Source organism: Miniopterus natalensis, chromosome 8 (genome assembly GCF_054644295.1).
Source record: "Miniopterus natalensis isolate mMinNat1 chromosome 8, mMinNat1.hap1, whole genome shotgun sequence".
In the NCBI taxonomy this organism is placed as follows: Eukaryota; Metazoa; Chordata; class Mammalia; order Chiroptera; family Miniopteridae; genus Miniopterus; species Miniopterus natalensis.
This window is the reverse complement of record NC_142088.1, coordinates 29,034,749-29,323,106: the sequence shown is the minus strand read 5'-3', so window position 1 is coordinate 29,323,106 and position 288,358 is coordinate 29,034,749. Positions and strand designations below refer to the sequence as shown.

General features: G+C 40.6%; 1 protein-coding gene across 1 annotated transcript; it reads left to right on the top strand.

Moving 5' to 3' along the window:
- Positions 1-72,007: 72,007 nt before the first annotated feature.
- Positions 72,008-222,347, top strand: MYO1B (myosin IB). The gene is made up of 31 exons (XM_087819692.1): positions 72,008-72,094; positions 101,427-101,570; positions 118,917-119,032; positions 140,559-140,653; positions 150,879-150,983; positions 154,680-154,726; positions 159,946-160,009; positions 167,068-167,166; positions 168,350-168,453; positions 169,817-169,964; positions 170,238-170,356; positions 174,987-175,073; positions 175,700-175,765; positions 185,143-185,247; positions 187,249-187,311; positions 190,595-190,795; positions 192,143-192,369; positions 194,890-195,090; positions 196,603-196,696; positions 197,535-197,684; positions 200,161-200,229; positions 201,933-202,019; positions 202,295-202,381; positions 204,096-204,182; positions 207,425-207,499; positions 208,748-208,882; positions 211,410-211,516; positions 213,806-213,938; positions 214,280-214,432; positions 215,861-215,988; positions 220,880-222,347. Exons 2-31 carry the CDS (start codon positions 101,436-101,438, stop codon positions 221,001-221,003), a joined length of 3,411 nt encoding a protein of 1,136 aa, XP_087675818.1. The 5' UTR covers positions 72,008-72,094; positions 101,427-101,435; the 3' UTR covers positions 221,004-222,347.
- Positions 222,348-288,358: the final 66,011 nt, after the last annotated feature.

The following is a 288,358-nucleotide window of genomic DNA, read 5'->3' as shown; positions in this document are numbered from 1 at the left end:
TCTCAGACAATCATGTTAGTTAATATCACCAGTGATCTCATTAGAAAAGTTTTTTAAGTATTGGGAAGCTGCTAAGCTCATAGTGAAGAAACAAGTTTTCTAAATTCTGATTTTTGCTTGCAAGCTCCAGTTTTATCATTGGAAACTGATATTGCCAATTGTTTTCCTTGAAGTGACAGGCTCACTTTGTTCATTTTCAGAAAGATGTCTTCCCAATACACAAGTCTGAATTACCATAGTTCGTCAGTCATTCTTTCAAGTAAAAATCATGTTTTGAGAAGAGAAGCGGCCAGGCTGGTGGACAACTCAATCATACAAGTGCTTTTCCTTGAGGCCATCACCATACATTAGCAAGTCCACTTCACACAGAACATTAGGAGAGATGTATTCAAGGTCTGAGATTTAATAAGATGAATTTGCTTGCATCTTCAAACATATTCTTAAGTGAAACTGGTATTGAAATTTTCTTACATTTTGCAGTGGTGAAGACTATAAGGATTACTAGGATAATTTGGCATCAGCCCCCTGGTTCATGCTATGGCACCATCATTACCCACCATTGCTTTGGCACCATCAGTGCAAATGTTGAGGGAGTGAAAAGGCAAAACAGTATTATCATAAAAATAATTTCAACTTCTCAGACCCCCTGAAAATGTCCTGGGGACCACCCCCGGGGACCCACAGACAACACTTCAGAACTCTCTGCTCTATTCGCCATTTCCTACCTATTGTAACCAGTTTAGCCAGAGGGACGTATCATGAGGGACTCTCCACCCACATGAACACTTTTTTTCTTGGTTAAAATGTCTGCTGTAAATCTCTGCCTCCCTTACTGTTCCATGAACTGAGCCAGGCTTCTAAGGAATGGTATCTCTACGTCCACTTTGCTTCTCTTTCTTAGAACGAAGTCTAAATGGGTAGGTCCCCAATTTCTTGGTTCTACATTGGCCTGAACAAACAAGGAAAACACCATAAAGTGAAATCCCCATTAAAGTGTCCCAAACTCAGAAGCCACCATAGATTCCTCTGTCCCCTGCAAATGATTCCTCAATTGCCCTAGTTCTAATCTCATTCCTTATATTAGATCTTTGAATCTTCTAGCAATTTCTTGTGGGCTATAATATATCCATTTTTACAGGGAGTTTGGGACTTAGAGCGGTTAAGCAGCTTAAAAGTGGTGAAATCAAAATTAGAATCTATTTTTCTGCAAGTCTATAACCTGAGATTTCCCTCTTAAGAAGAGATTAAAAAGAAAAAAAAGAATAGGATTTATGAAAATTCTCCAAAATAGCTGTTATTAATAGACTAATAAGCAAGTTGTGAGAGACTTTGGAAGTGCCTAGTCCTTCCTCCCTCATTAAATAGAAGGGGTTTCAAACAAGATGAAGAGAGATTGAGTGAGGTAGACAGGTTTGTACCCGTAAATCACAGGCAGAGAGGATTCAAAGTCAGTTCCCCTGACTGTGCTTTCCCTGCTGTGCTTATTTTGGAGGCAGTGAGAGGAAGAGAAGGGGATTTCACCTTCCCTGCTGCTGGTTATAAGTGAGCTCCACCGTCTCCCAGTTCTTGTACAAAGATTATAAACATTTGTTGGTTTTCATTTTCATGATAGCACCTTACCTCTCCTGTCCAAGCCTCCTCTCTTATGTGTCCAGAGGAAGGTGGGAGAGTTGGAGTTGGATGCTGGACAGACAGAACGTGTGCATACAGGAAGGTACATTGAATTTCTTGGTAGCATATGCTAGTAGCAAGTGGTGGTGCAGCAAGGCTTATTGGGGCAAGACAGTCTGGAGCGGGTCTTACCAGCTTATCTGTGCGTAGGTCCCCAAGCTCCATCAGAATAGGGACAATGTCTTGTACAAAGGGTTTAAGAATATCTATCCTGTCAGTTTTCTCAAATCCAGTTCCCAATGACAGTGCTCCCTCAAGTGCCACCTCAGAAGCATTACAACTTACAAACCAGCATTCTTTCCTATAACAGCACTTCTTCAGCTCTAACTCCACAAGGGGCTGAGAACTTCACATGCATTGTTTTACCGAATCCTCACAACACACCATAGGATTAAGTATCATTCTTACTTCCAATTGTCAGAAAAGGGCAATAGGCTTAATGAGGCTAGAGGATCTGGTCAGTGTTCATCGGATGTTAAGGGGCAGATTTCAGATTCAAACTCAGGACTGTCTGATTCCAGAAACGAATCTTATCTGCTCTTATAAGAAAAGCAATACATTGCTCAGTGAGCTGTGGGACAAGTAAGTTTAAGAGTATAAAAGTGAATTACAAAATAGACAGGCTAGCCAATACAGTCTATTGATTAGAGATGACATATGCACCCCGATTCTCCAGCCTTCCCTTGGAGCATATGGACAATCAGCGATGCATTTAAAAGACCTCGATGTATCACAAATTAGAAAATACGGTTTGACAGCAAGCTAGGATATTTGAATTGTAGGCTCTTCCAAAAAAGTTCTGGTTTTCTAGTCAGTTAAATAGCCCTTAACCACCCTATTTTATTTTTAGGTACTTTTCATATGTTGTTCTTACTCTCTGAAGTGAATATTTAAAGGGTCAGGATTATATATTATTTTTCTTTGTGCTCCAGTGTTTAGATCAGTGCCTGGCATAGAGCAGGCATTCAAGAAATATTTACTGAAGGATGGAGTAGCTGATGGAGAGCTCTGTCACCGCAGTCTGTCCTGGGAAAGGCTCTTTTGGTGACTCACCTTTTCCAAGCCCTTCCTTCCCACCAAGCTTGTCACTATGCATGGTAATTATAATAATATCTCACATTTATAAGTTAACATATAACTATATAAATGTATATAATGTTTAATGTGCATCAATTCTATCTGAATACCAAGTTGAAGAGGGTAGAGGAGATTATCTTTTAATTTGTCTCTTTTCTCATTTTCTGTCTTAAATATTTTAGGGAGAGAACCCTTTGCTTAGAAAACACCTTGGTTAAGCTACTTGAATTGGTAAAATGTGGAAAAATCAGCTAAAGGGCTCCATTTAAAGATGTAAAAAGAAATTGGAAGAGTGGAGCAGATAGGAGAGAAAAGAAAGGAAGGAAAGGAAAATTCAAAGGGAGTTGGAAAGGGGGAGAGAATGGAGGGGGGAAGAAAACAGGGCACAAAAATTACCCAAAAATGGAGGCCAATGAAGCATTTCTAGTAATGGGGTCGAAGCAGCTATCTCTAATGATCTATATCTAGTTAATTTTTGTCTCTGTTGCATACCTCCTCCATTCTCCCAGGCTTCATGAGTGACCAATATGGTTTCCATATGGTGTTATTGAAGGAAATGGAAAAAAATGGAGTATTAAAAAGTAGTATGGAACATCTTTCCATTGGTTTACATCTTCTTTGATTTCTTCCATTAGTGTTTTGTATACAAATCCTGCACATTTTTGTTATTTGTACCAAATTCCTTGTCTTTTTTGGTGCAATTATAAATGGTATTTTTAATATTTCAAATTCTACTCATTAATTGAAATTAACTTTTGTATATTGACATTCTATTTTGTGACCTACCTAAGCTCTCCCATTAGCCCCGGTAGCATTTTTGTAGATTCTTTGTGATTGTCTGCATACACAATTATGTGGTCTGTGAATAAAGACATCCTTTCTTCCTTACCAATCTGTATGCCTTTCTTTTTTTCCTGCCTAACTAGGTTAAAAAAGTTCATTTCTATTCTTAGTAATTTTTTTTTAGAATTTTAATCATAAACAAGTGTGTCATTGTCAAATACGAGGTGTGTTATTTTTGCACCTGTTGATATAACCATATGTTTTTCTTGTTCATTCTTGTTTATGCTGTTAAACTAGTCTTGCATTCCTGGAGTAAACCCCACTTGTTTGTGATTATATTCCTTGGCAATATTGCTAGATTTAAGCTGCTTTTATTTTAAAGGGATTTTCAGCATCTATTTTCATGAGAGACACTGGTCTGCAGCTTTCTTTTCTCGTAGTGTCTGTGTTTGATTTTATTAGACTGTACGTGTTGAAAGTATTTCCTCTTCAATTTTCTGGAAGAGATTTTGTAGAATTGGTATTATTCCTTAAATGTTTGAAAGAATTTTCTAACGAAGCTATCTCTGCCAATTTTCTTAAAAGAAAAAGTTTAAACTACAAATTCAACTTATGTGTTAGATATACAACTATTCTTGTTACCTATTTCCTCTTGAGCGAGCTTCTGTGGTTTGTATCATTCAAAGAATTTACCCATTTCATTTAAGTTGTTATATTTATGGGCATAAAGTTGTTCGTAATGTTCCCTTTTAATTCTTTCAATATCTGTAGAACCTAAAGTAATGTCACCTCTCAGTCTGGTATTGATAATTTGTGTCTTATTTCTTTTTGTCCAGGACCATCTGACTAGAAGTTTATCCATTTTATAGATTTCCTCAAAGAACACACTTTTGGTTTTATTAATTAATATTTTATGCTCTGTGAGACTACATCAAACTAAAGCTTCTGCACAGCAAAAGAAATCAGCCTCAAAATACAAAGGAACCCCACAGTATGGGAGAATATATTTGCCAAGGATGTATCTGATAAGGGGCTAATTTCCAAAGTGTATAAAGAACTCATACTACTGAGCAAGAGGAAGACAAAGAACCTAATTAAAAAATGGGCAAAGGGCCTGAATAGACACTTCTCCAAAGAGGACATACGGATGGCCAAGAGACACATGAGAAAATGTTCAACTTCACTAATCATCAGAGAGATGCAAATTAAAACCACAGTGAGGTATCACTTCACACCTGTCAGAAGGGCTCCATCAACAAATTGACAAATGACACGTGCTGGCGAGGGTGTGGAGAAAGGGGAACCCTAGGACACTGCCGGTGGGAATGCAGACTGGGGCAGCCACTATGGAAAACAGTATGGAGGTTCCTCAAAAGATTAAAAATGGAGCTGCCATTGGACCCAGTGATCCCACTTCTAGGAATATACCCTAAGAATCCTGAAACACTAATCAGAAAGAATATATGCGCCCCGATGTTCATAGCAGCTCAGTTTACAATAGCTAAGATCTGGAAACAGCCCGAGTGCCCCTCAGTAGATGAGTGGATGAAAAGCTGTGGGACATTTACACCATGGAATACTACGCAGCTGTAAAGAAGAAGGATCTCGTACCCTTTGGGACAGCATGGAAGGACCTGGAGAGTATTATGCTAAGTGAAATAAGCCAGGCAGAGAAAGGCAAACATCATATGATCTCACTTATATGTGGAATCTAAAGAATTTAATAAACTGGTGAACAGAATAGACTCAGGGACATGGAAGCATGGATCAGACTGACGAATCTCAGAGGGAAGGTGGGGTGGGTAGGTGGGGGGGTGGGGAGATTAAACAAAGAATTTATATGCATACATGCATAACCCGTGGACATAGACGACAGTGTGGTGAAGGCCTGGGGGGGGGAGTGGGGGATGGGTGGAAAGGGTCAATGGGGGAAAAGGGGGACATCTGTAATACTTTCAACAATAAAAAATATATATTCTTTTTATACTCTGAAGTCTATTTTGTCTTATATTTATATAGCCACTACAGCTTTCTTTGGTACATGTTATCATGGCTTATCACTTTCCTAATATTTTACTTTTAACCTGTTTATTTATATTTGAAGTGGGTTTCTTACAGGTATATAATTGGCTCTTGCTTTTTTATTCAGTTTGACCATTTCTGTCTTCATCAGGTATTAAAAGGCTCGGGCTGTTGGAAATATGAACTATGCCTAGCCCTGTGTGAGTTCCAGAAATTGTTCCACTTGCTCTTTCTTAATGGGCCCCCTGCCCCCAACTTTGGGTCATTTGCTTCACACACGTGCTAATCAATGCTCAGCCGAAGACTGAAGGGGAGCCCTCTGCAGTCTGGGCTCTGCCCTTTGAATTTTAGCCAATTTAGCTTCCTCAAACTTCCAACTCTATCTCCTCTTCTTGGGGAGACTGCCGGGCTCCGCGCTCCCTGTTTCTGTGCAGCAGCCTGGAAGCTTTCTCCAGAAGATAAGCTGGGGCAGTCATGAAGATTGCCTCATTTCTTCACATCTCTCAAGGATCATTCTCTTGCACTGCCTGTTCACCAGTTCCTGAAAACCAGTTTCACATATTTTTCTGGGGTTTTAAAAAAGTTGTTTAAAGTAATAGGGTAAATCCACTCCTGAAAGGGTTGCCAGATTTAGCAAAACAAAATGAGATTCTCCGTTAAATCTGAATGACAGACCAACAATGAATAGTTTTTAGTGCATGTATGACCCACAGTTATAGCATAAGTATGTCTGAAATTCAAATAATGGGGCTCCTTGGATTTTACCTAGGAACCCTAATCCCTGTTCATCTATCATGTCCAAAGCAGAAGTCCTCAGGGACTCTTTTCGGTGTTGGAGCTGTATACTTGTTTCATTCAATTCAATATGAAATATTTACCAAGCTCCTACATTGTGCTCATCACAACGAAAATGATTTAGGGAGGAATCTCCTCGAGGAGATATCAAATTGTCAGTGAAGACAAGATAAGCATATGAAACTAGTAAGTGCTCTGTTGAACTACAAGGCTAAGCATAAATGCCACAGGAATTCAGGAGAGTTAGAGACCAAGGAGAGCTGAAGTAGTCAGAAAATCCAGGAGATATGGTTAACAACAGCAAAGTGAGATATGAAAGAACTGTAATCAGGCAGATGGAAGGACGATCATGCTCAGCCTGCCCAAAGAAGGTGAGATGCGGCCCTAGCCGGTTCTGCTCAGTGGTTAGAGCATCGCCTGCAGACTGAAGGGTCTCGGGTTCGATTCCACCCAAGGGCATGTACCTTGGTTGCAGGTTTGATCCCTGGCCCAGGGCTTGGGGCATGTACAGGAGGCAACCAACCAATGTGTCTCTCTCACATGGATGTTTCTATCTCTCTCCCTTCCACTCTCTCTGAAAAGCAATGGAAAAAATATCCTCAGATGAGAATTAAAAAAAAAAAGATAAGACACTGATGCAGAATTAAGATTGGCATCCTACTGGACAGTGAGGAAAATAGCCTGTCCAATGGGTGCTGTAAGAGAGTCCCTATAAACAAGGCCTGCTGGTTCTCGAGCCTCTGAGGTAGTTGTTCAGTCTCTCCACTGCACAAGGGTGACTGGTTGGGACGATGATTGAGGACTGAACCTAAACTGCTCTAATTTCCAGGATATGTACCCCAGTGCAGGGCTGCATCCAATCAAAGAAAGGGATGCTTTTTCTAATTCTAACTACTTTGTGGGACATCTAAGGTCCTGGGTGGGAACTTCAGTATCTTCCTTCTGGGTGGTCACAGTATAATTACCCCTGTACCTCTTACTCAGATTCTTCAAGGTGAGAGTCACTATGGGGAGAGGTGGGTGGAGATGTTAGACGGTGCATCATCTCTGAGCCATGAGCCTTTCTCTACTACTGCGGAAAAAGAGTGCGAAGGGACAGAATGAAATTTGTTCTTATGGTGTGTGTGTTCTTTTTTCATGGTTGGAGGAAGCAAAGTAAGTGAGGGAGATGGAGCTGACAGGGTTTCAGATGAGTGTTTTGGTAGAACCACTCCAAAGTTCAGCACCAGCACCCAGTCTGTATCTTAGCAGAAATCCATTTAGTGAAGAATAAAGGGCCTTAAATCCAGCACTGTGAACTCAAAGGCTACTTTCTTTCCTCTTCTTGTTTATCAGTTAGACCTTTTTAAAAAAATGAGGCAATCAGATGTAGACTTAACTAACTGGAGCAATCATTTCATAATTAGTTTTATCACTAAAATTGCAGACTAGGATCCCTATCTGGAGACTGTGAAGTTGGCTATAACAAATCTTTACAGAAAAAGGCTCAATCAGATCTTCACCAGCATAGACTTCCTTGCTGGGAGGAAAAATAAAATAAAAATAAAAAATAAATAAAAATCCCCAAAGAAAATAATCACCTGTAACAAATACCTGATTTGTGTAAAAACCATCAGTAGAGTACACTTTCTTTCATATATAGACATCGCCAAGGGTTATACAGTCCAAAACCAAACTAAACAAAAGAAAACTAAACTAAATTAGGTGCTTCCACGGAAGATGAACGTATGTTTGTAGCTCCATTGGGTGTGAAAATAATGAACTAAATCTTAATAATGAAAGGCTGCTACCTTCTTTCTCTTAAGAATTGTTTGACCATACAAATGTTTGGCTTCAGCCTACATTGATCTTCTGTGTGAACTACCAAGTTCATTCTTAGTTTTATGCTATATTAGAGCAATAGGGGAAAAGTTTAACACACAGTTAAGAAAATAGTTTTTAATGGAAAAGATATTTTTAGGACAGCCAGTCCTATTACATAAATCTTCAAGTATGGTCGAGTTGTAAAGGTTTTCTTTTCCTAAGCCAGTTTGCAGGCTAGAACCTTGAATAAGCACAAGGGGGCACTATTCTCACAGGGAAACCAACCCACAGACCAGCTAAAAGTGGAGGCTTCTGGTTACCTATAAAAGAGTTCTTTTCATATTTAAATGAGACATATTATTCTTGAAGCTTTTGTCATCTGTGACTGTGGAATGGCCTCGTCCCTGAGACATCAACAGGGCTTACAGAATCAATAAACTAGACCCACTGACTTGCTCAATGGCTGAGGCAAGTGTATTGGATAATACCTCATACCAGGATGAATGTGGGGGAAAGGAGAGTGAGCGTGAACAATATTTAGGTCAAAGGATTATGAGGACTCATTCTTGGCTTTGCTTAACTTGAATACCTGAATGGTGACATTGTCAGATTCATACTTAGAGAGATCTGAGCCAGGAATTTGGCCAATTTAGATAAAATTTTTGTTCATATTTTATTTCTTTAAGGTTGTTTACAGAGTGGTAATGCAAGAGATCAGGGATCTCTTGCCTCTTCATAGCATTCACCAATCACTCCCTTAAAGACATCAGCTGAGTGAAGATGGTATACTTGCTGTGCAAAGGCACCTTTAGACAAGTCCCTGTCTGTCTCTTCCAAATAAGCTGCCACTCTTAAGTCCTTTCTTTATGGACTTTCTAGAGCCACGACTGCTTGTTGGATGTTTGGTTGGTTGGTTGTTTTTTCCAGAAGACTTTCTCTAATAATCTAATTCACTTCTCATAAAAAGACAAGGCCTCTGTATTCACGTTTTCATTGATACAAGGAGTAGAAAAATCCACAAGGAAATTACAAGGACAGAATTCATCTTTATCAAGTGTTGCTATGATATAAAAGCTTAATTAATAAAAGTCACATTCATTCTCAGAAATAACTAAGATCCATGGTAACATACCAGAGAACTTTCTATTCAAATTCCTTTTCAGAAGGCATTCAGTCTACAGATTCTCTCAGGGGGGAGAAGATTGTCATGTTTGACCATACCAAAAGCAGCCAGTTTATCAGATGCAACATTCAACTTTGACATGATTGCATAGTGGTAACTTGTACTATAAATGTATTGTCCTCTTGCTCACACTGCAGTATTGCCCCATTATAAACAAGATGTCTGGCTTAACTGGGATATCCTCTAAAAATATTTAAATGAAAACAGAAGCTGACATCATAGGGGAAGGCTGTATCCCTGTGTCTGTATTTCTAACTTCCTATGTCATTCTTAGAGCAAGCCACTGGATGTTGCTTAATAATGATAACAATGGATTACATACAGTGGTTGGCAGAGGGAGAAAACACGATTAGATCATCCAGTCAACTCATCTTTCCAGCAAAGGGCAGAATCCCCAGATAAGGAATCTAACACTTCATTTAAGGCAAAGGGCCAAGGAGTAAGAACTACACTGACTTCCTTGTGTCCTCCAGCAATATTGACAGCACCCAAACTGTTTTAGTTGGCCACATTCATGCCCTACTTAATTCCTTAAACAGGAGCGTCCAACACAGTGCTGCTCTTTTCTTTGGAAGGAACCAATGGAGTAAATGCTCTCTGGTGGAAGGTAATTAACTCTTGTAAATGATGCCTGCGCAAAACTCAAGGTCAGGTTACCACAGAGAACACCTTGACGAGACAAGGCCAGCACAGGGAACAAGTCTCCTGTCGGGAGAGTCTTCACCTTTGCTGTATACCGTATTGTGTAAACTCTGGCTCAGAAAGGGCGATTGTTTCTGGCTTGTTTACTCACCTGATTGAATTCATTCAATAGCACAGCTGAAAAGCTAGGTTTCTCTCCCCTAGGCTTTGGTCTTGATATTAACTGGAGAGTCTCTCTACCTTGTTCCTGGGTATATTTTCTTCTCAAGTTCAAATATATGGCTAATTCAAATTCTTACAGTGGATTTTATAATAACAGGGTGAGAGACTGGCACTATTCAGACTGGCTGCCTGATTCCCACTCCACTTTGGGCTTTGTTCTGAAGAAGGCAGGAGTCTCAATCCAGGAATACTTCATTCCCCACAGTGACTCATACTCTTGGAGTCATGGTGGGACCCAGGATGGCCAACCACAGCAGTCTAACTCTCTAAGTCTCTATTTTGGGGGTTGTGAGTGGTAAGGACCAGGTAGGCCTGGAGCTTTCAGTGGCTTCTTCCCCTGTCTAAGGAAGATACTGAACAAAGCCAGCATGTGTCCCTGGACCTCATCACAGCTAAAGCCCAATACTCCTGGACTTCAGTTAACCTAGAAAATAAATTCCTTTTTTTTTTTCTTAAGCAACTTGGAGTTTAATTTTTTTTTTAATATTTTTTTTATTGACTTCAGAGAGAGGAGGGGAGAGATAGAAACATCACTGATGAGAGTCATTGATCAGCTGCCTCCCACACGCCCCCTACTGGGGATCGAGCCCACAACCCAGGCATGTGTCCTGACCAGGAATCGAACTGCGATCTCCTGGTTCATAGGCTTACGCTCAACTACTGAACCACGCTGGCTGGGCTAGAGCTGAATTTCTATCAGAAGCAGCCAGTTATAGCCTGATTGATGGCCCCAGAAAGAGAACAAGAGACTGACAGTAGACTGTTTATAAAGAAGCTGTATTCAGACTTACAAGGGCTAGGACTTACTTCACAGAGAAATTGCTGAATTGCTTGACGTTTTGCAGGATTACATCTGTTCTTCTTTAACATTTCATGAAGGACTGAGGAAGTGCCAGCACACTGGGAAAAGAGCAGACATAAAATGGCTATGTAATAAAAGGGAAAAAAGTTTAGCTCTGAAAATTAAAGACCTGTAAGCTCAACTTTTATAGCAAGGGAAAAAATTGTCACAGTGAAAAAATGTGAATGGAATAATATATTGACTTTACATGAACAACATTTTCCCGGAGACCAATCTAATATTTTAACTTACTGACACATGATGGGTGTATTATGTCTGTGTGTCCGAGCTGGGACCCAGCAGTGTAAAGCCGAAGAAGCCATGACAAGACTAGGGTCTCAAGGTCTGAGTAAGAGAGGTAGAGACCAGAGCTGGAGACATAGCTAGTAGCAGGGATCTAAAGCCAAGGGAATTAAGATCATCGAAGATGCTATGCCATTTTCTGTCCCTTAAAGAATTGACTTTCCAAGCATGGGCCTATAAAGATTGTTCAGTTCCTTTGAGACACTGTGTCCACCATTCAAAGAGCTGTCACTAGATGACTGCTTTGCACATTATTATTTATTCATCCTTTATTCATTCATTCACTCATTCACCAAATACTTGTTAATATCTTGTTTGTGCAAGGCACCTTACCAGGTATAAAAAAAATTAAAATTAATGATTGGTGAGGTGTTTCTCCAATGAGAACATTGGGAAGCACTGTAGTTATGATCCAATCAATGCTGACTTCTCTATTTAAAATTTTTTCCAAAGGGAATAACAGTTAAGATGTAACTAAGTCCTAATTACTTTTTCCCTGACTTGAAGATTTGGTATTTGCTAGGACAAAGTTTCAAAGAAGAATTAATGTCTTAAACAGCTCCTTTAGTCATGGCTTGACTTCTTTTTGACTATTTTTAACTTACAGTTTGAAGCATTACAGCCTTGTCCCTAGGTTCCTGATTTCATAAAGTACTTTTTTATTTACTGCTTTATATAGTTTCAATATACTGCTAACCAGTGCTATCTTTTATCTACAGTTTTCTTTTTGTTAAGGTCAGAAGCAAAACAAACAAAACAAAATATATAGAAAAAAGATTATTTCAGTCTTTTCACTGTTCACTTTTATTTTTACTTTCCTTATAAATCAATCAACTTGAAAGCATGTTTCTACGTCACTCCCACTTTCTGTGGCTTCCCATTATTATATACGTTCTTTTGCAAAATAACTTATTAAGAAAGCTTCATTTAAAGATCTCTGACTAGTTTCTATTTCTTAAATGAACTCTCACTTTTCACTTATAAACTTAATATAAAACATCCAGTATGAATACCTTTCAAGCAGTTATTTCATAATTTCTTTATACTTATAGATAGGTGCCTACAAGATGAGTCAGAGGGTGGTTTATTTATTCATCTATGATTGATTCAGTAAATTACTGAGAACCAGCACTGAACAATGAGCTGTAGTCAAGTTAAAACCAGGTGAGATACTAGTGTATACAGGACACATTCCTGCTGTCAAATTTGGTCTCAATTGTCGGAGAAGACAACTCATAGGATTGAACATAAATACCACAACAAGGTGATATGTGATTCATAATAGGTAATATGAATAAACTAAGTAAGACTAGATGGTGAAGATTGACCCTAAAGGGTGGTTAGGACTTTTGGTAAGTCCTTAGCAACTGAGAGAAGACAGTAAGTGATGAGAAAGGTGTGAGTAAAGGCTGAATAGATAGTACAATGCAGTGTGTTAGGAGAAGGTAACACAAGGCATATTGGGAGGAACAGAAGGTTCATGCTGACAAATAGAAGTGGATAGAGCTGGTGGGTAGTCAAAGTATGATGTTTTGAACGTCAGATTCATGAGTATGGAGTATTTCTATGACCCAGTTGGCCTCTTCTGACTTCATTCTCAGCCACTCCAGCTCATTCTCAAAACTGCTGCCAAAGAGATCCTCCTAAAAGATAAAGTTAACATATAACTCCTCTGTTTAAGATTTATCAGTGGATTTTAAAGGGATGTGGGTCCCTAAGCCCACTGCAGTAGGGGTGTTTATGAGACTGTTCACAATTGAGCACCAAGATGAGGGTTCTCTCTGGCTGAGCCAGAACACCTGGTGGTGTTCCCAGTGGCCCTGCCTGGCCTTGTAGGTAGCTGGGTAAACAAAACCCTTCTTTAGCCAAAGCAACAGTCTCAGACAGAAGTGGAGAAATAGCACTTGGCACGCATTATGCCATAACAAAGAGATATCTTTGGGGACTAACTGAATTCTGGGGACACTTACACAATGGAACTGGATGTTATAGCCTCACTGAACTCAAACAAACCTCCCCATAAATGTGTCAAATTCACATTGTAAATGTGTTTGATTCCAATAAAACCACACCCATTATATTAAATTTACATTGTTAATTTAAATTTTATAGATTATATTTTCATTTAAATTTAATTGAACAAATTTGCCTTATATATGGTGGAAAGTAGGGATGGATATATTCCTGAGGATTTTTTTTTACCTAGTTTTATGTGTGTGCCTAAATAACATTATGGTAAAAATAATGTAGGTAAACACTGAATTTCACACAATTTTTTAGTTTAAAGGAGTTGTGTGCATTACCCAAGTAGGGGAAATAACATTATCTTGTTTAGTCTTAAAATCATCTCTGTAAGATAGGTATTATCCCCATGTTATAGATGAGGAGACTGAGGGTCAGAATGTTCAAGTAATTTATGCAAGGGCAAACAGCAATTAATTGGCAAAGTTAAGATTTTAACCCAGTTCTCTTAGATGCCAATACTTCTGCACACACAGATTCGAAAGTCATCCTCAGAGACGTGAGAGTAGAATCTGTGAATGAGACTTCTAAGACACAGAAGCAGAGAAGTACAGGGACCTAGGCTTACCTACAATACTTATTTCCAGGGCTGCATGGTTTCAAAAGGAAACTACAGATCTTGGTCTTACTAAAGTAAAGAATTACATTTGATGACTTTTCAAATCTTCTCTCACTGCTTTAAGTCTATGATCTCTTACCAGATTTCTACTGCTCCCCAAACATCTCGGTTTCAAGAGTCAAGCTGAAAATATCCTTTACAGTGATAGGTGCCTATTTTCCCAAAACACCAAAAGCAAACTTCAAATACCATTCCCACTGCTTCTTTCTGTCCTTGCCTCTTTCAAAAACAAATAACAGCAGCAAAGAAAACCAACAAAATGTGGCGCTAGTCTGCTTGAAGTCTAAGCCAGATCTGTTCTTGGTTTTCCAGGCCAAATTGGGAGATGCAGTTAGCTAGGTTATAAGCCCTTCACAGTGCTAAAGAACAATGGAACAGAGAGCTTCAAAATTAAAACCATACGTTGGCTAGGAAACAGCTCCAACGGGTGCTTGATTACTAACTAGGCATTCTGCTTCCAACATGATTTGAACAAACACAGGAAGCCCCGCAGGCATGGATGGAGAGACGTTTGCCCTCGCAGGACAAAAAGCAGCATCCGGCTGATGTTAGGATCCCCCCTGCCCCCCTTCTGGAGACAGCAACAAAAGCCAGGGCTATGAGGGAGTTCTCATTGTTACCGCCTCACAGGGAGCCTTTTCTTTTCCGGGAATCCTCTCCAGAGGGAGAGGCTGTGTAGAATTTTCCTGAATGTAATGAATGTCAGCACATTCCCAACTAGACCACACGTTCCATTCTTATCGAATAAACTGACTTCTCTGTCCCAGAACGTTCTTGTTCACTGCTGTGATTAATTTCAAGTTCACAGTGATGTAGGTTTTTAGATGAATTGCACAGTCCACTCCAGACATCAAATATGCACTTCTAGAATCTCACCCATGTGAAGAGGTCCTGCTGCCTTACAGGAATGAGGATTTTAAAACAGTTGGCTTACTCTCAAATCTGCATCTTACGAAATGCTCTGCCCAGACTAGCCTCTCTCCTTTTAGGTGGAAGAAACCTGCCCTTCCCTACTCATTCGGTCTAATACCAAGTGACTCAAGTGGGAGTCATGACCAAAATGAAACTATTAGCACACAATTCAAGATTCTGAAGTATTTTTTCAGCCAAAGGAAGCAACTAGGATTTATGAAAGTCCTCTAATTGACGTTCAATAGGCCCCTGAATCATGCTTAGCCACTAGAGGTTTCCAAGTTAATTGCCCTGAGACATGCTATGAGCTTCCTCTAGTGAGCAAAAATCTTGCCCCATTTGTCATCCCTGTCAAAGAAAGTGAAATATGCAAAATAAAAGCTGGTCAGAAATTACTCTTTGCATGCGCATTTCTGCATCAGAATGATTATTTCAGCATTGATTGAACTCAGATTTCCTCCCCAAACTTTGATGGAGGCTCTAAGTGGCTCAGGTCATGGAGAATAAGTTGATTCACGTTTCCATCTTCTCCCTTTTCAAGACTGAGTTTTCTTCTTGAGACATTTTCTTAGGATTTAAAGTAGGAAGGAAGTTAATTGTTCTTGTGTGCATCTAGGCAGTCCAAGTACCCACAAGGACAAATGGCTGCTGGAACTCATCTGCTCTTTCTGCATCTCAGAACTGTTAACTCCAGAAGCCTCTGCTGAGGTTTCCATGGAGCTTTGGGAAAAATCTGTTTGGAGCCTCCAGAGGATCTGCGGATGTCGATGTGACCAAGAACAAGACACTGAAAATCCAGGAGCAGAGTCTGCGTGTGCAGAATCCTACACAGGGCTGCCCTGACCATCCAGTGATGACCTGGCTCTTAAATTATTGCTCCTTCATGATCTGCAATTCTCCCAATTTAGTAAATGACAACACAACTAGTGAGTGCCTCCAGGGCCCTGGCAATTCAGAGATCAATAGAAGAGTCCTTCTCATTGAGGGGCTCAGGGTCTGTAAGGAAGGTAGGAGCTTTGAAATAAGCTAACGCAGCCTGAAGAAGGTGAAGAGGCATCACTAGGTGATTTTTGAGCTAGGTTTTGAAAGCTGAGCAGGAGCTTGGTCAAAAGAAAAGAGAAGGCTGACAAACGCAACGCGTTTACAAAGGCAAGGGCCCTGTCTGCTGTGGCGGGGTGTGCGATCTGGAGGAGGGTGGGTGTTGCAATGGGCGCGGCAGGCTGCGCCAGGTCAGGAAGGCCTGTCCCTTCATAAGCCGAAGGATGAGGTAGTGTGCCTGGCAGCAGTTTGGTGGAGAGGCTGGGGTAGGAAAATTTTAAGGGAGAGGGACCAGAAGTGAGGTTTTGGCCGTAGTCTCAGCAAGTGTTGAAGGCTGGGACTAAGACACTGACAGCAGGATCAGAGGGAAAAGAACCACATTTCAAAGGCTTTTTTTTTTTTCTTTTTTTTGAGTTGGAATTGACAAGATTGGAAGTGGTTGATGAGTGAGAAGTGCACAGAGGTTTCTAGTTTGGGGGACTAGGCTGACGGGCTAGTTCGGAAAGAAACCTCTCCCTCTCTCTCTCTGTGCCTGTTTCTCTCTCTTAGCCTCTGCTCTATGTTTCTGTATACCTCTGTTTTCCTCCAGGACACTCTATCTCTGTCTTTGTGTCTCGCTTTCTTGAGGTGTCAGCTTCTCGGTACACATCACAGCTTCCTTCTCTCTCTAATGACCTACTTCTTCACCATCCACATTTGCTCTGCTCCCTGGCAACTTCAGATGACACGTGCCTTTGACTTCAATACCCCTCCTTCAATCCCATGAACTTCTGTCACTTTCCATTCCACTGTTCATTATAAAATTCATTCCATGTTTCTTCATTCAAATTTCCAACAGAATCTAACTAGACCAGCTCTTCTTTCTGTGCTAGTTCAGAGAGTCATCAGCCTGACTACTTATCAGAATCACTTGAGGGACTTTTAAAAAAATACCAATGCATGGACCCACTGTAGACCACTGAATCAGAATCTTTGAGGATGGAAAGCCCAGCATGTATATTTGTCTTAAAGTCCCAGAAGTGATACTGACGCACAAATGGGACTGAAACCACTGCCATATGACAAGTCATAATTTATATTTCATAGCAAAGACTTTGAGTCAGGTGCTCATAATTATTCCAGTTTCAAATGGGGAGAAGGGAGGTGGAGTGGGGAGCTGGGCCACACTGTGCAAAATTTGGCCATCCAGGGGCCATGAGTAGAGAGAGGTCCTCTTAGAGCAGGCTGTGGCCATGCAGGCACCATGAAACGTGTTTGCTGCAATGACCCTCTGAGGGATCAGTGTTGAAGCATGCATGCCTCCTCATGGGGCCTCTAATCTGAAAGGGAGGAGGCGCCTCCTGCTGAGGTGACAGACACCTCAAGTGAGCCTTGGGGGAACACAAATGATTAGTCGGATGAAGAAGAGAAATAGGACCACAGACAGATGAGAATATCTCAAACATATCCAATGATTTGGGAGCAGGGAGGCATTGTAAGTTTGCCCTTAAAGCATCCTCCAGCACCCCTTGCCAAACCCATAATAATGCCTCCAAAAACTCCTTGTTTCTTTATCCTGGAAGTGATCTAAGCCCCACCAGGACTTGAAGGGATGTACAAGCCAGAATAGGCGAACTGTGGAAGGAAGGCGAGAGATGAAGCTGGAGAGTCGTGCAGAGGCTTGATTGTGAAGCTTGGTGGTCAATTTATTAGAGTAGTAGCTACGACTTATTAAGCAACTACATGCCAGGCACTTTATATACATTATATCATTTGATCCTGAGGTCATTATTATAACACTCATGTTACACACAAGGAAGCAGAGACTCAAGTAACTTAAGTTTACTTGTCCCAGTCACAAAGCTGGAGAACCGCACAGCTAGAATTTGAACATAACCATTTGAGATCTTTGCCTTTAAATTTATAAAAAGGGAGGGGGAGGAATGGTATATTTGGAAATGAAATAAAAACACACAAGTACTTATGTGGCTGAAGATGTTGCATAGTGGATCATTTTAACACTCAAGTGGTTTAAATTATTCATAATTATATCTGTATAGGTAAATGTTGTATTTTATATACTATATTTTTATTCTTTTCAAACATTTTAGCAATAAAAAGAATACTTTTCTTAAACAAAAACTAGTGTGGATGCTCAGAATGTGAAATACATGAAAGGGGAGCCTCTCAAAGTGCTTGGAGGCAGGAGGTTGATGAGGTGTCAGCATCATTTCTTCTTTCTTCTCAAACATCTTCCCAAAACTCAGGAGTTCTGTGGCTCTAGCCTATGGTCCCAAATAATTTTTAGAATCCTAAGATTTTTCTACACACCACTTAAGCAAACGGGTCCAGGCAGCAAACAAATGCCACATGCTGGTGACAGAGGTGTATCTTTGCCACAGTGGAATGCTGTGGCCGTGCAGAAAGGTGGGCCCATCCCATGCATGCTCCAGTGACCTTGAGGAGGGCAGAACCAATCACAGACCTGGTTCGTGCCCACTGCCAGGGCAACCACCTCCTTAGAGAGGCTCTGACTTTGGTTGTTGGAGGACACAGAAGCAAACAGTGGGGTTAAACCTTAGCTTGGATGGGAGATTGTCATCAGTTCTTGGTGAAGTCCTTGATTAGCCACAGCAAATGATAAAGTAACCCAGGAACAATGCCCCATTTTCTTGTTTTAGAATTCTTTCCAAGGGGGAGGTGGGAAGCATCATAAAGTGATCTACACCTGTTCAAACATTTTATTGCCAGCACAAGCCCAGCACACTCTGGTGACCAGTGGTGTCCTGATTTGCTGGGACTGAGGAATCTCTGAGGGAACTGGATTTTTAGTACTAAAACCAAGAAATTCCCAGGAAAAACAAGATGAATTGGTCACTTTACCATAACCCAAGACACCACAAAATTTTAGGTTGTTAAGGGACCACACTTAGGGACTGATGCTGCTTTGGAGTTCACAGAGAACAAGTCACCTTTCTATATTGTAAATGTACTCTTTAACAACTAAGTCAAAGTATTTGTGTTGCAAATTTGACAAATACACTTGGTGTCTCAATGCAAAGAAACAACTTTATAAACCAATTAAACATGCTTGAATATTCACTTACTGCTTGTGATGGTTCATTTTATGTGTCCACTTGACTGAACCATGGTAGCCAGATATTTGGTCAAATATTATTCTAGATGTTTCTGTGAAGATAATTATTAGTTGAGATTATCATTTATATCAGTAGACTTTGAGGAAAGCAGATTACCCTCCATCATGTAGGCCTCATCCAATCAGTTGCAGGCCTTAACTGAAAAAAGACCATGCTCTCTGAGGAAGAGGAATTCTGCCAGCAGGTAGCCTTCAGACTCAATCTGCTACTCTTCTCTGAGTTTCCAACCTGCCAGCCTACCCTGCAGATTTGGGGCTTGGATCTACACAGTCATGTGAGCCAATTTCAATTCTTTCAGTTCCTTAAAATAACTGTATTCTCTCTCTCTCTTGTCTCCCCTCTCCGCCCCCCGCCCCCGACACACACACATACACATACATCCTATCAGTTCTGTTTCTCCAAAGAACCATAATACACTACTAATACACAATTTAAGCCATCTCTTCCAAGTGTTTAGTTTTATAATTACCAGGAATGATAAAAACAAACAAACAAAATAAGAGGTCTTACTAAAAACTAATAACCTGATAAAGTTGTTTGTTTGGACCTTTAGAAGTTTAGAGGAATTTTCCAGCATTGCCTTAGAATTTGGCAATAACTACTTTTCCTTCCATGACTATTTATTGCGTCCTCCTATAGCTCATCACACACTTGTGCATTTTGAACACAGAATGAACCTACTACATGAGCAGAAACTGTGGGGGTACTGGGGAGGAAGACCCTTTGTAGATACCCAGCTTAGGTCATTGAATCAACTCGTCACACAGACTGGATTTTTCTTGACTCTGACTTTGTTGTCTTTACTTTTCTGAATCCCAAGTACAGCCTTTTCCACAGCCACCTGAGCCTGCATCCAGTGGCTTATCAGTGTAGAGATTCCAGTGACAAAGTTCTCATCTTCCTTTCCTCCTCTTCTTTAATTCAGATTTAAACAAACGGATATGCATTTATGCTTCTCTTGAAATCTCCCCAGTTTGCTTTTCTGGGTTCTTCTGAGAAATAAAGTTTGTTTCCTTTCTTTTACCCTGCACACTGTTGTATGCATGTTGTGTATGTACACACATAAAATAAAAATTCTGAGTTTTTATTTCATACAAACAAAATGTGCAAGGATTCCTCCTCATTTTCTTCATTCCACATCCTGATTCTGAGGTGGCTGATCTAGTTGACACGAGGTCTCTTCTCTCCTCAGTGACTCAAAGTTTTTTGGAGAAAACTTGATAAGCAAGCCTTAGCCTTGTTGCACCTCAAGAACATTTTAGATTTTTAGCTGATTTTCATTCTTAGGGCAGCTTTTATTGCAGCCTGGGCTTGCTCCAGACCCCCTTCTTCCTCTGGGCCACATTTGAAACTGGCCTTTCTATATAAAGACATAGGTACATAAAGAGGGATTGAGAGATTCTAGCTGGCTGTCTATCCATCTCACTCCTAGGAAGGTCATAGTCCACTGCCCATCACCAGTGATTCCTGAAGATCAAAGCACCCCCCCCCACACCTCCCCACCCACCCCACCTACCCCTGGCCAGATTGTTCTGAGAGGTTACCATGATTATCAGCCTGGAGGTAATGGGCAGATCTTGAGAAGAAGCTCTGACAGGGTTTAGATAAGATCACTGCAGAGCCTCAGGGCAAGTAGAAATTTTTCTCATGGGGCGGTTGGGGGCTGGGGGACTGTTTTTGCTAGCTGGGTGGGGCAGGGATATTTGGACATTCGCAAGGATCAGGTTGGTCCATTCAAATGTCCCCATTCCAGGTCTCAGGCTCCTACTCTTTCCCTATCAGGGCCCTCACTTCACCATAGGAGCACTTTGAGGCTGCACATTTTGTCTCTTTTATAGTCTTGCCACCCTGTAACATTCAATCCTCGATGTGATTTTCTTCCTTTTCTGCCTTGCAGCTGCAGGAGAGAAGAGGCTTTTAGAAGCTGCCATAGAGGCTCTCTGGTTTTCATAACATGCTTTCAGTGGGCAATTAGCTTCTCTGAGCCTTTTTTGCAAACTTTCCAATGCCATCAAAAGCAGCCACCCCATAAGCCCTTATAATTATCATTTCCCCATTACTAATCAGGTACGGCAGCCACCTGATATGCCAACACCTTGCCTTCGACCTGTACTACATGCCATTTAAGCCCAGGTGATTGTTTTAGCAACCGTGACATCATCACATGCCAGGGATTAGGGACACTGAGTTTCCCACCGTAAATGGGGATAAAAAGTTCTGTCCTGAAGGTCTGCTGTCTAAGGGCACAACCACTGTCTTAGCCTGGCTTCCTCAGAACCTGAGGCAAAATTTTATGTGCTAACACTTTGTTGTAAGGTGGAAACCCAGGGAAAAAAAGAAATGAGTCGGGGAATGGACAGTAACAAACACAAAAAGGTGCAGGACAGTGCCAGCCAGGGCCTCACCACAAACATTAGTCTTGAGAGGATATCTCTAGAGAGAGAGTACGAAAATAACTGCATCTTGGAATAGTCTATGAGGGAGAAAAAACAAGCAATTTATATGCATGAAATCTCTCATTTTGTGTCTCCCATTGGTCAAAGTTCACCCAGCTGTGGCAACTTTCCCCTACATCTGAATTGAATCAACACCCCCTCCAGGTAGCCACTGGAGCTTCTGCAAGTTCGATCCAGGCAGCATGTGGCCACAATCATCTGTTTTCCTTCATTGGTCAGGTCTGTTGAAGCTTCTTAGTCTGTTGGGACAACCCTAGCGCAGCAGCCAGGCCTTGAGGCTGTGACAATGGAAGGCCTGCGCTAGGGCCCTGCTGGTTAAGGAAGACGGCTCATGGCCAAAGCCAGGCTTTAGAAAACAAGTGAGGATTGAGTGGATCTGGGTGGCACATAACCTGGGCCTGGTATATTCATTTTTCCCTTCAAGGAAGTACAGCTTGATGTTAAGCCCACTTCTTAAAGGTGTAGCAAATTGGTGCTCTACCTTTCTTAATGAGAACCTTTCTTCATTTCAGAATTTCATGGACTCGGGACTGGAGAGGTCTGTGCAAATCATTTGGATCAGCCTCCATATTTTTCAGATGAGAAGCATGAGCTTTAGAAAGCTTAAGTGACTCTCTCAAGTCAAAGAGTAAGTAGAGAAGAGAGGTTGCCTACCTCCAATCCAGGTGTCCGTCCACAATATCACACTGATATAAGGCAGATGGAAGGGGGTTAATTGGCACACTACTTTTGACTTTATCAAAGTCTTGAAGGTGTTGGCTTAATGAGGTGATGTCTAGAAGCTGTTCTAAGAACATGGAAGGAAAGGTATTTTGTAATTTTGAAGCACTGTTGTTGGTTTTGGAACAAAAATTCTTTAAATAAAACTAGCCTGCCTTGTTAGTGAATCAAAGTGAGTGTTATAAAAATCAACATTTCCAAAGGCAAGACCTTGTCTTTGGACATGAAATAGAGTAGAATAGAGAGAAGGAAGTGCAATAAACAAGGTGCATGTGTCAGATGGAGTTACTGCCTCCCTTTAATTCTAAATCAATTATGGACAACTCTCCAGGGTTGGTGCAGGTCTCCTTCCTATGTCCTTATGTTCACACTGAGGTGGAAATGTAGCCCTCTCTACCCTTTTTAGCACAGCTCTCCACTGAGGCAGCATTCTTAGCTGCCATAAAGGTCAATATGCACCTAGAGCAGAAACCCCTCGCTCCTTAGAAATAACCTCATTTCTAGCAAATCTGGTTGCTTTGCTCTTGGCAGACATGCTGACTGCTGTGGCACCTGGAGACTCTTGCCCTCCTGACAGGTGTGCTGATGGTATAAAGACCTGAGATCCACCTTCTGACAGCCCCAATTTCTGGAGCTGCAGAAGCTGCACTAGGATGTGCCTATCTTCTTTTATTTTATGTTCCAAATAATATCCTAGGAAACTTCTTGTTTTTATTTCCTGTCTGAGAAAATTAAAAAAATAATTCTCATTCAAGTCTGTTTTCTATCATGTCTTAAATTAGCTTGGCACCAATTTATGGGAGTATGTGCCCCAGCTCTGTGGGGGGAAACTGATGAGTTGGCTTCCAGTTTCCATGAGTGGATGCCAACCATGGTGTGCCCTAGTGCTGGCTTCAGATGCTTTCTGCCAAGGGCAGAGTTTCACTTCTGAATTCATAGCAAAGCAAGCCCTGAGCGAGAAGACAGCTACAGCCAGGAGGGAAAACAGCATCTCTTTAAAACTGTCAGTTCTTCTCCTTTTATCCCTTTACACTATTGATATGCAACAGGAAAAACACAGATTAAACTTAGTGAAGTGTGAGAAAAAGCACAGGAAGTTTCCAGGCAAGACTGTCACATCAGCAGAGCAAGCAAAGCATTTAAACTAGTGTTTCCACCGTGGAAAGGATGCTCGCTTCCAGGGCCTGCCAGGTGCTACACTAGATGCTAAAGACCTCTCCTGGATTGCAGGGAATTATGCACTCACTTTTGTGTATGTTCAGTTTCCAATTTTACCACTTTAAGATTAAGAAAGGCTATTGCCCTTCTGTGGCACCACAATGCTGAAGACTGAGCTATATATAATCACGCACTTCTGTTGTTTCCTGAATTATGCAGGGTGTTCTTTCTAGTGAATTCTACTTTGGAGGCTTTCTGAAATAGTCTATTTATTACCTGCTGCCCAGGAAAATCCATTGAAGGCTTGCACAACTGGAGCTAAAAAATAAGACTTTACCCACTAAAAGATGCTGAGCAGGCTGCTGAATTGAACCCTCTGGCAGTGTGCCTTTTTATATTAACGAAGCTTGTTGAGTGTAGATGCTTCTCAGACCTGGGAGGTGCAGTAAAGCCTGGAGAAATCCAGGAGGGGCAATCTCCAAGTCTTTGATAGATATTGGAGGACTTTCTGCCTCTTCTTGAATATATGCCCTTAGTAGAGCAATTCAGGTAACAGGACAAGTGATATTCCTGCTGTGTCTCTGAGATTAGGATGGATATGGTAATCTAATGCCTCTGTGGGCACACTGAGGGTCTCGACCTCCTACATTAACACAGGTGCAGAATAATCGCCAAAATTGGGAGCAAGGGTGTTCATGAGCACTATGCACTAGGTCACTAGGTAGATGAACTATGTCTTATATTTGAATATAAAATGCAAAACTATAGAATATCATAATGAGGATATTGACATTGTTATAATCTCCTCATTTATATGTTTAGAAATTGTATTAGTAATAAAATACAAACTCTTTAAAGAATAATATTCTAAGAAACAAAACCTCAGATATTTCTGAAAAGCATATGCAAGAAGGCATTCATTATAATACTAAAATGGCCTAAAAATAAGTTAAATGACGGAAAATCTCTTATAGGAATACCATTCAAGTTACTGTTGGGTGGTGGGATTAGAAGTAATCTTTATTTTATTTTTCTTACTTTTATTTGTATATTTTTATCTTATCTCCAATTCAATATTACCTCTATGATAAACAAAAATTATTTTAGAAGTGTTTCTTTGGGTGTGAATATGAACATAGCCTGAGAGTAAACATACAAATACCTAGAATGTTAAGAATTACCTTTTAAAAAGGTTGGGTTAGTTTGCTGACATGTGTTAGTTTGATTGCTACTCCATTAACAGAATATAGGTACACGTACATAAATATTTTTAGTTGAGATAATGGTAGATTCACATTCAGCCATTGTAAGAAACAAAGCATTTTGCCCAGTTTCTCCCAATGCTAACCTTTTGCTAAACTGTAGTATAATCTCACAACCAGGATATTGACATTGATAAAATGTATGCACCTTATTCAGATTTTCCCAGTTTGCTTTTGCTCATTTGTGTGTGTGTGTGCACGCACACGCACGTGCGAGCATGTGTGCATGTGCATTAAGTTCTGTACAATTTTATAACCCGCATAGGCCTGTGACTACCACAGTTAAGATCCTGAACAGTTCCAACACCAAAAGGATCCCTTGCATGGCCCTTTTATCACCATACCCACCTCTCTTGTGCCACCTCCCCAATCTCTCATCTCTGGTGACTTCCAATCTGTTTCCATTTCTAAAGTTTTATCATTTTAAAAATGTCATATGAATGGAATTATAGACTACGTAACCTTTTGGGATTGGCTGTTTTCACTAAGCACAAATCCCTGGAGATTCATTCAAGTAGTTGCAGCCATCACAATAGTCTATTCCTTTTCATTGCTGGGTAGTATTTCATGTTACGTGTGTGCCAGTTTTAACCATTCAACTGTTAAAGGACACCTGGATTGATTCTTACTTTGTTTGGGCTATTACAAATAAAGGTGCTATGAGCATTTGTATGTAGGTTTTTGTGTGACCATATATTTTCATTTTTATGGGATAAATACCCAAGGAATGCAATCATATGGTAGTTACATGTTTAGTTTTACAGGAAACTTCCAAACTGTGTTCCAAAGTGACTGTATCCTTTTACATTCCCAACAGCAATGAATGAATGTTTTAGTTTCCCCACATTTTCCCCAGAAGTTGGTATTGTCACTTTTTTATTTTAGTCATTCTGGTAAGTGTGTAGTGAAATTTCATTGTGGTTTCAATGTGTACTTCCCTAACAGCCAATGATGTTGGACATCTTTTCCTGTGCTTATTTACTACCTGTATATCCTCTTTGGTGAAGTGTCTATTAATGTCTTTTTGCCCATTTTCTAATTAGATTGTTTGTTTTTAACTCTTGAGGTGTGAGAATTCTTTACAATTATAGATACTAATCCTTTGCCATATGTGTGATTTGCAAATATTTCCTCTCAGTCTGTAGCTTGTCTTTCCATCCTGTTCACGTGGCCTCTCACAGAACAAAAGTTCTACATTTTATGAGATACAATTGGTTGATTTTTAAAAAATATATCTTTATTGATTTCAGAGAGAGAAAGGGAGAGGGAGAGAGACAGAAACATCAATGATGAGAGTCATTGATCGGCTGCCTCCTGCACGCCCCTGACTGGGGATCAAGCCCACAACCCTGGGCATGTGCTCTGACTGGGAATTGAACCCCAGTCTCCTGGATCCTAGGCTGATGCTCAACCGCTGAACGACGCCCAGCTGGGCCAATTTGTTCATTTTTTTCCTTTTATGGATAGTGTTTTGGATGCCAAGTCTAAGAACTCTTTACTTAGTCTTAGGTCACAAAGACTTTCTACTATCTTTTTTCCTAAAAGTTTTACAGTTTTGTGTTTTACATTTAAGACTATCATGCATTTTGAGTTAATTTTGGTGTGAAGTGTAAGGCTTAGGCCAAGACTTTTTTTCTTTTTTCTTTCTTTTTTTTTTTTTAGGATGCCCAACTGCTCCAGCACCATTTGTTGAAAAGGTTATCCTATTTCCACTGAATGGTTTTCACACCATTGTCAAAAATCAGTTGAGTATATTTGTGGAGGTCTGTTTCTGGATGTCAATAGCATTTTGACACAGCACCTTCCTCACATAGGGAGATGGAGAATGAGAGTGACTGTTTCACTGTGCATGAAAGAAGAGGACTGTCTGTGGGGTTATTAGTGTAATAGAGCCAAATGGAGAACGTGAGTGAGCACAGACCTGGCCCACAGAGGAGACATCTGCCTGGCAACTGCTGAAACATCAGACCTGAGCTTCAAAAAAATTCACTCTTGCTTAAGGCCAAAGACTGTGGTGAGTTCTCTGCCTCCCTGTTGTCTCTCACTGCTTTATCACTTAAAGACTCTTGACTTCTCACTATTTTCTGCTACAGATGATCAAAGACTAATTTTTAGGATATCTCTTTCCATTTTCAGTGTTTGCCAGAGGCTATAATTACTGCCTTCAAAGTAGTGTTTCCTCCTGTTAACCCCCTGCTGTCCTCATATTTGCAAGTGTCCAGACAGGTAGTTGAGCAGATGCCTCTAAAGGTTTTTTCATGCCAAGAGGGCACCATGAATCTAGGAAACCTCATGACTTATTTTCTAGAAACCTAGCCCTACTCACTTTACCTCAAGCAGGTGCTCCCTGTATTTTCTCTGAATCAGTATGACTAACATGACTTTGTCTTGAACTTGCTCATATTCTTTGATCACCTGGAGAGATGGTTGAAGGATAAACTGACTGCAATCTGGAATGCTCCCCAACTATAGTTGCTTTCACCTTTATTCTCTTTACCTTGCTCTCAAGAATTTAACTCCTCTTAATCAGAATAATCTCCAACACGGATGGGTACACACAACAAACACTTAAAATTTCTTAGGAAATGAATCACCTTTCTCTCCTTCTCTGTAAGACACTTATGCCCCTGTGCTTTGATTTTCCCCCTGGGAACCTCTTACTTCCCTGTTCATGTGTCATAACATGCATGGGGAAAAGTCTCTCTCACCCTCCTTCATGTCTTCTTTTTCCTCATTATATTTTAATTATATTTCTTCTGGTCTTCCTTTCTGTAGGGGTAATGAATTATAATTTTTGTAGTTTGAAGTATTTATGAGGACTGACATACATGTTTCTATTATAGATCCTTGAGGCTGTTGGCAGGGAGAAGCTGTAGGTGGACTAACTAGAAGTGGAGCATCCTATGTAACTGGCTAGTGGTGCATATTTGGTTTTCTCTGGTTGATCCTAAGTTGGAATCAGGGACAAAAATTATTAAAGTTATCAGATATCAATCAAATCCTGACCACTTGGGGATGATTGTTACAGGGGTACTGTTTGATTTTATAGACTGATTGCTAGAGATAGGGGTCTAATTACCTGGACTGGTTACTATAGATAATAAGTTGGCTTTCTGGCCTAGTTGCTACAGATTGTGGGGTAGATTTCTATTTTTGTATATAGAGACTAACCATTGTTCATTTGTATAGTCAGTCTCTCAAGAGTTTAAGTAACTTGTACATGAACAGATAATAGTTAAGATTCAAACTCATGCTACAACGAGAGTATGAGTTTTACCACATTGATATGCTATTTCTGTGGAGGGATCCCAGGGAAAGGGTAGCAGAGAAAAACGAGTTGACAGATATGGTTGCACTTCAGCTGATACCTGCTGGTAGACACTGTTGGTTGCTTACCAACACAACCCCCATCCACTTCCTAAACAAACTCTGATTTTATTCAGGTATTAAGTCCCTTTGCTATGCAACAGGATTGCCCCTGGGGAATTGATCCCTTCTCCAATTCGAGAAACTCTGATTTTTCTAAACCAAAAAGTGTGCCGCATCATGGTCACCTTCTCCCTCCCCTGCCACTCAGTTATAAATATATGACTGGATTTGACCCAGAAAGAACAGAGAAGGGTTGGTGGATCTCTCTTTCCAGCTAGGTGGCAACCAAGGAGCACATATGCACCCTTTTGCCACTGGTTGTCATCATTGACCATAAGCATGACCACCCTTAGGTGAAATCAGTGCTGTGGGTAACAGAATCAAAAGGCAAAAAGAACCTAGGTTCTTTATAACATGAATGAACCACTGACTCAAACAATTCTACAGCTTCCCTTTAACTTCTCTTACATGAAATAATAAATTTCCTCATCATTTAAGCCAGCTTCAGCTGGGCATTCTGATACATGGAGCCAAAAGCATCCTAGTGGGCACAGCAGCCTAGCAACAAGTCTTTGCCTTCATACTCTGTTCCAAGTCCAGTGGTAAAACCTTTGGACATCAGTAAAGCAAGGTGGACAAGAGTCATTACACTGGGCCCAGAAGGCCTGCATTTGAAGCCAGCTCCACCTCTTTCTCATTGCTGACTTTGGGCAAGCTCCTTAATTTCTCTGTGCTTCACCCTTTTATCAGTAAACTAGGGATAATGATGATGCCTAACTCATAGGATTGTGATGATTCTTGGAGCTAAAATGTGTCAAGTGCTCAGAAAAGTGCTGGAAAATTATAAGAGCTACAAAAATGTTCATTATTGGTATTATTATGAAAAACTTAGCAAATATTCCCTAATCTCTCTTTCTTCCAGAATTTAAAAAAACACACAACACCTTTCTTTTTACTGTATAAAATTTTAAATCATTTCCATTATTGCAGCTAATGAGTCCAGTCCAACTTTTTCACCTCTGCTTCAAATGTGTAGCCAGGTTCCAGCATGCCAGGGGCAATCATATAAAAAGGAGCCATTCTGTCTCCTTTCTTTACATGCCTCATGATCTGACAATTGAACAGACTTACTTTTGCTTTCACTCTGCCTCTTCTAATGTTTTCTTTTTTAATAATCTTAATAACTATTGTGTCAACATCTTTCCTTTCAAAGTTGTTGAGAAGCCACCACTTTTAGACAATGTGTTCTGTGGGAGCTGGCACTAGTCCATTCCTGACTCCAACACTGTTCTATCTCCCTTTCGATGGGGAATGCTCAACCAAGAAAAGAGAAACTGCTACCCAAGTTCTTACTCTGTGCCAGATACTGCACTAATTATTTTCACTATTTCTTAAATAATATATTTCTATTAAGACATACACACAAATTGAGTGACTTTTGGGGAGTTCTGTATTAGTCGGAATAACGTGGGTTATATATGACGAACAAATAAGCCCCCAATTTTTGATGGTTTAAAATTACAAAAGCTTGTCCTTCCCTTTTATCTACATGTCCTCCTCAAGTAAGTGGGGATGGAGAAACAGTGTTTTATATCAAGAGTCAGCATACTTTTCCTTAGAGGGCCATTTGGTAAACACTTTAAAAGTTTCCAAGCTACATAGTCTCAGTTGCAACAACTTAATTGTAACCTGAAAGCAAGCATGTGTAGAAAAATGGGTTATGGCTGTATGCCAATAAAACTTTATTTATAAAAACAGTCCGCCAACTCAGGGCCTGTAGTTTGCCAATACTTGCTGTACAACATCCTCACTTCAGGACTCAGGCTGGTAGAAGCTCCATCATGTTAAATGCCACCCATCACGGTGGTAGGAGGAACAGGACTGTGGAGAATCAAACCCCAGCTCTTGCATGCTTCCCTTGGAAGTGACCTTTATCACTTGCACTCACATTTATTGACTATAGAAAATCACATGGCCACACCTAAGTCCAAGAGACAGCAGTGGGGAAGAAACGCTGCTGAGGGCCTAGAAGAGGAGAACCAGAGCCTCTGACTGCAGCAGTCATGTCTGTCACATATTGCATCATCCTTTTATTAATTTCTTTTCGTGGCTGTATTTTGCTGAGCTTCACATTCCTAGTTGAGGAAATGAGTTATAAAGCTGTGGTTTACTGTGTCCTTATAGGTTTGTTACTCAGCTTTTGGATAAATTGGGCCTCTTTTCCTCCTTTTCCTGCTTTTCTTGTTCAGTCTCTGGGCTTGTTATTACTCAGCAACCAGAGCACTAAAGAGCCAGAGGGAAAGTGGCGTATAAAATGCAAATTTGTTCACCTCATTTGAGGTTCCTAGACCTTGTACCACCATCTAGGAGAGTCTCTTCTGAGGGCCCATTGTCAGGCTTGGAGTTACAGAAATTTGCCTATTATTGATTAGTATCTAATTTACACAATCTATTCAAAGTATTCTTTGGGGCAGCATCTGGCCTGTGTTGGACAGTTCTGAATATTAGAAGTTGTGTGTGTGTGTGTGTGTGTGTGTGTGTGTGTGTGTGGCGGGATGAATATTCAAGAACCAATTTGGTTGGCTTCTCGAACAAAGCTTCATTTACATCTCATTACCATTTTCTTTTCTTCTATTTTTTCTTTACCTTTTCTCTCCCTTTCTTCCTAATGAATCCTGATGTTTTTGGAGAGTCAAAGTTAGTGTTAGGTGGGCCAGGTACAGAAACTAGGATACTGAGACTCACCAGGGCAGGAAGCCCCAGATGCGTAGCAAGGGGCAAAACTGGGAAAACAAGAACCTTGTCCCCAGGGTAACCTATCCTTCCCTAGAATATTGTTGGTCACTCGGTTTAGACGACCTGAACTTTCCTCCCTAAAGGTAACATCTAGGCCTCAGTTTTGTTTCAGCTCTAAGCCCAGATAAGCAGCAAAGCCAAACAAGTGACACCCAGTGGCTGACTCAGGATCAGCTACGTTGACTAATAAACCCTTGCCCTGGCACCAATCAATCAGTGGAAACGACAGCCCTGAAAGAACACACCTGGAAAGCTGATGAATATTCTATTAAGAGCCTCCCCTGAGACCTCCCTTAAGATTTCCAACTGCAAGAAAGAGATAAATACGCTCAGGTCAAAGGACCTAGCTCACACTCCCCACCAGGGGAGCACACCAGCACCATCTCCACCTCCACCGTCCCTCCAAGGGGACTCCGTGAGACTTGCAAGCAGGGGAGAAATGGGCAGCGGCAGCTCGTTCCAGGCTAACCCCCTGAGCCTGTCTCCAAGGCCCCCTTCTCTCGCTGACTTCTCAGGGAGCCAAAGCAGCCCAGCCTAGGTTCTCCTGTTGCTTCTTCTATGCTCCTCCTTGTTTCACTGTCGCAAGTATATTTTTGCTGCCATCATGGACCCAATACCCTTTGGCTCAGTGCTGTGTAGCCCTTCTCTTTCCAAATCCCCACCCCCTTTTAATAAATTTAATTTTTCTTTATTTACCCATCTGAGATGGCTATTTAGCCTACCTGTGCACCACCGACCATTAACCTATCAGTTAGGTTGGAGGGAGCTGGAATTAAGGGTGGTTTTTGGTTATGTTTCCCTTGCCTATGTGCTTAGTTATGGCTTACTCCAAATTTCTTTCTCATTCATCCATTCATCTATCCATCCAACTTCTAAATGAGTACCTGCTACTTGCCAGGTCTTCTGTTAGGTGGGTGATGGGGATATAACTGTGAATGATAGCAACAGAGTCTTTGACCTCATGGAGCTGAAACCTTTTGTAGGAAAAAAAGAGAGATAATTGATAAGAGACCTAAAGAATGCTGGATTGTAAGGGAGCATGTGGTGGGGGCATCTATCTCTTGGAAGGTAAAGCATTAGAGGGCTGAGTTCCCGTTACTCCGTGTGAATGAAGGCACTGTTAAGGGATTTTATTCAAATGATTTTGTTCTTTAACCTTCCCTTCCATTGTTTACGCTCCTGCTATCTTTGCTCTGCTTGGAGAATGGCAAGTAGCCAGCAAGTTCTTGGTTGATTTCTCACTTATCTGGGTTTGACTTAAAGATCAGTTGTCTTCAGGCCTGCTTCTGATAGTTGCCAGAAAGAGCTGGCTCTCTCTCCACCCGCTGGTGTACAGCATTGCTCAGGTGAGAGTTTCACACAATTTGAATAGAACTAAAACTTGCCAGAAAATAGAGGGAGCAGGACAGACATAATTTCTTTCTTCATTTTGTTATCTCCAAGGCTCGAGATTGAGGTTTTATGTTCTCTATCATTTTGTGGAGGAACTTGAGTTGAAGTGGGTAGAGGAGAGAAAGGATGGGTGTCCTAGTCTGCTCAGGCTGCCATAACAAAATACCATAGATTGGGTGACTTGAGCAACATTTATTTTTTCACAATTCTGGAAGCTAGAAGTCCAAGACCAATTCATTTTTTTGTGAGTGCCGTCTTCCTGGCTTGCAGATGCCTTCTTTCTTGTCTCCTTATGGCATTTACTTAGTCCTTGTACTTGGGTGAACAAGCTGTTTGTTGTCTCTTTTTATAAGGCTGCTAATCCTATCAGACCTTCGTGAGATCTAATTTAATCTTAATTACTTCCTTACTCTGAATACAGTCACACTTGGGGGTTAGGGCTCTAACATATGAATTTGGGGAGACACAAACATGTAGTTCACAACAATGGATTTGAGATGAAACACCTGAAATGAGGAAGGAGTCTCTCTAACTTCATTCTTGCTGTCTGGAAGATTTAACCTAACACCAATGACTTGTTCTCTTCAATTATGCCCATGGGCGTCACTCCCCAGGTTCTAGCTTAGATCCTCAGCCTCAAAAGCTGCTTCTGTTTGGGAGGACGAAGGTGCTAGAAGTCCTAGAAGGACCTGGAGTAAATGCCTGAGTGGGCAGTTGGAGTGGCGGCCTCCAGATTGTCCTTCAGACTGCAGTTAAGAATGATCACATTTCTGGAGCTAAAACCAGGGAAGACTCTGGATTCAGATAAAAATATTTAAAATTGAAAATTTTCCAGACAATACGTAGTACAGTATATGGTTGCTCTAGGGTGGGTGCAGGAGACAGCAAAGGAAATAGAGAACCCGATAAAGGTAACAAAATAAGGGAAAAAGAAACCTGGCTGAGGGGCAAGATCTAAGTTTTACCCATGGCTCTAAAAAAGAGTTGAGGTTCACATGTATGTACTCAGGCCCTGCACGCTTGCCAGAAGACCTCCCTTCTGTATTTCCCCTGGGCCTCAAGACTGCTGTTAGAGTTCCCCCAACTAGATTTCCCATGTCTCTCTCTGCATGTGAACAGATACTGTAGGAATTTCTGTTCTCCCCAACCCCCCCCTAGTGCGTCATCCAGAGCCAGCACCTGGAAGCAGAAGAAAGTGTGGTCGGGACAAGCAGTGGACTGAACTTGAACCTCCGAGGCCTGTGTTGTAAAGCTTTCTAGGTCCCTGTTTCTGGGGACAGATTGCCAAGGTTTCTGTAACTCCAGAAAATGTGCAGCCCTCTCCCAGGTCTGCTATGTAACATAACCTCGGAGGGTATAATTCGCACCAAAGTTTACATGCATGGTGCCCCAGGTTTGTGCAATGCGCAGCCTGCAAAGCCATTCGGAGTGACCCTTCCTCTACCCAGTGATTACCTAGTCCCAGAGGAATCAGTTACTGTGCCATGGTCTCTGACAATAGCAGGAATGGAAGCAGGACTAAAAATGACAAGGCCAGGATTTACTCATGTGCTTGTGCAAAAAGTTTTATTTTTCTCTATGATTTTTTTGACCGTGATATTGGAAGTGACCTGTGCTCTCATGGGATCTCCAATCATCAGATTTCTTTAAGCTTTGCAAATGGCAATTTGCCTAAGAAATGTAATTATTTATTTTAAGTAAATGCTGTTTTCACTCCCTTGAATGTCTAAATCTCCTCTGGGAAAAATAGGTTAATAATTCTTCTATTGACAAGGCTGACTTGATCTAGTCTGCAGTGGACCCAGCATGTGCAAAATTATTCAAATTAGGGCTGAAAAGTACAAGGAAAATGTCCCTGCAGCTTTCAAAGCAGCAAAAAATATTTTTCCATAATTATTTAAAATCTAGCAATGGGTGATACATGCTAATATTCAAGAATGTTTAAACCAGTGGTACTCAAAATGTGGTTCCTCCAGGAGTATTACCTAGGAACTTGTTAGCAATGCAAATTCTCCCTTCCTACTCCAGACAGATTGAATCAGAAACTCTGGGAGTGGGCCTAGTATTCTGTACTTTAACAAAATCTCCTAGCAACCTTCATGCTTGCTCACATTTGAGAAGCAGTGTTTCAGGCCCAGAAAGGTGATGCTCCGTATTATTTGCATCAGAACCCCCTGGGGAGCTCTGCAAAATCTGATGCCCAGGCTACACTCCAGCCAAATCAGAATCTCTGGGGGGTGATCTCAGGCCTAAGTTCCCAGGCGATTACAATGTGCACCTGAGGTTGAGAACCACTGCTTCAGGAGCAATCATTGTCAGACTTTCTCATGTATAGAAATGACCTGGAGTACTTGTAAAGTATATAGATTCACCCCCAGAGATTTTGATTCAGTGAGGCCTGCAGCAATTTATATTTTTTGCCAATTGTCCAGTTGATGCTGTTGCAGAAGGTTTATAGACCAATCCATAAGGAACATGAGTATAGACCCACGATTGCTTAAAGAATCTTGAGGAAGGGCTGGGCTTATGGGTAGAAACTAAGAAGCCATAGCCCTGAAGATTAAAAGTTGTAGGTGAAGGGAATTCAACTCACGATTGCAGGGAGAAGGTGGGAAATAAACTGCAGAAAGGCATGAGACTGTTTCCTGATAATGTCCCTGTCAACCATTGCTTTTATTGCTCTGGGGAGCTAATGAGCTCTCTTAGTGAGCAAAATAATGATATCGAAGACTGACCAAATAACCTCTTGAATTACACTGTCCTGTGTTGGGAGCTAGCACATCCTAACAAAGCGAGTCCACAGACCAGGAGCAGCAGTATGAATGTAACAGACTTTAGAGGCAAGTGGGCCTAGATTTGAATTTAATGTCACCACTCGCTAGCTATGTGGCCTTGGCTAGTTACTTATCTCTTTGACTCTGTATTTTGATCTGTCAGATGAGGATATAGATACCTTCCTCACCAGGTCATTATGAAGATTAACATGAAAGGCACTTGGCACCCACTAGCCTCACAACAAAGAGTAGCTGTTGTTATTCTACTAACCATTTATCTCCTCAGAGTCTGCTTTCTAATTTATTGTACCAGATGCCAGCCCAGTAGTAGTTTTGACATCCTGAGAAATTCCTCCAACTCCTCTGCATAGACTCCAGAATTCACAAGCAGAGACATGAAAACCTGCCATTTAAATGAAAGAACTAAAAATTGACAATTAGGGATTATTTTTTATAAGCCCCGTGCTTGATTACGTACTCCAAACTATTCTTGAGCCCGTGGAGCAAACTATACCCATAGCAATTTGGTAAAAAGTTAACTTGAGGGGGAAAAATCTGAAATTCTTTCCCAGCTGTGCCTTAATTGTATGTTCAGACAGAGGATACATACATTTTTCACTGTGGTGACATCAAGGATCGATGCTGCTAAAGAGAATCTTAAGTGATTGATAGCATGTTTCCTTGTTCAAGAAAGTTTTTTCTAAGTTTCTTCTGATAAGCCTACAAAAATAAAAGAATATGGTGGATGAAAACATTAAGAATTAAAGCTGGGAAAGAATTCAAGCAGTTGCCCTGTTTATTTTTTGAGTTTTAGATGGAAAGTCTAGCCCGAGGCCCTCATGATGGCCTGAGGCAGACGAAGGTCCATCAACCTAAGTTCTTACTTTAGGAAGAAACTGCTGCTCTCTTCCTGCCACCGGGTAAACACGGGTAAGCACAGGTAAACACAGGCAAACACGGGTAAACACGGGTAAGCTCGGGTAAGCGCGCTCCTCGGGTGGCTTTGGGAGGGAGAGCAGCTGGGAGATCACTCCCATCAAAATTACCCCTCAGACACTAGAAGATGGCAGTTGAGTCATCCTGTCTCCTCTTTTTTTGCAGGAGAAACCCCAGTTCCTTCAAACTCGCCTGGTAGGCTTGCTTTCCACCCTTTAATCGGCTCTCCTCTGTGTGCCCCGCCAGCTCCTTCCTTCTGGTCCCCGCCCTGGCCCCCAGGACTGGGCCCCGGCCAGGAGGGGACCTGGCCGTGCTGACAGCAATAGGGAAGCCCCTCTGTTTCCACGCTCGAGTGAGCCAAGAAAGCAGTGAACAGTCATCACCAACACCTCCCAGGCATTGTTCTAGAGGGTGTGGAAAACGCTGCTGGCCCCGGGGCCACACAGGAACATGGGATGGGAGGGGCTGGAGTCCAATGAGAGAATGCCTGTAGCCAGGCCGACGCAGGCAGCTCTGAGGCCCACTGTGGCCAGTTCTTCTGATTTTTAAAAAAGTCTCCTTAATTTATTTATAAATTGAGATATAATTGACATATAACATAATAGTTTCAGGTATATAAGGTAATGATTCAATATTTGTATACACTGCAAAATGATCCCCAAAATAAGTTAACATCCATTACCATATATAGCTGCAAAAAAATAATTTTTTCTTTTGATGAGAACTTTTAAAATCTATTTTCTTAGCAACTTTCAATATGCAATACAGTATGATTAACCATAATCACCATGCTGTATATGACATCCACATGACTTATCTATTTTATAACTGAAAATTTGTACCTTTTTTCACACTACTATTGTTTTTTTTCTGTTTTTATTTGATTTCTGCTTTTATTTTTATTATTTCCTTCCTTCTGCTCACTTTGGGCTTAATTTACTCTTCTTTTTCTAGTTTTTTAAAGACAGTTGCTTACATCATTGACTTAAGACTTTTATCTTTTTCACATAAGCATTTATGTTATACATACATTTCCCTTTAAACACTTCCTTAACTGTGTCCTACAAGTTTTAATGTTGTGTCATCATTTTAATTCAGTTCTAATATTTTCTACTTAATCTGTGTTTTTTTCTTTGATGCATGAATTATTTAGAAGTTTGCTGTTTAATTTCCAAATACTTTGGATTTTTCAAACATTTTTCTGTTAATGATGACTAATTTAGTCCTATGATTGCTAAAGAAAATGCTTTCTATGATTTTATTCATTTTAAAGTTGAGGTTTTTTTGTGGCCCAGTATACAGTCTTTCTTGGTGAATGGTCCATGGACACTTAAAAAGAATGTACATTTTACTGTTTGGGGGATATACTGTATTGTTCTGTAGCAGTTTGTCTGGTGGTGTAGTTCAGGTCTTTCATATTTTTACTGATTTTGTGTCTACCTATCAGTTCTATCAATTACTGAGAAGACAATTGAAAAAAATATATAGACTTGTTTATTTTCAGTTTGTCAGTTTTTTCACTGTGTATTTGAAGCTCTGTTATTAGTTTCATACACATTTAGGATTTTTATGTTCACTTAATGAATTAATTATTTTATTATTATAAAATTTCCTCCTTATCGCTCATAATATTTCTTTTTCTAAAATCTATTTCATCTGATATTAATGTCTCTAGCTTTCCTTTGAGTAGTGTTTAAATGGTATATCTTATGTCATCTTTTCATTATTACCTTGTTTATGGATTTATATTTAAAGTGTATCAAAAAGACAACAAATAAGTGTTGATGAAGATGCGGAGAAAATGGAAACCTTGTGCACTGCTGGTGGGATTGTAAATTGTTGCAGCCACTATAGAAAACAATATAGAGGTTGCTCAAAAGTTAAAAATAGAACTACCATATGACCCAGCAATTTCACTTCTGGGCATTTATTTGAGGAAAACAAAAACGTTAATTTAAAAACATATATGCACCCTTATTGCAGCATTATTTACAATAGCCAAGGTATAGAAGCAACCTAGGTGTTCATCAATAGGTGAATGGATAAAGATGTGGTATGTATATATACAATTAAATATTACTCAGCCATAAAAAAGAATGAAATCTTGCCATTTGTGACAACATGGATGGATCTAGAGGGTATTATGCTAAGTGAAATAAGTTAGGCAGAGAAAGACAAACACCATATGATTTCACTTATATGTGGAATCTAAAAAGACAAAACAAACACAACAGAAATGAACTCATAGATACAAAGAATAAGATGATGGTTGCCAGAAGGTAGAACAAGGAGGGAGGGTTGAAGCAAATTAAGAGGTAAGACCTAGTTATAAAATAAATAAGTCATAGAGATGTCATGTACAGCATAGAGAATAGTCAATAATATTGTAATAACTTTGTATGGTGACATATGGTTACTAGACTTATCATGGTGGTCACTTCTGTAAGGTACATAAATGTTGAATTATTATTTTATACACCTGAAACTAATATAATATTATATGTCAACTATACTTCAATAAATAAACACAGTGTAAATAGCTGGGACTTGGTTTTCTATCATGTGACAATTTTGCTTTTTAATTGGAGCATTTTGACAATTTATATTTAATGTTATGTTGATATTGTTAAATTTGTATCTACCATCCTTTTTTGTTCTTGTTGTTGTGTTTTGATTTTTTTAAAAATATGTCTTTATTGATTTCAGAGAGAGGAAGGGAGAGGGAGAGAGAGACAGAAACATCAATGATGATCGGCTGCCTCCTGCATGCCCCCGACTGGGGATCAAGCCCACAACCCGGGCATGTGCCCTGATCAGGAATTGAACCCCGATGTCCTGGATCCTAGGTTGATGCTCAACCACTGAGCCACACTGGGCAGGGCTGGGCTGTATCTACTATCTTGATCTTTGTGTTTTGTTTGTTTCATCTGTACTTTGTTTCTTTTTCCTTTGCCTAAAAAACTTCCTTTAACAGTTCTTGTAGGACACATTGCTGGTGATGAATATTCCCAGGTTTTGTTTATCTGAATTTCTGGATATAGAATTCTAACTGATGACCTTTTTTCTTTTCCTTTTCCTAGTTCTTTAAAGTGTTGAACCATTGTTTGGCCTTCTTCCCTGTATCATCCATCCCCTTGCCTTCCCCTAAGAGGGTGTTATCACTATTCCATATTTTATATTCATTATTCCTTTGCTTTTTAAAGAATTATTTTATCTCCTATGTACAGATCCATAAGTAGTATTTTTTTAGTTTTGTTTAGTTTTGAGCTTTAGATTTTGATTTGTGATAACCTTGTGGAAGATAGATTGGTACAGGAGCAAGCCTGAAGGCAGGGAGACCATTTAGAGGTGACTGTCATAATCTAGAAGAGAGGTGATGAGAACCTGGATTAGGACAAGTGAAAGAGGAAAGGGTCAATATTAACTATTCCAGAGACAGATTGCTGAAACCAAGGGATCATTTAAAAGAAATATAAGCCCTGGCCAGTGTGGCTCAGTTGGCTGAGCATCTTCCCATGCACCAGTTCAATCTCAGTCAGGGCACGTGCTCTGGTTATGGGTTCATCCCCTGTAAGGGGCGTGCAGGAGGCAGGTGATCCTTGTTTCTCATCAATGTTTCTCTCTTTCTCCATCTCCCATCTCTCTCTAAAAGTCAATAAAAACATATTTAAAAAAAAGAAATATAAAGTTAGAGCTTCTTTAGATATCTCTAATACTAGAAATATAAAACTGTTTAGTTTATTGATATAGTTTGTATTTTCATCCTTGTTGTGCTGGTGGTCCCTATGGCTTCCAGAGAACAGGGAAAAGCAAACTCACACACTTCCTCCCTAGAAGGTCTGCTCTGTGATTTTTAAAGATAAGTAAATAAAATCTACTTCTGAGTGGTGTTTAAGGTGTGGTATTTTATGATCCTACTAAGCAGCTGATCAGATCTTGGTTTTTTAACTCCAAAAACAAGTCCTTCCTTCTAGGCCATAATGTCTTGAATTTACCACACCCAGACTTTTCTCATATTTTTTTAAAAACAAAAATCTCACCATCTTTTTGGAATTTGTCTGTGCAACATTGCTATTGTTTTCAGAGTAACTTTCCTAAAACCCAACAATTTGAGCAATTTTTGCAAATTGTAGTTAATTTGAGGCTGTCTACACTAGGGGAGATTTTTAACTTTAAAATAAGAAGTTGAATTAGCCAGTTTTATTGGGACTAGAGCAATTAACTTGTAATTTGTGGTTGGCTCTAAACAGCCACTCATTGGAATGGGCGTCTGGATATTCCAAAAGGCCTCACACTGACCTGAATTAGGCAATTTGAGCAAAGCAGAATGGCTTGGAAGAAGCATTCTCCAGCCAGGAGGCCACTATGCTATACCAATTAGACTTGGAAACCGGTTTGACTTTGCTGGGTAAGAAAACAACCATACAGCAAGAGTTTAAAAAAAAAGAAAAAAGTGATCATGTGAAAAATATAGGGTATCCCCCCAAGAATGTACACACACACACTTGGAATAATTATAAAGGCAGTGTTTATTAAAATACATTTCATTTTCAAAATTGAGCTATCAGCTGTTAAAGTATATATATTTTTGGGGACCCCCTGTATAAGTGGAATACAGTAATAGATTAATTTAAGTCATCTTTCTAGAGTCAATACCCCTTCCCAACTCCCTAGACATTCAGTTGTCTGCTGGCAGGGTCCCTCCATTCTCTTGACAGAGTGCATATCACACTCAGTTTTTTTGCTTTGTCAACCTACTAATTCTGTAAGTTCTTTGGGTGCAGGGATTCTTAAGCCCTCACCATTATTTTCCAGCCTTTCTCAGCATATAGTAGACTCAGGAAATACAGAATGAATGGAAAACTTTAACCCATAATTTTATGCCTAGTTATAACTGTTAAGCTTCTCTTTGATGCCATCCTGGTTTTCAAAAGGAAAGACTCTGAAGTATGTCAGATATTAAAATATTTATCTTTGTCTTAATCTCCTAGAAGATAAATATCCAACTTCCCTGTGGGATAATAAAAATAATAGGTACATAACAGTGAATATTTTGGTGGCCTATCAGTTTACACAGATTAATTTTATTTTCACCACAACCCTCTGGGGCAAATGCTATTATTATCGCTGTTAGACAGACATGAGCAGAGCAAGGATGGTGAGCGGGGTGTGCAGACTCACCCGGGCAGGAAGCCCCGGATGCCCAGCAAGGGGCAAAACCGGGAAAATAAGAGCCTTGTCCCCAGGGAAAACTATCCTCCCCCAGCATATTGCTGGTTAGCTGTTTAGGCCCCTAGCATTTCCTCCCTAAAGATAACATCTAGGCCTCAGTTGTATTTCAGCTCTAGGCCAAGAAAAGCAGCAAAACCAGATGCCACTGCCTCAGGACCAGCTGCATTGACTAATAACCCGCTGCCCTGGCTCTAACACATCAGTGGAGACCAGGACCCTGAAAGAGCGCCCCTGGAAAGCTGATGAATATTCATTGAGACCCTCCCCTGAGAACTCCCCTAGGATTTCCACCTGCAAGAAAGAGATAAATACACTCAGGACAAAGAACCCAGTGTGCGCTCCCCACCAGGGGAGCACGCCAGCACCATCTCCTTCCCCCTTCTTCCCTTCCAGGTGACCCCATGAGACTTGCAAGCAGGGGAGCAATGGGCAGCGGCAGCTCGTTCCAGGCTAACCCCCTGAACCTGTCTCCAAGGCCCCCTTCTCTCTCCGACTTCTCAGGGAGCCAGAGCAGCCGAGCCTAGGCTCTCCTGTTGCTTCCTCCATGTTCTTCCTTGTTTCACTGTCGCAAGTATATTTTTGCTGCCATCATGGACCCAATACCCTTTGGCTCAGTGCTGTGCAGCCCTTCCCTTTGGATACCCCCATCCCCTGTCCCCTTTCCTTCAATAAATTCAAATTTTTAAAATTCACTGTCTAAAATGACTATTTAGCCTGTCTGCACACCCCTGACCTTAACCTTTCAATCATCATTATAAAAAATAAAGAAACAGAGGCAGGGAATTTAAGTCTACTTGCATATAAATTTTGCCTTTCTTATGAAAGAGGGAAAAAAGCGCTAAGGACAATGACAAAAAGGTTTCTCCTAAACTTCAGTGTAGATAGTAAAAATAAATGCAATAAAAAGGAGAAGAAGAATTCATTCCTGAGTAGCTTAGAATAGTGCTTACATATAGATTGCATAACAATCTATTAATAAGTTCCTAAAATTCATGTGAATGTGGAACTATGTTAAAGATAAATTTTAAGAAGGATCCAAGATAGCACAAAATTCGCCTCCACCAGGTGGCACTAGTGCCTCTAACTGAGGGTCATGGGTGGGCACATTTTCTGATTGCATTGTCAGCACCCTTGGTAAAAAGAGTCCAACACTGGCGATCAGTGTCCTAGGCCCACAGCTTTGTATCCAGGGCTAACTGAGGAGCTGTGAGGCACCCACCAGTGCACTGTTTTGCTATAAGAGGAGGAAAATTCTCAGGTGCATGGTCACTGTGGTGTAGTGTGTCAATGTAAGAAACATTCAAACCCATGAAGAATTTTGAGCCAAATTGTTGACAATTTCCGGGAAGCAAAATCTCAACGGATTGAGCTAATGCTCCCGAGAATGGCAGTTTTGCAACTTATTTTATACATTCCGCTCAAAAGAGGAGACGTGTGTGGGTTACATGAAATCCATTGGTGATAGATTAGGGAGGCAGGAGAAAGCAAAGCAAGGAAACCTCTGGGGTTAGATAAAAAGTAAAATGATAGACACACGAGTCCTTACACAGGTGGGTGATAGGATAGTTAACAGTCAACAATTAATAACAATGAGGGGGTCTGTGGTGTCTGCAGAGCAGTGCCTGTGCTTTGAGGGGTCCAGAAAAAAGGAAATTACTTTGACATTCCAAAGATATGTTATCATAGATGCAAAAAGACAATATACAGGCTCAGTTAGGGTAAAGTCTGACCTTTGTCGGGGAAGTTGCTGGCCTAGGACATGACTACCCACTGTAAGCTGCTTTTCGTTAAAAAGTTTTCATTTCAGACCATCCTTTGTGGTTACTTTGAGTTTGCAAGGCCGCCACTCAGGCCTGAGCTAGTCAGGTTAGCATGTGGCCCCTTTTCGTCCACAACTGGATAGATGCAGGTCTGTTTCAAATCCACATCCAAATGCAGATTTCTTTAAATCCCAGCCCTACCAATTACTACTTGCAGGACCTTGTGCAAGTTACTTAACCTTTCTGTGTTCCAGGATTCTCATCTATGAAATGAGGAAAACGGCTATACCTACGTTTTTCTGCATCACCTGTTGTAGCAGTGCTCTGCTCAAAGAAGGCCCAAAAAAGTATTTAATGAAATGGAATTAATAACATGATCTTTCAGTAACTGGGAACTCAAGTGCAATCAACATTTTACTTGGCTCAGAAGATACCATCAAGGAGAGGAACTTGAGTTTCAGTTTTAAATGCTAATACGAAGCTATGACTATTGACTAGATGTAAGATGGTCATGAGAAGAAGAAATACAGATTTAACATCTCCAATGAGCTAGTCACTCCTCTAGGTGCAGCTGCTGCAAAGATGAGCCAGGCAGACACTCCCCTCACCCTCATGAAGCTTATAATCTAGCAGGGAAGACAAACATTAAACAAATAATGACATAAAAGCAATCAATTACAAAGGTGCAAAGTACCAGGCCTTACAGGAATGTAAAACAGATGAATTTAATCTAGTCTGGGAGTGACAGTAAGAGCTAATCAGGTAATTAGCCCAAAAGAGGGTGGATAAGAGTTCCAGGCAAAAGAAATAACATTTGCATAGGCCCCTGATTGGGAAGGAACTTGCTCGATTCAAACAGCTAAGAAAATTCCAGTGTAGCTGAGAGGAAGAAAGAGTGGGACAGAGAGGCTAGGAGCTGGAGAGGTTGCCCATTGGGCAACAGGAAGTATGAAAGGATTTTAAACAGAGAAGTGACATAATCAGATGTGCATTTTTTAAAAGGTCTTTGTTACGACTGAAATGGAGAAGCTGGATTGAGAAGGTAAGACAGGTTTGGGAGAGACCAGTACAGAGGCTTTTGTATTATTTTAGCCAAATGATGATGGTAGCCTGAACCAGTGTGGCTGGGAGTGGCTCTGAGAGACACTTAGGTGTGCATTTGCTGATTAGATGAGTAAGAGAGAGGAATCAAGGCTTCTGGTTTAAACTTGAGGATTGATGGGATTGGCATTTCCCAAGGTGGAGAACACTGGAGAAGAGGCGGTTGTGAAGGAGAGTTCATGTGTTTATTGCAGGATATTTTGAGTTTGAGGCACTTAATAAATATTCAAGGGGAGCTGTTGAGAAAGTACTTATATGTATGGAGCTAGAAAAAAAAAAGATTATGTAATTTTCGATGTTATCAGCATACCGATGTAAATGGAAACTATGATGAGCCCTTCTAAGGAGGCAGTGAATGAGAAGACAAGATGTCCTGGGACAGCACCCTGGGGAACCCCACTGTTTTCTAAATTGGTAGAGATTAGGAATTTAAAATTAGAAATGAAAACAGAGAAGGAGCATCAGAGGTGTAGGAGGAAAACCAGAAGGCTCAGTTCCCCTCCCCCCAAAATGATTAAGAAAGAGTTAAGGGTCAGTGGTATTGTAAGCTACTGAGAAGTCAGGAAAGTTGAGAGCTGAAACGTGTTCTTTGGATTTGGGGACAAGAAGGTTATTGGTAACTTTGGTGGGATCAGTTTTTATGGCACGCTGAAGGCTGAAGCCAGGTTGGGGTGAGTTGAAAAGTTAAATGTGAGGTAAGGAAATGGTGATAATATACACTAAAAACATTTTCTAGAAGTTTGGCTAGGAGGTGAGGTGCGGGGAGGGCTTTTTTAAAATGAGGGAAACATGAGCAAGTTTAAATGCTGAGATAACTCAAGGGTGGGATGGGGGGTGGGGGGGGAGAAAGAGAGTTGAAAATATAGCAAGAGAAAAATTCCTTAGAAGGCAGCAGGGAACAGAATCCAGAACACAGGAGGAAGAACAACTTCCCCATGAGGACAGGATGAGACAAACTCAAAAATGTTAGTGGAATAGGTAGCAGGAAGTTGGTGTAATGCTTATATAATGCTTGTGATTGTCTCTTAAATGCAGAGGGTGTCATCTGCTGATAGGGTGGGAGCAGAGGGAAAATTAGAAGCCGTCCAAGTGCAAACTAAACAAGATGAGAAATCCAATAAGGCTGGTTATCATAGACTTATAGTGCCACAAATAGAAGGACCTGATTTTCATGGCCCTTAGGCTACACAGAGACTGTGAACTGTTGTATTCATTCACTCACACATTGTTATTGTGCGTCTGCTCTGTGCCAGACCCTCTGCTGTGCACTGGGTTCTGCCGGACAGATACATACCAGAAAGCCTAGGGCAAAGTAGTTTTGGATATTTGATAAGAGAGTGACTTAAGTGAAGGGCCACTGAATCTTAGCTTGTAGGGGGGGAAAGCTTTTCCTCTGGCCTTTAGGTTCTGTGGCTGGGTCTGAGGATTCAAGTGACAAAAGACAGGTTAACAGGAGAAGACCACACACTTTTTTTGCTGTTAATATTTTCATGTGACACAGGAGCCTTCATAGGAAAGAAATGAAGGCTCAGCCCCAGCCAGTGTGGTTCAGTTGGTTGAACACTGTTCCATGCACTGAGAGGTCGCAGGTTCAATTCCGGGTCAGGAAACATTTCTGGATTTCAAGCTCGATCCCTACTAGGGAGTATTCAGGAGGCAGCCGATCGATGTTTCTCTCCCTCTCTGTCCCTCTCCCTCCCTCTCTCTCTAAAAATCAATAAAAACATATTTTTAAAAAGAAAGAAAGAAAGAAATGAAGACCTGGAGACCCAAAGAAGTTCATAGGCCTGAAAGCTCATATACCTTTTCAACAAAGAACAATAAATGGTAGTGATGTGCCAAGACAAAGGAAAAGGGTTTGGGGCTAGGGCAGTAAGTTGTGGGAAAGTGACTAGAAAAGATATGGGGAAACTAATGGGTTATAAGAGTTATTTTAGCAGGTCTGTTTGTACAGATTCATTTCATCTCCAGTAATAAGAATGCTTTCCTTTTCCCGGTATAGAGAAGGCATCTTTCTCATAGGAACTTCATGTCCTTTTAAGTAGAAAGGGGGAGGTCAGGGAGCCCTTCTTGCACCTGCTGTTTGTTAAGTTGTCTTCCACTCAAAATAATCAGTGTGCTAAAGTAGCCTATTTTGGGGTGTCATGTTCTTATTCCCTCCAGCTACATAGGGAGGAAAGTGAAGGACAGAGAGAACTGATGAATATGTAGATCATAGAGTAAGAAAGCCACTGCAGGTCCAAATGAAGTGAAATAGTGGATGTCCTGGGAATTTGCTACAACCATGGAAGAATAGGGGTTGTGCCCCGAGACTAAGATCTCTGAATTACTGGTGTGCAATTTTGATGTGGCTCTAAGAACTGGTGGCTTAGCTGAAGGAGAGAATATATCACAGCAGCCAGAGCGATCCTTTTAAAATGCAAATTTGAACACGTCACACATAAAAACTTTTGTTTGTTTGTAGGGAAAAGATTTTTTAAAATTCTTAATACAAGCAGTTTGGCCCTGCTAACTCCTTCCAGCTTCACCTCATAATGCCTCTTCTCAAACCACTCTGGTCTTCAACCTCAGGGCCTTTGAAAATGCTATTTTCTTGATCTGAAATGCTACCTTGTCCAGCTCTCAAATGCTTTATCAAGTTAACCCCTACTCAACCCTCAATATTTATGTATCAGCTTAATAGCACTGCCTCAAAAAGAGCCTCCTTTGCCCTCAGACTAGCTCCATGAACTTTTCCTTCATAGCAGTTATTACAAGTTAACATATATTTGTGATTTTTAAAAAAATTATTTTTGTGTCTCCCTTATAAATCATAAGCCCCATGAGAATAGCAACTATGCATGCTTTGCTTCTTGTTGTATCCCAGCAACCAGTACTGAACTTAGCACATATTAGGTGCTTTAAAAATATTTGTTAAATGAGTGGATAAACAAAGAAGTTAAGTGACTTGCCCAAAGTCACTGATTAGACTTGCTAAGAATAACAATATTAATATTTATAAAATGTGTTCATTAAATTTTATACCTTTGTGACTTTCCCATGTATGTCACCATGAGCGAGTGACACCAACAGACAGGACTGGTGGCAGAGAATACAAAAGCTTAAAGAGACAGTGATATAGAGCAGGGGGTAACACAGCGTGGAGGTTTGTTACCCAGAAGCCTTCTCTGGGGTTTCTTGTGCAGAATGAGGGTTGTGCCAGTGTGAGATGGTTGCCTTTCCATAGTCACCGGAGGCTTTATGCTATTCTGGTCTCTCCCCCTGCCTACCCATTGTAGAAAGTCTAGCTTCCTACGTGCCTGCCACCAGGAGCAAGGCGCGTGTGCAAAACAACCCCTGCATCTGCCTGAGCACTGCCCGCCAGGCTGACTGAAGAGGTCAGTTTCTCAGGAGCATCCCCGAGCATAACCCAGGCCTGCCTGAGGCCTCGACCTGCCCATCTCTCCCCTTATTATCTTGAGCTTTCGTTTAAACAGTTGGTAGCAAGATACTTTGACCTATTACCTGAAGGTTTTGTTCGTGTATTCTCTTGTAACCCTATGGCTCTTCTGCCATTTTGAATCCAGGGCATGGGCCACCCACTGGCTCACAGAAAAGAAGCAGCATAGTCCTGACCTGTGTTCAAATGTATAAGCCCTACAGGGAACAAGGCATTTTTAGGTGAAGTTAATGGATTTAAGAGAATACACAATGATGCAAGAAAAAGATTTTCCACCCCAAAGAACTGTTTGATGAGTCAAGGGTGGTAAGTTTCCCTGAGTGTCAGAAGAGAAACAAAGTACATGACCTGCTAGTTTGTTCCCAGAAAAAAATAAAAGACATCTCCCCCACACTCTACTATTGGATGGGAGATAACAGGAATTCTAGGTAAATAAGAGTAACTACCCCTAGCTGCAGGTAGAGCTTGAGGAAGCTTCAAGATGTCAGCATGGACATGACTATGGAGTTTGTCTTAATTCAAGGGCCTGAGGCTGCCTCACAGAGCACCCCCAACCCAACTTGATGTTGCTCTGAGGAGTGATTCCAGTTTGCTCATGAAGAGCACAGAACTGCTGAAGGCCCTTGGACAGCCCCCCAGGCCCCACCCCTGCCCAGCAACAGAGTGAGGCCTCACAAAGAACTTTGGTAGCAAGGATAGTCACTGCCTTAAGGGACCCTTTGGATGGGAACAAGATGCATCCAAGCAGCCATCTGGGGAGCCCAATCCCCAAGGGCCAGATGAGACAATCGATCTCAACCTGCTATTCCTTCTTTCTTCCTCCCATCATCTTGACCTCTTCCAACTTACTGCTGAAACCACGAACAAGAAGAGAGGGGAGAGGAGTGTCTTTGAATTGTCTAAGATTATGTTTCTGCCACTTGGAAGAATCTGAAGCTGATATCAATTGTAGACATTCACTATTTTCTAAATTAAAGAAATGAACCTTTTTTTACTGAGAAGTAAAACTTACATTTCTTGCATATTTGAGTTTGTGAACAAAGAAGCATATTCTATACACATATTGCTAGTTTTCTTGCATTAGTGCCTGGTCTCCATAGCAGGACTGCAAGATATTCAAGGCTGCAGAGTAGCTATCCCCTTCTGCCCTCTTTTCTTCGTACTCAGCACCTTGTACATAACAGGTCCCATTGTTGAGAGAAGACCTAGGGAACAGGCCCTAGCTGGTGTGGCACAGTGGTTAGAGTGTCAGTCTGTGCACCAAAGGGTCAAGGGTTTGATTCTCGATAAAGGGCATGTACTTGGGTTGTAGATTCTTGATCCCTGGCCCCAGTCAGGGTGTATGCAGGAGGCAACCAATAGATGTGTCTCTCTCACATCTATTTTCTGCCCACCCCACCCAGCCCTCCCTTCCAATCTCTCTAAAAATATCCTCCGGTAAGGATTAACAACAACAAAACCTAGGGAGCAGGATGTATATAGTTGTTTTGCTTACACGTTGTTTGCTGGAGGAGAGGATCAGTTTAAGAGTCTCTCGGCTCTGACTTCACTGTTAAGTTCTATAGGTTCCCCAAGCATTCATTTTCACATTAGAAGGTAAATATTTGTCAAGCACCTACCACATGCAAAGCCTTCCATCAGCCTCTTTCTGAGGATGCAGTCCTAGTCATTTAGGAGTTTGTTGTTGGAGATGTAGATGAAATGGAGCCGAGTAAAATGAACATGCATTGACTTTAGGACACACCCAGGAGGGTTTGTTGTCTGTTATTTTAAATATACATATAATCTGATGCTAAAAGTGGCACATGTTTATTTGAGGGAACTTGTCAAATTTAGAAGTAAACAGATTGATTACACCCATAAACTTGGAGCCTCTAAAATTAGAAGTAGGCAGTGCTAACATTTTGGTATATATCATTATTAATACATTATAAAAATGTATCATGATCTATTGGGGTTTGCTATTTAAAGAAATCCCTAATATATTAGGGGATGTGTGTGTGTGTGTGTGTGTGTGTATTTTTGCTTTCTCCTTAAAAGGGGGTGGTGGTATTGAGAGTTTTAGTGACCAAATATATTCAGTGACAAATATAGTACACTGGTGAAAGAAATTTGAAAATGTATTGCAGATTAGAAAAATTTGAAAATTAGGTTTTTGGTAGCTGGGTGGGGTGGAAAACAAAATAAAGTATATTTGAATCTAATCTGTGGCATATCCATGAAAATAGCTCTGTTGACTAACTTAAATGTCACTTCCTTCTCAATGTCACCTCTTACCTTTCCTGGACAGAGTTATCTAGCTAGTTCCTCTGAGCTCCCAAATAGTTTTATTATCTATACTTAATAATATACTCATTATTTTAATAACAATAATTACACTATTATTTCTATATTACATTTTAAGGAGGCAATGCGGTGTGGTTAAGAACACAGAATTTAGATTCAAACAGCCCAAGTTCAATTTTCAGCCTTAGTATTAATTAGCTTTGTGACCGGGAATGAGCTATTTAACCCCTCTGAACATGTGCCCTCATCTATAAATGGGAATAATCACCCCTACTTATTAGAACTGTTGTGAGAAACAAGTAAGACAATATTTGTACATGCTGACCCACCCCAAAACACAGTCAATAAATAATAGGCATAATTATTTTTGTTACAGAACTTGCCATGTTGCTTTGCAATCCCTGGTTTAGGAATGCCTTCCTCTCTAGACTGTGAACGCCTAGACAGAAGGCTTTGAGTCCTGACCTCTGTCATCCAGCCTCTCTCCCTCCCAGCAGAGTAGCTTGTAAGCGGTCACCAATCCCTGCGTATTTGCTGGAAGATTCATAGCTATGGAAAGTGCCAGATCAAATGCTTTCCCTCCCACCAGGAATTCTGTATTTTTACTGAGATTTTTCAGGATAAATTCTGTGAATCATTAACTATTATAATCAATATTTAACATGGTCATTTCCACTTTTAACACAAGCTAACATTTAATGAATGCTTGTTATGTGGTGGTTTTGTCCTGGTGCTTTCCGTTGTATTTAAGCCACCTTAGAGGCGGATGTTATAGCCTCGTCAACAGATGAGGAAAATGAAGCCCAGAGAGGTGCTGTGGATTCTGTAATTCCCTCCGAGGAAAGGCCTCGCTCCCCTTCCTTCTATGTGAGTCCCTCGAGATGAGGAAAAGAAGCCACTATATCTTTTTGTTTCTCTTTAGCAGAACATGTTATTTATTTTGCAATCTCTTTTCTCTTCTGGAAAAACAAACAAAATAAATTCTTGCTTCATTTGTGATTTTACCCCTGCTGAGGTCCAGGGCAGGATTTGTCCCCTGCAGAGCCCTGTTCAAGGATGCAAGGGAAGGCTACAGCACTCCACTGAGAGTCCCAAGCAGTAAGTATTTTTTTAAAGAGGGGTTTGAAATAGACTTTCAATATATTAAAATAATAATAAAAATAATTCGTATCTCATCGCTGTGTGTAAAAACAATCAAATCACCAGTGGAACCATAAAACTAGCAATAAGCTAAAAAACAATAATAATTGAGAGTGGGAGGCATTAAGTATTTTTTTTAAAAGCGGATTGCTCTCAAAGAGAATACTTTATCCCATATGATCTGCACTGTTGCATTAATGGAGTTTATCAATCATTTGTTCTTGTTGCCTACATGAATGAAAGATATGTTTTAAACATAAGAGAAACCTTGGATTTTTTTACTTCAAGGAAGCGAATTGGAGTCTTTCCAGATTCCACATTTGTTCCTATTGACCAGAAGTCTTCCGACTTGGGAAAATATTTTTATTTCCCTCCCCCTTTTCTGAATGTCCTACAAAGACCTGTGCTAGGATGGGAAACATTTTCCGGGTCCCAAAGGAGCCCTCCATCTGCCTGAAAGAGAGAGCTGAAGGGAGTGCCGAGAGGGGCCCGTCAAGAGGAGAATGGAGGTGCCCCAGAATAACTTTCTGGAGCGTTCTGCGCATTCTTCATTCACAGTAACGCTTACCACCTGACAGATAGAAGGGGATTCTGGAGGGCGTTGCATTATACCTCCTTCACACACATCATCAAAGACGCAAAACATGTCACATTAAAAGGACAACTGCATGGTGCCGAGCGTATTTATTCTTTAAAAAGTTCCTTTCGTTCACTTTCAGAATTAGACACAGAAAGAGCAGAAACCACTATACTAGATTGAGATCAATTGTTATTCTTCTCTAAGGAAATAAATAAATTAAAAGGAAAGGGCGTTGGGTCAGGTCCTTGAAATAGGAATTTTGCCTTATTTTTGCTAATATTTCTATCATAATAATAATAATAACCTAAAACATGTTAAGGAGAAAACTAATTCCACCTAATGAAACTCTCTTCTGATGTACTAATGAGAATTCACTTGTGAAATATGTAGTAAATTTTTAAACCAATTGAATCCTAAAGGTACTTGGTGGGTGCTTCAGCAGGACTTTCTGTAGTGAAACAGGCAGCCCCTCCTTGGAAAAATACTTTGAAAAATACTGTAATTGTGGACTTTGTCCTGGAATTAAGGATGACATTGGTTGCTTCTGGACTTAACTCTTGGAGGGAGATAATATTCTGGATGCATGAAATGAGTAATATAATGTAGTGTATTAAGAGTGGCGGGGTGGCTGGCCCTGGGTGGCTCAGTTGGTTGGAACATCGTACCTTGTACCAAAAAGGTTGTGGGTTCGATTCCCAGTCAGTCAGGGCACATACCTAGGTTTTGGTTAGATCCCCAGTCAGGGTGCATTTGGGAAGCAACAGGTCAATGTTTCTCTCTCTTTCTCTCAAAATCAGTAAACATATCCTTAGGTGAGGATTTAAAAAAAAAAAAAGAGCGGTGGGGTAATGCCTTCCTTCAAGGTACATGTAAGTACTCATTAAATGCTTGATCAGTAAGTGTCGAAGGATGCTACTAGTTGTTTGGGGTCATAAAAGTCATTAGGAACAGTCCAGAAGCAATGAGGCTCATTTGATCCCGCCAGGTGTGAGTCCATGTCTCCCTTCTTCCATTCATCTGTGGATACCTGGCATACGTCAGGATCTGTCCTGGGGCTGGGAATACAGCTGTGGACAGCCCAGAGACTGCTCTCACAGAGCTGACATCTTAAAAGCTGGAGAGCACAACAAACAAAGGCTCTGTACACCAGGCGATAACCTCAGGTAGTACAAGTCTCCATGTCTCTGGTTTCTCTGCATCGAGGTTGGGTCGTGCCTCATATGAGAAGCATCAGAGAGGGCCTCCCTTTGGAACTCTTATCCCTGCCCCCTGTCCTCGGGGGAGCTGAGTGGCTCCAACTTCATCCTCTGAGGCTCTCAACTAAAAAACAGAAATCAGAAGGGGGCTGCTGCACTGAAAAAACAACAACAACTCCTCTGGATAATTACCAAATCTCTTATGTCTTCTCTTAAAAAATGCTCCTTTAGCATGTTAAGCTCTAGTTTACTTGGCTGCATCTGCCATCAGAATAATCAGACTATTTAAAGTGAACAGATTTCTTTGGGAACAATGAGTAACATGATTGGTTCTATAGAACAGTAATTATATATAATTCTCCTGCCTTCCCTCACCACCCTTCTCCCCACACTCCTCCCTGTTTTGCCTTATATAATTGAGTGAAAAGCAGGGTCCGGAGCCTACGATTTCACCCCATCTAGCTTACATCATCCTCCAATACCAGACAATTTCCACCTCATTTGTGGCTCTATAAAAAGGGAGCTAGCTATGTCCTTCTAACTTTCTAAGTTAAAATAGTCATAATTTTCTTTTTATGTATGCATTTTTTTTTTTTTTTTTTGCTGTGCAGAAGGAGGGATCTTAAGTCTGGTTTCATCTATTGTCAACAATTCTGCTTCAAGCAAGGCCTTTAAAGAATCTACACATGGTGGGAGTCCCTAACCAAGAGATTAACTTCCAGCATCAGATTTTAACTGTCTGGGCTGTTGAATTTGAATTCACACCTATGACTCTGATGTTTGGATATCATTGCACAGCTAGTGTTGAATCTGTTTTCCAAGTGGGCCCATTGTTGTGTGAACCATTGTTACCTTTGCTCTGAATCAGCATGACTGGATCCCAGAGAACAAGGTGTGGAATGGAGCCAGGCCAGCAGCACTGAGGAACTGCTTATCCTTGTTGCTCCTCTGGGCAGGACCATGCAGAGTTGCCAGACAGGGAAGCCAGACAGCTGTAAGGGAGTAAGCCCAGTTGCCCAATTCTATGCCAGGTGAATGGAAGAAATGCTGTCAGAGTATCTTGAAGTACAACTCCAGGCCCCGTGACATAGTTGTGGCAGGACTGGGCACACCTAGAACATGAGACTTCTCAATTGGAAGGGAGGTGGCTGTTATGGAAGAGGGGTGTTTGGTAGTCTGTGGATTAAAAATCAGAACAGAACCTTGGCCAGGTGGCTCAGTTGGTTGGAGCATCATCCTGTACAACAAAAGGTTGCAGGTTCGATTCCCAGCTGGGGCAAGTACCGTCGGCAAACCAATCAATGTTTCTCTCACATTAATGTTTCTCTCTCTCTCTCAAAATCAATTAAAAAACACATATCCTCAGGTGAGAATTAAAAAATAATAATAATAGATAAATAAAAATCAGGACAGAATGTCAAGTGTTACTTACAATAAAAAACTCTGCCTCTAAATTAAAGGAAGACCTTTACACATGATCATGTGGAAAGATGCCCTCTGACACTCATTGAAGAGCACTGTTGTTATGTCCCCTAGAATAAAACGTCAACGTGCTCTGAAGAGACAACAAAATTAATTTTAAGGTTGCATCAAATATTGGTGAATGTATTCATCTGGTAATCAAAGTTTCCTCTTATTTCTTGAGTTCCAGGGTTACATGGTATATCTGTTGCTGCATAAAAAATTATTCCAGCTTAAAACAAGAAACTTATTCCACACAGTGTCTGAGGGTCAGGAATCAAGGAATGGCTTACCTGGATGGCCCTGTCTTAGTGTCTCTCTCATGAGGCTGCAGTTGAAATCTGGGCTGGGAACTACAGTCATCTGTCCTTGACTGAGGGCTTTCAGGATGGCTCACTCACACAGATGCTGGCAGGAAGCCTCAGGTCCTTACCACATGGGACTCTCTGAAAGCTGTTCAAATGTCCTCATGTCATGGAAGCTGTCTTCTCCCAGAGCAAGGGATCCAAGAACAAGGCAGAAGCCCCCGTGCCTTTTACAATTGATCATGAAGACATATACCATAAGTTCTGCCATATTCTATTCATTAGAATTAAGTCATTAGGTCCAGCCCACAGTCAAGTGGGGAGTGGAAATTAAGTTCTACCTTTTCGAGAAAGAGCTGTTGAAGAACTTTAAACTTTTCCACATAGTGTTCCTCTAGCATGTCAGAAAATGTAATATACTCAGGACCAGCTACAAGATCTGTAGAACCCAGTGGAAAATAAAAATGCAGAACCACTTGCTTAAGGATTGTTAAGGCTTTAGAGACAGTGACAACAGAACATCAAACCAAGTGTGCGCCTCTTCTAGGCGCCAGGCCCTGTGCTGCTTCCCAGGTCGCACACCCATGAAAGCCAGTCTGAGTATAGTGGTTAAGAGGATGGGCTTTGAAGTCTAGAATGTGAATCTCAGCCTACTACTTAACAATTGTTTAACTCTTGGGAAAATTACTTACTCTCTCTGAACCTCAGTTTCCATTTCTCTAAAATGGGCATGATTAATTTACTTGCCACTTAGGGATTTTGTGAGCATTAAATGAAGGAAATACAGTGCCTGGCTTATTATAGACACTTGAAAACTTGTAGATCCAATAACTACCTTTTTAAGGAATTTTAGAGGTAAAGAGAAAAAAACCCACTAAGTTAATAACTCATATTGATTATTTAGCTGATGGTCACAAAATTCTTAAAGTAGGAACAGTATCTCATGTTCACTGCAATACCTACCAGCACCTCTCTTACTTAACATGGACCCATATTTTCATGAGTTTGAAAAATGTAGCCTGTAAGCTACAACAAGAATGGCTAAGAAGATATGTTTCAGAAATGGCATGTTTTCAGCATTTGAAAAGGTAGGTCCAAAGGTACTGTTTTAAGAAAATCCATATAAGATCAATGTTTCATTGGCTCTCTTAATAGTAGGTATTAACAGAAATTGTTGCCATGAACCACTTTCTCTAAATAACTCAGCTGATGAGACTATTTTAAATGGGAGTTTTCCCATAGCAATATTCTCTTTGAGGGGCTCAAAAAACAAAAGCAGAAACTAAAACTGTTCCTGGATGAGGTCTTAATGCTGGCAAAATGATTTTATAAGACACTTGAGAGCTTTGGGCAGGCTTTCTGCTTCCTTTCTTATGCAGCTGAGCGAGAGCCAGCGAAGCAATCAATCAAATGGAATCTGTGCAAACTCCAGCCCACAGCTCGGGTGTGCTATGCGTGGACGGCGCTCCTGCTACCCTGAGGTGGAGGTTCCATTTGACACCCAACAACTGGCCTTCTTCAAAAACTGTCAACTGTTCCCACATGGACCTTCTTCCACTAAGCTCTTAACCAAAGCATATTGTTGGACCAGGACATCTTTGTTTATCTGACAAAAATCACAGGTGCCAGACCATGAAGTGGAGTCCACAGAACTCAGAAATACAGCACAGGGCCTTTAACTGCTACTGAATGGTGCCTGAAAGAACTGATGCGGATTCCAGGGGTGCCTCTCTTGCTGATTCTAAAAAGACGGTCTCATCAAAAAGGTGCCAGTTATTTATCTGTATGAGCAGATAAAAAGGAAACATTAAGAAAAATAGTGCAAATTGGATTCTTTTTGCAAACACATTAACACTGCAAAATAAACAAGCCAGGTATAGGTGTGAACAGACATTTCCCCCCCACTTAACTACAGGCAGAGCTGTGCTCTTAGCAATAGTCTTTTGCTAATAGCAAATAGCAAATATTTCTCAAGAAACTTCTTTATTTATCCCCCAATCCAAAATTAGTTCCTTAATTTGAAACAGCCATAAACAAATATTACTAAAGAAATCCCTTGGGCTCTCTTCTCCCACACCCTCTCCCCCCACACACATTTTTCTGCTGCTTTGTCTGTTCTCCACTCTTCCTGCCTTTGTGCCCCACACAAGGACCTGCAGTGGTTTGGCTTTCTGAATTCCTTTTGTAAGTCTCTTGAAAGATAGCTAAATTCCATTTTGACAGGAAAGAATTAAATTCACATTAATTTCAATCAATTATGTATTAAATCTAAACAAACTTCAATAACATCAAAGTATGGATTTTAGTATCCTACTGGTTTCTAAGGTCACTGGCAGCTCTTTAATTCTTCTGTTGGCTGGTTTTAGCTCCAACCTGCACAGTGAGTATAAATGGAGCCTCTGATTGGAGCAGCTGCTCTAGCAGACTTAAAGAGATCTCTCCTCTTCTCTTTTATCTCCTCTTGACTTCCAATCTTGCCACCCTTTTGTCATTTCCTACTTTCCTTCTTTTGACCTCCCTTCACTCCCCTTATCAACAAGGAATTCCACAGCCATGTGGCTTTCCTCTTCAGACTCTTCTCAACCCCATCTTCATAGAAAGGAATGTGCTGATCATTTGCCTGATCGCCCTGGCCTTTTCTCTGCTCTGCTCTCTATCATAGGGGGACTGCACTTTCCATCTTCCTTGTTCTCTGGCTTCCACAAAGCCTGAGTCAATGGGAGGCACTGGTGGAAGACTGTGGGGTGACAGGAGGAGAGAGCCAGGGAGTTTCTCATCCTCTGTGTTGAGTGCGTTCTCTGGCTGTGGCTGCTGCTTCTCCACAACTCCAGCTGCTGTCAGTTAGCCCCTTTCTTTGTGGTCTCAGTGTCCGCCAGGAATCCTCCCTCTGTGCTTCTGACTTCTCTCTGACAATCCTATCTTCCAGGCTCGAGCAAGGAGGTTAATGGCTTCTGATTGTTGTTCATCTTTGGGTTACCCAAGCCATCTGTACTTAACTCCTTGGTTCTGGTTCTTCCATCACATATATAAGAAGTTCCTGTATTTAATTCCCTCTGTTTGAAATACCTAGAGTAGTTCCTGTTTTCTTACAGGAGCCCTGACTAAAATAGGGGGTTCAAGATTATCAGAACAACAAACAACGGGGGTTTCCAGGTTGGTGACCACATGGAGGTTCTGGGACAGTGCCTGTGCTCGAGAAGGCATGGAAGCTCCACAACACTTTCCACACACCTGGTTCTTTGCATCTCTCCATCTAGCTGTTTCTAAATTACACCTTTTTATAATACACTGGCAATCTAAAATCAATTGAAGAAATTATAACCTCCTCTGAACTTCTCATACCTCAAGTCTTACGAAGTCTTCATAAGTTGAATCCAGATGACAAGTCCTCAGAGAATGGCAGAGTCATAAGATGGAATGAGCCTAGGTCCCTAAATCACCACAGGGAGGAAGGCAGCCTCCTGAACAGTGACACCATCTTCAAACTGGCACACGCACAAGGAAGAAACTGTTACTGCATTTGTGCCATTACCTTTTGGGTAATTATTTGTTATAACAGTCTACACAACTCTATTAGAGGAGAATATGAGTTGTAGGGCAAGAGATAATACTCAAGCAATAGCTTAAATCTTGAAAGTGTAATTTACATAACTAATACTCATATGATAAATATACATATTTTGATTGATTTTTGGGCTGATGAGGTTATCAAATTTACATAGTAATGGAATCTTCCTTGTAAACACTTTTAGACTACTGTGTCAGTAGTCCTGCCAACATTGAAAAGAGACATAAAACTCCTGGACACAAGGGGTAAATCATAATTCTGATGTAGGAAGACAGTAATGGTGAAAAGAATAACTAAAAACACAAAAACAAAAGAGCCCAGCAACACAAACCACCACAGCAACATCTCAGACCGGCAGTTCTCCAGAGTGGAATGCTGCTATGCATGATCTTATTCTGTGCTTCCTTTTGGGTTTTTATACACATGATAAGCCTTATAAAACTAACAGCTATGTGGATGAAAAAGGAGGTTCTGTGGAAAGTACCTCACAGGGTGATCTGATCACAAATTCCTAACTGGGCAGGTCATGGTGGGAAGGCACGCCCAAGGCATACAACTTCTTTAGTAAAAGTTTACCTTTGCCTTAAGCAAGCTTTGTCCATAGTTTCTGTGCATCTAGGATAACACAACTTTGAAATGCCTATTTTTAGACCCTTCCTTCTAAAGTGTGACCACTCTCGCCCTGGCCAGGAAGCTCAGTTGGTTAGAGTGTCCTCCCTATAAACCAAGGTTGTGGGTTTGATCCCCGGTCAGGTCACGTACAAGAATCAACCAATGATTGCATAAATAAGTGGAACAACAAATCTCTTTCCCTCCTCCATCTCTCACTCCCTCTCGCCCTCGCTCCCCCCTCTCTCCCTTCCTCTCTCTCTCTCTCAAATCAGTACATTTTTAAAAAAAGGTTATGTTAAAGTATGACCACCCTCAAGAGAGCAAATAATCTTGTTAACTATCCTGTAATCCAATTCCCTCCTTGATCTCTCCTACCCTCAAGTAATCTTCCTTGAATTTCCTCCTTAATTCCAAATGCATAAAAGAAGCTGCAAACTGTCATTTCTTGACCACCATTTATCTCAGCCCAGTGAGATCCTGCTTCCAGGCCTATTCTGTTTGGCTCAAGTAAATTTTATAAAAATTCTCTACAAGTTTGGATGTTTCTTACATTGATAGCTATCAAAACCCAATGTCAAAGGTGAGTTTGGGGTGCACATGAGGGTGCACTAGGGAAACAGATGGAACATCTTTTCCTCTAAGCACCTGGGACACGCTGTTGCTCGCACTCTCCAAAACGGGGAGAGGGTTTTCTGCTCCTATCTTACTAACATGGGCTTTACAGCAAAATGGTCTGTGAGATTTGTGAGTGACTTTCTCATTCCCATTTGGGTGGGTATGTCCTACCTGCTTTGCACCACTGCCTCAGAACTCCGGTCATGTGGTTTTGATCATCACTGTGTTCAATAATCCTGAATCTCACCTGACAGCAACACATCTTTGTTACTGAACCTGGGAAATATTTGCTGTAGAGCAGTAGTTTGTAACATTGAGTCAAAGTCCTTTTGGAGAATCCTTAGACTAGTCAGAGTCTTCTCAGAGAAATATGCAAATGTGAAAGAGCATGTTCACTTCTGCATGTGTGTGCGCGCTCACACACACACACACACTGACATAAATCTCAGCAGGCTTCTTGATTCCAGATTAAGAATCCCCTATGCCCCTGGCCCCACCACATGGTCCTTGGTCATATATTCTTCTTCCATCCATACCCAGCATGCCCTGGGTATTGTATATGTATGTAACTAGTTTTATGAATAACTTATTTTCTTTAAATCCACCTCCTTTTATTTATTTATTTATTTTTTAATATATCTTTATTGATTTCAGAGAGAGGAAAGGAGAGGGAGAGACAGAAACATCAATGATGAGAGAGTCACTGATCGGTCGCCTCTTGCAGGCCCCCAACCGGGGATCGAGCCCGCAACCCGGGCATGTGCCCTGACCGGGAATCAAACCCCGATCACCTGGATCCTAGGTTGGCGTTCAACTGCTGAGCCATGCTTGGCCGGGCTCCACCTCCTTTTAGATGGTATATTTAACTTCAAAATATAAAATCCAGTCCTGGCCAGTGTGGCTCAATTGGTTGGAGCGCTGGCCCATACACAGAAAGGTTGCAGGTTTGATTCTTGGCCAGTGCACATATCTAGGTTTTGGCTATGATCCCTGATCCCAGCACGTATGGAAAGGCAACCGATCAATCTCAGTCTCTCTCTCTTTCTCCCTCTCTCTCCCTTCCCTTGTCTCTAAGATCAATAAGCATGTCTTCAAGTGAGGAATAAAAAACAACAACAAAACCCAAAATCTGTCAGACACTCTTTGGAAAGATTCTTCCTTATTTTGGGCTTATCCTAAGGCAGATAGTTCCATGTCTTACTTTTAAAAGATTTCTCATAGTGACATTAAATGTTTCTGTACATAAAACAGTAACTTCCCCCTGCTGCTCTGCGATATCTCTCTTTCTTATTGGCACCACATGAGATGAAGTTCAGTGGGACAGGGATTTATGGAGTGCTGTTGTTGAATGTATGTGTACGTTGCTTTCCTGTGGTGAAAGACCCATGACAAAAGACTTCCGTTTGGGGATTGATTTGGGGCCTAGTGTAACATGTATCCTGTAATAAGTCACAACAGATGCTGCTATTCAGCCCCTGCTATCCCTTGTAGGTTCTAGGCTGGATAATTTTGCTCATTCCTTTGGCCTTTGCTATGGTTTGCCATGGACTGGACTCATGTTCATAACTCTGAGAAGTGCTCAGCTGTGAAATAAGTACTGGAAAGATGAAATGCCATCAACCCTGAGCCATTGTGATCTTTCAGTCCCATGTAAGCAAGAAATAAATATTTAACGTTGCTCAATAAATCTTTTGGAGTTTTAAGGTTCATTGATTAAACATATTTACGAATTGACTTGGGCAGGATGACTAGGAAAAACATATGTACTGGCTCTGAAGTAGCGGTAGAAACCATTATGGAACATTAGTGATAAGCTGAGTGGGGTTAGTCTTGTGTATTAGTTTTTACAGAAATGAGAATTCTTTAGCATTAATATATGAAAACATATACCAGAAGTGTAGAAAATGTCACTTCCAAGGTTGATTAAAAATAAAAAATTGGCTCTCTTTTTTTTTTCTTTCCTTATTTTATTCCCCTATCACCATTTATCACCCCTGTCCCTCATCCACCTCCACCCACCCTTCTCCCCCCCAAAATAGGCTTCTTTTAAAAAACATTTGTTGCTATTTGTTGTATTTGAGGATTGCTGTGAGAGGAAAGGGGTAATCTTTCAAACTGAGTGATAAGAACTATCTGGGACCATGAAAGAGGATATTGGAAAGGCTTTGTACTCATTCGTTCACTCATTCATTCATTTATTCATCCATGCGTGCAACAGACATTATTGAGTGCCTACTACATTCCAGCACCCATGTTAAACATAGGAATAAGAAAATGACTAAGACATAGCTCTGTCTTCAGGGTTGTCTGCATGCGATGCAAGGGTCTGATAAACAAGTAATTTGATCATGGTTTGATATTTTCTTTGACAGAGGAGCAGAGAACTGAGGAAATACACTTTTCTTGTCTGGGGGAATCAGGAGACCTTCTCAGAAGTGGTGATGCTGTCGAGAAAGAAAAGGTGTCGACCAGGGGAAAATGGCATCTCAGGCAGCAGAGACAGCAGATACAAAGGCAAAGGGAGAGCCTTAAGAGATCAGGAACTGAAATGACTTGATGCAAAAGGCCTGGATGGGAGTGTGGCGGTGGATAAGCTGGAGAGGGAGCAATGAAGTATCTTGAAGACAAAGGCTTTGGGTGTAAGAAGCCAGAGGCAAGGAGTTTGGAGAAAAGAGTATGACTACTTGAGGCAGCTAAGAGGTAGAATAATAATAAACCTCCCAGAGAGGTGGAATTCAGAAAATGACAGGGAGAGGAGTCTAGAATGATGTTTACTTCAGGATCAGGCAGCTGGATCAGTGGTGCCATTCACCATGATTAAGAATGAAGGACAAGGAATGGGGTTGGGATTGGGTGGAGATGATGATTTTTCTTATCGTGTTGTGCCTGAGGCATCTGTGAGTTTCTGTTCTGAATATATTGAGTCAGAGGTGGATGTTCAGTAGACATTTGAATATATGGAACTTAAGTTTAAGAGATACAAATTTGGGAGACATGAGTAGTTGAAGCCTGTGTGTGGGTGAAATTGGAGAGAAGAAAGGGTTGATAACAGAACCTAAAGTAACTGACATTTAAAGGGGAAAGGCAGAGACAAAGGAATGACAAATAATATTGAGAAAATCAGTGAGAACATTAAGAGGAAAATACAAGAGGGTAGCAAACACAAGTCAACAAAAAATGGTTCAAGACGGTAGCACAGTGTCATGTGGTGGAGGAGTCAAGTGATAGGAGGACCTAAAGCTGCTTTTAAAATGTGACTACTGACAGATCATTAAGGATGTGGACAAGATCAGTTTTAAGGCCTTCATAGGAGCAAAGAGTTGAGGTATGAAAGGGAGGTGAGAAAGTAGACAGAAACCATCTACTAAGTTTTCCAAAACTTGACTGGTGGGAGAGAGCTTTTAAGACCCAGGCTTCCTTTTCAATAAAGATAAAAATGCAGCCTTATTAGCCCTGGAAGGTAGCTCAGTTAGAATATCATCCTGATACACCAAGGTTGTGGGTTTGATCTCTGGTCAGGGGACATACAAGAAGCATCCAATGAATGCATAAATAAGTGAAACGACCATATTATTTTTCTTTCTCTTTCTCAAAAAAATCAATAAATAAAAATTATAAAAAAAGAAGCAACCTTATTACCTCAAAATTTTGATCAGAAAGAGCCCCCTTTTCCAGTGGATCACAGCTCAATCTTCTGAATATTTCCACCCATCAAGCAGACATTTTACTAACAATTTTTTACTTACATTTTTTTTTCTAAGAACATAGTTATAGCATAGTATAAAACATCATCCACTCCTCAGGACATCGATGGCCTGCTGAGGTTACTAATGTGGACTACTGAGGTAACCCACTGAGGTTACTAATGTGGACTTCACCTGGACACCTCAGCACAGTGATAGGGGCTGGGGGTTACAATCTTTAAATTTCAGGGTTAATTTTACAAGCAAGGAGTCATGGATGAACTTTTACTGAATGGGAACCAGGTAAAACTATGGTGTCTGCAGTAGCAACTATCCTAGGCAACAGCTAATTGGGAATATGAAGATTCCATATATAAGTTCTCACATGTATGTCGTGGGCCAGCCTTTTTTGAGGGATCTCACAGACCCATGCCCTTGGCCCCCATCTCTAGCTACTCTAGAAATTTTGAGTTTATTCTCTCTTTTGTATTAAGGCAAGGCTATCACATTGGCCCAAGAATTTTAGATGCAGTACCCTTGGCAGATTGTGTCTTCACAGCAGGAATTCTCCTCTGAGGTAGTCGTCATGGCCAACCACCAGGCTGGCGATGGAGGGACTTCCCCCAGCACTCCTACTCACTGTTCAAGCCTCCCACGCTTGGCCCACTACCTGTGGGCCCAAGACTTAGGAGATGGAAAGAAGATCTTCCATTAAAGAGTGTGCAATAAAGAAATCCAAGGACCTTGCATTCAAAACCAATGCTCTCTGTGGATCCTTAACACAAACCCTCACTCAGCAGGAGGCAGTTTTCAGATTTGCTAGTTTCTAACATAACCTGATGGAAAAGATCACCAAGTACTGAAATGTTCTGATGGAAAGGTATTAGAAAAAGCATGCAAACAATATTTACTTTCTTACTAGGGCCAATTCAGAAAAACAACCAAAAAATTTTTACAAGCTACATGTTTTGTCTAAGATAAAAATAGCTTTATTATTTTTTCCTGCTTATAAAAATAATACATGTTTATTATCACAAAAACTTGAACATTGTTTGTATGAAGAAAAAGTAAACACATGAAATCCCAAAGTCTATAGGCCACAGTTTAAAAGACACCGCAGTTTCTTTAATGTTTGACATTGTTGACTAGAAAAATGTCAGTGAGTGTCTTTTCGCCATTAAATTTTTGAATACTTGAAATTTGATATTTAAATGTTTGAAATTGCTCTGGCTGTGTGACTCAGTTGGTTAGAGCGTCATCCTTACATGCCAAGGCTGCAGGTAGGATCTCCGGTATAAACGCATAAATATGTGGAACAACAAATCGATGTTTCTCTCTCTCTCTTTCTCTCTCTCTAAAGTCAATAAATAAAAATTAAAAAAAATACTAATGTTTGAAGCTGAGAAAAATCAAGGCAGCTTTCAGAGCTTTTACTCAGAATTGAAATCCTGGATTGCACTACAGCAGTTGAGCCCATATTGTGTATCACTGACCTAAAAATGGTTGGGGGAGCATAAAGAAGGCTGGGTGGGAAGGGGAGCCTCGGGGAGTCTGGGAGCAGCAGCAGGGCCCTCATGCCTTTGGGACTTGGAGGATGTTATAAAGGAAAAGGGAATTACATCCATGGGAAGGAGGTGCCAAAGACCTAAAGCTAGACCCTACATTCTAGAAAACCCCAGACCCTGACTGGCATGCTCACCTCCCATCCTAGTGATGGGACCAGCACAGGACTCAGTAGACAATAAATACTTCTTGATAATAGAGCATTTGAGATCTTGCTCCCTGGCATATGCCTGTAGTCGGGCTCAAATAAACACTTAATAAACCAACAAACAAACAAATAAATACTTGTTGATGTAGTTCAAGTTTCGTCTACTTCCCTGTTTGGCCCTGGGGTAGTGCTGCCTGATTACAGGCACTAAAGTGAAAGGAGTCTTCAAGGTTGAGCCCCTTCTTTGGTCGGTAATCTAGAGCAATTAAAGCACCAATCAAAATCAGCCACTGGGACCAAATGCATCCAGGCAGGGGAGATCTCATGTGCCGGGAAATAAAGAGATTCTTTTCCTCATGTCCAGGCTAAATCTGGGTGGTAACAGCTGCTTTAGGCTGATTAAAATTCATAACGAATAATGAAAAGTTATAAAACATGCTTTCCCATTTGATTGAAGTCTGAATCTGTAGAAGCCTTTGGGGGTCTGTAGGATCCCTCAGGGAGTAGATAGGAGTTTTGAGATGAATTCAGAAGAGTATAAATTTTTGAAGCAATTTGCAGACCCAATGCTCCTGAGGGGAAAACCTGTGAGGTTCCCGAGCTGTGTCGTGGTCATCTCAGGTCCAGATTCAAGACGGGGAGAACTTGTAAAACACCCACTCGCTGGGAGGAGGGTTGGGGCAGGTGGGATCAGGGCCTGGCAAGAAGACCCCAGAGAGTCTAAGACTAAGTGTCTGCTCCCTTCTCTTAGCCATATTGACATGGATGGATTTCAGGGGAACACCCACATTTTGTTGTGTCTGATGGGAAGTTGGGTTGGGAGTTGGGTTGCTTTTCAATGTCCTGGCTCATGTGATCTGCTTCTCTTGGTGCAGCTTTCTTTTTTTGTTTTTTTTGTTAATCCTCTCCAGAGGATATTTTTTTCCCATTGATTTTTAGACAGAGTGGAGGGGGGGGGGGGGGAGAGAGAGAGAGAAACCTCAATGTGAGAGAGACACATGGATTGGTTGCCTCCCACACTTGCCCCGACCAGGGCGGGGATTGAACCTGAAACCCAGGTGCTCAGGCTGACACTCTAACCTCTGAGCCACACCAGCCAGGGCAGTGCTGCTCTTTTTAAAGTTTTTCCAGCTTTATTCAGAGTGGAGATAGATCACCACTGTGAACCCATCAGCAAGGATTGGTTTTTGGTCTACTTTGCTGTGGGAAGTCTTTAAAATTGCTCCAAAATCCATCTGAAAACAATGACTGAGATTATAGGGCAGTTCAATTTACCTAAAATAATAAAATAAAGTCTTCGTCGATGTTTCCAAGTTAAATTTTGGTTTATTTAGTCAGTAGTCCCTAAAGTTGAATTATATACTATCTTGGTTATTAATAGATTAAAATATTTTTGAGTTAAATAATTATCTTTATTAGCATTTTCATATGCTAACACCTGTGATGATTGTATACACCAGACTCAAATAAATGAACAGTTAGTTTTAGGGACTGAAGCAGAAACAGAATATTGCTTCATATATTTGCTAAATTACTCATCATTTGGTGTAGATAACAGTATTTTTTTCCTTTGCCATATTTGCTTTTCCTTACAGTCCTTCCCAGGTTTCCTCAGCAACGAGATGACAAGCTCCAGTTAGCATTAAAAAAATGAAAATGTTTTTTAAAAAAGATTGGAAAAATGTCTAGTCATTTTTTAGATTGATTTATTGTTTAGCAGCAAGCTTTTGCCATAATGGTAGAACTTGCTACAGCTTGAGAGGAAATAAAAAAGACAATTATTTTACTAGTTGAAATGACAAAATGCTGAATTATAAAATGTCAAGAGAAAAAATTTAGGCAATTTAAATTTCTTTTCAATGGGTCTATAATTTATTTGAGGGACCAGTGTTCTAAGCTATAGAAAACTGCATTTTGTGAAGAAAAAAATTACACTTGAGTTTCATTGCCCGATTTTAGTGCTCAATTACAGGTTATATTTTTATAAAGAATAATTGTTTTTTATTTTCATATAGTCTAGTACCAATAGAAAACCCTCTTAGTGAGCTCTTTGAATTCCTTTTTTTTTTTTTTTTTTATCTTCAAAAAGATTTAGTAAATTTTCCTGCCTGGGAGAAATTCCATCAGTCTTTTTACTCTCTAATTTCTTGTTTTCATTTTTTGACACTATTAATAAAATTCATTTTTTTTTAATTGAGGGATAATTGACATACATTATATTAGTTTTAGGTGTACAACGTAATGATTTGATATTTGCATACATTGTGAAATGATCACCCCCAATAAGTCCAGTTTACCTAGTCATCATACCTAGTTACAACATTTAAAAATTTATTGATTGATTGATTTTAGAGAGAGGAAGGGGGAGAGAGAGAGAAACACTGATTTGTCGTTCCACCCATCTATGCATTCCCTGGATGCTTCTTCTTTTTTTTACACATATTTTTATTGATTTCAGAGAGAGGAAGGGAGAGAGAGAGAGAGAAACATCAATGATGAGAGTCATTGATCGGCTGCCTCCTGACGCCCCCCACTGGGGATCGAGCCCGAAACCTGGGCATGTGTCCTGACTGGGAATCGAACCCTGACTTCCTGGATCCTAGGTTAATGCTCAACTGCTGAGCCATGCCAGCAGGGGAGGTTGCTTCTTGTATGTACCCTGATTGGGGATTGAACCCGAAACCGTGGTGCATTGGGACAATGGTCCAATCAACTGAGCTACCCAGCCAGGGCAGTTACAACATTTTTTATTTTTCTGTTGTGGTGAGAACTTTCAAGAGCCATTTTCCTAACTACTTTCTATATGCAAATTTTTAAATACTTAGAGTAAAAATTGTGATTTTCTTGCTGAGTCTTGGAGGCTGAAAATGCTATTGAAATATTTTTTATACCTAATTTGAATTTCAAATAATACTTTAAGCATTAATCATTTATTTCCAAAGTACTCTTTAAGTACATAAAAAAGATTTTCTTTGGCATGAAACTATTTAAGAAATACAAATTCAGTGCTTACTACATTTGGAGCACTATTCTAAACTAGGAGATATATACTTAAGAAATAAGACAACACAGAGGGCTTTCTGTATCTGCAAGTTCAGCATCCTTGGATTCAACCAATGTCAGATTGAAAATATTTGGAAAAAACTGTTAGGCTGTTGCTGACATGTACTTATAGTTAGGCCTATGATGGTTGTGTCTGTACGCAACATGTACAGGCTTTCTTATCTTATCATTATTCCCTAAACAATACAATACAACAACTATTTACATAGCATATCCATTGTATTAGTACTGTAAGTAATCTAGAGATGATTTAAAGTATACGGGTGGACGTGTGTAGGTTATACGCAAATACAACGCCATTATATATAAGGAACTTAAGTATTTGAGGATTTTGGTATTTGATGTGGGTCCTGGAACCAATCCCCCGGGGAAACCAAGGATGATTGTACACAGATTAAATGCTCACAGATGGGAGAGGAAGTACTAAATGCAGCTCTGAGGTAAGAGATTGGGTCTGAAGCTAGACTGACTAGATTCACATCCTGGCTCTAATGTTATTACTGTGTGACCTTAGGCAAGTAACTTAACTTTTCTCTGCCTCAGTTTTACCATCTGTAAAATGGGGTAATATAGGAATAATAACCTATCTCATTGGGTTGTTGTCAGGGTTAAATTAACATACACACAGAGCATTTAGAATACTTTCTAGAACACAGTAAGCTCTCTAACATTCTTATTTTCATGGGCCTGATGTTTTCAAATGGAATTATTCCTTTAATCTAGAGATCTACCACCTAGTTGGAGAGGCCAACATTTATAATAGAATGACTAGAAAGATTTCATAAACTGGAGCAAATTAATAGTATAGTGCAAGGATGTGGCATCAAGATGTTACCATAGTAACAAAAGCAGAATCCAATTCAAGAAGATGGTCAGGAATAAGTGAGAACTGAGTTTGGTCTCAAAGGATAAGTAAAGTGGGTGAAAACTGTGTTTGTGTAGGTAGCCAAGGAGAGAGAAAAAGGCAAAAACAAAGACTTAGATTTTTTAGAATAGAAGGCTCTTAACACATTCAAGGTGATGTTACGATGTTACAATAAGGACAAGAGAACATGAGCCTTTTGGCTAAATTTCTAAAGCTAGCTGCAAACAAGTACAGTGAGAAACTCTAAAATGATGACTTCCAGCCCCCTATTTCACTTGCTATACCAAAATGAGGCAGAAGCAGGTCATGTGGTCCTTTTGTTGCTCTTTTCCCCAATGTTGAATTATTTTTAATATTTTTAAAAAAATTAAATGAAAACAACTAAGGAAAACATGCACCTCTACACATTTAATGATAATCTTCTTCCTGGGGCACACGTGAATGTACTTTTATTTCTATATTTTTCCACAAGGATGGCAGGGCTTCCCTTGTTTTAGCTGAAATCATTACATGTTTTCATGGAGGTAAAGCACACTTCTTACAGTCTTCACTCCCGTAGTTTGATAATTTATGGTTTTCACTCTAAAATCTTTAATAGTCTTTCTGTTTCTTCATATATACTACTTCCAGATAGACTGAGGGGAAAGTAAAAAATGCTTTTGTATTAGTGGGTTTATTATCTATCCTTGACAATTATTAGAAACTCTGTAATTTGCTTCTCTTAAATTTAAAAGCTGATTGACTTTTGAAAAGAATGGCCAGGAAGGTAAAAATATTAAAAACCTCATGGTATGTCTTCAGAAGTTTGGATTTTGAGATTTATGAAAACTAGGTTAAGGGTATTTTTAAAAGAGAAGCATAGCTTTGCTCTAGAAACAGTTTTGGTTTTCTAATAGCTCTTGGCTCATTTTCTCAGTGTTTATAAGAGTGAAATCAACAGTTTCTAGTATTTTCTTTTCTGAACTTGTTGAACAACAGGGAGAAAGCCTCAAGTGTCCCTGCTATGCTAGGTCTTTTTAGGGGCAGAATTGTTCCAATATAACTAAATTGCATCTTTCTTGGGCCAGGAGCTGCAAAATCTTCCAAAGAATAGCTCTATCAATAGTCCTACTCAGCACATACTTGTCCCAAACTTACTTTTTACTAAAACTTGGCCTTCTTTCAAGATCAAAAGGTTATAGAATTCCCCCACTCATTTGTTTACATTTTGTATTTGGAACCTGCCATTTGAATTTCTGCTATTTTTGAAAAGCTGGACTGGACAGCAGAGGTCACAGGCTCCCTCACTGCCAAGCTGCTAAGCCAGTCATTTGGAGCCTAACAGCAGATGGGCAAGACGGAGGAGTCCAGCAGGTGTAAGCAGGTAGCAGGTTCGTCCGCTGTCTGCTGTGAAGGCTGGGACCTCCAGGCTGTTCATTAGACCAGGTTATCAAGGTCTGAGGTAGTGGGCTTGACTGTGGTGGAGACTGTGGAGTCAGAAAGCCTGGGTTCAAATCCCAGCTCTGCCATTGTTCCCAGTGCCTATTGCTATGTAAGGACTATCCTGAAGACAATCTCTTATCGCTGTTCTCTCTCTTGTTTCTGGGCACTGACTAGGCCCAGCTAGCTTTTCTCTCTGGGTCTCTCATGGGTGAGTCAGTGACTGGGGCTGGAGTCATCTCAAAGGCTAACTTGTATGTCTGGCAGTTCATCTGGCTGTAGGCTGGGTCCTCAGCTGACACCATAGTCAGAACAACTTACACATGACCTTCCATGTGGCCTGAACTTCCTCACAGCATGGCAGCAGGGGTCCAAGGGTGAGTGTCCTGAGAGCGAGCCAGGTACAAAACTATAGCTCCTTTTACAACCTAGAATCAGAATCCATGTAGCGTCGCTTCTGCTCCATTCTATCCATTAGAAACAAGTCACTAAGTCCAGCCCATTCCTTAACGGGATGGGGTTAAAGAATTGGTGGACCTATCTTCAAACCACTGTGGCCACATATTAGCTGGAAGACCTCTCTGTTCTTGGCTTTCCGGGTCTGTAAAACAAAAACAATGAGAGCAATTTACCTCCCACGATTTTGTGAAAATTAAATAAGAAAAAGGAAACAGTACCTGGCACTCAATATGTCTAAGCCTAGACCATTATCCTGCCTTCTGCGGATCGGAACTGACGCTTGTTGGTATCATTGATGATGGTATCGTTCCAAGAAGATACAGTCTGGGGAATTGCCACCTTTCCAAACTCTATTGGTGGCATCTGACAAATCCCAGTGCCGGTGGTTCTTCTGCCTGTGGGAATGGAGTTACTATATATGGTCTGAATTCTTTGGTTCACCTCATTTTAGTGACAGTTTCCAGATATAGGTCAGTCCATTTAAACCTGGCCCCATTTATGGCAATTTATTTCGTTACAGGATAAAGTAGTTAGAACCATGAGTAATAATTACTGCGCCTACATTGCTTTTAACACCTTACTCAAGTAATCCTCAAGTCACCCAGTGAGTAAGCGTGGAGAAGCACCCTTCCCTCCTGGGGGTGAGGAAACCGGGACCTGGGTCATGTGGCCTGTTCTGAATGCTACAAAGAAGCAAGAGGCCGGCTGGAGGGAGGAGCCGGGGTCGCATTTGCTGGCTCCTCCAAGCCTGAGTGACGCGCAGATTACCACCCCACCACTGACCACTGCCCAGCGCCAGTTCATACGCTCTATCCACATACATACGGCTATTTGATTTTTCTTTTAAACTATCTTTTATTTTCTCTAACAGAATTGGCCAGTGTCTACTTAGTCTAATGAGAGATTACGTGGGTTAACAGATACTTAAAACCTTGTAAGTAAAAGCACGCTTTGCCACTCAACACATTTTTTTCCTCTTTCGGTAAAATTAATATTTTATGATATCCTTGGGTATTCAAACTTTTTTATCTAGAAGAGGAGGAAAACTGAGAACACTCCCACTCTTTGCGGCATTTGCCCCCCCCCCCCCCCCCCCCCCCCGGCTGGCTTCTAGCTGTCACCCCTCCCCCGCGCCCTGTTATTATAGTCAATCCGGAGTGAAAAGGTGAAGCGCCCGTGCCTCCCGCGGGGCCGGACCGACGCCTCCCCTCCCTTTCCACCCAGGCCCGTCCAGGCTCCCCACCCGGGCGCGGAGGCTGCCTCGGCGTGCGCCGGGGGGCGCTGTGCGGCCGGCACCCGGAGGCCCGAGGGGCGTCGGTGGGGAGGCGGGGGCTCCGGGTCCCGCGGGCGCGCCGAGGGGCGAATCCCGGGCTGCGAGCTCGCCGCCCCCGCCCCTGGCCCGGCCCCTCCGCCTGCCGGGGGAGGGGAGTGGCCGTGCCTCCCGCCGCCCCGAGCGCTCCGCGGCCGCCGAGCACTCCGCAGCCGAGCGCGCACCGGGCGCCCGCCGAGCACTCCGCAGCCGCGCGGAGAAGGAGCCGGAGCGCGGTGGGGCCGGCGGCTGCGGGACAGCGACCGCCCAGCAGCCTCGGCGCAGAGCCGCTGCGGGAGCCGCGTCCCGGTGCCGCGGGAGAGAGGACGGCGAGGAGGCGGAGCGGCGCCCGGCGAGGTAGCGACTCTCTTCCCCTCTCCCCGGCCCTCCCCCTGGGTCCCGCCGTGGCCCTCGAGGGGCCGTGAAGCGGCCGCCCCGCGCGCCTTTGTGCCCGGTCCCGTGGCTCCGCCAGTACGCGGGGCGCGGGTCAGCGGGTCTGCGGCGGGGGAGGCGGCGCTGCGGCGAGAACCGCGCACCGCGGAGGTCGCGCGGGTGGTGGTGACCCCGCGGCTGCTTCGGGGTCTGCTGGGCGAGAAGCGGGCTTGCAAACTAAGTTGCTCTTACTTTGCCCCATCCCCTCGTACCTGTGGGCCGAGCGTAACCCCGATCTTCCCCGTGTTCCCCCCACCCCTCCGTCTTCCTAGCCCACAGCTGTTTCCCGGCCCCCCGGTTCTGTGAAAGGACGCGGGCGGCCTCCCCCGGGAAGGAGAGCGGAGGGAGAACAATGGGGAGCGGGGTTCAGGTGCAGCGCGCCCCGGCGGCGGAGCGGACCCGACGGCTTCCTGCGCGCGCGGCTGCGCCCCTCCTTTGTTCCGCCGCGGCGGCGGGGCTGCCGGGTCTGGTTTCCTGCCCGGGACCCGGCTGGTTCACGGTCCCCCGGGGGGGCTGGGGGGGCATGGAAACCAGATTGGGCACCGGGAGTCCTGGAGGGCGCTGGGCCGGGAAGAGGGTGGGAAGGGGGTGGTGAGGCTGTGCTGCAGAGTTAATTACAAACACACAGCGTTTTGTCCAAGGGCCTCTGGGTTTCTGGGGCTGATTGGTAATGCTTTGTTCGGGCTGCGGGTGAGCGCTTACTGCTGCAACAAGTTGTGTGCTTCCCTGAGTTCTAGGCGCTCCCCAATGCTAGTTTTTTGAAATCAGTCCTTGTTAGTAACAGTGGAAGAGGACTTTTTTTTTTTTTTTTTTTTTTTAAACTGTGAATCAGGGTGTTTGCGCGTATGTGCGTGCCTGTGGCTCTCTGTGTGTGCAGCTCGTGGATACTGGCTCGAATGGGTAGGAGGCAAATTTTATAGAATTGATTTTGACATAAAATAATTTTCTCAGTATAGTATAACAATTTTCCAGGAATGTTTAGGAGGGAAACCACCAGAAAGTTAGACATTGCTAAATAAATGAATCAGATTATGTAACACTGAATTGAAAAACCCTTTTACAGTCTTTCCCAGAAAACACACCGCACACACCAATGTTTGGGTTTTGAGTAGAGGAGTCAGGCGTTTGTGCTTTCAGTCCCTCAATGTGGGCCATCTGGAATAAGAAAGACCACATTTCCCACTTTGGTGAATGGGAATTTTTTTAGGGGGAGGTAGAATTCAGTGTAATATGTTGGGCGTTTGTTAAGAGACCCTTTCCTAGATTGGAATCAAGAAACCCAAGAGGATTGGCTGACCTGCGGAGGGAGCCTGGGGGATTGAATGATGAGTGTTTTGTGAATGGGGTATTCCAAGCAAAACTGTTTTGGGAGGAGGCTGACATTTCCAAGCATTCATGGTTTGTGCCTATGGGACACTGATGGAAGGATCCCAAAGTCGGACTGAAGGTTAGAATTACTGTGGATAATTTAGGAGACATTCAGCTACAGTAGTCTGGCTGCAGGCAGGGCTTGGAAATGACCCAGTGCTACCTCTTTGAGAGGCCTGAGGGTCCACCTGTAAACCTCTCCATTGGCCATTCATTTTAGGGTGAACCAAGTTTGAAAGCCTCTTAAGCTTAGAAGGCAAATTAGGAGCTTACTTTAGAGGAAAAAAATGTTTCCTTGCCCACTAAGTGGTAATGGAAAAGAGCTGTACAAACTGCTGCTGAGGGTTGTCTTTTTCGTGGGGATGTGGTTAGATTTTTCAGGCTAAAAAGCAGTGGGACTTGTCCTCAGGAGCCTTATAATGTGAAGTTGAAGTGGGATGTTGTCCAACCGGCAAGCTGGCAAAACATTGTGCCACGGTCAGTAAACAGAGGGAGACTTCTTGGTTATTGTTGTCTTGCCATTTAGGACTTTTCATTTATATTGTGAATTGTTTTCTAAAATATAACATAATTAGATTCCTCCCAAGTGCTCACTGGAATATACATTAACAATATGCAAAGCATAAGACTGTTACTGGTGCTAGAGACATGGATCGGGGAATCCTCTTAAATTGTTGGTCTTCTGGCCACAGGCTGTCAGATGGATGCCCCAATGTAGGCTGCATCCCCTTCATGGGATGGGATGTATCATCACTTTGTCAAGCCTGGTGTTAAAGACCGACTCTCCCTGGTTACTGCACAGTTAGCAAAACAACTAGGAGCTTTTGACATCAGTGGGGAAGGAGTGGGGGTTGGGGGTGGTGTTGGTTTAAGAAGGGATCCTCAGATTATAGGGTCCATGTATTTAGCATTCTTCCTCCTTTTGGGTGAGATTCTCCTTCCTGTTCTCTTCTACTATTTTCAGTAGCTGGACATTTGGATTTTAATTAAATGGCCTAGTAATAATTGCCACTACCATGTAAGAAGTGTACGGAGAGTACATAGTACATGCATTACTCTGTGAGTCCTCACAGCTTGATAGAGTGAAGCCTAGGAAGTTTAGTAACTTGCCTCTTACACCCAACTTGCGTAGGTAAGTGGTGGAGGAGAGATTTGAATTCCCATCTCTGATTCCAAGGTCCTTTCTCTATCAAGTATACACTGTATGGTATGATATCTTTTAATAGTAGGAAAACAACCATTTGATTAGTAGCCTTTGGCAGGTTTTAAATCACTTTTGCATATATTATCATAATCGATTCTTCCAAAAACCGCTGTGAGATTGGCTTGGAAGGCCAGACTAGTGACATCACAGCTCTTCAAACTGTATTGTTAAAAAGCCGTGTGCTGTGTTATGGCCTGTGTGGATAAGCTTTGTTTAAAAAGTTAGGCTGCCAACATTTAAAAATAAGTTTTTTTTTGGAAACATTTGAAAGTGGTAGAATGGGGTAGGTCTTACAGAGTATTTAAGCATTTTATATTTATTGACATTCAGTTAACCCTTTTTTTCTTACAACCTTTATTAGAACACTACCCTTTGCTTCTTTACTGAGACCTAATGCCAGTGTCCTTTTAGAAGAGAAATAAGGAGGGAAGGAATGTGATTATAGAGAGGAAATGGGACATCTGAATTGGAAACATACTCAGCAGCAGCAGGCCATAGATTTTCCCAGCACATGCTTTTTGTCCTGGCAGTTGCCTTTTACAGAAGACATTCTTCCTTAGGGAAGTGTCAAGGGTCTTTCTTTATAATATCCTCTGAGATCATCAAATTTCTGAGCCCTGTGGGAACACACATTCCACAGAATTTCCGTGCTCTTCTTTTCCCCACAGGGGAAGTGAATGAACTTAGGCATCAACGTGAAAAGGAACGGAAGTGGCATCCGCCCTTGAGTGGAATGGAAGGTGGTGCTGGATAGAAGGCGCCTGACCTTGACAAGAGTGACCATCAAGTGCAGGAGCAGAATGGTTTATAACCCATGGCATCATCAGTTGTTTATGGATTTCTCAGAATGCTGCTGGGTAAAGGGAAAAGTCAATATTGGCCTTTTGTTTCTAAGATGAGACTGAAAACTGGAAGGTCTACTTTTACTTGTTTAATTATTTCAGGCTAGGACACCATTTGGAGTCTTCAAGGATGTGGTGTAGGTGCAGTAACTTTTGTCTCCTCATACCAGTAAAGTCCCCTCCACTGGATATTTAGAGGGAATGCAGACACGAGGTCTGCTGAGTTCTGAGAGGGAGCGCCTTCCAACTTCCCAGCTAAGAAGGGTGAAGGATGCTCACTAGCATCACAGTCTTATAACCTCTTGCAGGTTTCTTTTCAGTCGTCAGCACCTTCTTCATCCATTCACATTTTATTAAGCACACAGGGATGCATTAAAAAGCAGTGAAGGAAATCTATCGTGCCTTAAAGGATGGAGCAGGGCAGATGGGTGTGCCCAGAAGTAGATGGTGAAATGAAGAAAACAGCTATGGCAGCTGCGGTGACCAAGGCCACACCAACACATGCTGGCTGCCGAGACAAAAGCTGAAAACAAACAAAAGCAATAGGGTGGGCGGAAACTGAACACAATGCCCACTCCTTCCTCATCCTTTGTTTCATTTTCGCCTACCTCTGATGGTGTGGAAGGGGTCAGGTTTCTGAATGCTGCCTACCTCTGAAGGTTGGATTGCTTGGGATATTAGGGAGCATCATCCTGGTGTATTTGCCACCCCAGGAGAGAGCAGAGGATCCCTTTTTGGACCCTGAAGATGTATAAAGTACCATTCTTTGGGAGAAGGTGTTGAATAACGTGTTCGGCCCTGATATGGCAAGTCCTTGGTGTCCTCCTGCTGTCTTCCCTTCACACCTGCCAGCATCCCATCTCATTCTGTGTTCAGCATGGCTGTCGATTCAGCCCCAGTAAGGAGTTCATAGGCTTCAGGCACACTTGCATTGTGGACAAGAAATGCCAAGTCCCCAGAGAATGAATCATTCATATTTTATATGACATTTATGCTGTTGTCGATTAAGTATGGGTGCGTCAGGCCTCATGCTGGGTACTTTCCATAGCTTGTTTCACTTAATTCTCATCACTATCCTTCAGTAGGCGATATCTGTAGATGAGGGAATTGAAAAACCTGCCACGGCTGGTGGAGGTCAAGCCCAAGACTGTGTGCTTTCCAGAACAACACATGGCCTCATGGTACAGTGTTCTTTGAGGCTCCCGGCCACTTTTAAGGAGTTAGTTTGAAGGAGTTGGAGAGCCCACCCTGACAGTCTCCCTCCTGCCTGGCTGGCTTCCTTTGTCACCCGGCATTGGTTCCTGTGGGTGTCCTTGGCTAGACCAGAGCTGGGAATGTTGATTGAAGCCTTCTGAGTTTCTCCTCCTCTGGGTCTTGTGCTTGGCTCCCCCATCCTGCATCACTCCTCTTCCCCAAATGAGGAAGGGTGTTGCCTGATCTCTGGTCTTCTCTCCACACAAGTGCAGTCCACTGCGGGGCCTCCAGCTGGAGCTCAGGGTCTGATGTGCGTGGGTGAAATGGTGTGAGAGGCATTGCACGGCGGGGGCTTAGGGAATAAGATTTTGTGCAAGGAGAAGAAAAGAGTTGGTAAGGATTTATACCCTTTCAAGATAGGCAGTTTTAGAAACTGAGGTCTAGAGAGAAGTGAAAATTGACATTCTTCCTTCTCTTTATCAAATAAACAACCCTGAGCCTCTAAAAATACCAGGTACCTGGCTTTCCTTGATAGCTGGAAGAGGCCAAGAGGACACCAGGCCTCTGCCTTTCCAGCACTTTCCAACCAGTCCTGCGTGGACTCAAGATGCTTTGAAATTACATTCATTTTGTTCTGTTAAAATGAAAATACAATTTAAAATTGTACATTACAAGTTTTTAAAATTGTACGTTACAAGTTTAAAAAAAAGAATTCAATATCCTTAAAGAGATTTTGGAGAACTGAATCGAAAGGACAGTGGAACAAATTGTTAATTATTGGCTTTGTTACAGTGTGTGTATGCGCATCATTTGCTACTCACTTTTACTGGTTTCATGTAAGCGGTTTTTCACACACTTAAACCAAAAAGAAACCTTTCAAAAAACCTTAATTGTAGAATTCCTACTGGCCCTACTTACATTTCTGTGTTCACCTTCTCTCTCCTCCCTCAATGCTGCTTCTTTTTAAATTACATTATTATTAGACCCTGAAGCCCTACTCACAATCTTCAGATTGCAGATATGCTTGGGTCCTAGCTGATCATTTTTTCCATTGAAAGTGCTTCAAAAGGGCCATCACTATTTTATTCATGTTAAGCAGTCCAGCCTAAATGCTTTTAGGAAACGCTTAATTTTTATAAACATTGGGCTTATGCCAGTTTGCATGGCGAGTTATTTTTCAGTTCTCTAGCAATCTTGTAATAAGTAGAGCACAGTTTTTTTGATCTACTCCCTATGTGATGAGCCATTGAGGAAAAAGTTCTCACTTGCCCGAAACATTCAGGGTGTTGAGAGGCATTCATAAAAATATATGAACTGCCACATTGGGTCAGATTCAGGAATCTGCTTTCTGCAGAAGCAGAATACTAAGTATTCTGTGACATTGAGGAAGGGGGCTGGAGTTAGATTTGATAGTTTTATGGGTTTCAGGGATAGCTCTTAAACATCCATAATTATGTAATCTCTTAAAAACGCCTCACCTATATATTTAAATTCATATATTCAAATTCTTGAATTTTTAAAAAATTCTGTATTCTATTTCACACCTTCTTTAAAGGTGGAACCTGATTATTCATTTGGTATTTTGATTTTTGGAATGATAGAGTGTTCAAGTTGAAAGGTCACTGCTGTAACCCCTTCACTGTATTTGAGACCTACTCAGACTCAGAAAGCTAACGGGACAGATCTGGGAACTTGACCCCAACCAAGTCTTTTAACTTCTTGCTCAGTTTTCTTTTAGGGGAATATCTTACTGTCTCCCCAAGCCCATCTAAATCCAAGTTTGGTACCCATTACCTAAGAGTTGGTCCTCTTTTGGCTTCATTGTGCTAATAGCATTTCTATCATCATCATCATCTCTTTGGATTTCAGAAGCATAGCCTACTTCTCTATTTTGTATGACCCTTACACCCATTCGATCAGTTGGTTGTTACCTTTTATTTTTAAATCCTTAAGCCTCTTTCTGGTTCAGACCTTTAAAAGGCCTGGTTACTAGAGTGTACCATTTTCCAAAGTGGGTTGATCCAGGAAAAGTTAGTAGGTTGGGAAAAAACCCCAAGCCCTATAAAGTTAGAAGATGTTAATGTAAAAAAGGGTTCCTTGGCCAAGTGGGTGTTGGTTAAATTACATTTTAAAATAAGTTTCTTTGCAGAAGAACTTCTCTCAGTCTTATTTGTGACTGTGCACTGTGCACCTCCAAGAGGGATCATGTGTCCCATCTTATGTGACCATTGGACCACTTTTTTGGGATCACTTCATTATGCCATTTCTAGATCCATCACTCTCTGATTTTCTGTGGGAACATGTATTTTACGTGAGTCACACTGAGTTCACCCTCCAGCATGTCTTAGGGATTTTTACCTTCTTGTTTTCCTGGATCTGGCCTTCACCTTGGAATCCCCTTTGCACCTTTCACACCTACATATCTTCCACACCCAGCTTTGTTCCCATCTTCCCCATTTCCCCCAGACTCTTGCTCTTCTGGACTTAATAGCATTTACTGTTTTACAACTAAAAAAAAAGGGAAAATATTTGGAAAAGTCAAAATATTGAAAGTAACATTGTACACCTTTTATAGTTAAATTATTGAAATTTACACAAAATGCCATTTTCTATATTTGTGCCCATTGACCTGTCACACGCACATCACATTCCTCTCCCCCTTCCCACAGGTTAACTGGCATATATGTTCTTGCATGTGGCTTGTGTTTCTAAATTTTGTGTTATTGGAATTACACTGCATTTTTATAGAAATTCAGGGAGAATTGACATCTTTATGTTTTTGTGGCTTCCCAGCTACAACCTAATGTGCCTCTTTATGTATTTAGCCCTTTTATGTCCTTCAGTGGCATTTTATATCTTTATGTGTAAAACTCTTCCACATCTTTTGTTAGATTTTTGCCAAGGTGCTTTATAGTTTTTTGTGGTCACCATGAATGGAATTGTTTAACACATTTCCTGTTGGTGTTGCTAGTATACAAGAGTGGGATTGATTTAGTATTTGTTTATAGATGATTCTTGATTGATGAAGTTCACATTTAAAATTGTGTTTGCTATTGTGACTTTTCTAATAGAGCATGAACCAACAACCTGTAATAGAAATATAATAATTCGCCTCACTTTTAAAATTATATGTAGTACTTTTAGATGTAAGGGGGGTGACTTTTAGCTCTTTAATGCATTCATTTATTCACTCATCAAATGTGTGTGGGTGCCTAGTGTATGCCAGGCACTGTACTAGGCACTGAGTCTTTAATGGTGAATAGTGCAGATGGAGTTTCTGCTCTCATGTAGTATGAGGGCAGAGGAACAATGCAGAAATGAACACAGACATTTATGATGTATTCATGGATTGCTATGAAGGAAAAAGCCAGGAGGCTGTGAGAATAAGAAAGGTGGGGAGAGGAGCCTTTAGACTGGGATAGAGAGAGCCGGTCTGAGGAAGCCAGCACCTGTGTTACTGCCTGAAAGATGAGTTTGTGCTAGAGGGAGATGAAATAGCTTCCCAGGTGGTGAAAAACGGGCCAGAATCTCTGAGGTGAGGCTTGCTCTTAATGGTAGATTGATGAAAATTTTAGTAATCAGTAACTTGTCATTACTTCTTAGTAAATCATCATGATAGTAGTATTTAATAGTGTTTAAATAACGACGACCTGAAAATATTAATTTTTGGCCAGCCTGTGTTCCTTACTCCTCAGATGAAACTGCCTGAGTTAAGAGAGAGCTGCTTCTGTGATGTAGCTTGAGTGGGTGGGACACCCAGCCCCTGCCCTGTCACCTGAGCACTGCCATTGCCCCGAGTACTGGTGGCTGCTGGACACAACAATGTCCTGAGCTCTGCACTCTTGGGCTGGGGCTTTGCTACCATGTCGGGAGAAGCCCTGAGCAGGGCCATCTTTGGCTCAGCCTTCTCCCCTCTCCCTATAGCATCTGCAGACACACACACAGGGCTTGGGTATGAATGGGGTAGGGTGGGTGGAGGGGTCCAGTTTGAGTTACACACACCTTGGTCCACGTAGAATTGTGCTCCTTGGCCGAGGCTTTGCATCTGAGCTTGGATAGCTCTTACATGGTGATGAGTCCTTGCCTCAGTGGGAGGCATTGTGGTGCAATGGTCATGGACTGGGCTCTGGAGAAAGTTGGTTTTGAAACATGACTCTTCTGCTTAGTGGCCCATGTTCTTGGCCATGGAACTTGATCTCTTTCTCACCTGCAACATGCAGGTGATCATAGAGCTTTCTTCTTTGGGTTATAATAGGGATTAAGTGTGTTAACACATGTAAGTGTCTAGAATAGTGCCTGGCACAGAGTAAGTGCTCAGCGTAAATGTTAGTTAGTATTCAGACTTTCCTGAAAATGGCTGCCTGGGGTTCCTTCTCCCCAGTGCCAGTTCCTCAGATCCAAGCAGTGTGTATAGTTTATGATTTGATACGGGACTCCAGTTATTCCTGAAAAATATGTAGGGAAAAGATTGCAAAGGAATAATCCAAAATGTTAGCAGCGACTGTTAGTATAGTAGATTGGGGTGACTGTTGCTTGTACTCCTCTTACTGGTTATGTTACCAGTATTATAAAATCATATGAAAAAAAGGCTGGCAATTGTTTAAGTGACTCACTGAAGTTGGGCAGAAGAGGGTGGGACACCTGGGGCCTGCCTGCTCTAATTGCATTCACAGCTGGAGTACTTTCCCATTTACGCTTATAGATGCAGAAGTGCCACCATATTTAAGAGTCTTCAGCAGAAGTACCCCTAAAAGTTAGAAGATGGGCTTGTGGTTCCTTGTGAAACTCTTCTTTCTTTGCATGTTTTTTTTCTGTCGTTATTTTATACCCTTTTTGTTTCTTCCTGCTCCCCCTGAGTGGGCCTCTGTCCATCTGTTGCTCAGTCTTCTTGGATCTCCACTTACCCCTCCCCCTTGAGGTCCCCTCCTTTCAATACCCCATATTTCTCCTTTACTTGCTGCCATGCAGAAATGATGCACACACTTCTACATTCAAAATAAGGAATATTTTATTTCTTTTTTTAATTGTAAAAATAAATGTAACTTCTCACCCTCAAAAATCTAAATTAAGTTGCCTTCTATTTCATCACACCTAGAGTCAATGAAAGAAAGAAAGACAGAATGAACTCACTAATTCATTCACTAAACTCGAGGAGGGGCGGTCTGTGACCTCCTAAAAGCACTAGCATCTTGGGGAGTTGGAGGCTGAAAGATTGACGGAATGCTGAAGTTAAATTTTTCCTCTTTCCTTATTTTGCTTAGGGTTATCTGTGTCAGTACAATTTCCTTACGTATCTGAATTTTTAAACTTTTCCAAACTAGAAGAACAGAATTCTGGAAAGTTACCAAAATATGTTTTTACAAAGAAAACTGCCAACTCTGACACATTTCCTCAAAAGCCCATTGATTTTTATTACTATTTAAAAAGTTCAGTGAGCTTTCCAGCTTTCCTTTCACGCACCTCCTCTTGTTTAATTCCAAATGGAGAAAGAAATGGACTTTCCAGCAAAGTATGTTTTATCCGCAGGAATTTATTCTTAAGCAGTGGCATTCTGTATCTCAAAATAATACTGGCACAAATTTCAAGGGAGGTATGACAGAGATCTTGCCTAGCTTCAGCAGAAGAGCTGTTTACTGCAGTACTGCTAATTTCAGTGAGATCTCACAGTTGAATGTAAAATCTAGTTGCAGGGATTTAAATAAGGTGATGCCTTCCTGTATCTTATTCCACAATTTATGTTTTTCATCTCCCACCACAGATGCCTAATTTGAACGTAACGTAAATATTTACGAATGTTCCTTCTCGGCTGTAAGGAAGTCTGGTGCTGTTACAGTAGAATCTGGATTTATAGAGTGGGTATAATTAGGATTTAGCATTTACTTTTCAAATGGGTCCATCATAGGAATACTTGAATTAGAAACAACATGCACCCCACTTTTCAGTAAAGCAGGGAGCTGTAGGGGGTCTGCATTCCAGACGCTGCTTTGCCAGGTTTCATCACAGACCTACGTAGGTGCGGGCATGAGAGCTTGCATTACGTTTGTGGCTGTCACCTGTTTCATGTCACATATATCAGTACGTGGAGGAGAAGAAATTTGTTGGGTTTAGCTGAGGTATGCCAAGGGTAGGGCATGAGTGTTGAGGAAATAATGGTGAAATTGTCAGCTCAATCTTAATACTTGCCATTTATTGCCAATTTAATAAAACACAAAGGTATAGGCAAAATGATAAAGGAAACGTATCCTTTTGCTCCTTTAGAGATGACCTGGAGACCGTCTCATGGACTCTCCTATGGCAGACTTGACAACTCCTCTCTTCCTTGGGTGGAGAAAATGCCTCTCCTTACCTGGCAGTCAGCAGGCTTGTCAGGCATTTGATAAAGAGGCCACTTCACCTTCTGTGATTCTGCTTCCAGCTCTACACTTGTGTTCTTGGCAGCAGCTTGTGGATGGTGATCCTTTCTTCCTAGAACAGTTAATAACCGTGGCAGATGTTGGGAGCTTAGTTCCACAGTTATGCAGCTGTTTATGCGTCCAGTTGGATTTCTTGAAAGAATCAATTGTTAGGATCTCATGTGGAGGGCTACAAATATAATAGGATTTAGGAGGAAACTATTTTATGGGCGTTTGTATTGGATGTTGCAACAAATGTATCATGGAGGTGGAATGGCAGTTGAAGGGAATTCTATAGTAAACTTTCCATTTATCTTAACACCATCCCATTCAGGAAGTCCAAGATTACTAGAACTCTCTTTTGGACATTTTGTTCTAGAGAGTCATTCTAAGAACATTACAGAAAGTTTGGAAAATGGAGCTAAATAAGACACCACTTGAGCCAACTACTCTAAAATATCCACTATGGTCATCTTAAAATATTACTTTCCAAGCTTTTTATGTGTATGGTTTAAAATGATTGTAATCGTGGAGTATGTATTTTTCTATATTGCTTCAATTTTGAAATACATTTTATAGTTGTATATTATTGCATTGAGTACCATAATTTCCTTAAACATCCCTGTATTGGGCATTTGGGTTGTTTCTGCCAGTTTGCTGTTGTATATAATACTGTGATGAACATTTTTGTACATACAATCTTTTCCAGATTGTGGTGATTTTCTGACAGTAGATATTGAGAACAAGGTGATTGTCCCAGAGATTGTTGTGAACATATGTGTACCCTCTTTGATCAGGAGATGGATATCGTGACTGGATTGGCGGGTCAGGGGAAAGTTGAAGACTGGGATGACTCTCAAGTTTCTGGTCCGTGTGATGTGGGGAATGGTTGGCATAGTCAGGCCTGAAGGGGCAGATTCTCTTTGGGATGTGGGGCCTCCAGGCAGTGAGTGAGGTTGAACAGACTGTTGAAATGCACGGCCTGGAGCTGAGGGACAAGCCAGGACCTGAGGTCCTGGTGATGGAATCACCAGCATTTGGGTGTGGCTAAAGCTGCTGTGGATATTGTTAGGATCACTGAGAGGGTAGAGTGAGAATAGAGGAAGGTGAATGATTGACCTCTGGGGAATGTTATTTTGTGACAAGAAGAGGAAAGAAAAGCTACTTAGGAAAATAAGGGGTGATGCAGGTAGGAAGTGGATAGCCAGGAAGAAATGGCCACGTATAAGCCAGAGCGTTGGGCAGCAAGCAGGTGGTGGTGACATTTTATTTGAGGCTGTTTCAGTCATGTACTGAGTGAGCTGAGGGTGCTTAGGAAGGCTGGCAACTGTCAAAGATAAGCTCTGTCAGAAACCTTAGCTGTGGAGGAAGAGACAGAAGTAGGTAGTTGGTAGGAGGGGTTGTAGAAGGTGTGTTAGTCTACTAGGGCTGCCATAATGGAGTAGCACAGACTGGGTGGCTTAAACAAAAGTTTATTTTCTCACAATTCCGGAGGCTGAAAGTCCAAGGTCAGGATATCAGCAGGTTGATTTTCTTCTGAGGCCTCTCTTCTTGGGTTGTAGGTGGCCACCTTGCTGTGTCCTCCCGTGGCTGTATTGGATTAGAGCCCACCCTAAAGGCCTCATTTTAACTTAATCATCTCTTTAATGGTCCCATCTCCAAATACAGTCCCATTCTGAGATACTGGGGATTAGGGTTTCAGCATATGAATTTTGGTTGGACACAGAATTTGGGGGACACAATTCAGCCCCTACCAGATGGATTTTAAGCCTGATCACCCACTTGTCTCTCTCCTTGCCCCCTCATCTTCCACACTGTTGACTACTCCTGCTCTAACTTGTCACACTCTTATCTCTTGGCTTTGGTGACCTGTGCTATTCTGGTCTTACCCTTCATCTCCTCCTGGTTCCTTGATGTCCAGGTTCTGCAGGGTTTCAGCCTTGGCTCTCTTCTCTTCCTGGAATGAGGAGTCTTCAAGTCCTTCTCAACTATCACTCAGTCTCCTGTGGCAAAGTATTTGTTCTCTCAGGCATAAAATCTGTGTCCCGTGAACTCTTTAGTGAATTTTATTGGATAATAAGACTAAACCATTTTGTAATCCTGTCCTCATGGTTGCTCATCTTATAGTTTAAGAGGAAAAAAAAGAAAAGTGGGAACAATGATTTAGGCCAGAGCTCAGGAAAACTTATATTTGAGTTTACCTCATTTCACAAATTAATGTTTTTCTCCCTAGAATTTGGTTTTGGGTTCCTTTCCCCCCCCCCCCCAAGAGCTTATCTTGGTTAAAATACTACTGAGTGGGTAGCTATCCTAGTAGAGGTTTGGGGGCAGAATTATTTTGGTGGGTACAGTATTACTGCCTTTCTTCTGCAGATATTTTTATTGTTTTTTTTTTAAATTAAAGCTATGTAGAGGTTAAGGTTATCCTATATGATGTTGAGGAGGGAGCCTTTTAATGCCTGATATTGGTGAAGGGGTCAGGGTTGACTTGTGAGTATATGTTATTTAAACTATGGTTGGTTGTTTTGGGGCCTCCGGTGTATATGGTGTTTCTCTCAATAGTCTGTTGAAATATATCACGATGATTTCTGCATAAAAGTTTATATTTTTATTGAAGAGGCTGACTATCCGATTTCTAAAAGTATGTAAATTATGGATAGAGTTACTATTTGGCCACCTAAAATAGAAGCACCCAGATTTTGCTGGGCAGCCTTGAGAGGAACTTTTATGTGTGTCGACAGTTTTAAAGTATGTAATTTTAAAGTATGAAACTCAAATTTAGTTTTTAATAGTAACTTGTATGTTTATTCTTTCTATCTTTAAGAGGTAAGGTATTGGAATGGCATGTGACCTTGTACTCTTGACTATGTCTGGTTGTGGGTTTGAAGTGTTATTTTTGTGCTTTTTAAAGTGACTTAAGCACTTCCTACTGTACATTTGGGACAGAATAAATATGGCAGTTGGATATAGTTTTGAAAACCAACCAGATTTTTAACCTGGCAATATGATAGTACTATTCATTCTTTCAGTTGTCTAGGCTCGCAGCTTTAGAAAACAGTACAAGTTCTTAGTGACCTCCAGACTTGCTGGATTAGTTGGTGTTCTTTTCCTGGGTCAAGTACATCAGCTGATGCCCACAGCACATTAAATGCTCAAAGTTAGAGAGCTGCCCTGTGGTGTGCCCTTGAGTTTGTACTCCCACCAGTGGAGATAGACGCTCATCTGGACTCAGCCGTTTATTCCAAACCCGTTTATGGCAGTTGTACTTATTATATTTAATATCACGATTTTAAATATATGCAATAAATAGTGTTTCTGTGAAAATTCATTTGAACGTTTTGGACACCAAAAATGATTTTGGGGAATCATAAAATAAAAGTATTTCCACTGATATTTCCAGTCATTCAGGATAGGTGGGCTAAGTTGTGATCATGGAAAACTTGTGAATCTTAGTGGCTCAGAGCAGCAGTCCACGCTCACACTGTGTGTTCATTGTAGGTCAGGTGGGGGCTCTGCTCCACATTGCTGTCCACAAAGAGATGGAACAGCTCCCTTGAGAACACTCTGATCCCTGGGGCAGAGGGAGAGGTTGCTGTGAAGCCTATATGGCCCTGTGTCTGAAGTCAGCATGGCGGGGCTGTAGAATCCTGCCCTAGAGAGGAATATTGAGCGTGAGTAATACAGTCCACTCCACACGCTTCCCAGTTGTCTTTATAGTCTCACCATTCTTTTAAGAAATTGGACCTATGCTCAGCCAGCGTGGCTCAGTGGTTGAGCATCGCCCTATGATTCAGGAGATTGCAGTTCAATTCCACGTCCGGGTACATTCTCCGGTTTCGGGCTCGATGCCCAGCAGGGGGCGTGTGGGAGGAGCTAATCAATGACCCTCATCATTAATGTTTCTATTGCTCCCCCTCCCTCTCTCTCTCTGAAATCAGTGAAAACATATTTAAAAAAAGAAAAAGAAATTGGACTTGGAGGAGGATGCCATGAGGGTGGTTTATTAAAGAAAGACAACTGGGTACTATAGTCAGTGGACATAGACTGAAAGGAAAGGCCTCAATGCTGCAGCAAAAGATTGGCAAATAAATGTCTGGTTATAAGATTTAATTTAATATGAGTAGGTATGTATCATTTTTTTATGACTTCCAACTTCATCTGGCATTTTGAAAAACCACCCAACCAAATTGTCGATCCTTAAGCATTTGGATGAGAGAGCCTCTTTAGTCTCCTTCAACCCTCCTGTCTGTCCTGTACCCTCCATCAAATCAGTTTCCCACTTTTTATGATAGATTCATCTGTTATTTCTGTAGTTTAATTTCTGTTGGTTCTACCCAAGTTCTTATTCCTGAACTACTAGATTTGTGTCCCAACCGGATTCCTTGCTGTTAGCTTGTGTGGTGCCTTTTATGCATTTAGAAGAAGGAACCCTGCAGGGCAAACACAGTCCTCCAGGAGCTCAATGTGCAGTCAGTCCCCATTGCCCGGGGCTGGCCCGCCTGAATGCAGTGCAGGAACCAAACTGCCCGGAGCAGCCCCACTCCCTGCTTCTGGTCACTCCCTCACCAATTCAGCCTATCCTTGGTTAAACCTCCTTTACATTTTTTGTTATCTCTGTCGCTGCACAACATTTTTTTGGTGATTCCTCATTATTTATAATGGCTGTCCTCAGCTTTATCTTCCATGGGACCATCACAGTGATTCTCAGTCACACTTGTTGCCCGCTGGATGACTGTCGTCAGTAATGACTGCGGCATAGACCTGGGCACGGGCTGTGAGGGCTTCCCTCTCCTCTCCACACTCGCACAGCTGGAAGCTCCTTAGCTTGCACTCTCAGCCTGGCCTCAGCTTACCTTTTCTTCCAGTTACAAGGCCCATCACGACCCTACCCCAGCTATCCTCTGCCACTCTGCCTAGTCACTGTCTTCTGAATATATTTTGCCTTCTTTTAAAGTTATTTTCTGCTTAACCACATTCTACTCATTCTCAGAAAGTCCAGAACAAGCTCCACTCACTTGGCCAGCCATCCTTCCACCCTTATCGGACCCTCCTGTATCATGATAATGGTTCCACCTCTGACCATAAACATCAGTCTCTGTTCCTCCGTTTGAGGTGAATCATCTGCCCTGTGTGAGCGTTTGTGTTAGTAGTTATATTACTCCTGTTTTCTTTCCCTGTGTAGGTTGCTAATGCCTAGGAGGCAGCAGATGTGTCCCTAATTCCCCCCGCCCCGGGCCTGTGCACCTTTGCACCTGTGCACCTGTGCGCACCTGTGTACACCGGGTGCACGGGCCGGAGCAGTAGGCTGTGACTGGGAGAGAGTGCCGCGTGGTTCATCATATAATACGGTCCTGGGTGGAAGCTGAGGCCCGACTTCCCAGCCACAGGATATTGACCTACTTTCCTCTTCTTATCTGTGTGCAAAATATTTGTTGTACTTAGTGTGTTCTCCCTGTCACAACGAATGTTTGTCTCCCTTTCATATGAACTGAACGCTGAAGTGCTAGTTGGATCAGTGGGGAAAAACAATGGAGAAGAAAAGTTGGTAAGCGGTTTTAATTTCTAAACGCGGGGGCCTTGTAATTATATCATTTAAAAAAACTCTGTAGTTTTTATATATCTCCCTCTTTCTGTCTGCCTATCTACCTATTGAGAGACATGATTAAGGGTGGATTGTAAATTTTAAGTTTTTATGCCTTTTAATTTGACGATTTATAGTGTAATAATGTGGTGTTTTGAAACCCTTTTTGTTTTTGATAAACTACTTGTAGAAGGAAATGAACTTTTCTTAATCAGGCATGACAGTGTGGTTCACTATTTAATAGTTTATTTCTTAACAAACTTTCCTGGGGAAAATTTGTTGTATGGTTCTACATGGTAAGACTGATTAACTTCGAAACTGATTTTTGTGTCGCTTCACAGGTTGTATACTATATTCAAGGGAGAAAATATGTATATGTGTGTGTGGGAGGGGGTGTGGACATTTGTATGTATCCTAATAATAAATATACGAAATATTGTTGTATCTTACAGAACTTTTGGAAATTAGCAGAACTATTATTCAAATTTAGCTATCATTTATAAATTTAAACTTAATAGATATACATTTTTGTTTGTGACTTAAAAGGATTATTTAGTTAGGGCATGCCATAGAGGTGATTTGCTGTTTAGTGTATCTTTATAGATACTTTAGAATGTATTTAGAGATGTGTAAGAGACATATAATAGTGCATTTGATTTTAAATTCAGTAATGCTTCCAACACTAGAAAAACTGGGAAAAAACTGAGCCACAAAATACAAATACTTTCAAATTCTAATATGATTATTGATTTTAATCAGCTTATGTGAAATAACCCATTGTGTGTAAGCTGTTTTCTTAAAAAATTCTTTTTTAATGATGGTGTCATTTTGCCTTCTTAATTTACATTATCAGTGTCTCTTTTGGAATATCTTAGCTATTTTTGTTTGATCAGTTCTCAACCAGTGAACATTCATGAAATCCTAATGTAAATGTATAAACATCTCTCTCTGGTTACATAGTACAGTAAACTTTAATTTAGTGGCTAATTGCTTGAAGATGCATTGTTGAGTGATGCATATTTTTCTCTTCTTTTATGATATAGGTTTCTTAATTTGTAATTTCAGATTCCTTTTGCTTTCATAACTAGATGAATTTATTAAAATAGCCAGTACCATTTGCACCTGACCACGTAGTTGTAAACACACAGAACACACACTCACACTGCTTCAGTGCCTTTACATGATCGTTCTGTGCATTTCTTTCTGTGCTGTATATGGTTAGACCTTTAATACATCTGGGCCCCTCCACCCCCCGTGAGGTGAGAATAGGAGAGCTGCTTTCCTTTACCTCTGAGTAAATGTCATTGAGAAAGATTCTTGTAGACTGGCATTTTTGGTTTTTAACAGTTTTTATAACTAGACCCAGGATGTATGCTCAGCCCAAAATGAAGGAACTCAGTCTTTCCAGAGTTGAGCCTTTTTTGTTGACTCAATAATGACAGAAGCTGGGACAGGATCTTAGGAGATGATATATTCAATCTCTTTGTGGAGAAACTGAAGCTCAGAATTGACAGTGTGTCCAGGGTCCCACTGTGAGCTAGCTGCAGAGCTGAGTTTGGATCTTCTGGGACTTTTTCTGGAGCCACTGTGGTAGTCATTTGAACTTCTGCGGTTGGTTGCAGAATGCAACAGCTGATGTTTCCCTGAGACATAACTTGTTTCCTTGGCCCAGACAGCAAGAGTGCATTAAATTAAATATATTTCCTCCACTGTCACTGAAAAGAGCCTGAATGATTCCTTTGTTAAAAAATGATGTTTCAGCTCTGGTGTATCCCAGGCTATTTTATGTGAGTGTCTTAGTTCAACCAATTGTCTTCAAAAACCAATCTAGAGGGACCCCCAAAACTGATGGGTACAAGAAACCCTATGGAAGTGCCTACTAGGTGCAAGTCTCTGTACTTTTAATGACAAGGGGTACCTTGAGTGATTGGATGGTCTGATCAAGTATAAGACCATTGGTATAAGCAGAGGAAGGGGACAGGGGTCAGGAGGGTTTAGTGAGGATATTAGCACATGGGATGAGATTGGGACCCTCTGACTCACAGGTCAGTTCATTTGGAAGGAAGTTGGTTTCCCTCCTGTTTAATGATCACTGGTTGTATTTGGTGTCTGCGCACTGGCCAGGAACAGTTAAAGCTCTTGGGTGTGCCAGTTATATTTGAGCAGTTTTACATTCATCCAGGGGTCCCAGGGTCTTGGGTTTGCCAACCTAAACACATTCAACTTCATGGAATTTTAAAAATCTTCGTTGAGGGAACAAATTGAGGAGGTTGTGGGTTATAATTAGCACATCCCATGTCCCAATTAACAGCTGAGTTTGTGTTTCTGGCTATAACAGTGGTTTATAGTTTTTGGCTACCTTGTCTCACAGGAACTCATAAGCATTTTCAGACATTAGCTCATTAATCGACATCCTTTATGAGTAGGATAGCATGCCCATAGGTTCCTCCTAAACCTAGGGCTGCTTGCTGTTCATCCTAGACCTTCCAGGATTTTAGTTGGTGAGGGTACCAAGCTGGTGGTGAGGGGGGTGGATAGGGGTTGGGGGTGGTTTTCAGACTGGGTCTTGGAGAGGGTGTCATTCTCTGAAGTTGCCCTGCCCTTTGGCAGTTGTTACTGCCATGACTCTGCAGTGTCCTCGGGGGTAATGACCGAGGGACAGTGATGTTGGCTGCATTTCCTCCTCAGGGTACTGACCCCATGGAATGTCTGTTGCAAATGAGGCAACTTTCTAGGTTATTTACCTGGGCACACCTGCCAGAAGACTGCACTAGGAGAGTCAGGGAGCTCTTCAAGATCAGAAGCAGGAATGACATGGGAAGGGAGGGAGCCAGCATCCAGTGAGGAGAGCCTTTTGTGAGGCAGGGGTCTTGCTCTCTCAGTCAGCCTACATAATAATCCTAATAATGGAATGGCTGTTGTCATCCCTGAGTTTTCAGATCAGAATTCTCTTGGATTTGAGTCTGGGTCTGTGATCCAGAGCTGCCCCTTAGTGGGGTGGATCAAAAGGGAATTTCCTTGGTAAACTTGTGCTCCAAAACTTCTGTAGAAAGTTGCCCTTTCTCAATGTAGAAGTGAAGCTTCTCTTTAAGAAACTGTGGGGTATATGAAGAGTTTGGTGATTCAGGAATTAGATTGAAGGGCGTGCATAATATAGTAAGTGTGAAAAACCACCCCCAGCCAGGTCAGGAAAGCTTCTTCCTTGCTCTGGCTTTTAGAAACCAGATGTGCAACACCCAGGTCCATTTCTCTTTCTGTTAAAAGAAGGTTTTGCCTGGGATTCTAAGACATTTTGCTCAAACACTAGAAAGGATAGTTTGCAGTTTATAATCCAAAAGCTTCAATGTTGTCATAGCAGCCACTGTTATTTTTGACTCAAAAATTCCTCTTATTAGTCTAGATAATGTATTTCATCATTTCCACAGTTGGAAAAAACCTTTTTTCTTTTAACCTGTCACTATGAATTGTAAAATTCTAGATGCTGTTTTCCAAATCTTTAATAACTGGCCTGTGTGGGGATTGAGGGCAGCCCAGCTCCTGGTTGATGGCTTTGGTTGATAAGGCCAGCCTTTCTATACCCAGACAGAAACAAACCTTGACATGGACACCGGTGGTTCCTGGCCCCTCAGACACCCTCCAGGTGATAACCAAAATGTTGAATTAATTACCCTTCTTATTCACAGAGTTTTTTTAAGATTGGAGTCTGCTTTATGATTTATGGGCTTTCCTTTGCTTTTAGCTGTTTGTTTGTCACTCCCAGTTCAAATTTATTCCATTCTGTCATTGCCTGATAATTTTATGTCCTGTATATTATTCACAGTTTGAACACGCGACAACAACTTACTGTATGGAAATTGCCCAGTAGTTGGGCTGATTTTTTTTCCTAATCCAAGATTCTAACAAAAGCCATCGCCCAGCAGTCCATTAAATACTCTTCACAGAAAGCTTTAGAGAAAGGGGTGAAAATACTCAGTATGTAGTAGCTTTAACCGTGGAATAAAGGATTGGAAAATCAGATAACTATACTTCGTGAAGTAAATGCCATGAAAAAGTTTCTCTAAGGAACTGTGTTGGGAATGAAAATCAACATCACCGGAGCCTTTTCACAAATGCATGGCAGGGTCCAAGTATATACTCTGGGGAGCCCTGCAAAGCACCCCATACGGTTCTGTGTGGCCCACTAGCCCTGCCTCTTTTGAAAACCATGCTGCTTGAGTACATTGCCCTAAAGAAGGCAGTTTTCATTCCACTTGCACTTTAGTTGATAAATACTGAGAAAGTGTCTGCCCTTTGGTTTTTAGCCTGAGTCTTTCTTGAGTGTTCACTTTCTTGGTGTGTCATCTGAGGCTCTCTAATTATTCTTGGCCACTTGTGATCTGGAGGGATGGGTAGAGATGATGGAAACAGTCCTGGAAGGAAGAATGGCCTACAACTAGAACCCCTCTCAGGACCTAAAACAGCTTTTCTCTCTGTCCCATGAGGCCTGTCATCACTGCTTCTCTCTGCACTTGTGTGCTTCATTCCTGCCCTCAGGCTGGCTTCCTCTCCCCTGAATGATCCACCCTGTCCCTCGGTCTATGTGAACGCCCTGGTCCAGCGCTCACAGCCTTCTGACTACAGTCTCTGTGTCCTTGTAAGCTGGTATTGTTTGGGCTGGTGGACACCCACAGCCCAGTTAGCTGTGTCCTGGTTGAAGGAGCCGCTGGAGGCCTTGGCATGTTTGTCTGTCATGTGAGGTTTGCCTTCGGGGGTGGGGGACTCGGCAGGGAGAGATGAGGTGAAGAGGAAGACTAGAGTCAGGTTGCGGGGTCATCTGATCTCAGGTAAAGAATTATTTTTATTGGGGTAAAGTATACATAACATAAAATTTATCATTTAACCTTTTTAAATGTACACTTAATGACATTAAATACATTCATGTTATTGTGCATCACCATCACCAGCATCCATCTCCTGAACTTCTCTTCTTCCCAGAGTGAAACTCTGTACCCATTAAACAGCTCCCTGTTTCCTCCTTCAGCCCCTGGTCACCACTGGTCTGCCCTCTGTCTGTGTGAATTGGATTGCTCTACTACCTCATGTAAGTGGGGTTGTACGGTATTTGCCCTTTCGTGACTGGCTTATTTGAAATGTTAGCATGTTGTTCTCAAGTTTCATCCATGTTGTAGCATATGTCAGAATGTCCTTATTTTTTAAGGCTGACTAATATCCCACTGTATGTATAAATCACATTTTGTTTATCCATTCATCCACTGATGGATTCTTCAGTTGCTTTCACCTTTTGACTGTTGTAAATAATGCTTCTTTGAATATGGGTGTACAGATATCTGTTTGAATCCTTGCTTTCATATCCTAAAGTGGAATTGCTGGGTCATATGGGAATTCTGTGGTTCTTTTTTGTGTGTTTTTTGAGTGTCTGCTAAGGCATTTGAATATTATCTTAAAGACTCTGGAGAGTTATGGAAGGATTTAAAGCAGGGCTACCCTTACCTGATTGTGATTTAGAAGGGCAACTAGGGCAGTGTGGTTCATGAATGGGGAAGGAGAGGGCTGGCGGAGGCTGTGATGACAGACAAGACAGAGAGAGCACTCTGAAGGCTCTTGCCTTCCAGGTGAGAGATGAAGGCTGGGCAGGGCAGTCACTTTGGGGAACAGAGGGGAAGGGATGGAAGTGGGAGTGATGAAGGTGACCTAATTAATGAAAAAGGTTGGCTATGGGGGGAGGAAGTAGGAGACAGGGAGAGCCCAAGGATGAGAAACTGGGTGTATTGTGACTGTGGAATTTAGAGGGAGTAAGGGTTACTTCATTTTATTTTTTGTATTTTGGTATGGGATGGTAGACGATACAAGTTTTGAACATGTGTTCAGATGTTAGATACAGCCTTGTGGTGGAAATGAATTGTGGGCGAGCTGTTGATGAAATAGGTTGCTAATTTGGGGGAGGGGATAAATAAAGAATAAAGGGGCAGATGGCCATGCAATTTGGCTGAATTTAAAAGTGTTGGGATACTATTGGTGTAGCTCCACAGTTTCACAGCTCCTGGGGATCTGTTTCATATTCCTACCTTGAGGCAGAAATATATACATCAAAATTTATAAAACCAGAAATGATGGCCAATTCATTGGTTAATAAAAATCAGGTTTCATAAGGATTCTAATGAATTCAAAGTATTTTTTTTTAGACTAAAACATGAGTGTGTTGAATTTGGCTTATATTCTTTTTTGCTCATCTGTGTTTTCTGATTTTTTTTCCCTATAGTGAACGTGCATTTCTTTTCATCATTAAAAAGATCACTTGAAATTTCAAAAGTTGCTGCTTTTCTTTTCTTAACTATCTCACAGCATTGTGAGCTCTTGGGGGTTGAAATGGGGCTGGGGAAGTACCATGATTATTCCTGTTATGTTCCTAGAACTTAACACAATACCAGAGACCAACAAGACTCTTTGTAAATGGTGGTTGAGCTGAATTGAATGGAAATTTAACTGCTCTCCAAGATGAGATTTTGTGCTATTTTAAGAGATCTGGAAGGAAATTCCAGTTTTTCTCAGTCACTTAGCTCATTATATTAGGTACTGAATCGCATCCTATAGACTTGGCCCCTCTTTTGCCTTTGTTTTACCATCAGGATTTATTTTGTTCATGAAATCTTGCCACATTGGCCTTGTTTTCTGACTTAAATGTGTTTCTCATGTTATTCTTAAAAGCCTTAGTGATCTCATCTTTGGGAGCCAAATAGCTCAGTTCTATTTCCTGTCCTTTGTTGATAATATTATGTTTTTAGAGGATTGGATCAAAGTGGCTTGAAGCTGCAGTCATTATTTTGACCCTGGTTGGCTGACAGGACCAACCCACCCATGGCAGCTGTGAGAATGTGCATTATTGAATGACACTCTTGTCAATAGTAAATTTGCATACTTGTTTTCCCTTTGTGTTTCTCTGAATGCCTACCCTGTGCAAGAGGTTGTGCACTATGCCTTTGGGGCAATAAAGATGAGTAAGATGGGGCTCTTGACACCAGGGAGTGGATTCTGTAGAAAGGGGGCGATCATGCGTATATGACCACTATACAAGGAGGTTAATGAGTGGAACTGAAGTCAGATAAGAACAGTTGTTGGTATGCTAAGGAGACTCCCTGAAGCTGCTGTCTCTGACGTATAGCACTAATGACCTTAGAATAGATGTTCAAACGTCCTCATTTTCAATTACCAAAGCACTAGATAACTGCTTTCATTAAGTTTTCCTGCACAGGGTGGCTTTTACAGCTTTGCTTTAAAAGTTCCTTCAATTTAAGATTATGTTCACAACTTAATATTGATCCTTGTAATCATTGTAACCTCAGGTCTGATTCATGAATGTTCTTTCAAATTCTACAGTAAAAGTGTTTCAACTTAAAAATACACATTTGTTCTCATAGGTGGTGAGAATTTTGAATAACATAGGAGACCACTAGATGCTGTATTTCAGCTTAGACTGAATGATTAAATTGGAATAGCTTTTCAGCATTGCTGTTTCGATTTCAAATAGTAGAATGACCTTGCACTTCACATAGATGTGCTGTCTTGTTTGGCATCTCTTGTGTGGGACTGTTGGGTTGGGAAATGATGGTCTTGAGATTCCTGAGACAGATGACATTAACATGGTAGGTAACTTGTAATTTAAGATTGGTGACCGGGGTGGACTACTTATATTTAAATGTTAGCTCAGAGATATTTTTAAGATGGCATAGGATGTTTATGTTGCATTCTTTTGGATGTCGAGGAATTTTTGAAATGATGCTTTCAATATTTTAAGTGGTATTTTTACACTTAAAATATGTGAGTGAATGACTTGGTGGTGTACACTGAAATATAGGTAGTAATTTTGGAAGTTTTTGAGATTAGAGTAGGTGGGGGAAAGAACGATTGTGATCATATGGCTTGGATTTTTTGATTGGACAAGCAGGCGGAAAGAGCTGTGCAGCCATGGAGTCACCTGGCATCAGTTGGTGCGTTGATGGCTGGGCTAAGTCAGCACCCAGAGATAGAGAGACCCTGCTTCCAGGCTCCTCTGTGGTTCCTCCAAAGGCTCCCCCAGTATTTTGTACTGCTTTCACCAAGGTTGGGAGTAGGAGGTTAGGTTTTACATAATAATGAAGATCTAATAGTGGTGTAATGCTGCTTGTTGCGCAGTGTACTTAACGTTTATGTCAGTTAAGGGTCTTGGTTGCTTGCAGAGCAGGAACGAGGTAGAGACTTGCAGAATCGCAGAGAGGTTGGAAGACCAGGAAGGATACAAACTTGGAAGGTAGGCAGGAGCCAAGGAGAGGCAGGAGGGCTGGGCAGTAGGGTCCTTAGCAGAGGCCGTGCTGCAGAGCCAGTGTCTTCATGCCGCTGCTGTGGCTGCAGTGACTGAGTGTAACCTCCAGCCATCACCACCGGCTTTCATATTCACCCAGGACTCCAGGTCCCAGGAGGATGCGATTGGCTGTGCAGAAGCCGTGTTGCTTGGGGTGGCAAGAGAGCAGACCTGTCTCCTTTGCACTACTCACTAGATTAGTTCCTATCACAAGGTTACTGGGGACTCTCTAAAAGCAAGATTAGGTGCAAATAAGAACAGGACTGTATACTGGATAGTGCCCCTTTAAGAAAAAAAGACAAATGTCTACTATGGCTTTCCCCTTGGGCCGCCCAACATTCACAGAACACCTTTCTTACCATACTTACGCTTATGAAAATAAAATGCCCTAGCAGCTCTCTGTACATGGCTGAACACATAGCCACCCCTCTTCAGAGGTTCTGTTCTTTGAGAAGATCTCCTTTGTCCATTGTCTACTGTGGCCACATCTAAGGTGACCATTGGGGAAGATGGCTTAGTCAGGGACTGCAGTGTTTTAGCAGTTTTTTTTCCGTTCTTATGAGTGGGAGTTCTTGTAGTTGATTGTGTTAAGGATCAAGCAATTGTAAATCACTCACCGTCAATGAGACTACTCTGGCAGTATAGATCCTCTAAAAATGTTGGCTTTTAAGGTTTATTTGCTTCCATAGGCTAGTAACCAAAACCGGAGACACTGCCAACTTCCAAGCTTTTGAACCTAGAACTTGGCCTGAGAATTTGTCTCCCGGCAATGGGGCCTGGCCTTGGTGCTCAGCAGGGTATTTTTGCTCTTGGTGAATAGAATCTACCTGGAAACAATTAAGAAGCGTAAGAAACAATAGAGTGGGTGATACCTCTACTGTGCTACTTCTTCCTGGTTGGTGGCAGTGCTTCCCTTTCTCAGGCCACAGAGGCAAAACAGGTGGTTCTTGGGATAGGCCACATCTCCCACCTCTAGGCAGAAGAACTCCTCTTAACAACACCATATGTTCTCTCTGGCTCTCAGGCCCATTTCATAGTGTGCTTATCTTTTTCTTGTAATCCTTAAGAAATAGCCAACACATACCCTGGTATCTAAATTTTTCTTAAATTTTCTAAAATTGCAGGCACAAGGTCCAAGCCGTAAGACACAACAGGCCATGGTTTAATCAGCTGTTTTATTATTAAGTATAAAAAATGATCATCTTGCCCATCCAAGACAGTAGGTCCTCACACCCTTCACCTTGTGGCCTTGGCTCAGCCAGGTCATGCTCTTTAGCATATTACTTACAACACTCCACTTCCTCCTATCAGCTTCTATTTTTAGGTAAGATGCTTTCTGTTACAAAGAGTAAGCAATCCAACTCAAACAGTTTAAACAATAGGGAGAATTAATTGGCTTCCTTAACTGAAAACTTGAGAGCTGTGGGCTGGTCTTCAAGTGCAGTTTGATCCAGAGGTTCATGATGTCATCAGGGCTCCAGCAGGAATTCTCTTCTTGGATATTTTCTTGCCCTGCCCTCTTCCATGTGTTGTCTTCCTCCTCACACTAACCCTTTCGTGAATGCAGACATGGTTGCAGCAGTTCCAAGTATCACGTCTGTAAATCATATCATCCAGAGATAGATAGAACCTTTGTCCTAATATTCCAGGCCTTAGGCTCAGTGATATGACCAGCCCTGAATCAATGACTGTGTCTGGGAGATGGGAATGTGTTGCTTGTCTTAGTCTAGAGCACGAGCTACATTCTTGGAACATGGGGTAAAATTGGCTTCCCTAGAACAACAGGATTCCCACGGGGGTCTTGGGAAGGAAGGGCGTTCCCATCTACATGTCAAACAAAGAGTGTCTTCAGTGCTTTACAAGCATTCTCATTTAATTTTCCCATGTGAATTCTCCTGATAGTTTATGGAAATCTTGAGTTAGCAAGTGATTCTCACACTTGTTCTTAGAGTAAGCATTGCTCTTTCAGAGAAGAAAAGTCAATTTCTTTTGGGGGAGAAAACATACCAACTAATTTCACTGAGATGTCAAAGTGAACCAGACCAACGCTGGAGAGAGTAGTCACAATAATGGAAATCAGTCCATCTGTAGGAGGACAGGATAGTATCTGTGCACTGTCTTCTCAGTGTCCCATTTTTACCCTGAGAGTGAGGGTCACTATTTCCTCCCCCCAGATGCTAAAAAGAAATGCAACAAACAAAACTGTACTTGAGTGACTAAATGAACCTTGTGTCACCTTTTCAGTTGGTTTACTTTTTTGTTGCAAGAGTTGTGTTTTCAGAGTTTTCCACCTTTACCAATTCCCTGAAACTCAGCATTTGTTTTGCCCTCTCTCCTCGATTAGGGATTATAAAGTTGGGATAGAAGTGTAGAAATTAGAACCCATACACACTTGCTTGAAACATATTTGAAAAGGAGGTGAAACAGGTTTAATGACAGAGAAAGACTGGCTGCTTAATTATTGTTACCTGCAGCAAACTGTTGTCTTTTTTGCAGTTGTATAAATAGGCTGTATGTACAGGAATCCACCCCAGGGCAGAGAGTTCCTATTCAGCCTCTTTGCTTAATTTAAATTGCTGGTTTGAGGTGGTTATTTTTGAAACCCATCTCAGGTTGACATCCCGCTTAATCCCTGAGCCTTCTTCTCTCATCTGCCAAATTATATGTAATGAATCGCAGCTAGAGTGCTTTTGGCATTTCACGAGTCTGAGAGCTTGAAATTTGATTTAAATGTTAATTTATTGCGACAAAGGTTGGGCACTCACGTTCCTATTCCTGTGCAAGTCTTTCCATGGACTTGGCATGGGACCAGCTCTCTCCTGGGCTTCTACTGCATCTCCAGAGAATGGCCAGGGCCCCCACCCCTCACCTTTTTTGTTTTAAAATAGAATCTGGCCTAGTTCAAAGTGCATGATACGATTCTTAGTGCTACTATTGTTGGGTTTTAGCAATATTTGGGGCTTTTTATTCCAGGCGTATTGACATGAAACTAAAAAAGCATTAACAAAAGAGTTAACTATTTTTCTCCTTTTGAATATTAAATACTTCCTTATTGGGTTCTTTCTGTTTATGGGAGAGCCTCTGCTTCTTCTTGGTCTTTTTTGGCTTTTCAGTGCACACTTAAATAATTTTTTTAATAGGGTCAGAAATAAAGTATGTGTTTGTGGATTCATACAAATCATTAGTAATTAATAATAAAGAATTTCATAATTCCCAACCTTTCCCAGTCCAACTAAACTGAACCTTGCCCAACTTAATGTAGATTCTCTTGCTTCACAGAGACTTACTAGATGTTTCAGACTAGAATAGGAGGGCATTTATTTAAATTGCTAAGTTTTAAGGAAGTAGACCAACCTTTATAAGATATAATGTGCCTGGGTGACTCCGTAATGGAAAGAATTAAATGTACTTTCCTTCAGTATTGGGCACATGAATATATATGAGCATTCATTGCATGCTAATTTTATTTTGCTATTTTAGTTTTGTGTCTGTTGGAATGAGAATTAAGAGTATCGAGGTCATTCTTTGCAGGTTATGTTATATAGGCAACCACTGATTTACAAGTGGGTTGTGTACTTTTCTTTATGAGTCAGTGTTGACACCTGAATGAAATTTCCCCCTATAGGTGCAGTGTTATAGTGGTGATTGAGTTAACACTAATATCACACTCCTATGTAACAATAAGCAATATTTTTTAATCTCACTGAGCTTTCTTACCTTAAAATGAGGATAATGATAATAATACCTATCTCACAGAGTGTGATGATTAAAGTAATTGATGCATATAAAGTTCTTAATACACCGTGTGATATATGGCAAGTACTCAGTAAATGGTAGCATCATTTTTTAAACATTATTTCCTGGGAAAATGCATTCTGGATGTCATCATGGAATACTGGGGGATGTCATGTTGGGGAAAGCAGGGGCATACAAGTTTTAAGTGTGACATTGGTATGCAAGATTGAGTGGAAAGGGATGGGATGGGTTGTCTTGCTAGAGTTTTGCAGCTTCCAGCTGGGGAGAGGGGATGGTCTAAACAAGAAAATGGAGACCCTGGTTTCCTGGTGGCTCTTTCTGTGGATGGACCTTGCCTAGGATGATGGACTGGGAAGGAGTTTCATTTGTGGCAGCACGTTGGCAAATGGGGCTTCTAGTGGCATGGCAGCGACTGTAGCCACCTCAGAGGCTTCTCACATAGGTTGTAAGGAGGGGAGGTTATGACATTGGTGAGACAGGTGAGGGCCATTTGGAACTACCAGCGTTTCATTTCTCTAGTTGTTCTAAGAGCACATCTGAAATAATCACTCATTTAAGTTGACCCTTTTCCCGTCTTTCCTACAGCTGGAAACTATGGCCAAAATGGAGGTGAAAACGTCACTGCTGGACAATATGATTGGAGTTGGAGATATGGTTCTTTTAGAACCTCTCAACGAGGAGACCTTCATCAACAACCTCAAGAAGCGCTTTGACCATAATGAAATATATGTGAGTGTGCGCTTAAAGGTCATGGTTGGGGTTTAGACTTTGTATTTTGTGGCAGAGAGCTGGCTTTTCTTCCTCAAACTCTCCTCTGTCTCTCTCTTTTTTTCCTGTTTATCAGAGTCCAGAGGTATTTGTTTATACCCTCAGAAAGAGTTTTGTGTTTGCTCATTTGGCACATGAGTAATACTGATTAGAATCATGTGAGTCTGTTTTCATGCGGTGCTTACCGAGTGCCGACTATGTGCAGGTATTGCGCTAGATGTTGGGGGCATCTAAAGCAAGAAGAGGAATATTTAATTTCTGCCTTCTGAGGAACATATAATCAGGAGGAGTTTTGAAATCTATAGGCATCATCTTGGATGGATGTCTTCATATGACTAGCAGTCTAACCTTTGAGAAGCTACTTATTAGAATGCAGGGCAGTGAACTGCCAAAAAAAGATATGAATCTTCTTGACATTTGTAGTTAGTAGAGGCAGGAGCGAATTACCAGATAAAAATATGTGTTTGTTCTCTGGAGGTTTGGGAATAGTCATGTCCTACTATATGAAAGTATAATGTCATAGACAAAAATGAAAACATATAAATATATATACTAATAGAAGAAATTTTATGTTGTTGTAAAAACTCTTTATAAAGGATTTCGCAATATTAACTTTAATCAAGTTCCTTAAATATATTTAAAACATAGAGTAAAAAATACATTATATGCAGTTTTCTGGGAATTTGTATAAAGCACAGAAATTTACATCTGTTCAGGTAGAGATGTAGTGTTAACTAAACCAAGGAAATGGGGTGTTGGTTCCCTGTACCAGCAGCTGAGATGGAAACAGAATGGGTTGGATGGAAGCACGTATTTTTAATAGATTCTGCCGTGCTTCTGAATCCTTCCCCTTTTTATAGTGTATCTGTGTCTGGAGTTGAATGGGATTATTGGGACATGCTTCATATTTTTCTATTAATATGTGAAAAAACAATAGGAGGAAATACAAGTAAATAAAAGGAGCAGTCATAACTGATAAAAGTAGGGTCAGTTATAACTTTTGTGGAACTATGTAATACATTTTTAAAAATTATGTATGCAAAGTCATATTATTTTATGTCACATACAGCTTTCCTTTCCAGATAAGCAATCATGTTTAAAGGATAACTTTAGATAATTTCTTTTTAAAAAAAAAAAAAAATGTTTTTATTGATTTCAGAGAGAGGAAGTGAGAGCGAGAGAGAGAGAGAGAGAGAGAGAGAGAAAAACATCAGTGATGAGAGAGAGTCATTGATTGGCTGCCTCCTGCACGCCCCCTACTGGGGATGGAGCCAGAAACCCAGGCATGTGCCTTGACTGGGAATTGAACTGTGACCTCCTGGTTCATAGGTCGACGCTCAACCACTGAGCCATGCCGGCCAGGCTGTATAATTTCTTAATGAAATAATGGTCATTATCTGGGGATTGAACTTTTCATCGTTGTTGATTTATATTGTTGGAAGTAGGGGGAGGTTGACAGTAACATGAAATGTGTGAATACTGCTTTTGGGACAGTAATTTGATAATTGGATCTGAACCTAAGTTCAGAGATGTTATATAAAATGCTGATGCAAATGGAAAAGGTATAAAACACTGCTCCTGAGCAGGGAGAAGGTATTGTTTGGTTTGGCAATGAGACCTGGTGTCACCTTCCCTCAAAGTATAGCAGTTCAGCTTTCAGGTGGGAAAACCTTACAGTTCTGCAGCTTTAATTGAAAGTATGGTCTGATATCAAATGAAAGGCAGACTTTAAACATTGGTCTCTGAGATGGAGATAGGAGGAATCAATTCTATCGTAACTAACGTGGCTGATCGTTTTTCTTTTTGGCTCTCAGAAGCCCAATTCACTTTCAGATGAGTTGAAAATAAGATGGAGAGTAGAACATTACATGCATTCAAATACCTGATTTGTTGTGCCCACTAAAAATAAAACAATCCCCTTTTTAACAAAATGCCAAGTGTTAACATTCATGAGTCTTTAGCAGACGAAATGTCTGGTTTCAGCCCTACATAATTTTATTTTCTAACTATTTTGGGAATGCCCTTTCTGGTGTAAAACAAAAGCAGAAAATTGCTTTCTGCTTTCAAATATTCATATCAGTTAATGTTTCCATGATACTTTAGGACCATCATTTCCATGAAATGTGTGGCTTCATTTTGTAACTTTAAACAGAAATCATATTGGAGGGCTGGGCATTCTCTATTTTATTTAAGAAAAAAAATAAATCAGGTTATAGAGTAATGTGTGTATTATAATCCTATTTTTGTTAATGGGGGGTGTTTATGCATGTGTATGTGTGTTTGTATATTTGTGTGCACACAGAGAAGGGCATGCTAACTTTGGGCACCACAGTGGGATGGGATGGGATGTAGGGACAGGGAAAGGGGACTGTTTTGGACTTCTTCATTATAGGACTTGTTAAATCAAGTATGTATTATTTTTGCAATTAAAAAAGTACTCACACATCATGTATACCACCCTTGGGGAATCTCTTTCTGGCTCTTATTCTGATAATATTTCTGCTTTGCTTTTGTTCATGGGTTGCTGTAAAATTGTTTAGCCCGATGCCAAAGGCTAAGTTAATATGACATGCAATATTTTACTGTCCGGTACTTCCCTTTGCTTTTTAACTCTTTCCCAGGAAATGAAGGTGCAGTTTAAAAAAAAAAATCTCTGTTGTATTGTCATAGCTTTGTTTTATTCTATAAAAGTGGGTAACGGCCCATGATGACCAATCATGCAAACATATTGAACAGTCATAGTTTCAAAAGCCGTGGTTGATAAGGTGGCCAGTGAACAGAAGGGCCCTTGCCTCAGACTTTTGAACTCTGGCTAAAATTCATGGCCTTAGCAGCCTCTTATGTGAGCCAGCTCCATGTCATGGGGACTCTGTTTTTCCATCCTGCCATCCACTCCCCCCCTATCTAGAGCTAAGAAACAGTTCTTACTTTCAAAGAGTTTTCATAAGGGATTGCTTTCCCTCTAGGTATGAATTATCAGCTTTCTAGAGGATTCATAACCCTTAGTGGATCTCCAGACAACTGAATGTGGAAGTAGAATCCCTTGTGATCCTCTCATGCTAAGCCTGAAGTCCTGGGCAGGCCACTTGAGTCACATATACTCTTCAAGGTACAGACTGTGGCCAGGGGACTGGAATGAGCTGTGGCTTAAGACAATGATGTCTACTCCTAGGGTTTGGGGAGGGTCAGGTTTTTCTCAAAGTAGATGGACTGTGTGTGTGAGGGGGTGGATACCCAACCAGATATATTTATCAACATATTAGGAAGAGAAAAGGGGAAACTCACAGGTTTGGTAGGGAATTTTGTAACGAAGTGGTTTTATTGATGTTGATACCACCCTAAAGGAGATGCCCCCTGGGAAGCGTTTATCATTTGAGTTCCAGGCTTCAAGTCCATCCAAAGGCCTGCTTCTCACGGTTTTCTACTGCAGAATTCCCCATGGCAGAGAAGAGTAAACAGGTGTCTGAGGGACTCTGGGGCACAGTTGAAATCCATTCACTTTAGGGGAGATTTTGTTGAAATCTTTGCTTCTGAAGTAATTAGCAGTTTTATTCTATTTCGTAATGCATATGGGTTTGTTTTAATCTAATATGCTCCTCCGACCCTTCTTGGAGTAAGAAGTATTTTTGGTGTGACAAGTAGATTTGATTTGCTTTCTCTCTGAATTGTCAGGCTGGGGATCATCTAGATATAGTGGTCTGAATTTGCCCAATTTTAGGATCTTATGTTAAATTAATTGTAGTTATAACAGGACTGCTTTGAAAGTCTAGTAAAAATTATCTTCATTTTTAGAAGTTAGTGGTGAATTAGGATCCCTGTAAAGCTAACATCAGATATTTTTATGAAAGATACTTAAGTGTGTGCTCCAGGAATACTCTTTTTTTTTTTTTTTCCATAGAGTGGGTTCACACACTTGTTTAAAAAGCCCTGAGTTGGTTCATAACCCTGGCAGAGTCTCTGAATCTGGGACAGTTTAGCCATTGACATGGTCTTTGCAGTAAGGGCTACTCAGTTGCCGACGGAGGAGGGTCAGGTGAGAATCGACAGAGGGGATGTTGGCCTGATGGGGAACCGTGCAGGGCCAGAACTCTGTTTGCTTTCATTCCTCCCACTTGGCAGCAAACAGTTCAAGCTGGGCCCAGCTGCAGGACGTGCCTTTCAGCCTAGCAGCCTCTGTGGTGGGAAACGCTGGTTGTGACATTCCCGAGTCAGCGCTGCTTTTCTGTATTCTTTCTGTCCTTTGTCAGACATTCTTCCGGCCGCCCACCCCCGCCCCAGCCAGATGGAACGGTGGCAGGGTTTGATGTGGACTTGTAATGTAGGTGACCCAGCCAGACACGATGCTGTTTTTAGGGTGACTGGTCAGGACTGTGGTTCAGTTCGGGAACAGGAAAGCTGCAATTTAGGCAAGAATAAGGCCCATGGCAAATTTGGAAAAAGCACCAAGGTGTCTGTTCTCTGACAAAGAAGTATTTTTGGTGTTGAAAAAGTAGATTTAGTTTGTCTTCTATCTGAATTGTCCGGTTGGGGGTCATCCAGATATCAGAGGTCTGAATTAGTCCAGGTTTAGGATCTTAAACTAATTGTAGAGGCAAAAGTGACTGCTGTGAAAGTCTAATAAAAATTGTCTTAATTTTAGAAGTTACTTTTAGACTTGGACCCTCATAAAGGCAGGATTAGTTGCTTTTTAAAAGATACTTAAATATAATATATTTGGTTTAAAATATTGCAAAGTAAATGAAAATAATACTAGTTAACATTTATATATTTATTTGAAGTTTCAAAAACACTTTTTATATATAAACATGAAAATTCACAACATATAATTCCTGTATAAAAAGTATATTAGCCCGGTTGGGCGTGGCTCAGCGGTTGAGCGTCAACCTGGGATCCAGGCGATCAGGGTTCGATTCCTGGTCAGGGCACATGCCCGGGTTGTGGGCTCGATCAATGACTCTCTCATCATTGATGTTTCTATCTCTCTCTCTCCTTCTCCTTTCCTCTCTCTGAAATCAATAAAGATATATTAAAAAAAAAAAAAAAGTATATTAGTTTTCTCTTGCTGCACTGTAAATTGCCCCAAACGTAGCAACTTAAAGTAGCATACATTTGTCATCTCACTGTCTTTGTGGCTCGAGTTGGGGCATGACTTAGCGGGGTCCTCTGCTCAGGGTTTTTCTAGGCTGTCGTCAAGGTGTCCACCAGGACTGCAGTCTCATTGGAGACTAGGTCCTTTTCCAAGCTCATGGGGCTATTGGCAGAAAGCTGGAGCCCCTGTTGGCAAGAGCTAGAATACAAACATCCAAATTAGTGCTATTCCTGCTATCTAGACGGTCTCCTTTTTTTTTTCTTTTTAAAATTTCCTTTAAAAATTCTTTATTTTTTTATTCTTACAAAGGTAACAAATGCTTTTGGGAAAAAAATTCAGATAATATAGGCATATATAACATAAAAATATAGTTTTTCTACCTCAGTACCCCAGTCCCATTTCTATGAGTAAGAGTAGGTTAAGTGTGGTAGATAATCTTCCAGATTATGTGGGTTTGATTAAAACTTAAACCTTTTTGTTCTGGAGTTGGAAGTAGGAGGAGGTTCTCCTTTATCTAGATAGATGGGCCTTTACCCAAAGAGCCCAGACCCAACTAAGCTTGAGTGGAACAAGAGCCATCTTTAATGCTACCTCTTACTCACCTAGTCCAGGTGGGGAAAGAAGGAGAGCTCCTTGACCTGCTGAGAGGAAATGCCTAGACTTGACTGTGCATGTGTCTGCTTGGCTCATTGAAAAAGCAGAGCATTAAGGAAACACAGAGAACAAATTGTGTGTGTTTTCAAGAGTGTATCTGCTGTTTGGAGTGGAGACACAGGATTAGCAGGCTAGATTAAGCTGGTGAAAGACAGCACGTCATGAGGCTGAAGAGAAATGTTGTGTCTAATTTCTGAGCAGAGTCTATCTCTTGGACACTTTTATACTACTTTTCAAAACAATAGTTTTTGGTGATAACTTCCCAGTTTCAACACATCCAAGCTCTCTTGAAACCTTTGGTGACTGGAAGATTTCTTCCTCTTCGAACTTGCAAAATGGACACACATTTATCTGTTACGTACCAAGTGTAGAGTTGTTTTATCCTGCAGGTACTATATAGTACTTGAAATATTTATATAATATTTATAGAATAGTAATTTAAATGTTCTGGTCGGAGCCATGCCTGAAATTTGGATTTGAAGGAAATTAAGACCCAGGTTCAGGTCTGTAGAAGTGTTACTCTTTTGGTGGTGGTATGGTAGATACTAAGAAGCAAAGACCTGAGCTCCAGTCCTGGCTCTGCCACTTACAGTCTGTGAGACCTGGGATAAGTGCCTTAACTCCTTGGAGATTGTTTTTTAATTGATAAAATGATAAATGACAACAACTAAAATTAAGTCCTTATTGGTACAATATACTATTCTAAGCACTTCACATGTATTTGTTTATTTAATTTTTACTAGAGCCTATGCACTGTAGGTTTTTTAATGACCTTCATTTTACATTTGAGGAAGCAGAGGCTCAGAAAGACTAAGGAACTTGTCCAAGGTCACACCGCAAGTAGGTGATGGAACTGGAATTCACACCCAGGAAGTCTGGCCCTAGAGTTCATGCTCTTTAATAATAGTTCTGCTGACTTTATGTGGTTGCTATGAACAGCAAATGAATGATACTACTAATATAGAAGCATTCTTTTTTTAAAAAACATGTTTTTATTGATTTTAGAGAGAGAGGAAGGAAGAGGGAGAGAGACAGAAACATCGATAAGAGAAACATTGATTGGTTGCCTCCCACAGTCACCCTGACCAGGGATTGAACCCACAACCTGGGTATATGCCCTGACCGGGAATTGTACCAGTGACCTTCCAGTCCACTGGATGACACTTAACCAGCTGAACCACACTGGCCAGGGCAATATGGAAGCATTCTGAGTCTACAATATGCTGTTCAAAATACTTGCATATGTTATTGAAGAATGTGTAGATTTGGACTAAGGCAATCTCAACAACCCAGATAAATAATTGAAACGATAATTGGTATTCTAGTCATGTATTAAGCTCTTAGCAGTGCGGTGACATGAACTAGTATGACATGGAATAAGTGTGTTCAGTTCTAAAGTCATAGGCACTCACTTGTCAAAAACAGTAACAACCGTCAGGATGAGGTTTCCCCCTCTGGAGGGTGGGAGAAGATCTTAGGGGCTTGTTTTTCATCATGTTCCCTGGATGGAGGAGATTGAGAGCTGCACATGGCTCTTTATGAGCACAAGGTAGAGGGGGAGAGGGGAAGCAATTCAGCACAAGAGACATGTGGCCAGTTTTGCCCTTTTCTCTACACGTGCATCTATTTCTGCTATTACATCTGCAGTACAGGTAAATATTAATGATAATCCTAATTTCTAAAGACAAGCTATTTTGTTCATCAAACTCTGTTTTGGAGGGGTTGGAGAGTGAGATAACAGTGTGGCACATAGGGAAAGGCATGGGCCTTTGGCAGACAGACCTAAAGTTGAATCTTGGCCACTCACAACCACTATGACCATTGTAAATAACTGTGAGGATCAATTGTTTCATCCATAAAATAGGTATCATGATGCTTAGCATCCTAGCCTGGTGCTTGGCACTTAGTAGGGGTGAAGTACCTGGTAGGTCCATGACTGTTTGAAAAACTTAGAAACTCAGAATGACTTTACTTCAGAGTTTCAGACACTGAGATTTTCTAGTAATTAGAATCTCTCCCCCCTTCCCTGACTCTCTCTTTTCCTCCCTCCTTTTGCTTTTTCTTACCCCGTCCTTCTTTGGTATTGTAGAGATTTCATTTTTGTTACATTGCCACTTGAGTTAGCCACACCATATTATTTTCAAGACTTCTAACAAGTGGTATACTTATAACACAGGACCCCTCTGTACGTTAGTTAAGAGAGTTTTATTGGGTCCAGAGAATGGTACATATTGTCTCATTACAGAGTTGATCTCAACAAAGATAGGGTAGTATTGTGTTATCCTGCTCTAAAATAAAGGCTGCCTGAGGTGATATTTTTAGCCAGTATTTCAGTGTGGCATAGAACTCATATATAGTTCTTTAATTCATAGTCTGCAGTGACTGGCAGCGCAGGAACAAAGGGTTATAATACGATGGTAGTTGAGGCCTGTCTCAGACTAGACTGTCAGTGACCATGTCTGACAAGCTTGCTGGCCTCCTCGGCAGCCACGACTTGCATGAACTGGCCCATGTGTGGGCTCCTGACCTAAAGCCAGTGATTTATGGCACAGCATAGATTAAAAAAGCAAACAATAAAAAGCAGGGCTTGATTCTTTCCTCAAACTTGGAGTTGAGAAATACTGGGGGGGGAAAAGATCAATGGAAGCAGATGTTAGCAGTCATGACTATTGTGAGGCCATGATGGGCCATGTGTGAGCAGAAACTGTGACTAAGAGTCTTTGAAGTAGACCAGCTATGGAGTAGAAAGTGAGAAAAGCTGTTAGGAGCAGGCCTGGAAAGAGCAGACACATGAACAGGAGATGAGCACATTGGTGCTGGAACTGGAAGGCACGTCTTCACAAACGTGTGTTGCCTTGGTCTGTAATGCTGCCTTGCACCCATACTTTGGGTCCCAGCTCTTCTTGTCACTCTGTGGGGGGTTCTTGTCACTCTTTGGGGGTTCCTGGGCATGTTCCTTGTTACAGTAAAACTTTCAGTATTTGATGTAACTTGAGAGGACCTCTGTGCTGAGCAGCTGAAGGAGCCTGACCGAATCACACTTCTCTTGCGGTGTCTGCAGGCTTTGGCAGGATGCTACCATCTCTGCCACTAATTGTGAGACCCTGGGCAGTTTTTAAAGCCTTCTTATGCCTTCAGTTTTTTTCTCTGTAAAGATGGGCTATTACTAGTTATGTGTGATGTGGTGTGTGTGTGTGTGATATGTGGTGTGTATGAGATGTACATTGTTTTACGTATAAGACCCAGAAAGAGTCTAAATTGGTTATTGACATTACATTTGTAAATTTTCACTCAGTCAGTTTTTCACAATTTTGAACTGTGGCTGAAAGACCAACCAAAGCATTTGGTTGACCAAACGGTGTCTTTAAAATCCAATTTAGGTGAAAGCCCTCTTGGGGGAAATCTGGGAAGTTTTACAGATGCTTAATTAAAAACACCGTGGCATATAATGTCTGGATGTGTTGTGATCCGATTCCCAGGATCCGGGGTGAGTGCCTCCTCTTAAAGTGCATAGCATGTTGTCATTTCTGAAGGTCCCACCAGCTGGTCTTGTATGATCATTTCCTTGTGAGCAAAAAGGGGCCACATACCGAACCCAACAAGCTCAGGGGAGGCCTGCATGGCACCTTACAAATTCAGAGACCTACAGTAACCACATAGATGGTCTAAAATTAAAAAATTTTAACTAAAAGCAAGTCATGGCGGGTAGTTATGTCCTAGGGCAATATTTTTCCTTAGCAAAGGTCAGTCTTCACCTTAACTGAGTCTGTCTGTTTGTATCTAGGATAACATACCTGATAAACATGCCTTGCAATAACAAAGTAAATTCCTTTTCCCGGACCCCTCAAAACACAACCACCACACTGGAGACCTCAAATCCCCTCACTGCTGTTGTTATGTTAATTGTTGACTGTTAATGATCCTGCACCCACCTATGTAAAGGAAGTTATGTGTCTATCATTTTACTTTTTATCCAATCCCAAAGGCCCCCTTACCCCAATCCCTGCTTTGCTTTCTCTTGCTTCCCTACTCTATCACCATGGATTTCATGTAACCCACTTACATCTCCTCTTTGATTGTAATGTATAAAATAAGATACAAAACTGCCATTTTTCGGAGCATTTTCTCAATCTGTTGAGGTTTTGCTTCCTGGCAGTTGTCATCAGTTTAGCTCAAATAAACTCATAAAAATTCTCTACAGGTTTGAATGTTTCTTACGTTGACAATATTCTAGGCTTTTAATGGAAGTTTTATTAAGATGTACCTCATGTGATCATTTGATAACTCATCAATTCCCTGTTTACAAAGACCATTTTGTTTTCTGTTTGTTAGAATTTTTTATTGATTTTTAGAGAGAGAGGAAGGGAGAGGCACAGAGGGAGAAACATCAGTGTGAGAGTGAAACATCGATTGGCTGCCTCCTGTACCCCCCCCACATGCCTGCAACCCAAGCATGTGCCTGAGTTGGAATCCAACTGGCAACCTTTCAGTGCACTGGACAATACCCAACCAACTGAGCCACACTGGCTGGGGCAACAAAGACCGTTTTGTAAGATCTGGCATTAGAAGACTCCTCAACGAATTTAGCTGAGATACTAACATGTTACAGGCTTTTGAGTCTTGGTTTGGCTATGTACAGTGGCCACTAGATTCCAATTGAGCCGAACAGTGAGTCTTTATAATTAAAACAAGTAATGCTTACAGACTGCTGACTGTGTGTCAGGTGTGTGGTTTGTTCTGTAACACAGTCTCATTTATTAGACGTGGGAGGAACCAGTATCATCCTCCTTGTCCAGATGAGCCAACGGGGGCTTGGAGAAATTGAGTAATGTGCCCAAGTTCACACAAAACTGAAAAACTTTGCCAGATAGCTTGGAGCCAAGGTTCATACACATCTTAAACATATCTAAAGCATTCTAATACTGCGTGACATAGAATCTGAGCTCAGAAAGATGAGCTCAAGATGACTTGGCTTTAATTTTAGTCATTTTCACCCTCTAACCCCCTCACCCCACACACTGACTTTTACTTCAAGCCTACATTCAGGCCGAAGCTCGGACTCCTCACTCTGCCAGATGAGGCTCTTTACTATTTGAGCCCTTTCTTAGTTTCTAGGCTGTAATTTACAGGAGGTCTTTCTCTAGGCCAGCTTTTCCAATTCTCTGTTTGAAAGGTGGTTGGGTGGGCCTTTGTGCCTCCGATAGTGTTTGAATCCAAGTTAGAGCCTGTGTCAGAGCTTCCTTCCTTTTTCAGGCTGAAAATACCCCATTGTATCTGTATACCACATTTTTTATCCACTCAGCCATCCATGGGTTACCTCCACCTGTTGGCTGTTGGGAACAGTGCTGCAGTGAGCCTGGGTGTACAGCTCTCTGGGTTTTGAGTCTCTGGGGATTTATACTTAAACAACAACAACATTTTGAAGGCTACAACTGTCTTAGCAAAATATTTTTTAAAAGAGAGGATTTAGCTATCATCTAAAACCTAAAATCTCATATGGAGTTTTTTGGGGAACATTACTCTATCTGAAACATGCCCATCCTTTTAGACCTATTAACCCTCCAACTTCCCTGGGGCATTCTTGGATCTCTGAGGTTCACAGTGACCCTCCCTCCCTCCCTCCCTCCCTCCCTCCCTCCCTCCCTCCCTCCCTCCCTCCCTCCCTCCCTCCCTCCCTCCCTCCCTTCCTTCCTTCCTTCCTTCCTTCCTTCCATTAATTTTTATTTTTTTTTAACTTATCTGTGTTGTTGAAAATATTACAAATGTCCCCTTTTTTCCCCATTGACTCCTTCCACCCCGCACCCACTTCCTGCCCCAGCCTTCACCACACTATAGTCTTTCCTTCATTTAAATCCCAGGCAGTCAAATAAAAGACAGTAAAATAAAAAGACAAATAACTCATTTAGCTAAGAATCACTTAAATCCTATTTCATTTGTTTTTTGAGGCTAGAATAGTTAACTCCTAAACTTTACATTTTATAATATAAAAGTCTCACTTCCTGAGCTCTACTATAAGCTTCTCAGGGATACAGACCACAGAAGCACCTCATATTTTCTAAGGCAATATTTTGTGTAAAGAGGTTCTTAGAAAATGTGTTGCTTGCTTATTAAGTGATTATAACCTAAATTCAGCCAAGGCAATCAGTGCAGTTGTACAGCCATGTGAAAAGGGGTATTTTCACCTGAGTCCTGACCCAGGACTGGATTTGAACTGTTACTACTTCACAGGTGAAAGTAGCATGGCTTGGACACTGGGGCTTGGAGAACTTCTATACATTCTTTGATATTTCTTTGATGCCATTTTAGATGAAATAATTAGCATTAAGTGAGATATTTAAGTAATTCCTGCCTGATGCATTGACACTTTCCTGGTTTATTTTCTGAAGTTAAAGGATGTTTATGATACAGTGTCCTGCATTTCTTCATGATGTTGGCACAATTTTGTGTGCTAGGATCAACATGTAAAAATAAATATTTCCTCTTGAGATGAAAATTGGCCCCTGTAACTAGAAGATCTAATCCCCTTCTCCCCCTTGTTATTTATTCCTGGGAGTATAAGGATTTCAGCATCCCTCAGAGTCAAGTAGGAGGCTTCAGCCTGTTGTACATGGTGAAGACGCCGCTGCTGAGAGGCACTGTGCCCCAGTTGCCTGTGATTAGGCATTCTTCTCTGCCACTTCTGCCAGGGCTGCCCAGGCCTACCAGACAGCATGGATTGTGTGCACTAATGAAAAGAGAACAGATTCTTGGCTCTGTGTCCTAATTCCACTTTTGTTAGATAATGTGGTCATAGCACTTAACTTATTTGTGCTCCATTGTTATGGACATTAAGATGGAGAATTCCTATCTATGTCATGGGGATTTAGGAAGAGTTTAGTCCAAAGGTACTCGAGCGTACATTATATGGCAGCGTTTTAATAGGCTTGGGGATGAGTTTTTAGGGAGCCGCAGAGGCTCTAAACAAGTAACTAAAATTGATTCTGAAGAAAATAAGGAAGCGGGTAGGTAGGCAGATGGGACACCTAGTTAGAGCCTCAGCAAAGCAGGGACTTTAAAAAATATTTTGGAAGAATTTAATATTTGAAGAGAAGTGTCAAAGTAGCCATCATGGTGAAAACAAGTCACTGTAGGATTTCCTTACATTATTTTATGGTGTAGTTATAATTTTATTTTCAGTTTCAGATGGGGAATTGAAATGTAAACCTAGAGGATTTTAGTGTTTCTGAAGATCTTAATGTTACCCTGGGCAGAATTATGATGTGAAAGATGTGAAACTCTTCTGACTTTTTTGTGTATGTGTAATACTGTTTCATTTCTCTGGCATCACGGCGGAAGGGACACACAGTTCTACCTAATTGTGACTCATAAAATATTAAAGTTGTGCTTCACTATTTTTTTAACTTTATTTTTATTGTTGACATTATTACAGATGTCCCCACTTTCCCCTCCATTGCCCACTCTGCTTCACTGTTTAACTTGAAAAAAGTTCCTTTTTGGTTAGATATCTTTCCAAAATGCATTGCACGTAGCCTTGTCATCAAAAACAGAATACTGTCTCTCATTTTGGCCCTTGATTGTTAAGCTGTGCTCTGGGTCAAGGCCAGTCGAGCTGAACTGTTGGTCTAAATGGCTCTTCATTTTTATACTTTTAGAATTATTTTGATCACTTCTTACTCCTTTGTTTGCTTTCCTTTCTCTTTCCCTCTGTCTCTTTTCCTTTTGCCATTGCTGGCCATTGCTTCTTCCCTTAGGGTGGGAGTTCTTAACCTGGGATATCAACTGTATGCAGACTTTTATGTGTATATTATATGTGTGTTTTTTCCTGGAGAGAAGGTTTCATAGCTTTCATTGTCATCTCAAAGGAATCACAACTAAAAAAGTTAAGAATTGCGCTACAGCAGTATTTTTTAAACTGTGAATTTCAGCCCATTAATGGGTGATAAAAACCACTTAGTGGGTTAGGACCAGCAGTTGAAAAAACTTTTGTATGAATAGAATTGAACAAAGAATATCAGTGCATCAGATATGGTAAGGGTATTTAGGGTTTTGTGAAATTTTAATTTTGTGTGTATGTAAATATATACTCAAGTACACATAGTTGGTCATGATGAAAGTTTTATTTCTTACAGCAAGTCAGTCAGGCATTTGAAATCCACTGCTATAGAATGGCTCCAATTTACAGATGCTGCTGTTTCTTTGTAGTGTGCTGAGATACCATATGCCAAATTTATTAGAAATGTGGCTAAAATGTAAGGAGGTGACACTAAAAAGGTTTTCTTTTCAAAATGTTTACAGAATTGTAATCACATAGGAATATTTACAGAGCAAAGAAGGATAGAAGAGAGGCCAACAGGGACACTAGCATGGTTACTGCATTTGAGAGTAAACCTGGGCCTGGGAGTCTTGAAGGTGCAGGCCACAAGCAGTGGTTTTCAGCTCTAGTTACACATTATGTTATCTGGGGAGACTTCAGAAGATGCGAATGTTTGACTCCTCCCCAGATCGTCGAAATTGAATCTCTGAGGATGGGGCTGTGGAAGACTCCCTTGTGAAATACAATGCATGGTCTTTGGGCTGTATCTCTCAGGGGCCTTTCCTCTTTGTTCTGAATCGTGGTCTGGAAAGTAGAAGTTGCTGGGCGCATGTTCTCCAGGGAAGACTTGCACTGTAATCACAATAGGAATGAATACTCAGGTATTACCTGGTTATCCATAAGGCATCTGTTCTGGAATGCTAGAGATATCTGAAGTATGAAGACAGAGATTGTTTTGACTTAGGAATGTTTGTACATTCTTATTTTAATGTTTGCCCATGAGAAGATAAACGTGCTAATTGAATGTGCCATGTATAGAAAGGTAGAGCTTTTCCTCTCCCGTCTCCCTTTTTCTTTTTCCTTTCCTTTCCTTTTTGTTCTCTTGTTTCCCCTCCCTTCCCTTTCCTTTTCCCTCCTAAATGTCACAGGGCAATGAGAGTGGAGGGAGCTTTCTTTTGCCAGGATGGTGGTGTGCACATGCCTGAGGCCTTGGGGTGCTGAGGCATCTGCTGGCCTGACTGGGACTGGATAGTTTAGAACGGCCTCTCCTGTGCCTGCCGGTTGTCAGGCTCTGCATTGCAGGGCTCCATGGCTTTCTACAAGATGTCGCCAACAGGTTCACATAAGCTCATGCACATCATGGCTTCCAGCCACAGTCATAAAAAAGGGAGAACATCCTAATATACAAATACCTTTCAAGCCTCTGCTTGTGTCTTATCTTATAATGTCCCTTTGGTCAAATCAAGTTGCATGGACAAGTCCAGATTGAAGGGGTGGAGAAATAAACTCTATCTCTTGATAGAAAGAGTAGCAGTCACGTTTCAAGGGGTGTGCGTACAGGGAGGGTTGGAAGGGCTGGTTCCAGCCATCTTTGCAAACAGTCTTTCACAGTAGGACCAAGAACCCGAGGTGGAAGCATATAGTTGAAGGATTTGTCCAGTGGCAGCACATGGCATGCTGGTGTAATAAAGTATTGGGCACTATAGTCGGTGTACTTGGTACCATATTTCAACAGAAGAGTAATTGTACGAGAGTCGGTGGTTTGTACTGTGTGCTTTGTTAGTGAGGAGCATGCCCTGTGAGAATCAGTCATTCGGTTAACAAATATTTATGGGGCACCATTAGTGGGTCAGACCTGTTCTAGGTGATAGGGAAATAGCTGGGGGCGGGGGGAGCACATGTAATTCAGTGTGCATAAAAGTCACAAGTAACAGAGAAACACATAACTTGGTGGTGTGGCTTTTGATACTGGGTTTGAGGCAACAGCTTGTTCTCTATGCAAGAATGCCACAGAGGCAGATTTTTATCAAGAAGTTAGCCACGCTGAAGATTGGTTTTAAGGAGCAATGTGATCATTGGTTTTTCTGCTAACAAGAAATATATATTTTGATTCCTGTATTCAAGAAATTACCTAAAAAGATAAATTCATGTACTTTTTCTACTAAGGAAGGCTGATCTTTTAATCAACATAATAAAGGAATAACTAATCATTATATTTTTATATCTATCAATGTAATGAATGATAGCAAATTAGTTAGAAGCAATTCAGTCCATTATTCAGTTTCTAACATCTCCCATTTACTTGCCCAGGCTGCTTGGAGTGTGAAGAAACCCTCTTGAAACAGTCTTGTCTAAATGGGATAAGTTAGGAAACTCTGCGTCTTTTTTTTTGAGTCATTTCTTATCAGGCCAGATTAATTGGGTCCTAGTGATAGAATGTCAGAAATAAATGTAAACAATTGCATGGGAACTGAGAGTTTTTTCCACAACAGCAGTCTTGTCTATTCTTGATAAGATTATGTTCTTATAGGATAAAAGTGGTTATAATAATGACATGTTCAGTTTTCTAGTTTTGGGGAGAAGTCTTTTATGATTAAAATAATTGTGACCCATGTTTTAAAAAAATCAGCGGACCATTTACTACTGTTCTGTTTTCTATTCTGTTTAATTTTCTAGAAAGATCTGACAATCTCCTTGAGTTCAGTGGTGGCAATACTGGAAAAACTTGTTGCTCTAAAATGCCACCTTTTGTTGCATGACCCTGGAAAGGTGGGGAAGTCAGAAGTGACCTTTTCTTCTCTTTCTTTCACCTTTTTCTTTAAAATTTTTTATCCCTTCTACATTTCTGTTAGCACCACTTCTCCCATTTTTATGACGTTGAAACTGAAAGGAAAAATGGAACTGCTAAGATGAGTTACAGTTAAGTGACTTTTGCTTGTGGCATTGTGCTAGTCTTTGTACAAAATGATCTAAACCAGCAATATTCTTGCTGCTAGGAATTTAAGCTCAAAATGGAAAGGAATATAAGTAGTGTTCTGGTTGGTAGTGTGAGAGGGTTGGTATCTGCTAAAATAATAGCATCGATGCCTTCAGAAGTACATTTAAATCCTGCATTAAATTTAAATTTGACATTAAAGGTACTCCTCTTCAGAAAGCACACGTAAACTGATATTACAGTGCATTAGATATAAAATTGTTTGAATGCCCAAGGGATAACTGTGGCTCTAGTACTGAATGGTATGTGGTCTGATCCCATTGTAGAGATTGACAGACTTGTGTAAGGGCAGTCCAAAGTCAAGGCCCTGGGCACTTGATAGGAATGGCTGGGGTAGAGAGGCGAGGAGCTCTGGGTTGCTGTCGACTGAAACCAGAGGATGAAGATAGAAAAGGAAACACCAGTTCTAACTGGAATCAAGGAATGCAAAGCTCTTGTTCACACTTAACAGTGGCCGGTGACTTAATTTTTGGCAAGGGCTTTGGAGAGCTCTTATCCGGGATCATTAATTAATCTAGAGATTTTGAAAAGTATTTTCAGTGTATAAATATATGCTTTTCATTTGTCAGCAAAACGAATAAACATTATTGACTATCCATCCTCAGAGATGTAAAGTATTCTTGAGAAATATAAAACGGATGGTCAAGAAGAACTAGTGTTGTTTTTAAAAGGATGAAACTGTGTGACACTAAGATTTAAGATGTTAAAATACATACTGGGTTTGTACTAATGGACATATTTACTGTTCTTTTACAGACATACATTGGAAGTGTGGTTATCTCCGTGAACCCATACCGGTCATTGCCCATTTATTCACCAGAGAAAGTAGAAGATTACAGGAATAGAAATTTTTATGAACTGAGCCCTCACATGTAAGTACAGTATTTAAAGCATTGTTTTCCTTTCACTCCAGAGATGCATAGTTGACAGATGTGTCCAGCTGTTTTCTCCAAGTCCCAGGAAAATGCTTTTAGTCATTTTTTTTTTTTTTTTTTAAATTAGATGAAGGAATGTAGAAGTGAATTTTCATGCCTTATTTTCAATTTTAAAAAGGCAGAGTACTTCATTTGGCGTCAGGCTCTTTAAGTTCTGAAGTATTTGGGTTCAGTATGTAAAATATTTTCTGTTAAAAATTCTGTGTAAGTAGCAGCTGCTGCTAATTATTTTTGCAAAGAAAACAGGAACGTGCATTGTTTATTATTATGGAGAGCCCAAGCAGCATTTCCTACTCTTGTTGGGTTGAGAAAGATCCAAAGTGTTGGGTTGTGTAATGGTGTTTTGAGCAAAAGGAATAAATAATACCTTCAGTTTATAATATTTGCATTGTTTATCACATATGTGTACATTGGGCCAGTGATTTCACCTTCCTTGAACTTAGTCACTTGTTTGATTTTTTTTGAAGGTCACTTGTTAGTGTAAATAATAACCTACAATAATTCCATAGTGCCAAGGTTGAGAAACCCTGAACTAAAAAGTGACAAAAACCTTCAGAGTTTTAATTGTTTCCTAGCAGAAAATAATTTGGATAGAAAATAAAATCTAATAATTAAAGAGCATATATATCACTGTCCAAATGTTCATTTTAGCTTCTCTCTGCAACACATCATACAGTGGGCCGCTTGGAACTCCAGATTTAAATAATTTATGAAAAGAGTTATTAAAACCTAAACATTGTGTATTTTACCCGTCAAATTTCTGTTTTTTCAGTTTACTTCTCGAAGTAGATTTTGCAAGTGATGGTGTTTCATTTTGCCTTAACAAAAATAAAATCTGAAATTTGTTCTGTAAACTTATTCCTATAGTCCCTGCAATGAAATACTTTATTTGATGCCTGAATCTTTAAGTTCTAGGCCTTGAAATTTCTCAAAGTAGGATTTCTGGATCATCTGTTCAGAACCCCCTGGAGCTTGTGAAAAATTTAGTGTCCTAGGCCTCACCTCTAACACGCCAGTAAGCTACATTTTCCACACGCTTTTGAGGTGATTCTTACATACATGCAAGTTGGAGAACATGTTGTCCTAGATGTGTATTTACAAATGTTTTTCTTAATGGCGTACTACATATGTTGATCTTTTACAATAATACTAATAATAATGGCTTGTATTTATTGAGTATTTACTATGTGCAGGCACAGCACTGAATACTTTATATGTATTATAGCTCATTTCATTCTCAGAATAATCCTCTGAGGTAGGTAGTATAGCAGATTGACACAAAAAGACAAATGAGTGATCCAAAACCTCATAGCTCTTGGATAGGGAGCTGGAGTGTGAAAGGGTCATCTGCTGTGCCTCTCAGCTAGAAATTGGTTCCCCCATTTTTGTGTTAGGGCCTCTTACTGTGCACTTACATCCCACTACTTTGAGTTGCTTATGTTCCTGCGCCCCAGGCCCTCCAAGATAACCTTAGCTATGCCTCAGTTTACCTCGAGAGACTGCAATGCCATTCTTCCATTTGCAGCTTAAATCTCCATTTGAGGATGTATATATATATATATATATAATAGATGTCTGTTCTAGAACATGGAAGTTCATGCTCTGGAATATCCATTTTTATCCCCACCCTTGAAGGATTTCTGTAAGAGGCTGCATGGCACTGCTACCTTAGTTCACCCCCCTCACCCCTAAGGAAAACAGTCAACAGCCAGCCATAAAATAAATTCTCAGTGTGTTTAGGATAAAGACAAAACTTTTTACTATGGCCTATAAAACACTGTGCATGGGGTGCAGGGAATAGTTTTGCCTAATGAATCTGAATTTGCTAGATGGATATCACACCCTCCTCTCCCATCTCACTTTGTTCTTTCAGCCTTCACCACACTCCTTCCTATCTTTGCATATTCTGTGCCTTCTGCCTGGAATGCTTTCCCCCTCACTTTTCCTCAAGGCAACTCAGGTATTTTCCTTTAGATCTCAGATTGCATTAGACCACCTCAGGGAAGAACTATCCCTCACCAGGTCCCTGCCAAAGTCCTATCTGTTGCTCTTGTCACAGTTACAGTTTAACATTTCTTTATGGGATTATTTAATTCATGCTAGCTTTTGCTCACCCTAATATTCTTAGCGTCTGGAACTAAGTGAGGGTTCAAAAGATATTGAACAGGACTTGGGTTGAGTCCCAGCTTTTCCATTTACAAGCTATGTAATCTTGAGCAAATTACTTGAAAAAACATCAACTCTGAAATTAAGTAATTTGCTCTGTTCAATGGGAAAATAATTGTTAACTTCTAGGATTTTTATGAGGGATAAATATCTAGTAGATATTTAGGTGATATGATTATCTGGTATATGTGTGCTTACCATGGAGTCTGCCATAGCCCTGTAGTCGAGGGTAGCCGTTGGTGTTAACAGTGATAATCATAATAATTGTAATAATGAGATATGTGGGACACATTTTCAACATTGTAACATGCTCTTTCTCACCATCTTCTCCTCCAGGGTGGGACACTTTCCACTTCCTTTAACGCATTTTCCTGAGTCATTCTTTGTGAATGTCCATCTTTCACAGTTTCTAAAATAGGCTCCCTGCTAACCCAGCCTGACATTCTCAAATAGGAGTTTTGCAATATAATAGGATAAGATGATTTTAGGCATTTGATGCAAGGGTGGTCAGCTTGAGGTCTGAAAAGAATATCCTCAGTTATGTTAGGAACATCCTTAGCCTTATAGACTAGTTAACCCAATTTTACAAAAATTTAGCAATAGACAAATAAGTTAGAATGTATCTATTTTTTATTAATCTTTTTTCTTCAGTTCACCTCAATAGCAAAAAATTAGAAAGCACCTGGAGGGACGAAGATTTGGCTGGTTTGCGCCAGAGACCTTTATCTTTTGGAAACAGGTGCAGGCATACTCTTAGGTTGCCTACTTAGGACCTTACACAACCACGAGATGGGTCCATTTTCACTTTTAACGTCTATATTTTCATGAGGAAGCGTCACTAAGGGCTCTTGGATCTTTAGGAATTGCTAGTTTTTAAGCAGTTGCTTTGATTGCTTTGATTGCTTTGAAAAGACACATTTTGATGCTCAGATACCCCACCTCACATTCCATCCTACAGTGTCGCTGCGGCTTCTTTCTGTAGTTCCAGTTTGCGTGGTCGTTATTAATAGCCGCAGCTTATACATAATTTGTTCATGTGAATAGCATTATGGACAAAAATAAGGATATTCAAAATGACAGAATCCTATCTGAGGTCAGAGACATGTAGTAAAGAAAAATGTGCCCGGCCGGGCGTGGCTCAGCGGTTGAGCATCAACCTAGGATCCAGGAGATCGCGGCTCGGTTCCCGGTCAGGGCACATGCCCGGGTTGGGGGCTCTATCAATGACCCTCTCATCACTGATGTTTCAACTCTCTCTCCCTCTCCCTTCCTCTCTCTGAAATCAATAAAGATATATTAAAAAAAAAAAAAAAGGGACTGAAGTATAAAGGTATAAAGACATAAATTATGCAGTGAACACATGCAGCTATTTCAGATTACGTGACATGGGTGAGCCATTCTTACCTGGCTATTCATTACCTGGAACGTGGGCGGCAGGAAGGAGGGAGCGTGGAAATGTGTGGGTGTTTGTTGGGCATTGTTCCTAAGACAAATGGAAATGGTGTATAATGCTTTGAACATTTGCTTCCTTTTCATGATGTAACATAATTTTCATTATAACAGTGCCAACCATGTCTGTGATTGCCAATGCCGTATGTTATCTTACAGGCATAGATAAGGGAATATAAATGAATCTTAAAACTTGAAAATCTTTGTCATTTTTTATAGTTAGGGACTTCAACTTTTCTTTGTTGTTTGCATATATCTGGCATTGATCTTGAGTAGAACTTACAAAATTAAAATCAGTCCTAAGTGAAAATTTTGGCTGTGAAAATAGAGAGGTTGAGTTTGAAAAAATGTGTCGCTAGGGATCAATTAGTTGTAAGCTCTCCTTCACTTAGCCTTTTGTTGCCTTTTCCACTGCTGCTTTTATTTCTCCTTTCCCGGCACCCTGGCTCATGTTCCGTTATACCTACTCCATTCTTTTCCACATATTCAAATCCTACTTATCTTCCTAGATGTATCGGGGTACATCTGCCTTTTTAAAATATATATATATTTTTATTGATTTCAGAGAGAGAAGGAGGGAGAAAGAGAGAGAGAGATAGAAACATCAGTGATGAGAGAGAATCATTGATCGGCTGCCTCCTGCACGCCCTCGACTGGGGATCGAGCCCACAACCCGGGCTTATGCTCTGACCGGGAATCAAACCTCGATCTCCTGGATCCTAGGTTGATGCTCAGCCACTGAGCCATGCCTGCTAGGCTACATCTGCATTTTGAAACCTCTTTCCAAAAGGCCATTTGGTGGTCCTAACATATATTTTCCATAGCATGCATCATGTCACAATTACATGGCACTTTATTGTATACTATCTGACGTATTATTGTTTCCTATTTAAGTATTGGACTTCTACAAGAGTAAGCATCTTTTGAGCAGGGACTATGCATTATACTTATTTTGTTGCTTCAAAATCAGAGATCTTAAAATCCACCTAGTATGTTTGCTCATCTAGTTGAATTCAAGTAGTATCATCCTCATGTGTTGGGTACATTATAAAACATAAACAAGAATGAGAACTTTACAAAATGATAAAGACATATAAATAGAAGTTCTAATATTTTATCTGCATCCCCCAGTGGCTCTTCTTGGACATGCCCTGGGATGCTCACACCTTACTTTAGAGTCCTGGTGTTAGGTACATGTCAGGGACTCAAGAAATACTTAGCCTTCAGCTTTTCTGTGCTGGTTGCTAACAATTTTCCACCTGTCTTGAATGAAACTCAAGGTTGTAGTCTAAGTATGTCTGAGATCTAGTTAGGGATTATAGGGAATGTATTAGTCAGAATGAGGTAGGTTATGCTTGGGCAGCAAGCCTTAACATCCCAAGGTAAAACACAATGAAGGTTTGTTTCTCACTGATTGCAGTCTGAAGGGGTCAGGTCAGATGGCTCTCCTCCAATTTGTGACTCATATCCAGGCTGCCTACTAACTTATAGTTGTAACTGCGGAAACACATGGCTTTTAAGGTTACTGTGGGAGGTGAAGAGAGAGCAAGGTCAGTGCTTATTCATTGGCCAGTGTGCAGTCATATGGGCCCAGCCTAACCTAACTGCAAAGGAAGGTGGGAAATACAATCTTCCCATGTGTCCAGGAAGGGAAAAATGGAATGGGATTTAGTTAGTATATTACATGGCATCCTATTTATTTTATTTACGAAGATCATTTGTTAATTTCAGTAGTGTTGTTAACTGTTTGATAATTTAACTCATGGGTACCATGTAAAGCAAGCTTCTGCCTGAATTTAAACATGAGTTCAGTAGTTTAATTTAGAAAGAAATTAAGCCCTCTTGAAGTTTTTTCAAATATTTTTCCCCTTGTAATGGCTTTGTAACCATGGTACATTTCCACATCTCTATTTTAATCTTAGTGGAATGCATTTTAAACTACAAAAGAAAAATTGTGGATTCATTTTTCATGTTTCTGTTGTCACTCCTTTTCATTCACACTGCGATTCAGCAGAGACTAGTGACTTATTGGTTTATTATGACCAAAGGCTTTTAGAACTGTCTTATTTTATTGCTGTTGTTTATAGAAATAGTTAATAATATGAATAATCTAAGAGATGTCTAAATGCTTTGATAGTTTATGACAAGAGATCTATCTGTGGTCCAATTCCCATATTATTGATTTTCTTGGAACTAATATATTTATTGAGAGTTTTAAAAAATTAGATGCTGATCTCATCTGTATTAATTCACATATTCATCTATTGGGAATTATGGCAAAATGGTTCCAAGCAGCTTTGAAATTTAAGACAGTGCAATGTTAATTTTTTTGGATTAAACTCTTCCCAGATGGATGGCGAATAAGTAAAAATCAGTTTCTCCTATACTGGGGCATATAAGTTGTGTTTAAGGACAACTTTAGTTAAGGATGGAAGGTGAAGAAATATTAGAAATATTAGAAATAATTACTGAAGAATTTTAATATTGCTTCTGACCAATACATTTTCATTTTAAGTCAGCAATCTTAATTTTCATGGTAGGAAAACAAAAACCTACCCCTTCACCCCAATAAATAATGTCACTCTGTATTTTTATCTTATGTAATATGGATGATATACTAATTTTGAAATTTACTTTCACATTTATACCATTCTTTTGTTAATTTTGGTCATGATCAAGCACTTTGCAAAAATGCTTACAGTATATACTCTACATAATTTTCTTGCATCCTTTTAATTTGGAAAAATATACCTGTTTTTTGGTAAACAGTTTCACTGGATATAAAAAGCAAGTTCCAGTTTATACATCTCTATGCATTTATTAAAAAGCTAATTATCTTTCTGTGTGTGTGTGTGTGTGTGTGTGTGTGTGTACCTTATTTTTCCTACAATACACTATCTCCTTTTGGGAATAGACTAAATTTTCTACTTTGTTTGAACGGTACAGGAAAAATACCAAATTGAGTATTTTGCTTTTGTGTCACTATTAATATTTGTGGATCGATGTTCCCAAAGAAAGGTATGATTAAAAAGCATTGTCAACCAACTCTTTGAAGGCATTAAATAGTGCATTAAAGTAGCAGTAGATAGTTAAAATAGGATTTGTTTAATCATTAAGCCAGACGCACACTTGCATATTGGGGATTTTGTGCTCATTCTCTTCTTAGAATGACCCCCCCATTGTGTTTATCTGTCTCTCTCTCCCTCTCTCTTCCCCCACCCATGTTCTCTTCTTCGCCTCCTTCAAGTTTTGCTCCAGTGTCACTTTATTAGTTGGTTCTTCGGTTGTTATCCTTTCTAACAGTGCAGCCTGCTCCCCTTTTCTGCCCTGTCCAGCACTCGCCATCTCTCTTGCCTGTTTTATTTATTTCTCTTCATTTCCAGCACCTTCCAGCGTACTATGCATATTTTGTTTATTGCCTGCCTTCCCCTTCAGCCTACCCATAGACTGACAGGTCTGTGTTCACTGCTGCATTCCCAGTGCCTATATGTTGCCTGGTACATCACATCCAGTCTGTAGCATCAGTTAAATAGATTCAGTAAACCTTTAATCACGTGTTCAAAAATATCTGGCGTTTAGGAGTTCATAGCAAATGATGAAGCCAAATTGTAAAGATTTTGTTTGGTATCTTAACTTTACATTTAGTGACTTATGCAAAAAAGAAAAACAAAGAGAAAAATTTCACAGGGCGTAATATAATTTTTCTAAATGTAGGAAACAACTTCAAATAGAACAGAAAGCAGTAAAGCCATTCAAGTATGAGATATAAACATATAATGACAATGTTACCCCAAAATATTTACAGATTAATTTGTGCTGTCAATAGAATTATTGATGTATTTATATTGTGAATGTCCATGAAGAATTGGTGAATGGGAAATATTTAATTCTAAGGTTCCTTTCAACTCTAAAATTCTATGGCTAAATGATCCTTCTGTTTAAGAAATGAGTGGTATGTTTTAGGAAAACACTGGAAACTTTTTTTATTGTTAGTGAATGGCAGGTTTGCTTCATTTGTCCAGAACAATTAGATCATGGGGTGTATGGGGGGCGGCCAGTTCATTCTTTAGAGTTTCCAAAGTCATAGTCTAAATCGGAGTAATTGCAGATTAGTTGACATCCGGGTTTGAAGTCTGGTTTTCTCTTTCCCCACTTCTTCATCAACAGGGCCCTTGTCACAGAAATTCTTATCAACGTGGAGACATACCTGAGAGGCCTTATTTGCATGAGAAAGCAGGCAAATATTTTTCAGCTTTCTTTTTAGAGCTAACTCTCAGAAATAAGTCTGAACTCCTTTTGAGTTACTGGTGCCCAAGCTTTGGTTGATTCATGTTGGAGACCTTAGCTAATGGAACAGCACATTTCCACTAGCTTGTACCTCTTTTTCAGTGTCTCCACAGAAGCTCGAGAGGGAAGAGCCCTCAGAATTTACACGAAAGGAGAGTAACACTGGAGTTTTACACAAGAGGTGGGGCATTTTGAGGTGGTTGGTGATGGATTAGGGGACACAGCATAGAACTGAGAATGATCAGTAAGTTCAGAATCCATCCAACAGTCATGCATTCAGAGTTCCTATTTCCATACCACGAGGCAGAGCAGGAGCCTTTCAAAGTTTCTCTTGACTCAGTGTTGCTGTAATTTTTAAGTTGCAGTCTTTTTATCCTGGAGAACCTATATCTATCTGCTTGCACACTGAAAATATTTCTAGATTTGTGAATAGTTTAAAATGTTACAGTTTTAAGTGAATAAGTGAAAATTTTCTGGGAAATTGCCTTTCTTAGATAGATTTATCTCTGTATCTACCTATTCATCTATCATCTCTCCCAGCTAACCCCCCCCCCCCCCAAAACAAAACAAAGAAGAGCTGTACGGGTGTGCATGGTGCATGGACCAATTGCATTGTTTGGTCTTTTATAGTTCAAAAATGTGTGAGCAATATGAATGGGAGCTAATTATTATGTCTCTTCACATTGAAAATTGCCTGGAAGCAGATTACTGTTTTCCAGCCAGTATTGTAAAATGAATAGCTCTTTAAAAGTCAGAGCAAAGGAAACAAAATAAATGAGACCCAAGCGAAAGTTAATATCATGATGTCCTCTATGGTTATTGAACTTGGGTTTTTCATTTCCTTGTAGTTAAAACAGAAAGGGAAACGTGATCAACTACAGCACTATTTTTGCACGTAAGATCAAAGCACTTGAGTTGCTCAAGAGAAGCACACTTTTCCTTATCAGTTAGGTTCAAAAGAGATTTCTCTTATGGGACTTATGATGGGACATATGTCCTCTTGAGCAGTACTTCCCAAAATTACCCTGCAGAAAATAGAGCAGTGAATTTTATGTAGCTGCTGCTTATGCCACTTCACTAAGTGGAAGCAGAGAACATAACACCAAAGTATAGTTTAGGAAAAGCAAGTCTCTAAGACATACAAGTATCCTGGGCTGCTCAATAGAACCACCACATAAATTGACTATAATCTGTAGAGCATGGGGAACAAGGCGTCAGCTCCCCAGGTGATTCCAAAATGCATCCAAGGCTGGGAACCACAGGTACAAGTACCTGGCTTATTGGTGGTTTGACTTGATTCAGGAATACAAGGAACAAGATTGCAGTGTCTCCTTCAGGTGATACCCTGTGGCAGTTTTGTATGTTCCTTTGTTTTCTGTTTTCTCATAACTGGGCTTTGAGTTCAAGGTGATCTACAGACAACTTGAGGTTGTGTTCTCTGGAAAGCGCCCAGAGTACACGTACTCTTTTGTCAATAGAAGACAGAGTGTTAATTTTGAAACCCACTGAGTAATAGGTTGGGCTGTCATCATTTTATGAAAATTGAGTAAGCAAACCACAGCTTGTTTGAATAGATGGCTCCCTCCTGTCTGTGGAGATGTGGGCCATAAGTCATGACAAATAGAAGGTTCTCTAGACTGGAACTAGTTTATGATGGTGATTAGGCAACTGTGTAGGGTGGTAGGGATGGTTCCAGTCTTTGGGCTTGGGGAGTTATTGCAGAAATTGATATTTTCCCAATCAGTAGTTATTTGAAGTACACATGTTTGCAGAAAGCAGTTGTGTGTGTGTTCTCTTTTTACCTTAAGCAATAAGGTAAGGAACCATAGAATATTTTTAGGAATTGGGATTCTGTATTTGAATGGTTGTTTATACCAAATTGCAGAGAAGTCTTCTTTAAGTAAGTATTCACAGTTCTGAAACCAACCGAGAAATGTGCCTTTGTTCCATATTTTTATACATTTTCTTCTTTCACCAAGCCTGCCATTGACATATAAGAAGCTCCATCAAGGTTCATTTGGCATCATTTTAGGGCATGTTACTAAGTTGATTGGATTCAACAGCATGTCGGATCTCAGTGGCAAGACAGACACATGGGAAAGGAAGAGAAGATTATTATTAGTTTTTCTAGGCAATTTCTTAACCAATTTAAGTTATAAAGATTTAATGTGGAGTCTTTGAAGATTATTGGTTTATACATTTAAGAGAAATTTTGAGTGCCCCATGTCTGCAAGTTCCAGTGATTTTCTTGGTGCAGAAAATCTGCTCTGATGAGCATAAATTCTAGAACAGTGAAACTCTGTGCCTTCTTCTAGGGAGGAGGTCTCTCATTGGAGGAACAGAGCGGGGACTGTGATGGGTGACTCTTAAGAGGCCTTGAACTTCAGGGTCTGGAGAGTTGAGACAACTTCGTTTTCAACAGGATACTTTCATCAGCCAGTTCTGGAAATGACTGTAATTCCTTCTACCTCTTAGTTTAGTAACTACCAACCTCCTAGAGTGTTCCTGCTGCAAATGTTGACATGTTGACAACCTTTCTAAAGCAGGAGATTTTAGACTATCATTTGCCTTTGTCTTCAAATAGAACCTATAGACTAGCATTAGGAAGAATTGCTGAATACTTAGAAATAACCCACCGAAGAATTTGAGCTAGAGAGTGTAAAATATATTCCCATTTCTTTTTAACTTTCTTCCTTGGGCATTTTAAATCCATAGAGCTCTTTGTAAACATATGAATGTGCACTTATATATGCATATTTGAATAACATTTGTTTTGATTTCTCCTTTACTTGGTTATTTATAAATAGTTTGTAAATGAACATAGACTTTGAAAATGCCATACATTATTTTTTTTCAAATTCTTGCATGACTAGGAGACGACTGTATTAGGATTCATTCCACATATTTATTCTGAGCATATACTGTGTCAGGCACTGAGATGGTGAGTTATGATTCCTGTTCTCAAGGGAGAGAAACTGGAAGCACTGGCTTTTATAGGTATACAGGCAAGGGGCTCCTAGAACAAGGGGAATCATCTGTTACTTTCCAAGAGAAGGTGTTTGGAGGAGACAATGTGACGGAAGGAGAATGGGTAGGGAGAGAACCAGGAGAGAGAGAGGAGCTGGGAAGGGCCTTGCTGGTGTTGTGGTCTGTTGCACAAAGCTTTTAGACATTGCATTCTGTGTGAGTAGTAGCCTGCTTGATTCTGACCTCTCTGTGTAACCAGAAACCAGTGTGGATTTACATACAGGAAGTTGTTAAGTTCAAGATTTTTGTTGAAGATAGAAGCTTGTCTTGAGCTTAATTCTGTAAAAAAAACGTAGACCAGCACTATGCATAGCTCTCAAGGACTCAGAGTTGTATGCAGAGCACCTTGGGGATGGTGTCTTCTCATCCAGGTCTCCTGTTATACCCTGCTGATCTGGGAGGATTGTTGTTGGCTTCTAGGACTTACTAGTTTCTAAAAGTTTGGTCTTTAAGGATCAAGTCTTTGGCAGATGACTTTCCCCCTGCAGGTATGTGGTAATAAATGCTAACTGCCTGCTTGCTGATCACAGTGTTTCTCTCAAGTATGCATGTGATCTGTGTATGTGACAATATCAACACAGTCATCACCTTGTGTCCAATTTGCAGACGTTGACAGAGCTTAACAAACATGAAAGCAGATGTTTGGGTGCTCCGGACTTGGGTTCATTTTGGAGTTGTGCTTTCTGAGTTGTTTCCCACCCCTTTGTTAGTATCAAGGCCCTTTCATGTGTTAACATTAAACCTTTCTGTGGCAGCAACAGTAGCTCATGGCATTGCTGTTTCATCACTCCCTCCTTGCCTCATGTCCTGGGCCAACCTCTTGGTAGAGTAGCCGAGAGCCAGGGAAGCTTGTCAAGGAAGGAGTGACCTGTTTGCATTTTAGAAGGAGGAGCGTTTCAGGGAAGCCAGCCTGTGGGCTCAGTGGCATATGGTATTTTTGGATTACCCATTCTTATGTGGCCACTTTGAAGCCATTTTTAAAGGCAGACATTTTAGCATTTAAAAAAAGAACACGTAAAAATGGTAACCACATACTGTGCAGAACAGACCTACTGGCATCTTCAGCCTTCCTTATCTTATTGTTGAAGCCCCTTCCCTAGGCTGGGGATCAAGACTGGGGTCTGGGAGGGAGTGGGAGTGAGAACCTTCCAGAAGATAACCAGATAAGGAGGGTCATCTGGGCTGTCAGTCACTCCAAGCCTGGAGCCTGCTCATTCTCTTAGGGGGCTTCTACTTAATGGTCTGATTCTCAATCCTCTGACTGATCTCTTGCCTTCAATCACTGAGTTTCTTTTTAAAATTAAGACATAGCTATGGCTGTGTAATAACAGAAACCAAATTTTTTCAGTTTGAAAATCCAGAGGAAAAGTTTCTGTATTTTGTCTATGTCCTGAATTTGCAAACCTTATTTGAATAGGTACTTATTAAACCCTGGCAGGGAAGGGGATGCCTTTGGTCCACTTTAGTATCAATTCCTTTAGGTCCAGACTACCTAGGAAATCCTCTGACATGCTTCGAACACTTCTCCGGTGCCTAAGCAAAATCATGGGTTATACTTAAAATCAGAGTACTCCATAGAACCATAGTTTTGGAGGATAGAAATGATACAAACTTGCTTTGGGTTTTAACAAACTTGGGGGAAAACTTTATTACAGGAACATATAAAAGCAAAAAGTTAAATCTGGCTGCAGTGAAGACAGGATTAGTAATGGAGAAAGAATCACAGTATTGACAAATGCCAGATTTTGACAGGGCTGTATCTGTGAGGTCTTGTGCAAGTTGATTGGAAATAAGACAACTCCTTTAACATTTATTGGCGCTCAGGCCAGAAATGAGGAAAAAGAAACTAGTGATGGAGAGAAGAGGAAGGTGTGGATTCGAAATTTGTTGGGTGCCTGAAAGAAACAGAAGAAGCGAAATTTTAAATAAAAAACATGCATCCCCTAAATACCAGTATCCCTTTCATGCTTTAGGGAAAGGTTTTTTGTTGTTGTTTTGTTGCTTTTTAGTTTTTGGTAAGCCCCGTAGACCTAGTGATTTATCCCCAAATTACTAAATTATTATCTAGTTAGATAGTAAATGATTTCTCTAGACTGAATGCCTGAGGGTGGGTGGGGATGATAGCCTTTGTGTTCTACCTGACACTCTCCCTGGCACAGAGAATGTTTGTTGACTTAATGAATACTCTTGTAACCATTTCCAAAATGTTTCCTCCCTTACAGCATTATGATATGGATTTAGCTAATAACCAGAAAGTCTGATTATTTTGCCAATTCACTTTCCTCCCTCCACAATAATATGTGCAATCCCAGACATTCTATGGTATATTCCCAGTGGGGTGTGTGTGTATTCCAGCGTCTTTATTAATATTTGTTGATTTCATTGAATTTTGCATCCACTCTATAAAAATTGTGGCAGATCTCACTCTCTAAAATGTGAATAGATGTGTGACTTGGTTCTGTAAGGCACTTTGCCTTATCTGGCCTTTCACTTCTTTATTGAGCATCCGCTCCCCTCAGACACTGTACTGGGTGCTTTATGAACATCCACTGCACAGCCCCATCAGGTTGGAAACACAGACCAAAATGCAATTAAGTTGATAACCTTCGGTTACTGCCCACTCCCTGTCCTCTGTGCATTTTTTTAAATGAACCAAAGCAGTGTGTAACCTGGAGTTCAGATGCCATCTCCACCCAATGCCTTCTATGAAAACTGCCAGATTCTCTGCATTTCTGAGGTGCCACACGAGGCCCCCAGTCCAGTGTCTTCTACGTCTTCTATTGTGGGTGAGCATCCCTGTGTCTCTCCTTCCTACTGGAGGGAAGCTGAGACCCCACTTTATTGCATCCTGTGTACTTAGCCAGGCACTTGGGGGCTGTCAAAGTCAGATGATGCAGCGGGGTTTACATTTGAATGTTGTAAACATGAAAGGCTCGATTAACCGCACAGTCTATTTGGGATGTGGATGTGAAGTATCTTAGATCAGAATGTGTGTTTTCAAAGTCAGCCAGAGATAGACACCCAAAGTGGCATACAGGGTGGCACATTTTTAGGCTTTAAATAAGTAGGAAATAATAGCTTTCTGAAAAATCAGTTAGCATTTTGAGAACGTGGAATCATTCTTTTTATTTTAATGAGTAAAATAAGCCCTAAGGAAAATTAGAAAGATCTTTGCACTAACATCTCTTGGGTTAGGTGTTTCTAGGACTTCGTTGCCCTTAATAAAGTCATAAAAACTGACTATGAAATTAATTGAAATAAGCTATATTGCCAAAAAAATTGGAAGCAGTTGTATTGGGAATTTGGTTTCATTGTATTTACTTTGAGCAGAAAGGGCTGTTCTTGTAGACTGTAACACTGTGTAATTATTTTTATGAGTCGGCTAATAAAAGATGATTGTTGGTATTCCTTTGTTAAAAGACATACTAAAAATACTTTACGGGCTTATTGAATTTGAATTAAGAGCCCTATTGTCTTTGTTCTTTCCCCCAAATCAGGTGTGTTTTGCTAATTTCTGGACATGAAATAACATAATTTCCTTCTTGCTCTTTGTGTCCTCTGGGCCTCTGTCCTTGCATGTGCCTCAGGGTTCAGATTTTGCAGCTTTCCATGACATGCCTCTCTTAGGAAAAGTCATGTTTTCCTTTCCTGAATGTCTTTAGCAGGTTGCTGATGTGCTAATTACCTTCTCACACTCCCTTTATTGGGGGGAACTTAAGTGTCTTTCCTGGTAGATTTTAAGCTTCAGGAAGACAGATTCTCTTAATCCTCCTCCTCAAAACCCAAGGCGAGTTCAATGCCTCTTACCACGTGGGCCCCTGTGATCTTGGGAACGCCGCCCTTGGGGATAGTCTCAATTCTCCATGTAGTGCCCATTTTCAGTATTAGGGGATTAATTCAGGCTGGTAGGACCATCCACACTTAATTAGTTAGTGAGATAAGACCCTATAGCAGCAAAGACAGATGAAGTGGAGCCAGTCCCTTTGCTTTTGACTCCTTGCCAAGCCCAAAGCAGGATCTGCCCTGCGGAGGGCTTTCCCCCGTTGGCCTGCGCTCAGGGCACCGTTTTCAGAAGGAAGTTCTCAGCAGCAAGGGAGTACTACTGAATTCCAAAGAGCAGCCTCCAGGCCCGAAGGGCAGATGTTTCCTCCTTACTGCTTTCATATCTTACATCCTTTTCCTTCCCTGGCGTAATGTAGTCTTTCTCAGCCTCTTATCTGCTTCCTGATGGATGTCTCCAGTACCTGGCTTTTGCAATCCACCTTTGAAAAAGAGCCACCCTTTGGCCAAACTCATCTTCCTAACAGAGTCTCCAGTAGGAGGGTGTTTCCTTTGTCAGGTGACTCTCAGCCCACAGGCCCTGGACTGGGTAGACTTAAGGAACTAAGTCCATTGTGGTTTTGATGATCAGGCCCACGGGGTTGGAAGAATTTGGGTGTGCTCCAAAGCTGCTTCATCACAAAAGGATTATAAATAAAATTTCTACAATCTTGAAAGAAGACTACCTCTTAAGGGCTCTTTGCTGTTTGTTTTGGATTATAATCCGCAACTAGAATGTGACTTTTTGAAATAAAGAGCTTTGTGTGTAAATTCTAACACTGTAAGTAAAAGAATTTCTCAACTGATTGTTTCTTAAAACATTATGACATGTGAACCACATTATTTAAAACATCCAGATATGGGATTTTTGTCCTCTTGGTGGTTACATTTTCTGTCAAGATTAAAAAATATGTTTGAATAACCCATTAAGATGTAATGAGAGACCTGGTATACACTGAAGTTGTCTCAGACAATCTGTGAAATTTCACAGGTACACTGTCTGTTTTTAGAAAACCAATCTAAATTTAAAAGAAGAATAAACTTTTGTGAGTTTTTGTCATGTACTCTTTTAAAACCTGATTTTTTGAGCTTTATTTTACTATTGTCACTTCAAAACAGATATCGCCTTAAAATAATTAATTTCTGATGAGATTATTTCTGTTTTGTAGCCAATAGAAACAAACCTTTTCAATTATGTAGCTACTTATGGTTAGGATAAAAGAATGTATAGGAATTTAGAAAATTTAGCGTTGATAAAATATTCTTAGAAAAATGATTGTAGTTCATTTTAAAGGTAATTAATCTCACCTGCACTCTGCTATATGTTATGCCATGACATAGCATCCTTCTTATGTTGAGATGGCAACTGGGGACCTTCTTGACTTTAGACGTATAAAGAGAAAAGTACAAGGCACGTTTTTTTGACCAATTTTTTTTTCACATGGTATATCTTTTTTCTGCCTTATTTCTTTTCAACCTATTCATGTCTTTATATTTTAAGTGTGACTCCTGCAGGCAGCATTTAATTGGGTTTTGCTTTTGTATCCATTCTAACATCCTCTGCCTTTTAATTGGAGTATTTTGTCCATTAACATTTAATTATCGATGTGGTTGAATTTAGGTCTACCATTTAATAATGTATTTTCTGTTTGTCTCTCTGTGTTTGTTCCTCTTTTCCTGCCTTCTTTTGAATTATTTGATTTTTTTTGAGTTATATTTTAATTTTTTAGTATGTAAAATATAGAAACCTAGCAACCATTTAGGTCTATTTACCATCTGTCTTTCCCCAATTCTCTTCATGTTTGTTTTCATATTTTTTCCTTTTTATTTCATAGTGTACATTTTGACTATTGCAAATTATTTTGTACAGAGGCTCACTTTTGTTTTTTATCTTTCTTTGTTCCAAGCCTTGGATTGTTAGAAATGCTTACTAATGTTGTGGCCATGAGGCAATAACTGTATTGTTGTAAATATATTAATTTACCATGTTTATATTGGCATAGGACATGAATGCAATAAATTTTTCCAGGATAAAAAGTTACTGTTATCTGTAATAAATAACTATAATGACTTATTTTTTTCAAGATGTGATAAGGTGAAGGAATGTTTGTTGGAAGGGCATAACACTAATTTATCAAGGTGATATTTTTCAAGTGGGTGAATGTTTTCTGAATTATGAATATGAGACAATGATAAATGTACATATATCTACAATAATGTTTTACAAGGCAAGTCAACATTGTGCTTTTCCTTAAAAACAAACAAGCAAGCAAGCAAACAAAACCCCTCAAGGTTACCATGCAAAACATACCACATGTAATTCCTCTTCTCCTTTTCCTTCTCTTCCATGTTCTTGTGGACTACATCAGCCCTTGATTGAGTTCAATATGAAGTTAGAAATTGGTGGAACACTTGGATGTTAGGAAGTTTTAAGAAAACACGTATTTTTTTGTTACTTAGTTTTGGAAACGCCCAGTTTTTAGGGCTGCCCCAGAGCTGGAAAGGAAAGAAATGGTTGAGATTTGTAGATCTCAATTGTGCATGAGAATTTTGAGACTGACCTGTTTTAAGAGGGTTACATTCTTGAAGCAGAATTTCCCTGTGTGATGTGAAAGTGGTGCTTTAGGATTCAAGATTGAATGAAAGGGGATACCATTTGGAGAGTTTTTGAAGAAAAATACATGAAATAAAAAGGTAGAAACAATTATCTAAGTTCAGGAAAGTTTCCTGAGACAAATTTTATTCTGTTAACCACTTTGGCTAATGGAGATGACAAACTCAAAGTCCTTGGAATGGACTGGACCACTTTAGCAAATGATTTCTCATGTAACTCATCAAGGGAGAGTCAGAGAGACTGAAAAGTAAGGGTATGCTTAGAAGAACATTAGCTTTATCGGTGGTGATGATGTGTTTGGTGTTAGAGCATCTTTTCTGCTTTGCACTGTAGGTGAAATAAACTTAGAAAGAAAATGGCAGGGTGGAAGGCATGGGGTTTTGGGAAAAGCAGCCCTGCCATTGCCCTTGATGACCAGGAAAGCAGAGCCACCGTGGAGATGAACATTCTGAACAGAAATAAGATGGAGGAGGAACATAAATACCAGCTAGATAATTTTGAACATGCAACCCAGCACTCCACCCTGACAGAAAATAACACGTGAACCCCAAACCAAACTGCTCAGACCTAAAAGCGATAGGTACAGCAGTTTGGAAACATGCAGCGTACATGGTGCTGGGAAAGTTTGCCTCTCAGTGAACCGCCGTTGAGCTGATCTGGCAGGGAAGGGGAGACTTGCGTTCAATGTCAGTCTGTCTCTATTCTTAGAGCTCAACTAGAGGACAGAAGTGGATAAAACCATGCCCTTGATGTGGTGAGATAAAAACCATTCTTGCCCCTTACGTTATCGTCATTATATGATAATAAACCATTCATTTTTGTGCTGGTGAATAACAATGCTGACATGTTCACAAAATAATGCGAAGCATATGGGTCCCAACTGTTTTTAAGTAAAAACTTCTCTAAAGATTTATTTAGGTTCCTTAATTATAGAGTGGTTTGGGAGACTGGCATGTGGTTTCAGTTTATGGTTATAAATGTTGGCTTTGGTGATGGTACGTGCTGATGTTGCCAGAGAGAAAGAACAAGATTGGGATGGGGGCTTGTGTCCTTCAGGGCCCACCCTTTGGTCGTTTTCTTAAACAATGAAGTCAAGATCTGTGTTTATACAAAATACCTATGATGACATTTATACTGTGCGTGAGATGGGGGTGTCAGTAGTCCAAGCCAGTTTTCCCAGTGCTTAAGTACTTTAATTGGTAAATTTTTCTGGCAATTTGAAATCAGGGCTCTCTAAGGTCCTGAAAGAATAACAGTCCCTTTTAGCCTTTACCTTATATGCAAATATACTCTCCATTAGTGGAATCAAGCCCAGCTTTGGGAACAACAGTTAAGTATTTCTGTCTAGACAGACAAGAAAACATTCAGTGTTCAACTTAGGTGTTTCCGGCCATGGGTGATCTTCTGAAGCCTCGTGTGTGTGTGTGTGTACGCACATACACACAATCATATGTGATTATTCATGTTAGAAGTAGTTTTGCATCATTTGGGATCTAGTAATAGTATAGTATATGAAGCTAAATTGTAGTCCCAGGAGCATGGGAAAAGGCCTGAATTAACCAACCGATGAAGAGGTTGGTGAATATGTATGGTTGGGAAGTTCATTTGTATTTGTCCTAATGTGCTTTCTGAGTTTCTTGCCAGTGATGATTATGATAGTGGGGTCTCTGAACTATTGTCTGGAGGTGGAAGGAGTGGGAGGGGAGGGAGGCTAATAAGAAAGCTAAGCAGTGCTTCCCTTCCCTGCATGAAGGTCATAGAAGAAATAGATTTCCTGTTTACCAGTCTTCATGGAGCTCACTTCGGTAGTGACTTTGGCAGTACTTGGAGAGAATCCACTCATTCATTCGTTCATAATTTGGTACTGGCGATGTCTCATGTTTATAGCTCTGTGGATAGAAAGAAAGCCTGTGCCCCAGGGGAGCTTACAATCCAGTAGGGGGTGCGAGGTGTGCATAACTAATTATAATACAGAAAGATTTTGGACATTTATTCACGCCTTTATTTCCTTTAAAGCACTTTGTACACTTTTATTTAATCATGTAAGCTAAAGTACGTGGCTCTATTTTCCGTTTGCACATGAAGAAGCTGAAGTTCAGCCACAGTGACTGACTCAAGGTCATGCAGTCGTTAAGTTGTGATACAAAATATTACTGAGTTCAAGTTATGACCACCCAGAGGGAGAGAATGGGCATCTCATATCACCTGTCTCAGTTGGATCACTTTTCTTTAAGGAGGCTAACATTAACTTCACAGAGCTGTTTTAAATATTAAATCTGGTTATAAGTATGAGACTACCTCCTGGCACATTGAAGGTGCTCAGTAAATTGTTGATATTAATGACTCCACACACTTTCTGAAGGAAAGCCAAAGTCCTTGATTGAAAGGCCCACTGTGGTCTGGTTGGCCAAATTTAAACTCTTCCTATATCCTAGCCCTTCACCAGCCTCCAAACTGATCTTTCTCATGTGCACCCTTGTGGCCCTGTGATCTATCCAGACGCAGAGGTGGTGTAACCCAGTGATCAAGAGCAGGGGCCAGTTCTGGTTCCTCTGTGTCACACAGAAGTATGATCTCACTTTTTGCTTCAGCTTCATCATCTGTAAATGGGATTAATAATAGTTTATTCTTAGTAGTTCTGTTGTGATTTGAAAATTGATTAAATATGAAGGGCTTGCGGGGACAGTGCTGGTACATGGTCAGTGCTGCTGTTTTTAGCCCTAATGATTACTATCTCATTTCCTCCTGCCACTCCCCTGCTTACAGCCCTGCAGTGTGGCTCCCTATCATCTCTGGGCTTCTCTTCTGGAATCTGCCCATTAATCTCATCACTCATCTGTCCCTTACTCATGTTTGCCTTTTAGCAACTTAGAACTGCTTTTACCCCTCACCTTTGTTTTCATCTAAAAGTCCTTTGTCTTGCTAATGAATTCTTTTCTTAAAAAAAAAAATGTTTTTTTTGATTTCAGAGAGAGGAAGGCAGTGGGAGAGATAGAAACATCAATGATGAGAGTCATTGATCAGCTGCTTACTGGTGATTGAGCCCGAAAAGCATGTGCCCTGACCAGGAATCGAACCATGACCTTCTGCTTCATAGGTCGATGCTTAACCACTGAGCCATGCTGGCTGGGCACTAATGATTTCTTTAGCACTGTGTTTCCACCTTCTAAGATTCTTGAGATCCCAGTCTGATTCTGCAGTGTTTTTCACATAATCTTATCATTGCATTTATCTTGCTGGTTTTCATTTTCTGTCTCTCTCTTCTCTGCTTTTGACTGGAAACTCATGAAAGAAGGGCTGAGTCTTAATTATTTTTACATTCCCAGCATGTTCTTGACACAAGGTTGACTCTCAGTAAGTACTTGCTGATAAATTAAAGAGGAACTTTTACTAATTAAATACATTATCATATTGTCAAAATTATTTTTCAGTGAAGCTAGAGGGATCAAAATTCATCTTATTAGTAAATTTTGAGGAGGGGAGGGTCAGCATGAGGCCTGGCTTGGCCTTACTTGATAGGAGGCCTTTGTCATCATAGGGGCTCCGATTGAACAAGAACCATGGCCGACCCATAGTGCCATTTGCCTCTGGTGGACCTTACAGTTTCAGTCATTTGTGAAGGCAGTAGTCCCATATTTAGCTTAGTAACGGTAGTATCAGCTATTTGGTATTTGATACTGGTTTTCTAATGTTTGAATAAATTTCTCTCTCATTTTGAAACTCCAGTGTATTGTCCTGAAAATCTCAGCATTATTCATTTGTGGACATGTGATGTAACATTTTCCTCGTTTCTCCGAATTTCCTAGATTTTAATAAATTGAGCCATAAATATAGTATGTGAGTTAAATAAAGCATAGGTTTAGAGTACAATAAATCAGTACCATTTTGGTTCATTGGGAATGCATGGGAAAAGGTAACATGGGCCACACAGGATGGATGATTTATTTATTAACTTTAAGAATTTGAAGGAAAGAAAATGTGATGTCTCCCGGCTTTCTATCTAAAGCACATCAGTGGCCCTTTAAGGGGCCCATAGTTACATTTGATAAACACAAAATAGTGAGCTGCATCCTAAGGACTTGTTTCCATTATCCCCTGCAGCTTTGCCCTGTCAGATGAAGCATACCGATCCCTGCGAGATCAAGATAAGGACCAGTGTATTCTCATTACTGGGGAAAGCGGAGCAGGAAAAACAGGTAAGACCACCACTGGACAACCTCCCTTTCCCCTTTAGAAGGTAATGCTGCTCAGAATGACCATGGCAAAGAGGGCCAGTTGGGCTCATAAGCATGACACTGTGCAGGGCCACTGAGGGCTCCTTTGCTGCAGGCTGTTGAGGTCTCGGGGCTTCTTCCCTGAGGAATGCCAAATTATGAGGGCTTTGGGAGGCCACAATCACAGCTTCTCTCTGCTGAAAAGTGAGGGAAGAAGACACCAGGAAAGTGTGGAATTTCACTCAAGAGTTTTCCTCTGGAGCCTAAAGAATTGAGATTTTTGTGTATATTTTTATTTTTTTTTATTTTTATGAGGTCTGAACAGAATTTTATTTTTAATTTTTTTCTGTTTATAACATTTTATTACCATGGTTTTCCTTTTTAAAATAACTTTTCAATTTTTTTGTATACCCCAGTGACCAGACGTTACATAACCTAATATGTGATCATCCCAATAAACCCCTTACTCATCCAGCACCACGCTTAGTTATTAGAATATTATTGACAATATTCCTTATGCTGTACTTTACATCCCCATGACTATACTATAACAACCAGTTTGTACTTAATCCTTTTACTTTTTTTGCCCACCTTTGTATATATTTTTAGGTGGGCTGGCACCTTCCCTATAAAATAAACTCCCAAATGGAAGGATTATGCTTTCTTTTTCTTGTGTTTTTAGTAACAGAAATTTGTATGATTGAGGGTCTTCAGTGAGAAAGTGATTTTACCTGGAAAAGATGAAAAAGCTGCACTCAGAGTCCAAACTCTGCAGGTTCAGTCTGCTGTTGTCAGTGGTTCTCTTTGAGAGAACGGATGAGCCCATGAAGGAGGGAGGAGGCTGGCGAGGGAGGGAGATGGTTGTTTTCATAACCGTTTCATCTTAAAAAAAATTTTTTTAAAATTATAGTTGACATAAAACAGTATATTAGTTTCATGTGTACGTCATAGTGATTCGGTATTTACATACCTTATGATGTGATCGTCTCCGTATGTCTAGTCACCACTGTCATCGTACAAAGCTATGGTATGATTGACTGTATTCCCCGTGCTGGACATTACATCCTTGTGACTTATTTACAAAATGTTCTTGTGTTATAGCTGAGACTGATAATTGGTCATTTCTGCTAGTTTGCCAAAGTGGGATTTAAATGTTTCCATTTCCTTGGTTATTTAGTTATCGGATTAATAACCTTGATTTCCCAACGATCCTCCTGGATGTTTCAGTTAACTGACTGAATCCATTCTGTCCTTGAGCCCTTAGTAAGGTTTGTGCCTTTAAATTCTCACTATCTGCTTTGGAGTGGCTTTTCCTTCTACACCTGTTCCTTCCTCCACTTTCTTTAGGAATATCTGCTTTCTACCCCCGATATAGCTAAAGAAAGAAGGGTTAGGTAAGCGTGTCCAGCTCCCTTCCTAGAGCCCTTTGGAGATCCGGTACACTGTTGTGCAGGTCCTAGGCTCTGGATGGGCAGGAATGGAGGGAAAGACTGGCAGGTGAGAGTCCAAAGTAACAGAAAGCATAGTCTCATGTAGCTGGAAGAGATTTTAGTTATAGACCATCTAGTGTGGGGTCCTCCCTGGGGACAGCAAACTCCCTCTTTCTTAGTGATGGAGGGCTCACGGCTTTGTAAGGCAACCTACTGAATTTGTGATACAGGTTGGCTAGTGAAAGTGCTTCCTTTCTTAGAGTTAATTAGGCTTCTCTACCCACGGCCATTAGCTCTGTAGTCTGGAACCTTAGCAAATTAGTTTACTTTCTCTTCTGTAGGACACTTAGTTATTTGAAGTTGTCCATCATATCTTATAGGGCTAAAAGTTCCCTTTTTTAAAAAAAAAATTTCTCATTGTGATTAACATTCATTTATTCTTCATCCAGGAAATAATTCCTTAGTACTAGGTAGTAGTAGTGATACATTGGTGAGCCAGACACCATCTCTGTCTCTGTCAGGTTTACAGACTAGTAGAGATAAATCATGGCTCCACAGTATATGTACAAACATCTAAATGTTTGCACATATATGCACAATTTATGTACAAAGTGTTAAGTCTAGTGAAGGAAAAGTACAGGGTGCTTATAAGAGCATATAACAGGAGGGTCAAATCTCACTCCCAAATTCCTCACTGTCGTGGTCATATTACTCTGAAATTTTCCCAGTTTGATTTTTCTCTTTACTCTCCTACCCAAATTTTATGGTCTCAATAAATAGGGCCACCAGTCTGCCCAGTTTCTTAAGCTAGAAGTGTAGGAGTCATCCTTGGTGTTTTAATTTCCTGTATCTCCCACATGAGATGTATTTTCTAACCTTGTCAGTTCTGCCTCTGGAATATCTCATGCCAGGCTGTTTCTCCTTCCTTTTCTTCGTGTCCACATGGAGGTTCTGGTCCAAGCCACCGACCATTACTTCCCTTGGGGACTATTTGTAGCTTTGTCTGTTCTTCCTTTCCTCTTATGCTACCTCTAATCCCTTTTCAGAGACACCAGAATGACCTGTAAACATGAAAACTGGATGCTACCCTTGGCTTTATTGAGATATAATTGACATAGGACCTTGTTTAAGTGTAAGGCATTCAGTGTGATGATTTGATACATTATATAGTATGACAGGCTTCCCACAAGGTTAATTACCACACCCATCACCTCACATAGTTACTTTCTTGTGCGTGTGTGAGAACTGTTAAGATGTACCTCTTTGTGTGTGTGTATGTGAGAACTTTTAAGATTTACTCTCTTAGCAACTTTTAATTATATATTTTTTAAAAAAGCAAAACCGAGTGGGCTTGTTTCTCGAGGTTCTGTGTGATCTAGCTCCTATTTCTGCACCTTCCCCTCCTGTTTTTTCTTTCCTTCAGTAATCACAGCTCATGTTACTTTTCTTTCTTTTTTATTTATTTATTGATTTTGTTTTGAGAGAGAGAAAGGAAGGGAGAAAAAGAGAGAGAAACATCAGTTTGTTGTTCCACCTATTAATGCATTCATTGGTTGGTGAGGCCCTGACCGGGGATCGAACCTGCAACCTTGGTGTAGGGAGACAGTGCTCTAACAAACTGAGCTGCCCCGCCAGGGCCTCATGTTACTTTTCATTCAAAGTCTTGCTCTCTATTGTATGTAGGTGTTGTTTCATTATTTAGAACTTCCCATCCCTTTTTAGATCATTCATCTGAATCTCTGGGTATGGGCTCTTACCTGTATTTCCTCAAAAATTTGTGCTAATTTTGGCTGTTTATAACTCCCCCCCCCCCCATAGAAACTTTAAGAGGACATTGGTGTCTTAGGAGAACGTTTTTGCTCTTTTTCTGTCACTGACCAGTTCTTTCTTATGAAACAGAATTAATTCTTAGAAGCAGTACTGCTCCTTGTTTGTTTCCAAGTCAACCAATTAAAATGGAAACAGGGCAAGTTAAAAGCTGTGACCCCTGGTATAGGGCGTTTGTAGGGGTGGCGTATCTCATGCCACCTACCCCCACCGCAATCCTTTGGACTAGATCTGCAAACCTTGCTTTTATTTATGTGTGACGGAGGAAGAGATGAATATATGCCTAAGCCTATTAATTTTTTTAGTTATTACCCATTCTTCACATGACTAAAGGTATACAGGGTTTACAGTTATTCGTATGGAAAATAATGGGATAATTAATGAGTAATGATACAAGAATAAACTGTTTCCCATACTCACACGTGTAAACCCGCCTTTGCCCGACCCTGTGCTTTCTGAAGGCCGGCTCGTATCATTGTGTTCCTAAGTGGTCATCAGATGTGGGCTGTGGCCGCTGGTTTGATCCCTCTCGGCACGTCTTCGTCTCCCCTGGAGCATATGCTCCAGAAGACGGCGCACCCGCCAGCGAGCCACCAGCATGCGACCCCTCCCGGGGAGGGCGCGCCGCTCTCGGGGAGCGGCTTCCTCGGGGACTGGCTTCCTCGGGGACTGGCTTCCTCGGGGAGCGGCTTCCTCGTGGAGCGGCTTCCTCGGGGACTGGCTTCCTCGTGGAGCGGCTTCCTCGGGGACTGGCTTCCTCGGGGAGCGGCTTCCTCGGGGACTGGCTTCCTCCTGGAGCGGCTTCCTCGGGGACTGGCTTCCTCGGGGACTGGCTTCCTCGGGGAGCGGCTTCCTCGGGGACTGGCTTCCTCGGGGACTGGCTTCCTCGGGGACTGGCTTCCTCGGGGAGCGGCTTCCTCGGGGACTGGCTTCCTCGGGGACTGGCTTCCTCCTGGAGCGGCTTCCTCGGGGACTGGCTTCCTCGGGGACTGGCTTCCTCGGGGAGCGGCTTCCTCGGGGACTGGCTTCCTCGGGGAGCGGCTTCCTCGGGAGCGGGCTCCGTCTCCCGGGGCGCTCGCGGGTCCTCCATCCTGAAAGGCTGCCGGGCTGTCCCAGAGGGCTGGCGTTCATTCCTCTCTGAGAAAAACAGAAAACCAGCTCGCCCCCCTGGTGGCAATCAGGCGCCAGGGAGTTCATTCTTTCCTGCAGTTTTCTCCGCTCTTGATGTTTGTCCACTTAAAAACTTGTCCCGTTGGCTTCAGCGTCCCACCCACCGCTTGAAACCCTTTTCACCTTTCGCTTTCCCCGGATTCAGGCCTCCCTGAGATGCCCTGCCTTCTGCGTGAGCTGGAGGGTGGGCAGCTGCTCTGGGCTGTCGCCGCCGCCTCTGGCAGGGCCACGCTCTGCAGCACCCGGGGTTCGCGCACCTTAAAGAAATTACCCAATTACTGCAGAAGCGGAAAGCTTACTCTCGCGTGTGGAATGGTAACAGTCCCTAGACTGACCGACTCTGCGTAGTGCGGCCCTCGGGCTGTACTTTGAATGGCACTGCCCAAGGGTCACCTGACGTGTTTGGCTTGGTTCTGAGCTACGGGCATTCCTGGATCTCTCGATGCTTCAGTTGTCCGTTGTCACTGAACCTGGTGCTGGGAGGTGGGCACTACTCCTGAGGGCTGCTGTTTTGAAATATGTACCCAGCTATGCCCTTTGGTAGCTGCTAAGCCCTTCCTTTTGGTTATAGACCCCAGCAGCACCTCCTGCTTCTCTGTCCCTGGGTCATTTGGTGTTTTGCTCACTCATTCCCATCTTTTTCTACTTCTCTTTCATTTTTGAAAGCAGTGGTAGAAAAGTTGCTTCAAACTTTATTATGATTTTAATTGTATTAGACTATAAATTTGAGTAAAGCATAGAATTGATGTGCTGTTTAATGCCTCTGTTACGTGGCGATGACTTATGGGGGGAACTGATGGGAAATAGTACAGAGATAGCAGCAGCGTGGCGTGAGGAGTTTGGAGAGGGAGCTTGTTAATCTCATTTCTTTGGGGAAGAGGGAAGTCAGGCCATTTTTGAAACCTCACATTTTCTCATTAACTAACATTGTTTTTGAGTACATATAGTTATTTAAATTTTGGGTTAGTAAATAAATGAAAGAAGAGACCTAACATCTCTTGTGCACCCACATGTGCTATGTAGTTTACGTATAATATATCTTTTCAGTAAGAATCTTTACTTAAATTACCACGTGGTATCAGGGGACTTATTTTAAAAAAAGTGTTTAACAAGGTGGTCAGCCCCCCTTGGTAGATGATGATGTTATTGGCCTTAAATATTGTAGACACTCTTACACTGCAGTGTGGACACTAGGGGAGAGGTGTGAGCTCTTTGAGGTCTTTGGGGCCCTATTTATTTCATTCCTGCTGTGCTAAATAAAAAATTCATTATGTCTCCTAATAGTCCCCAAGTAGTTCTAGGCAGTGAACTCGCACTTGACTGATGTGGATACAAATAGTTTGTAGAGAACCGTTCAAGCACTGATGGGGTCAGGGAGACCGAACATGAGGGAGCCATCAGCACTACACTATTACAGGGACATCAGAAGAAATCTTTGGGCCTGAGAAGATGATCCTGACATAAGAAAACATTATAAATTATTTGGTTTCTAATTTTACAGTTACATCAGATTCTAGGAACTCTTCAGCCATCTGCTTAAAGAATTATGAAGCCTGCCTTGCTCATTAAGACCTTTAGTTCTGAACCCCAAATGACCCTGTACTATTTTACATCTGTGATAGTTCCCTGACTCTTTCGGTGACAGAGATGTCATTGACTTACTGTGGCCTCAACGTCAATGAGTCTGAACGCTGAGTCTATCCAGAATAGCTAAGCAAACTTAAGGCCAAGATGTAGAGGGCTTTTGTTTTGTTTCTTCCCCGTGTGAGAAAGGCCTCTTCTGACCCTCATGTTTTATGTGAATTATGAGAGATTTTTTTGGGCCAACTTTCAGAAGCAAAAATCACTTATATTTAGTTGTATTTCAATAAAAACATTGCCAGTCATGACTCCTCTTGGAGTAAAGGCTGTTTCTCATGGCAAGACCCACTCTTTTTGTACCATGAATAAACCAGCTCGAGGCTGCCTGTGGGATCAGTTTGTATGCACCGTAGCTGGGTTATTTTGTAACACCGCAGACTCAGGACTTGCAGTGTTGGGGAGCCCTAGTTTCATTGCACACAAACGTGGCCTCGTTGATTTCAGCAGTCATATTCTTTAGGTCAGTGGACCCCCAGACCTATGTGAGCTTGGTCCCTAGAAAAACCTTGGGCATCTTAACCAAGGAGATAGAGAGGTATAGAGGTAGATAAATACATCAGTATGTACATGCATGTAAATGTGTGATTCTCTCTATATGCCATCTGACCTATATCATGTGTCTTATATGATCTCTGACATATGTTACATGTTTCTATGAATCCCCTTACATGTACACCTGTTAAGTTCTGGATAAATTTAGTAGCAGTTCTGTGAAGAAAACTCAGAATAAACCCTGCTTATATTAGCATGCATAGGTTTTGTTATCTTAGCAGTGAGATTCCTGTTCTTTTGTCTTCATGGTTGCAAGTGACTTTTTCATTGAAATGTTTATTTTCTATTTCTCATTTACCTACTGCTGTTTTGCAATGCTTTCTTTCATAAAAAAATATTATATAAGTTTATGATTAATAATTACATAATAACATATATTAGTCACAGCCTAGTACAAGGTACCAAACAATACAGTTAAAGTGGTTATAACTTTTGCCTTAACAGGAATTTAAAATCCCCAGAATTATAAACTATCACTATCACCCCTTTCCATTCTTTGTAGAAATGAATTCTGATCTGGATATCCTGATCTAGTAGTATTTTGTTACAGGACATTTGTTGATTTGTGCAGAATACCTGTTAAACCCTACAGGTTCTAGCACTTAATAGTGAGAAGAGATTTTGACCTCAAAGACTTTATATTTTGTTTGTCTGACTGTTGATACATTTTAGGATTCAAGTTACAGTCAAACATATGTACATAAATTTGCATATGTAAAGTATCTATGAGTTAGAGAAAATGATGAGCTAAGAATCAATTCTAAGCAATGCTGTTACATTTTGGTCTCCCTCCACACTCCCCACTCCTTTTTCCATTACATCCCCCATGACTTATTTTATAACTGGAAGTTTGTGCTTCCTAATCCCCTTTCCCTTTTGCCAATTTTAAATGCCAGTGTTTTTATGTCTAAAATGCAGTGCTTTTCAGACTTTTGAGTATACATGAAAAGTACACCTTTTTGTCTCAAATGGAATCATTTTATACCTTTACAGTGTACAAGAAAGACATTGCCATTCAGAATATGATTACTGGATTGATGTATTCACAGTCCACTCAGAAGTATTGTTTTGGAAAATGCTTACAATTTTATCCTGTGATTGCCAAGGTCATGTTTAGCTGACCCTATGATAGTCGATATAATTCAAAAACTAGACTTGGAAATATGGAGGGTGATAATTATTGATTCTCCTCAGAAATAGACTACTTTTTAGTCTTAGTATTATATAAGGTTTTGACTTGGATAAATATCTCAACATTTAAATGAAAGTTCACATTCATTTGAACTTTAATACAGAAGAACTGAAAGGAAATAAAGTAGAAAGCTGTATGAGGTAACTGTTATTTCCTGTTTCCAGCATGATGAAATATCATGAGAACAGTCCTTTAAATTATGTTAAGTCTTGCAGCCTATCCTTACTGGTTCATTTATTTTTCTAAAGAAATGAATATCTTGTGAACTACTTAAGGTAAAGACCAAGTATTATGTCAGGAAAAAAATTGTGAGTTGTCTCTTTTAGACAATGAGACTTTGTTTGGAGAAAATTACTCTTAATCCTGGCTTCCAAAAGTAAATTATTAAAATGAGGCCAGTATTAGAATTCCTGAAGGTAATTAAGAATCTGAACACAGAATCTTTTTAACAACTTAGATACAAGTATTCTTGAACTATATTTGAAAATTATATCTGAATTACTTGAATGATTTTAAAGTTAATAAAAGTGATCCCTAATTTCAATTTAAGTTAACCCATTTTTATATCTCAGTAGATATTGTGGATTTGTATATATGTACAATTTAACAGCCAGATTATATAAGTCAAATTCAAATTCTAAAAAATCTGCTCCTGGTGCCATTTAAAAAAAAAAAATCAGTCATATAATAGAGTTGCATCTTATTGCTCACATTACATAATAAGGTTGTGTCTGATTGGTTAATTCTTGGTACCAGAAATCCTTATGTACAACTATAGGCACCTGATTTTTTAAAAAGTCACTTTGGGGCAAAAAGTGACTTTTAGGTAATTACATCAAAACCATACCTATTTTTTGTCAGATTGGCCAAAAAAAAAATAACATAATTTTTGATGTGCCACAGAATTTTAGTAATTAGTTTATGTGTACCATGAGGTGAAAAAGGTTGAAAATTGCTGCCCTAAAGAGCACGTGGTGTTTGGGCAATGTGCCCAAGGTGGCATTTCAGTTGTTCATTTATTATTTCTTCAACAGTGGGAAATGGGGCTGGAAGCCACGTGCAGGTCTTTGCAAGAGAAATGGCAGTGTTGAGATTCGCTCCCTTATGCTCAAAGGTAGAGGTGCCATCACAGCTGCGGAAGGCTCTCCTGCTCTGGGACAGTGCCACCAGAGCAAAGACTTGAGAGAAAGCAGGATTTGGGGAGATTGGTTTCCTTACTGCAACTGCCCAACTGAGGGCAATGCTTTATTCAGCCGGCATTTAGTAGTGGAGCAGTTCCCAGATCCTGATTAGGGAACATTAGAACTAGGACAGTTCAAGGAGAGACACATTCCATGGCAGATAAGTTGGGAGATGGAACCTTCTAGATCCCTTTTCGGAGTTCCCAAATGCACGTGAACCTCCAAGAAGTCCTTTAAAAAGGAAACCTGTTTCACTGCATCCAACTCTCTGTGGCCCCCCAGTTCATTTAGACCTCATTTTCCCTAAATACCTATGAACATTCCTTGGACCTCAGTATTAAAAGGATCAGGTTCTAGGAGGCAGGTGCTGAGAGGGGATGTGGGCTGATAGACATGGAAGGATGAAACCATCAAAAACAAGTTTTGCCCACCGTTGAGCCAAGAATTCTTGGTATGCCTCAGGTGGCCTGCTTTTTTCTTTTATCAGCTTACCTTTCAGAGTTACCGGCGAAGCCTATGTAAACAACAGAGCCCCGAAAGGGCTACATTTCTTGTTACCAAATCCTTAGATTAGCTGCTTAGTTTTTAATTGAGTTGAAGAGTAATTAATTTAGACTAATTGTGAGAAAACTAGTTTGATTTAGAAAATATTTCTGAGCAGAATGGCCCTTTAATTAAATTAATTAATAATTAATTAATTAATTTTAAATAAAAACTTTTATTTCCATCCCATGCTGAAACCTCTCTCTCCTGTGGTTTTCCCCACTGTAGTAAATGACACCCTATTAGTGTTTTATGACTTCTGAAACAATTACCACAGACTTGTAGGTTTAGAACAGTCCTTTTAAAATGTAAAAATATATTTGGTGAAGACACCCAGGTTATCAAGTTATTTTTGGCTTGAATCACCTTGTACAATATAGTAATTGTATGTAAATGATTTAAGAGCATAGTTCCCCTGAGATTTTGTTGGCACTGTTACTCAGCAAATTTTTTTAGCAGCCCAGTGATAACCTTTAAGCACAGTTCCTATTATATCTGATTTAATGATGTGTCATGGAATAGAAAGGACAAATACTTCAAAAGATTTCCAGGACATATTGACTCCCAGGTATAAAGGCGTTTGAAAACACCGACAGTAGGGTTGTATCCTCCCTGTTCCCTCCTCCAAAAAATTTGTCTTAATTTGTTAATACGGCTTGTTTCATCCACAGAGGCCAGCAAGCTTGTCATGTCCTATGTAGCAGCTGTTTGTGGGAAAGGAGCAGAAGTCAATCAAGTCAAAGAACAACTTTTACAGTCCAACCCGGTCCTGGAAGGTAGGACTCTCTGTGTGCATTGGGTCGGTGTGACTTGAACCCTAGATCCAGTTTCAGATACCTGGTGCTGGGACGTGGGCTGGGAGGGAAGGGGAAAGAAGAGATTCGGGCCCAGACCTGCCGAGCGAGGGAGCTGCATCCTAAGAACTGTGTTGGCTTCTGTGCTTAAAGGAGGGGACACTTTATTCATGTAAAAGGAGCTTTCCCACTTAAATATTTTTCCCTTTCAGTTATAATTTGAACCACTTCAATTTTACTTAAAAATAATCAACTGCATTTGACTTGACGTCTAGGAAAAACTTGGTGGAAAAGAGCAATGTGAGCTAAGTGCTATTTTATCACTCAGGATAACACACGTGGCTGCTTATTTCTGTTGTCAGGGAAACCAAGGCTAAGCCAGACAAACACTTAAGGGCCACAGAAAGCTCGAATTCTATGGTTGGCCATCTGTATCAGTCAGCTCTGGCTGCCACAACAAAATACCATAGACTGGGTGACTTAAACAACAGGAATTCATTTTCTCATACTTCTGGAGACTCAGAAGTACAAGATCAAGGTCCTGGGAAGGCGGGTTTCCTTCTGAGTCCTTTTAGCCTGTAGGCGGCCACATCTTGCTGTGCTGTGCTTGCTCGACCTCTTCTTTGGTGGTGATGGTGGTGGTGGGAGCCTGACTGTCTCATGACCTCATCAAACCCTAATTTCTTCCCACAGGCCTCATCTTCATATTGGGGTTACAGCTTCAACATATGAAATTTTGGGAGGGGGTGGGATATGCAGATATCCAGTCCATAATACCATCAGGAAACAAAGCCCGAAGTGAGTCCCCTTAATGCCATGAAGTTTGGCAAAAACCATCAGTACAAACCATCCTTGACTTTTAGAAACTGGAAATCAAAGTCTTTCCTTATTACTGGCAAGCCCTTGACATTGTTTTATTTTGTAAGCATGTCTTTATTTTTGGGGTAGAGTAGGGTTTCTCAACCTACTCTATCGATATTTTGGAGTGGTTAAGTCTTTGCTGTGGGGGCTGCTCTGTGCATTGTAGGATATTTGGCAGCACTCCTAGCTGCACCCCCGCCCCCCCGCCAGGTCCCTAGTTGTTACCATTGAAAACCACCCCTGATTAGAAGTCCCTGGTCTGGAAGAGTAGTTCGGTTCAACCCTTTGTTCAAAGCCATGGAAAGTCAAGATTTAACATGGATTAGTGTAGAGCTGCTTTGGAATCAGGGGGGATACCCCCACTGTGGAGGGACAGAGCCCTCCTCTTGTCAGGCCTAGCCCTCTCATCCACTTATCACAAGGAGATACCATGCATCTTTATCCCCCAGAAAGTGGAATAAGAGTCACAAAAATACTTTAACTTTGTGAAAAGCAAAGACAGAAACATGTATTATATTGTTATTGATCTTTCTTTCCCTCAGTACCTTAACAAATAAAGAAGCTCTTATAGAAAGTGCTGCATCTTCATTTTGTTCCAGTATTTGACTTTTTGTGTACTGTCTTTTGCTTTTAAGTTAGGATTCTACCCATGTGTTGTATTTCTGCATGTATTTATTTTAAGAATGCCACGATCTAAAGGAGAAGCACTGTGGAATGCTATGGTTTGCATCTGTGTTGAGAGTCTGGCCCTTTATTCAATGGTATTTGAAGCGAGGCCCCAGTACAGGAGATGGAAGAAATGTCTCCTGTGGGCATGCATTATCTTTTATGGGAATGCTTTACTGTCTCACTGGAGCTGCTACTGTAAATGAACATTTAGAACAATGAACTTAAAAAAACAATTGAGGAATGTGTCTCAAGTGTTCTATAATGGAACCCTTGTTTTTGATTCTGTGGCTCACAATAAAAGACTTTAGTGTTTAGAGCTGTGTTTTGTAATGTGCAACTCAGAATTTATTTGATGAAAAGATGGTTTATGGCTTGCAAATGACGCCCTGAATAAAGTTTTTTTGAAGCAATTCCTTCACTTGCCCTTGACCTTCAAGCCACAACAAACTGTCTTTTATGTATCGGCATCTCGAGCTGGACTTTGGGGCCGTGCAAGTTAGTTAACTTGGCACCTCTACATGTTCACACCCACCAAGAAGGACTAGCCTGTGAAAACACAGAAATAATGTCATGGTCTTCATGATCACTAGGTCAACACTCACCAGTCTCAAGACTGCATTTGCTGGTGCAGATGGGATAAAAATGTGAACCTCTTCAGCAAGTGTCCTTTTTTGAGTATTTCCTGTGTGCAGGTTTCCTTACTCAATATAGCACCTCAGTTTACTTTGTGTAAGAACTTTCCCTTTGTTGACTTTTAAAATTTTGTCTTAACTGAGGAGGAGCCAACTGTTAAAAAAAAAGAAAGGAAAAAAAAGAAAAGAAAAGCCAGCTGATGTGAAATATAATATATCAGGTTTGGCTACTGAATATCCAAAATGAGCTTTCACTTAAACACACACTTCCACTCCTGGTCAAGAGGTTGCTGTAGAAACTTGGACCAGCTTTTAGCCCTTAGTTATTGTTCGAGCTTTTGCTACTCTGATCATCTTCTCTACATTTGATTTAATGAAGTTATGGAGGCTTCCAGGGATTTGATGCCTGATCTCTTAATCTAAAGATTCCTTTCTGTTCACCACACCATCGTGTCTCCTTAGTCCTTGCTAGCTGTAGTGTGGCTCGTGGATCCCAGTAAACAGCCTTGGGGATTGGCAGAAACACAGAATTTCATGCCCATCTCTAGACCCACTGGACCAAAGTCTGCACCTTAATAAGACCGCTAGGTGATTGGTTTGCACATTACAGTTTGAGGTGCACTGCTGGGCTTCTGAAACATCAAACAGGAATCTCCTCTGCTTACATGACTTACATTTATTCTACTCAGTCCTTTGCTACCATGGCTCAGATTAATTTGTCTCTACCTTGTGCACAAGCTTGATGAAAAAACCCCTTTACCTTATGACACTCCGAACTACCTGTGTTAAACAGGAATACTGTGTGCCTGGGTGGCATCAACCCCTGGTTCTTACATGCCCTCATTTAAAAGGGGATCCAGTGGGAAATCTTGTCCCTGAAGCAGTGGAGATTGGATCACACTTGGATTTTGAGTCATGGGCCAATTTGGTTTTCTTTATAGTCTAGAAAGTTTCACTTAGGTCTGATGGACATAAACTAATGAAACTGTGTAGCATGTTTAACTATTGGAAATTATGTTAGTTTTCAAATATCTTACTCTTTCTGTTATAAATGGCTTTACTTAAAATTACGTAAACAATTTAAAGATTCTTGGGCCTTATTTAATGTGGAAACCACATCAAGTTCCATAAAACTTTTGGTATATTAAGTAGTTACCTTTGAAATAACCTTACTCACTGATGATGGTGGTGGAAGAGCACAGAAGCCTTGCTTGCTAGCCATGTAATTCACTACTGTCAAAACAGTTAAAAGATCCTGAATCAAACAAGATTAAGTTTACAGTAATACTTGGAAAAAATTCCATGAATCACAGGAGTGACTCTCTTTTTCTATGAACTTATAAGATATAGAAGCTTTAGTATACTTTCTATTAAATATGTTTCTCTGGAAATTTTAGGCAGAAATGTCATTGCTACAAGTTGTATTTTCTAGGATTTATATATTTCAAATATATTTTCTTTCTGCTTGAAATTATTTCCTGTCAATTTTAACATGCCTTGATTTCTTTCTTACTAGCTTTTGGAAATGCCAAGACCGTAAGGAATGACAACTCCTCTAGATTTGTAAGTATTTGTATAAGCATAAGTGTTAACACTAATATTTAGTTCATGTATGTTTAAACAACCAGTAGATGTTTAATATTGCTTAATACACACATTTTAAAAATAAGAACACCATTGCTATTGAGACTCTGAGAGTTTTATACAGATTATTTCTTGCTTTCTGGAATTTTCTTTTTTAGTTCTTGGAGTGGGAGGTTATTTTATTTTATTATTATTTTTTATGTTTTCTTATCACCTGTCATAAGATTCCTTGAGCAATTTAAATGAGACTATTTAGAATAACTTATCTGAGTTTTGGTATTTAGAAATCATAGTTAAGAATCGGAAAGTACGTAGAAAGAAAGATAAACTGGGGTCAAGTTTGTGCCCTGTACAGGTTTTGTCCTTTATTCAGTGATAGCAGAATGAAAGGAGGTATATTCTAAAACTCGAGAGAGGTAAAGTCATTAGGATTGGCCCCTAATGGGGGGCAGGGAGAGAGGACTGAACAGTAAAATCTGAAACTAATTGTTGCTTGGAGTTTGGCTGAGTTGGAAAATGCTAATTCCGCTAAGAGGAACCTTTCCGGCTTCCTCTCCATCACCCTCCAGCCTGAGTCTGCACATCTGCCCACAGGAATCTCTCCAGCTGTGCCATGCCCCGTCCTGCATCTGGTCTTTACAGAGACACAGACACTGCCTGGAGGCAGCAGGGGGAAATATGTTGAGTGTGATGCTAGCATTTTGAAATCGGTTCCTTTTTTCTTTTTTTTTAATGGATTTTAGAGAGGGAGGGGAAGAGAAAGAGAGAGAAACATCGATTTGTTGTTCCATTTATTTATGCATTCATTGGTTGCTTTTTGTATGTGCTCTGACCAGAGACGAACCTGCAACCTTGGTGTACTGGGATGATGTTCTAACCAACTGAGCTACCCAGCCAGGGCTTGAAATCAGTTCCTTTTTTCTATAGTTTAACCAATTTTGTAATAAAAGATCATTTACTTCATAAGCTCTCTTCTCACACATTACTTGGGACCATCTTTGATCTTTTACGCCTCTCTGCCACAGACCCTTACTACTCTTTCTCTTCCCTTCTTTTAGCTCCTTTGGTTTTTCCTCATTGGAGTTATCCAGTGCTTAAGGCAAAAGAATGGCTTCCGTTGGAGATAGTTGTGATAGTTTGGAAAGTGGAAGCCTTCTAATTCCAAGGCTCTGAATTTTTTCTATTGGATTAGCTCCTTCAGTTCTGATTTGAGCTGTGCCTTTTCCTGTTGTGGTAACATGGCTAATCTCATTACATAAATAGAATTAGAAGCAAAGTGTGGGCAGATAGAAGTAATTCCAGTAGATCAAGATTCTTTATAGAGATTTCATTTTTGCTGTTTGCACATTACACACACACACTTTACCAAAATAAATTTGCAAATATATTTAGTCTGTAGACCATAGAAATCAAGAAAACCATGTTGCTTAGAGTCATTACTACTTTGGGACATTTGAAATCTATTGAAAGGCGTGGCAGGTGATTTGGCTTATTAAGTAAATTCAGAGAAATCCTATTATAACAGAAGTATTAGGATATGAAATTAATACTGGATTATAGGCTAAATCATTTCATGCCCAGTTTCGAGTAATTTCTGTGCTTTGTGGTCTGTGACTTGACCAGTAATATACTCAATCCATGTTATAATTTTACAGTCGGACTCTACTGTGTATAGTTACTACTGTACGTAACTGTTTATGACTCCATGGAAATTGCATTTCCTTTGACAGTGTTTGATGGGTTAACCCAGAATGAACTTCTTGATCTTTTCACTGAGAGATCTGTTTGACCCTGCGATGGTCTCATTGGGCGTGCTCATTAAGGCTGACATTTTAGACCAGTGTTCCCATGGAGGTGCCTTACAGTGTCCCCCAAACCCTAACACCTCTAGCTTGAGTTTCTATTAAGAAAGAGACCCAATGTTTTTGAAAAAAAGTTATAAGGCTTTAGAAATCATTGTTCTCAACCAAGGATTTCAGGGGAGAGGAGAGGAGTAATTTGTTGAGCATCTGCTTTGTGCAAAGAGCCAACTTATGCCCTGGAGAGTATAGGAGAGAATCTGTAAGGTTGGGAAAATTTCTTTACCAAACTTCTCATTCATTAGGAATGAAAAGCCTACACAGTTTATTCATTTTTTTAAAAAAACTCTTATTTTTTAAACACAGTTAAACCTTAGTCTCCCTGCATCTCCTCTTGCGGCCTACTGTCCTTTCTCTACCAGTATGTGGAGCAATCTTTGCAAATTTAGGTCCCTTCACTGCCCTGCTGAAAAGCCTTTGGTGGCTCCCCCTTGCTCCTGGAAGACAGTACAGACTCCCCCCTGAGGTCCTGCTTGATCTGGAATGGGCCCACTCTGCCCTGAGCCCCACTGCCTTGTGACTGTCTGCCTTGTGCTAGCACTTGCTGGCATCAGGCGTTTGCAATTGCCCATGCTCTGTCCTCAGATCTTTGCATGGCCAGCGTCTTGTATTATTCACCTCAAATGTCACTTCCTTGATGCCTTCTCTAGACTTTGACTTCATCCTGTTATTTTTTTCAGGCATCCATTAGTCTCTGGAATTATTTACTCGCTTCCTCTGTTTACGTGACCGTTGACCTTAGCGAGTAGGAGCCGTGGGAGCAAGTACCTCATCTTCTTATTCTCTGTGGTGGCTCAGTCCCTAGAACAGTGCCTGGCGCCACAGTAGACACTCCAAATGTTTATTAATGAATGAAGCTTATAGACTAGTCAGAAGTCATTATAAGACAACACATGAAATAGTAGGTTCCCCAGGAAAGATCCAGATTGTTTTATGAAGTTCAGAATAGGGAAGCTGGAGGAATCTGGGTCCATGGACAGTCCTGTGGGGGCCTGTAGATTTAAATGTGCCAAAATCGAGTGGGGAGCAGGTGGAGCTGGCAGCACAGGCTGAGGAGGCTGAGGAGAGAGTCTTGTGCGGACCTGCACTTGGGTTGCAGAGTTGGTGGCTAGACCAGAGGATCTGGAAAGCCTCAACTGGAGGGCTTCAGTGTCAGGTTCAGGGTCTTGGATTTTGATTTGCAGAGAATGGGAAGCCACTGGTTGTTTCTGAGTAGACTAGTGACATGATCAGAGCCAAGCCTTTGGCCCTAATCAGGATATGGCTGGATGGGAAGATTGCCATACAGGTATCAATGAAATTCCTGGTGCTGTCCAACAGCTTATCCCTGATTGGCTTCCTTTTACATTTTCTGTGATGTTTGTTCTACTCGCTTCAAACCTATCCTTACTCTCAGCTGATTATATAGTGCTTACCTCACAGAGATCATCTTCACCACTACCATCTTCCTCCTCCTCATCCAAGCCCTCAGCCTTAGTGCCTCACCTGTCCCTGTATCTATATACACACCCTCCTGTCACACTGGGAGATTTTCAGCTCCTGTCTCACACACGCCCTAATCCCTCCACCTCTGCTCTAGAACCTGTTGCCTCTTATGCCTGGGGACCACCTTCCATCAAAACCATCTCCTCTCGTAGGGTCAACCTCTCACTCTCTTGTGAAGTTACCCTTTCTCCCTTCCTTTGTAGCTGCCTCACTGGCATTGTCCCCTATCATCATGGAGAGCATCACTACCTACTCAGTTGCCTGGACCACATTCCTGGGCTTTTTAATCTGTGTCTCCCTCCTCTCTGACCTTGTACATCCAACCAGGACCTGTCATTGGAACTGGGTAGCTCTCTACTCTGTTTACTTTTCCCTTGTGCCACTTGTGCTTAAAGCCACCAACATTTCTCCCCTGATGACTGCTACCTCCTGTGAGCTACATCTGGTCTTGCTTCTTTCTAGTCCCTTGTATACTAGCCAGAGTGATCTTGTGAAGAGGCAAGCCTGCTAATGGCATCCTTGTTTAGAAACCTTCCATGACTTGACTTGGCTGTCCAGAGAACGTCTCGATGTCATGACGTGTTCCACCTTTCCTCCTCATCCTCACGGACGCCAGTTCTTACACCTGCTCCTTCCTGCTCTGCCCCCTTCTCACGTGTCTGACCTCTGATACTTAGGGCAGACTTCCTGTTCTCCCTTTGTCCCCTTTTCCTTGTGTATATAGCTCCATGAGCCCTGTAGGAGGCATCCCCATACACAGTAACGTCCTGTTTATCTGTCTCCATTTCCCCCTAGTCTGTGTTTGAGGGCAGGAGCTGTACCTTGGTGTCCCTTGTGCCTGCTTCCATATCTAGGAAGACCTTAGTGACCTTTACTTAATAGCTACTTAGTGGAGGCTTTAAAAGGGCAGATGACCCGTGATAATGAAGAAGGCGGGAGAACATGCATGAGCTAATAAAGAGTCACAAATTGCATTGCTGACTGAGTGCCATGTGATCCTGTTTCTTCTCCCTTACCATTATTTTGAAAATAGAAAAGAGTTTAAGTAGTTCTTTGGGAGAATTATTTACAGACCATCTCTCTGACTGTTACTAAGGTAGAACATGAAACAAAACGAAAGACTACTTAGATCAACGCACCCTTTTCAAAACAAAAAACAGCTGTCGGGGCTATTCTGTTATACTTGTTACTCTTTAACTAGACAATTACAGACCAATTCTTTAAAAATTACAGTATGAAACTCCATGTGTACTTCTCTGTGTTTAATATACTATCTATAAAGTGTAATATGAACCTGGTTATATATTGCTGTGTAATCTAGATCAAAGCCTAAGAGAGTAATACTGAACAGTCTTTGATTCTGAGCTGGTCACATCACATGATCATGTATTTGATTTGAGTAGATATAAAAACAATACTTTAAGTGTTCCACTGTCTCCAGTGTGTTTGGCATTTCTAGCCATGGCTTAAACATTTTGCCTATAAAAACGAAACAATTTATCTTCCCAAGTAATGCATATACAAGAAATACTTATTTTCCTCAGTTTTATTGTTGAATTGAATACACACACCCTTCAGAATTGGAAACATATCTGAAATGGAAAATTTACGTGATGGTTGAGAAGATCTATTCTTGAATTAGCAATGGGATGTTAGTTTCGAGTTAATGGAGTATTTAATATGAATTATTCATGTAGGTTTATTGTTGTGCGTCATGGTTACATAAACTGTGTCTTTCTTAATTACATTTAAATAAATGTGTAAAGGGCTTACTCTTATGTTGTTCTCTAAGAAGATATGCTGAATGAATATTTTGAGGGGATCTTGAAAACTCACAAAGTCTTTCTTTTGCAGGGCAAATATATGGATATTGAATTTGATTTTAAAGGTGATCCACTGGGAGGAGTGATTAGTAACTGTGAGTATTTTACTTGAATCCTTTTAAAGAAATTTAGAATAGTAAAACATGTATTTATAATATATTTTAGATATTTGGGTCTTTAGGAGATGGGTATAAGAATACGTTTTCTTATACTACTTAGACTTTTAACCTATATGTTTCAGGTTATCTTATGTAATTTCTAAATATTTTAAATATATTACATAGTCTTTACCTTTGAAAAACTCTTTTGGCATCTGCTAAAGAAATAGATATTAGTCCAACTGTATTTTATATACTATAGATCTTTAAGCTAATCCAGTGATAAAGAAGATCCTCCATTGGTTATTTCCTCCCTCCCTCCCTCCCTCCCTCCCTCCCTCCCTCCCTCCCTCCCTCCCTCCCTCCCTCCCTCCCTCCCTCCCTCCCTCCCTCCTTCCCCCCTTCCCCCCTTCCCTCCTTTCCTTCCTTAGATATTTCCAATTGATTTTTACAGAGGGAGGAAGGGAGAGGGGGAGAAAGAGATTAGAAACCTGGATGAGAGAAAATATCAATCAGCTGCCTTCTGCGCGCCCCTTACCAGGGATTGAACCTGCAATCTGGGCATGTTCCCGGACTAGGAATCGAACTGGCAACCTTTTGGTGCACAGGATGACACCCAGCCAACTGAACCACACTGGCCAGGGCCAATGGTTATTTTCTTTAACAAACTATTTTATGATTAAAATAATATAAATAGCTGATTTTAATTTAATAACTTATTGTGAGAAATTTTCGACTTCCCGTTTATTTAACTCATTGAAATGTGATAGTCCCATTAAACAGAATTACAGATTTATTAGCTTCCTTTAAGTCATGATTTGTGATTGTAGAGAAATAATCTTTGTCAAAGGTGAAAAAACAACTAATGTTTGCTTAACAATAAATTTTGCTAAACAGCTCCAGGTCCAGAGGTTTCTGAAGTGGTCATAATGGTCAGTATCTGTTATAAATACAGTTGCCATCAGTATGTTGTAGCTGTCGGTCCTAGTTGATTAGTTTGAAAACTTTAAGATGGCAATTCAGGAACCTATTGGAGCCACGCCTTGGTTATACTCTGGAATCCTCTTTTTTCTCTTTTTGAGGGCCACACTTAGCACCTCCCACTGCCTCTGCCTCCCCACCACCCGGTGGTACTAATGGGATTGCTAGAATGAAAATAATCTAAGTTTAGACTTGGAAAATAAATGTGACACCTTGGCGCAGGCATCCAAAGCAATGCTCATTAGACTTGCTAGGGCAGTGGCCTTCCTTCTTGGATGAACTTTTAGGCCGAACCCCACATATGGAACAGATAAAACAAGCTTTGACCTGGTTGAACAGGAGATGAGTAGCCAGAACTCCTGGGCCCTAAGGTGGCCCCTGAGATCTTCCTGACAAACTTGAGCACCAGAGGAATGCCACTAGAAAGTTAGTGTTTTAAGTAATTTGGGCAAAATATGCAGCTAGAATTTTCTCATCTTTGAATCAATGGTATTGAATTGAATAAGTTGTATGGTTATTTCTACTTCCACCACTTTGTAGTTTTTAAATAGCTTAATTTTCCATTTTAGTTTGCCTGGCTATACAATTTAGGCGCCATGAGTTGGGATTGTTCATGTGTGCAGAAATGTATAGTTACTAAAGAAACATCTCAAACATTAAGTTTTAATATGAAATTGGCTAGGATAGTACTACTTAGGTTAATGGATTTACATGTCAAATATGGAAGCAAAAGTACTTATGCAGACCACATGTGATGCCCAAATCAAATGATTATAACCCTGCCAAGCTTGTTAGGCAAGGTCCCTCCCTTCACAGCATATGGCAGCTGTTGAGAGCTGTATAGGAAAAGGTATGCTTTAGTTTTAAGACCACCATTTTAAGGCATGATTAATTTTTATTCTGAAAGATATTCATAAGTCTTTAGCATTTGCTTTGTTCAACACAACTTAACTCAAGTTATTAACTTAATAATGCTATTTTTTAAATGAGGGTAAGTTTACTGTTTTCATTATAGAACTTACATTGAAATGTTAATGATTTATTCAATATTTCTTTTGAGGACTCTAGGAAAATATTTAAGGATTACTTTATTGTAAGTATTAGAAAATAACGTAGGTTTTACATTTTGAAGTTTAAGCTCAAACAGAAATGGCTTCCTGCTCTCCAATTCTTACTGTATCCATGGAGAATAAATATTAAACAGCTCTTTTCCAATTAAGATTACTATATCATCATGAATGGATTTCATATGGTGTTTGTTACTAGTTGTTCCCACAAAGAAGTTATATTGAAATTTGTGGTAGTGGGAACACCCTGGTATTTTAGAGTATCCTTTGCTTTGGAGGGGAAAGGAATACATTAGTGGTGAGAGCAGGAAATTTCACTCTGCGTAGATAGAGCAGTGACTCATAGGTGGCCACTGGGAGTTGCTGTCTGCTGGCTTAAAGGCGGGGGGTGTAAAGCACTGGGTAAACCCACTCCTGTCCTCTCCAAACTGCCAGAAGTTAGCTTCTCCTAACCTTGTAAAGAAGACAAGATTTGCCATTTTGTAGGAAGTATATCTTGCCTCCTTTTCCAGCAGCCACCTAGTAAAAATACAGATTGTTGGCTGTAATTACCCTGAAAAAGGAACAAGATCACTTGAGCCCGTTGTGTACCCACAAATAGAAAAGAGAGCCAGCTCAGTAACTTACTCTTTTTCTAAAAGAGGTATGTTGTAAAACTTGTCTCGAGCTCACTTGAAAGCTAATAATATCTCTGAGGGTAGTATCATTAGGAGACAGGTGTTTAAAAAATAGAAAATGGCAACCATTTGCTTCACTTGAGAAGATAAAATATGGAAGCACATCCAGATGTTTGGCTGATGTGAGATAATATTTCTTTTACTATGTTATTGATTGTGGGTCTCATAAAATTTATACATTTGTATTTGAGGATTTTGGATCTAGAGTTAGACACTAGAAACTTGTGGAAACCTGATGCTTTATTAATAGTCATAGGCATTTTCTTGTTGCTCTGCCACCTGAGGGCAGTTTAGACAGGAGAAAATGTGGTACAAGTCTCAAGGGCTTTATCTTCTAAAAATAGAAGAGCACAGAGTACTTATGTATGCTGTGGAAAAGCCTCATGATTTCAGGTGTGCATATACCTGCACAGACTGTGAGGACCGGAGATATGGTTGTCCTGTTCACGGTGGGAGATCAGGAGCGTAGCTGGTAATTCATCAAAACTAAGAAAGCCCCTAACAGATTGCCTGGTTCTGTGAATACATAGTCAGATGGCAGTGGCGAGGTGAGGTAGGTGGGAAAGTTCTGATTCCAGGCTTTTTCTGTCCCTGCCCATTGATTTTCTCCCTTTAGAATGGTTTAATAGGTTTATCTCTCCCTTTAAAACTTAAATTTATTTTAAATTTAATGCGAGTTTATGTTTACGTCACGAGAGGGAAAGGTAGCTGCATTAGAATACAGTCAGCCCTCTGTATCCACGGATTCTGCATCCACAGAATCAACCAACCACTGATCGAAAACAATATTTGCATTTGGAAGTCGGGCTGCTGTGTGCTTGGCACTGCACCATTTTTATAAGGGACTTGAGCATCAGTACCCCACAGATCCTGAGGGACGACTGTGCGTGCAGACTCTTCTACCCTCTTCTCTACTAAAATATTTGGCACGCCTTGTACTCTGTACTAAACCTTGTTGGCAGAGACAGTCAGTGGTGGCAGAAGCGTTTAAAGCAGAAGAGAAGGCTCTGCTAGTGCTATGCTTTGACTTAATTCCTTATAGTGAATTGGATTTATGTTTTATACTTTGAGTAATTATTTGGCCTGGCTTCATGCTGTTAGATTATGTTGATGCCTGCACATTAAAAAAAATATAGACTAGGGAATGGTTTTAAGTACTAGTAAATTATTTTGGGGCAAATATTTTCCTCAACTGCTTTTCTGCCTAGAAGCTTGTAAGTTAGGAGGAAAGTCATAAAGATGTAGGCTCTGGCCTGGCCGGGCGTGGCTCAGAGGTTGAGCATCCACTTAGGATCCGGGAAATCAAGGTTCGATTCCCGGTCCGGCACATGCCCGGGTTGCGGGCTCGATCCCTGGTGGGAGGCGTGCAGGAGGCGGCCAATCAATGACTCTCTCATCATTGATGTTTCTGTCTCTCCCTCTCCCTCCCTCTCTCTCTAAAATCAATAAAGATATGTATTTTTTTAAAAAGATGGAGGTTCTAGAATAATAAACTAAGCATTTTAGGTGGTAAAAACTTTAACTGCATTGTAATAAAAGATTCCTCTTTTATGACTGCGTTGCTTAGATGAAGTCATATAGTTTATATAAAGTACACATTTCCAAGTGTTGATGGAGTTTGCATTCTTTTCGCTGGAAAGTTATAAAGAGCATAATAAGCAGAAACTTTAGTCACCTAAAGCTTTGAATTCTGGCTCTGTTGCTTAGTAGCAATGAGATGGGAGCCTCACTTTCTCATCTGTCAAATAGGGATAATAAAACCAACTTCAGGGGAGGGATTCAGGGTTGTTTATGATAACAAATGAAAAGCACCGGACGCATTGAGGAAGGTCAGCAAAAGTTCCCTTTCTACTTCCCCTTTGCACGCATCGCATTATGTTTCATATTTGAATGTGATATAATCACCGATCATATCAGTGTGAGCGGTTCACGAAGCACATTCGCCAACATTCCTTTCCACACTCTGTACAAGGGAATATTATTCTTTAACTTGGTGGCAGATTATCTGCTGAATATTAAAGCCATTGCCATTTACTAAGCTCTCCAGTGTGTACAAGCATTTGTTCAAAAAGTGCGAAACACTAGGCAGGCCAGTGGGTTGCTGTTGCATGTCACATGCTTTGAAGGTGGTATTTTGTTTCTTGAAGTACCACAGTTGGCTTGTTGGAATGTGATTGGATAAGTGGCACCAGGCAATGACTTGTCATTATTATTAAGGTGTCACTGCTAGGTGGGCTAATGCTTGTGGGGCATGGCAGGGTTCTGAGCCTGGGGTCTTTGGGTTTTGACAGATGAAGGACACCTGGTCTCTGCCCTCCCCACCGCATCTCATGCTCTCTCCTAAGAGCCTGGGCGTCCCACCTGGGAAAGGACTGCTGCTCTCGGTTTGGGTGGCGGGAGTAATAGTGAGCACGTGGGATTCTTGTGGGCCAAGAGGAAGAAGGTCTTCATGTTTACAGTCAGTGCTGGGCTGTTTCCAAATAGTTCCTGGCACATAGTGGGTGAGCAGTGAGTCGACAGAAGGAATTTGGGCCTGAATGGGTGAAGTAAACTGTAGCACCTGTTTATTTTTTTATGTAATCAGGTTACTTTCTTCTAGGCTTGAGGAATTTCTACAAGGATTAGCTTCTCAATAAAGAATCTGCCCATGCCCTGTGTGTTCTTTTTTCTAAAGCTGTGCTAATACTCGTAGCCACCTGAGAAGTAAAATCACACTGCATTTTTATCCTTGCCTGTCTTCTGTCTTCTGTTCTGCATGTCAGTATTTACCTGCTAATAGGTTGAAATGGTCAGTTCTTAGAGATGATGAATGTCACAAATCTTTCTTTTCCAAATTTTGTCTCACTTGTGCTTTCAATTTCTGTTTTCTTTCTTTTTGCTAAATATGAAGTCTTCATTATTTAAAGGCATTGGCAGTCATCCAGGTCAAATGAGAGCTGGAGATGAAAAAATTTAAAAGTCCATAGCATCCTGTTCCTAATAATTTTTGTATTTACATACTTTTATTCCTTTTAGTCAGCTTAATTTTGTGTTTCCTTGCAATTCATCTCTTCATTCTTGCAATGACCTCATGTATTTGGAGCTCCCCGGGACTTTGCATTCATCACATCTACGCTCGAATGAACTCTGTCTCGGCTCCTCATCAGGTGCTGGTGTGGATTCTAGAAACGCAAATTAAGACTTTCAATGACCATTTCCAGAAAAGTTGCACATCACCTCTCCCTTACGCATTTTTTGGATAACGTTTAGAATTGGATCTTATTGGAAATCCAGTGTGTTTGTTCTCTAAAATTAGTCCTCAATAATGGGATCACTAATTTGGAATTTTATAACTAAATTTGGCCTTTACTGGAGAATCCAGACCGGCTTTTATATCACTGGTTGGTGATAAGCAGGACTCCAGGCAAGAATATTCTCTGCTATTGTACTCTGCCGTCTCCTGTACACTGTCATAATGGCTCCCTTCTGGTTGGCTGGGCTTTTTTTTTTTTCCTTCCTCTCTTTTTTCTCTTTTCTCTATTCCTACATTCCACTCCTCTCCCCTCTCTGCCTCTCCTCTCCTCCCTTCCCCTCCCTACCTCCCTTCCTCCCTCCCTTCCTTTCTTCCTTGGTGAAAGTTTGAAAACTTAAATATACGGGATGAAAAATGATCTGGAATCAATGAAAGTATGCTGTCAAATCACAACAGTTCCATTAAATGAGAACCACTTTTATTCTCTAAGACTTCAAGATATCAAGAAAATGTGCTTCACTTATCCCAGGTAGCAGGGTGTGTGGCTATAGGACGGTGTCTGCACTTGGGTCCGATGACCTGATTGTAGATCGCACTTAAACTCTTGGACTGTCAGTGTTTTCCTCTGTTCAATAATACCTTACAAAATGACTGAAGGATTCAATGAATAAGTTTATATAAAGCACACAATAAGATCTCAAAAATATTAAATTATTTATTATCATAATTATTTAGTGGATTCGTAAAGCTGCATTTCAGTGCTTGATTTGATTTGTAATTCTACCTTTTGAAGAATTAAATGTCATGTAAAATTAAGAGACTGTCAGTATAAAACTATGTTGTTTTTAATCAGGTTGTTGAATGTATTGTTGAACTTATTTTGCATATTCACTGTTGTTTAAAAAGACCCTGGTTTGTTTAATTTGGTGATTTTAGTTAGAGTTGAGCTTCTCCCCGAAAGTAGAGCTGAAAATATAGCTTTTATTATTATTTTATTAATACAAAACAGTAAAAGAAAGTGAAAGGGGAAAAAGAGAACCATGGTGGATTTAAAGCCAAATTAATCCAACACTATGATTTTATTGTTTTTCTCTTTAGACCTTTTAGAGAAATCTCGAGTTGTTAAGCAGCCAAGGGGTGAAAGAAACTTCCATGTGTTCTATCAGCTGCTCTCTGGTGCCTCTGAAGAGCTCCTCAGTAAGTCCCTGTCTCTGTGTATTAATTTTTAAGTGTCACAGCATTTTCCAAAGCATTCTTTTTAAAAGTCTCTCATGTGCTTTTCCCTTCCTTCTTAAAATTTTCCATGACTGGTTGGAGTGAAGGATATGGTGTGTTTGCTTTGATTCTACCCCCGCATTTGTTTGGTGTATGGCCTTGTACTTCACTGGATACTGTGCCCCCGTCTTAGGTTGTTTACTAAAAGGGCTATGTGTTGGGGAAGGGGCTAATAATAAAGTAAAACAGTAAAATGGAATAAAGTAATTATTCCACTTGGGGAGAGGAAATTAACAGGGAGCAGTAGATGCATAAAATTGTTCAGTGAAGATTTAAAAATAGTGGAAGACATTTGCAACTGATACTAGAGTTAAAAATATCACCTGGATATTTTAGAGAATTAATTTAAGTGCATAAGTACAGTACCCAATAGCAATAGCCAAGTGATGTAAAGTTTTGAACAAGTAGTTCAGACTGAAAGAGTTTTGGCAAGTCAGCAACACCTGGGGGAAAATCATCCTCACTAATAATCAGCAAAGGACATTAAAACAACTCTGAAGTGTCCACTATACATATACTAGGGAAAGTTATTTAAAAGGATCAAGCTGCCAGAGTTGTCAGGCAGTGGCCTACTTAGAGCTTGTGGATATCACTTCAAAGGGAGGACTTCTTCCTGGGTGGTTAATTAGCAACCCAAAATAAGCCGTAAAATGATCAGTGCCTACTGCCCAGGCGCACTATTTTTAGGAACATATCCCAGTGAAATAATTCAAAGGAACCCCCAAAACATTGTCTTTGAAGACATCCATCTCTGCCCTATATTTATTATTATAAACTGGTGAGAACCCAAATGTCCAATGGTAGGGGAATCACTAGCAAGTATAATGTTATAATGAAGTATTTCATTGAAGATATTTTATATTATAAAAACATGGAAAGGGCCTTACCCATTAAGAATAAATGTAAAAAAGCAAAGGTTGAAATAGGAACAACAATGATAAAACATGATTTTAGAAAAATGCTATTATATGTATTTGGTATCAATTTTTGTTCTGTTGTAATACAGAATGTGAAAGTCATTTTATCTGAAGGGATAAAGGAATCAAGTATTAAAGATGATTTGAGTATTGAAGTAGCTTATCAATTTGTGTGTGTGATTCATTAGATAAACTTAAACTCGAGCGGGATTTCAGCAGATACAACTACTTGAGCCTGGACTCTGCCACAGTTAATGGAGTGGATGATGCGGCACACTTCAGAACTGTTAGGGTAAGGTAATCTTTTTATTGCTCTCTAAAATGGGTAACACTGTATTGCTCAGTTGAAATTGGTAACAAATCTGAGTTTTCTTTAATGTGTAACTCATGCTCCCTAAAGTTTTAGAATTATGCAAGAATTTATTGTATTTTTATTAGTTTGATCTTTTTACTAGCTCAAAAGTCATACAATATTGTGAAGGCCATGCTTTATTGGAGCATGCAGTTTTACAATTTGTCAAAAGGAACTCTCTTATATTATTTTGGGTTTGATTCTTTTAAAGTTGTACTGAAATTCTGAGTGTTTTCATAACCAAAGCTCAGTAGTTCATTTTCAAGTGTGAAAACTTGACTTAATCGTGTTAAGTCAAAACTATTTTTGAGACAGAAATTTATGTTTTTATACCATTTTTTAATAAATCGGAATGATTAGCATTTAGAAAAATTAATTTATATCCTATGTTTTATGTTCATGTGGCACTTTGAAAATTACTCCTATTAGGACATGATATTGTAATTGATACTTACTTCCAAATGGTAGGGAGGAGGGGAAAAGGGGAGATTATAGGGGAAACTAGATTGGCATTAGTTTTTGGGGGTGAGTGAAAATGACTTGGGATTCTTTGCTTGCTCTCTCTACTTTTGTATATGTTTGAAATTCTGGGTTGCCTAGTCATACAGACAGACAACAAATAAGCCAGGCTCTTCTGAAAAAGAAAACATTTCTTAGAGTATGTCATTTTTAAAAATTGTGGACATCCTCATATGGGAGGCCTGTTGATTCCATTTTGAGACTTGAGTTTTAGACCAGCTCTCTAATTTGCCTGGCAAATCATTAGCACTCAATAAAAATTTTTGACTAAAAAATGAATGTTACTTATTACCCACAGTGCCTTGGATCAGGTTTATAAACTTCATCTTTGCAAACCACAGTTTTTCTCATATGGAAAATAAATGAAGACTTTTTTTTGGTAGGGGGTTATGAAAACTTTTTGTTTTTCTTTCTAGCAGTAGAGCCCCAGTATAAAAAAAATATATATGTATATATCTTTTTATATACACACATACAAACTGGGGGTGGGAGCCCAAGGCTCACCTCTCGGCCTCTTCTGTCTTTCCCCTTACCCTCCTCCCTTTGCCACAGCACATGAGGTACCCTAGGGCTCCCAGAGCCACAATTTGAAATCGTTGAACAGGGTAAAGCCCCACATGGGTGCTCTGTCAGGTTTGTTAATAGGTTTGCATTTTGGAAAGTTTATTCTGGGGCACTTTGTCTTTTTGTTGTTGCTGTTTTTGTTATTTCAGAAACAAATCTATTTCATTAAAAATAATAATAGAGAACTACAGAAAGAAAACAGGTGTTTTTTCCCCCCCAGAATGCCATGCAGATTGTGGGTTTTATGGATCATGAGGCCGAGTCTGTCTTGGAGGTGGTAGCAGCGGTGTTAAAACTGGGGAACATCGAGTTCAAGCCTGAATCTCGAGTGAACGGTTTAGATGAAAGCAAAATCAAAGATAAAAATGGTAAGTCAGTGGAGAACCAACTTTGTTTAGCAAGCTGGTTTTGAATTTCTGTCCACAGTTTTTCATCTAGAAAGTAAAACTTGCTTTTGATTGGTTTGAAAAAGCTTTCTAGTGAAACTGAGCAGAAATATAACTACAGCTAAGTTTTAAGTCTTGATTTATACATTCTATACTGTTTGGTTTGGATGTGATTTAGAAAGAACACCCTAAGCCTTGAAAATGATTATTAGCAGCACATATACAGTCACTTTTTGTGTTTGTTCCCCCCAACAGAGCTAAAAGAAATTTGTGAGTTGACTGGTATCGATCAGTCGGTTCTAGAGCGAGCGTTTAGTTTCCGAACAGTTGAGGCCAAGCAGGAGAAAGTTTCAACTACACTGAATGTGGCTCAGGTGGGTGAAACATAATGCCTGGAAATGAGTTTTAAAAAGCGTTTGATATTTTTATATAAGTGGAAACAAATTTTATTTTGCAGGCTGTTACCTTAACTGACATACTGTATTCCAGGCACCATTCTAGGCACTGGGTGCACAGTAGTAAACTAAACAGATAAAGATCCCTGTCCTCATGGGGCTTAAAATTTTGGCAGGAAGAGCCAAACAGGAACCAGTAAACCTAGAAAATAAATTTGTATAGTAAGCCAGCAGGTTGTGAGTACAGCACACAAAGAACAGAAGTAGAGCAGAGTGAGGGAGAGCCGTAGTCATGGAGGTCAGGAAGTTGGGCCTGAATGAGGTGGGACATGACTAGAGAGGTTTTGAGCATGAGTGATATGATCTGCCTTGTACTTCAGAGGGTCATTCTGGCAGCAATGTGGGGAGCAGAGGGTAGGGGAAAGAGGAATAAAATAAAAGTAGGGTGTCTTAGCCAACTCGGGCTGCTATAACAGTATACCATAGATTGGATGGCTTACACAGAAAACATTTATTTCTCACAGTTCTGGAGGCTAGAAGTCTGAGGTCAGGGTGCCAGCATGTTTGGGTTCTTGGTAAGTGCCCTCTTCCTGGTTTACAGATGGCCACCTTTTTGCTTTATCTTTTTAACATGGTAGAGAGAGAGAGAGAAGGAATTGTGAATATGAGCTTGTGCACAGTGTGGTGCCTTATCCCCTTGTGGGCACCAGTCCTGTCATGGGAGTTTCACTCTCATGACCACATCTAAACCTAATTGCCTCCTGAAGGCCTCCACCTCCACATACCATCACGTTGGGGATTGGGGCTTCAACATACGGATTTGTGGGGCACACAAATGTTAAATTCATAGCACTGGGGAGCTTTGAGGTGTATTGAACCCAGAGATGAAGGTGGCTTGAGCTGGGTGGTAGCAAGAGAGTGAGAAATGGTCACATCTGGATATATTTTGAAGGTAGAGCCAATAAAATTTGTTGCTGACTTGTTACGTGGTGTGAGACAGAGAGAAGTCAGGGATGACTCCCAACATTTTTGGCCCAAGCAACTAGAAACACGGAATTGCTGTTACTGATTTAGTGAGAGAAGCCAGCTTGTGGTCAAATGGCCAAATTGGCCTTTCTGCCTTCCTTATTGTACCCACTCCATCCTTGACAGTGAGGCCAATGAAGTCTTTCTGAGTTCCTCATCACTTCTCTCCTTTGGTTCAAGTTAAACGGATGGATGGATGGCTGCATTCATGTATATCTAGGCAGCTTCTGGAGCCCCTTTCAACGTAAACTTTTTGTTCTATGGCATAGACATTTTCCCACCAGTCAGGGCTGATCTAGTCTAGAATTAAATGACAAATTGAGGACTTTTCCCACTCAGGCCTACTTTGTCCAACTATATTTCCCTCTTCGTGTGTAGCCTCAAGCATCTGTAAGACAGTAGAGTGGAGTTAGTCTTTTTCTCTGCTGCTCGGAAATAGTCTTTTCTGCTAACCAAGAAATCCTACACCTCTTTTGCTTTCTTTCAGTGTTTATTTCTTATTTTAGTGAGCTGTTTGGCTATGGAAAATCCAATATAACATTATATATATATGTAAGGTTGGTTTGTAACAATCCTTTTCTGACTATAACTGGTGTGTGTCCTTCCTAAATTACTGTTTCCACCATCCTGTCTGTCCATGCCAACCTTACTAATTCAAAGTCAGATGGTGAGTGACTGACTTAATCAAGAAAATGTGTTGAGAGCCTGCTCAGCACAGTCCCCATGTAGCCCATCAGTGAGGATATAAGGGATTAAGGAAGACTTCATGGAGATGGTGTCTGAGCCAGTCGTGAAGGGTTTAGATGTATAAAGAATGGGTGAAAGGGCATTTCAAAAGGAAAACAATGAGGAAAGCCAGGTTTGGACTACCTGTCAGGAAATGGATTGATCAGGTTTGGCTGTAGTGTTAGATACTGGAAGAGAATTCAGAGCAGAATGGCTGGAAAGGGTAAGTGTGGAGTGAGAGAGTAGAGAATCTACTCCAGTAGTGTTCAACCTTGCGTGTGCATCAGAATCACCTGGAGGGTTGGTAAACACCCTTTGCAGGCTGTGATTCCGTCGATCTGAGGTAGGACAGAAGAATTTGCATTTCTGACAAGTTTCCAGTTGATGCTTCTGCTGCTGGTCCAGGAACCACCTTTTGAGAACCACTGTATGGAAGCTCACACTGAGTAGATGTTTTCAGTAGCCAGAGCGGGGGGCCGTTGGGTATATAGTGATGTGATGAGAAAACCTCTGTTGTTTAAGAAAGCCCATTAGAAATATCCATATGTGACATTTACAGGGTTATATTTTGTTCTGTTTTTATTGAGTTTTACTCTGACGTTTGAATCATTCTTTACAGAAACAAGAGCTGGGCGCCTTTCACTTTGCGAGCTTGAGTCCCCTTGCATTGCTGTGTAAAGCTTTTCTGCACTCCTCTGACCTTTGGCATACAAGAATTGGCTTAGACCCTTATTATTCAGCTTAGTCAAGTGTTGGTTTTTTCCAATGTAGGTAGGGGTCAGAGTATTTGTTTCTACTGCTCTTACTGCCTCCAAAGTTTTGATTTCAGTGAGAAGTGACTTGTTTTATTAACTTTTCCTCATAGCTTCAATTCTTGGGCCCCATTGTCATCTTTATTGCCTTATGCCTCATTTTCCCCAAGGCATTTAGATCTTTCCTTAGATGTGGGGATTAATATTGAAATAATGTAAACTGAAGACAGAGTTATCATTCAGCTTCTGTCACATGCTCTCTGCTTGACTTCCAAGGCCTTGTGTAAACCGACCCTACACAGCTTATCTCAGCTTATTCCCTGCTATTTCTTAAATGCCACACTTATTTTCACCTGATGCTTTTGTTCCTGCTTGTCCCACACTCCACACACCACTGCTCATTCCTAATAGTCCAGCTCTCCAGGGAGCCCTCCTTGATCACAGCGGACCCACGATTCTCCCTTCTCTCCACTCCTTTCTCCTGGAGTTCGGCACGGCCCTCTGATTGTTTTTGCTCGTGCTGCTCTGATCTCCCCAGCTTCTCTGTAAGCTCCTGGAGGGTGGCCCATATTTCCATGCATCTGTGTCTCCACCTTGCCTCACATGCACTGTCCTGGGCCACTCCTGATGTGGGTCACTTCTGGTGCAGGTTCCACCTGCAAGTTCTTCAGTGAGCTTCACACAAGTGCAGAAATGCGTAGTCTGTTCATATATGCCGAGAGCTGAGATGCTGAATCAGCACACGGTGTGTCCCCTCGTTTCTACACACCTTACTAGTGACCCTTAAATGGGACTAACTGTCCTGCACTGACTTGGGAGGATGTTAATGTGGAGATTACATGGCATGAATCAGGCTCCAGAAGTGCCGGGTGGCAAACATGCAGCCCCTGGGGGCTCAGTATGGCTCAGTAGGCATGCTTTATTTGAATAAAGGGTAGTTTTCTCCTTTATTTTGGTTTGTTTTTTGGGGAGGGTTTTGCTTGCTTTTTGAACTTTGAAATACATTTCGAGTGCCTTTAGCCTGGAATGCATCCTCCAGCCCCTGCTGATCCACTACTTCCTGTTCATTTCTATCACATAGTCTCTGGAAGCATTTAAGTTTGAGACTCCTGGAATAAATATTTGCTTGAAGGAAGCAAAGAAGATTCATTAAAGCAGTTTACCAGAATAAGTTGTCACTATGCAGCTGCATATCGGAATGGTGGTTTTTTGGAAGCAGGTAGCTAGCATACAACCTAAAAAAACTGGATGGCATTGCAGTGAAGAATGACCTGTTTACAAATTTGTATAGTATTTTGAGGTTATGTGGTGTTTTGAGATAACTGGAATTTATTAAGAACAAAGGAGAAAGAATTAAAGAATTATATAGGCTCAGGAGGTAGTAATGGAGAAAGGATAATTCAAAAATCATAATAGAAATACATCTGTAGACTTACTGTGTGTCACGCACTGTTCTAGGCACTTACCTTTTTTAAGAAAGTAAAAACTAGAAGAGAAGGGATTGCATTTTACAGGCATTTTCTGCTATCATCCCCACCCCCACCCCAGCTTTGTGCATTTGTGGTTTTTTTTATTATTATTATTATTATTATTATTTATTTTTTTTTTTTTGCCAACTTCTAGGTAGGTTTTCTTTAACCCTGATTGGAATAGCTGCCTGAGACTTAGGGAGGAAGGTTTGGGATTAGCAGGGAAATGTAAGATAGAGGGAAAAGGTGTTTCTTTTTCAGCTGCAATATGTTTACAGGGATGTGAATATATTACTAAAGTTGTTACAGTTCAATTAGGAGGCAGTGTGGAAAAGAAATTTCCATATAACCTAATAAATTATGTTCTTCACAATAAAAATGTAATGGTTTACTTAACAGTAATACCCAACTTCTTACGAAATACAGTGAAGTGCACAGACTGGGCCGGAGTATTGGAGAGCAGCAGCAGAACCCCTGGCTCTCCTCTCCTGAGGCTCTGGCGCCCATCTCTAGGCCTTCCTTAAATAAATTTGAAATAAAAGAGCTTCAAATATATTTTTTAAATCTTAGTTTATTGAAGTTAAGCTTTGTGGTAGTCGTGGGCATTGAGGTTTTTTTTCTTTTTCTTTTTAATAGGCTTATTACGCCCGTGATGCTCTGGCTAAAAACCTCTACAGCAGGTTGTTTTCATGGCTGGTAAATCGAATCAATGAAAGCATTAAGGTACTGAACCTCTGTAACCAAATAAATCAATTGTAATCAATGGTATTTGGAGTATAAACATTAAGCTAAAGATATTTTAATTTTGTAATCAGATTATTGGTTACCACTTAAAAGATTGTTCCTTGTAAAGAATGTACCTTGTATAGGATTGAAATCGGTCAGGGGTTCTGTTTTGTTTTCCACATTATAAGAAATCTCACCAGTAAATAGTCTAATGGTCTTTGCAGAGTTACTCTGAGAGTCAGCATCCCAAGTCCTGGCTCATCTGCTAACTAGTTGTACACACTGCCTGAAAGGTCACTTGGCCACTCTAACGACTGATGTTCTTCAATAAAACGAGGGTATTGGGCTAGGTGATTTTTGAAAGACTGTACCTGTTGTAAGATTCAGTGATCCTTTTTTATAATTAAGCATCACTAATGCCTTCTTTAAATAAGTCATCTATTATTAAAATTTCTGAAAGACTCCATACCAATATCTTATCTCAGACATTTTAAAAAAACTTAAATTACAGTTATTCTAGTTATGAAACACAATTAACTTGTAATATATATTTATGTTCTTTGGTATGCTTTTAGTGTTATTTTTCATGCCTAAATTAACCCTTTAATTTGAAACTTTTGAAGGCACAGACAAAAGTGAGAAAGAAGGTCATGGGTGTTTTGGACATTTATGGCTTTGAAATTTTTGAGGTAAGCTTTTTTCTATTATTTTGTATTATATTTATTAATGTAGAACAGTTGGAAATTAAATATTCCATAGACGTTATTTAATGTAGTTAATATAACTTTGAATCTACCAATTACCTCTGTGCAGATGTAACAGAACGTGTGTGTGTTTGTGTGTGTTTTGAATGCTAAGAGCCAGCATTTTGGAGACATTGCTATTTAAAACAGAACTTCTTGTATTAATACTTGACTTTTGAAATTGCCAATTCAAAATTCTTACCGGGAAATTTCCAGCAAGGTGTACAGACATTATGCCTGTAGTCATTCATTTATTTGTAGGTTGTTTGGAGAGTGAGGAAAGGTGGTGCCGTGAGAAGAGTCAGGAATGGGACAGCTGAATACTGGCCATAGCCTGTCCAGCTCTGGCTACTTTATCTCTGTGGGCCTCACACAGAGAGGGTCTGGGGACGATTTATTGGGTCTCATCCTGCTATGATCTTACAGTATGAATTCTGCTGCAAAGGTTGAAATAATTTCTGCTGAAGTTTGTAATGAATTTTTTAAAAAGATTCTATGCTTACTACAAATTTAAACATTTTATACTACATTAGAATTTTCTGTTAACCCCCTTGTTAACTTTGACTTTGAGAAGGCACTTTAGGTCTTTCTGGGAAACTTATTCTCACTTTTAGGAGTAGTATTTTAGATTGGCTCAGGAAAGTGTCAAATAGGTAGGCTCTTTTAATTCTCCCCCACAGGTAATGATTTGTGGATTCCTCTGTCCAGAATGACCACCCGAAGATTTTACATGTTCCAAATTATCAGCTTCACAGAATCACAGAGAAAACAATGAAACCATTCCCTACAGCTAAACCAGGCCTTTCTAGCAAATGCCTTGTTCTTATAATACTCATTTTTGTGGTCATGCACTCTCCCTATTTAATAACTAGTGGTAAATAATTATGAGGGCTGACCGTATCCAAGCACCATGGTGTTATGTGTGTTACCTGAAGTAATTTTCACAGCAGAAGTAGCTGCTATTATTATTCCCATTTTACAGATGAGGAAGTGAGGTTCTGAAGGTCAAGTAACTCCCCCAAGGTTACGTGGCTACCAAGTGGCGGACTCAGGACCTAAACCCCAGGCCTCCTAATAAAATAATAAAAGTTCTCCTATAGGCCCTTCCCCTCACTTTTCTCCCCAAACTCACAGGGTCCTCAATATCTGGAAATAAGGGAGGAAAACCCAAATATTGTGATAAGCCTCTGACTCCCTCTGATTCTGTGCCGTTGTCATCTCTCCAGGCTCCTCGACAGCACCCCTCTCCCTCCCCGAGTTCGCCTGTAGGCTGGCGGCAGAGCTAGCACACTTGCGCTGTGCGCTGGCTGCCATCTCTCACGCTAAGTCCAGAACACTGCCCTTCAGCACAATGCCTGCTGCTTCTGCTCATGCCCCTTTAGCAGACTCTGCAAAGGAAAGCCTCTGGCCCCTCAGTAAGAGAGAAGAAGGTGAAATTTGTGAGTTTGCAGGATTACTTGCATATACTCAGAAGTCACTGTGCTGAAATTAATCTCTTTCTAGAAAGACTTCAGGTTACTGACACTAAGTGGGCAGCATGTCAGAGTCATTCTCTGCAGTTGGCAGGGAAAAGATTTCTCACCTGGCACACTGCTGATCTAAATTTAGATGGCTTCAGAATCGGGCAAAAGCAGAGCTCTCACTAGAAACTTGGAAGAAAAAAATGTATCCAATGATGTTTCTAAAATCAAAGAAACTGATTTTATGTTGTTTTCGTTTTGCCAGAAATAAAAGGATCAGGTGTATTATCCTTAAGCCAATGGACAGGTGCTTAATGTCGTGTCTCAGTACATGAATTTTTTAAATAAGGTAATAGGGTTATGATAGGACATTGGCTTGGTTTCATCTTTAATGTGGCCTGAGTTCTAACTGCTATGGGAAAAGAGACCCTCACAGCACTCAGGGAACTAAGTTATGCCTCATGAGCAACTTTGGCCATGGGTAAGTGAGGGAGTCATTTCTCAAGTATTTATTTAGTGCCTAATAGAAGCCGGATTCCAGTGGTGAACAATACAGAACTGTTCCTTTCTGCATGGAGCTTACGGCCTTAGCCCTAAGATTGAGGGTCTGTGGCTGAGGGCACAGCCTGTCTGGGACGAGAGTCTGATCAGGAAGCTTATTACTTTTTTTTCTCTCTGATCCTCACCCAAGGATATGTTTTTGTTGTTTGTTTGTTTTTAGTGATTTTAGAGAGAGAGGAAGGGGGAGGGAGAAAAAGAGACAGGAACATTGATGTGAGAAAGAAACATCTATTGGTGTCCTCCTGTACTTGCCCCGATCAGGGATGGAACCCACAAGCTTGGTGTGTGCCCTGACAGGGAATCAAATCCACAGCCTTTTGGTGTATGGGACAGCGCTCCACCCAACTGAGCCACCTGGCCAGAGCTGGATTACTTTTAAAAACTGTGTTTGCTACAGGCCTATCAGAACAGAACTTGGATGTTCTAGGTGGAAACATCCTGTAACTTGGCATTGGGTGAAAGGCCCTTCAGCAATCCAAGAATATTTTTCACTTACAGTTAATTCAAGTTTTTCTCCAAGCCCATCTTCCTGAACAAAATTTACTACTGCAGGTTCTACCAGTGTTTTTCTCAGCACTAACACTGTGGGCTTTAGTTGATGAAAATGCCTGCATATGTTTCTAAATGGTCTCCTTCCTTCCTTCAGAGGAATACCCCAGTTCAGTAGCTCTCACACTTAGCTGTTAGAATCACCTGGGGAGCTTTTGAAAATGCAGATGCAGGCTGCACCCCAGACCAATCAAGCAGAACCTCTGGGGTGGGGCCCCCGCAGCAGTATTTTATAGTGCCCAGGTGATTCCAGTGTGCAGAGCTGAGGCCAAGGGCTCCTGTAAATAGGAGTCTCCAGAGTGAACTGTAAATTCCAGGCAGATGTGTTCTTGCTGTTTGACCTCTGCAGGAAATGCCCTTGGAAAACAGTCAGCCTCACATACAGTTCATCTTACCTCAACCTAATCTGTGCATAGTTCATCTTCCTAAAACCAAACAGGTTATGTTTTGTTCTTTTTAAACAGAAATTTCAGTCAAGGCCAAATCCAGCTAGCCAGCCATATGTCTTGTAGCAAATCTTATCATGGCCATGAAATCATTAGAAGCTAATTTTCCTTTTCCTTGCAGTAAATGTTTTGATTTTCCCCCCAGTTCCTTGAGAGAAGTAACATTTGTTTTTCATCATCATTCATTGTTCTCTCCATTTGCCTGTCTAAATCTTCTCAGATTAATCTTCTAAACATCTTGATTTTTTAAATGTTGCTATTTATTTTATAAATAAATTTAGTTTGGGGGAAGTCAGAATAAAGATTTGCTTGGGCACTTTTAAGTGCCCTTTGACACAGAATTAGGAAGCCTCTTTTCTTTTAATGTATGTATACCCCAGATGCCATCCTACATTTTCCTGGATTCTCAGCGAAATGAGAACACATGGGCATCAGGAAACCCATACGGTCGAACACTGGGAAGCCAGACAGTTAAGGACTTGACATACCACAAGCTGAAGTGCAAGGGCTGGAGCATGACTTAGGAAGGAGTACTCGCAACCCACTTCAGTTGCAAAAATGAAAATGTCTGTGATACTGTCTACATAAGTGGAAATAAACGGATAGAGTACAGAGAAAAGTCTGCCTCTGTCCAGTGAAAATTGACTTCAAGAGTGAAAGGTTCTGCAATTTAGAACACCCTGGGCATCTCTCTGAAAAATGGACAGTAAAAGTCCAGAAAATCCTTTTTTCTCATTCTGCCTCATGACCCCACTGACGGTTCCCATGAAAACGTTTTTCAGCTGAGCTGTGGAAACCTTTCATGCACTTTGGTCTTTCTCTAAGCGGAAGAGGGAAACTGATGCATAAAACCATGGGTTGATGACACATTATTTGACTGCGAACATTCCGGTACAGCTGGGTGAATAGCTCTGCCGTGCTGGCTGCATGTGATCTGAAGTCAGTTTGGGAAAAAGATTAGTGGAACATTGATACCAAACATAAAGTGAAGCGAATTAAAATTCATAGAGGAGCAAAGTCCAGCTATAAATCCCGGGAGAACATAAGTCCAATTTTGCAAAGGAAGAAAATTGGAATCCAAACACTCCAATTCTACACAATTTAGTTTGGATGTTCTTATAACTGAAAATATGGCCTTTGATCTATGAGAATTCTCGATCTCTACAAAATAATACCATTCTTTAAAATAAGGAAATTAAATTCAAAGCAATGTTGAACAATCTAAATTGATTCAACTTTTTTCTAAGTACTTGTCTGATAGGTATTAAAATAGGCAGATAGTTTAATGGGGAAATTAATGAATTGTTAGTGTCTTGTAGACCAAAGTAGGCCAGCAGTGGCTGAATATTGCACTTTTCATACAGTTGAGCTAGTTGCATGCAGACAAAGTGCTGGTTATGTTGAATCAGACATACCCTTTTCACCTTGCTCTTCTGAACCTCACTGAAAGTGGCCTGTGTATAATAAGGATCTGATAGGCTAGATGCAATGACTGTTTCAAATAAAACAATTGAAGAGTTGGGCAACAGTCAGTGTAGCCCGATAAGTTCATCTCATGATTAATAGGATTTCTTTCTTAAACTGTTTTAAAAAGAAAATTGATTCTGGCTACAGGCAACACCTTCTGTTCTAGTTTTCATCATTACTCTTGCTTTTACTTTTTAAATGAAGGCCTTTCTTAAAATATTTAAGAAGAGCACTATAATGCTGTGTGGTTTTTTTTGAAGAAAATTACCATATTTTAAAAAAAGTTATACTGTATTTAAAGGGAAGATTTCTAAAACTTATAGCTAGTCATTCAATTTTGTAATTGTCTGAAAAGAACAGTATTTATTGTTAAATGTTTTTCTCTTATGTTGAGAATTTTTTAAAACTTTACTTTTAATAAAAAGCAGTTCTTGATTTGGGGCCCATTGCTTGGCATTGTGATTTTTAAAATGGATTGTTAAGTACATTATGTTTTTTATAGGAACAATGTTATTATTACTGGGGACTGTCCCAAGGCTTTCCACCAAGTAAATCTTTGCTAGGACCAACAGCTCATTTTAAAGCAGTAATATAGCCTAACTCCTCCAAAACAGTGATATTACACTTAAAGTTCTATAACTTTTATATAAATGTACTGTTTTATATATTACACAGGAGACTTCATTGTTTGTAAAATATAGAACCCCTGCCCAACTCGATATATCCAAAATTTGACCTCAAATGAGAGTATTAAACTGTAAGAAATATTAATTAAATATGTAATTAATAGTAATTTTGCTTGAATGAGTCTTTGGTGTTTGTATTTGAACTGCCTTCCTATTTCCTACACATAATATTCACCTGCAAGATCCTTCCAGTCGCACCATCCTAATGACAGACGTGATAGTGCTGTCTCCTTTATTTTACATCTTCCTTTCAATATTTATTGTTTTTAAAGAGTACAAGGTTTCAATATCTGCCTTAAAGAGTATCAGGTACCATTAGCCTCCTCTCTTCCCGAGAATACTATAGTAACAGGCCAGTCTTTTTATCCATCTTTAAAAATCATCCCCAGTGGAAGGTCTATAACTGGTATTTGTGAGTATTAACTTAGTTATGAATGTATCCACTGGCAGTATGGTTTTCTGTTTTTCTAACATTGGAAGGGTGGACTCAAACTCTAGAATTCTTGAAAGACGCTCTATAGTTTAAAATTTGGGTATATTATATATTTCTAAAGATTAATCTCCAGTCTACACTTGGTAAATACAGCGTGAAACAGTATGGAGCCCCAGGGACCTTGCTGTGTACCTGTGTTTTCTGGAGCAGTCTAGTGAGGGGTGGTTTGTTCTGAGTTTCATTCAAGGGGATTGTATGGTGGAAAATTCTGGATGTAGTTATTTGAAGGTGCTGCCAAAAGCTTTAGTTTTATCTCTCAGTCTTTAGGAGTAAATGTGTGTTAGACAGTGGAGAAAAATTCCATGCATGGAGCATGGGCAGAAAACGAGAGCGAGGAGGTGAGTCATCCGTGGGAGCGAGCTCCGGCCCACTTCCCACTTGGAGACTTTGATTCATGAGGCTGACGTGGGACCGAGTGCCTGTCCCGCTCAGAGATTGCTGGCCACCCTCACAGTTCTTAAAAAAACAAATACGTCTCCCAGTATCAAGTTGCTTTGGGGCCTTCATATTCCTGTGATGCTCCCTAGACTGAGCTTAGCTATTTCGTGAGGGAAAACCTGGGGCTATTTAACGCCTGTGTAAATGAAGAATTGCTTTAGAGCAGTGCAAGTTTCAGCTAGATGAACTGTTGCCAGGCTGCTCCTTAATTTTCTGCAAATTATAAATTTTTGCAAGTTATTTTTAAGGGTTTGTGAAGTCCCATTTTCCCCCAAATTTGGACAATGTCAACAACTTAAACTTAGATCACAAGAAATAGGATTGCCTTCATTTTCAGCATTAATGATGGCCCTGGTGGCTCGTGACGTTTTGGAGGCTGTGAGGTGTGTTTGCAACAGATGTGGAGATATTTCTGTGGGGAACGAAGCTGGCTTCTGCCTTGACGATTGTGCTATCCTATTTTTGTTTTCATTCTTCAAGCAACAGGCTAGGTCAGAATCAAGTTGTTGTTCTTTGCCTGTCTCCAGAGCACTCTTGCTACCACCTTGTTAGTGTTTGAAGGGGAGACACGCACGTATAGCACGAGTGGGTTGCAGTGGTGGGAAAGGGAAGGTGCGCTCAGGATCTTGCTCACCCTTTTCACTCTTTTGGTGACCTGCCAACTGCCTCTGTCCCTGACTCTTTGGGTGGATGTGTTATGCACATTTTATTTTTCCTGGTAATTTAGAATTAGAAGCTTTAGATTCTAAAGCCTTAGGACTTCAAGCAACTCACCCAGTGTGTCGTCGTTTCAGTCAAACCGTTTTTACCCTGAGGAGGTCTCACCTAGCAGAACCACAATTCAGACACCATGTGTAGGTATTGTGGTCCTGCCTTTTGAATTGCTTGGACACGTGTCTCGATCTGAAGTGTTTATGCCAATCAGAAACATCGCCTTGAATGGTCAAATCTGTCATTTGCACCAATGAATAACTATCAATAAGTGTTTACTTTTAGAGGTTTATTGCAAATTAAGAACTGACTGCATTTTGTGTAATCTGTCCCTTTTTGCACCAGAATGCAGTAAGTATGAACTGTTTGCAGTGACGGTCTGTTGCATGCTCCTGTGTGAATAGCTTTTCCAGCTGTGTGAATTTGGCAGTAAATGGCCGTTGATTAACTGTGTGGATATGAAATAGAGAATTCATGCAGGAATTTTAAAAAATTGAGGGCAAAGTTAGTTTAGCTCTAACTTGCTCTTTGTGTTGCAATTGTGAAGCTTTGCCTCTGGTTTCTAATCCGCAGTGTGTGTATTTCATAGTCCTGCTCTTGAATGTACTTTAAGCTGTACATAGCCACCTACTGTGTCTAAAAATACTGTTGCCCTCCCCTCCCTTCTCATTAGTTGCCAATTGAAGATTTAGCATATTTTAAAAAAAAAATAGTTCTGTGGGCACAGACTTAAATTACTAGAAAGGATTTATCCCATGAATTTGTTTTCTAAAAGACAAAAACAAAGATCTGCTCATATAAACCATTAAAATATTAATTTTATTTATAATTTTTCATTTTGTGGTAGTAGCATAGGTTTTACCAGACCATGAAAAGCAGACTTTCCCATGTATTAAATGGCCTTCTACTGATTATAATAGTAGTAATAATAATACATCTCTATGAGATTGCAGCTTCTAATCAAAATTGTTAACTTCTGAGGGTTGGAGCAATGGCTTTTAAAATATTTTATGTGAAAATGAGTACTGGGGAATGCCTTTGTGTCTAAGACTATATTTGTTGAAAATACTGAACATAAATGTGTGACCTTTATAACCTTCAGGATTTAAAAAAACACCCTTATTCTTGACTACATTTAACATGAAAATATCATCAGTGATACTGTGTATGTGTCATTTATGGTTTAGAGTAAAAATTTCCCCTCATTAGTTAATTCATCACTGGTGATTAGAAGTCCTTCGCTGACTTCCTGGAAAGAATGTGGTCATTTGCTGCTTTGTTCGTATCATTTTAAAATTTGTCCTAGGTGGACCAACAAGTTTCAAAAAACTCTATGGCTTCTTTGCATTTATTGTTTATGGAGCGATTCAAAGGCCAGTAATTCTGTGTATTCAGAGGAAGGGGTGAGCTTTAGTTCTGCTATTACTCACCGCAGACCCTCATAGCTCATTCATTAGTCCAGGGCTAGCCAACTCAGTGGGAGAAGAGTCAGGCTTATCACTGGTGGACTCATACCAGCCTTTGCTCCCAGTGCCACCATATCTTTCTCTCTGCAAAGAGGAGGGATAGAGTTGAAAATAACTAATTTTATTACCAGATTTACCTCTTCCTGGACCATGTGTATTGTTCAGAAATAATTTAGGCATGGATCACCCTTCAGATTTTGTAGGAGATAACTCTAATACAAAGGAGAAACTACTGAGAATCATAAGAGTAATAAATATGTGAGCCTTCTGAGAAGAGATTGTTTCTAACCAGGGAGGTGATTTCGACGTGATTCCAATCAATCTCCAGGTTGTAAGCATGTCATTCATTCATTGACTCATCAGGTGCATATTGAGTACTTACTAGGTGCAAGGTGCTGGCCATACATTGGTGAACAAGAGACATATAGTCAACCTTTTCCCTTAGAAATGTACAGTCTAGTGAGACAGATAAATATGAAACTAATCAATACATATGCACACATATACACACACACATATATACATATACTGTATACACATGTGTGTGTGTATACACACACACACACACATATATATACATTTAGCATGGTATTTTTTAAAATGTTGGTATGTAAGAGTCAGAATGAGGGAACTGACCATGGGGGCAGCAGGGAATAAGAGATCAGGTCAGAAAGACTTTCTTGAGCTCCAAAATTAAACCTGAGAATGGAAGATTGAAAACTTGGGTGACAGATCATAAATCTGTTTGTTTCTTCTGAACCTTCAGGGGAAATGTGTTTATTTGTACTTTTTGCCATGTGTGGAGTGCTCCTTTGTCAACTAAAAATCTTCCTCCTTCAAATACTGCTTAACTTGTGTATACTTCATTCATTCACTTATCTCATGAGTCATTTCTTTGAGTGCCTTTATGTGCAAGTCTCTGTCCTAGGAGCTGTTTGCTGGACAGTTAAATTTGAGAGACCGTGTCTGACGTTTCTCTTGGATTGAGATGTTAGATGTCACTGTTATGGAAGAGCTAATGGCATGGTTCATTGTTTTCCATACAGGACAACAGCTTTGAGCAATTCATTATTAATTACTGTAATGAAAAGCTTCAACAAATCTTCATTGAACTTACTCTTAAAGAAGAGCAGGAGGAGTATATTCGGGAGGTAACGTTGAAATGCAATTTTTAAAATGTCCCTTTTTTACTCATAATACAAATTCTGGATTCAGAAGACTGTATAAACATGACCCTAAAATCAGATTTATCTAAGTTTAGCTATATTGTGTCTTTTGAACATTTGTTTGGTGTGGCACCTAAGCTAATTAGGATTTTCTTTGCTGCTGTGCTGCTAGTGCCCTGAAAAATGTGTGACACATTTTTGGTGCTCAATAAATATCAGCTTACCGACTGGAGTCTTATTGGATTTTAATGCAGTGATGTGAAATGATACTGTGTTAAGAAAAGTCTGAAGTGAATGGACAGACAACTGTGGTACATCCATACGGGGGCATACAACACAGCAGTAAAAAGGAACAAACGATTGATACAATTACATGAATGAATCTCATGCATTATGCTGAGTGAGAGAAGCAGACTCAAAGGCTACATATTATATGATTCTGTTTATATGTTGTTCTAGAAAAGGCAAAGCTGTAGAGACTAAGTGATAAAGACAGGCCCCAGTGGTTGCCAAGGATAGGGGGCCAGGAGAGTGTGTGACTGTAAAGGGGTAAGCATGAGGGAATTTGGGGGCGATTGGGTGGTAATTACATGACACTATGCATTTGCCAAAACTTAGAGAACTGGATACCAAAAAAAGTCAGTATTTCTGTTCAACCTTGAAAAGCACTGATTTTCTAAAAATTTATAATAAAAATAGGTAACATTTGTTCAGTGCTTACTATATGCAGGTATTGTACTAGTGCTCCGTAGGGACTACGTCAATGTAATTTAAAAATTAGAAGTAATGTTTACAAAGTCTTTTTATTCTTCATTTTAAAACACACGCTTGGCTTTCACCCTTTCGTTTTTTAAATAGTCAGTCTTTAAGTATAAAATTATTTATTTCAAAAAAATGAAAGGGAATTATTTTACTATATTTTTATTTTTGTTTCCTTTTCATTTATTTGCCTTAATATTTTAGTAATGATATTCCTCATTTTTGTAGTGTCATTTTAAGTCATTAAGGACACCGAATTCTCTTCTTTTTGTTTGTTTGTTTCTCAATATAGACTTTTCTAATGTGATTGTCATCCCCATTGACTTAGGAAAGTAACCCATTTACTTGAAAGCCAAATCATAAATATTTTCTTTTTCTTTTAGAATGATCATTATGCTTTAGAAACTTTTATACTTGTCTGACACATTTTGGTAACATAAACATCCTAAAAGCCAGATTAATTCTCTTCCTGTCTTCTCATCATAAAGAGAATGTCCAGACTTTGATCTCTACTTAAAACAATTTGTACAGATTGTCTAAAACACTTCTAAGAATATATAGGAAGACCCGTAGCTTGCTGTATGAATTAATTTTTTTCCCCTTAGAAGAAAAATACATGTTTACACTGATGGGCAGAATGTAAGCAAACACAGAATGATTCCATTTGGCCTCAGATTTGGCTTTGTAGGGCATGAGGATAGGTTCTTGTGTCTTATGTTGAAAATATTTTCTCTTTAGCACTAAACTGTTTTTATACATGAAATAGTTAACTGCCCTACATCCCGGGATTGACTCTAAAATTAATTTTTTCCTTGTGATTACAAATTAAGAAAAATCTAGTCCTTAGGTTCTTGGGATCAAGTTCTGACTTATTTCCTTATAAACATTGTAAATATACACAAAGTAATATTGACCCAAGGGCCTGTTGAGTAAATGTTTGGCCCAGGGCCAGTGAAGTGCATGGGAAATCGCCACAGATGGGAGAGTGGAATGGGAAGCAGTCTCAGAGCAGGTCAAGGGCGCTCATTTCGATCAGATCATGTTACTGGTAGACTGCTGCACTTAAAAACTTTGGGGACTGGAAGATGACATTGACGGCACTGATTTTATAAAGGAAATATTCAGAGAGGAAGTGAAATACAGTGAGATGGACAAAGGCGATTTTATGGCTGGCAGTGTTGTAGCATTGTTATATGGAATTTGATTTTGTTCTGTTTTGTTTTTCAGGACATAGAATGGACTCACATTGACTACTTCAATAATGCTATCATTTGTGACCTAATAGAAAATGTGAGTATTAGGTACAGTTTTCTAAAGAATTTCTTAATAATGTAATCATTACTTACAGATGCTCTCACTGCATTCAGTGTTAAGTGTTAGTCTTTTCACAGTTTTAACACTTTTCTGCAGGGGACTGCAGAGACCTGGAGACTTTATTATAGCCCTAAGGGATCATACACAGGTCTTGAACATATACGTAGACAGCTGGACGTTTTCATACTTAGCCTAGATCCCCTATGCTCATCCCATTGCCATATCACAGAGCGCATTCGTGATGTTCACATATCACAGTGTTCTCATATCAAGTCCGTAGATACACCAGCCTTTCTTGTGTTTTGGGAGCCGATGTCCAGTCCACAGCTCCTGGGAATGTGAACACTGGTCAGAGGAGGCACGGAGCAGCCATAAAGGTTTTTGCCAAAGCAAAATATCCATTTTATTTCTAAAACTCTAGCTAATTCTTAACATACTGTTCAACGGTTATTATAAAAAAGATAATTTTCATTGACGTGGAGAAAAGGGAACCCTTGTGCACTGTTGCTGGGGATACAAATTGGTGCAGCTGCTATGGAAAACACTATGGAGTTTCCTCAAAAAATTAAAAATAGAACAATCATAAGATCCAGCAATTCCACTTCTGGGTATATATCCAAAGGAAATGGAATCAGGATCTTGAAGAGATATCTGCACTCCCATGTTCATTGCAGCATTATTTACAATAGCCAAGATATGGAAACAGTCTAAGTCTTCATCTATGGATAAGTGGTTAAAGGAGATGGGATATAAATATATGAATATTATTCAGCCATGAGAAAGAAGGAAATCCTGCCATTTACAACAACATGGATAGACCTTGAGCACATTATGCTAAGTGAGATAGGCCAGACAAAGACGAGTACTGTATGATATCATCAATATCTGGAATCTGAAAAAGCCAAACTCATAGAAACGGTACAGTGGTAGTTGCCAAGGTCTAGGGAAGAAATAGAGAATGTGGGTCAAAGCGGGGGGGCCTAACCTTCCAGTTATAAGAGGATTAAGCTCTGGGGATGTAATGTACAGCATGTTGACTGTAGTTAACAACACTGTATTATGTACTTGAAAGTTGCTAAGAGAGTAGGTCTCAGATGTTCTCACCATAAGGAAGAAATGGTAATTGTTTTAGTGACAGAGATGTTAGCTAACTGCTACGGCTATATTGGTAATCATTCTGCAATATACGTGTATCAAATCAACAAATTGTACACCTTAAACTTAACGTTACATGTCAATATCTCAAGAAAGCTAGAACATTTTTTTATTAAAAGTTTTTTTTAGAAAACATGCTATTCAAGGATAAAGGGACAACCTCAGGAGCCAAGTTAAGTATAGGACCCCAGGTGGTTCAGGTATAGGTGTAGTTCAGGTGTAGACCCAGCATTGGTTCGGAGAACATATCTGGGGGACTATGTGTGTGTGACTTTGCAGGTGGCCACGGGCCATGGGTTTTTTCAGGTGACTCAGATATGTGTGTATATATGGGAAAAGACTTAAAGTATGAACAGCTGCTGGGTAATTTTTAGTAAGCTTTCTGAATCTAAGATTTTTGTTTTTACATGATATTCTGTAATTTATGGTAAATTAATTGATTGTAGGAAAACTGATTATGCCTGGAAACTCTTATGCTTAGGGTTACTAGTCATCCTGGCCTGGATAACAAAGTAATTAGAAACCATGCATAACCTTTATCGTCCTACAGTCTTTTACTGTCAGTAGTAGGCGAGTGCTGTGTTTCAGGACTGTAGTTACAGGCTCTAAATGTCCAGCAGATCACTTTCTATTGATCTTTAACAATCCTTTTGAAAATTATGTAATTAACCAGTTTTTTCTCTCTCAGTAATTCCTGAAAGATATATCTTTGATTAAATTGAACACTAAAAACAATATTCTAAAGCATCACTAGTTTTCAGTTAAAAAGTAAACTTTGTTTTGAAAAGTCAAGACAGTATTGGAATGTGAACACTGATATTCTTAAGCAATTCAAAATTCTAGTCTAACATCCAGAAAATCAGTAGATTTTTTGGAAATTTTTCCTGGTAAATTTTGTGGCCAAGGTAATTTGCTGCAGGGAGTTTTAACTTTCAGAAGTCATGACAATGTTTTCCTAAATATAACGTTGCACTTAATTATTTCTCTTTAAGAAGAGAAAAGAAGAACAGTAGTACTATACTTAATTTAACTAGATTTTCTAAGCCAGAATTCCCCTTGCGAATATGATGGAAGAAACTCATATGAGTTCACGTAGGAGCCTGGGTATTTAAAGGAAATGTTTCCTTCCAGTGTCTCCTAACAATAATGTTTATCCTGGGGCTATTATGAACACACCTGATTCCTGAAAGTCCACACTTCCCCTGGGTTTTGTGTGGATTGAATACATTCTGGTTAGAGGATGTTACGGCCTTGTGAGGAGAAGAGGAGAGGAACAGGGGACTTCCCCCGGCGGAAGTGGGTGGGGTCAGTGGTCAGTGGAGCGGGTTGTCCTCTTGGGATGGAGACATGTGGACCCGTAGAGGCGGTTGGAGGAGCAGCAGCCTTCATTTAGCTAAGTAGAAGATTCCTGATTTTTTAAATTCAGTTTAATGGGGCTCTCTGCTCACAGGGTCTGATACACAACAAATACTCATGTTTAACTTCTATTTCTAAATTTTATATAGAAGCAGAATTTTATTCTAGAGAGATATTCTTGAAACACAGCTTGATTGCATTGATCATTAAAAGCCACATCCAAAGTCACTTTTTTCCCCCCTAGAAAGTAAATTTTGTTTTGAACACATGGACAATTTGGAAGCATCTGATGCCAGTTTCTTTTTCAAACTCTGAATCTAATAAAGGCCTTAGAAGACCGTGATTTAGGACCACATGTTATAGAGACTACATTGTCACACTAGTTTCTGACTTTTAAATTTGTTTTTGAATCATCAAGGGCTAACTTGCCTTTTTCTAATTATGCATTTCAGTCATTAGCCAGCTACCGTGGCTAAGGTGAGCCCTAAGTCCTGTTCTGTGGGGGGAGCAGCGTGGGGGCAGGGGAGGACTGATACAGTGCCCCCCCCACCCACACACACCTGGGACACATTGGAAGAGGGCAGCCTTCTGTGACTTTGTGCTATTTGTTTTGTTTCTCTGCATTTTGTCTTAAGTGAACGGAACTTTCTTGTGGCTAAGTTGATTGCGTTTGATGGTGTAATTAGGAATAATTGTTAAAACAATACAGCGAGGAAGGAAGGAAACCTCTTGATTTCCTCTCTCCCAGAACACAAATGGAATCCTGGCCATGCTGGATGAGGAGTGCTTGAGGCCTGGCACCGTCACCGACGACACCTTCTTAGAAAAACTGAACCAGGTCTGCGCCACCCACCAGCACTTCGAGAGCAGGATGAGCAAGTGCTCGCGGTTCCTCAACGACACGTCCCTGCCGCACAGCTGCTTCCGAATTCAGCACTATGCTGGCAAGGTACCGGTGGCCATGAACACCCCCCCCCCCCCCCCCCCCCCGTCGGGCCTGCTACTCCCTCGAGGAGACTGTGCCTCAGAGGTGGCATTCTGACCACTGCCAGTCTGTGAGGATAAACTGAGCTGCCCAAATGGTAGAATCAAAAGAATATAGTCAATAATATTGTAGCAACTATGTATGGTGTCAGGTGGATACTAGATGACTTAAGGGGGATCACTTCGTAAGTTATATAGATGTCTAACCACTATGCTGTGCACCTGAAATTAATAGAATATTGAATGTCAACTGTAATTGAAAAAATTTTTAAAAATTAAATAATAGAATCAGTAAATGCTCAATAGAAATAGAATCTGGACCATGTTGAGCAAAATCTTATTAATGCTCATAGCTGAAAGGAAAGCCAGTGAACTTAATGAATGAGTTTGAATGTATTTTAAAAATTGATTTTATTATTTTCAAGCTGTAAGCTATCCTATAAAAAAAAAATCTGTCAACACTGATAATGGGATTTGCCAGTAAAAATTAAGAATCTCTAAAGACTTACAATGAGGTTTTAAAAGCACAAACCATTTAGGAAAAAAAAATTCTTAGATTTAGATTTTGTAACAACACTGGGAAAACACCTACTTTTAAAAAAACCATTTATTCATTTGTTTAATATTCAGGGGAATTAATTTTATGTTACATAGATATATAAAGATAATGTTAAAAACAGTTTTGACAATATAGTAATCTTGGGAATCCTAAAAGATTATTGATTGGAGTTAATACTTCCTTTGTTATAAATAAAGTTGCAAACTTCAAAGGGAAAAAATTCTTAATTATGTATTTATATTTAGTGAAAATGAAGTGTATAGTCCTCTTAATAACCTTTTATTTTAAAATGTTGAAACTTGGTACTTTATTTTCTTCATTAGCCTGTTATTAAAAGATATTTTTCTGGTGAATTTTGCTGCTCGCTTGGGATGTCTATGAAAATTTAGTGTTATCTCTGCTTTATTTCCTCTCCTCTATTTTTAAACAGACTAGAATTGGCACATATGAACTAAAAAATAAGAGTAAAACCTCAAAAATTTGCTCAAACACTAAAAAAAAAGAAAATCCTTTGAAAATGTTATGCTAACAATTTTGGAATTTATTCTTGCAGATCCTGAGTAGTAAGAGAAAGTATTTTGAACTCTTCTATGGTTTAGACACATGGAATTTAAACTTGGAGGCTAATTTGGTATTAGTGTGACTAATGTGTTGGGGATTTGATGGAAAAGAAGAGGCTGCTATATAGAGAGTCTTGGAATATTTTTAACAGTCGTGCAGAATGTCAGTGGTTGAGTCTCTTGTTGCTCATAGGTGCTGTACCAGGTGGAAGGATTTGTTGACAAAAACAATGACCTTCTCTACCGAGACCTGTCTCAAGCTATGTGGAAAGCCGGCCACACCCTCATCAAGTCTTTGTTCCCTGAAGGGAACCCAGCCAAGATCAACCTCAAAAGGCCTCCTACAGCAGGCTCACAGTTCAAGGCATCTGTGGCCACGCTGATGAAAAACCTGCAGACCAAGAACCCAAACTATATCAGGTATTTCTGGCTGAAAAATTTTCTGACAGTTGAAATGTGAAGGCCTCTCAAGGAAGATCACTTTCCTGTTTGCTTAAATCTGAGTATAGCCCAAACAGAGGATAACTAAAGTACTTACTGATCAAATAATACAGCATCTTGGATTTGCTTAAAAATTACTCCAGTTCCCCTTCCTCCCCCAAAATAAAGAATTTTAAAAAGTGAGGGGGAAGTATAGTGGGTGATAGGAATAGATACTTAATGAAATTGGGTTGTTGGCCCATGGGGCTTTTCAACCTCCTGTATTTTTAAATGTTATTAAAATCTATTAAATATTTTTTCTTTTTAATAAAATAAAATGTAAATTTTTTTGGTAAGGGTTTTGCAAAAAACTTTTGTTGGATTCATTTCAGATTTTTTTAAATGTTAACTTAGAGCACTGAAGCATGTGGGGCTTTAGTATAACTCAGGCTTTGGAAATATGTGCCTCTTTCTTCCTGGTGAGACTTACGGGCCCGGAGGAAGTAATGATTTCTAAAACATCCGAATTTTTTCAAAGCAATAGAAATAACTTGTAAAAGCCATCTGGTCTCTTTTTTCTACTTCTAGGGCATCTTAAATCTCAGATTTAGTAAAGACTAACTAGGAGCAGAGTTTACTCTGTGTATTTGGTGAACTAGATAATAGAAGGTGTGTGTCTTATGGGTCAGATTGCATATAGCACGCACACCCACACGTGCCTTCTATAGTTGTCTTTGAAATTCAGTTATGAGGAAGCTAGAGTGAAGAACATTTTTGTGTTTGACTTGTTTAGCTAATATTATCTTAGTAATATAAAGTAGATAAAATCCTCTGGTTTGATTGTAGTCAGGTTAGAACATATTGATTAAGTAAAAATCCTAGCTTCAAAAGAAGATAACCAGGAAACTTGTGATCAGTTTCTTTTCTGATTTTTTTTCCAGTTACATAGACATCATTTTTTTACATTAAAAAATTCTATATTATTTAAGTATAATTTACATGAAGTGACATGCACAGATCCTAGGTTAATGGCTCAGGTATTTTTTTCCCCGTTGTATACACTTTGGTAACCACCACCTAGGTCAAGACAGAATATTTTGTCACCCCAGAAAGGTCCTTCATTTCCCTTCCCTTTTAGTGGTTTTAATGTGTCTAAAAAGTCTTAATAAAGTCCAAAGTTATGAATATATTATATTTTTTCCTAGAATCTTTATAGTTTCACATGTCATATCGAGGTCTGTATTTTTCCATATAGATATCCTGTTGCTCTGTCACCTTGTATTGAAAAGAAAAAAATGTCTATTTTTCATTCATTTGCCTTGAGGACTTTATTGAAAATCAACTGAATGTATGTGTAGGAGTCTAGATCCAAACTCACTAGTCTGTTCTATTGCTCTATTTGTCTATCCTTAAGACAAAGAATGGGAATTACAAATGAAAAAGGAAAAGCATAAAAAAATACCAAAATCAAACCAGGCAAGATTTAATTGTCCACATATTACATATGTGTATGGAGCTTATTTGGTATAATCATAAATGTTTATCTGTATATTAATTAGAATACAGAGATTACCGCAACAAGATCCAAAAACAACAGTGGCTTAAACAAGATTCACATTTATTCCTTACTTTACTTCCAACTATAAGGACTCCTGGGCTTGTAGAGCAGCTCCTTCTGTTTGTGGCTGTGCATTTCCCCGGCGTTTCCCTCCCACATGGTCCTAGGTGGCCCTTCACCATGTCTACATTCTCAGCCAGCATTTAGCAGAGGAACAAAGGGAGAACAAATCCTTCCTATTAAGGGCACGCCCAGAAGTGGCATACATTACTTCCACTCTCATCCTAGTGGCCAGAAGTTTGGTCACATGGCCACACGTACTTAAAAAGAAGTCTGGGAAATGTAGTCTTTCCTTGGGCAGCAAAGTGCCCTGTTAAAAAGGAAGGAAATACAGGGCTATAGAGACACTCTGTTTTTAATCTTTTCATTGAGTATATACATAATAAAACATGGTAAAGTGTGTGAGTTTTAATTGTACAGCTTTTTGAATTTTTGCATACATATACACCAGTATAACCCATTCAGAACAAGATATAAAACATTTCCAGTATCCCAGAAGGTTCCCTTGTGCCCCTTCCCTATCAGTCTCCACTCTTAGCCCTCCCCAGAGGTAATAGCAGTACTGATTTCTAACCATAGATTAGTTTTGCTTGAACTTCATATAAATGGAATCAAAATGTGTACTCTTATGTCAGACTTCTTTCACTCAGCGAAACATCAGTGCTACTCATCAGGTTTTGTATGTATTATGGTTTATCTTTTTTTATTGTTGTATGTGTAGTGTCTTAATTTTTAGATTTTTGGAAAATGGTTTGAAATAATTTCAAAAGAAATGACTAGGATTCCCAGGAATAATAAGTAATTATCTCACCATGAAGTGATCGTCTGATACTGTGTAAAACACGGACAGGTGACATTCATAGAGACAGAATTTACAACCTAAAATCTTTGTTATACTTTAGGTGTATCAAACCAAATGATAAGAAAGCAGCACACATCTTCAGCGAGGCTCTGGTCTGTCATCAGATCAGGTACCTGGGTCTTTTGGAGAATGTCCGAGTGCGGAGGGCAGGCTACGCCTTCAGGCAGGCCTATGAACCTTGCCTAGAAAGATACAAGATGCTTTGTAAACAAACGTGGCCTCATTGGAGAGGACCAGCAAGGTAAGAAATTCATCAGTCATATTTAATAATGAAGTCTTCAAGCATACAATAACGTGTTATTTTTTTCACATGCTCTTAGGCAAAACAATTCTGCGAAAAGTTGGATATAATCTCTGTTTTGCACCTTCTTCTATCAGGACATCATTTTGTGTTAATCCTTAATTAATTATAGAAGTCTCAATTTTCTTTAAGGTCGAAATGGGGCTCATCACATCCACATTTGAAACTTACATGTCAATAGAGTTTTTAAAATATGCTGTGTAAGTTAGAGAGATTTAGGATTGATAAGTATATTTGTGTAGGGTACAGTTACGGAGGCATGCTGGGTCACTGCTCTTGGCTCTTTGCCTTTCTCTCAGTTTTTTCCCCCGCTTCTGGGGAATTAACCCCAGAGAGAGTCAGTGGATGGGGGTGCGGGTCCCACTTTTTACCCAGGTCTGCACCAATTGAGTAGATGTAGGAGCAGATAGGGCTCTCTCTTCATGCGCAGAGAGAGCTTGTGTGCTGGTGGGTGGGTCGCTGCCAAAGAGAAGTCAGGCCTTGTGTATGTAGCAGCCTTTTTCTGCTTTTACCAGTCAGGGAAGTTGCGCCTTTTCTGCAGGCTGTAGAAACTCTCCCAACTGCTACAGGAAGGCCTACATGCCTGTTTTACAGGCTGAGGGAGGAACTCGGGGAGTGTCATTTCACTAAACTGGTATTACCTTTACACTTTCACTGGACCTGGCCTTTCACAGCAGCACCAACAGTACTAGACACTCACCCAGTTTTACAAGAAGATAAACTCCAGACATATGGTGTTGTCTCCGATATATAATTTAATACCCAAATAATGTGGGATCTTGGTACTGTTTCAGTTCTCATGACTAATTTCCAGGATATTATGGTCAGTGTGTACCATAATACACAGAACAGGTATTTGATCTCTACCTGACACTTGATCCACAGGCTGGTGGGTTGAAGTTTAGTTTTCAAGACTGATGTTGGAACCAGGGTCCAGGATAGAGGTCAGAGCTAAGCCTAGGCCTTGCTCCCACCATGTATTGCCCATGTCCCATTGCACCCCATTGCTTGTCACTTAGCACTCTCTCTCAGGCTTTGTCCACACACTGGTGGGCAGAAGCAATGTTTAAAATGTGTTTAAGAATGAACTGAGTCTGTTCAAAATAGGTCTGAGTTTCTTACACACCTTTCTGGTCATGGTTGGCACTTAGTTATGGGTATATTTGATACAAGTATTGCCTCTGCTAATGAAATCAAGAAATTGGCTTTAATGCCACATTTCCTTAGAATATCTAGTTCTAAACTCAATTTTACTTTTTAGCATTTACTGGATTTGGTTTCATTTGTGTTCAGTCTTAATTATTTGATAGAAGGACGCTTACTGAAAGAGCAATTATACTTGGAAATGAAACTACTATTTTTGGTACCACTGAGAATCTGATATCATGATTTAAGATAAGATAAACTGTTTTTGTAACTCAGAAAACTCATTGCTTTTATTGATTTTTATAGGGCTGGTGTGGAGGTTCTGTTTAATGAATTAGAGATTCCTGTGGAAGAATATTCCTTTGGTAGATCAAAGATATTCATCCGAAACCCAAGAACAGTATGTAATCAAAACCTTTCCACTCTGAACTCAAACTATAATCATATAGGGAAGTTCTTAAAGGATGTTTAACTTTAGAACATTACCCGAGATACTACCAAGAATGCCACATTCTTGTATTTATCTTCAGATGTCCAAGAGGATGGGCAAGTAAGGGGTCATGGAAGGACGTGTATATTTCTTATAAAACATCAAAGTCTTTGATCGAATAGGTTGTACAAGAGGGAAATCATAAACTGTTCATACAACAACAAAACTGCCTTAATTCATAGGAATTGGGGGTAAATTCAGTCTGTATTTTTAATATTTGAATTATACAATAATTTAAGGAAAGAGAATCCTATTATTTAGAAGTTCATGAAAGCACTCAAATTTTTTTTAAGTTAAAAAGAACACTTAAAATTCTACTTAGTAGAACTTTAAGGGAGTCTTTTTATAAATGAATAAACTAGAATGAAGTATAATTAGTCTAGCAGTTGATTGGTAATTTGGAAATTCAGAGAATTTGGAAAGTGTTTAAAAGAAACTTTGCCAGCTCCTTTTTTTCATTAATAATTGTATCCTCAGATAGGGTGAAGGTAAACCTAAGCTGAGTTCAGCCCTTCTCTGATTCGTCATAAATGCTGAATCACCAGAATCTAAATTGCGGATGTTGCATGAATTCATCAAAAGTTTTCCCATGGACTGTTATTTGTATTATCTATAATTAAGACAGTTTTATTTTTTCTCAATATGGTTTACTCCACTATCATGACATCTTACCTCCTGAGAATATCTTTCTTGTATGCCATGAGTGTTTGTTGTATTTTTAATTAACTCTGCTATTATTTCTTATTAGCTATTCAAATTAGAAGACCTGAGGAAGCAGAGGCTCGAGGACCTGGCAACTCTCATTCAGAAGATTTACCGGGGGTGGAAATGCCGCACACACTTCCTGCTAATGAGAAAAAGCCAAATTGTGATTTCTGCCTGGTACAGGAGATACGCCGTAAGTCCCCTGACATTTTTAACCTGTCATGACAATGCTCACTTACTGAGTATGTCTTTTTTTTTTTTTTTGCCCAAATATATCTTTATTGATTTCAGAGAGAGGAAAGGAGAGAGAGAGAGAGATAGAAACATCAATGATGAGAGAGTCATTGATCTAGCCCGCAACCCGGCATGTGCCCTGACAGGGAATCGAACCCCGATCGCCTGGATCCCAGGTCGACACTCAACCGCTGAGCCACACCCAGTCGGGCTGTGTATGTCATTTTTACATACCTAATTCTCCCATCAACATGGTGAAGTGGGTGCTCTTATGGTTCCTTTTTAAAGACAAGAAAACTAAGTCATGAATCTTTAAGTAACACAGTTGCTAAGTGGCAGAGATGGGATTTGAATGTAGCACTTCTTCAGAGATCAAGTTCAGAGTGTCACACTGCCTTCCACTGGTGTAGATGTAGTGGGACGTCTACATCTTGACTTCGGTCATCAGACCGAAAGAGACAGTGTCCTTTAACCCTTTGACAATGGTAGAGTTAGTTTTTCAAAATAATTGGTTGCTCTCCATTTATTGTAGCAACACTGAAAATGGCTTTAATTCCAGAAAGCTGATGCCGCATTTTAGTAGAATTTGGGGTTTGGCTAAAGGGTTGAATTTCCTTTAGTCCTCAGATATTTGGCCCTGTTAACTGTTGGGAGAAGATTCAATAATAAAGTATGTCTACATAATTGATAAGGAATTTCCTTACGGAATTTCCTTTCTCATTTGATTATAGCTGTTTTGTTGGAGTCCTACCACAGGTCTGAGGGCATCTGCAGGTTTGTCTTCAGGCTACCTTGAACTTGGGTTGTGTTCCCACAAAATGAATTTTAGTAATAAAGGCGCTGCTTTCCAATGCTTTTTCACTAGAGAATGAGTTGGAAAATGAATTAAATTTGCAGTCCAATTTCCTTTAGGGTTATTCTTCCTCTTTTTCAGCCATAGAGAAGTTTTGGTGTAAGTTGGTGTATAATCAGGACATGATTTATGCTGACCTATGCTCCTGTAATACATTTTAGTGTATTATTTCCCAGTTTTAGAAGTTAATGAGATTCTTAAATGATTAAGCTAAAGAAAAACTACTTGAGCTTTTCAGAGTACCTTTAAAATTGCTTCCTCTAGTTCAAAGAGTATAACCAACAATACAGGTGTCAAAGCAGGAACCTATCCAGCCACGTTAATGATAGAGTCGTTCATATGTATTATACTTTAGGGCTCATATGAGGCATGAGCCCTAGAAGTAAGAAAGGCCTCTGGGCATTGAGTTTGCTGAGGCAGCTCTCGGCCTGGAACCTTCTGCTGGGAGCCTCACTGGTCTTTAGCCTTCCCCACCTAGAAGTGACTTCTGAGGCATCTGAACCAACTCGAGTGTCTCCCCGGATACTTTCTGTATTTTACACGGCTGGCTAGTGTCCATGGCAAGTCCTTGAGTACAGGGACAGAGTCAGATTCATGCATATATCCTCATGGTCCTGTTAAAGGACTTTGTACAGAGTAGCTCAATAAATGAAGTTGAGTCGATTGATAGACATTTACTTAAATTTGCTAGCTGATTTCCCAGCTTGAGGCAGAGTAAAAGCAGAAAACCGAAAAGGAATTGGGGGTGTTAGAAGCTGGCCCAGTCAGTGGCATGGTGAGAAATGGCACCAAGAAGAGAGAATGCAACCCAGACGCAGGAACTCCGTGTGTCTTCACTCACTGTGCGTTGACCTGCACCTGCCGTGTGCTGGACCTGTGTTATATAACAGCACAATACAAAGAAGAGATGTTTATGATGGTGGGTCCCAAGCCATTTGGAAATTACTTGGTTATATGTGGCATCCTTGAAGCATACTTTGGGCTAACTGTACAGGCGTACCTCAGAGATACTGCAGGTTTGGTCCCAAAGTACCGCAGTGAAGCCAAAATTACAATAAAGCGCGTTGGTTTCCCAATGCATATAAAGTTATGTGTACACTGTCCTATAGTCTGTTAAGTATGCAGTGGCATTATGTCTAAAAAAACAACGGACCTACCTTAATTTAAAACTACTTCATTGCTTAAAAATGCTCACCATCCTGAGCCTTTAGCGAATCCTAACCTTTTTGCTGGTGGAGGGTCTTGCCTGGATATTGATGAAAACACAGTATCTGCGAAGCAAAGTGCCAGGAAAAGCAAAGTGCCAGGAAAATGGGGTGTGAATGTAATGACTTTGAATGGTTTGCTATTTTGGTTTTTTACATAATTGGTTTCCAGAAGGAATATGGGTGACCAAGAGGTAATTGCACGAAGTGAGCAAAATGCTCTTTCTCAGTTTTAATACAAATAAATAATGCAATAAATCATAATACGAGAATAAACTGTTTTGCGTACTCACAGCTGTAATCCGACTTTGCCCACCCCTGTATGGGTTACAGATATGTAAACAGAGCTGCTAATATCTCCCCCTTTCATCCTACAGCAACAAAAGAGGTATCAACAGATAAAGAGTTCTGCTCTGGTAATTCAGTCTTACATCCGGGGTTGGAAGGTGAGTTTAAAAGAAGTGTGCCTTATTTATTCGGGGTTTTCAGGATCTTTACAAAAGGATGATGTCTTTAGGTTCGCCCTGCAGGGGGCATCTCCTTGTCCCCTGCCTGCTGTGTAAACAGTCAGGTGGAAAGAATAAATATTGTGGGCCAAGCTGGGGCCCTGGTGACCATGTCTTGGCTGCTTCCTTCTTGCTGGCTTTCTTTTCAAGAGCTTTGTTCTCTGAGCAGGAAGTCCTTGAAGTAATTCCGTACATGATTTCAGTATCCTCTCGCCTTGTTTGTGGGGAAGCTGCAGTCCAGAAGGGTGTCTCACTGTTGTCCCCACACTTGTGAGTCCTGCCGGACCTCAGCTCTGCCAGCCCAGTGCCTTCTCTGACTTTGTGGTAATCATCTTTCGGGCTCTCCTGTAATGGTCAAAAGATCCTGAGCTCTGGCCATCCTAGTAGGGGTGGGGAGTGTCACAGAGGGTGACCTGCAAGTCCTTTCTGCCAAGGCTTGGTCTGGAGGTCAGCAAACTATGGGCCAAATTTAGCCTACCTTTTGTTTTCCCACAGCCTGAAAGAAAAGAATGGTTTTAATATTTTTTAAGCATTGTTTAAAAAAAAAAAAGACAAAGAAGACTTATTTCAAGGCATGTAAAAGTTGTATGAAATACAGATTTCATATAAATATATGCATATATGAAATACGAAGTTCATACACATAAAGTTTTATTGCTACACAACCACACTCATTTGTTTTACATCTTGTCTGTGGCTGCTTTAGTGGTAGAGTGGTGGAATTGATTAGTCGTGATAGGACATGTGACCTGCAAAGCCAAAAATCCTTACTATTGGGCCTGCTACAGAAAAAGTTTACTGACCCCTGCTCTGCATCGAAGATAATTTGAGGGCCTTGTTCTGACCACTGTCCTGTCTGGAGATTTTGTAGAGTGGGCTGAATCCAGAGGATAGAGCCCTGGGCCAGGAGTTTACTGGCATCAGTTGACCTTTGTCTAGGCCCATGGGCGGCCTAAGGGCCTGGTAGTCATCCCACAGCAGATGCCAGAGTATAAGCCCGAGCATGTAGAGGAAGCACAGTTGCTGCTTGCAGATGCATCTTTAACCTAATCACTGAGTCCTGGGTGCGGGTCTCCAGTCCAGTGACTTCAGAGGCAGTGCTCAAAGTCCACCCCCAGACCAGGCATTCTCCTGGTCTTCACAAAATCAGTTTCCAGCAACTTCTTCAAAGAAGTTACTAGTTTTGGACCCATGAGAATTTCATTTTAGCAGATTTTTAAACATCTGTTGAATTAAAAATATAACTACAGTTATATCCTCAGACAATGATAATAAAAGTGATTAAATAGATTTGGGTGGATTATTGGAGATCCTCCAACCTCATTCCGAGAACTGCTCCTTTTATCTGATGTGCACCAGCTTATATTGTTGTGGTCCCGTTTTTTTCCTGCACATACTAGGGCATGGGAGGCTGCTGTCCCAGGCTGAGTGGGGCTATACTCTCGTGCTTGACGGTGTTTTCACTTAACCATCTTCTCATGGCCCATTTTGGGCTAATAAGCAGCTTTCCCTTTTCTTTAAGCTATTGATTTTCCACTTGAGCATAGGTATTATGACTATCTCTACAGGTATTTTTTCCAAGCCACTATGGATTCCATTTTTTTGGTTAACTTGGTATTTTTCTGGGTGATTCTATACCTTAGGCCCGAAAAATCCTGCGGGAACTGAAGCATCAAAAGCGCTGTGAGGAAGCAGCCACCACCATTGCTGCGTATTGGCACGGGACCCAGGTAGGCCAAAGACGGCCCCCAGGAAGGCAGAGCACCGGGAGTGACGCGTAGGACCAGGGACCTCCTCGTGGGGGCAGAAAATGTTTCACTGGCTTAAGCTACTGAGCACGCACCTGCCTCATGCTCTTCCTGACGTTTTGGTGTGGGGTGGTGGCACGCGCTTTCGTGTTTACTATTTGATGGTGACCGGTGTCTTTCTTCTTTCTCCATTGAAAATCAGCAGTAACCTTTTCTGCCTTAAACTCTCCTGTAACTCCTTTTCAAATGCATCACAGGCACGGAGGGAACTGAGCCGGCTGAAGGAGGAGGCTAGGAATAAACATGCTATTGCAGTTATTTGGGCTTACTGGCTTGGATCTAAGGTACTTGATGCGCACATCTCATCACTCCGTCCTGGAATCGGCAGTAATCCATCCGTAGTAATCCAATCTAGCGTATCAGGGAATGAATGACTACAATTAACAGTGGCTCATGCTGGTGCATGCCCTAACCGCTGGGTTTAATAGACCTGGAAACGTCAGTGTCATCAGTGCACCATGGGGAGCGGCAGCATGTATAGATAGGCAAAAAAGACTAATTGCTTACTAATGAGGTACTAGTATAGTTGCTATTTTATTAAAACGCAAATAGCTTGCATGTTTAGTTTTTCCTCTCCCCCCTTCCCCCGCCCTGACATATACAGGTGTTCTCTGGAGGTATTTCTGTGGGAGGTGAGGGGCATGTTGAGAATGTTCGGATTTGGGCCTCCAGTGGTTTTTTGCAACATGTTGATGACAGAAATGCCTTTAACGCATGCCTTAGAAAATATTAATCCATGAATGAAGCTATTTTTTAGGCTCACTGTGGCAACTATTGATTATTATAAGCAACATGTTATATGTGAAAAGAATTGTCATCTGTGATTTAACAGTAAGCTGTGCTCATGCAAAGCTAGCTCTAATTGCCACTGAAGAATCCCAGGAATTCCAGCATCAGCTGTTTGTTTTCCAAAACAAAGGCCTCCTGAAATGCTCTCACTAATCCCCAGGCAGAGTCGTGGGCTCTGTGAACATTTCACATAACCCAAGGGACCAAGAGTTTTAGATGTTTTTGTTACTTAGAAAATCAAAGGTCATCTCTGCTAAAAATGTGTATCCAAGTTAGAAATACATATCAGCATAGTCCTGTGTTTTTAAGCCTACCTTGTCAGCGTATAAGCCCATCTTGTGAGAAAAATGAGAAGAGAGAACATTTGTATGCATAAAGATTTTAATTTGCCAAAACCTCACTAAAGTTGTTCATTTGTGTTTTCCCTTGAAAATCAGTGAAGAACAGATTAGTCCCTTTAGCAAACAGGACAAGGTCCTAGCAGAGGCAAAGGGACAGACAGTTAACCCTGGAATTGCTTCACCTCCTGAGCTCATTTTCCAGTCTGTGCTACAATGTAATGTAAAGTCAATGCCTGATTTTTCCTGCCTTTTAAAATAACATGCCTCAGATTAATGTTTCCCTAAGACTGATTTTTAAACCTACAAGTTGTTTCACTATTTATCTTGCATTAGTATATTTTCCCACTTGGGGCCTTTGCTAATATTGAATTTTGATACATGCTACTTCCAGTTTTCTAACTGGAAAGAATTTTGAGGTTTGTGTTTTTGTTTGAACTTCAGAGAAACAACCTTTATTCCTTCCAGTTTTTAAATGGTTATCTTTTTATACATCCGAATGAATGAACTTGGGGATTCCTCTTTAGTCCCCCTTAGTCTGCTGGAAGTGTTAGGAGCCACTCATAGTTCCAAGGCTTTGATGAGGGAGGGAGAACAGGGGTGAAAAAGGCACAGAATGGAAGTTAGGGGGCAGAGGAGTGATCCCCTTAGGTGCCACGCAGACTGTCCTCCCCTGGAACCGCAACACACTGAAAATACAAGGCACTGCACCAGCCTGACGCTGAGTGGGTTTAAATGATTGTGCGATGCTCCTCTGTCATTCTGAAATCCTTATTCATAAATTGGCTCTTCTGTGTGGGGGTGTCTTTTTCTGGTCATTGTGCTGTCTGCATTGGGCTCTCTCTTTTATTGACCATCTAAAACATTCTAGGCTCGAAGGGAATTGAAACGCTTGAAGGAGGAGGCTAGGCGTAAGCATGCAGTTGCTGTCATTTGGGCTTACTGGCTTGGACTGAAGGTACTCCCTCAACCCCTTCTTTCTGCCCAGGGTGAACTCAATAAAGCCTAGCCTTACTAACCCTGAGAAAACGATTGAATATGCTTGCTGATGGTCTGCACAGTCTTTGACAATGTCATCTTGCCTAATTTTGTTTCTTTTTGAAAACAAACCTGTACACTAATATTTTCTGATTTTATTGTGCTATATTTCTTTAAATAGGTTTAAAGTAATAGCAACGTAGCATATTTAATTTCAGATTTTGTTATTCAAGTTCTGTTTTTATGTGATCTTTAGGAAGATGAAGTATTTTTTTAATTCATGAGACAGAATTTCAGTAGTTGAGCTCAGAGCTGACCCACCGTCTACAGTGACCAGCCAGGGGATGCCAGGCTTTTGTTTCCCTTTATCCACCTGCTCTAATGATGGCTCCTGGAGCAGAGCTTTCTTTAAAGTGACCATCATTCTAATTGTTCATCATAGAAACCAAAGAATTTTGCTTAAATGTACAGATTTTAAGACCAGCAATGGATCATTCAGGTTAAAGAACACTTTACATTCAAATGGCTTCTAATTTATTTCAGAGTGGTGCTTACTGCTCTAGGTAAGGATGCACGTAAGTAAGTAAATATGACTGAGCTCTGGAAAACCTTGAGACATTGTAAGGATTTTGTGTTTCCTTTTTTTCTTTTTTAATCCTCACCTGACGATATGTTTATTGATTTGAGAGAGAGAGAGAGAGAGATCGATCAGTTGCCTACTGTATGTGCCCTGACCTGGAATCGAACTGCAACCTTTTCTGGTGTATACGACAATACTCCAACCAACTGAGCCACCTGGTCAGGGCAGGATTTGTCTTTCTAATATTCAACAATTCATCACCATACGGAGCCATCCACACTGTCTTTTTGGGACAGTTAGGTCCCTTTTGACATTATTCCTCTTAGTTATTTTTACTTTAATATTATAACAATTCACCTTTTTCTAAATACTTAAATATTATCCAGAAACCATTGACCTTGAATCTGAGCAGCATTAGTAGTGTCCATAAACTCTGCTTTGAATAATCTGCATTTTCCCCTGAAAGTTTAGCATATAAAGTTTTAGTAAATTAACCTTGATTATATTGAATATTTATCAAGTAATTTTTAAAATAGTTAAGAAGTAACTTAAATATGAATTTTAGATGTTCTGTTTCAAGAATTCTGAACAAGTTTTATAGCTACTTCCAAAAAAATCAAAGTAAGGATTTTATTTCCTATTTTATTCACATGTTCTAATTTGCATTCTAATTTTCATAAGGAAAGGAACAAACAACATTAGTCAGGATTTTTACTCTCTGAAACGATTTCTACCAGCAATGTCATATTTATCTTCAGTTTTCTGGGTTTAACTATATGATTTCAAAAATACTTTCGTATTAGGAGTGTGTGCTAGCAACCAATAAACCTAATCCAGTTTGTAGGTGAATGCTGTTTTAGCTGCAGTTACCTGGGCTAACTAGATGTAACTGTCCTTTTCAGTTTCCAACAAAACGGAAGTATTTTAATAGTAGCATTATTATAAGGTTAAGCTTCTTTGAAGTCCAAAAGTGTAATAATTTTATACTTTTTATTGTAAAGAATTACGCTGATAATGAGCAGTCGTTTTGCCCTTTTAAAGGACTTGCTGCGTGTGGAATTGATTACAGTGGACCCTTTTAGGACTCCCAGGGCCCATGAAGGGAACCTATTCTATTGTCAACATGTTGTCACCAGGCTTTTTCTGTATGTAGCTGTTATTTCAGGAGAAAGGGCCTGTCCTGTGAATATCAAAAGCATATTGGAATGAGCTCAGTTATAATGGCATTCAACTAAATATAGTAAGACTGCTAGTATACTTCTAAGGATATGGTTTCATGAAACCTCACTTTAAATTTTCTGCTTTCCTACGCTATTATAATTTCAGGAGCCAATTCATAGGTACCATTTTTTTTGTCTCTGTCCCTTGTGATGTTGCAAGTTTGAGACTTGATATGGTTATGAAAAGAGAAATGATAATCAGTAACACAGAATAGGAATAAAAGGAAGAACTGCCTGTATGGTATATGGAAGAATGTTTAAACCTCAGTAATATGCAGAAGTAGAGAGTGGGTCTGGCCCTCAAAGCCTGGAGGGACAAGGCCGGCCCCGTGGATGAGAGGAATAGCAGATGGAAGGTCGGTTAGAACAATGGGGCCTCATGTAGTTTGGAGTTTACATTTCTCTTCTAAAGGCAGCAATAGCTGCTACTCTGGTCCACTCAGTCCTTGTCATGTGCGGATGAGGCTCACTGTTGCTAGATCTTAGAAATTTTTAAGAGCAACTTGCAATCAGTTCCTGTGTGAAGTTCTTAATTTAAAATATGGACTTTATAAAAACATTTTTCTATGAACTGAATATGGTTAGCAGGTTGCACACTCCTAGTGTAGAAATATTTCAAACATGTGCAGTTAAACCCAGAAAACTAAAGATGAAAGAAAAAGGTATAATGTCTGAATTATTCAAGTATGTTAATATTTTGCTAAATTCTAACTCTCCCATTTATAGCTAGATGATAATAAATGTTTTAAGTATTTTCCCCTCAATTTCAAAATTTAACTATCATTCATGCATTCATCATATACCTTGCTCAGCTATTTTGTTAGATGTTAGTATACAATGTAAATATGACAGTGTAACATGGAAGAAATAGGTAAACTAAAACTGTACTATGATGTCTTAAATGCAGGAGTAGGGATGAGAGAAAAGTCAATGCAATTAGATGGAGGACAATGGTAGTTCAGACCTGATTATATTCCTATTTTTAGTAGCATTCAGTTCCCATCTTCATATGCAAGGCTTTTGGAAACTGCAATGTAGTTCTTCAGGCGTTTTTTTTTTTTCCTTTTAAGAACAATTTGAAATGAAAATTACCTTATGTAATCTTTGTCTAAAGTGTATTTTGATCTGTGACAAGTTTGCAGCTCTGCCTGTAAGATGTTTCTCATCAAATCATCAGGTTTCTGAAAAACTAGTTGAAAGGATTTAAATACTAAAACTTTCTGGTACTATCACTTTGCATCTCTTCATTTATTTTTCTTTGACTGAGCATCCACGGTCTTAATATGCTTCACTTGTTTTACTATATCCAGAGAGGCACTTAGAAATTGACGTGTTCCACCTATTTTCATTTTTAATAGAGATGTATTGTCTTTATGGGCATCTGCTGGCCACACGTTAACCCCTGTGTTCTTCTTTTTAAAGGTACGTAGGGAGTACAGGAAGTTCTTCAGAGCCAATGCTGGAAAGAAAATTTATGAATTTACGATTCAGAGAATTGTAAGTTTACATTTTACATATGACTCATTCGCATTATTGAATTAACTAGTTAATAGCACCAATTCAATAATATGTAACTTCTTTGGCAACAATTAAATCATAACTGTGGCACCGAGAGGTTGTGACTTTTTTATCATCTCCCCTCAAATTCAGACAGAATTGTCTCAGAAAGAGTTATTTGTGGCTCATATATAATTAATAAAGTGTTCTTTTTTAATAAAATGTTTTTATTTGACAGAGAGAACATACTTTGGGGGAACATGAGCTCAAGGAAGTTGGGTGTCTTAGTTCAGGCTGCTATAAGAAAAATACCGTAGACTGGGTGGCTTAGACGATAAACATTTATTTCTCACAGATCAGGAGGCTGGGCAGCCCGAGATCAGGCTGTCAGCAAGGTGTGGTTCTGGTGAGGGCCTGCCCTTGCCTCTCTTCTTAATAAGGGCACTAATCTCATCATGGGAGCTCTACCCTTGTGGCCTCATCTAAACTAAATTACTTCCCAAAGGCCCCATCGCCTAATGCCATCCTTTTAGGGGTTGGGGTTTCAACATAGGAGTTTGGGGAAATACTAAGGGCTTGCCGTGCTGAACTGCCGTGAGCCGCTTCAGGGCAAGATTGCTGAGCAGGTTAGTGGGTAGAGGGGTGAAGGAGAGCCAGGCTGTACCAGTCTACCCGAAAGGATTCTGAAGTTCCCCTCTGCCCTTCAAAGAACTGTATATAGTGGTGAAGAGTGCAGGCTCTGGAGTCAGCCTGCTCTGCCACTTACAGATTTGTGAGCAAGTTCCTTAACTCCAAGATAGGGATAGTAACACTGAGCTCATAGAGGTGTTGTAAGTATTAAAATGGAGTAATGATATAAAGCTCTAACAGTACCTGCCCGTATTAAGTACTGTAGAGCAGTGCTGGCTAGTAGGACTTTCTGGAGTGATGAACATGTTTCCTGTCTGCCTTGCAGTAGAATAGCCACATATGACTAGTACAGCTCTCTAGGGTTAGCTGGTGTTAGTATTAGGGTTAGTATTAGTATTAGTGTTAGTATCTTCTTTTGTCTTAACCATTTGGTAGAGCTCAGACTTCTGCAGCCAATATGAAGAGTGGAATAGAGACTTTCCAGAGGAGTTACAGAGTTTTGTGGACCGAAATTTGCTAAATTCCACTAAAGACTGCTTTGTTTGATTCTGATTTATGGAAAACAGTGACTTTTCTGGTATTTTACTCATCTAGTATTTTCTGTCAAACCCAATACAGGTGCAAAAGTACTTCTTGGAAATGAAAAATAAGATGCCTTCCTTATCTCCAATAGACAAAAATTGGCCATCAAGACCGTACTTATTCTTGGATTCTACTCATAAGGAGCTAAAAAGGATTTTCCACCTGTGGAGGGTAAAAAAATGTTGTTGGGTTTTTTTTTTGGAGACTTCTTATCCTATATTTTGAGTGTTTGAGAAGTGTTATATAGAAGTGATTTTTCTACCACATTCTACCTCTAGCCTGGAGGAGAGTTATTTGAGGACTTGGGTATTTTTGAATTGGAGACTATACCTGGTTTTCTGTGAGAAATCTTAGAGCAGCAGGTGTGCCCTGGAGGTTTCCTCTTGTTTGTGGTTAGAAAGGGGGGTGCATGGCTCTGTTGTCGTTCCCTTTCAGATTCCACTGCCTTCAAGTGGTTCAGATTTTTATCTGTTTGTGTTTTTCATCCTCTTTGAAGGAATGATACTATAGGAGATAGAAAGAATGAAACTTGAACATCTTTACATGATGTAGTTAATCCTATAAATTATATAAGTTCACTTTTGTAAGATTTCTTAAACACATACATAGGCATACATGTGAACCAACATTTTGATGGACTAGAATTTTAGGTCCTCTTGGAGACATTAAAGAGCTTAAAATTTCCCTCTATCTGAATTAAAGGGAAACTGAACATCTCTTTGAGGTTGCCTTATATTTTGGCATAACATGTAATTTAGGTGTTGCCCAGCGTGGTGTAAATGGGGTACTTGTGTAGATGTTGACTGCGTTTCAGTAACTCGGTAAATGGGATGCTACATTAAATATATGCAGGTATCAGGTACAAGAAAATCATTAGATTGAAGACCTTGTACTTAGTAAGTGAATGATGGGTAGATACGTCCTCTGGGAAGCTCTTCCCTGCCCAGCAGGGTGGGTTCCTTATCGGTCACATATAGAGTGACATCATCACTGGTTAGTGCCATGGTTGGTACCGGCACAGCATATGGAGCTGGATTCTGAGTCCTGTTCCCTAGCTTAGTGAGTCAGTTTGGAGAGATTCACCAGCATTTCAGTGTCCAATGTTTTGAGTCTGACACAGAAACTCTTTTCAGAAATGACGACGGAGAACTGCTCTGCCCCTGCTCTCCCCTGGGTTAGAGACGGGGGATGTGTGGGCAGCAGTGTGGACATTTCTTTAAACAGTTATGTCCGTGGTTCTCAGCCACACCTGGAACGGAATTTCTCAGAGTGTATCTGAAAAACCTGGCCCTGCTCCGCCCACCATCCTTTCTTCCTTCTATGCAATCTCAGAATCCAGGCAGAGAGATTTCTTAGGTCTTGTGCCCACATTGTACCATGGAAGTGGGGGAGGTGGAGCAGTGCTTTTCACACTACAGGCTATAGCATATTTGTGGGTTATGAAATCAGTTTACTGTAGCTACTACCAATATTTTTATTTTTTATTTTTTTCAGTTTAGTGTTAATTTTATTTATTTATTTATTTATTTTAATTTTTATTTTTGTTTAAAGTATTACAAATGTCCCTTTTTCTCCCCAGTGACCCATTCCCCCCTCCGTTCCTTCCCCCTCCCCAGTCACTCTCCCCACCATTGTCCGTGTCCTTGGGTTGTGTATATATGCACATAAATTCTTTGGTTACTCTCTCCCCGTCCATTCCCCCGCCCCCCCCCCCTTCATCCCTCTGACCTTTGGTCAGTCTCATCTATGCTTCCATGTCATTGAATCTATTCTGCTCGTCAATTTATTAAGTTCTTTAGATTCCACGTATAAGCGAGATCATGTGATATTTTTCTTTTGCTGCCTGGCTTATTTCACTTAGCATAATATTCTCCAGGACCAGCCATACTGACCCAAAGGGTATGAGCTTCTTCTTCTTTACAGCTGCGTAGTATTCCACGTGTGTAAATGTGCCACAGCTTTTTAATCCACTCATCTGCTGATGGGCACTTGGGCTGTTTCCAGATCTTAGCTATTGTAAACTGTGCTGCTATGAACATAGGGGTGCATAAATCCTTTCTGATGAATGTTTCAGGATTCTTAGGATACATTCCTAGGAGCGGAATCACTGGGTCGAACGGCAGCTCCATTTTTAATTTTTTGAGGAACCTCCATACTGGTTTCCATAGTGGCTGCACCAGTCTGCAGTCCCACCAGCAGTGTACTAGGGTTCCCCTTTCTCCACACCCTCGCCAGCACATGTCGTTTGTTGACTTGTTGATGGCAGCCATTCTGACAGGTGTGAAGTGATACCTCATTGTGGTTTTAATTTGCATATTTTTAAATGAAATAGAATAGAAATGAAAAGAATAGGGTACATGACATACAGAAAGGATAAGTGTTGTTAAGATTTTGTATCGATTGACTGGATGTGTGTGTGCAGGTGTGTGCACTGGTTTGTGCTATCTGGTAGGTTTTTGTTTTGTTTTGTTTTGTTTTTCACTGTGAATCTCAGGACCCTTGTATGTTTGGAAGACGTGTCCTGAGTTCTGCACTATAAGCAGTGAAACCGACAAAGGAAAAACACTTTGGGCCTTTTAAATACACATTTCATACACATTTACTCATATTTTTGCCTCTATCAAATTGGCTTATTATGTGTAAGAATGAGCAATGATTTATTTATGTAAGTGATGTCTTTTTCCTTCATATCTCACAGTGTAAAAAATACAGGGACCAGTTCACAGACCAGCAGAAACTTATTTATGAAGAGAAGCTAGAAGCCAGTGAACTCTTCAAAGACAAGAAGGCTTTGTACCCATCTAGGTATTGTGGCTTTGCTTTACTCACGAAAGTCAGTATTTTAAAAATTTCTCAAATATTTGTAGGTCTTTTCTAACAATTTGATTTCAATAATACATGAGAGATTTTTAATTTTGTGAATTATTTTATGAGCAGCTGGATATAAATACCGTAAACACTTTGGATCAGTGGCTTCCATTTGTTAGCCTTTTTTCATTGGCATTAGCTTGATCACTTCACTAAATAATTAGAAGTCACTTTTTAAAATAAAAATTATATAGGCTCTTAAGATAAATGTACATTGTAAATTCCTGCTAATTTTCCATAGTTTTCAGATCTAGCCCAATTTTTGTTGGCCATATACTGTATCACCATTCCAATCTTTTTTGCTTTATTTAATACGTTGGGTCAGAATCTCATTTTTAAGGTAAATGAAAAGAGTGAGCCAGTATATCACTTTTTGAATATTGCTTGCACTTGTCTATGGTGGCCTTTGGTCCGCTCACTCACTGGGCATGACTTCGGACGCCTGTGCGGCAAGTTCAGTTCCTTTATCGTAGACACCAAGTACTCAGTAAAAGAAGGGATACTAATTGCAAGTTCTCCAAGTGAAGTCTTTAGGGAACACGGCTTGTCAAATATTCTTACATCTCCCAAGTTCATTATCCCCCAGAATTCCTTTCTCTTTTTCATCTGTTATTTATTTAAAAAAAAATAGATTGTACAATTTCAAGCCAAATCCGTAACAACTTTTAGTTTCTCCCAAAGAATGGCCTAGAAATAAAAATGGATTATATGCTAAGTATATTCACATGTATAACATATGGTACGTTTATATTTTCTGGGTCTTCCACACACACTTGAAAGTTCTTCCTTTTAAAGGATTAAAAGAACGTAAGTTGCCAAACTCATTTGGTTTAAATGTTTTAAATGACACAGCTTCCTTGGTCAGCTGGTTTGGTTGCTGGAGGTGGCAGCTATCCTAAGTCAAACATAGTGTCAAAGTCCAATGTCGTCCTAAGCGCCTGCTCTGTGCAGCGTATTCAGACAGGAACATTATCTCTATGCTTTCTCTAGCAACTAATTTTATTTAACTCTCTCTATATTTTTAATATGTAGAGTAACCTTCTTAATTAACATTCCCTGTGGATGACTCTTAACTGGAGGGAGAAAAATGCATTTTTGAAGAAACCAATTCAAAGACTCTGAGCACTTTTTATTATTAAAAACACATTTGAATATGAACAACATAAAATGTTAATGTGGAGCCAGGTTTTTTGGGGGGTGTGTTATCAGCTTTCAGGGATGGTGGCAGGCTCACCCTGCGGCAGCCCAGGGGTGGGGTAACTCACCCGCCCGCCACCGTGCGGAGCGAGCCCTCCGGTGTGGGCCTCTCCTGTCCTGGGAGCTGTGAAACTGGCCACCTGCGCGGATTGTTCTTCCCGATCCTCCCCCACAACACAAGCATTTAAAATTGTATTTGCAAATTGCCAGAGCTTTACGGCTCAGAACGAAGCTGCAGGGGTTGTTTTGTTTTTGTGTTTGTGTTTGTGCTTGTGTATGTCTTTGAAGAAGCTGCCCTGAGAGTGCCCTTCCCCCAAAATCTTGAGGGAAATCGATATCTTAGTGTTGTGTGCTCGATAAAACTGCCCTGATTCTGCATGTTTACTTGGCCTCTTCTGTCCACTTAGGGCATATCTTAGGAGGAGGGGCCTGACTTTTCTTTATATGTCGCCTCTTTAGAGCCAGAATTACATAATATTGCGTGTTCTGTAGTTTTTTTCCTAAAGTGGTTCTGGATCTATTCTTCCCCAGAAAGCTCACTGATTTTCTTACTCTCTGCAAGAAAATGAAATTTTTCTTTGGGCCAGGTGATGGTAATGATTTGTGCTCTTTGTTCCACTGCTACGTATTGTTAAAGGCATTAATACATCCTTTGTGGGCAGCTATTAACTTTATGTTAACAGATTAGAAGGAACTTCCTTTTCCTTCACACGAGGCCCTGCCCTTGGGTCTTGGCTGTCATTCACCTGTGATATTTTCTTGAGTATGCCACATGATAAGATTTTTATCAAAGTCCTGCCTACCAAATGCCTTGATCACATCAAAAGTATATTTGAAATAAATCGGTTAAAGGTTCTATTCCCAACTTATACTTAGGACACATGCAAGTATAATGTATAAAATATATAAAGTAAATTTACTATTTATGAAGCTGTTAGATACTCTAGAATCAATTGGCTATAACTGTTTTTCAGTAGTACTTCTGTCGGAAACCTTTTCTAATGTGAGGGTTTTTTTGTTGCTGTTTAGTGTTGGCCAACCATTCCAAGGGGCTTACCTGGAAATCAACAAGAATCCCAAGTATAAGAAACTCAAAGATGCCATTGAAGAAAAGATTATCATTGCTGAAGTTGTAAACAAAATTAACCGTGCAAACGGGAAGGTAAAACTGCTAACCCTAAAGACTTACAAAAAGTGTTTATCAGTTGAGACAGTCATCTTTAATTTTCTGAATGTTAAAATTTGCATTTCACATTCTCAGCAGAGTTATTGTGAAGAAAGTTATTTCCCTCTACCTGTAAGGTTAGGAGGAATTTTATTTGCTTTCTGAAACGTTTGCGAATTAAAATGTATTACCTATGTCTAATGTGTTCTCGGTTTACTCAGGTGTGTAGGCTGAAGGATATTGGAAGCATTTTTGCAAATAACTAATGCTTTAAGCTCATGGACCATTGAGGGGTATTTTTGATCACTGGTTTTACATCGTTTTTTGTTTTGCTTTAGAGTACGTCCCGGATTTTCCTCTTAACAAACAATAACCTCCTTCTTGCTGATCAAAAGTCTGGACAGATCAAGTCAGAGGTTCCCCTCGTGGATGTGACCAAAGTATCGATGAGCTCACAGAACGATGGCTTCTTCGCCATCCACCTCAAAGAGGTAGATTCAACTGTTGATTTGAGTGAAAGATTTCTGTGTTTGTCCAGTTTCTCAGCCATTGATTTAAAATTTTCCAAAACTCAATAATCCTATTACTTGAAGATTACATGTTCTTCTTACTGATTTGAAAATTTTGGCTATATTCCCTCCTGTGTCAAATCTCAGGCTTGACTTTTCAATGATTGATTAATCACTTAGTGACTTGTTATCTTGAGTTACAATTCACCGAGTAGCTCTTGTCTGCACCCTCGGTGATACTCGTTGTTCTGAGAATAAATGCCTAGGCATATGAAGATGTTTCAAACTATGCTTCCTGCTGTTGTTTCATCTATGTACCAACTTGGTAAATGTCTTGTTCATCTTTAATTTGGGGGGTTTTAAGTAAAGAATGCAACTACAGTCAATGGCCTAATAATTTGGACCTAAAGATTTTTTATGTTCTGTGCTTTTAGCTTAAGCAGAACCTCCTGACTTAAATCTCTGGAGTTGGCCTTGCTAACTTTGCAGTGGCCTTGGCCAGGTCGTTTAACTTTCATGTGTTTACCTTATCTTTGTCCTCTGTAAAATGGGGAGAATACTAGCACTTAGTATAATAACATAGTGTTGTTATAAGGATTAAATGTAAAGTGCTTCACATAGTGCTTGGCACCTAGTAAACAGTCACTGAATAAACATACCAGCAAATGGTAATCATATTTAGAGACGTGTGTCTAGCTGATGATGCACCTGTCTGGCTGATTCTAAACTTAAGAAAATCCCATAAGCTTAGTTCAGCCTGTTTTCTCAACTGTGACTCTTAACCTAAAGGGAACAAGCATATCAGATCCTAAGTCTGTGATTCTGAACCTCAGTTACACATTAAAATAATGCTGATGCCCAGGTTATATCCCCAGTTCAACCAAATCAGTTTCTTGGGATGGGGCACCAGCATCCTGTTTTTCAAAGAGCTGTCTAGATGGGTCCCTCATGCAACTAAGGTTGAGAGCCACTGCCCTGGAATGTTTGTTGGAATTATTATTGTTCTTATTTCTTTAACCAAATCACCAGGGAATTTTTAAGCAGTGCTTTCAGAGTGAGTTCTAGGTTAGGTCAGTGCTTCTGGAACCCGAGGATGGAAGCAGATCACCGAAGGGAGCCTGTTGTTTGTTTATACTCGGTGGGCCTGCAGTGGGGCCTGCGGTTCTGCTCTTCTAACAAGCTCCCTGGTGATGCCAGCTTTGGGTAGCGAGGGGTTAGGTGACTTTGCTGAAGTGCCCTGAGCGACTTGGAAGAAATACTGCTTTTGTAATTACTGTTTATTCGGAAGAATGGACTCCAGTAGCTAATGTTTTTTTAAAGAGATGGTAAATACTTTTCAGCCAAACCTGTAAGCATTTACCTCCTAAGCTGTCTTTAATTATGATAGTCTGACTCGGTTTGTTCTTGCAGGGCTCGGAAGCAGCCAGTAAAGGAGACTTCCTCTTCAGCAGCGATCACCTGATTGAGATGGCCACCAAGCTCTATCGGACGACTCTCAGCCAGACCAAACAGAAGCTCAATATTGAAATTTCTGATGAGTATGTTCATGAATTACTTGAATACACCATTTTACTTTGAACTTTCTTGTTTTAGTTAAGCATTCTGAGCTCACTCATTTATACAACCCCCACTTATTAAGTACCAAGTATGTGTCTGTCATTTGTTCTAGATGATGGATGGGCAGTGAGTGACCAGGTTTCTGCCTTCATGTACCTGACATCCTACTGGAAGAGAAAAAGAATGCACAAATAAAATAATAAATAGGTGACATGACTTTAGTTAGTGGCAAGTGCTTATGGGGGGCAGAGGAGCAGGTTAAAGGTCAGAGGGTGTTATGTTTGATGTGGAGGTCAGGAAGGTATCTTTTTAGTGACATTTGTGTTAAGACTGGGATCAAGACAGCAAGCCTGGCAGTGGTCTAGGGAGATGCCTTCTGGGGCAGGGAGGCAGCAGGTACAAGGGTCCTGAGGACAGGGGTGAACTTTGTGATGGAGTGAAATGGTTGGAGAAGAACCTGGAGAGAGAGGCCGTGTGGAGCTTGGTAGCTGAGGTAAGGAGATGAGATTTTCCTGAGAATAATGGAAAGCCATTACAGGTTTTGAGCAGGAGCATGGCATGATCTGATTTATTGTTTTCAAAAATCGCTTTAGCTGCAATATGGAGAGTTAACTATAGGGAGACAAGAAGGAAGCAGAGAAGATAGGAGCTTCTCCGAGCTGTCTCCAGTTAGGATGATGTGGCTTAGGCTAGGGTGCTAGTGGAAGCTGGTGAGAAATGATCAGGTTCTGAATGTAGTTTGAAGAGAAACAAGAGGCCTTATTAACAGATTGGGTGTTAGGTTTTGGGCTTGAACCAAAATCATGATACCATTTACTGCAGTAGATGACACTGAAGAGAGAGGAGCTTGGGGGTGGCCGGGTGGGGTGAAATCAAGAGTGCTGTTTGGGTGTGTGGTACGTGAGATGCCTTTATTTGTTGATAAATAGTTTTATAGAATAAGCATTCCGTGTTGGCAAGGGTTTAATAGTGCTAAGACTGCATAAATTTGAAATTTGCAATTTTTCCTTTACATTAGGGCTCTAATTATAGAGACATGGTTTGCACTCAGATTGGAGCGTCCCTCCCAATTACTAAGTCTATCAATATGAGATCATTTAAATGAATTTGAGTTACCATGTTGTTTGATACTTAATTTCTTCTCAGTAGATTTTTTACTATTGGCTTATGTACTTTTTCGCATTTATTGTAAAAATATGTGTAACTAGATTACTCAGGAAGTGATTTTATTTTTTAATTAAGATCTTTCCAGTCTATTCTATTTCAACTCTTTCTAAAATAAATTCATATCCATTCCTACCCCTTTGTAAGTCAAACTCACTCTCCTAGATATGTTAGGATTTCTATACTGAGAATGGTGTTTAATTGGGTAGGAGATTGGCCTTTGTTTGTACTCTACATTGGAAGTTGCAGTTTGGACTAAATCACTTTTCTTGCTATTGAGCCTTTTCTCATAAAACAAAGAATATTAGGAAAAAAGATAATAGCTAGTTGGGTTCCAGTTAATCATAGTTTTAACCTGCTAGAGCTTTAAATTCCCTGTAATTGAAATTTTTTATAGCTTGGGCTGCTGGGCTTCTATTTTGGTAGGACTGCTAAATCCCACTGTCATGGGAGAGCATGTGCTGAGCTCCTCCGTATACAGATGAAGCAGCCTTGTAGTTGACCGACTAGATCAATAAGGCTGTATTTACAGAGAAAACCACACCAACAACCGGGCCACGAAGGATTGCTCCTTTCAAGCATTTCCCAGACTTAGGTATTCTAAGAACACTGCCTTTGCAAGATGTTCATAACAAAAAAATTTTTTTCTGGTGCAAATTTACAGCCTTTCTTTACTTGCAGCCCTTCTCAGAGCCTCTGAAGCCTGCCGCACGTTATGTCTCTCCTGAGGGGCTTCAGGGGGAGAGCATGGTTCTCAAACATAATCAGCCACAGAACCCTCCAGTGGCTCTCCCAGTTAGTGTTTGAGGCGCACGGTCACAGAACACGGGTGGGGACAGTTTGCTTCTGGGCATCAGGGACCTGCCCTGTCCAGGAGGGGTGATGTTCCGGATATGTAAGCGTGAGTAAACATGCTTGTCTAAGTAAAGATTGGCAGTGTGGCCTTGTGAAGGAAAACATTTAGTAGCATTATAAACCAGCCTGTAACACCATGCCGTCTCCGATTTCTGATTATTGCCTGGTCTCGTAAACGGCTGCTGCAGCCTTGCACTGCAGCTGTGTTCCCTCGCCCGGGCAGCGCAGAGCCACGCCGCAGAGCGGTTCCTGTGTAGCCTGCCTCATAACCTCTGGGGGCTCTCAAGCAGGGATTATAGAATCTTTCTGGAAAGTATTTTAAATTTAAACAAAATTTTACAAAGCCATGGGAAGGAGTGCCCGTGGTGTATTTTTCCAGCCCTAACTGGCTTTGATCCGTTTTATTGCCAGCTGTACAGACTAGTGTTATAAACAGTATGTAGTTCAGTGAGCAAAACCTTCCGCGGTGCAGACTCTCCGAAATAGAAGTCGGTATTCTAACAAACCCAGTCTCCATAATCATTATAGATAAACTGGATGTCATTTCACAGGAGCAGAGTCAAAGTCCTTTGTACGCCTTTGGGTGGTTTTAACCTGTACACGTAGAGTGGGAATTGAATTCATGGAGAGACTCAACTGCTTTGTAATGCCCAGTTCTTAAACTCCCAGACTGTTGAAACTGTAAATGGTTGCATTTTAAGGACCTTAAATAAGAGGTATAGTATTTCTAAAAATGAAGTTCTGAATATATAAAAAAAACTAAAGTGAATTTGTTCCATTAAAAATGTTAAATATACCTGTGGATATCCTAGTACATGTATACACACATGTACACACATATATATCATTTAAGTTATATAATTGTTTTCCTTAATATTTTAAAGTCAAACAACTAATCTACATTCCTTTTGCTGTAAAGTCATAGGTGGTATTGATGCTGTGAAATAGAGCATTTGACATTATTATTTGCTGGAGGAAGATGCTTTGATTCTCCATTTCCTTAACTGTGGGCCGTGCTTCAGTTTTCTATGAATAAAGATAAATAATAGTACTTGCTTCATAGGACTGTTTTAAAGTTTTGTTATATGTAACTTACTATGAGCTGTGTGGTGCATGGTAAATACTCAAATTTTAACTATTGTTACTTCTAGAGTGAATCATGATCATAGCTTATGAACATGGAGACCGGTACATGTTAAAGTTATTGGGAAAAGAACTCCCTATATACATTTGTTATACTGCAAGTGGTCTTTGAAAATTAAAATGTAGAAATATTCGATTTTTTAAATATGTGTATTGTGTTAAGCTTGAAAGATTTTTTTCCTTTGACGTACATGGATAAAATTATACATGGCAGCCCAGCTGGGCATGGCTCAGCTGTTGAGCATTGACCTAGGATCCAGGAGATCGCAGTTCGATTCCCAGTCAGGGCACATGCCCAGGTTGTGGGCTCGATCCCCATTTGGGGCCGTTCAGGAGGCAGCCATTCAATGACTCATCATTGATGTTTCTATCTCCTTCTCTCCTTCTCCCTCCTTAAGAAAAAAACCAAAAACTAAAACAAAAAAAAGTATACATGCCAGAGAAGTATATCAGATAGGCGAATTGGAAACTATAGCTTTTTTCAGCGTTTTCAAGTTGGGAAAAAACCACCCATTTAAAAGCTCAGAAATACTATTCTTTTAAAACTACTGATGAATCAGAAGCTTATGTGTCACATTTTACTTCAGTAGATATTTTCAAAACATGGACTACTTAGACCTTGAAACAGCCTGATGTACGGAGCAGAACTGTTTCTGTCTTTGCTGTTGTCATGGATGCCAGTGAGCCTGTGACGTCACAGTGGTTGTCAGAGTGACTCAGAATACTGTTCCCTGAGAAACAGTGAAAGCGTGGCGAGGTTGTGCTAATTCTCATCGTGGGGAGAAAAGCGCACTGGCTCTGCAGTGGGCGCGGTGAGATTCTGGCCCGGCTGCCGCTGTCAAGCACCCCCAGTGATTCGGTCCTTGAGGGCAGGGACCCCTTGTTTTACATCTGGTATCCCTCACAGCAGGCAGCCCTGGGGGATGCCGGAGGTATGTGTGTTGCAGGAAGGTGTGACAAATAATCTTGTGGACAGGTGCTTGACCCTTGATGATCTGCAAAAGGGAAGATTTGGACTAGAATATTGTCTCCCACAGTGCACCACATGTACCACTTGGTAGGATAAGAAGTGGCTTTCGCTGTACATGGATGGATTTTTTTTACATTTTATCATTTATGTATATTTTAAAGGGGTTTTAAAAAAATGGCATATCAAGCATGGGATTCTATCATTATTCTATAGATAGCACTATTTTGAAACACATGTATTTAGGCTAAAAATAACTATTAGCCCAATGTATAGATATGACAAAAATTGTGTAAGTAATATGTTCATAACCAAAGTTTAGAAACTATAGTCTGTAGGTACTTCAGACCCTTTCTTTTCCTGAAATTCTTTATTTCATTTTCTCAATTTTTGATAACTTAATAGGACATCCCCTCCACCAGTTTATATTTTTGCTGTGCACGAATGGAGAAAAATGGGATAATAGCCTGTTGGTCTTTCCGTTCAAAACATGGGAAACAAGTGTTCTTAGCCCTTCTTCCCTATAGAAGTGTGATGAGTTGATGAAGCTGTTTACGTGGGGCCCAGTGGTGACGGCCGGAAGTTGCATGCCGAGTGGCACCTGACGACAGAATCCCGCGGGGACAGGCTGGGGAAAGGGGCCATACCTGTCAGGATCGGGATCCAGTCAAAAACGAAAGCTCATCTTGTGTAGTCATCAGCTGTTCTGTACGTACTTTAATTTGTCTTTTCCTTTTCTCCAGGTTCCTGGTGCAGTTCAGACAGGACAAAGTGTGTGTGAAGTTTATTCAGGGCAACCAGAAAAATGGGAGCGTCCCAACGTGCAAACGAAAAAACAACCGTCTCCTTGAAGTCGCTGTTCCTTAGCTGGTGCCTCCGTCCCCTCTGCTTTCATGGACTTGTTTCTTTGTAATAGTGCAATTTGGTTTGGTTTCGTTTGGGGTTCATTGTACGTTTGGCAATTGTCAAAGGCTAATACCGTTAGAGCCCCTTGGCAAAATAAAAATATTTGACTAATCAATTTTTATTATTGGAATAGTTTTAACCCTTGAAGTGCTCATTCTGTGCACAACCCCAGGACAGGATTGTAGAAACTAACAGCGTCCACACCATGTCGCTTGTGTTCTTTGTTTAGTCCTCATGTTAGATCTGTGTACCCTGAATCCACATATTACTCATAAGTCATTACTACATCTAAGTATAGGAAACAGTCTTAAAAGATAGCTCGTTCACTCATCAGATATTTATTGAATGCCTATCTGTGCTAGGCTCTGTGCTCGATGGTATGAAAAGTTATTAGGAATTTTGTTTGTTTTTAAGGCCATTGCATTCTGGCGGGTTTGTGCTGGCTTTGCTGGGGCCGAGAGTTTTTTGAGACCAAAACGGTAGCTGTTGATGATGGACAGCGTGATCTAGAATCTTGCAGTGTGACTTTAACAATGTGTACTTCAAGAAGGGCTGGTCCTAGGAAGTAGAAATGTATGACTGGGTAAAATTCCTCTACATGTGATTTCTATTTGAAAAGAGAAAATTGACATTTGAACAGGATTTTTCATTTATTTAGATCTCTTGTAATTGCTTAGAAAACAGAGTTGTGTTCTTATTTTAGAAAAAAATGACAGAAGCAGTCTAGTAAGTTTATATTTTCTGTTTCTGGTAGACATCATATATGATCCTACATATGCTAATACCTGCAGAGTGTTGTTTTCACACAAATTTGAGTAAATAAACAGCTAATACAGCGGAGGGCTAAAAGCCTTTCAGATAGTGGCAAGCATTCTATATGATGTGCAATAAACATCCAAGATCTTTTTTGAAAGTTTTATTTATAAAATACATTTTGTATGAGAGAGGTGATTGGTACAGGGTGCATATTTTAATTAGGGATCAAAATTGTGTTAATTTGCAGGACTTTTTTTTTCCAAATTTACAATAAGAATTCGTTTTGGAGGCTACATTTTAAACTTTGGATTCAAATTGTTTCTTATTTAGAGGATAATGTATATACAATGGTATGTTAAATAATAAAACTGTTCTAATTTGGTGCCATTTCCTGGATCACAACTGTATTTTTGTATTTCAAGCTATTTTCCTATGTTGTGTGTCAGTCAATATATTGTTGCACAGAAAGGCTTTACAATCCAAACATTTTATGTTCTTTGTGTAATTGAATTTCACTTATCTTTTATAAACCAGAAACATTCATTGAAAGTTTTTTCTGGGGATTTTCTTTTCATTTTTATACTTAAAAATACTGTTTCCATAAGAAATTCTCAGAAGCCTCTGTGTTCATTGGTGCTGATAGAGGAAACAATTACTTCCCTTCCATTGTCTCCAGCGCGTGTACCTAAAGTGGTAGATTGATGATTCCTGAAATAGGTGAGTAGAAATTTGGAGCTGAGAGGTGTTTTTTATTTTATTTTTTATTGAACTTATTTGGGTGGCATTGGTTAATAAAATTATATAGGTTTCAGGTGTACAATTCTATAATATATCATCTGTTTATTGTATTGTGTGTTCACCACCCCAACTCAAGTCTCCTTCCATCACCATTTATCCCACCCCCTCTTACCTCCCTCACCCCATTTTCCTCTCCTAATCACCATACTGTGGTCTGTGAGTTTGTTTTTTGCTTAATTCCTTCATCTTTTTCTCCCAACCCCCTCCCCTCTGACAGCTGTCAGTCTGTCTTTGTATCTGTGAATCTGTTTCTATTTTGTTGGTTAGTTTATTTTGTTCATTAGATTCCATATTTTTCAAAAATGTTTTAAAAGATACTTTATACATTCACATTGTTCAAAATACAAACAAGTATAAAAAGATATACATTCCAAATTCTCCATCCCATCAGTCACCCATCTGCTCAGTTCCCACATCTCCCCAAAAGTTAACCATTGTTTTTAGTTGCTTTTGCATTACTTTATGCATATGCTTACAAGAGGAAATAAAAATATAGATGCTCACCTTCTTTCTCTTTAGCAGACAAAAACTAGTGTAGGCATTGTTTTCTCTCTTCATTCTTTTTAAAGTAGCATCATTTTCTGTTCTATGACTCACTGTAATGTATTTATCCAATCCCCTAATGATCATCTTTGAGTTGTGTCCTGAATGGAAGTGTAAGTCCATAATGGGGAGGCGCAATATTCCAGGGGTCTACTTGTTAAATTTCCCAAATACTTTATTGGCAGATTGTGTATTATGATAATTAGCGATAATATCAGTTACAATAATACGTTTTCCAAAGTTTATTTCCAATAGAGAAACCATTTAATCTCAAACTTTGTGGTAAATATTCTGCAAGGATTTGAAAATATCTCTATAAAGTAATTTTAAATGAGAACATTTTTGCATATACATGCATCACTGAAGTATTCAGTTATTTCTGGTCATGAAATTCATACTGGGTGGGTTGTGACTAGACTTGGTGGAAAAGGTTTTCTGAACTTAAGCAAGAAAGTTTCCTTATGTATCTCGGTGAATTGGCCTCAGAGTTCCCTAAACTAGGGTGTGGGGGAGCACTCTTAATATAGCTGGAAGTGAGAATTCTTAGTGCTTTAAATGTATGGAGTGATGCCTCCTTTTCCATAGAGAGCAAGCTAGCAATTTAGGAAAATGTCATTGCTGAGAGCAATTATTTAGAGATTTTCAGCTTAGAAATGGAATATTAAACCCTGGTTTTCAATCCTGAAGTTAGAGTTGATAGCCTCTTATATTCACCATTGGAGAAAGCAAGGATAAGTTGACCTCACTGGAAATGAGAGAGCCGCACACTACAGGCGACCTACTGTAAGAGCAATGTTTCCAAAAATGTCATCATGGCAACCTGGTTCAGAATCCCAAAGAAAACTTGTTTTAACAAAACAAAACAAAAAACCATGTAGATTGCTGGGCTCTACTTCCAACTGAATCAAAATCTCCAGAAGAGAGTTTGAAAATAAGCATGTTGAAGAAAATGTCAAGGTGACAGGCACGTTAAAGTTTGAGAACATCCAAGAAAAATACTGGTACTTCTGTTCAGATGCACACCCAGTGTGACAGCCCCTGGCCTCCAGCCTCTCTGTAGCTGCTCATGGCATTGTTGGCTGGGCCTGCCAGTGCTTCCCACCCACCCAAAGGCTACTGATAAACTATAGCATTGCTCTATTATGGCAGGTGAACAATCAGTACTTTTTAATCTTTGAATTTCTGTCACTGTACTGCAATGGAGAATTAAAGTATTGGTGGCACTTCAAATTTCCTATGTACCCTGGCCTGGCCATGCAGACTTGTTTCCAACCAACACTTAGTTGCCCAACCCCTGAAGTAATTTGTAGGTTTAGACTGAGGCATGTGATTGAAAAAAGTAACTGGGTAATGAGTACCAAAATCAGGCCATGATAGTTGCCAAGTTGACAGTGTGGTTGACGTAGTTACCTTTGACTTTGACTTCCATCTACCATAAGGCAAAAAAGGAACATGGGAAAAAAGTTCTCTAATTGACTGGTTACAGTTTTGTATTTCACGCTCTTGGAATAATAACTTGGACCCAATTATCAGATGTAAGAACTTCAGCTCAAGTTTGAATACCTTAGTTGGTACCCCAAGAGTTATGGGGTATGTCTATAAGGGCAAAGCACCAAGGCCAAGAATTCTGAGAATCATAATAGGCACAATCTTCAATATTGAAGATTTGGCTAAAATCTAAGAGTAAATGGCTTTATTATAATGCCATTTGAATTAATAGGCTCAGTGAGAACTCTCCAGTTCATGTAATTGAGTATAATTATAATTAGGACATGATTTAATATTCTTTTAAGCTAAATGTAATAGACAACAGTGTTTTGGTTTCTTAGATGCTATTTTTCATGTAGTAGGTAAGGCATTTAGGCTCTAAGGTACTCAACGAGCACTCTGAAATGGTGTATGCTGCTAGGGAAGAAGTTAGTGAATTTCTTGATGTGTCTATTAAGTTTTTTCCAGAAGGCATTGTAGTTAGTGCCTGTGTTCTTGAGCAGGGCATTGTTTTTCCATTACACCGCAGTCCTCGGGTTCGCTCAGTTAGGGGACACGGGGTGGAAGGGGAGAGAACTGACAGCAGTGTGGCTCTTCTGGTGAGAAAAACAGCTGTGAGTTTTCATCGTCCATTGGAAGATTTCATGTTGAGGAGTTAATGTGTTATCATTGGAGAGGTTCTTTCTTTGGATCTCATTTCAGCAATTCCATTATGTGCTCTTTCATTCCCAGCTTTTGGTTGGCTAAACGTTGGTAAGCCGTAGGCTTGACGAGCTGGCCAGTGCCTTCTGGTCTCATCAGCTTCTATCCCAATAGCCACTCAGTAGAAAATTAATTGTTTTGGAGTTGGTTTCCTCCAGATCTTGGAATTGTTTGCCTCATTCTCTTTGGTTTAGAGATCATTTTCAAAGTCTGGAGTTAATTATAGTACAGCATAAACCACAATCCCTTCCTCATTAACTTTTTTTTATTGCTGGCACGATAGCCAGATCCCCTCTGCTCAGTTCCATAAAATTCAACAAAAATCTAACTCTGTAACCAAGGAAAATAGTCTCAACTTCTCAGCAGTTAAGGAGGAAACTGGGAACAGAATTTAATTCCATACTTACCCAAAGGCCTTACAGTGCTGAGAGAGAGAAACAGATTAACCAGCCACCTTGTCATTATACTTATTTTTTAATGTTTTTTGATCCAGTTTTGAGATATAATTGACAATAATGTTATATTAGTTTTAGGTGTGCAACAGTGATTTAATATATGTATATATTATGAAGTAATAACCACAATAAGTAGTTAATATCTATCACCTCACATAATTACAATTTTTTCTTGTGATGAGAACTTTTAAGATGGCTCCCTAGATCACTGCACTTATTTAGATGTCTCCGTCCCCCCCCCTCTGCCCACCTCCACCCAGCCCTCACTGCCCCTTCCCTCTGGCCATCACCATACTTTTGTCTGTGTCTGTGGGTTATGTATGTGTCCTTCGGCTAATCACTTCACCTCCTTTCATCCAGCCCCCCTCTCCTCCCTCCCCTATGACAGCTGTCAGTCTGTTCCATGTATCTATGCTCCTGTTTCTATTTTGTTTGTCAGCTTATTTGTTCATTAGATTCCACGTATTTTAATGACATATCAAAAATGAAATGGGTAGAGGGGGTCAATTGGGGAAAAATAAGGGGATATCTGTATATTTTCAACAATGAAGATAAATTAAAAAAAAAAGAAATGCACCTATCAAAGGATTTTTACAAAGTGAACACATCCATGTAACTAGCACCCAAAACAAGAAACACCCCAAAGATAGCACCCAGAAGCACCCTTTTCCATCCCAGTCATAACCTCCCACAAAAGTAACTTTTATTTTCTAATCCCATATGTTAATTTTGCCCCCCCTTTTTAACTTCAGATACATATATGACCATAATGTATATACTCTTAGCCTTTTCCATTCAGCATTACACTTGTGAAATTCATTCATATTGTTGTAGAAACTGAAGTTTGTTCTGGCTGTATAAGAATTCACCTGTAGGTAGACTACAAGTCCGTAATCCACTTTACTGTTAATGGGCTGGATCTGTACCTAGGAATAGAGCTGCCGGGCCATAGAGAGCCATATGCTCAGCTTTAGTAGATTCTGTCAAACTGACGTCCAGTGGATTGCACCGTTTCTGCTCCCACCAGCAGTGCGGGGTCAGAGTTGCTTTCCATCCTTGCCACACCTGGTATTGTGAGTCTTTTAAATTTTGGTCCTTCAGATGGATCTTAGCTTTAATTGGCATTTTCCTGATGACTAATGAGCTTGAATACCTTTTCAACATTGGCTATTTGCATATCGTTTGTAAAGTTCCTGTTCAAATATTTTGCCTTTTTTTTCTGTTGGGGTTGTGTATCTTTTTCTTGTTTAATTTGAAGTTATATTTTGGATATGAACCCTTTATCAAATAAGTGTGTAGTGTGTATTTTCTCCCAGTCTCTGGTTACCTTTTTACTCCCTTACCGGTGTGTCTTGATGAACAAACATTCCATTTTCGTGTAGTCCAGTTTACCAATTCTTTCCTATAGTTAGCGCTTTTTGTTTTCTATTTCAGAAATATTTGTCTACCCAAGGTTATGAAGATATTTGCCTATGATTTACTTTAAAAGCTTTATTTTATCTTTTATATTTAGCACTTTAGTCTCCTCGATTTGATTTTTTTTTTTTCCCCCTTGGAATGGGGTCAAGTAAAGAGTCAAAATTTATTTTTTTCCTATATGGATATTCAGTGGACCCAGCACCTTTTATTGAAAAGGCCATCCTTGGCCCACTGTATTGTTTCTAGATTCTCTTCTATTAAATTATTTATCTGTGTGATTACTAAATTGTATTGATTGTTATAGCTTTGTAACATGTTGGCATAGTCATTTAGAAGTGAAATTAATAATTCTTAGAGCTCCTACACTTTTAAGATAGGGGGAACATTAGGACCAATAAATACACATTTTTTGAGTATTTGGAGTAGTAATAGCTCATCAGAGTTCTAAAAATACAAACAAAATCAGCCTTTTTTTAGCCACAGGGATTTGGGCTCAGGAATTCTAATGGGACCATACGTGGGGGAGGGGGGAGAATATTAAATGTTGCCTTGAAATAAATTAACGACTTCTATTTTATGTGTTATTTTGGTTTTCCATTGACTTAGTGGTTTCTGTATTACTAATTATCCCCATTTTCATTTATCCCAAAAGTTTTCATAAAATGACTATCTCATATGGGTGCATGTGAATATTTTGTTTTTAGGTAAGACTGTTGCCTTCTCAGATTCGGTTTCTTTGGCGGTGAGAAGCTTCTCATGGCTTGCCTAATTCTTTAACAGTCTTTAACAATATTTTTACAGTCTTATACAACGGGTTATCTTGTGCAATGATGATAGCTTATAGATGAGGCCAGATGGTGCTAGAAGTGGAATCCGCATCTTTGGCTTCTCTAGTACTCCCACACTTTCTTTTTAATTAAAAAAATTTTTTTTCTAAATCATTCCCGAGTAATCACCCAATCCATTCTCTCGTGTGCAGTTCTGAGCTAGTAAAATTCAGAATTGCCTTTTCTAAAATGATCACTGCAAACTCAGCTTTCCTGAGGTTGAAATTTTAATTGAGAGGAACAGTACCAAAAAAGGCGTTTCCTAGCATATTTTCAGGGGCATTAAAGGCATACACATTTTTTTCTTCACTAGAGGAACAAATTGTAGGTGAAGGAAAACATTTAACACTCATTTTACATGCAACAATAATAATTGCCTGGAAAGGTACAGGTGTCTGTAAGTCAAACAGGAAATAAGTTTGTATTAGCCTGAGCTCACGGACAGAAGGGAGAGGGGTGGAGTTGTTGAGTCATTGCATAGCAGAAAATAAAGCCTTTCCTCCATTTAGAAACCAGAAAGTAGCCCTTCAGCTACAAGTGACCTTCATTTTTCAGTAACGGTGTACCTGGTGATACTGCCGTTCTATTGTTTCTTAAATCCTAACGTCTAAAAGGAGATAGTGTCATATTTAAGCAGAGTAATCAAGACTCCTTCTTGTTCTAGACCCTAAAAATGACCTGGAAATGAATTTGCTACAGTTTGAAGACAGGTTTTAAAATAGAAGCTCATAGGAAACAGGACTGCCTATTAGGTAGGACTCAGCCTTTCATTCACTCGTTTTATTCGAGTGAAACTACCTAACACTTTCTGATGGGGGACAATCCGTGAGTTCTATTCAGATGACCAACCAAGCATTTTTGAGAAGTTCAAAAGGGCTTTTTGCAAATTCAGTGCTGCCAAACATACCATTTACACAGGGCGGGAGAAAGCATTCTTATCCTTGAGCATTGTTTTGTAGAATTTGCGTGATTGTAAACAAAAGTGAAAAGGAAGATGATCGTAGGTATCTTGTTGTTTGTTTTTGTAGGAAGAAACCTTCACTTTACTGTCGCTTTGAATATGGGGGGGTTTGTGTGTGGCTGTGTGGGCACGCTTGCCCCGGGCCGAGCCAGAGACCCAGGAAAGGGCAGCGGCTGGACTCTCGTCTTTGACCATTTTGGAGCCTGTTTCCTAACAGCTGTCTCTACTTCCTTGCACAAGTTGGACTTGAGTCTGAAAAATAGATGGGATCTGGTAGCAGTAAGTGAAAAGCACTTGGAGACTGTAGCTGAAAAATTATAAAAGGGGAAGGAAATCCACCCACCAATTTGTTCTTTCTGCTAGAAAAACCCCACAGATGAAGATGCCATGTGTGGTGTCTTGAACTGCCCCAAAGCATAGCAGACACACAGTCAAAGTCTGAAAGAATTTATTTCACGAGTGTGGTTTGATACATATAGAAACAGGGATATTTTTCATATTCCTGTCTAAAAATGCCATTTCTGATGGGTACACGTGGCCAATTAGGACAATTGTTACAGGTCTGCTCTACTCATCCTCAGTGCTCAGGAGTCATCATTAGTCACATGGTTACCACTCGCCCTTCAAAGAGAAGCATCTTGAATTCTTCATCTCTGTGGTGACCACGTCAGGATTTCATTAAATTTCCTGCTGAGACAGGATACTTTGTAGTAATGGGAACTGCTTTATGTTGAGGGTAGAGATTTAAATTCTTCCAGTTTGGCCATCGAGTCCTATTATGATGTGATCAAGTCATACACTTTTCAATAACTGCATCACCATTTATTCTTTTCCTGGAGCTAGTACAATACCTTCAAACCAAAATCAGATCCCTGAATGGGCAGTTTTGCGCTTAGGCTTGACCTCAACAAGTCCTGCCCAGTCAGTATCATTAGACAAAAATGCCAAGCCATACACTGCCGTTCAAGTGAAGGTGTTTGAGACTGCCTCAAGGGTTGTTGCCATCTTGATGTAGAAAGTGTGAGTGAAAGAAAAGCACTTGCTACTCTTGCCTAAAAAGAAGAGAATTTTCCCTTTACACAATGGGATTTCAAGAATATCAATGAAATAATATCAAGAGATTGTCATCTAGCTGGGTGGTTCCCAACATTTTCTAGTATGAAGACCCCGTGTTAATTTTTTTAGTGAACAACTCCATGATGGTGGTTATGCTTTTAGCATCTTTTGATTGGGCAAATACATAATTTTTATAAGTTCATGACAAGTAATCAGCACATTTGCAAAATCGAATTATATATGTTTGTAATCATTAATACAGTCAACAACACTTGGTTTATGTGGACTCATGGGCCTTTTGCAGAAACTCCAAAGTTTGGGAATTTTCAATCTGTATCCTCTGATCTCTTCACTTTGTAGATAAGAAAAATCAGGGCCCAGAGTGATTCAGTGATTGGTCCAAGGTATTATGGTCTGTGGCAGAAATGCAATCCATGTCTTCTGGATTTCCTACTCCCCACCACAGACTCTCTTAGGAGGACTAGGAAAACATCTCCAAACTCATGAATTTTCATTTATGAATTTACAGTGGTAGATATTAGTGAAGATGTCACAATACAAAAAAAAAAGTGAAGGGAAGATGGGACCCCAATATGAAAGTTAAAACTGACAGTGCCCAGCACATAGTAATTGTTCAATAAATAGAGCAGATAGAAGCACAACTTTTTTCGCGTATTTAACCCTCTTTTCTCTCCTTGCATTCTAGTTCCCTTAAACATGAAGGTTTCGTTGTCTTTGTTCACTCAAGTTATACAATTGAATGCTCAAACCTGATTTCCCAAATATATTTATTTACAATACAGTTCTCACCTCTGCCCACTCTCCCCACCATCCATAACTTTGTCTAATAACTTCACAGGACTTATCCATACCAGTGGGCCATTCCTCTGGCAGGAAGACAGAAGCAGATGGAGTGTTCTCATTTCCCAGGCAAATGTTTCAGAAAGAAACTTTCTTGCAGTCCTAAGGAAAGGAACATTGATATGAACACTTAAGTAAGTTTCCCCTGGTCTTCATTCATTCTGGTGTTATAGGAGCTAGCTTTAAGCTAATCTACACGGTATAGATTCCAAAAACAAATTATATCTGTAAATATCATTAGTATAAACTATCCTATATCATGAACACAGATTTCGGAAACAAGTTTGCACCCCCTGTCCGTGAACTTGGTGTGTGAATGCCTTTGGACTCGCCCGCTGTGGAAGAGCTGCTAGGGAAGGATGCTTTGTGCCAGGTGGAGCCGGCATGAATCCAGATGGTTCTTTCCTGGATTCCGTGCTCTTTCAGACAAGTCCAAGCTTGCTTTTGATTTCCCCAAAGAGAAGAAGAGAGAACAGATACCCTCAGCTGCCTGAAAAAAAAGATCGGGCACTTAGGTATTTTATCTCTTAGGGAAAATTGTTATTTTAAGTTTATTTGATAGTGACCATGTATAAAGTAATAGTATTTAAATCTGTATGAGACTAGGCATTTCAAATTTTTTTTTTTTTTTTAAAGAACAATTGTGGCTGCCTGCAACACACCATTTATTTAATAAGGATCAGAGAAGCAGACTGAGACCCATGAGGCTGAAGTACGCCAATGCCTGCTACCTCTTAAACTAATAATGGGTGTGTGTACAGATTTGCACTGCTCAGACCCTGGGGCCCTGACACCTTTTACCTGTTAGGAAGAGCATTTTAGAGCAGATTGGAGGTTCCTTTTAGAGTCAGCTTCCCTAGGTCGTAACCCTGGTCTATACACACCCAGTCCAGGGCTCCTGCAGCACACACGGACTCGTGCTTGTTTTCTGAGGACAAACCCTCACCAACACTCACTTTGCCCTGTTGTTTTTCTTGCTCTCCTCAACCTTTCTAACCCCTGCATCTCGCAGCCTCCTCAGGACGAGAGCAAGGCAGGAGCCCACATTATTGGCATTGGAGCTTGGTCCTGAAGCAATCCTGAGATACTGCTCACAAATTGGCATTTTGCTAAAAAATTGGGATTGCTCACGATTTTCTCATAGGAAGTTAGTAAGTCAAAATAACTTTGAGAAAAGGATAGTAAGTTGATGAAGATTACGTGCACGTAGTGAAATGTGTTGCCCTTGAAAATTTGACTGGAGAGCGACTGCATGAGCATTTCGGCTCCAACCCCTCCTCGGGTCTCTGCAGAAACTCAGGAGAAGGCTGTGCTCTTCCACACGACAGCAGTGTCCTCATTTAAAAAGCAGAGCTTGATGCCTGTGTTTCCTCTCCTGTGTGTGGTACGAATCCCGCCCCAGGTACCCGGCACGCAGGGCAGCCAGTGGCACTCCCCAGAGCCACACACCGTGCTCTTGGATGTGACAGCCTGGCGTCCTCTGCTCCGGGGGAGCTGGCATGCTGGAGGCCACTTCCAGTGAGAGACTCGTCAAAAGCACAAACAAGCTATTGGAAGGACATTTTAAAGTAAAATGATGAGAAACAAAATTTACAAGAATGCTGAACTTTCCAGAACACGCCTAAGACAGACATGTTTGTATTATCCCCCTGGGGATAGATTTTTGTCATTGAGTATATTCTGTATAGCACATGTTTCCTTTAAAGAAGTAAGCGATGACTTCCTCTGTTCCTCCCTCTTATTTTCTAGACCCTCTAATTAAATGCTTCTGTTACAGAAGAAAGTTAGAGCTCTGTGATCAGATATGTTTCCTACAAACAAAAATAGCTACAACTTTGAAAGAATTCTTTCTACCACTGGGGTGTGGAGTAAGAGAACAGTGGCTTCAGCATCTTAAGCATGTCCTTCAGCACTTGGTGCGAGTGACAGCAAATAGAGACAGACTGGCAGGCTGCTTGCTGCCTGAGCTCCAAATGGCTCTTGAACCTACACAGCTGGTACTTTGGACCATAAAGAGAAGTGATGGCATCTGCAGAGTTTAATTTATGCTTCATTTAAGATTTGTTGGAAATAGCTTACTACTGTTCCCCTTTAAATCCTTGGGGCTCAGATGCTAAAGGCGCTAACTACATAGACTCCTACCCCTATATCTGACACTCAGCATGAGAAGCCTTATTTGTGTTTAAATATTAGATATGGGGCCTTTGACTTAGCACTACTGTTCATACGATTTCCATGTGCTTGTGACTGACAAATGGATATTTAAAACAATCAAATGCACACTATTATTTGAAACTGTAAGATTCAGTTTCTCTTGCAGCTCAGTTGTTTTCCAAAATAAAAAGTGCCCAGAATCCTTAGCTCTGAAGCTGGGCTGTGTGAGCACAGCGCATGCACATGGGTATACATGCAGAAGAAGGGGAGAAAAGCTCACCATGTGAGCTTTTCGAACTTTAACCTCATCTTGCAAACAGGCGAATCTCATCTGTGTTGCATCTAATCAGGAAGCACTGGAGATATTTTTGTAACTGTTTTGCAACATAATTCTATACTTTCTGCCTCCCTGAAAAACAACATGTCCTATCCCTCAAAGATCATAACACTTGGGTTAAAGTTTTTAAAAGCCAATGAAAAAAATAGAATTCCATGATGCTGGCTTGGACTGTGTCCACCATATTTGACCGAGCCCCTGGAGGTCACTGTTAATTCCTTTCCCTGCTCCTGGAAACATGTAGCTTCCGTTCATGCCATCAGGGAGACGGCCCCTGGCTCTCTGCAGGGTGCACTGGGGTGCTGGCCTGGGTCTAGGCCCTGCTGATAGCCTGATGGGGAAGGAGTGTGAGAGAGATGGGAGACTGGATGGTGACACCATGGAGACGGGGACGTGGCCGAGCTGTCCGAACAGAGCGCAGGTAAGGCAGAGCTGCCAGGGCTGAAGGGGTTTGGGCTGCTGATGGTAACTGGGAGGAGATATTGCTAAGACGGCAGCGGCAGTGTGAGTTGGGTACCTTACCATACCCTTTAATTAGTAAAGAGTGTTCTATTGTGTCCTTAAATTTCTCCTTCCCATTAGTCTTCTAGAACTCAATTATAGAAATGATTTTATTAAATCAAAAGTTGTTTGTCTAAATCATAAAATTAATTTTTCAGTTTTGGCATGGGAACTTTCCAGGAGTGGAAACATCCTGTGTATTTGAATGAACTTGCATCCTGCCTTCCCCAGCCCCCACCAGTCCACTCCCACTGACCCACTCTGGACAGCAAAGTTTTGTGCCCTGGGTGGACATCTCCCCACACTTCCTTCCTTTCACCCCACCCCCACCTAGGGGTGTTGTGTACGATTGTGGTCAGCACTTCATCTCTGTCTTTCTGTCCTCTTGGCTTGGTTCACTGCATCTCTGGAAAGTTTATTCTCTTTTGCTTGCACACACTCATATAATCGCCTTCCTTCTTGCCCCTTAGCCTCTCAGTTTTCTCAGGAGAATTATATTTCTTCTTTATCGTTATTTTTTGGGTAAAAAATGTGTGCTAATCATGACAAAGTAACTCCTTTAGAGCATTAAGCTAACTTCAACAGTTTACCATATTCATTAGTGAGGCTCTTTTGTGAGTTTTTCTCTTCCCTACATAAGAATAACTCCATGAAGGTAGAGACGTTGGTTTTTCTCACCCCTTTTTAAAAAAATATATTCCCAGCTTCTATGTAGTGGCAGGTACATGGCAGACACTCAACAAATATTTGTTGAACTATTGAATGAATGAGTGAAATGTTTATTGAACAGCTACTATACGTCAGTACTGTTCTAGGTGCTGGGGATAAAACTGACAAGTCCACGGGCTCCTGGAGCTTACATTCTAGTTGATAAATGCATCAAAGTATTCTCATTTAAATATAATAAACGGCAATTAAAAGTAGACATCATAAAAATGAAGTATAATATAGCTTGAAAACAAACGAGTCTGCTAGTTTTTTTCTAATGAATACATCTCCTTAAATGCCAGTTTTGAGGTTTAATATTCTTTATTTTACCTCATTTCTCTCTCTTCATGATTAATATTATACAGTATTATTGTTAACTGTGTCATCACAAATATGAGGTGTTTCAGCCACATTATAATATGAATAGGCTTTGGATATGTTCATAGGAACCCAACTATCTTTTAGCACAATTTTTATGGGAAAAGAATTCATGTGTCTAATACTGAACTTAATTTAACTCTATGAAATACAACCTATCTGTGTGGTTAGAGGGGATTTCAGCATGGGCAAAACCCAATGAAATGTTGCAAGAAGCATTGCAGAGTGTTAATCACCTGGCTTAAAAAAAATCACAAAAAAAAAATAGATGAAAATATTTTATCTACTCATTGACCTAACAATATCATCATTAAGAGGAAGGACTTGACCGTGGCCCTGCACTGTGGTTATCAGTGCTGTGCCTCCTTCCCAGATTACGGGCTCTCCGTCACTCAGGCTTCTCTTCTGAAGGGAAAAAACAAACAAATGAAACAGCTGCCACCTCTGTTGATGTGGAAGACCATTCACCAACTAGAAATGGTGGCAAACCTTTGCAGCAAGTCACGTGAATGCTCGTTAGGTGTTAAAATTAAAAGGCATAATGCGAGAGCTTCCTCCCAATGAAAATACTATATTGATTTTGCAGATTTATTTATTCTTTATTTTCCTGCATTATTGCTTCCCTTTCATTCACTCATCCATCAAATACAGAGAAGAATATTATGAAGACTATGCACAATGTAAAAAATGTATAATACTCATAAAAATCTGTAAACAAAAATTGTGCTCGATATACATATGCTACATGTTACATTGTCATTGCAGTTAACAGACTGAATTTTTTTTTTAAATACATCTTTATTGATTTCAGAGAGAGGAAAGGAGAGGGAAAGAGAGAGATAGAAACATCAATGATGAGAGAGTCACTGATCAAGCCCACAACCGGGCATGTGCCCTGACCGGGAATCGAACCCCGATCGCCTGGATCCCAGGTCGACGCTCAACCACTGAGCCACACCCGGCCGGGCAACAGAATGAATTTAAAACTTATGGTAGCAATGACTTTAAATTGAACCTAACTCAATCTCAAACTTTCACTATCTTCTCTCTTATTTCACATGAATATGGCAAAAAGCAACAAGCATGTTAATATTTAAGATGACTAAGGAATAGCATATATTTATTCAAACATATTTAGTCTTATGGTAATTTTTTCACATCAATCTGCTTGAATATTTCCAAATTCTTTGATAATGACCCTCTTAAGAATGAAATTTGTTTCCCGTTGAGGCAAATGCTTTCTTATGAGTCTTGTTATCATTGCTGAGAACATGTAAGTGTGTGTTTTCTCATGTGAATCATGGTGTAATGAGAGGTGTAGTGTGTCTACCTATTGAATATGGGTGAGTGAAAGTGTCAAACAAGTATTTACTTACAAATATGTGCTATTCTGAAGACACTACCTCTTCCATGAACTAGAATCTTCTAAATGCGCTCATCATTTCAAGATAAACTGTTATGGAGACCTGTGCTTGGAAAACATAATTTAGGGATAGCTTTGCCTTAAAGTTTTCTTCCCTTTAGGAAAGAACTTACCATGAGGCTTATTTTGACAGCCAACCACATGAGTGAATTTCTAACTTTTCAGAAAGACTGAAAGTGCTTAAAGAGGAGGAAAGACTTTGGGGTTTCCTTTATATAATCCCCCGTCCCCCTACATCACCCTCTTTCGGTGTCTTTCATTGCTCTAGCACCCTTGACTGAATGAGCCCATTTTCTCTCTGCTTTTTTCTAGTCATGAGCCAGTCCTTTACTATGTGACGCTGTAGTCAACACAGCAGCCCTGTACTTAGGATTTGTACCTCCTGCTTGAAGCATTCTGCTCAGTTAGGAGGTGCTGGCTGAATTTTTTTCTAGACCAAAGCTTTCATCTCACCCCGTTAGGGAAAATGCAACATAAATCACTGTGTCAGTGATATCCCTGGAATGCAGCGCATACCTCCATCAGGAAGGGCCTGCAGTATTAAGGGAGGGGAAAGACAAGTCCAGGATTCAGACATGCTTAAGGCTCGCCCCTTAAAGATGGTTTTCACCCTGTCTCATTTCCAGTGTGGGAAGTGGGGCAAAGGATTTTAGGAGTGTGTAAGTATCAAGTCAGGCCGGCACTTGCCTGATGTGGATGGGGACTTGAACAGGCCAGATGTTCCAAGTTACATGTGCAGAAGTGTTTGTGGTTGATTCTGTTTGAAATTGATCATTGATACTCTCATGGGACAGCCTGTGACAAATAGTATAATAAAAATGTTAAAAATAGCATATTTTTTCCTCGGAAAATCTGAGTTCCCACAATTCAGTGAGCTGGGAAAATTGCTAAACATTTTGGACACAAAGTGCTGATTCTGTTCTTATAACCCTTTCATTGCATGGAGGATTTTTCATTATAATTTTTGTTTTTCTGAATTCTGAACAATGCTCCAGCTAGCCCTTTAAAATACATATATATATAACAAACATGCCAACTTATATTTTTGAATAAAACTTTAAAGTCCAAATAAAATGTGCATGCAGTATTGACAAAACAGTTACCAGTGAATTCTTAAGAAAATTCTTTCTATGTGGATACCAGTCCTGCCCAATGGAAATATAATGTGAGTCACAAATGTAATTCACATAAGTTAAAATTTTCTAGCAGCCATATTAAAGTAAAATGAATCAAGTGAAATTAATTTTAATACTATATTTAATATATTTTATCAGGAATGCTTTTGGCTGCAAGTAACACAAACCTGAATTACAATGACTGTGATGGTTAATTTTACTGTCAACTCGGCGAGGCCATGGTTCCCATATTTGCTCAAATGTTATTCTGGATGTTTCTGTAAGGGTATTTTGGATGAGATTAACAATGAAATTGGTGGACAATCAGCTCTTCTCTAGATCTTCAGCGTGCTGGCCCACCCTGCAGTTACAGTAAATTAAACCAAAAAGTTAATTTTGTCACAGAAGATATCTGGAGGCAGGTAGGTGCTGATTTTGTTTACCAGCCTGTTGCTGTCATGGCACTGTCTCTGTGATTTTCTTGGCCTTTCCCTCATGCTCACTACCACATGGTTGCAAAGTGGATGCTGCACCTCCAGACACCACATCTGCATTCAAGACAGGAAAAAAAGAAACTGGGATGATGTTAAGAATACCAAAACTTTCAAAATCCTCCCCTGTAATCTTCTACTTATATCACATTGTATCACAAAGTCTATATATATACCAGCCCTGTCCAATGGAAATATAATGTGAGCCACAAATGCAATTCACATAAATAAATTAAAATCACAAAGGCAGCAGGAAAATTGAGTGCTTTGCTTTTCCAGACTCTATAGTAGAAGGTAGCAAAGAGGAAGAGATTGAAAATTACTATTGGATCAATGAATCCATGGTGTCAAACACTAAGTAAAAGTTGGTACAATCTTTTTAGAAGGGAGTGTATACATATATATTATAAGCTATAACCATTCCAAACATTCTATAAGCAATAAGCATTAAGATATTCTTTTCATCATAATCTGTAATTTTGGATTATGCACTTGTCATTTTGGCTGCCCAGGCAGGACCACCACAGAAGGTCAAGGGACAGATACTTTTCCCTCAAGGGAGCTGTACTGTGGTTATGGGACCTTCACAGTGACACATGAAATTTTGAGTTTTTGAGGAGTGATGCAAGGCTCAAGGTCCATTAGAGATTATTTGAATCTGGGGCTGCATGGGGTTCTAAAGTCCAGGGCACTGGGGCAAACATCAGAGCAGCTATGCTTGGTGGGGCTGCTGATAGTACTGATCTCACAGGTTTCTTGGGAAGAGTGGGTGAGATGATGCGTGGCAGAGCACCTCCATGTGCGTTTCCTCGTGTATTATATGATATCATACGTCTCTTTCTTGCACCTGAGCTGTAGCACCTTCCTTGTCTTAAAACGACCCTCTCTCCTGTTCTCACTGTCCCTGCTAGGATGCAGTTGCCTTCCCTGCCCCAGCCTCTAAACTTCAGGCCATCTCAGAGCTTGTTTTCTTATTTGCAGACCTGGTCACCTGTCTCCTGGGTCTTTCTCTCTCTCTCTCTTTCTCTTTTTAAATTGACTTTCATCACCATCATCTACTGAACAAAGTCCAAACCCCATTTAGTCTGATAGCAAGCCAGCTCCAGAATGCCCACATGAGAGAGACTTGGGCACAGCAATCTGAGGGAGGGGATTGAGAAATTGTCTTATTTTTTACTTAGATTGCATTTTATACATCAATACAATTAGCAAAGGTTTTTTCTTATCTACTTATTTATTTTGTTTTTTTCTTTTTTAAAGCCAACTTCAAGGAGCTCCCAATGACCATATCTGGGACAATTTGAGCAACAAAATAAATAAAATTAGACTACATGAGCTCATACCGATATAAGTAAATAAGTAAATAAATAAGTGGAGGAAAAGGGAAAGCTTGCTCTTAAGGTAGAAGTATAAGTAATAAACGTGGAAGTAAACATTGAAAACTGCAGCAGTAATTGCTTCAGACAGCAGTCAACGGATGGCAAGAGTTAGAATACTTACACGTTTGACTTGTGCCTTCCTGTATTAGTGTTCTATTTTACAATAAAATGTGAAAGGAGATGAAGGAGAAGAAGACAAAACAGCCCAAAGACCAAGTGAACTTCTCCACAACTGTTGGTTTGGGAAGGCAGTGCCTCACGAAGGCCATGGGCTTACTTGACCCGGGAAACTTACTTCTGGGGGACTTGGGGTTAAGCTTTCTCCAATTTATTGTAACCTTTCCTAAGCAGTAGATTTATTTTTAAAAAATAAGTAAACGAAACAGTGATAAGCTATGTCCTTTTCTCTCCCTGAAGTGGTGAGAAAATGGAGTTATGTGTTTTCTCTTGCAAAAACACTACTTACTATTACCTAAGTCATCTTTGTAATTTATCAGGGCAGTAAATTTCTGTGAATCAGCTGGGCGTCGTGACAAGATAAACCACTCTGGATTGTGTATTTATGCTACCTACCAATTTATATTACCTAGGTGGAATATTTCAGACGTGTTGATGCTTGCACCATAGTCACATAGAGACGGTGCATTGTACTGAAGGTATTTGATAAATGCCTGTTTTAGAAAATTTAAGTAAATAAATTAGACAAAGAGCATGTTAAACTGTACCATGAGTACATGAATTGCTAAAGCCAGACTGTGGACTCCTGTGCTGTTTATAGATTCAGAGCAGGAAGTGTTTCAGAATTCAGTCTTCTATGTTAATTCCTTACATCATCTCATGGCTTTAAATAAAATGATGACTACCAAATTCAAATTCAAGAAGCATCTCACACTTATTATGTTCCAGACCACAGTCCTGATTTCCACCTCCACAAACTTTCTCTACCCACAGTTTTCCCATCTCAGTAAATGGTTACTTCTTCCTATTTGCCATAGCCCCAGATCTTGGAGTCATCATTATTACTTCCCCGTCTTTCAAACCCCGTAGCCAATCCATCAGCGAATCCTTTAGGACTGTATTTTCAAAATATATTCAGAAATTTGACTCTTTTGACATGTCTGCCACTGTGGTTCAAGCTGCCATCATTTCCTTTTATTTAAATATAATTTCAAGCATATAGAAAGTTGCCAAAATAGTATAAAGAACTCTCATATACCTATTACCCAGATTCACCAATGTTTTACATTTTTCTTCAATTATTTTATCATTCACTCATCTCTCTTTTCTTCCCTCTCTGAAACACACACACATATTTTTTATTCTGAACCTTGGTCACTTGATGATTAAAATGCTATCTATCTGTGGTAACTACTTATCAATGTTAAGTTTTATTTAAATTTATAATTAATTGTGGGGATATGCTTTAAGATTTATGATAAAGATGCTCTTCCTCATCAAATTTTCAACCACTGAAAATTTTCATTGATGATTTTCAAATTTCATAATTCTTTCTACATGTATTGGTTGCCATTTTTCTGTAAAGAAGAGTTTGCCTTCTACCCATTATTTTGTATTTTGTATTTGTATCAGTAGGACTCCTGGACACATCTTATTCAGTGTGTATTATTCCATTACTTTTATTATATATTTTGATGTTCAACTGGGTTATCCTCATGTATTTTATATTCACATATGTTATAAATCCCATAATACAATAATACAATATTATACTCTTTGCTTTAAAAAGTGAGCAATCTTTAAAATAAATTAAGAGAAAAAAGATAGTTTTTTACTTTTACCCACTTATTACCATTTCGGTGAGTTTTATTCCTTCGTGTAAATCTGTACTTCTATCTTGTTCTTTCTCTTAATTTTGAAAAAACAAAATCTTCTCTTGTCATTTTAGTAATACAGGTCTTGTGTTCTCTTCTCTCTTCTCCTTCTGGAACTTCTAGTACACAGATACAACACCAGTTGATATTGTCCTATGGGTCACTTAAACTCTATTCTTTTTTTTTTAAAAAAACAACTTTTTCCCCTGTTCTCTGGAATAAATAATTCTTATTAGTCTATCTTGAAAGTCACAGACTCTTTATTTTGTTATCTCCAATCTATCTTTAAGCCCATCTCATAATTTTTTTTTTAATTTGAGATTCTAAACTTTTCAGTCCTAGAACTTTTACCTTTGTTATAGTTTTCCATTTTTCTGTTGAGATTCATCAATAATTATGGCTATGATTTTTTAAAGTCCTTAAACATATTTTAAATAGCTGCTTTAAAGTTGTCTGTTAATTCTATCTATTCATCTTGGGGTTGGCTTTTATTGATTGCTTTTCCCCTTGACCATGAGTTACATTTTTCTCTCTGTTCACATGTCTAGTAATTTGGATTTCAAACTGGACAATGTGAATGATATATTGAAGAGATTCTTGGATTCTAGCAAACAGTTCTCTTGGCTGAACTGAAAGTCCAAACTCTGCCTTCCCTTCTGTGAGCAGTAATTAAAACCTCTGGTCAGTTCTTATCACCTTTTTATTGTTTTCCACTGGGCTTTTTTACCCCATGTGTGTGCAGTTCAGTGATCATCCAAGGAGTTGAATGCTGTAATTTATAACAGATTTTTGGGTTTCTCCTTTTTGGAGTCTTTTTTCCCCCCGAGATTTCTCTGCTCAATTTCCAGCTGCTCTTACAGACTCTAAATTGTCTTTTGACTCTTCATGGACACAATAAGACTGCTCTCCGAGTGAGTTCTAGCTGTCCCATGTTATGTGTACTAAAGCCTGCTGTCTAATGAAAACCCACAATCTCAGCCAGATTCCTAACTTTTAAGGGTTGAATTCTCTCCAGCTTCTATCTGCTGCTTATCACTTAACAGTGCCTTAAACATTTTAAAAAACATTTTGTCCAGGGTTTATAACTATTACCTGTGAGAGTTTTCATCTGAAAACACATCACTCTGTCATTCCTGGAACCAGAACCTGACATTGTTTCTTACTTAGAGTATATCAATGGCCACCTAATTGGTCTCCTGCACCAATTCTTGCTCTTTCAGTCTGTTTTCTACTCAGCAGTCCAAAGCATCTTTTTAAATATATAAGTAATATCTTTCCATTTTCTGGTCAGAATCCTCTATTTCTCATGTCATTTATAGTAAAAGCCAAATTCTTTACAATGACCTACAAGGCCCTCCACTATTTGGCCCCCTCACTATCACTATAACTATATCCCATGTTCTGCTATAAGCACACTTTCCTCCGTGCTGTGCTAACGTGCAGTAGATACACTCCTGTGTCAGGGCCTTAGTCCTGGCTATTTCCCCACTTAAAATGCTCTTGCTTCAGATATCCACCTTGTGTACTTTTACTTATTTCAGGTCTGGCTCAAATGTCACCTTTTCAGTGAGGCCTTCCCTGACCATTCTATTTAAAAATGCAACTTCCCTTCCTCTTCTCTCCTTGCCACCACCACTAGCATTCCTTATCTACCTTCCTTGCTGTAGTTTTCTTTATACTTACCACCATCTAAAATATTATTATTTTACCATTTCATTTAGTGTCTACTACTAAAAAAAAAAAAAAGAAAACTCCATCAAGGCAAGAGTGTCTGTCTCATTCATTGCTGTTTCCCCAGTTCCAGAGAGTACCTAGCAGTTAGGAGATGCTAGTTAACATTTGTTCAAAAATGACTGAATAAAATGGAATCATCCTTCTTCATCAGGCAAGTCTATGCTTAAGTCATAGATACAAGCTCAATGATGGAGTTTAACTTTTCCTAACTAGAGACTGAGCAATAAGATAGGTGTACCAAACTCTTACTCTAAGAAAAACCTACGTTCTTTCTGTCCCGGATATGGAGAACAGCAATAATAAGCTTTCTGTCCAATTCTAAGCTTATATGGTAGTTTAAACATGGTACGATGCAGCGCACATAGGCTTTGGCGTTGAACAAAGAGCACTCTGAACTTTATCAGCTATGTGACTTTGGGCTATTTAACACTGAATCTTAATTTTTTCATTTGGGCAAAAGGATAATGACCATTACCCAGGTTTATTAGTTAAGATTAGGTAAAGTTGGAGTGACAGAAAAATCCCAATAAAGAATCAAGCAAGATAGAAGTTTATCTCTCATGTATAAGTCTGGAGGTTGGTCCAGAGTGGGCATGGTACTCCATGTCCTCAGGGACCCAAGCTCTTTCATCTTGTGGCTCTGCCCATGGTAACCTTCATTACCAAGTTCACCAGAAGTTCCAAAATAGTTGCTTCTGTCCCAGCTACTGTGTCTACTCTCCAGCCAGTAGAAAGGAGGAAAGAAAGAGAGTCTCAAAGTCTACCACAAACATCCCAATTACCAGAACTTAGATAAATAGCCATGTAGAAGATAACTGGAAATGCAGTGTTTATTTTGGAGAGCTATCGACCCAGTTGAAAATGTTATTACCATGCAAGAAGGGAAGAATGAATATTAAAGGGCAAATGGTAGCCTTCCACTCTAGTTTATTGTAAAGATTAAATGACTCTAAGATTCATGATATCTAAAAAGCACTTAAACCATGAACTATCTTCTTCCTTTTTCTGCACTAAATCATGTATTGGCCTTGCCCTTTCAAGAAAATGAACATTCTTTAATTCTTTTTATCTGGTTCTTATTTCTTACCCATTTCTGCTGTATTTTCTTAAACCATCTCAGTCTTCCCCAACTCTTACAGGTAGAGATAAAACCTAATCATATCAACTAAAAAAAACTCTTTCAAGTGATGTAAGACACTGATATCCATCCTTGGGTGAGCCTGTCATCACTATAAAGGTCCCAGTAACAACAAAACCATTTCAATTGCTGGTTTTTAAAATCTTGATTGCTGAAATTTCAAAATTCCTTGGGATAACATGTAATAAGACAGACGTATAGTATTTTATGTGTTTGTTCTGATACCTTTAGCTCTTTTCTCAGCACTGCATGCCAGGTGAGGTTCTAAGTCACGTCACTTATGGCCCCTAAATGGTCAATGTTTAAGTGGAGGTATTTTTTCTTCAAAAAAAATCTTATTTATACGCATCAAACAGATTGAAGCATTGTGGTGCTGATGGAGGCGAGGGTGGGGCTGTAGACAAATCAGCTTATCTGTATCATCTCTTAACTTGTCGAGAATCAATTAGTAGCAGAGGAGTACGACTGATTACACCAGGGATTTGGCCAGGGAGTCAAAATTCTTGTTCACTTCAGTAACTTCAGCGATACACTGAGGCCTGGTTGCCTAGCAACTCAAACCAATCCAGGACAAGCTCTGCCAATACTTCTCCCAGAATCACCACTAAAAGAAGCAGAACTAATGATTAGTAGTCAAGAAATGGATCCACAGTTATAAATTAAACATAAGCGAACAGACAGCCACAGGCCCTCCAAGTGTTGGGAGCCTGAGGGCAGAGGAGGGGAGAGTGAGATCATCCAGCCACCCTCTAGAAACAAAAGAACAGGTCTGATTTCCCAACCATTTGCTTTCCTGTGCCCCCACATAGCATTGCCTTTGTGCTTCACTTTTTCCACTACTGTCTTCTGCATTTCATCTTCTAGTTCCCAGTCTTCCCTTTAGTCCTCACTGTAAAAATTGTCTTTCCTGCCTTTTGTAAACAATATTGACATACCTCCTTCTTGTTTATATGTTTATGCAGTGGTTATCAAATTGGGGAAATTTTGTGCCCCAGGGGACATTTGACAACACTTGGAGATGTGTTTGTCACACCAGGGCAAGGGAATGGGGAGCCACTGGCATCTAATGGGTAGAGCCAGAGATGCTCTAAACTTCCTACTATGAACATCCTACTAGTTATGGCCAGCCCCTCCTCGTAGGATTATCTGGCCCCAGATGTCAACAGTGCCAAAGTGGAGAAACTCTGGTCTAATGCATATATCCTCAACAAGGACAGAAAATTAAATACCATATTGGCTCAACACCTCCTGACAAAAATATCTTAGTTCCTTGGTATTTAATTTCCTGGGGAAGGAAGTGGAAATTAAAATAATGTCTTACAAGGCCTCCATGGATGGAAAAGGGGGTTCTATGGAAAGTAACATCACATGGTGATCTGATCATAAATTCTTAGCTGGGCAGATCATGGTGAGTAGTCACGTCCCAGGCGTGTAACTTCTTTACTAAAAGGCTTATCTTTGCCATAAGCAAGCCTTGTCTGTTGTTTCTGTGCATCTAGATTAACACACCTTTGTAATGTCCCCTTTCAGACCCCTCCTTCTAATACCTGGTCACCCTTTCAGACCCCTTACGAGAGGATCTAATCTTAACTGTCCCATAATTAGATCCCCCCCTGACTTTCTCCCACCTCCATGAAATCTTCCTTACGTTCCTGCCTTAATTTCAAATGCATAAAAGACGGTGCAAAACTGTTCTTCTCCAGATCACTTGAGATCTTGCTCCCCAGCACATGTTGTCAATTTGGCTCAAATAAATTCTTATAAAAATTCTCTGCAGGTTTGGACGTTCTTATGCTGACACCCTTGCAGGAGCAATGATGAAAAAAGGATTGAGGGACACTGGTCTAATGTTAGGGACCTTTCAGAGTTAAGGATCAGTTTTATCAAGCCCTTATACAAAGCACACAGTTGAAATTCAGCAAAAGCTGGTTCCTGGCGTTGATATACACCAAACCCCTGACATTAAATACGAGTTTAAAATGGATTGACCCTGGGAAGAAGGGCAGGAAGAAGATCCATCAGTGATCTAGCCTTTCTTTGAGAAAAGCATATATTCTTTCTTTCAGGCCTCAAAGGCACCTTAAAATGTTTTGGGCAATAATTGACTTCATGACACCCAGTAGCCTAGAAGAGCTAATGTACCTTTAAGTGATGAGTTTTTATGGCTTGCCCAAAGGCCCTAATGTTTTTGGTAGTTGAACACTGTAGTATAGAAAATAAAGGTGAGAGTTTTAAGACCATCCCATTCCACTGAAAAAATTCTGCTCTCTCAACGTAGCATATTTTTCGCTTCGAGGTATTTCTCCTACTGAAAAGGCTTAAAGTAACATTTATTCTCTGAAGGTCAAAAGCAAACATCTTGCTGGGACATTTTATCCTGCCCAAGGTATTAGAAAAGCCATGTTATAAAATGGCTAATATATATATATATATATAACTCCTGTCTCCGGGCCAATAACTTGTTTCTTCTAACCAGTTGACATTTTTTAAAAATTATTAATACAAATTTTTTTATCGAACCTGGTTGGAATCCCCTGAGATACTACTCTTTTACTGAGAGAAAACAGAGGACATTAAGAATATATAAAATTTGGCAAACTTTCAGTTTGATATTCTTTATTTTAAGGCTGTTTGGTTTCACCAAACTCTTCACTTGGTGCCTGGGAACAGGCCTAGGAGATGGTTTACTCAAGGAGAGGAGGCCCCAGGGTGCTTCAGGGTGTGGAACCCTCAGCAGTGTCTGGCCTGGAAGAAATGAGGAGTCAAAACTTCTTTTAAAATCAGAAAATACTCCTGCAACTTTGAGGACAAAGTTTGGGGCTTTGTTGGTCAGAGTAATTAAGTGAAGGTCGCTCCAGGAATGTGGCCTCCTTGATCCACACAGCTGCAGAAGACTCTGGGAAGAAAGACTCCTCACTTCCTGTAGCTGTGGGTTGTCCCACTGGGGCTGCCTGTCACAGGCTGTCCTGAGGGCTCCGACCACCCCCCCTACGTTTTTCCTCCTACCAGTTTCCATCATCTTTAAACAGAAGAATAAGGGGAGAGTCAGTTCATTGAAATGGATGCCAAAAAGATATTTTACAGCAGTACTACTTTCAAAATGAATTCACATGTCTCAAAACATTTTTTCTACTAAGTAATTTTCGTTATAGCTTAAAAAATAAAATGAGGCAGGAAGCGGAAAGCGAGAAAGGACTTCATGAAGCCAAAATAAAAGTTTTATTGGATTCTGTTTCAAAAATAGAGTCCCTGGGTTCAGCTTTTATTATGACAATATAGGGCAAAACCATTTAGTTTTACATGCATACAATCTACTCATTTTTAAACCTGGTTTTGTGTTCCAACAGAGGAAATTATTTTGGCATTGTGAAAGTTTTTGCTTTGCAGAGTCCTTTGAGAAGAATTTAATTGAGTTTTATAGTACTTTATGTTTTTAATTTTAGAGTCACAATTATCAATGTTTATTTAATAGAACATAGAACATGTATTGTCTTTGTTAAACAAATAAGTGATCTAAGGACCTAGAATGATAATTCTACAAGCCAAATGCAATGGCATAAAGCACACATGCAAATTTGTGAGCTTACTCTTTCTCACTTCCAAGGAAAGTTCAAGAGAAATTTAATGTTTTACATTGATCACATGAATTATAAGAGGTATTCTGGCCCAGAGCTCAATGCTGTTGGTAATAATGCCTTAAGCTTGAGTTACTTCACCAGTTTTCAAACATTCTTTTACATATATCATCTTCTTTGATTTTCTCAGCATTCCATTAGGTGGGCCTGGAAAACATTATATGGTAGATATGGATCTCACCCACAGTTCTGGTGGGGAAGACTAGGACTTATCTAAAATGCAACTGGGTTGGTGGGAGTAGTTAATTTTCAAGGCTCCACTAGCACCTAATTTCCCCAGAGCACCTCTTCCAGGTTAGTAGGATCACAAAAACACACCCAGGATGGTCAAATCACAAAAAGCCTCTATTTCTAGGTGTCGAGTCAGGGGTGTAGAGTGGATTTCTCCCAGCCTGCTCCCCCGCCCCTTGGCCAGGAGCTTTTTTGTATAGGACACAACCAGCGCAGGAGTATGCAGGAGTCCTGACAGCCTTCACCTTTCCGGGGCTGCTCCTCCATCCTGCTAAGGTAGGTGGCAGAGTTCTGGGACACTATGAGTTTTCAAGAACTTTGGGAAGAGGAAGTAGGAGAGGTGGGGAACAGTTTTTAGTTGTCCAGACATGTTGCTACCGTGATGTCCATTCTTATCTGTATATCACCTGCAGGCCCGGTGGCTCCGCTGTTTCCAGTACACACTTGGGACAGGGAGATGTGCGATCAGAAGCCTGTGGTCTCGTCCCAGATGCACGATGCAGCCATTTCCCCCGTTTCTGTAAAGATCATCACTGCTGGTTCTGCTCATGGCTCGCACCCCTCGGACCGCACCTCTGTCTCCGTCTCTCACTCTCACCTGCCTTCTTTCTCACCTTTTCTTCCTCCCCACAAGCAGGCCAAGAGGCCCTCTCCTAGCCTGGGGGAAGAAAGGCGCTCTTCTTTAGGACTCAGGCTTCTGTAAGGCAGAGACAGGCCTTCCCCTAAGCGGCTTCTGTTCCAGCCCTGCCGCACACCTGCCCAGAGGCCATGAAACAGGGCCGGCCACCTCCTTGAAGAGAAGGAAGGAGAAAGGAAAGAATATTGGCTGGAGAAAATTATTTGCCCACAGCTGCTATTTTTTAAATGGAAAACAAACTGCTGTAAAGGTTGCAACCAGGATCAGCTGAGGGCAGACTCGCTGGATATTTTGGGCCGCGGTGTGATAACGTGAGCTAAGTATCCTATAAATGACCAGGAAAAAAAGGATGGGCCAAGCCTGCATATGCTCGGAACCGACCTGGATCAGCCTGGCAAAGGATCCGAACGAAGGTGTTGTGTTATGTTCTCCACGCCTGTCTTGGGAGTAACGGAAGCCCGCACTCCCCCTGATCGACAGACTGGCAGGCAGCGTGGTTTTCCAGGAAAGACCAAAGCTAGAGGGCTGACCTGGCCGTGTCCACCTTCCTGCCTCACTGTGCTTTTCCCATAGGGGGAGCAGATTGAAGAGCACAGCGCTCTCAACAGGGCCCTTGTGATGTGCTCCTTTTCTTATGGAATGTAACACGTGCTTTGTGATACATAGGTGGGCTTTAAATCCAGATAGGAAGTGGGGTGGTGCTGGTGCTAGTGGGAGGGGGCAGGAAAGTGACATCTCCAAGGAAGATGTGCCATCTATGGAGAGACATAAAAGTCGAATAAGAATTAACTAGGAGGAGAGTTTAAGGGGGAGAGAAGAGATGGAAGGAAGAGCATATAAGAGGCCTGCGTCAAAAGACATGGTTTGTTGAAGGAACTGAAAGTAGTTCGCTGTTGCTGGACCAGAAAGTGTCAGGACAGTGTAAGGAAGTGTGATGGGGGGTGGAGGAGATTAGAAAATTGAGAGAAGTTCGCAGAGGGGTAATTGGCTGTATATAACAGAAAAACCAAATTACAGTGGCTTTAACAGATAAGCATTAGCTTTTCTCACGTAACGAGTAAGAGGTGGGTAGATATTTGCTGATGTTGGTTAGGTAGCTCAAAATCATCAAGGATAAAGTCTCAGCAAGTCTCTAGGCCCTTTTTGAATGGCTCTAGTCAGCACTTCCACTTTTCAGGAATTCAGGAAAAAGCAAAAAAAGGCCAAAATGGTTCATGCTTATTGAGCCTGATATTTAAAGGAGTTTGTCCTAGAGCCCCACTCCAAAACTGTACCTAACAGCCATCACACAGAAGTGTGGGGATTTACTTTGAATGAATACATTTGATACATATTTTCACTTTCTTTCTTACACCTATGCGCCGATTGGCCCGTTTCAGGCCCTGTTAAGTTGGTCCTTAACAGCAGTGGGAATTTCTTACGTAACTTCGTCCTGCTGGGCCCCAGCTTGAGAGACTTCAAAGACTTTCCGTAGCCCATAGGCCGACATTCAAGACCCTGCTCCAATGTACCGTTAATTAAATTCAACAAAAATCCATTAGGCACTTACCACATACAGACAGGCTGGACTATCCATGCTGCCTAAACAGGCGCGGTCATTTCCATGCTGTCCCTTTCCCTTGCTCATCCTATGCATCTCGCATACCTGAGTCCAGTGTGTTCTTCAGGACCCCGTTCACGTCCTAGCTTGTCCTGGAAGTTACCCTGTGCATTAACTTATAAGGATTTCTCCCCCCTTTAATTCACAGCACTCGTTGTCCCACACACTTGGCTAGCAATTGGGAATGGACTGCCCTGTTGCTACTTGGTTCTTACGCTATCGAGCTCTCCTTCTGTTTCCATGCCAACATGTACTATCTCCTCTTTACACCTTCCACATAAAACTTTCAGATATGTTTATTGTTGAAGGAAAACACCAGTGAATGAATAATAGATTATAACTGCTCCAAAAACATTTCATTACAGTTTTAAGATCATTATGAAGCTTCCTTGGACTGAACTTGTCAATTGTCCTCGAAACTATGTGGTCAGATTTCCACTGAGATGTGACTCCGAATACAGAGATTCTCCCCATTTTCCTTATGCCTCTTTGTTTTTACGAAAGACCTACATTAGTATTGTTAACCAAACAAAACCCAAAGAGGATTTTTGCTTTCATGAATAAAGGCAAAAAAAGCAAACCCAGCATTCAGCGTTTGTTTTGCAGCTGCCTTCATAGAGGCAGTATGCACCCAAGCAGTGACACTGTCACCACCAAGCTTCTTCCCCGGGAACAGCACTCAGCACTCAGCATCAGGCTGCTGCAGCTTTGAACGGTGTCTGTGAGCGTCTGTGCTTTATCTCGACTTTTTCTATGCATCCCTGAGCAAGCTGTATCCTAAGGTATCAGAAAAGCCTAAGAGAGCTCATCCTTATGTTAGGCGTAGCGTAAAACTGGACATAATTAAATTAAGTGCTTCGAAAGTAGTGAACAAAATAAAGACATTATGCATGTGTTGAATTTTTGGCCTGAGAAAGCTAAAAAAAATTTCCACAGTAATTAATGGTAGCTGCTTCGTTGCTTTATGCTATTTTGGCTTATGAGAGGCTTCATAGGAACGCTCTACTTTCAGGTAGCTGGGGAAACCTGTACACTGGGGGCACTTAGTTACCCCTCCAGATCCTTTCACATATTTATTACAATCACTTTCTTCTGTAGATGGAGACATTGATTTCACAGAGCCTTAAACAAATATTAGCCAGGACACTAATATCTGGATAGGTGTTAATAATATAGGAGGCTCACCAGAATAGCATCTGTCCAAGCAAATGGAACATATGTGATTGCTACATTGTTTGTTGAAATAAAAGAAATTCAATTGATATTTAATTCTGATGTATAGCACATGGATGTCTTCAGAAAAGTAACAGTTGATAGCTAAGTATAATTACACGTAAGTGTTAGTCAAATAGCCTAAGAACGCTTCATGAAACTCTGGAAAGTTCATCTCGAGTATAGCAAAAATTCCGGTTAGACTTCTGTTGTATTGGTAATGAATCCATAATTCTCAAAACACAATATGGGCCTTTGACTTTTCAGCAGAAGTGAAGAGGACACTGAAGCCTGTGACTGCGTTTGATTTACCTGTGGAGACAATGACTAAGCACATGGTAGGTGTGTGAGGTTTGCTTTTTTGATATGGCACTTGAAGAGGAATTAAAATTCTTTCCTAAGCCTGCTGGCATTGAGTATATATGAACTTGTATTTAAGTACAGAAAAATCTCAGTGTGAAAAATGCCTGGAATAATTTTTCAAAAATAGGGAATATTTTGCTTTTCTATTTCAAATGATTTTGTTCAACAAGACCTAGCCCACACACTAAAAATGAATGTTCAGATCGTTCATAGTGTGAGTTAATGTCAGCATCTCTAGCTGTTTCTCAAATTGGGTCAAGATTCACCTTGAGGCTCTTTTATATCTTTCTAGCTCTGGATAGCAGCTTGAGGCCCAGGGTTACCAGGTCCTATTAGCAGCATAAAACGGAGCAGACAGCAAAGAGCCTCTCCCTTAGGATCAGTACTCACCACTCCTGCTTGTTGTTTGCCTGACTATGAATCCTGACTCTAGATTACCTCCCATATCTACATACTGTGCCTGGAAACACTTATCTTCCTGCTGTGAGATAAATTCCTGCAACCTGTTTTCCTTTCCATTTACATCTACAGGGGCATCAAGGAATGTTCTCCCAGCACCAGTTTAAACTGGCTCCTGATCAGACCTTGACCGAAGCCTCTCCTCCCTAATTCAATGCCTGCTCTTGCATCCATTTATTTAATAGGACCTTCCACTGCCTCTATTTTGCCTCCTAGTGACTTTGAAACATGTAGCTATTAAAAATTGCTGTAGAATTATTCTTATCCTACGGGAGCAGGATTAGCAGTTGGTAGGTAAATTAAGAAGTTAATTAAAGAATAAAATCATAAAAATTACATGTATATATCTTAAACATTCTAACCTGAAACATTTTAATGTACATTTGTTCACAAATTTTTGATGAAGGACTAAGTTCTCTCTAATTAGATTTCTGAGTTGTCTTTCTTGTATAAACCACTCCATGGTGTATTAGCCACCATTCCTAGTTTTGGTTTCTCCATAGTGGAGGGAGAACTTAAAGATGCTTTTAAATCTAAACTTTTATGATTCTTTCAATCTTTTAAAGTTTTCTTGCCCACACTTAAATTGATACCAACTTTATTCTGTGTAGTGCTTTGCTTCTATCAAGTCTTTCTTAAGTATTTTACTTTGGCATGGGCACAATTCTCTTTACAAACTCATTTATCAATGATGTACACAGCATACATTATGTCCTATAATTACAGTAAAGAACAGATGTCATAAGCAGGTTTGGGAACAAATGCAATCGACTCTTGGTAAGTATATAACCCAACTGGTAGGGGAAGAAATGAGAAAACAAGAGAGTACCATAGAAACAGTGAGTATTCAAAATGCTGTGGGCATCCAAGGAATGGAAGCACCAGTATGAGATACATAAGAAATCAGTTGAAAGAATCTATTGCACAATGATATAGAGCATCTCCTATCTTAGGCAACCAAAGAAAGAAAGAAAATTCTCTCTCTCAACTCTTAGAGCAATATAAGGAAAGAATCTGATTGAGCCATGTGTTTGCCATGAGATTGACTATTATTACCAGGAACACAGGGTACTATGATAGCCCAACTTGGGACACACTGCAGCCCTGGAGTTGCCTACACAGTTAGCCCAGCAGCCCGGGAGTAAGTGACTAAATCAGTAGACAAACCCTGATCCAGTTAAAAGCAGGGCCTTGTAGTAGGAAATGATGGAGAATTCTTGTAAGGAGACTACATTAGCTCAATTTTAAACCCCTCCCCCCTTTTAAGGTTACTTAAATTTTCTTAAAAGTAAGGAGTGTGATATAATAATAATAACAAAACAACTAATGGCTACCAATGCTTGAACTATAATAATGTGTTAGGCAATATTCCGAGCATTTTCTGTGATTATTACTTAATGTGACCTCTCATGGACACTAATCCCCACTGGGTCCCCATCTTGCTACATTTCCTGAGTTTATTTCCACCTCTTAGAAAACTGTTGTATGTCTTCACAGCTTTCCTTTCACCGAACCCCCAACACCATCTTTATTTAGTTCATGAGCTTGCTTCTCATTTTACTGAGAAAAAAGAAGCTATGCGAAGAGCTCTAACCATCTCACGTACACAGCTACCTCTCCCTGTACGGTGCTCTGTGCTTACCTTCCTGTTACCAAGGTCCACCCCCACCTGCAGCAAACGCCTGGAGCCCATCCATTCCCTCTCATATTTGGGAGGACTTACATCCTTCAATTATTTTTTCTCCCCGTGGCATCTTCAATTTCCCCCTTAGCTCTTATCATTTCCATTAGCATACAAGTCTGTTATAATTTCTCTTTGAAAAAAAAAAATCTCTTTGAACCCATATCCCATACCAATTATTGCCTCAATTCTCTGCTGTCCTTGATGGAGCAAAACTCTTGATGGAGTTATTTATACTTCTCTCCAATTTCTTTCCGTCCATTCTCCCTCAAACTCTCTGCAATTAAGCTCTTGCACATACCACTCCAACAATTAATAACTGTCTCTCCTCATCATGTTTGATTTACCAGCAGAAATGAACAAAGCCAATTATTCTCTTCTCCTTGAAACACATTCTCCCCTTTGTTTCTAGAACAATCTTCAGTTTTACTCCTACATCACAAACTGCTCTTTCTTAGGAGGCTCCTTCACTAGTTGCTTCTCACTTAACCCATAAATGTGGGAATACCTCAGCCTGAGTCTTTTTCTATCTATACTCAATCCCTGGATGACCTCATTGATGTAAATATATGTATAAACTGATAACTCTTTAATTTATATCTTCAGCTTTGATCTCTTCTTTTTTTTTTTTTTAATTTATCTTTATTGTTGAAAGTATTACAGGTGTCCCATGTCCCCCCCACCAATTGACCCCCTCCACCTTGCTCCCACCCCCTCCCCGTTATTGATTGTGTCCAGGGTTATGCATATATGCATATAACTTCTTTGGTTAATCTCTTCCCACCCTCCACCCTCCTTCCCTCTTTCCTCTGAGATATGATTGTCTGTTGCATGCGTCAATGTCTCTGAATCTATTTAGTTCATCAGATTCTTTTGTTCATTAGCTTCTTCTTAAAGAAGACCCTTCAACATTTCCTGTAGTGCTGGTCTGGTGGTGATGAACTCCTTTAGCTTTTCCTTGTCTGAGAAGTTCTTTATCTGACTTTTAATTCTAAATGATAGCTTTGCTGGGTAGAGCAATCTTGGTTATAGTTCCATGTTTTTCATCACTTTGAATATTTCTTGCCACTCCTTTATAGCCTGCAAAGTTTCTGTTGAAAAGTCAGCTGACAGTCATATGGGTGCTCCCTTGTAGGTAACTAACTGCTTTTCTCTTGCTGCTTTTAAGATTCTCTCTTTGTCTTTAACCTTTGGCATTTTAATTATGATGTGTCTTGCTGTGGGCCTCTTTGGGCTCCTCTTTTTTGGGACCTTCTGTGCTTCCTGGACTATTTCTGGAAAGTCTATTTCTTTCCTCAGGTAGGGGAAATTTTCTGTCATTATTTTTTCAAATAGGTTTTCAATTTCTTGCTCTCTTTCTTCTTCTTCTGCCACCTCAATAATACAAATGTTGGGCCTCTTGAAGTTGTCCCAGAGGCTTCTTATACTATCTTCATATTTCTGGATTATTTTTCTTTTTGCTCTTCTGGTTGGGTGTTTTTTGTTTCTTCATGTTCCAAATTGCTGATTTGATTCTCAGCGTCCTCTACTCTACTGTTGAGTCCCTGTAAATTATTCTTCATGTCAGTTTGTGTAACCTTCATTTCAAATTGGTACTTTATTATGTCATTGATTTTCTCAGTTATTTTTGTAAATCTCTTACTAATATGGTTGAGCATCCTTATAAACAAAATTCTGAACTCTGTATCTGTTAGCTTGCTTGGATCTATTTCATTTAGTTCCTCTTCTAGAGATTTTTTTCTCTTCTTTCCTTTGTGACATGTTTCTTTGCCTCCACATTTTCGCTGCTTTCCTGGTGTTTGTTTCTGTGTATTAGGTAGAGCTTCTATGTCTTCTGGAATTTATAGAGTGGCTTTGTGTAGTAGGTGTCCTGTAAGGCCCAGTGGCTCAGCCTCCCCAGTCACCTGAGCTGGGCCCTCTAGGTGCTCCTCTGTGTGGGCTGTGTGCACTGTTCTGTTGTAGTTGAGCCTTGGTTGCTGGTGGCATCACTGGGAGGAATTGACCCCCAGACCAATCAGCTGTGAGAACCAGCTGCAACTACAGCCAAAGAGCTGCTGTGCTGGAGACACCCCTATGGAGCAGGATTTACTTCAGTGGAGCTTTGTTCACCAAGTGCGTCCCTTGAGTGTGTCACTTGTGGATGTAGTAGGGTTGTAATCCAGGGTGGTCGAGTCTGACCACCAGGTGCACTGTCTCTGGGGCCTCCCAGGAGGTGCAAAGTCAGCTTCTGCCAGTGCCTTGCCCAGGGTCACCCAGCAAACCATAGTTGGCTGCTACTTGTGCTGGGCTTGGAGGTGTCCAGGAGAGGCCAAGCTATGAACCAATGCAGGCTGCCGCTAGTACCAGGCCTGGGCCACTTATCAAGCCGTATGGGGCCCACTGCTGCTTGTTTGAGAGATTTTAGGAAAGTCCTAAGCATGAGGCTCGAGAGGCCACTTGCACAGAAAAGCCCCTGGAAATGGCCTGGATGAGCCTGCAGGTGGGGAGGGGTGGGGCCTCAGGGAATCACCGGGGTGGGGCCAAAGGTGTGAGTCAGGAGCTGGAGATTCAAATAAGGTGCCTGCCTACCTGCTGTGTGTGGGGAGGGCTGGACAAAGGAGCAATGGCCTCTGCCAGCTGTTCTGTCTGGGAGGAAGCTGCCCCTCCAGCTCTCGCCCGGATTTCAGGCAGGTTAGTTCCTCCCCAAGTGTCCCAGATCCTTTCAAGCTGCTGCCCGCTGCTGGGCTCAGAGGGAGTGTGTCTGAGTGAGTCCGTGCGCGGGCCCTTTAAGAGGAGCTGCTGGGGCTCTGGCACCCTCTGCGACCCTCAGCGACAGTCCCTGCTGGGTTTCACAGCCCGAAGCTGTGGGGATTTCTCTTCTTGGCCCTGGAGCCCTGGGCTGGGGACCCGATGTGGGGCTGAGACCCCTCCCTCCTCCCTCCTCCGGGAAACCTCCGCCGCCGAGATACCCTCCCAGGTTTAACCCGGGGCACCGGGCGTGGGCCTGTGGCTGCGTCTCCAGGATTCAGCCCCGATCTGCCCGAGTCTCCGCCCCTCCTACCGGTCTCTGTGCTTCTTCAGTTCCCTGGTTGTAGGGCTTCTGTTCAACTGGATTTCAGGAGGCTCTGAGTGACAGTGGTTCTGTATTTTAGTTGTAATTTTGATGTGGTTGCAGGAGGCAGTGGGTGCAGCTGTTACCTACTCAGCCTTTTTCCCCCCTCTCTAGCTTTGATCTCTTCTTTGCATTCTAGATAAATGTCTATTCAGTATGTCCACTTGCATGACAATAGGCATCTCAATACAGTCAGTTCTGCCCTAACACTTATTTTGAAATTGTGATTGTGTTCCAATGGGATTGATACTTCAGGGAATAATTTGAGCATGACACCAATTTCGCTTTTACTTATGTGCAATGCAGAAAACTGTGCCCAGCTTCCCCAGGTCAATCCTGTTGAAGTCTGAGCCTTCCGTTTCCCCTTGGCAGATGGGAGGGTATGGAGAGGTGATGCCAAGAGAGACAAAGGACTCTAATGATTGCATTTTCCAGCAATTTTCTTTTTTAATTCTGTGCTTTGCAGAAGCTGCAAGAGTGGCTGCATGTAAATAGACCGCTCTGATGGACGTCTGGTACCATCGCATTTTTTCAGGTTTAATCCATAGAAAAAGGACACAGTGGCCCACAATGTAGAGGGTCAACCATAAAATATAAAACACAACCCGAATGGGGCAGTGCAAGAAGAAAAGTGCCAACAGCCTCAGCGAGTAAATGGCCTTTGGTAATTTTTTTCCCCAGAAGGAAATCTAAATCAGGAGCCCGACGATTGTGCTAATCTTTTTCTTTCCTTTTCTCTCCTCCCTCAGGAAGGAAGCCATTCAGGCAACAAGCAGGCTCTTATCCCTGGCTTCTTATCATTAACCAGAGGGGCCTGTGCTGGAAATGAGATTCAGAGCCAGGACCAGGAAAGCCTATTTCCTTAATTGAGCGCCTCCCTTTTGGAGTCCTGTCTCCCTGCTGGAGCCTGGAGCTGGCTGGGTCCCCCTGGCCACGATCACTGGTGTGTAATCTCTTCACACCAGAAGCAGATGCTCCGAGACTTGGAGCCTTTAATAAGGTTTCTCTGTCCTCCACATGTCAGGCAGGTGGAGGAAAGAACAGTCTTCAGGAAAACCACTGGTCAAAGGGTTCAAGATTAGGAGTTTGGGGCTTCCCTGACGCACACTCCTCAGTCAAGAATCTGCAGTTCTGGGGGATTTTCAGCACCCTGAGGGTGCTCCTCATCCTATCCCTTCCCATGCTTTCCCTGCCCTGGCCCCATGGGTGTAAGGACCATTTCTCTCTGGTAGAAGGGGCTATTTTAAAAAATCAGCTAAGCTCACATGATGTTGAAATTAATTAAACGCTGTAAATGAGGGCAATGCCAGACATGAGGACAAGATTGCCATGGGAATTAGATTATGTAAAACTTGAGAAGTCCCTTACCTCTCTTGCCCAAACAACAATAACATTAATGATGTAGTTGAGCACCTTTTATATGCTGTCACTGTTTTATGTGCTTGACATGTGTTTGCTCCTTAATTTTCATGACAGCCCAATAATAATAATAATAGTAATAATAATAATTCTCATCCACTAAAAGGTAACCTTCAGGGAGCAGGAATTCTGTCTGCTTTATTCACCAGAGTGCTACCCACAGTGCTCAGCAAAAATTTGTTGAAGAAATGGACTTTACAGACGACACTGACACAACTAGTACACAGTGGGCCCAGGCTGGAGCTCCATTGTCCAGCTTCCTAGTGTGTGTGGTGTCGCTCACTCCAACTCAGTCTTTCAGACCAGCACAGATGTCACCTCCCCTGGGAAGCTGGAAAGGAAATTGATCTTCTGGGAAAACCTTCCCACTCCTCTCTCCATGGGATATCTTAGAAGAAACTGCTTCGCAAGCTCCCAGGAAGAGCACAAATTATGTAGCATCTTGCTCGAGCTTTAAATCCTGCCCTGCATCTTTGTGCCCTTCCTCACTCCTCCACGACCTCCTCCCTTGTTCTCTTCCGTGCTTCCGTCCTCCCAAGTGCTCATTTTGGATTCCCAGGATCACACTCCCACCCTCAGTCTTGCCCTTTATCTCCCTGGGCCAAATTCTGACAGTGACACTGTCCATGCAGCCACTCCCCTATTCCCCAGGGCCCGCTGTGCTGGCTCTGCAGAAGAAACCACTTGGGTGTCCATTTCAATCCAACCTTTGATCGTCTCCAAAGCTCTTTTTATAGTCAAGAAATTGCGTTTCCTGTTTCCTCTCAAACTTTGAAATTAGGCAGCATAGGCTGACCTGGGCATGGCACTCTAAAAATAGGGCTGGCATCACCTTCTTCCTGACTTATATAGCAGCAGGAGGGAGAGAACTATCAGAGTATTTATTAGAAACCTAGTAGAAGCCAAGCAAAAAGCTAAGGTGAACATACCTGTGGGGGTGTAAGGCCTTAGAGGTACACTGCTACCGAAAAGCCTTGCTTTGAACCCATGCCCTAAAATTTTGCAAAGGGAAAATACCAAAAGACAAGTAGCCCCATCAGACCTCCCCGATAGGAGCAGATCGCATCAAGGATTGTATTCTGCTCAGCACTGCATTTGCTGTGACCTAATGTCCCATGAAATAGCTGTGGATCCAACCACTGATACTAATAACTAAAACCCAAATCTAGGTTTTTCCAGTTGGAGATTAGGATTCATTTCTGCAACTATGAGTTTAGGAGGAAATACTACACGATATGTCATAATCCACAAATAGTATTTTCTCTTTGGGGAAGAAACTGGTTCTTAGGAAGCCAGCCAGGGAAGGCAGATTGGCTTTCGCGGTCTTGTTTCGATTCCTGGCTGTATGAGTTGGTGACTCATGACCACAGCCTTCAGCTTAAGCCTGGGCAGCAGCTCAGAGCTGGGAATGGAGGTTCTTACTGGAGAAGACTGAACAGCATCCATAGCTGAGGTCGCAGAATCTGGTGTCGCTAACAAGGAAAGATGACTACTGCCCCTTCTCTTCCACAAGCTGGAGGCTTTCTTTGGCAGATTTGCATCGTCTGCATGAAATGGCAGCCTCGCCTCTGGTACTCCCATTATGTCTTCCACAGATGTAGAATTACAGAATTCTAGAACCAGAAAGTTCCTTAGGGATCATCTCCTCCATCTTCTCAAATTCGATGTAGAGAAAATAAGGCCGAGAGACCAGGTAACTGACTTTGCTAAGGAAAGCCTGGACTGCTGTCTGAGTCCAGGGTTTTTGCCATGGAAGCCACAAGGGGGTTCCCATGTGCCGTCTGGTAGTGTGAAGTAGAGTAATTGGAGAGGCAGGATATTCTTTTGTGAATGACATTTTGTTGAGTGTCATTTTTATTGACACTTGAAATTTGTCAATATGTTGATAATCATTGACATTGAAGAAAGACAATGTCTTCAATGCCATCCTAGAAAAAACAGGAGCACAAAGACCAGTGACCAGAGGGGCTGTGGAGCTACACAGGGCTTGAGCTTGACCTGGGCCTGCGGGCCAGAGAGGCCTCACGCGTAGTTCATGTTTGCACCCTGCCCAGTGTGCAGCCTCTGTGTGGTGGGCTGTGCTGTGTCAGTTTATCACAGCTGGGAGTTTAGCTCTCTCAGACCCTCTTCCTTGCATGAGTCAGGGTATACAGTTGGCCAGAAGTGGAACCTGTGTGAGATTTGAAAGGCAGAAGAGAGGCAGTGGCCATTGCTTCCTGAAGGTCTTTTCAAGGTCATGTGTGGGGACAGATGAGCAAAGCTTGTCCTTGCTCTGCATCCAGTCCTTCCAGACCAAACCCTGCTGCCCAACAGCAGCCCCAAGCCCACTGCCAGAGGCCGGGCTACAGCCCCACAGAATGCACGGAGGCAAGAGCTTCCCGTGACTCTGCTCAGCCCGCTTCACAGGCCCCTTCAGTCACTGGAACTGGTTAACTCCTCTGACTAGCTGGTGACGCCCCATCTCCTGCCCGCCTTTCACACCTTAACTTCTCCAGTTCCTCCCACACCTGCGTAAGGCCTGATTCCTGGAAAAGGCCTTTACCCTGCAGCACGCAGAGAAACTGCCCCGGTGACTGAACCTGAGTGATTCACACGGGTCTCCAGGAAAGACGAGCCTGGGGCATCCAGCGCCCCTGCCTCTCCCTGCACTTGGAAATGCACCAGGAAACTGTGTGGCAAAGGAGGAACCAGGGAGCGCTGTCGCTGCGGGCAGGCAAATACATGCTGTCGGCACCTCCTGGAAGACCTCCCTGGTGAAGAATGCCCCCAAATCTTACAGCGAAGGCTTGCTGAGGGGGCTGGGGGAGCTGAGAGCCATACCTGCTAGAGGTTCTTCACAAAGGGACAGTGCTTCTATCATTCAAAAGCCCTTTCTAGCCTTTATAACCCCTCCAACCCTCTCTTCCTCACCTCCCCCCAAAAAACTCAGCTCTACTACAAGACTTTTGATGTCCTTGTTGTCTAATTGATCTACAGAGCTGAAGACTGGTTTCCTTAATCTGTTTTGACTGTTCCTATTTCCAGACCCTTCTGGGACCTAATCAGTTGTGAAAATCAATCTTAAAAGGACTACAATTAACTGAACTTTCCCAACCTCTATAAACTGTATAATTTGCAGCTTCTCACGTGATTATTTTTGCCCTGTCATTTAAAAACTATGAAGTGTCAGTGGTAAAAAGTCAAATATCACTTGAATGAACTTCCTGATGCCTAAGAAAAAAAGCCCCCAAATTTGAAAACTGCTACTCACATTTTAGCTGAATTCTGGTGGAAGGACATGACCACATCTGACAGTAGGATATCAAGGGATTTAAAAAAAAAAAATTCCCTCGTCTCTTCTTTATTGTGCAATGCACATTTTCCTTTTAAATTCATGCATTGATTTTTATTTTCTTAAAGAGCTAAATTAACAGTTCCTGAGAACACTGATATGTAGGTTGTTAAATAGAAGTTAATGGAAGAAATGATTCTCTGGTCAAATAGAGTGTGAGAAACACTGGCTTCATTTAAAAAAAAAAAAAAAGAAAGAGACAGAGCATCTTCTTGCCTCAGGAGCTGTGCTGGACACTGAGCACAAAATATGCGGCCCCGGCACAGTTAAATGAGCTTCCTTACAGGGAGATTCTTGAGGGCCCCTCACATACCACTATGCACCATGAATACCAAGGGAAAATGCTCTGCCACATTTTCCCAACTCATCTTCTTCTCCCCTCTTTTTCAAGCACACAGAGTAACACTAGTTATCCTTAGGGTATTTGTTTGTAAAAATTTGACCTAAATAAAACAAAACTCTGAGCCTAAGAAAGAGTATTTCTAAAGAGCAGCATCGAACTGTTGTCCAAGTTGAACCTTACATCATTAAAAGAAATAAAATGCAAAGATACTATTCATTTTCCATAAAATGAGCTAAAAGCATTGACATATTTGTTAGCAAGGCAAAGATAGATTTTGCCATTTTTATCACTTTAAGGGGAACAAATGTTTCGTGTATCTGCTGTAGTGGTGCTAATTCACCACATGGAAAAACAAGGAGCAAATCTTTGAATTAGTGCTGTGTTTACACTTCTGTTGTAAAAGATTCATTCAATACAATTTGATGTTATGTAGCGGAGGAAAAAATTTGAGTCTGGATTGTTTTTTAGGGAATTACAGTCCAAGGGACTGACCTGTGCCCATGCAAGGATTTTCTTCTCTGGTACCTTTGGAGATTAGGCGAGTTTGTCTCATTTTTCTCCCAGAGTCAGTCCAAACAGCCCACTTCTCTGATGTGCCCCGGCCACACCTCCCCCTGGGACCCCCACTCAGGATCCTGGTCCCCGTGATTCTGTCATCCCCCTTGACGTCTCACTGCGGTGACATCAAGCTGCTGGCCTCAGCTGAGTGGTGCTGCAGGCACATTTGATTTCATCACTCTGTTCCTGAGTTTCTTACTGTTATGTTGAGAGTAAAAGACTCCTTTTCTTAAGGTGTGGAGTAGCTGAAGGTGAAAATGAAACGTGGATATTACTCTCTTAAAATTCCTCTGCCATTTCATCATAAAAATTCTAACCTCCTCGCAGCCTTGGATTTCCTCCATCTTCTTTGTCTTCCTCCCTCTATCTTTCATGTGTGTGTGTTTTAAAAGTTGAGTAGATTGAGGTATAATTTACATGTGGTAAGATTTGCCCTTTTTAGTGCCCAACAGTTTTGAACTTTTGACAAATGCTATGGTTGCATGACCAGCACCACAACCAAGCACAGAACATTTCTATCGCCTCCCGAGTTCCCTTGTGCTCTTTTCTAGTCCCTCACTCACCTTACCCCTAACCCGTGGCTGCCACTGATTTGTTTCCTGTCTCTACATCTGCTTTGAGACTATCATTAAAAAGAGATCATTCAGTACATAGCCTTACTTAATTGGCATAATGCATTTGATATTCATGCAGGTTTTTGCATGAATCCGTGGTTTGTTCATTCTGATTGCTGAGTAATATTCCATGGTTTTGTTTGTGTTTGTTTGTTTGTTTTTATCCATTTGTCAGTTAAAGACATTTGAGCTATATTCCATTTTTGGTGTTCATGAATAAAAGCACCATAAGAAAGCCTATGAATATATGTTTTCATGTGAATATAAGTCTTCACTTATTTTAAGTAAGCACCTAGGAATAAGACCACTGAGTCATGTTTAACTTTATCAGAAACTGACAAACGATCTTCAGAAGTGGCTAGGTCATATTGTTTTACCACCGGCAATGTGTGAAATTTCCAGATGATCCTCATCAGCAGTTGGTATTGTTAGGTTTTCTATAAGTAATTCTAACAGATGTGTAGTGGTGTCTCATGTGGTTTTAATTTGTTTTTCCCTAATAATGTTGCATATTTTTACATGTGCTTATGTGTCACCCATATTTCTTTTGGTGAAGTCTCTGTTCAAATAACCCATTTTTAAAAATTGGCTGTGTTTTTTTTTTTAGTTGAGTTTTGAAGGTTGTTTATAAATTCTGGATATAAATGCTTCAGTAGACATGTCTTTTGCAAATATTTCAAATGCTAAACTAACATTGTATTTGTGGGATAAACCCGTCTTGGTATGATGTATTACACTTAGTGCTGGATTCAACTTTCTAATACTGTTTTGAAGATTTTTATATCCATGTTCAGGTGGAATATTGGCCTTTAATGTCCTTTTCTCATGATGTGTTTGTCTGGTTTTGGTATGATGTGACGCCTTCCTCATAGTTATTTGGGGATTACTCTATTCTCTTCTACTTTCTGGGAGAGTTTGGTATTATTGGAATTATTTCTTCTTTAAATATTTGGTAGAATTTGACAGTGAAGCCACATGCGCCTAAAGTTACCTTTGATGGAAGGCGCTTAATTATGAATTAAATTTCTTTAGTAGATATAGGATTATTCAGGTCACCTGTATCTTCTTGAGCAAGCTTTGGTCAATATCATCTAAGTTGTTAAATTTATGGGCATAACATTGTTGGTAACATTCCCTAGTATCCTTATAATATTTGCAAGATCTGTAGCAAGATCTTATATTTTATTACAGATATTGGTGTATTGTACTTAAACTCTTTTTTTTCTTCTTAATCTTTGCTGATCTTTTCAAAGACCTAGCTTTTAATTTCATTGATTTTCTTTATTTTTTTTTAACATTCTTTTAGAGATTGTTTATTTCCCACCAACGTTATTTTCACTTTATTTAAGAGTTTTTGAAAGAACAGCTAAAGAGCACCTAGTGGTTATTCCAACCCATTCTCGTGGCCTGAGCAGTGGAGGCTGCACACTAGTCTTCAGTGGCAGCTGAGTACTCAGGTCTTCAGTAGGAAACTCCTGAGTCAGTCACAGAGGGCACCTGTGCCTTCAGACTAATCTGCAACCTCAGGTTGAGCAGCAGTGAACTTGGGAGCTGGAGAAGTCCATTCGCCCTGAAATGCCTCCTTGGTTTCTTTAATATTTCTTATGGGCAGAGCTGGTAGTAATGAATTTTCTAAGCTTTTGTTCATCTGAAAAGTTTTTATTTCACCTTTGTTTTTCATTGAGTGTAGATCACATAGGGCCCACAGTCATTTTAATGAGTCTAGTTTCTAGACTAAGTGAAATGGAGAGACATTTCAGGCTTTTGAGCAGGGGAGGAAACATGGTCTGAGTAATAGGAGGGTCTGATTGCTGGATTGAGAAGAGACTGTTTGGGACAGGGGGAGAAGCAGAGGTTCCTATTAGGAGACAGAGATGATAGGACCAGGACCACACAGTGGAGGGCGGGAGCAGTGGTCCACCTTGGCATGTGTTGTTAAGGCAGAGCCAGTGTGATTTGCTGAGGGATGGGATGTGAGATGGGAAAGAAAGAGCACAGTAAAGATGACTCCAAGGTTCTGAACAGCTGGAAAGATGGAGCTATCATCAACTGGATGGAAGGCTGTGGGTGGAGTGATTGGATTGAGGGCCAGGGGAAGGGGATCAGAAGGTGGATTTTGGAGAGGCCAGTTTCAGATACCTTTTATTTTTTAAATATATCTTTATTGATTTCAGAGAGAGGAAAGGAGGGGGAGAGAGAGAGACAGAAACATCAATGATGAGAGAGTCATTGATCGGCTGCCCATCCCTCAATCCGGGCATGTGCCCTGACCGGGAATCGAACCCCAATCGCCTGGATCCTAGGTCGATGCTCAACCGCTGAGCCACGCCTGGCCAGGCTCAGATACCTTGTAGACATCAAAAAGGCTTATCTCACAGGCAGTTGGGTGTGTAAGCCTAGAGTTTGCGTGGAAAGTATAAGTTACAGGTACAAGTGGTCTCTAGAGGAAACAGCAGCTGGGAACGGCTTTTATTTTTAATAAGAATATTTTTCCCTCCTGGTACAAGGATTCTAAATTAATAAAATCTTTTGATGCTTTCAAAAGCAAATGTACTTTCAGACATCAAAACAATTTTTTTTCTCTTGAGAGATTTAATCAAGATAAAGTAGCTAATTTAAGACAAAGAATTGTTAACAGAATTAAGGATCCTTAATCTTTTTTTTTCATTGTTCTTCTGTTTTCTGACTGAGTTTTGAAAAGAGGTAGGATGTTGAAATATGAAGTGTGAGCTCTGGAATGAGACAGACCAGGTTTTGAATCTACTTTCCACCATGCATTAGCTGTGGAACTGACAAATTATTTAACCCCCATGAACCTCAACATCAGGAGTTATTATAGCACCTACTGTCATTAAAATGTTTGAAGTAATACTTTTACCCAGCATCTATCAGAGTGCCCGGCACTTCACTCATTCATTCATTCAGAAAATAATTAAGACTACTTATTATGTGCTAGGTAATGGGTATACAACTATGAATAATACAGACTATTCTTGCCTTTATGAAAATTTCAGTATAAGAAGCAGGCAGTTTATTAAAAAAAGAAGCTAGAATGTCCAGAAACTTGTGAAAATCTGCTCAATCTCACTGATGGGGGAAAATGCAAATTACACTCACAATGAGATATTGTTTGGCTTTCATTAGATTGGAAAAAAAAAGTGATAATACCCAAGTTTGGTGAGGGCAATGCTGGAAATGAGAGGTCTTTTTCAATGAAGGTGGGAATTCAAATTGTACAAACACTGGAGATCAACCGGATGATATCCAGTGAAGGGGAAACATTTTCCCTGCAACTCCCCCTCCCCCAAGGATTGTGCACCAGAGAAACTCTCACACATGCACTCAGGACAGGGTGCTCAGGATGTCCACTGCAGCACTTGCCAGGACAGCAAAAAAGTAGGAGCAACCTACAAGCCCATCAGAGGGGGATTCAAACAACGGAATAACATTCAGGCTTTAAAATGAATGGACTACATAGTCAATGTGAGTAAACCTCTTGTTAAAAAAGCACGTGTGAACCTCCCGTGTGTGTTGTGTGTTTCACAGTGGAGGAGGATCTGCTTTGTCATTCATGGGGCACAGCGAGGGCAATTCACACCAGCCCACTGCTCCTCCTCCCTCCCTCCCGCAGGCAGAGCAGGGGCAGGGGCAGGGGCAGGGGCAGAGCAGGGGCAGGGGCAGGGCAGAGGCAGGGGCAGGGGCAGGGGCAGGGGCAGAGCAGGGGCAGGGGCAGAGGGAGGGGCAGGGGCAGGGGCAGGGGCAGAGGCAGGGGCAGGGGCAGGGGCAGAGGCAGGGGCAGGGGCAGGGGCAGGGGCAGGGGCAGAGGCAGGGGCAGGGGCAGGGGCAGGGGCAGGGGCAGAGCAGGGGCAGGGGCAGGGGCAGAGGCAGGGGCAGGGGCAGGGGCAGGGGCAGGGGCAGGGGCAGAGGCAGGGGCAGGGGCAGGGGCAGAGGGAGGGGCAGGGGCAGGGGCAGGGGCAGAGGCAGGGGCAGGGGCAGGGGCAGAGGCAGGGGCAGGGGCAGGGGCAGGGGCAGGGGCAGAGGGAGGGGCAGGGGCAGGGGCAGGGGCAGAGGCAGGGGCAGGGGCAGGGGCAGAGGCAGGGGCAGGGGCAGGGGCAGGGGCAGGGCAGGGGCAGGGGCAGGGCAGGGGCAGGGGCAGGGGCAGGGGCAGGGGCAGGGGCAGGGGCAGGGCAGGGGCAGGGGCAGGGCAGGGGCAGGGCTGACCGCAGCCCCGCTTCTGCGCCCGCCCCTCCTAGCCCTCCTTGCAGCTTCTCAGCTACGTGTGCTGCTCTGGCTCAGTGTGGTGCCTGCCCTTCTCGTGGAAGCTGGCATCAGCCAAGAAAGGAAACAGTCCCAGGCAACTGGCAAGTGGTAAGTATTCAGACTGGAAATATCCTGAGCCCCTGAGCTAGGAAGCCAGTTGCGGGACCCACCCAATACTTGCTTACAGCCCCGGCCTCTTGGGCGTCACACCCGTCACTGCAGCCCTGAGCGGTTCCAGATGCCCTCCACCGGGAGCTTCTGGGCCAGCGGTTGGAAAGCCTCAGACTGCTCCCTCCCCACCAGTGTTTCTCAGGATTGCACTAAATTACGTAAGACAGATAAAAGTGGAGCTGCTCTGTCTGGTTAAGCGGTGGAGGTGGGGTAGGTGTGACCCAGAGCTGCAGCTGCAGGGAAGCCCACTTTGAAAATGCTGCATAAGACCAGTGATTAGACACTGCAGCCCGAAAGCCCGTTGGCCTGTGGAGACACTGGAAGGAAGAGGAAGATTCTAATCCAGAGAGGGTCAAGCTCTTGTATGTAAGGCCGTGCAGTTCTTCTGGTTGTCGTGTGTGTGTGTGTGTGTGTGTGTGTGTGCTCCTGAACATGTATGCATGTTAAGAAGGTAGGATCTGATTGTGGAGCCCCCTCCACATTGCCAGAATGCCCTCTTAGATATGTCCTCCAGACCCTTAGGGCTCCTCAGGGCGCCATTTGGAGTTCCCTGACTTGTCTGACCTCACTTAACTCTTATGATGCTCTGCAGCCTAAGTGTCATTGTCCCCGCACAACAAAGGGTGAAACCGAGGCCAAAATTCCATAGGTCAGAAGTGGTGGAGCTAGAAAGGTCTCTTCTGAGGACCTGAACTTACTGTCCCTCAGCAGAGACACATATGCTGCAGCAGCTTGAAGAGTGGAGGTTTCTGGGAAGCTTGGAGACTCCCCCAAAACAAGTCATCCCCATGTCAGGGAAGCCCACTCTGGCATGCAGAAACCAAGCAAATCATAGCTGCTGGGGAAGCAGGCCAAGCTCGGCGAGGCGGAGCCAGACTGGGATTACAGCTCATCTCCTGGGGAATCCCGTGCACTCAGGTCTCTCCTCCTCCACCTCCTGATCGCCCAGGCTCCTCAGCCCCTTCCAGCAGGGAGACACACAGGCTGCCAGGCGTCTGGTAGAATACACATGACATACGACATACGGCTGGGCCGAGCTGAGCTGCAGTGGCCTCACTTCCCCTGCCCGCCTCCTGGTGCCTGGCTGAGTTCCTGCTGCAGAGGGAGGAGGGGCTGCGGAGAGGGCTAAGGAGGGAGCTGGGGAGCAGGGAATGACTGAGAGAAATGGGAGCTGGGTGTGGGCAGGAGGAGGTCGGTTGGTGAGATGGGATGCCTTATATATACCAAGTTGGAGGAGGCAAGGCCATGTTAGGAGATGCTCATGGCTTTTGTTAAAAGATCTACTTGGGAAGCAGGTTTCAATTTATGTCTCTTTCTAGGCCGGACCCTTTTCTCTCATGGCCGATTGAAAGGTGAGCTATAAAGGAGGCTCACAAACTGCCCCCAAGGGTAGGGCGCCAAAAAGAAAAATGGGAGCTAACTCAGACCCCGAGATATCTGTGTCCACCTCTGGTGAGTAGAAACAGATGGTGATGGGACAGCAGAAGAGACTCCAGTTCTGGAGGCAGGAAGACCCTGCAAAATAGCCCTGAGAAGATGGAGAGGAGGAAGGGGAGACACAGGAGGGCTAGCATCTCCTAGGGCTGAGCCAGTGAGCCGAGGAGCTCGCGTGGCTCACTGCCAGACGGGCTGGGAAACCTGCCAGCTGCAGGGTCTGCAGAGCAGAGTGGAGGCAGCGCCCACCCTGCACCGCAGCTCGTTAACCCTGTGGATTTTTTTTTTAATTTTATTTTTCAGTTACAGTTTGCATTCAACACATTTTTTGGTATTAGTTTCAGGTGTACAGCATAGTGGATAGACATTCATATAGGTTACTAAGTGTTCCCTCCAATAATTTGGGGTTTGTTTAAGGTACTTGGCCTTCTCTTTAGTCCCTCTTCCCTTCTTCTTTTATTCCCCTCACCCTCTCTCCTCCCCCCTCTCTCTCTCTCCCTCCCTCCTTTCCTCCCTCCCTCCCTTCCTCCCTCCTGCAAAATGAGTCACCTAGTGGACTTTTGAGTGTGTAGATATCTATACATTCAAAGATTTGCTAAGTTGTCCTATGATACTATTTTGTTTCATGAAATAGAAAACTAATATGCTTTTAAAAATGACTAAACCTAAAATGTCTTGGAAATTTCAAGAAGTCCTTGGACAAAATCAGAGTTTTATTCTTTTTTTGCTTTCCCTGAGGAAATTTAGCATGAGCCTGTCTCCCCCTTGTGGATTTAATGTTATCTCTTGGTTGTACAGTATGTAGTAAAATCAGAATGAAACCAAGAACTTGTTGCCTTGTGGCTCCAATGCTTTTCTTTGCACAAGAAAAAGAAACATTATTATAATTACTAAAGAAAAAGCTTTCATTTTCTGAATGGGATAAGTATTTTGAAATAAAGCTTTAATCTAACAACACCTTATATTGCCAAAATTCTGCCTATAAAGTCTAATGCTTAAAGATCTAGCATTAGTTTAAAGTTACTTAATTCTTCAATATGAGGCTGAGTTTATTCCATTTTATTATTAAGGTAGGAAAAGAGGATCACGATAAAACTAAATTTATGCTTCCTAGGCCAAATTCTAGAGTTCTTAGCAGAATTGTCAGTAACAGTGACACAATACAACAATGCTTACTATTTATTGATCATTTGCTTCTTGCCAATCCTTAGGCCAATCACTTCACCTAAATTATGTCACTTGTTCTTGGCAATAAAAGTATTAGTCTAATTTTACTAGGAAACTGAGGTTTAATGAGGTTAAATACTTGCTTAAGATCTCACAACTGATTGCTGAAGTTTAAATTAGATTAATATCAATGGAAACTGAGAAGCTAAGAACATCAGGAGCACACATGAAATTGCTTTCCCAAGTTTTGGCCTTTTGGGGATAAGCTGAAGGATACGTAAATAATCCATAGGAGTTTTTTCTTCTTCTTCTGAATTATTTTGAAGGCTAATGAACTTGTAAATAATGTGGGTTTTTCATATTCTTATTTGCAAGGTTGAATTAAACTTTAAAACATGGAATATTTATGATTAATAATAAAGAGACATCACTAATGTCAAAAAGGGGAGTTGGGACCCAGATGTCAGGAGGTGGAGATGGTTACCTCATCTCATTATTGATCCATTAATGTTTCTAGCCACACCTACCCCATTGATTGTGTGAGACAAATATGACAAACCAGTATGAACATGTCATGACAAAGCCGCATTGTTGATCCAGAAACCCCTGGGGCTGGACAACAAGAAAGGGTAGGGTAACGGAGACTCTTCTGAAACAATTCAGTCTTTTAAATATTCACTATGTCTTTGTCAATTTCTATGACATGTCATTTTGCTACCTTTGAACCAAAATGAGGTCTCTATACAAGAGACAATAAATAGATGCTATTAGTGGCCTTCATCAAATTATGGAACCTCAATTGCCTTGGTGATTCCTTTCCTCATAATTTTGTCTGTGAGTCAAAAGGAGCCATTCCTGTGATGTGACTAACCTATTACATTTATAGCACCCTTCTCCTTTCTGAGACCATCTGGTATAATGAAGAAAAAAACATGGGTCCACTAGTCATTTTTCAGAGCAGCAACAGCTGGTATTAATTGTCAAGAAGGCAAAGTAAACACAGAGCAATTCCAGAGTGACTGGTGAACGAGACCAGGCATCTTTAAGCACAGAGAAATGACAGCCCTTGAGACAGCAGCTCACATCGACTTAGTGTAAGTATTTTTTTCAGAGGGACTTTGTTTTAATCAATGTGCTTGCCACAGCATTTATCGAGATGTTTTCTGCACAGGAAGTCAAAAAACCCAACCTCACCGAGCTAAATAAGAGAGCAATTTATTTTCTCTCAGAAAAAAGGAGCGGTGAGACAACTCCAAGTTTAGTTAATTCAGAAGTAAAATGATATTATCAAGGAATCAGGTCTTTCTGTGTTTTCAGTCTGCCATATTATCTTGTCAGACTCATCCTCTAACTTAATGTACTCATAGGCACAACATGGCTGCTGCAGCTCTGGCTATTACATACAGACGTGAAAACAACCAGTAGAAGAAGAGATTATCTCCCCCCCCCCTTTTTAAGAGTAAAAAATATACTTTTCAACATCCCCTAGTAATTATTTACTCATAGCTTATTGGCCAGAACTAGATCACATGCCTATACTTACAATAATCACTGGCAAGTTGTTCCACCACGATTGGTTTAGACAAACCAAAGTTCCTTACTCTGCCACACGGGAGAGGAATAGCCTACGGAATGAAGTAGGAGCCTGCCGTTATAAAGAAGAAGAAGGGGGTGACTGTTGTGTCAGCAACCAAAAGAGGCTGCTACATATGGTTTGGAATATGTGAGGACATGTACATATGTTTTCTTTTTGAAAACTATTTCTTTTAAGGAACCTATTTATCGTTCAGACCCCATTTCAACCATTTGGAATGCAACTTGCAGAAAGAATCACACCCAATGCCTATAGGAACTTTGAGTGAAACACCTCTAGTTAGAAAAGATGAAAGAAAGAAAGAAAGAAAGAAAGAAAGAAAGAAAGAAAGAAAGAAAGAAAGAAAGAAAGAAAGAAAGAAAGAAAGAAAGAAAGAAAGAAAAGAAAAAAAGGAGAGAGAGAGAGAGAGGGAGGGAGGGAGGGAGGCCAAAGGAAGAGAAACAAAAAGTTATGAGTTCAAGTCTCTTAACATTAGGGAATTATAAAGAATAACTGCCTGATACTGTCACTTTACATTTCACTCTAACAATGGACATTCCCCAAGCAACTTTGCCAGCAGTTTCCAGATCAACAGAGAGAAAAAAGCCTAGGAAGTCATTGTTTTAAAACATATGTTTATATGTTTTCTGACTGTAAAAGTAATTTAAAAAATATATATATCATTATTGATTTCATAAAGAGGAAGGGAGAGGGATAGATAGAAACATCAGTGATGAGAGAGTCATGGATCGGCTGCCTCCTGCACGCCCCCGACTGGGGATCGAGCCCGCAACCCGGGCATGTGCCCTGACTGGGAATCGAACCCCGATCGCCTGGATCCTCGGTCTATGCTCAACCGCTGAGCCACGCCCGGCCGGGCTGTAAAAGTAATTTCATATAATAATTTTTAATATTTACCCCATGACCTTTGTGTGTGTGTGTGTGTGTGTGTGTGTGTGAGAGAGAGAGAGAGAGAGAGAGAGAGAGAGAGAGAGAGAGGAGAGGGAGAGAGAGCGAGAAGGCTGGTAGAATGAAATTGTACTGTAGTTGTTAAGGAAAAGTGCTTAATAAGCCTCTTGCATACAGAAAATGAGGCTCCAGGGCATGTTTAGAAGGAAACAGCGAGAGGCGGTGAAATTGGCCTGCGTGTGAAGTGAGCAGGAGTGCGGCCACGGGAGAAGGGAGAGGAGGGGAGAGGAAGTGGAAAGTGCGCAAAGCAGCAAGGCAGGAAGCTACAGCCTGAATTAAAAATGAGACGTTCCGAGGCAGGACGATCGGAGGACTTTCACAGACTAGGATGCTAAGACTTCATTCAAGCTAGTGTGGTGCATGATCCTCTTTGGTCACCCCAAATCTGTGCTGTCTGGCTTTGCATCCCAATGCTTGTGTGTGCATTTGGGGGAAAGTAAAGATGCTAAATTTCACATCTGCATCGGTGTGGTGGGAGGGCCAGAGGAATGTTTTAGCCGTGACGTTTGCATGAGAGCCAGAGCTTAGTAGCAGAGCCTGGCAACATATGGGACTAAGAAAGCAAACCCCAGGATGCACAGACATTTTGGAGATGGCCCCAGATTCAGGAGATGGCCCCAGACATTTTGGAGATGGCTCCAGATTCCCACTGGAATTTAGAAAGGGGGAAAAAACAATTTTATTTAAATGTTAAGGGGCGGATGATGTCAGCTGACACTTGGATTGCAATATCATTGCAATGACACATAGTATAGTTTTAGGTATTGTTTTTTACCCCATGTATCATAAGCATTTCCATGGTTTTGAAAATTTATCTAGCCTGGCCTGCGTGGCTCAGTGGTTGAGTGTCGACCTATGAACTAGGAGATCACTGTTTGATTCCTGGTCAGGACACATGTCAGGGTTGTGGGCTCGATCCCCAGTCAGGGGCGTGCAGGAGGCAGCCGATCAATGACTCTCTCATCATTGATGTTTCTACCTCTCTCTCCTCTCCCTTCCTCTCTCTGAAATCAATAAAAACATTGATTCAAAAAGAAAATATATCTATTTTAATTCTTAAAAACTTTATTGTGAGTTATATCTTATTCCAATTCAAAAATACATGACACAATTTTATAGGCTCATGGCTCCAGATTATGGTGAAGGATATTTGTACAATCTTTATAAATTCATTTTTGTAAGTTTTGGACAAGTATTTACTTTTTATTTACACCTACAAATATCTAAATGCTGAATAACCAATGACTTGCTCCCTTAAATTTCAAATAGTAAAATTGCATAAAATATGATTTATTGAGTTGAGTGTAATTGATGTGAAAAATTAAAACAGATTTGCATGGTTGTTTTTCTTCAAAATTTATTTTCCTCTTACTTTACATTATTCTTTTGGCAGTGAGGGTTAGGACAACAGGTTAAGAGTCTGCCTCTGTAACTAGGCTAGCTTCCTTTCCCTCTCTCTCTCCCTCTCTCTCTCTCTTTCTTTCTTTTACTGGATATAGATGAATTTTCCTGGTAGATGCAAACTCTTTAGTTTTTAAAACAATGCAAAATATCGATCTTGAATATCAGCTGTTAACACTGACACTTGGACCTGTGTTAACATATGTGAAAACATCACCCGGAGCACTTGGCTCATAACTAGAGCTTAAGACTTGCTTCCCTTCCTCCCTTCCTTCTGATGACCTCTTCTCTGATGAGCCCAGTTTAAAATTATTATTTCTAACAAGGAGGTTTAAGGGTTTTTCTTAAACATCACATAAAATAAATATAGACTACTGACAACAAAGTGATTCTTGCCTTTTGTTTTAAGGGGCCAATAACACTGTGGCCCTAAAATCTGAGGAAATGTTAATGCCACCCTTCTGTGCCTATTCCAGGACATCCTTCCCAGATAAGTGCTGTAACCAAATCTGTGCGCCAGAGACTCCCTCACCCCACCCCCATGAGACTCTGTAAATTTACAAGATATTCAGAAATCATGCAGGCACTGAATAGTTTTTTACCTGTGTGCACACATGACTACTTGTTAAATGTGCATAGATAATAATATGATTAATAAACTACTGATTCATTGAAAATACTGCTCAATTAATAGCCTTTTGTTTCTAGAAATTTCTTCAATCAGTGAGATACTAGATGTATGGCTATTGTCATGTGTTTCACTGATAATTTCTTTTTATGTTGAAGAAAGTGTTTGCATAGTAGAAAAAAAAGAATACCTAAAAGCCAAACACATTTAAACAAAAAAAGGTACATTCTTAAAGTGGAATATTAGGTATCCCCTGAAAATGGTGTTGCAAAATATTGAATGACAAGGAAAATATGTTCGCAGAATATTGTTATGTGGGAAAAGGTAGGTTATAAAGCAATATAATGGTGTGATACTACCATTTAACAATTGGTAGATAGAATAGGGAGTAAAATTATACATTATAAGATTATTGATTACCTTTGGGTAATGAAATTACAGTTTGTTTTCTTTACATTTTCTAAATATTTTATAACTTTAGTTATAAAAGAAAATTTAAATTTATTTTAAGGGTCCTCTCATTAAAAAGTTTGCTGTTGTCCAATAAATAAACAGTGCTGGTGATCCTTGGCCTTTCCACCCACTAGCAATGCGCAAGTTGTTTAATGTTTGGGGTGTGTGAGACAATGCAATTAGCTTTTGCTGGCAGCCCTCTCCCTCACCCCAGGTCTGTGGCCGTCCTGCTAATGATGTGACTTGATGCCTGTCACCATTACTTGAAGAGAAAGTGCAGCTGGGCACTGCTTTCTCAGGGCGCAAGAGAGGCCTTCCATGACGGCCATGAGAAGATAGGGAGTCATTTAAAAGACATGCTGAGATTATAAAACAATCCTCCCTTATCTCTAAATAAAAATGTATGTGCGAACGGGGTGTGTAGCATATATGTATACAGTGTTTTTCAATAAGAGAAAATTGTAATTAAAACCAAGTGTTGCTCCGGGCTATCATGGGTCATTAATGGCCCTTTTTGCTGAGCTGCAGATGAACAGAATTATATTGCCTTAATAGTGCGACTCCTAAGTGCCAGCTGTCACACTGCACAGCAGCCTTCCACGCTAACAAAGCCTTCATTACATGGTTTGCAGGAATAATTTGCCTGCTCTCCCTGCCTTTCTAGTACCTGACAACCCCCGCCCCCCTCGACCTCTGGTGGACACCATTCATCACCGAAAGAGAAATCTAGGCCGTGTGTGATGGGATGGTGTAAAAAAATACTTCATGTCTTCGTATTATTTTTATGCCCCGTTTTAAAAGTTTCAAAATGAGGTTGGGAGCTAACATTCTGTGCTATCATTCATTCCATGCCAAAATAATAATTGCTAATTTTCTTCCTCAGAGAACCAGGGCTTTATCAGGAATAACATTATGCAAATGACTATGCAAATGTCAACCAGAGGAGTATCTGGAAAAAAAAAAGTTCAGATAAAACCTTCAGAACACATCCAAAGTTTGCTGAAAAAAATAAATGAACATTTTAAACTGTAAGATCACCATGGTAGCAAAAGAAATGTCTTGCTAATATGAATTTTGCCAGAAAGCTCTGCACTCAAAATAAGAGGTAGGGCATACTTTAGTATTTATTCTAGCTTAATTTATTTATGACACTGTGGTTGTCCTTGTCAATTGTAAAGTCTCCTTGGAGTGGGTTTCTTCATCCTTTGTGTGATGTCTAACAGTCCAAAATGCTTAATGTTCAACCTCTTATTAGCATTAAAATTAATTTTTTATTTTCTCTACTATCAATATATTTTTCTTATCATTAGTATTTTTAGCTTTTTTTGTTGACTGTTATTGGAAGACTGTGCATAGAAATATAGACAAAAATGCTCAGTCCCTTCAAAACAAAACCTTTAGGGTGTTGGTAACAAAAGTGTATCTTTAAGAACTCTGCATTATCTCTCAGGATACATCCTTTGGAGCACCGGGGAAAGAAGTCTGATTAAAAAGAAAGATAGAATTAAAAATATATAAAAGAAATTTAGAAAAAGATATTAAAAAAGGAAGGACGAACTCCAACACTGTTTATTTCACAAATGTGGTGTGTATATATATTTAATGATTTAAAAGGTGATAAATCTGAGGTTTTATTTTTGTTCTTATTTTTCAAGACCAATTCTTTGAATTTAATACAAGAGAAGAATATTTGAAAGAACTTTGCTTTAAAATACACATAAATAAAATCTATACCCAAGATGAACCCATGTGATAGCAGAAGATAAAAACCAAACAAAGGTTTTTCTGCTCTAAAACATCTCACTATCCCCCCCCCCCGAAACTCCCACTGGAAAGTCCCTTCCCTACAACAAAAATTTGTTGCCAGAAAGTAATGACATATTGGACTAGTGTGAACGAAGCCGGTGCCTGCGTCTGAACCATGGGATGCTTCCTGAAGATTCGATCCCTGGGCCCAACTGGTTTTACCTCATAGCCCACTCAGAACCACCATGTTTAAGCCTGCGACTTGTGTTTTCAGCAGGTGCAGCACTCTTAAGTGCTATATTAGACCGTGAAAAATTACAGTGGGATAAATAAATTATGAGTTTCCTCACAGAGTCCCTTTTCCCAGGAGACAAAGGAGAGAGTAATTTTATGATAATGGGTTGAGGGTGGAGGTCAGGGGGAGATGGGCCTAGAGAGAGTCAGAGATGGAAAGGGGACAGCGACTGGAGAAGAGAGGAGGGAGGTAGCTCTTCAGGAGCACTCCATTCAATGGAACTCTTTTCCAAGGCCGCAAACCCACTGAGGTTCCTGGGGTCATAGAACTCTGTGCCCCGGAGCCAAGGCTCTGGAACCCTATGGATCTGAGGCGGACCCCAGCTACTACATATATTATTTAACATCTCTAAACCTCAGTTTCCTCATCTGAGAACTGGGTATAAAAGTCGAGTTGTTATATGGCTGAAAATGGCTGCCCAGGGATGATAAAATAACGTGATGGTTCAGGGCATGCCTGTTGAGTATTCCAGATGTCATGTACCAGCTCCAGCATTTTCTACTTGTGTCACCTTGGCAGGTTATTTAATCCGTATGCATCTCACTTTCCTCATACATCCACTGGTGTTAAAAAATTGGTATCTATCTCATAGGGTAGTTGTGGGGGGATTAATGAGAAAATCTATGTAAAGAATCTATAACAATACCTAGCATATATGAAGCAACTTAATAACTATTACCTTTCATCATCACTTCATATATAAAGCAGCTGGTACCTGGTGGGAATTTAATAAATGATAGCTATTATTAGTAGTAATAGTCACTCCTGGCTTCAAGACAGGGTCTATTGCCAAAATCTCCTTGTGCAATCCTGGCTGAACCCCATGCCTTGTTCCTAGTCTATCATAATGGTGCTATTGAGGTTATGCATAAATAACATCTGGTTAGGAGAGTGGTTATTGCAATAGCAGTATATGCACCTATAATTGAGCAGAGACGTGTCTGAATGTTTTATGAAGGTGGGTAGGTGGAGGCCGATTGCCTGGGGTGATCTTTGAGAAGGCTCCCTCAGTCCTTCTGTAGTGAGAGCACAGCAGCTGTGTCAACAGCAACAGCGTCAGCTCATCAGCTTGGTAGAGATGATCTGTTGGGAGGTAATAGATACCCTTAAAAAAAATTGAAAATCCCCAAATTGTACTCACTTGATTAAAAGCCTATCACATTCCCCCAGGTTCTGTTGTTTGCCAGCTTGATTTGAGCAGCCTAGCAAACCCTATAGCAATGGTTACTTTTTGTGCATGGCTGGGAACAGCTGAAATAATTTTGTCTCTGGTGAATACTGTTTTTTAATCTCTTATCTCAAAATTTTCAAATTTGGAATTGGTGCCCAGTTCATTATCCTTTGTTGCCACATAGATCCTGTGATATCTGTAGAAAAAAAAGAATAGAGGAGAGCTGTTTGACCTGTGCTTCCTGCTGGGCATTGATGCAATTTAGAGGTAAATGGAAACGGAATTTGGAGTGAAGGCGGTATGGTGTCCGTTGGTGAGAGCGCTGGGGCAGAAGGAGAGGGGGAGAGGTAGACGAATGCAGATTATTACAAGAGTCTCAAGTCGTGGTTTCACTTTGGGCAAATGTGGCACTAGTCATCCTTTGTGGGTAGATCTAAAATGTACTCAGGTGAGAAAAGTCTGTGGTGTAAACATTACAAGTTTGGCTGCTATGGGTCCACTAACTTGGTTTTGCAAAACGAAAATGATTGGATGCTAGTTAATTTGTGTCTATTATATTTAAGGCTTTAAAAAGATGTCATGGAAAACATTATTGGCTAGAGACTCTTAAGGAAACAGGTAAATTCCTCTCATGGCTCAAGCTAAGTCCTGTAGTGGGTAGAAGTAGATGATTATAGCCTGAAAAGCAGGTCTCAATGTTCCTATTATTTAACCATTGGCTTACCTGGAAGTGAGGCTGGGAAGTGAGCCTGGAAACCTCCCAGGCGTGGTTCTCTTTTTATTAAAATCAGCAGCCTGCTTGTTCTCATGGAATGCATGAAAACAGTAAGCAAATATAAAAATGCACAGCATAACCACAAGAAATCTTTTCATTAACGTGGTGAAAGAAGAAATAGGAGGGATCATTCTTTCTATGTAAATAGCCTAAAAATGGTTATTTGGATCAGGATAAAATTAATGTCACTACTAAAGTTTCAGACACTCTGTAATTTTGATTAACAAATATGTATTGAGCACCTACTGTATGTGTGGGTACAGAGCGATGAACAAAGAGAAAGAGGCTGCCTTCAAGGGCTTCACAGCCTAGTGAGAAAGATTTAAAAAAAAAACAACCAAACAAAAAAACCCAAACCTATGCACACACAACATCTATAAACCAAGGGTACATGACGCTTAGTAGGTGTCACTTCTTAGTAGGTGTCACATCTACTAATAGCTACAGAGAATGTAAGATGTTTTTAAAGAATGGTGATCAGGGTGATCATTTGAAGATGCACTTGAGTTGGACCTTAAAGGAAGCCTACTGGTTAATAAAGTTGTGGGGGGAACTTTCTTCTCAAATAAGGCACAGCAAGGACAGTAGTTTGGCTTAGTTGGAAGCTGGGCTTGTGTACGAGATGAGGTGTCAGATTTAGGAGCTTGGACCTAATGGAGAAATAGTGAACCATCAACATGTTTGAGCAGGAAAGTGACAGGATCAAAGAGGCAGCTGAGGAAGGATGTGAAAAGCCAAGTGGAAAGTGGTTCAGTCCGGAGCCATGGTATAATCCAAAGACACAAAAAAGAGAGAAATCATAAACCATCAGATTTTATGATTTAGAAAGTAATAGATCAGTAAAAAAGTATTTGAGTACCAGCTGGAATGCATCTAAGTAGCTTTGCTAGGGTCAGAGGAGACAAACTAGTTGCTCCAATCAACGCAGTAAAAATAACTACATGCCCAATATTGTCATTGTTCAACTAGCTCCTTTGTGACAGCTTCTAGGAACAGCATAAACTAAAACTTAAAAACATATGCTTACCATCTAGTCAGCTTGTATGCCTGTTTATATATTGTCTGCGTGCGTACGTGTGTGTGTGTTCATCCATTCATTTCTGGGTGGGGAGAAGCTTTGATAGAGTAAGTTAGTTTAAAAATCACAGCTTTAGCCTTACTAAGGTTGGAATTTAAAGGGAAATTATGAACCATTATTTGGAATTTTCTTCTTTTCCCCCAATAAAGTACAACTTCTTATTCCAGAGGAAAAAAATAAAAAATTCTGATACTGATTCGTGGCAGATAAGGCTTAGCAAGTTGTGCCTTTGTTTCCTGACACATGAGAGTCCTGTTACTTGTGACCAATATGACATCCTCTATGGTAAGAACATTGCTTAAATCTTCTTTCCAAAGAAAGAGAAATTGGAAAATGAGGTTTGACATATTGGCTTTAATTTATAATAATGTATTTTCAGAGTAGAAAAGAAAACTTGGCATTTTGGGAGGTGTGGGGGAGAGTTAAGCTTGTGATAGAGACTACTTCAACATGTAGCATTCCCTTTTCATTGATGCTGTTTTCTCCCCTCTTTCTTCTACAAAGAGTTACAAACTAAAGGAAAATTTAAAAAATGACAACCGGGGCTTAGTTCCAAAATCCTCTTGTGCACTCCTGGCTGAACCCCATAATCCAGTGGGGAAGCATATGCTCCATATAATATTTATGAGGGATGATCTTTGTAATTGGTAGGAAAGTGGTCTCTGGTGCTGTTATGAATTAGAAAGCGCATGTAATTATGAGCCTATTTCCCTAAGCAATTATCACTTTATAGGTGAAGGTCCCGTCTGTAATCTAAGATCTTTAACCCTTTACTATGCTGCTGTTAAAGAAAGCTCTTAGTCTTCACAGCCTTCAGCTCTCAGAGGCTGTCCTGAACCCTTCATGTAGATATGGTTCTCCTATTGCACTCCCGCCCCCCCCCCAAAGACCTCTTATTTATACTATTTGCTAAATATATTTCTCCTCCCATTAGTTTTTAAGTGTCATGGGGATCTATATCTAGCCATCTAGTCCTAATCTCTTCTTTGAGCTTCAGATTCCTATACCTAGTTGCCAATTCAATTTTTCTACTTGAATATTTAATAATCACCTAAGTTTATCATGGCCAAAACAACTCCCCCGCTACCTCCACCTCAGAAAATCTGCTCCTCACTCAGGCTTCTCATCACCAGGTTTCTCAGCTGAAGACCAAGGAGCCATCCTTCACTCTACTCTCCCTCACATGCTATGGCCAATCCATCGAAAGTCTGTTACCTCTAATTCTAAAATATGCCCCGAGTCTGTTGCCATCATCCCTGCTGCCACAGTTCTAATCCAACCACTGTCCTGTCTTTGCAATGGCCCCTGAACTTGCCTCTTTGATGGAGTGATACTTTAAAAGGGTAAATCAGATAGAATCATTTCCCTGATCGAAAACTTCCAGTGGCTTCTCATTGCAGTTAGGATAAATTCCAAGCCCCTTACCTGGCCGGCCAAGACCCTATGGCACCCGACAGCATTTATCATTCTTCGTTTACGTCAGTGGGTCAATCATAATAAGCTTCTTTTAGACTCTCAGAGAAACACAGAGCCTTTGCAAGCCTCTGCCTAGAGCTCTTTACCCAGATCTAATCTGTTTGATTTGCCCTGATATCTGCAGTACCAGAAAGGGTGACTAGAATGTGGTGGGCACTCAGTAAATGCTTGTTGGTTGAAGCACTGAATACAGTTAACACTACAGAAATCAAATATTGTAGTCAAGCTATCAAGACGAGGGCCAATTCAGGTCACCTAGAAAACTCAGCAAAATGGAGGAAAGAACTAAAAAACAAGGTCAGGTCTATTAATCTGTAAGAAGGTTTTTATATATAAGTTATTTTAACAGATGATAGGAATACATTATATTCTAGAGATCATAGCAACGCTAACAAACTATGTAATAGTTTTCACAACTCTTTTATGACCATACAACAATATTCCTAAGGACAAGAAGAAATATTGTTTGAAAGTACATTCCAAGTACAATCGTACCTTGATTTTTGTACGGGTAATTCATAGTAGCAAGTGTTCTGCATATGAATTTGATGGGGAAGTTACGCAGGCATTTTAATGAGAAATATAATTATCCAGCTAATTTTTAACATACGCTGTAGTAAATGGTAAATGTATACCAGACCACTTTGAAAATCTAGCCCCAAACCAAATGCATTTTTCAATGAAACAAAACATATACAAAATATTAGTTTCAATATTGGACAATAAAATAATATAATTAATTCTCCACCTCAGGCCATCTCTCATCAAAAATTCAATTCTCCCTTTTCACGAAGGGCTGATAATTTTCATCCATGGTTGAAAACAAATTACCAATCAGTAGGCCTGTTTATTACATCATTTAATTCAACTTTTTCTCTTGCTCATTTAAAGACACATCCAAAAAAAAGTTTTCTAAAGAAATCTTTTAGCTTTTCTTCCCTTGGGATTGTTATTAGTAAGTACACCAAAGCAAGGAATATTTGAGCTATTTTAAAATATGAAACTCATAGTGATGAATTAATTACCATATAATACTTCAAGCTTTGATTATTTGTACATGAGAGCTTCCATTATTAATGATTGCTTATGAAATTAATCTTTCTAATTTCCATTATGATTCAAATTAACTTGATTAGTTGGTCTCATGGTTCACATTTCTATCAACCTCTACTTTTAATTTCTGAAGCATGAAATGACATAAAATGTCTTTGGGGGAAAGGGACTTGAAATTAAGGTTTTACTTTGATGTACTAAACAAATGAATTAAATTAGATGAGTAGTAATTGAACTTTGTTTTCATTCACACACTGTCCTCTGGTGTTTAAATGTCTACATTGCATGTTAAAATGAAAACCCAGAATCAAATGCGAAGTCAATCATTTCTTGCACTTGGGAGGCATGTTTGTTCTAATAATTATCTGCCTAATCAAGATTGTAGGTGAAAAATGGATGAAAAATTCAAAGGACTATAAAAATTAAGTGCTTTCTAAAACACAAACAAAAGGCTTATAGAATGCATATTTGTGTTGACAGGATGTAGACGATCTTTTTAAGCATGTACATGGAGATTTCTTTTAAAGTAAAATCACTAAGTACTAAATGGTTCGCTTCATTTGCTCCCTAGATTTCTCCTTAAGACTAGTGTTTTCACCAGGGGTTTGACAGAGAAGAATTTAGTGGTGATCTAATGCAGCCATGAGGAGCAATTAGGCCCTCAATCAGGGCTTTGTGCTTATGTAGGAATTATGTATTCCTAGCAAACTTCCCCCAATTGCCATAATTGAACATTTCTCCTACCACATTTCTCCCTTAATTTGAAATGGAATCGGAGTTAAAACTTTCCAAATGCTATCTCTTTGTTTCAGTTTATTTTAAGTAATTTTTAGATTGGCTGGAGGCTGGATTTGTGGATTTAATTTTTTTATTGTTTTTATTTTTTGAGTAGTCTTTCCCTCCATTTTCTTCTAAGGGATGACTGGAATCATACTGCTTTTCAAATGCCATGAGTCTAATTTTATTTGTTTGGTAGAATTGGCTGAGGAAGCTCAATGAGCTCCATGACCAGGCTATGAGAAATGAGAAATGCCAGCTTAGGGGAATTTATCATTTTATTACAATATGTTTACTAAGGGCTGGTCATTTCAAGGAATTCACATGGTGCCATCAAGGAAAAACTAGTTTCTGGAACGAAACTAGTAAGTGTAAGTGTATTTCTCTGAAGCAGGTAAGTGTATTTCTCTGAAGCTGGAAGAATACTTCTCAGGTGTATTGATGGGGGCATTACCTCTTCAGCAGTGAAGGTGGACTAGATGACGTCTTAAGTGATTGTTGGCACTAAGAGCCTGTGACTGAGAATATCCTTTCATTAATTTCCCACAGAGGGACAGTGATGTCTCACATCCAGCAAAGCCCGATCGCTATGTGATCTCCAAAACTTGGGACATTGCATCTTGGAGTGACTTACACCCTGGAGAATTAGGACTAGCAATCATTTGATGCCAATCCTTGAAGGAACATAAAAGGATTTATACACTGAGAAAGGAACACATCTTACAGATCACCTGCTTAGAGGTATTACAGTCTTGCTGGTTAACCTCAGGATATGCATTTTTGAAGGCTCAGTAGGTCAGGCACTGTGCTAGACTTTGCTCACTATGGAGTTCCCTGTATGTAGTAAAATAAGATTCAATAAACATTTGCTGTTGGAAGAATGAATGAGTGAAAGTTGGCAAGATAAAATTCAAAGCATCCACATGATATTGTTTTTTTAACATTCTATCATCCATCTATCATCTATCTATCTATCTATCTCTCTATCTCTCTATCTCTCTATCTAATCTATCATCTATCTATCATCTATCTATATCTATCTATCTATCTATCTATCTATCTATCTATCTATCTATCTATCTATCTATCTATCTATCTATCATCTATCATCTATCTATCTATCTATCTATCTATCATCTATCTATCTATCATCTTCATCATCATCATCATCGTCTATTACCTACCCATCATCTATCTAATCTATCTGTATCCTATACCTAGGAAATAGATTACCTTAAAATTTGAGAGGAGCTAACATTAATGGCTTCACTTTTATAAATAAAGCATTAGCTAGAGACTCACTGACTGGCATGGCGTGGTGAGATCACTGTCATCTGCGTTCAGACCCTTCCTTTGACAGATTCAGAACCAGGATAATGTGGCTCAGTCACTGACCACTACTACTGCCACCAGCACCAGCACCGCTCTGGGTGACATTCGTTGGAGGTTTAATCATGTGTGAGGGCCCACTCTTAAATGCCTCTCCTAACCCCCATAAGAACTTCCTGAGGTCAGCACTGGCACTGTTCCCATTGTTAGAGATGAAGAAACTGACATTCAGAGCAGTTAAGTAATTTGCTCTAAATCACACAGCCATGCTGAAATAAACACAGAAATGCTAATTTTAGAAGGAGAAAGAATAAAACTTAGACATAAAAATGCCTTTGGTATGTTAAGAGAAAAAGAAATGCCAACTCAGGCTTACAGCAGGTTTGGTTTGGTTTAAATGTTCAGTCCTGTCAGTGCCTTTCTGTGACTGCAGACGGATGGTCTCCTCTGCGAAGGGACCCAGCGGCCCTGCCCCCCCCCCCCCCCCGGGACAGCCCGTGGGACCCAGGACCCTTCCACCCCCCAGTGCCCTCCCGGGACGGCCCGTGGGACCCAGGACCCTCCGCCCGCCGGGGCCCAGGGAAGACCCCTCCCCCCTCCGTTGCCCGCAGCCGCCCCGCGTTGCCGCCCCGCGGGCTCCGGGGGCTGTGGGGTGAGGGGCTGGGCGGGCCCCCGGCGCCCGGAGCCCGGGAGGGACGCGGGGCCGTCGGTGGGGCTGCCCCGGAGGACCCGGGCTCACCGCCCCCGCAGCGTCAGGGGCTCCCCAGGTCTGGGTCAAGGGTCCCTTGGAAGAACGTCCCCGAGAGTTCAGCCCGCCCGGACCGCGGGACAGCGGGGACCGCCGAGGTGCGGCCGGGGCAGAGGTCGGGGGCTCCCCTGCTCCCCAGCCGAGGCCCCGTTTCTGTGAGGATGGGCACAGCAGGCGGCGGGCTCCACTCCCTCCAGGGCGAGCACGGCCCCCGAGGCCGACACCAGCCCCCATCCCTCCAACGCCATCAACACGAGCCCCCGGCGCTGCCCCGCGCGGGCGGCGATCGCGCGGCGCCGTCGGGCCGCCGGTGGGGCGGCGGGAGGAGCCGGGGCGGGGAGCCGGGGCGGCGGGAGGAGCCGGGGCGGGGAGCCGGGGCGGCGGGAGGAGCCGGGGCGGGGAGCCGGGGCGGCGGGAGGAGCCGGGGCGGGGAGCCGGGGCGGCGGGAGGAGCCGGGGCGGGGAGCCGGGGCGGGGGGCCGGGGCGGGGAGCCGGGGCGGCGGGAGGAGCCGGGGCGGGGAGCCGGGGCGGGGAGCCGGGGCGGGGGGCCGGGGCGGGGAGCCGGGGCGGCGGGAGGAGCCGGGGCGGGGGGCCGGGGCGGGGGGCCGGGGCGGGGAGCCGGGGCGGCGGGAGGAGCCGGGGCGGCGGGAGGAGCCGGGGCGGCGGGGGGAGCCGGGGCGGCGGGAGGAGCCGGGGCGGCGGGAGGAGCCGCGGCGGGGAGCCGGGGCCGGTACCGTCCGCCCGCCGGCTGTCCCGCCCGTCCTGCGCCCGCCCCTCCCGGGGCCGCGGGGCCCGGACCGCGTCTGTCTCGCTCCCTGTTCCGTGGGTCCATTCAGTGCCCGGCACACGGAGGCTCAAAAACATTTGTCAAATGCGTGGACGAAAAGGGAGTGAAATGTTCGCTTCCACAGGCAGAACGTCTGTTTCCTGCGAGAAAACCTGCCGCGGAGCCAAATGGCATTCAGGTTCAGGGCGAGCCCTGGGAGGCGCCGTCGCCTGGAGGCGCCGCTCTAGCCCAGGGGTGCCCATCGCGCTGACCACTTCTGCCAAGAGGAATCCTGACCCTCTTTCCTAAACAGAAGTGGCTTTGCTGTTTAAAATAACAACTTTATTTAGATGTAATTTACATGCCATAAAATTCACCCCATTGAAGTATAAAATTCAGTGGTTTTTAGTATATTCAAAAAGTTGTGCAGCCATCACCACTATCTAATTTTAGAATATCTTCACCCAAAAAGAAATCCTATACTCATATCCCCCTCCCCTCATCTTCTGGCAATTACTAATCTATTTCCTGTCTCTAAGGATGTGACTATTTTGGACATTTCATATAAATGATATAATATATGTGATCTTGTTTTGTCTGATTTCTTTCACTTAGCATACTGTGTTCAAGGTTCATTCATGCCGTAGCATGAATCAGCACTTCATTCCTTTTCACTGCCATATAATATTCCATTGTATAGACATACACATTTTGTTTACTCATTTTTGGTTGATGGATGTTTGAGTTGTTGTCACTTTTCAACTATTATAAATAACACTGTTATGAATATTCATGAAGCAGTTTTTGTGTGGACATATATTTTTATTTTTCCTGAATATCTACCTAGGAGTGAAGTTGCTGGATCATGTGATAATTATGTTTTACCTTTTGAGGAACTACCAGGCTGCTTTCCAAAGTGATTGCACCTTCATACAATCTCACTAGAAATGGACGAAGGTCCCAACGTCTCCACATACTCTTCAACATTTGTTATTGCTTATCTTTTTAATTTTAGCCATCCTAGTGGGCATGGTTTCACATTCTGGTTTTAATTTCTCTAATGACTTATGACATTGAGCATCTTTTCACCTGCTTATTGGACATTTGTAGATCTTCTTTGGAGAAATGTCTATTAAGCCCTTTATCCATTTTTCAGTTTTGCTCTTTGCCTTTTTATTATTGAGTTGTAAGTGTTCTTTATATATTCTTAATACAAGTCCTTTATCAAATATATAATTTGCAAATATTTTTTTCCATTTTGTGCATTTCATTCTCTTGGTGGTGGTATCATTTGAAGAGTGAAAGTTTTACATTTCGATGATGTCTAATTTATCAAGTTTTTCTTTTGTTGATAGTGCTTTCGATGGCATGTCTAAGCAACAATTGCCTAATCCAAGGTCATGAACATTTATTGTTTTCTTCAAAGAGTTTTATAGTTTTATCTCATACACTTAAGTCTACTGTATATGAGTGTTGTAAGTGAATTTTTGTATATGGTATGAATTTTAAGTGTCCATCTGTTTTACGTGAATTTTTGTATATGGTATGAATAGAAGTGGTTTAATTCATAGAAGACTTTCTTTTTGAAACTTCTGGGCTCAAAGAAGATTGTTCTTATTTTGCATGATCTTTCTTCAGATATTGAGTAGGCTGCAAATCCTTTTGACACCAAGCTCAAATTATTCAATTTCTGGGATTTGCTCTTTTGGTAGGTTGACCAGAGAGGTAACCTTTCTTTTAAAATGACTTCTGTAGGTTGTAATCATGTTCAAGGGACATTTTAAAAATGTGTTGAGAGGAAATGTGTTCCATGTGC

Bases quoted from the DNA above. Each gene is read 5' to 3' on its own strand.
- MYO1B (XM_087819692.1), top strand. From the start codon at position 101,436: ATGGCCAAAATGGAGGTGAAAACGTCACTGCTGGACAATATGATTGGA. The intron at 168,454-169,816 runs GTAAGGTAATCT...TTTCCCCCCCAG, and splicing joins CACACTTCAGAACTGTTAGG to AATGCCATGCAGATTGTGGG. The intron at 207,500-208,747 runs GTAAGTTTACAT...AACCCAATACAG, and splicing joins AATTTACGATTCAGAGAATT to GTGCAAAAGTACTTCTTGGA.